The 281,032-nt window shown below is 52.3% G+C and overlaps 6 protein-coding genes, 3 long non-coding RNA genes and 1 pseudogene across 12 annotated transcripts in view; 6 read left to right on the top strand and 4 right to left on the bottom strand.

The window, feature by feature from the left end:
• The window catches only part of CCDC127 (coiled-coil domain containing 127), an 11,724-nt gene extending 101 nt beyond the window's left edge, over positions 1-11,623 (bottom strand). Inside the window, exons 1-3 of the mRNA XM_010371456.2 lie at positions 11,503-11,623; positions 8,941-9,071; positions 1-1,092 (exon numbers count right to left, since the gene is read on the bottom strand). The exon at positions 1-1,092 is cut by the window's left edge and continues 101 nt beyond it. Of these exons, the coding sequence (XP_010369758.1) occupies positions 431-1,092; positions 8,941-9,061 (783 nt within the window). The 5' untranslated portion in view covers positions 9,062-9,071; positions 11,503-11,623 and the 3' untranslated portion in view covers positions 1-430. The remainder of the gene's footprint in view (positions 1,093-8,940; positions 9,072-11,502) is intronic.
• Positions 11,624-11,631: 8 nt separating this feature from the next.
• Positions 11,632-43,050, top strand: SDHA (succinate dehydrogenase complex flavoprotein subunit A). Of its 2 annotated transcripts, none has more exons than XM_030927080.1 (15): positions 11,632-11,839; positions 16,897-16,983; positions 17,700-17,861; positions 18,762-18,905; positions 19,223-19,387; positions 21,511-21,659; positions 24,027-24,151; positions 26,630-26,798; positions 28,606-28,801; positions 30,091-30,262; positions 34,950-35,068; positions 38,432-38,543; positions 38,778-38,908; positions 40,735-40,848; positions 42,698-43,050. In XM_030927080.1, the coding sequence occupies exons 1-15, from the start codon at positions 11,777-11,779 to the stop codon at positions 42,782-42,784; spliced, it is 1,995 nt and encodes a 664-aa protein (XP_030782940.1). In that variant the 5' UTR covers positions 11,632-11,776; the 3' UTR covers positions 42,785-43,050. The 2 variants fall into 2 exon arrangements, with proteins under 2 accessions (XP_030782940.1, XP_030782941.1); XM_030927081.1 differs by having other exon boundaries at positions 11,740-11,836.
• Positions 43,051-53,968: 10,918 nt separating this feature from the next.
• PDCD6 (programmed cell death 6) lies at positions 53,969-94,322 on the top strand. Of its 2 annotated transcripts, none has more exons than XM_030927079.1 (6): positions 53,969-54,172; positions 55,142-55,203; positions 84,189-84,233; positions 86,427-86,579; positions 90,631-90,740; positions 93,763-94,322. In XM_030927079.1, the coding sequence occupies exons 1-6, from the start codon at positions 54,072-54,074 to the stop codon at positions 93,859-93,861; spliced, it is 570 nt and encodes a 189-aa protein (XP_030782939.1). In that variant the 5' UTR covers positions 53,969-54,071; the 3' UTR covers positions 93,862-94,322. The 2 variants fall into 2 exon arrangements, with proteins under 2 accessions (XP_030782939.1, XP_030782938.1); XM_030927078.1 differs by having other exon boundaries at positions 86,427-86,585.
• On the top strand, positions 55,232-58,380 carry LOC115896441. Its single transcript, XR_004056319.1, has 2 exons — positions 55,232-55,533; positions 57,625-58,380. It is a non-coding gene; the product is annotated as an uncharacterized LOC115896441 (long non-coding RNA).
• Positions 94,323-101,520: 7,198 nt separating the features above from the next.
• On the top strand, positions 101,521-203,055 carry AHRR (aryl-hydrocarbon receptor repressor). Its single transcript, XM_030927076.1, has 11 exons — positions 101,521-101,644; positions 123,390-123,461; positions 132,295-132,476; positions 152,657-152,763; positions 179,428-179,517; positions 188,073-188,202; positions 189,220-189,356; positions 193,042-193,241; positions 197,510-197,571; positions 197,834-197,975; positions 198,864-203,055. The coding sequence occupies exons 2-11, from the start codon at positions 123,400-123,402 to the stop codon at positions 199,843-199,845; spliced, it is 2,094 nt and encodes a 697-aa protein (XP_030782936.1). The 5' UTR covers positions 101,521-101,644; positions 123,390-123,399; the 3' UTR covers positions 199,846-203,055.
• Positions 169,345-170,230, bottom strand: LOC104654223 (annotated as a pseudogene).
• A 3,501-nt stretch (positions 203,056-206,556) lies between the features above and the next one.
• Positions 206,557-208,180, bottom strand: LOC104654229. The gene has a single exon (XR_004056357.1). It is a non-coding gene; the product is annotated as an uncharacterized LOC104654229 (long non-coding RNA).
• Positions 207,839-232,005, top strand: EXOC3 (exocyst complex component 3). Its single transcript, XM_010353314.2, has 13 exons — positions 207,839-207,924; positions 210,618-210,808; positions 212,013-212,232; positions 218,185-218,866; positions 221,786-221,903; positions 222,817-222,942; positions 224,290-224,390; positions 226,840-226,950; positions 227,036-227,186; positions 229,064-229,186; positions 229,861-230,022; positions 230,438-230,565; positions 231,435-232,005. Exons 2-13 carry the CDS (start codon positions 210,665-210,667, stop codon positions 231,604-231,606), a joined length of 2,238 nt encoding a protein of 745 aa, XP_010351616.1. The 5' UTR covers positions 207,839-207,924; positions 210,618-210,664; the 3' UTR covers positions 231,607-232,005.
• A 6,672-nt stretch (positions 232,006-238,677) lies between these two features.
• Positions 238,678-280,442, bottom strand: SLC9A3 (solute carrier family 9 member A3). Its single transcript, XM_030927016.1, has 16 exons — positions 280,232-280,442; positions 253,002-253,304; positions 250,980-251,140; positions 248,482-248,560; positions 247,853-248,030; positions 246,933-247,153; positions 246,129-246,331; positions 245,656-245,745; positions 245,382-245,452; positions 243,645-243,774; positions 241,099-241,211; positions 240,378-240,507; positions 240,037-240,213; positions 239,861-239,933; positions 239,437-239,547; positions 238,678-239,008 (listed from the first exon to the last, which is right to left on the bottom strand). Exons 1-16 carry the CDS (start codon positions 280,440-280,442, stop codon positions 238,755-238,757), a joined length of 2,505 nt encoding a protein of 834 aa, XP_030782876.1. The 3' UTR covers positions 238,678-238,754.
• Positions 240,873-244,704, top strand: LOC115896432. Of its 2 annotated transcripts, XR_004056307.1 has the most exons (3): positions 240,873-241,476; positions 241,629-241,790; positions 243,366-244,704. It is a non-coding gene; the product is annotated as an uncharacterized LOC115896432 (long non-coding RNA). The 2 variants fall into 2 exon arrangements; XR_004056306.1 differs by having other exon boundaries at positions 240,873-241,790.
• Positions 280,443-281,032: the final 590 nt, after the last annotated feature.

The raw sequence follows: 281,032 nt of genomic DNA, 5'->3' as shown, positions 1-281,032 counted from the left end.
ATTATCTGACAAATTCTTAATGTAATCTGGTGAGAGAGAAAAATAATTTGAGGAGAAAGTATTTAGGGAGTGATGAAACACAGAAAAGTACTTGTGGTAAGGACCAGAATTGTATTTGACTTTTTAAAAAAACATTTTTACCCTGGAGCTAAAATACAAGGTTACACTGTTCTGCTTGATACAATACTGGCAGCTTACAAATGCTTCAGAGAAACCATATCCCCAACAGCTGCAGAGCGTCAGGAGGAAACCCTCTGTCTCCGAGGCTTCGGGCACTTCTGCTCCGAGGGTGGTGGGAGTGGAGGTCGCTGCTGAAGGGTGGCGGTGTGGCCATGACACAGGCAGCAGAGGACAGACGACGCCAGAGACCCAGAAGGCCCATGACTGCCTGGCCTTGCGTCACTAAAAGCAGTTTTATTTTATCCTTGCCTTACTTTTCTAGTATGGCTTCCTCTACTCTCTTAAACTTCTTCAGTTCGACAACTAGTTCCCAGTATTTGAGATAGAGCCACATGAGTCTGCCATTCTGGCGTTTGTTGGTGTTCCAGACATCACCACAGTATGTATCATGCTGAAATATGTCGGTGAGACCGGCTGCCATCTCTAGGTCAGCGGCAACGGGGTCGACGGACGCTCGCACCAGTAAGCTCTTCTCTAGCTCCAGCCGCTTGCTGCGAGGAAGAAACAGACTGCAGTAGATATTCTGTCTTTCTGTGAGAACAGCTTCAAACTCTTTCAGCAAAAGCCTAGCTCTCCTTTGCCAGTTTTCTTCCTTTTGCAAGCAACTCAAATATGCATTTCTCAAAGGCTGCACCTGCCTTTTTTCTTGCATCACCTGGGCCCGTTCCTGTTCCAGAAGCTTCTTCTCTTCTACCAGCTTGCGCCCCTGAGAGATAAGGGCTTCTCGATAACTAGCTGTTCTGTTCTGTTCCTTTTCGAGTTCCAAGGACAACTGAGCAACAGCACGCCGATTTTCTGAGATCATGGCATGGTACTTGGCTTCCAGATCCCGTTGAAAAGCAGTAGTTCTCTGACGGCAGGCTTCTCTCTCTTTTTCTATTTCTTTCTGGGATTCCCTAGACCAAATCCAACCTGACATGAATGGAGAAAAATACACAAAGTGAAAAAGTTAGGGCTGAAGTTCTATAATTTTCACTTAAATCATAAGGCAGCTAAGGATGGCATTTCAATAAAAGCTTAAGACCTCAGCCGTACCAAGATCACTTCTGTACAAAAACGTGTAACGGGCCAAGTTCTCCTCTTAAAATCAGGTAAGGCTGGGCGACCAAAAGACCCTAACCCTTTCCGTCTTCTGTTTGTTGCTAAGAAGATCTACCGCTGCTTTTTTCTCCTCTCAAACCCGCCACCATTTGCCTGCTCTGGCTCTAGTACAATTGGCAAAGTTTAAAATATTTGGGTCGGCTTCAACTACTATTGGCCGGGTTCTTATAAAAGTTGTATTTAGCTTTGCCTGGTGGCAACGAGTAAACAGCCTGAGTTTGAGACACTGCTTACGTTCTGATAAGGACACATAAAAATAAAGTGGGTTAAAAAGTTTAGCCTCAAGGCACAGTGGGCCTCTTTCCTCAAACTGGAGACTGCTGGAATCTCACGAAAATGGGACGGGGATTGCTGGGAGGCTGGAGTGGGCATTGCCCGGCTCTGCCCCTCACACCAAGGAGCAGCAGAGCTGGCCTGCACTGCAGAGAAATCCAGTGCCTCTAAGACCTGATGACCCACAGAGCCTGCTGGCCAGCGGGCACCTGGCTCCAGATGGAGTCATCAACTCTTTGCCCATCCCACAAGTAAGAGTTGGGTGTGTTTCAACAATAAAAAAATGACTGTGCGATAATAGTTCCATCCACGTTCCAAACTGATGCTATTGCTCAATAGTTTCATACATGTTAGAGCAACTACATGCTAAGTCTCAGTTTTTCCAAATAGCGATGCATTCTGCTTGGACAGTCTAAAAGCAGCACGGAATTGAGTCCTCTGGAAAACAGGATTGTATGGCAAATTTTCAAAGCCCAAGGGCCCAAGAGCCACTGAAAGTAGCAGTGTGGGTTCCCTCGTGCGCTTCTATCCTGCAACCCATCCCCCACTAACCACTCTGTGGAACTCCCTGGTCCGTAGCCCCTTCTAGAACCACTGGAGTTTCCATCCACTTTCATGGTTCTCTTCCTCCTTTTGCTGCTTCCCCCAACCCAGGTGGTGTCCTTGACATTCAATTCTTTTCTCCCAGGTCATTAATGGTCACCTTTGTTTTTCTCCCAGGTCATTAATGACCTTTGTGGGAGCAATTCCATGACAGCAAGATTTCCATTAGCCTGAAAGCCAGTCTCCCTTGGATATGCTGTTGACACCTCACTGCGTAAGCACAAAACCAAACTCATCTTTCCTCAACCAAAAACAGCTGCTAGTCCTACTTCAGATGACAGCTCACACTCATGTCATCTTTATCTCCTCCCTTTGACAAGAGCTCACAGGCAGAGGCCTGACCAGGAAAGAAGCTGTTATAATGTCACTTGATAAGCACTGAGGGGTTTGCAAAGGTATGTGAGGAGAGAGAAGGGAAAGCTCGTCTGGTTTTGGTGAAGTCAAGGAAGTCTTCATAAAAAGGTGAACAAACAAAGTCTGGAAGGCTGAGCAGGAGCTGCAAGGAAAAGTTACCTGAAGTCAAATGAGCAGGGCAGGCGAGAGCCTTGGAGAGCGAGAGGTTCCAGGAGCCAGATGTGCCTGGGGATGGGGCTTATGTCAAGGAGAAGCTGGCGCTGCCTTTGGAAAGTCACAGGTGCCAAATGAGAGGGGCCCCCAGGAGACCCGGACAAGGAGCACAGGATGTGCTCTGCAGCCATGAGGAGTCAAAGGAATTAACGTGACTTAAGAGCATCCAGGAGGTGTGGAGGGCTGGAGGTGGGGCTGGGAGGGGTGGGGCCGAATCAAGAGGCGACAGGCAGCTGCTCCCTGATACAATCTGGGGGCGATCTTAGTCAAGTCACATCACTGACACATAAAACCACTGGAAAACTAACACAGACAACGATGCATACAGTTAATCATCAGACCCCACCACACAGGCTGTGGTTATTGGGAAGTTTGGGGCTGGATGGGGAGCCGGGCAGGGGAGGCTACAGGCAGCTTTGCAGAGGAAAATGTGGCACGACAGGCTGGGTGTCAGGAAAACCTGAATTCCGAGTCTGACCTGACAGACGCCTCATGACTCTGGGCACATGCGACTTTTCAAAGCCTCAGTTTCAGGTGGGACTCCTGCTTCTGGGAAGACGGAGTAGACGTCCTCCCTATTCTTCTAAGTAAACTAAGAAGACACAGTAGATGTCCTCCCTATTCTTCTTCTAATTAAACTAAAAATCCTGGACTTCACCTATAAAACAAGATGACTCTGAAAGGTAGAGAGAAGGTAGACTGGCTTGGGTCCTTGGGACCCCAGGAACAACATGGGGGCAAGTCCTCTAGATTTTCATTTTGCCTCATAGATCCCAGACTTGGAGCTGAAGACACAGGCAATTGGTAATCTCAACGGGTGCAGACAAAAAAAGAAACTCCAACAAAGCCTGCTGTCTCTGCCCAAAGGACCACGATAGGGGCCTGGCAAGAGAGAAAACATTCTGACAGTAATCACTCTACATCAGCCAAGTAATACAGAAGACACTGCGGCCCCACCTCCACCCACACAGGCAAAGGTAGGATGGGAGCTGGGGCTCCCGCTCCCACCCAGTGGCAAACACAGGGTGGGGTCGGGAGGAGCCATGTGGGGAGCAGCACTGAGGCCTTCCCAGCCAGGGCACCAGTAGAGGCCAGGGGGCTGGAACTCCCACCCTTTCCTCGGGGGCCCACGGGGGCCAGAGGCTGAGTGGGGAGCCTGGACTTCTATCCCAACCTGGTGGTAAGGAGGCTGCATGGCCCTTCCCCTACCAGGGTGCTGTTCAAGAAAGCCAGCTAAAACCGAAGGTTTAAATAAAAACCAGTGTTTCGGCCACTGCACTCCAGCCTGGGCGACAGAGCGAGACTCTGTCTCAAAAAAAAAAAAAAAAAAAAAAACCAGTGTTTCATCACGTAATACCCAAAATGCCCAGGTTCCAGCAGAAAATCACTCATAGTACCAAGGGTTAGGACGGGTCATGCTCACTGAACAAAGATGACCAACAGATGCTAATAGCCGGATGAGAGATGGCAGTATTATCTGACGAGGACTTTAGAGCAGCCGCCATGACAGAGAGTCTACGAAAATAAACAGAAGACATAAAGAAGAACCAAATGAAAATTCTAGAACTGAAAAGCAGAACAACTGGGAGAAAAACTGGAATGACGGACTAGACATGGAGAAGCAAGAGCAGCGCGCCCCGGGCGGAGGCTCAGGACTCCCCCATGAACACAGGAGCAATCCTTTGCAGCCTAGCCACAAACATAATTCCACAATATGTAAAAGGAATTCTACAGCATGGCCACGTGGGGATTGCTCCAGAGACAAAAGGCTGGTTCAATATTCAAAAATCAATGTAATCTAACACATTACTGGCCGGGCGCTGTGCACTTTGGGAGGCCAAGGCAGGCGGATCACGAGGTCAGGAGATCGAGACCATCCTGGTTAACATGGTGAAACCCCATCTCTATTAAAAATACAAAAAAATGGGAGGCCGAGACGGGCGGATCACGAGGTCAGGAGATCGAGACCATCCTGGCTAACACGGTGAAACCCCGTCTCTACTAAAAATACAAAAAAACTAGCCGGGCGAAGTGGCGGGCGCCTGTAGTCCCAGCTACTCGGGAGGCTGAGGCAGGAGAATGGCGTAAACCCGGGAGGCGGAGCTTGCAGTGAGCTGAGATCCGGCCACTGCACTCCAGCCCTGGCGACAGAGTGAGACTCTGCCTCAAAAAAAAAAAAAAAAAAAAAAATTACAAAAAAATTAGCTAGGCGAGGTGGCGGCGCCGGTAGTCCCAGCTACTCAGGAGGCCAAGGCAGGAGAATGGCGTGAACCCGGGAGGTGGAGCTTGCAGTGAGCCGAGATTGCGCCACTGCACTCCAGCCTGGGGACAGAGCGAGCCTCTGTCTCAAAACAAAACAAAAAAAACAACTAACACGTTACTAAGCTGATGAAGAAAAATCACATGATCACATCAATTTAAACCAAAAAAATGGACCAAATTCAACACCTATTCATGAAAAACAGGAATACGGGGAGTTTCCTTGACTCAATAAACAGCATCCACAGAAAACCTGCGGCTGACACTGTACTGAGCTGGGAGAGGCTGAGTGTGTTCTCTCAGGTCAGGGACCGTCCAACAGAGTCCCAGAAGTTCCAGCTACCGCCAGAAGGCAAGACAAGAAATCAAAGGCAAACAGGCTGGAAAGAAGAAATACAACTAAAGTCTTATCCCTTATAACAAAATTAACTCAAACGGGTAAGTGCTTAAATGTAAAATGTAAAACTAAAACTTTAGGGAGAAAAAACCTTCAGGATCTAGGGCTAAGCAGAATTCTTAGACTTTCCACAAAGAGTAGAGTTCATAAAAGGAAACGATGAGAAGCTGCCCTTCATCAAAAGTACAACTTTTACACTGCAAACGCCCCTATGAAGAGAATGAACAGACAGGCTACAGACTGGGAAAGGATACCTGCAAGCCACATATGCAACTAAGGACTAGAATCTAAGACATATTAACAACTCTCAAAACTCAATGTTAAAAAACAAACAGTCTATGAGAAAATGGCTGAAAAGACAAGAATACTCATTCCATCAGGATACGCTGATGGCAATGAGCACGTGAGGAGGTGCTCGACGGTGCACACTTGAGCCACGAAGAGAAAAGATGCTCAACACTGCACACTGGAGCCACGATGAGACAGCACCACACACCCATCAGGATGGGCAGACAGGACAGCAGTGTGAGCACCGAATGCCAACCAGGAGGTGGAGAAACCCATCAGCTCTGCATTGCTGGTGAGAACCTAAAACGGTGCAGCCACTTGGGAAACATTTCAGCCCTTTCTTAGAAAACTAAACGTGCAACTTCCATAACACCCAGTAATTTCACTTCTGGCCCTTTATCCCAGAGAAATGAAAACTTATGTCGACACAAAAACCTACACAAGAATGTTTATGAGAGCTTTATTCATAACAGCTGAAAACCGGAAAGGACCAGATGTCTTTCAGTGGTTAAACACACTGTGGTGTGCCCATGTCATCAAACACCACTCAGCAATGAAAATACCTATGAACTACTGATACAGCAACAATCCGCACGGGCCTCAGGCGGTTATGCTGAATGAAAAAAGTCAACCCAAAAGGTTATATACTGTTTGATTCCATTTATATAACATTCTTGAAATAACAAAGTTCTGGAGATGAAGAACAGATCAGCGGTTGCTGGGGGCTGTGGAGGGAGGGCGGAACACAGGGCAGCACGAGAGGCCCGGGATTGGGGGATCTTGACGGCATCCTGGCATATGTCTTGGCTGTGACACTGCACTGTCATGTTGCAGATGCTTCCATTGGGGAAAGCTGGGTAGAGGGTACATGGGCTCTCTATATTACTGATGACAACTGCATGTGACTTACATGACCCCAAAATAAAATATTTAATTAAAAGAAACTGAGTTGGGCCCATGAACTCAACCAGTCCCTTTCAGCTCTAAGACCATGTGTTTTCTAGGTCAGGAGAGGAAACGGGAGGTACAGGAACGCTAGAGGGGAGAAAGCATGGAGAGATGGGAAAAGTACGGAGAGAGAGATGGGGAAAGGGGAATCAGGAAGACCGAGAGAAAAGGGGGGAAAGCAGAATGACAGAGGAGGTGTGAAGAGAGAGAAGCCCACTGGAGCACTGAAATACTGAATAGTCTCCCAGGGGAGTTACTCAGGGTAAGAATTTCTCCAGGGACCGCTCTTTCAGGCAAGCACAGTTACACACATTTCTATGTTATGTTAAGTAAAAATCTAGTAAATGGCAGGGCGCAGTGGCTCACACCTGTAATCCCAGCACTTTGGGATGCCGAGGCAGGCAGATCACGAGGTCAGGAGATGGAGACTACCCTGGCCAACATGGTGAAACTCCATCTCTACTAAAAATACAAAAATTAGGCGGGCATGGTGGTGGATGCCTGTAATCCCAGCTACTCAGGAGGCTGAGGCAGGAGAACCACTTGAACCAGGGAGTTGGAGGTTGCAGTGAGCTGAGATTGCGCCACTGCACTCCAACCTGGCGACAGAGCAAGCCTCCGTCTCAAAAAAAAAAAACTAATAAATGTAGTAAGTGATCAGGACAAAACTGGCTTCTCATCAGTAAATCAATCAATAGTGCTTATGAAGTATTCATACGTCTGCCTCTTCTTCTAGACTACACTAGGGGCTGGTTAACGCTCCTGTGTGCAACAGAACCTCAAACACACCATAACACACCTTTGGAGAATCCTTACAAGAATGCCAAGTTAACAATTATCTCTGACCACACTACCTCAGCAAAAAACCAAGAAGAAAAAATAAAGTATTCTTCAACCCTTTTCAGGGACAGAAAGCATCATTTCAAAAGTCCAAGAAGGGGAGGTAAGAATTTCAAAAGTGAAAGTTATCATGAAAGGCTATAAAAGCTGGAGATGAGTCTGAAAAACAAATGGAAAATGAGTCACTTCAGGGCCTCTCCCAGTCTCAAAGCCAATTAATTATTATATTAGTAAGAGTAATTTTAAGCCTTCCAATCCACTCACCCTAGCCACAGGCAACAGTAGCCTCTCCAAGTGTTAAGTGTTTTTTTTTTTCCAAGCCTGCAGGCGGGTGAGCTTTTCACATGGCAGCCCCTTAGCACTGGATGTGGACCTGCCCTGTCTTTCACCAAGAAGCAAGCACTGTGCAGATCGCTGAGTCATAAAAACCACCTGCTCTTACCAGCCTCCTCTTCCTCTACAGCAAAACTTCTGACCTGAGACATGGAAGCAGATAAAAGCCTCTACATAAAATGTATCACTACAGCTAGAGGGCAGTTTTGCCTTTCTTCCATTCAATTATTCAGTCTCTCATGTTCCTAAGTGCCAGCCCAGAACCACGGAATGTGAAGAAACACAAAACTCACTCCTCTGCATCAGTGAATTGATTGTGTGTTGGGGATGTAAGTCTGCATGTGACTGACAGGTCCCCAACGTGGTGCCAAGTCAATCTAAACCAGAGAGAATTTCTGGCCAGGCCAAGCAGAGATTTCCTGGATGAAGTCTCCAAAGATTGATTTCCTAAACATTAAACATCACTGGTTTTCCAAAACTGGTTTTCTTTTTTTGTTTTTTTTAAACCCTGTTGCCCAGGCTGGAGGGCAAGTGGTGCCATCTCCATTCACTGCAGCCTCGACCTCCCAGCTCCACTGATCTCCCCACCTCAGCCTTCTGAGGAGCTGGGACTACAGGTGTGCATGGCCACAACTGGCTAATTTTTGTATTTTTGTAGAGACGGGGTTTTGCCGTGTGGCTCATACTGGTCATGTGATCTGCCCACCTGGGCCTCGCAGAGTGCTGGGATTACAGGTGTGAGCCACCACACCCAGCCCACTGGTTTCCTTTACACCCGTTCTTTTCCCCCATCAGTCCTTATGAAGGCACCTGAAACAAGGAACTGCCCCCCCTGACTTGAGAGCAGCAAAGCCTTGAGAGGGAACTTAGTTATTAAAACCCACCCCACACAAAATGCTTCTGAACGCCTTGGCTGACTTATCCTCACAATGTGCTGAGGTTAAGTATGATTCTCCATCTCCTGTGAACAGGAAAACGGAGGTTCAGAGGTTAAGTGATTTGCCCACGGTTCACTGCATGGGATAAAACTCGGCTGTCCCTGGCAGGTCCCAAAGTCACAGCCTTCAGGCTCCCACATCATGCTGCCTCCCTCACCGGGGCTCCACACTCTCAGCCCGGAAAACATGAATTTTAAGAAAACCATGACTTACGAAAAGCAGCCAATCCCAGCATTGGAACCAACAGGGCATAATTCCATCTGCTTCCATCACCACCATCCGCCCTGGAATTAGGCCGGATATTCCAATTTGGGGGATCATTGAGGTTATTCATGGAGATATACCTTGAAGTAAAGAATAAAAACATTAATTACTTTTATTCAATAATTTTTTTTCAGTTTTAACTATGTGCTGCACAGCGCTGAGGCCCTACGGGATTCAAAGAAGGAAAAAACAAGCCCAGGGTCAGGCGTGGTGGCGCGCACCTGTAGTCCCAGCTACTCGGGAGGCTGAGGCAGGAGAATCGCTTGAACCCGGGAGGTGGAGGTTGCAGTGAGCCAAGATCACACCACTGCACTCCAGCCTGGCGACAGAATGAGACTCCGTCTCAAAAACAAACAAACAAACAAACAAAAAAAAACCAAGAACTTAGATGAAAGTGACTCACAGTCTGGTTGGTGAAAGTGGAGAAAACAGACATGTCTTAAGCATCTGAAGTGCAGGTAGAATCAGGTAAGTTCTCTGGTACAAATACGTTTAAGTGTATGGCTGCTGTGATGGTTAATTTTGTATGTCAACTTGACTGTACCATGAGGTGCTCAGATACATGGTTAAGCATTATTTCTGGGTGTGTCTCTAAGGGAGTTTTTGGATGAGATTAGCATTTGAACCTTTAAACCAGTTCCTTACATCTCTCCCCTCTATTGGTTGTTCCTCTGGAGAACCCTCATACAGCTGTATCAAAGATACAGAATCAATTCGAAAAAACTGGGCTCACACCAGACTTTCATATGAGCTAGGGTTTGAAGAGTGAGCAGCATCCTGACAGGCAGAGAAAGAAGGAAAGGCTCTTCTGATCAGAAGGAAGACTGTGAGGAAGGCAGGGAGGGGTGATGTGGTGGCGAAGGTGCAAACAGTGCTAGAAGCTTCTCAGGTCTCCTGGTGTGGTGGTGATGAATGCAGAGATGACAGAGCTCTCTGCTTCGGGCTCAGCATGCACCCTCTATAGCAAGGCTGGGGGGCTAACGTTAATAAGAATTTACTAATTTACTGAGTACCTACACGAGGTTGCACGTTTTCACAAAATTTGTTTCACTTTAAATTTGTTTACATGTGACCTCCACAAATACACACGATTACAAAATAGTCAAGGGATGTATAATAAACAAGAAATCCAATCCAATTTCTGAAAACTTTTCATGGGATTTTCAACAAATACTTAACATGACAAAAATATGTCTCGGAGCTTAATACGAAGGAGTTTGTGGTAATTATGGAATTAAAAAATTAAGGCCAGGTGAGGTGGCTCACGCCTGTAATCACAGCACTTCGGGAGGCTGAGGCAGGTGGATCACCTGAGGTCGGGAGTTTGAAACCAGCCTGGCCAATATGGTGAAACCCCGTCTCTACTAAAAATACAAAAATTAGCTGGGCTTGGTGGCGGTGGCCTGTAGTCCCAGCTACTTGGGAGGCTGAGGCGGGAGAATCTCTTTTTTTTTTAGACGGAGTCTTGCTCTGTTGCCCAGGCTGGAGGGCAGCCGCGTGATCCCCGCTGTCCGCGGGAGAATCTCTTGAACCCTGGAGGAGGAGGTTGCAGTGAGCTGAGATCGCACCATTGCACTCCAGCCTGGGCAACAAGAGCGAAACTCCATTTCAGACAAAACAAAACAAAATTAGATAACTAACCCAGCACCAAAACTGCATAACTAAAAAAAAAGTCTAGGAGGTACTATGTCCATTCCCTGCAAGCCAATAAAGGCCACGTCTGGGGCATATATCCCAGAAAATAATCCTAAAGATGAAGTTATGGTCACAAATATGTTCTGTACGGTGTTATTTATTAAGAGCAAAAATGGAAAACAACCCAAATATCAATCAAATGGGACTGAACCATTGCAAATGTACTAAAATAACACTGTTAAACATTTTCGTACAAGAGAAAGATTTTAATAATTTAAAGTGAAAAGACAGGAAACAAAATTACTAAGGATTATTGGTTTATTTTTCATGCCACTTTATTCCACAAAAAGATTTCAGATATCTTACAAAAAGACACCCTAGAAATATTAAAATACTCTCTGAACCTGAAGCAAAATCAGGGTAAGCTAGCAGAAAGGCGTATAAGCCAAAGGCATCTACGCATCTTTAACAGCTGACCACGGCCCTGCGCGGTGGCTCCGCCCCAATCCCCGCACTTGGGGAGGCCGAGGAGGGAGGATCGCTTGAGACCAAGAGTTCGAGACCAGCCCGGCCAACACAGCAAGCCCCCGCCACTAGAAAAAATTTAAAAATCAGCCGGAAGCCAGAAGCCAGGGACAGGGCTGAGGATCGCTCCCGCCCCTCGGAGGCCGGTGACCGAGGGTCACTCCCGCTCAGTAGAGGCCGGAGGCCCCGGGTCGCTCCCGCCCACCTCCGCGGACCAGCGCAGCCCCTCCCACCCCATTCCCTGTGGTCTGGACGTTCAGGCCCCCTCGGTCTAGGCAATCCCGCAGAGCCACCCACGGCGCTTTAAAAATGTTGGTGCCCAACACCTCCCCGAAATAGAGCCCGCTCTACCTCGGTCGGAGGGCCCAGGACCTTCGCGTCCCCCCAACGCCTCCGTCCGCGGGTCCGCTTTGCGCAGGCGCGGCGCCCCCACTCAGCCCCCACCCGGGCGTGACGTGGTGCGCAGGCGCGATGTCCCCCACTACCGCACCGCTCGACCCCGGCGTGGTGCGCAGGCGCGATATCCGCCTAGCGCGACCCCCCCCCCCCCCCCCCCGCCTCCGGCGTGGTGCGCAGGCGCGGTCTGCGCAGGGACTGGCTGGACTGCGTGGCGGCGTCAACAGTCATGTCGGGGGTCCGGAGGCTGTCGCGGCTGCTGAGCACTCGGCGCCTGGCGCTGGCCAAGGCGGTCAGTCCGTACCGTGGACCGGGGCGGGACAGGCGGGGTCCGAGGCGGCGGTAGGAGCGGGACGGTCCCCAGCGGATGCGAGTGGAGCGGGCGCCGGGTCCCCGCGCCCCCGCGCCTCCTGTCCCGGGATCGGGAAGGGGCTGGGAGAGCCCTAGGTCGGTGCCGGGGGGAGCCGCGGGGCGGACTCGGGGGACCGGGGAGCTCGGTCCTTAGCAGGTAGTCCGCGTCCCGGTGAAGGTCACGACCCCGGGCTTGCTGGTCGTCATCTCTGCCCCTTTAGTCCGGGCCTGGGGTCTGGGGACCCCGCGGGCTGAGGTAGCCCCTCGCCTCAGTGCCTGGCGGGTGGACTCGGGGAGGAGTCGTCTCTGCCCAAGGTCACCCGAGCGGATAGCGGCCCGTGGCCGCCCTGGCTGGGCTGGGCTGGGCCGGGCCTCTGCCGCCCTCTGTGCGGGTTGTCCCTAGGGGCCGCCCGCAGCCCGTGGGTGGGGCGTGCGGGGCGGGTGAAACCGCCCGGGTGGGTGCGAGGAGTGGCCGGGCTCGGCCGGTGGGCGTCCGGTTGGTAGCGCTGCGCGCCCGAGCTTGGGCTTGCAGTTCTGCTTTCCAGAAAGGGCAAATCTGTGCATGTCCACTTCGGGACCTTGTAAGTTAAGGGCCTCTACTTTCGGTCGCGTTTGGTGGCCCTTGTGCCACCAAAACTGTGCCAGTGTTTAAAAGCAGCTGTGCCAGTTTTTAAAAATCAGATGGAGAGCTCAGCGCACTGACCGGGTGAGGACGCCGGGACCTGTGCTTGCCTGTGAGCTGAGTGCCTCGAGGGCCGGGCTCGGCTTAGTCCAGGATGATGGTCAGGGTTATACTTCCCTGAGCCCTTGCTCTCTGAGTTTGTCTGAATGTGCCCTCTACGATTGCACCTTCAGAATCGGCCTTCTAGGGTTTTAGTTAATCAAGCTGAATTGGATAGGTTTCGTTGCTTGGTTCTTTTGAATGAACTTACCCACCCACCTCCTTAATTACGAAGTAATTTTAAATTGCAGAGTAAAAATGTCAGTAGGAACCAAGACATTCAGCAATATTGATTTGAATTATGCCCATAAATGTGCAGTTTTCTCCTTTTTGAAATAGTTATTTAAAACCTCGTTGAATTAAATGTGAAGATTAGTCATACTGCCGTCCTGTCAACATCAGAAAGCATGTAAACGTTCTAGTGTGTTGCTGTGGTTGGTGCTGACTGAGCAGAGATCCCTGCCGCATCTTGGGCTTTTAAGAGCTGCTTGGAGGGCGTCCACACGCAGGAAGTAAAGCCCATGGTCAGTGGGGCTTTTTAGGGGAAACGTTAGCTTGTGATTGGAGAAAAGCAAGGGCTGGTGCCTTTGTCCTCAACCCAGATGGTGCCCAGTGTTCCTTCTGCAGCCTAAGACCCCGCCAGCGGCGGAGGCACCTCAAACAAGATGGCAAGATAGCAAAATTGAACCAAAATTTAGTCTTGGGTTTTGTAAAAGTCTTTTTATCTTGAAGTTAGCGTTTCCTACAGAAATTCTGCCTGCAAGCAGTATGTTTATCGGCATTTCAGATAGGTTTTTTTTCCTGAAGAATTGGAGTTTACAAAGTAACAACATAATCAAATTAGCAGAAAAAAAGAAATTCATGATAGCCAACTGAGAAATGTGTTTGGAAAATAGATGCTGAGGATAATTTCAGTAAAGTCCAGAGAGAATTTTTTAATCTCATTTTGGCCAGTTCTGTGGTGTTTTGATCATTCTATATTTACAGCTGCTTTCAAGTGACAAGCTTATCAGACTTCGTTTTTGGTTTCTTTTTATGTCCTGATGCACTGACACAGCTTGCAAACTGTTCGAAAACAGTTTAATCAGAGGAAAAGTAAAACCAAGAAACTTAGTTACTGGGTTAACTGCTTACTTCAGGTGAAGTTTTTCAAATCCCTCAATATGAATATCCAGTATATGGGTTCTAGGACAAATTGATTTCTTTGAATGGTTTGTTCTGCATGTGTTTAATGATGTTCTAGAAATACATTATTTAGGCCATTACAGTAGTAAGCGTTTGTTTTGCTTCCTGGGATAATTGTAGCAACAGTGGCATTCCAGTCTGCGTTCTTCATGATGTTTTCGCTGATTTATTTGAAAAATTGTGACTTGGTTTTGATATGAAACCTGGATATTAATATCAGTTGGGAGTCTCAGAGATTTTTCCCAAGGGTCTTTAGATAGGGGCCAAGTCCAGGATCCAGAGCCAGCCGACCTACTTGAATCCTCTGTGAGGTTCCGTCTTTCCGTGGGGTTAGTGGGGTTTCTGTGGGTAATGTTTGAAACCTTTGGTGGTGCTCTTGTGAACCAGGGTTCACAGCCTGTGCACAGTAACCATGTGTGAACTGTATTTGTTTTTGTTTCTTTTTTTTTCCGAGAGGGATTCTCACTCTGTGGCCCAGGCTGGAGTGCAGTGGCGCTATCTTGGCTCACTGCAAGCTCCGCCTCCTGGGTTCACGCCATTCTCCTGCCTCAGCCTCACCGGTAGCTGGAACTACTGCCATCGCGCCCAGCTAATTTTTTTGTATTTTTAGTAATGATGGGATTTCACCGTGTTAGCCAGGATGGTCTCGATCTCCGGACCTCGTGATCTGCCCGCCTCAACCTCCCAAAGGGCTGGGATTACAGGCATGAGCCACTGTACCTGGCTGAACTGTATTTTAAGTATCCGGTTTTAAAATAATAAACACTAAAATTCTAGTGAGAATAATTACACGTAGTTGTAAAAGAATCAGTGAGTATACCACCGCCCCCAGTTCATTTTCCATGAAAGCAATTCCTGTTTCTGATACCAACTCCTGGTATTTGTAAGACCTCTGTTTCTTTAGTGGATGTGCAGGTGCATTTTTATCCGTTTTAGACTTCTTGCCTGGAGAGGGGATTTAGTTCACTACCCTACTTCTGCTTCTTCCTGATACGGTCATGCCTGTTTAGGTTCTTCACTGGCTGCTTCTCTGATTGTATGGGTTGTACATGCAGATTAGTTTCTTGCTCATGATTTATAGTTGCATTTGATTAGATGAGGACCCCTCACTTTGCTAGATTTTGGGATTAATGTCTCTGCACTTCTTACTTTTCCCCCTCCACCTCCTAATTCAGTCGCCTGAAATTACATATTGTTAAGCAAGGTCTAATATTCCTTTCATATGTTCCCCATTTTTTTCTTAGAGGAAATGTTTGATAGTTTCTCCCAAAACAGTTAATAATTGGCACACAAGACTAGTCTTGTGTCAAAACTAGTTTTCAGTTTTATCTAAAGACTGAAATTGGCTTAAAGTTGGGCTTTCAAATTCAAAACTCTGCCCCAGATTAGATTTAGACACAGAGGGTGAGTGTCCTTGTCCCCAGGGGAATGGCGTGATAATTTGTTCACGGTTGTGTTATGGGAGCTGCCCCTTTTAAGCTGGCTCTGTGTGTGTGTGGCGGGGGGCGGGCAGTGAGTATTCCACGTCAGCATCCTGGAAAGAACAAATAAACATTTAGTGATCTCACTGTTTCTACTTACATTTGGTGTAATACACTGTTGTTATTGGTGCTGTTACCTGCTGATAGGGCAGTTCACAAAATTTTCTAGAACATTTGTATTAAAATTATTTCAAAGACTTCTTTCTTAAAATATGATTTTACCTTGTCAAAAATTATACTAAGGTAGAAGAATATTTGTTCTTTCTCATTCATTTTCTGAAAAAAGAAAATGAATTAGCTTATGTCAATAAAAACAGACTAGAAATTGGAGAAATGGAGAATAATTTTTTATCCCACATAATAAGTAATTTCTGAATTGCAAGTATTTCTAAATACTTGAAGACATCCCTCACATCCCCTCTTCTGATTGCTGAGTGTATTATTTCCTAAAGCTTTTTTTTTTTTCCTTTTCTCTCTCTTTTCTTTTTTTGGAGACGTTGTCTCGCTCTGTTGCCCAGGCTGGAGTGCAGTGGCAGAGTCTAGGCTCGCTGCAACCTCTGCCTCCTGGGTTCAAGCGATTCTCCTGCCTCAGCCTCCCAAGTAGCTGGGGTTACAGGTGCCCACCACCATGCCCGGCTAATTTTTAGTAGAGACGGCGTTTCCCCATGTTGGCCAGACTGGTCTTGAACTCCTGACTTCAGATGATCCACCCACCTTGGCCTCCCAAAATGCTGGGATTACAGGCATGAGCCATCACGCCCAGCCCCTAAAACTATTCTTTATGATATTTCTGAGACTATTCAGTGGTCTTCTAAAATGCACCCAGCAGAATGGAAAATGTATCCTCTAAATGGCTGGCCAACCTTAGCATATGGACAGTGTCACCTCTTACACACAGCCGCTAAAAACTAAACACTAAAACCAGTTTTCTTGGGTAAAGATTTCTAAGATGGAAAATCTAAGCAGCAAGATGTGTCAAGTTGTAGACATTGGCCAGGAAAAATTCAGGAGCAGCCAGGCAGGGGAGAGTGTGCATCCAACGTCCTCCTGTGTGATGAAGGGATGACACCTCGTCCCTCTGGGCTGTCAGCTTTTACTGCTCCAGAATACAGATCTCCTGATTCAGTGTCCAGTGCCTTTTGAACTGACCGCAAGCCCTCATGGACGATTGGAACTGTAATGTGGAAAGGGCTATGATGGAGCCAGTTAAAATGCTTCATTATTTGCAAAATACCACATACAGTAATACGATATAGATGTCTTCCCCTTCTCCACTAAGTAGCATAAATTAAGACTTTACAGAGGAAGTGTGCCTTTTTCATGTCGTATCTGAGTCAGTGAGTATCCTGTTTGGAAACAGGCTTCATCCTGGTTTTCTAGAGTGCCGAGTCGGGGGTGGAAAGGACGACCGGGGGCTCAGTCCTTCCTCGCCCCTTCGGCTGCCCTTCAGGGTTAAGTAGAGAGTCTCAGCTGAGCTCCCTGGATGCACAGGAGCACCTGGGTACATAAGAAGGGGAACAGTTTGCAAGGGGAAGTTTAAATTACTGTCCCCCATAGCATCTGTTCCTTCAGGACACTAACCCTCTGCATCTGTGTCTTCTGTGTCACCAGTGGCCAACAGTGTTGCAAACAGGAACCCGAGGTTTTCACTTCACTGTTGATGGGAACAAGAGGGCATCTGCTAAAGTTTCAGATTCCGTAAGTTCATGCTTTTTATTCCATTATAAATGATTTTTTTGGCTTGGGGGTAAGGATCTATACCAGTTTGTTTTCATATGAGTCATAGACATAAGAGAAAAATTTCTCATAGGTGTCCAATGCATGCTGAAATTATTTTCAGTGTAGTAATAATCAATTGCAAGTACAAACACAAACATAGATGTTAGCATTTTTACTTATATCTCTTAACATATCTATAAACTAGATCTAAATTTGGATCAAATAAAGCAATAAATTAAAATAAAATGAACAGTATCTGCTGTGATAGATGATAAAATTCCTACTGAAATTAGGACGGTGGGCCCACTCAGGTGTGGGTTCCTTGGTATTTAGTGAAAAACTGAAACTTGCTGAGAAGTTCTTTTCTCATAAGCTCACAGTAGCGACTGAATACTCCTTGGCATCTTCTCAGCCATAAGCACAGGCATGGCCCTGAAGTAGAGTTGTGGTCCTCAGTCTGATCCCACGGGACAGACCCTCTACCATTCATAGAATCTGATTGTCAGTCCCTTCTCCACATACAAATGTGCCCACCTCTCCCCGCACTGTTCAGGGCTCAGCCCCGGGACAGGATGGAGGCCCTGTGTGCCTAGCAGTTGGTCCTTTTGTCTTTGTCAAGCTCCTTCACTGTAACAAGAGTCTTCGTGTTTGGCGTAGTGGAGCACGTGATTGACAGGTGAATTTTTCTTTTCCAGATTTCTGCTCAGTATCCAGTAGTGGATCATGAATTTGATGCAGTGGTGGTAGGCGCTGGAGGGGCAGGCTTGCGAGCTGCATTTGGCCTTTCTGAGGCAGGGTTTAATACAGCATGTGTTACAAAGCTGTTTCCTACCAGGTCACACACTGTTGCAGCGCAGGTAAGAGAAAGGTGCCCCACCGTGCTCCCACTCTGTGCAGGTCCCGCACAGCCTTGCGCTTTCTACCTGGGCAGCCTCCTGCCTCCTCCCCATGCTCCAGCCACATGGCCTCTTGCTGTGCCTTGCTCACTCAGCTCATCCTCTCAGCGATCTTTCCCTGGAGCCTGTTCCCTGGAGACTTGGAAGGGCTGGAACCTTGTTGTCACTCCTAGTTGGGACTCCAGTCACACTTGGGTTTTCTCTGACCATCTCGCCTACTTTCCTCCCCACCCACCCCCACCGCCCCAACACCTTAAGAAAAGGAGATCATCTAAAGAGGAGGAATCAGAATTTAGGGTGGGGAAGGAAAGGGCAAGGGCTTTATTTGTCCCTGTGCTGCTGTCTTCTGGGACTCTCTGAGGAGTAAGACGGTGGTGGGCACACACAGCCAGAGGAAGTAGGGGTACAAGGGAGTGTGACTCTGAGTGTGGAGCTTGTTACTTGGCAGGAAGCACTTCTGGTCTTTAACACATGCCCTTAAATGCCATTGGGAAGATTTGTTAATACCATTATCCGGAAAGATTTGCTGAGTACCTTTTCTGTGCCAGATATGTTAGGTAATAAGCATATTACAGGTAGCTTTTCCCTCACGGCTCCAGTCCGCCCTTCCTGGAGCTCCCTCTGTCTCCACCACACAGATGAGGAGACGGAGGCTAAGGGATTGAATCACTGGGCGAGCTGGGGAGGGTTGTGACCCGGAATCTGTCGGGCCTCGCTGCTCCTCCGCTGAGGTCAGCCCTCGCCGGGAGTCACCGCATGAGGAGTTGGCTTTCTCTGGATCCCCCAGTGGGTGGATTTGGGCCTGGAAGACAAAGCTGGGGCTCCTGTGTGTGGCTTGTAAGGAGTGGTTGGTGTTTCCAGGGAGGAATCAACGCTGCTCTGGGGAACATGGAGGAGGACAACTGGAGGTGGCATTTCTACGACACCGTGAAGGGCTCCGACTGGCTGGGGGACCAGGATGCCATCCACTACATGACAGAGCAGGCTCCCGCCGCCGTGGTTGAGGTGATGGGCGGGAGGCTCTGGGCTCCCTCGTGGTCTGTTTCTAGTCAAAAAGAGTCCTGGAAAGGATGTAAGCAATTGAGGCAGATGTGGCCGGCCGAAAGAATGGTGATGAGCAAAGCCCACAAGAGGAGTCTTTTTCCGTCACGAACTATGCATTACACGTAACAAGAAGACTTCTCTTTGATGTGTTGACATTTTCATAAAATAGGTTCCTTTGGGTTTGCAGATTTGTGTTAAAGTTGTTCAGTGTAGATGAGCTATGAATATCTTGACTCCTTTAAGGCAATAAGGTTTTTGTTTGTTTTTATCTTTCACAGCTGGAAAATTACGGCATGCCGTTCAGCAGAACTGAAGATGGGAAGATTTATCAGCGTGCATTTGGTGGACAGAGCCTCAAATTTGGAAAGGGCGGGCAGGCCCATCGGTGCTGCTGTGTGGCTGATCGGACCGGCCACTCACTATTGCACACCTTATATGGAAGGGTAGGGCCACCCCCGGTCCACTGAGACAGGACATGTAGTGCTGGGGCTTATGGTGACAGCGGGGAATGGGTTAGCGTGCCCAGTGAGTCCGCCAGAGATTATGTAAAAAGCAGCAGAGAACAGCGGCGTAGGACACATGCAGCGACTGTTGCTGTGAAAGGACCAGGCATGTGCTCTGAGAAGCTGCCCCTAAGGCAATATGTTATTTCTTGTGTCCATTTTGGAAAGGTGAACTGATAATCTTATATACCAGGTTTTTAACTTGGGGTATGTGATACTCAACATGTCAGAACCGAGCAAGCAGGTCAGGCACAGAGGAGGCCAAGGAGGAGGATCACTTGAGACCAGAGGTTTGAGACCAGCCTGGACAACATAGCGAGACCCTGTCTCTACAAAAAGTTTAAAAATTAGGTGGGCATGGTGGTACATGCTTGTAATCCCAGTTAGGAGACTGAGGCAGGAGGATCACTTGAGACTAGGAGGTTGAGGCCACAATGAGCCATGTTCATACCACTGCACTCCAGCCTGGGCAATAGGAGACCCTGTCTCAAAAAAAGAAAAAGAACAGGCTGGGCACGGCGGCTCACACCATAATCCCAGCACTTTGGGAGGCCGAGGCAGGCGGATCACAAGGTCAGGAGTTTGAGACCATCTTGCCTAACACTGTGAAACCCCGTCTGTACTAAAAATACAAAAAAATTAGCCAGGCGTGGTTGTGGGTGCCTGTAGTCCCAGCTACTCGGGAGGCTTAGGCAGGAGAATGGCTGAGGCAGGAGAATGGCATGAACCCGGGAGTCGGAGCTTGCAGTGAGCCGAGATCGCGCCACTGCACTCCAGCCTAGATGACAGAGTGAGACTACATCTCAAAAAAAAAGAAAAAGAAAAAAAGCATTTTAAGGCTCTTTTACTACCTCTGAGTTCCTGAATGGGTTGGTTTTGTTTGTTTTGTTTTGTTTTGCTTTGTTTTTGAGACGGAGTCTCACTCTTGTCACGCAGGCTGGAGTGCAATGGCGCAATCTCTGCTCACTGCAACCTCCACCTCCCGGGTTCAAGTGATTCTCCTGCCTCAACCTCCTGAGTAGCTGGGACTATAGGTGCACACCGCCATGCCTGGCTAATTTTTTGTATTTTAGTAGAGACAGCGTTTCCCATGTTGCCCAGGCTGGTCCCGAACTCCTGGGCTCAGGCAGTCCACCCGCCTCAGCCTCCCAAAGTGCTGGGATTAGAGGCGTGAGCCACCACACCCGGCCATGGATTGTTTTAATATTAACTGTTATCACTGGGCAAAGACTTGAGGTGACAATAGTTACTGAGTAATCAGGGTCAACTTTGGCATGGCCAAATAATATTCTGAACAGTGTCGATTCAGAGTATTCAATATTCTGAACTCTGTTGTTTTCTGATGAATGGGGACAGACCATTAATTTGCAAGTTGTCAGAACACCAGTGCCTTCTCTGTGGCTGAGTACATGGACGAGTGTGTGGTGGGAGGAGAAAGCAGCTCCGTCCAGAGCAGGAGCTGTCATGTGGGGAGCTGGCCCAGGCTTACGAGGGTACCTCGCACCGGCTGAGGGAATAGCAGGTCCAGGCGGGCAGCGCTGTCCAGTGCCTACCTTTCTGCGGTGCTGGAATCTGCTTGTCTGCAACCGTCCGCTTTGGGAGCTGCCAGCCACATGTGGCTGTTGCTAATGTGGCAGGTGTAGCTGAAGAGCTGAACGTTTGATTTATTTTAATTAATTAAGTGGTTATGTGTTGCCAGCAGCTCCCACCTGGGCTGTGACCCCATGGTCTGTGGACCTCACTATGGCACCAAACTCTGAGCGGAGCTGCCTGTGGCCACCAGACAGTGTGGAGTGCCTCTTCGGGTTGTGTAGAAATAGGAAATGTGTCACCAAAATAGGAGCTGTTGCTGCTGCGTTCTCTAGTGCACCTGCCTTGTTTGTGCTGCTCGGTGTGGAATGCCTCTCAGGCTCTGACAGTGTCCTTGACTCTGTTGCTGATCTCCTTGGATTTACCTGGTCCATTTGGATCAGGTTCTTTCACCTATTCACACGAGCAAATACCACCTTAAAACCTTAAAGGTTGGCTTAACACTTCCTGCCCTTTTTTTTCCTTTCTTTTAGTCTCTGCGATATGATACCAGCTATTTTGTGGAGTATTTTGCCTTGGATCTCCTGATGGAGAACGGGGAGTGCCGTGGTGTCATCGCACTGTGCATAGAGGACGGGTCCATCCATCGCATAAGAGCAAAGAACACTGTTGTTGCCACAGGGTAGGACTCTAATTTCTACTTTATTTCATTTATAAAAATGAATAACTTTCATTTAGAGTTTCTTTGTTTTAATGAAAATAAAGGTATTGTAGAATAACGGTTCAGACACAGGCCTTGATATAAACTTGTGAGGGTGATGGCCTCTCCCAGCCGTGGTTCCTCACCTGTAAAGGGTAAGGACGGGAGCACCTGCCTCAGACGGTGAGAAAGCATGGCCCTCAGTAGACCGGAGTGGCTGCCATCAGGTTCACAGCTTACCTGTCCCGATTTTAGATGAGGAAACTGCGGCCCAAAGAGTCCCATGGGGTTTTTTGGCAAAATCCCTCTTGTTTTAGTGGGTACTGTGTTAATACTGATTCCTGGGATGGGTAAGTCCTTCTTCTCCACATAATGAAAATAAGTAACTTTAATGTTATACACTGTCAGTTACTTTAACCATTTTCAAAGTTAGAAAGTGTCAGTATAGCAAAGGAAAAAATCAGCAAAACTACAGGTTGGGAAAAAATATTTTCCAAACCATATATCTAATAATATCTTTGTATCTAAAATAGCAAAAAAAAACCCTACTAAAACCAACCTACTAAACCCTACTAAAAAACAACCCTACTAAAAATGGACAAAGGGCTTGAATAGATATTTTTCCAGAGAAGACAAACAAATGGCCAATTGATGTATGAAAAAATGCTCAGCATTACTGAGCACCAGAGAAATGCAAATTAAAACCCCAATGAGACATCATCTCATCTCACTCCAGTTAGAATGGCTGTTACCAAGAGGACAAAAGAGAGCAAGTGTTGGTGAGGATGTGGAGAAAAGGGAACCCTGTGTGCTGTTGGGGGGAATGTAAATTAGTACAACTATTGTGGAAAACTCTGGAGGTTCCTCAGAATTCACAGGACTACCATGTGCTCCAGCAACCCCATTTCTGGGTGTATATCCAAAGGGCATGAAATCAGAAGCTCAAAGAGACACTTGGACCCCCATGTTCATTGCAGCGTTGTTCACAGTACCCAAGATATGGAAACAACCTAAATATGTGTTGGTGTTTAATGAAAATGTGGTGTGTATACACAACTGAATATTACTCAGCTGTGAAAACGAAGGGAATCCTGCCATTTGTGACAGCATGGATGAACCCAAAGTCATTATGTTAAGTGAAACAAGCCAGGCACAGAATGACAGACACTGCATGTCACTTATACGTGGAATCTAAAAAAGTCAAAACTCATGGAAACAGAGTAGGACAGTGGTTGCCAGGGGCTGGGGGAATGCAGACTGCGGCGATGCTGATGAAAGGTGTGACTTCCCGTTACCAGGTGAGGTTCAGAAGGTCTAATATATAACATGGTGGCTATAGTGAATATTATACAGCACTGTGGCTATAGTGAATATATAGCATGGTGGCTATAGTGACTATTATACAGCACGGTGGCTGTAGTGAATATTATACAGCACAGTGGCTAGAGTTAACATTATACAACATGGTGGCTATAGTGAATATTATACAGCACAGTGGGTATCATTAATATTATAACTTGAAATTTGCAAACAGAATAGACCTTAGGCATCTGTATCTCCAAAAAATGGATAATTATATGAGGTGATAGATGTGTATTAATTTGATTGTGTCATCAGTTCACAAAATATATATAAATCATCACGTTGTACACCTTAAATATATAGTTTTTTTTTTTTTTAATTCATCATACTTTAGTAAATCGGGGAGAAAAAAACAAAATCCGTAAAAATTTTAAAATTTTCATTATAAAAGTAGTATATGCTTGTTGGGGAAACCTTTTGAACAGCACAAAGCTAAAATACAAATAGGGCCAGGCGTGCAGTGGCTCATGCCTATAATCCCAGCACTTTGGGAGGCCGAAGTGCGAGGATCACTTGAGGTCAGGAGTTCGAGACCAGCCTGGCCAACATGGCGAAACCCCATCTCTACTAAAAATACAAAAATTAAATGGACGTGGTGGTGCACACCTGTAATCCCAGCTACTCGGGAGGCTGAGGCGGAAGAGTCACTTGAACCTGGGAGCTGGAAGTTGCCATGAGCTGACATCATGCCACTGTACTCCAGCCTGGGTGACAGAGTTAGACCCTGTCTCAAAATAAATAAATAAACAAAATACAAATGGAAGTCCCTTCTCCGATCCCAGGCTTCTATCCTACCTGCCTAGGGTAGCAGCTCCACTGGCATGGCCCCCAGTGATGTGTGTGGGGTGTGCGTGAGTAGAGGGTTGTGTGCACACAGACAGCACTGAGAAGACGGTGCCCGGGGGCTGCTGTGTCCGTTCTATGATCTCACCAGACAGGAGGTCCGGACGTGGGCCGCTGTCAGTCACTGCTGTCTGTTGTTTCCAGAGGCTACGGGCGCACCTACTTCAGCTGCACGTCTGCCCACACCAGCACCGGCGACGGCACGGCCATGATCACCAGGGCAGGCCTTCCCTGCCAGGACCTAGAGTTTGTTCAGTTCCACCCCACAGGTAGGGCAGGACGCCTTGCCCGGCAGGCGTTCAGCTCATGTGTGTCTTGTAAGCGTGTGGTGCCTACTCATTGCTCCTCCCTGGTTTTATGTAATAACATGGTTTTGAAGATCAGCTTCCTCAGCTCTCAGGTCCTAACTTCAATGTCATTTCCTTAAGGAGACTTTTCCCACACTCTCCTTCCCCTAAGGCAGTTTGGGCCAGCATCTTATGCATTTCTCAAGAGCCCTAAACCCTGCCTTGGTGATGCTTATGCCAGCAGTAAAGCAGGGATTGAGGCCAGGCGCGGTGGCTCACACCTGTAATCCCAGCACTTTGGGAGGCCAAGGCGGCCGGATCACCTGGGGTCAGGAGTTCGAGACCAACCCGACCAACATGGTGAAACTTCATCTCTACTAAAAATACAAAAATCAGCATGGCATGGTGGCATGTACCTGTAATCCCAGCTACTTGGGAGGCTGAGATGGGAGGAATGTTTCAACCTGGGAGGCAGTGGTTGCAGTGAGCCGAGATCGCACCACTGCACTCCAGCCTGGGCAACAGAGTAGACTCTGTCTCAAAAAAAAAAGGTAAAGCAGGGATTGTTCAGTGTCCCTCTTCGCAACGAGGTCGTCAGCTCCTCGGGCAGGCAGGTCTTCTCGTTAGCTGGGTGGCCCAGGCCCAGCACGCGGTAGGGTCTCCATCAGGGTTTACCGAGTGAGCATTCTGAGAGCTGGGACAATGCCGTGGAACCCAGAAGCAGCACAGGCAGATTTCGGCTTTGTAGGAGAACATGGAGCTCCCGCGATGATGGGATGTAAAGTCAGGGCACAGCCGTGACAGAACCGCATGTGACGTTCGGACATTGGGGCTCAGCCCACACGACCACTGAGGGAGCTTGTTGTGGGGAAGATGCGCTCATCTCGGGGACGTCTGACGGTTGAGCTTGTGAATGTGCAATTTGGAGACATTAACACAGAAATGACAGTTGAAGTCTTGAGTTTGGGGGAGGTTCTTCAGAATGAGTCAGAGAGAGACACACACATCTGCCTCTCGTTTGAGGTGACTCGTCCTGGACTTCTCTGAGTTGCTTTTCTGACCTGTGGACGATGGAGACCCCTGAAGTGGTGCTGAAGAACCAGACGTGTGCCTTCTCTTTCTCTGTCAGTGTCAGCTTTCTGATCCCTGGAAGGGATGAAAATAAGGAATGAATTTGTTGTAGGTTTTTGTTTTTAATTTGTTTAGTGACGGGGTCTTGCTCTGTTGCCCAGGCTGGAGTGCAGTGGAGCAGTCTTGGCTCACTGCAGCCTTTGTCTCCCGGGCTCAAAGGATCCTTCCACCTCAGCCTCCCAAACGGCTGGGACTACAGGCATGCGTTACCATGCCAGCTAATGCTTGAGGGTTGTTTTGTTTTTGGTAGAGACAGGGTGTCACTGTTTTGCCCAGGCTGGTCTTAAACTCCAGGGCTTAGGCGATCTTCCTGCCTCGGCCCCTCAGAGTGCTGGGATTATAGCCATGAGCCACTGCACCTGGTCTGTTGTATTTTTTATTACTTTTTTTAATCAATAAAATGTCACTGAGCCCCTGAATTCCCTCTGTAATTTGCTTAGAGCTCTACTTCTCGTGCTTTGTCTTCAGTATGTGAGAAGTAATCCACAGAAAAAAGAGCATTGAAACTTAGAAAATCAAAAGACAGGTGAGATGCAAGAATCACATTCTCGTTTTAAAAGCAAGATTGCCCTTTTTGTATACTAACAAAAATTGTAGCTTTTGAAATACGTTTAGTTTTGGGTTTTTGATCTCCTTTGTTAAAATTCGAGAGCTAGGCATGCCCTGTTTCTCATCGCATTGAGGAGTCACAGAGCCACTGTTTGGAGCACAGACCGCCGGACTGCCCAGGTTTGGGTTTGAGCTGTGTCCTCAACTGCATGACTGGATGTTACAAAGCGTTAATTTGCTGTCCCTGAGAAAGGGGGTAGTACTACCCGGAGTTGTTGTAAGACTTAAATGAGTTAACACGTGGAAAGCAGCTAGAACTGCCCCTAGCAAGTGCAGTGTGAATATTAACTAAAATAATCATTATTACTGTCCTTGCCACTGTTTGAGTAATTTAGATATGAATTCTCCAAGCTGGTATCCTTAACTAGTCACCACAGTATCATAGTACCAAAGAATGTTCAAAAATTAAAACAAAATTTGAGGCATCCAGTGTACACTGGGCTGTATTCAGAGTATCGGCCAGAGGTCTGTGGGCTGGCCTTTCTCCTCGCTGGGGACACTGCTCTGCCCCAACCTCTGCTGCAGCTGTCAGCCTCGTCAGTGCTTTTTGTTATCCAGACTTTCTACTGTATCTTAACTGTTCTTTCTGTTCAGTTTTGCATATAATGCCTTCTGCATATCTTCTTCCTCTCTCCCCCAAAAAATATCTTGAAAAAAATAATGCATTTGAAATAGAGTCCTAGCAATTGTTAGGTTATAAATGTTTGGGTTTTTTTGCAGGCATATATGGTGCTGGTTGTCTCATTACGGAAGGATGTCGTGGAGAGGGAGGCATTCTCATTAACAGTCAAGGCGAAAGGTTTATGGAGCGATACGCCCCCGTGGCGAAGGACCTGGCGTCTAGAGACGTGGTGTCTCGGTCGATGACTCTGGAGATCCGCGAAGGAAGGTCCGTGTGATTTGCCACCAGCATTGTCTGAGCGGGACCGCGGGCCGGGGTTGCTGCTGTTGAGTTCCAGCACCGCTCGCCCTCACCTTCGTGTGCAGGCCCACGTGCACAGCCACCTCTCTCAGCGGCTGACAGGGGTCTGTTAGTCTGTGGTATTTTCTTAAAGAAGACCTACATTTTGAAACCTTTAGCCAGTTTCTTTCTCAGATCTGTGGAACAGAGTTTCTCTCAGTGTAGGTGAGTATGTGACACAGTGCGGGAGAGAGAGAGACGCACACGCAACCTGAAGTCGGCACGTGAGCCTTGGGTGTCGCGTCTGATGCCCACAGGTGTTTTTCGGCAGCTTTTCAAAGGGTGTAGGTTACTTGGCTTTCAGTAAAACAGTTTGCAGCTCTTTCATTCCTGACCCTGTTCTTTAATGTAGTATCTACTGGTATGGCCTTTGGAGGTTTTACATTTTTATATTTAAAAAAACAGAGAAGTCAGGCCGGGCGCGGTGGCTCACACCTGTAATCCCAGCACTTTGGGAGGCCGAGGCGGGCGGATCATGAGGTCAGGAGATCGAGACCATCCTGGCTAACACGGTGAAACCCCGTCTCTACTAAAAATACAAAAAACTAGCTGGGCGAGGTGGCGGCACCTGTAGTCCCAGCTACTCGGGAGGCTGAGGCAGGAGAATGGCGTGAACCCGGGAGGCGGAGCTTGCAGTGAGCCGAGATGGCGCCACTGTACTCCAGCCTGAGCGGCAGGGCGAGACTCTGTCTCAAGGAAAAAAAAACAAACAAAAACAGAGAAGTCAAGTATTTTTCTGGAATATGGTGGCCGTCCGTACCGTTGGTTCCACATGTGTGGTTTCAACCAGCTATGTATTGAAAGTAAAATTGCATCCTTACAAATATGCAGACTTTTTTTCCTTGTCATCGTTCCCTAAAGAACACAGTGTAACAACTATTTACGTAGCATTTACATTGTATTAGGTACTATGAGTAATCCTGGAGTTGTTGTAAAGCTTAAATGTAAAACTTTAAATGAGGATGATTTAAAGTATAGAGGAGGATGTGCATAGGTTATATGCAAATACTCTCCTTTTTTTTTTTTTTTTTTTTTTTGGAGACGGAGTCTCGCTCTGTCGCCCAGGCTGGAGTGCAGTGGCCAGATCTCAGCTCATCGCAAGCTCCGCCTCCCGGGTTTATATGTCATTCTCCTGCCTCAGCCTCCCGAGTAGCTGGGACTACAGGCGCCCGCCACCTCGCCCGGCTAGTTTTTTGTATTTTTTAGTAGAGACAGGGTTTCACCATGTTAGCCAGGATGGTCTCGATCTCCTGACCTCGTGATCCGCCCGTCTCGGCCTCCCAAAGTGCTGGGATTACAGGCTTGAGCCACCGCGCCCGGCCATACTCTCCCATTTTATATTAGGGACTTGAGCATCCACAGATTTTGGTATCCATGGGGGTCCTGGACCCAACCTGCCGTGGATACGCAGGGACGACTGTTTTTGGCATGGAGCCCTTTCTAATGCGCTTACCAAGGAGAGCCACAGCAGGCTGTGATCCCTGAGATGAGTGTGGGTTCAGGGAGGGCAGAGTTTTTGTTCTGGGTCTCAGCTGTGTCCCAGCACCTAGGATTGTCCCTGGCACACAGTAGATGCTTAGAAAAGATTTGACGAGAGGGCAACCATAAATGAGGGGAAATTTTCCTCAGTATCAAAACATGTTGAAACTCACAGGCTTCCAAGATGATGTATTCTGAGGTCTCCTGCCGTTGCCGTTCTCTGCCTTATGTGATGGTGTTCGTTCTGTCTTCCCAGAGGCTGTGGCCCTGAGAAAGATCACGTCTACCTGCAGCTGCACCACCTGCCTCCAGAGCAGCTGGCCACGCGCCTGCCCGGCATTTCAGAGACCGCCATGATCTTCGCTGGTGTGGACGTCACGAAGGAGCCGATCCCTGTCCTCCCCACCGTGCATTATAACATGGGCGGCATTCCCACCAACTACAAGGGGCAGGTGATGATGCTGGCTCCCCTCCCACAGCTGGAAAGAAGGCTGGGACAATGGGGCCCACCTCGCAGTTGTCTCTTTAGATCGTAGAGGAAAAGACAGATGTTTTCTTCAAGAAAGTACTGTCTTGTTTTCTAGATTGCACTTTAAATTTCTATTACTGGAGGATGGAGGGGGCTTAATAATTTATTTCTCCTTAGTAAATTGTCATAGATGCATCATTTGCAGCTTTTTCCATTTTATAATTACTTTCCTATATGATCTCGTGTTATTTCTAATGATATTGTACATCGAGGGATCTTTCTAATTCCTACCTTTGAGTGGTTTGCGGTTCACACAGAGCTTGTCGGTCACTTAGGCTCCTTGTTGGGCAAGGTGGGCGGCAGCTGTTACTTTCCCTGCGTAGATGAAGAGGTGAACAGGGGTAGAAGAGCCTGGAACATCAGTATCGCCTGCTGATGTTCCTCCACCTGCCGTGCTCCCGGGTCTGAGCCGGAGCGCAGGTGGTGAGGGCCTCGGGAACGTGGGACATGGGGACAGTCGCAGATGCTGACATTGGGGGTCCTCTGCAGGTGGTGGGGGTGTCGGGAACGTGGGACATGGGGACAGTCGCAGATGCTGACATTGGGGGTCCTCTGCAGGTGGTAAGGGCCTCGGGAACGTGGGACACGGGGACAGTCGCAGATGCCGACACTGGGGGTCCTCTGCAGGTGGTGAGGGCCTCAGGAACGTGGGACATGGGGACAGTCGCAGATGCCGACATTGGGGGACCTCTGACCTGCTTGTAACAGCAGGTGCTCGGGGCAAGGGAAACAGATACATTCGGAAGCTTCCCTCTGAAGAAGAGGAGCTATGGTCCTTACCTCCTCCTGAGATATGGTCTTTCCTTCCCTCTTTTTTTCTTGGAGATTCAGTCTTGCTCTGTCGCTTAGGCTGGAGCACAATGGCGCGATCTTGGCTCACTGCAACCTCCACCTCCCAGGTTCAAGCGATTCTTCTGCCTCAGCCTCCCGAGTAGCTGGGATTATAGGCTCCCGCCATCATGCCTGGCTAATGTTTGTATTTTTAGTTGAGACGGGGTTTCACCATGTTAGCCAGGCAGGTCTTGAACCCCTGACCTCAGGTGATCCACCCGCCTCAACCTCCCAAAGTGCTGGGATTACAGGCGTAAACCACCGCGCCTGGCCTACTTCCCTCTCTTTCTCTGGTCTGCAGCACAGACACCCTGTTGGGGGAGGTGGCCTGGTGGAGGTACGGGCACCTTGACATTTCACCTGAAATCTTCCTTTCCACAGGTCCTGAGGCACGTGAATGGCCAGGATCAGATTGTGCCCGGGCTGTACGCCTGTGGGGAGGCCGCCTGTGCCTCGGTACATGGTGCCAACCGGCTCGGGGCAAACTCCCTCTTGGACCTGGTTGTCTTTGGTCGGGCATGTGCCCTGAGCATCGAAGAGTCATGCAGGCCTGGTAAGTGTTTTCTTCAGGAGCCAGGCTGTTTGAGAAGGCGCAGGAGGTTACAGTCGTTTTTCTTTTTTTTGAGACAGGTCAGCCCAGGCTGGAGTGCCGTGGCACAGTCGTAGCCGCCTCAACCTCCCGGGCTTGAGCAGTCCTCAACACCTCCACCTACAGAGTCCCAAGTAGCTGGGACTACAGATGTGCACCACCACACCTGGCTAATTTTAAAAATATTTTTTTTTGTAGAGACAGGGTCTCACAATATTGCCCAGGCTGGTCTTGAACTCCTAGACCCAAACAGTCCTTCTGCCTCAGCTTCCCAAAGTATTGGGATTACAGACATGAGCCACTGCACCCAGCCAGGTTACAAAGCCTCAGTTTGTTACTGGAAATTTGCTTAGTGGTCATGTAGAGGTAGTCTGGGTTTTTTCCCCTAGAAGTGATTAAACTGAGAAATCCGGAGGTTATATGGTGGTAATGTTGAGACTAGATAGAGGCTGGTTGGGGATCTTAACAGTTAAGGTGATATTTTTGGGGTTACATTTTTTTTTTAAATTATTTTGTAGTCATTATGTTCTGCTTAGAAAAAGCACTATTAGGGGCCAGGCGTGGTGGCTCAAGCCTGTAATCCCAGCACTTTGGGAGGCCAAGACGGGCGGATCACGAGGTCAAGAGATCGAGCCCATCCTGGCTAACACGGTGAAACCCCGTCTCTACTAAAAAAAAATACAAAAAGCTAGCCGGGCGAGGTGGCGGGTGCCTGTAGTCCCAGCTACTTGGGAGGCTGAGGCAGGAGAATGGCGTAAACCCGGGAGGCGGAGCTTGCAGTGAGCTAAGATCCGGCCACTGCCCTCCAGCCTGGGTGACAGAGCGAGACTCCGTCGTCTCAAAAAAAAAAAAAAAAGAAGAAGAAAAAGCACTATTAGGAAGTTGTTATTTTTAGGGGAAGTTCATTACATATTACTTGCCTGATAAAAATCACTTATTTGCAATGAAATTTTTTAAATAGTTGGCGTGAACGAATATGTAACTTGGTACTTAGGAAAATAATTTAGGCCATTCTGAAAACAAAGTACAGCTGACCTCTATTAGAGGAGAAGGGATGACTTACAGTGAACAGGATTCCCACCCTCTACGGACAGATTGGATTTCACTTGCTGGTTTTCTTTTCATGGTAGCGTCAAATAATGTGTAGGAGAACAAATACCATGTGTGGGAGTGTGAGTCTCATGTGCACTAAGAACAGGACAGTATCGCTCCCACCTCCAGAGATCTTCACGGTGGTTATCCAGCCTCTTGTGCTCAGAACAGTGTGAGGTGGATGAGGCACTGGTGGATGTTTGTGTGGCAAGGATGGTGGGACCCCAGGCCCACATTCTTCCCGTTACCTTTCTCTGGTGTTAACTGTTTGTGGCATCCTTTCTGCTGTTTTAATAGAACAGGTGCTTTTTGTGTGGATTCAAGTGAAATAAAAACTAGGACTGCCATAACTTATAAACATGCCCGCTTTTATATCTGTAGTTAGACAGGTACGGAGAGTATTAAAAAGGTAGCTTACTTCAGACACTCTGTCTCTGGATCTGACCACAGCTCAGGAGGCCAGCACACGCAGAGCTGGCGTCTTACCCCAAGTTGCTGCTGATCATGGGCGAAGGCAGAGTTCAGGTCCATTGTTCCTGATGCCACAGGTTGTGCTTGTCTCACTCCATAGCCCTGCACTTTGTAGCAGTGAGGACTGATACCACTTCTCTCAGAGCAATGTAGAAATTTTGAGCTGCTTTTTCTCTGAAAATGCAAAAAAAGAACATTTTGTAAGAACACCCTATACTTTACATCTGAGAAACCGCTCACGCATGCCGCACCTCACGCAGAATGCTGTGGAGTCAGACTCAAAAGGCTGCACACCTGTGGTTCTCTTGATACGACATTCTGGAAAAGGCACATCTAGGGAAGAAAAGGGATTGGTGGTTGCCAAAGGCTGTTTCCTGATACGGACACAGCTCTCTGTGTACCAAAATTTGAAAAACTACACTAAAAATGGTGAGTTTATTTACTGTATCTTTGTGCTTTAATTTTTAAAAATGAAAAGGAAAGAAAAAATGCTTGTAGCATCACCACTTCTCTCCCACTCCCCCAAAAAAAGCATACATACATATATATATTTTTTAGAGATAGTCTCCCTCTGTCGCCCAGGCTGGAGTGCAGTGGTACGATTAGGTGCACACCACCATACCTGGCTAATTTTTAAAAATATTTTGTGGGGACAGGGTCTCCCTGTGTTGCCCAGGATGGTCTTGAACTCCTGGCCTCAAGTGATCCTCCTGTTTCAGCCTCCCAAAGTGGTTACATGCATTTATACATGTGTTAAAGTTGATAGAACTGAGGCTGGGTGCAGTGGCTCATGCCTATAATCCGACCACTTTGGGAGGCCGAGGAAGGCAGTTTGCTTGAGCTCAGGAGTTCAAGACCAGCTTGGGCAAGGTGATAAAGCCCTGTCTCTACAAAAAATACAAAAATTAGCTGGGCATGGTGGCTCACACCAGTGCAGTCCCAGCTACTTGGGAGGCTGAGGTGGGAGGATTGCTGGAGCCTAGAAGGCGGAGGTTGCAGTGAGCTGAGATCACACCACTGCATCCAGCCTGAGCAACAGAGGAAGGAGACACTGTCTCAAAGAAAAGAAAAAAGAAATTGTAGAACTGTCCACTGAAAGAAAAAAGTCAATTTTACTGAATGATCATTTTTTTTTTTTTTTTTTTTGAGACGGAGTCTGGCTCTGTCGCCCAGGCTGGAGTGCGGTGGCCAGATCTCAGCTCACTGCAAGCTCCGCCTCCCAGGTTTACGCCATTCTCCTGCCTCCACCTCCCAAGTAGCTGGGACTACAGGCGCCCGCCTCGTCGCCCGGCTAGTTTTTTGTATTCTTTAGTAGAGACAGGGTTTCACCATATTAGCCAGGATGGTCTCGTTCTCCTGACCTTGTGATCCGCCCGTCTCGGCCTCCCAAAGTGCTGGGATTACAGGCTTGAGCCACCGCGCCCGGCTGAATGATCAATTTTTAAGCATTATAATCAAAAGGAAAAGAAATAGCAAGCCTAGAAGCATTTGAGCAGGACCTCAAGAGACCCACACCCTGGTCCCCTGGGGAGGCGGTGGGTGGGGCGGGGCCCACTGGGGCCTGTTTGACTCCTGCATTTCATACCTCCTACCTTCTGCATGTATTACCTGTTGAAGAAAATATATATAATGTTATTTAAAAACTGTAAAACTGTTTTGAAGACGTCTTAGAAACACAAGAGTTGCAAATCTTGGCTGTGCACAGTGGCTCACACATGTGATCCCAGCACTTTGGGAGGCCGAGGCAGGTGGCTCAGCTGAGGTCAGGAGTTTGAGACCAGCCTGGCCAACATGGTGAAACCCCATCTCTGCTGAAAATAGAAAAATTAGCCAGGTATGGTGGCATACTCCTGTAGTCCCAGCTACTCCGGAGGCTGAGGCAGGAGGATTGCTTGAACCAGGTGGTGGAGGTTGCAGTGAGCCAAGATGGTGCCAGTACACTCCAGCCTGGGCTACAGAGTAAAATTCCATCTCAAAAAAAAAAAAAAAAAAAAATTGCAAATCTTGAAGTGTAGGTGAGAGCACACAAGAGTCCAAATCAGCAGGTGACTTTCAAGAATACAGTAACTGCCTTCCTCCCCCTTATGCGAAGGACAGTGGTGTGGCCGGTCCCTCAGGACCACCATCTGGAAGGTGTTTTTTTTTCCCTTAGTGGAGTGACGTTTATATACATTTAATGTATATAAATTTGTATACATTTAATTTTTTTTTTTTTTTGAGATGGAGTCTCGCTCTGTGGTCCAGGCTGGAGTGCAGTGGCCGAATCTCAGCTCACTGCAAGCTCCGCCTCCCGGGTTTACGCCATTCTCCTGCCTCAGCCTCCCAAGTAGCTGGGACTACAGGCGCCCGCCATCTCGCCCGGCTAGTTTTTTGTATTTTTTAGTAGAGACGGGGTTTCGCTGTGTTAGCCAGGATGGTCTCTATCTCCTGACCTCATGATCTGCCCGTCTCGGCCTCCCAAAGTGCTGGGATTACAGGCTTGAGCCACCGCACCCGGCTTAATTTTTTTTTTTAAGACAGGGTCTCACTCTGTTGCCCAGACTGGAGTGCAGTGGTGCCATCTCGGCTCACTACAGCCTCTACCTTTCGGGTTCAAGCAGTTCTTATGCCTCAGCCTCCCTAGTAGCTGGGATTATAGGCGCACGCCACCATACCCAGATAATTTTTGTGTTTTTAGTAGAAACGAGGTTTTGCCACGTTGGCCAGGCTGCACTTGAACTCCTGACCTCAAGTGATCCACCTATCTCAGCCTCCTAAAGTGCTGGGATTACAGGCGAGAGCCACCGCACCCAGCCTTCATTTAATTTTTTAATTTTAGAGATGATTTCTAGTTTATTCACTCTAAGATAAGTTAATGGATGTCTACTGTGTGGCAACAATTTTGCCTTTATGTATGTTCTTCAAAATTGGCCCCAACTCAACAGATGGCCTCAGATGTAGGGTGGGCTGGCAGTGTGTTAGCTGAGGAGACTTTCGCAGTTTCCAAGCTCCTTGAGCGCCTGTGCTACATTTTTTTGTGTCATTCTAAATCCATTTGGTTTTTTAAAATGGTTTGAAAAGTTAAAATTCTAACTTTTTTTTGTTTTAGGAGATAAAGTCCCTCCAATTAAACCAAATGCTGGGGAAGAATCTGTCATGAATCTTGACAAATTGAGATTTGCTGACGGAAGCATAAGAACATCAGAACTTCGACTCAGCATGCAGAAGGTAAGAGCCTGGACTCGCTCTGGAGTGAGCAGGCTGGCTGCATACCTGGCCCTGCACTGGTTTTGTTTTTTTAAAAATAGATTTAGGGGGATGCAGGTGCAGTTTGTGTGGATGTACGGTGAGGTGGTAGAGTCTGGGCTTTTCATGTACCCGTCACCCAAGTCGTGTATGTTGTACCCAGCAGGTAATTGCTCATCCCCACCCCTCCCGCTTTTTGGAGCCCCAGTCTCTGTTAGTCCACTCCGTGTGGCCACGTGTACTCACCATTCAGCTCCCACTTCCAAGTGAGAATGTGACACTTGACCTTGAGTCACTTCACTTAGGATAGTGACCTCCTGTTTCATCCACGTGGCTGCAGAAGACATGATTGCATTATTTTTGTATGGCTGAGTATTTCACAGTGTTTATGTACCACATTTTCTTTGTCCGGTCATCATTGATGGGCACTTAGGTTGATTCTAGACTTTGCTATTGTGACTAGTGCTGCGATAAACATGCGAGGCTGCACCAGTGTCGAGGTAAACAGCAGTAGGACCTACTCCTCACCGTATCAAGAACATGAAAGAGACCAGGAGGCCTGAGCTACACAGAAGTGCACTTTTCCACATAGAAGGTCAGCAGGCTAGGGCATAGTTAGTGACTGCTTGGCATCCAGGACGGCCTTCTCTGGTTCGCTCGTGTGTGCTTGGGCGTGACCTCCGTGCCCTGACCGTCGCTGGCTGTCGTGGATGAGTCACAGCGTGGAGGAGAGGGAGCAGCAGGACTGCCAGAGAAGCTCAGTCCCCGGCGAGGCAGCTTTCTCTTCGCAGGTTTCCTGGAGTTCAACACAGTACTGCTGATTACATCTCAGGCCCACATATTGATCATGTCATCATGCCTGGCTTCCAGCAGCTTGGAAATGTCTTTAAGCCAGGCCTGTTGCTGCCCCTGAATATACTCAGAAGCGAGGGAGAGTGGGCAGCGGGTGGAAACCGATCTCTGCGGCCTGTGCTGCTGGGAGTCGGTCCAGTAGGACCGTCTGTGACGATGGAAATGTTCCGAGTGTTTGCCGTCCAGTATGGCAGCCATTAGCCACAGAGGGCTGTGGAGAACTTGATATATAGTCAGTCTGAGAAACTGAATTCCTCTAATAACAAGGATTCTTGTCCATGAATGAGATCTCCTGTCTACTATTTGCAAGAATTTCTGCATATTTTCTAAAAAGAAGTCCATTGCTTTAGTGCTATTCTGAAAGGCATATGGTGTTTAAAGACACAAGAGAACAGGTTCCCTGCTGACATTTTCAGAGGCCTGTGCCCTTCAGTCTTCAAGTGAGTCTGGGCTTGAAGGAGGCTTTGTGGAATGGTGAGAAGAACAGTGTGACTAAGGCACAGAAGGCTGAGTGATGCCTTGCAGTACTTTTGTAGGGTTGGAGGCCAGCTGTGAGAGAAGGAACCATTGGATTAGAGAGTGGGAACATGCCTTAGGATATAGAAATGGCAAATCCGTGAGACAGTTTGAAGTGAGAATAATAGAAGCATTCTCACCAAACAAGGTGTGTCTTGGTGCCTGCTGTGTTGCAGGCTCCGTGAGATGCTGGAGTCAGCACTGAACAAACAGAGCTTCCTGTGCTCGTGGAAATGCGTTTCGTTGGGGGAAGGGATTTTTCTGCTGACTCTGGCTATTAATAGTAAGAGTCAAAAAAAGAAATGAGGTAAATTGTTGGGAACAGGCCCCCAAATCTGGCCATAAACTGGCCCCAAAACTGGCCATAAACAAAATCTCTGCAGCACCATGACATACTGTTGATGGCCATGACGCCCACGCTGGAAGGTTGTGGGTTTACCGGAATGAGGGCAAGGAACACCTGGCCCACCCAGGGTGGAAAACCGCTTAAGTGTTTCTTAAACCACAAACAGTAGCATGAGCGATCTGTGCCTTAAGGACGTGTGCCTGCTGCAGATAACTAGCCAGAGCCCATCCCTTTGTTTCCTGTAAGGAATACTTTTAGTAAATCTTATGACTGGCTTGTTGTCAGTAAATATGTGGGTAAACCTCTGTTCAAGGCTCTCAGCTCTGAAGGCTGTGAGACCCCTGATTTCCCACCCCACATGCTATTTTCTTTGTGTGTGTCTTTAATTCCTCTAGCGCTGCTGGGTTAGGGTCTCCACAACCGGGTTGGTCTCAGCAGTAAATATTGAAAAGGAATAGATAAAATTGCTATTATCTACAGACATAATTTCCAAAAAATTCCCAGAGAATAAACTGAAAAACTAACAGAAACAAAACAAGAATGCAGTAAGGTGTCTGGATAAGAGATTTGTATCTAAAAATCAGTAGCTTTGCAATATGCCAGCAGTAATCTGCTCAGACATCAGTAAATATCTCATTCACATGTCAAACAAAAAATTAAAAATTCCTTGAAATAATGTAACCAGAAATACAAGAAAGGATATGAAAACGTGGCTGCTAAAGGACATGAAAGAATGTAATACTAGATTCTGAGATGCAACTTTTTTCATTTGTTCTTCCTGAAAAACCATTAGGTTGATGAGCATTGCAGTGTCATGATTATGTATGAGTCTAAGGAAAATCAGATGAAATGTCCAAATTAAACCATGAAGCTGCATTGGTAGAGGAAGAGACAATTAGGGTCAGTAGAGCAAAGCAGAGTTAGAGGGAGAAGCAAGGAGGAGGAGGGATCACAGAGGTTTTGCCTCTCTGTCCCACAGGAAGCAAAAGCTGACGCCTGGTTCCCAGCACACCTACAGTAAACTTCAGGTCCACTACATGGCATGTTTCTTGCCACAGTAAAACTATGAAGGAAGTCAGTGTACAAGAAGCTTCTACAAAATAGGCAGAAGGCAGTAGCCAGATGGGCCAAGGGCCCCAGCCACCCACGTCCCTCCCTCTCACTAAAGACCTTCGGCTCCAACCCCACCATCACCAGGACTCTGCTCAGCTCCTCCTAGTGTGTGTCACCACAGGGCTGCTGGCTTGTGTCACGTTCACCACCAGACCCCACGTCAGGAGCTCCTCCAGGGGTGTGGGGAGGCAGCACTGCCTGGTTGACTGTGGAGCCATACGGAACATGGTGCCTCACAGGCAGTCTGCTTGGAGTCCTGGACCCTGGCTGTATCCCACTGGAAAGGATGTGTCTGGGTCTAAGATGTGTATGTAAAAGAAACATTTATTCAGAAGCTTTAGTCAAAACTTCATTTTTAAGTTCAGAGTAATAAACTCGTAGTCTGAATTTCCTAATTTTTCTGTTTAATTTACGTAACTTTTAAATGAAATGCAAAACAACAGGTCTAAAAGTTAAGCAGTTCTTGGTGTGACTACTTGTATGGATTAAAAGTTTACAAATAATATTTTGTGTCACAGTCAATGCAAAATCATGCTGCTGTGTTCCGTGTGGGAAGCGTGTTGCAAGAAGGTTGTGGGAAAATCAGCAAGCTCTATGGAGACCTGAAGCACCTGAAGACGTTTGACCGGGGTGAGCAGACAGCGGGCTCTTTGTACAGTGTTGGGCCCTGCCTTCTGCAGAGTGGGCTGGTGTCTGTCCCGTCAGTGCTGACTTAGTTCCATGCTTGCTGTCCGGATGGGTCCTGGCCCACAGCTATAAAGCCATAACCAGTGGCTCCACGGACTAGCAGGCCCAGGCTGACAGCTCAGAAGGCCCATGTGACTGGGTCCTGCCTGCCCCTGATGGAACTTTTTGTGTCCCCAGGAATGGTCTGGAACACGGACCTGGTGGAGACCCTGGAGCTGCAGAACCTGATGCTGTGTGCGCTGCAGACCATCTACGGAGCAGAGGCGCGGAAGGAGTCACGGGGTGCACACGCCAGGGAAGACTACAAGGTGCACTTTCTCGCCACACCCACCTGCACCTGCCTTTTCCTCCCACCTGGTGGGATTCAGCCCTACCCCTGCATTTTCTCTGCATTTTATTTCATTTTCCCAAAAGTAAATCCAAAAAATGCCTTTTTCCCCCTGGTAACTTTGATCCTTGGGTTCCCACCATCCTCTGGATCACTGTGACCTTTTCCTTGCTTTGGGTCAGCATCCACTGATGCCAGCAGTGGCATCTCCAAGCCAATGTGCTTTGCTGTTAGAAGGCCAAGGTTAGAAGTGCAGGCAGAGGGGCATGACCAGGAAATAAATGCCAGTTTATTAAATAACGAGGAAGCCACCGTTTCAGACCTGCCCTAAGGAGGAAATGCCAGTTTATTAAATAACGAGGAAGCCACCGTTTCAGACCTGCCCTGTGGTTTGGAAAAGGTATTATAGAGCCTGCCCTGTGGTCACTTGTTCTTCAGGTGAACTGATTTTTGTGCAGAGCACACATGTTGGATTCTGCCTGGTAAGAGTTTTTCACATAACAATAGCAAAAAAAAAACACGGAAAGGGAAGCTTGGGGCACAAATGCAAGTTCAGGATAAACCACATCAGCAAAAGGACAAAGGCTCGACAAGGCAGGCACACAGGCTGGTTCAGGACCGTGTGTGGGCGGCTGCTGGCGGCCTTTCCAGTCAGCTGAACACGGTGAGTGGGAAAGCATTTTTATTCACCATGAAATTTTACCGATTTACCCTCCACTGGAATATGCTGATGGCTGTAATCACTGCTCGGAACTTGCTCTTGCCTCCTTGTACATATTAAGAGTCTTTCCTGCAAAGTATATGAATCCGTGTTTGCCAGAATAAATAATAATAATAAATTTGTTATTTTTATTTTTATTTTTTTGAGATGGAGTCTTGCTGTCCCCCAGGCTGGAATGCAATGGTGTGATCTCAGCTCACTGCAAGCTCTGCCTCCCGGGTTTGAGTAATTCCCCTGCCTCAGCCTCCCAAGCAGCTGGGATTACAGACGCATGCCACCATGCCTGCCTAATTTTGTATTTTCAGTAGAGTCGGGGTGTCACCATGTTGGCCGGGCTGGTCTTGAACTCGTGACCTCAAGTGAACCACCTACCTCAACCTCCCAAAGTGCTAGGATTACAGGCATGAGCCACTGGGCCTGGCCAGTAGCATAAATTTAGTTGGTCACAACAAGTTTTAATTAGAATAGAAGCCAGGTGCAGTGGCTCACACCTGTAATCCCAGCATTTGGGAGGCTGAGGCAGGCAGATCACTTGAGCCCGGAGTTCTAGATCAGCCTGGACAACATGGCGAAACCTGTCTCTACACAAAAATAAAAAATTAGCCAGGCGTGGTGGTACGCGCAGGAGACTGAGGCAGGATGATTGATTGAGCCTGGGAAGTCAAGGCTCCAGCAAGCTGTGATCACGCCACTGCACTCCAGCCCAGGTGACATAACGAGAGCCTGTCTCAAAAGAAAAAAAAAATTTTTTTAAATAAAAACAGGCTGAAGAAAAGATTGAGGTAGTAGGTAGTCTCCCAGCGCATGCAGCAAAAAGACAAAGTATTTGGTAAACTCTTAGGTACATAAAGGATGTCTAAGGGAACGTGCGGACACGGGTTACTCTGGACTCACTGCTGGCTGCACACCCTCTGGCCCACCATGTGGCCTCCGTGGGTTCTGAACATGTTGATGGTGCCAGGGCTAAAGTGGAAATGGAATGAGTTCTAGGGCATCTGTCTCTTAGATCATTTTAATGTTTGCTGTGTTTTTTCTGTATTGCTCTGTTAGAGTAATGAGATATGTGATGGTGTTTCTGGCCTCAGGTGCGGATTGATGAGTACGATTACTCCAAGCCCATCCAGGGGCAACAGAAGAAGCCCTTTGAGGAGCACTGGAGGAAGCACACCCTGTCCTATGTGGATGTCAGCACTGGGAAGGTCAGTGTGGAGCTCGTTCTCACGACAGCCCAAAATGCGCACGGCCCCGCCCAGGTTCGCGGGCTGACCTTGCTGATGGTGAACAGGGAGGAGCAGGCTGGATTTAAATCAACTCCTGACAGATTTGAGGCACCACTGAAAAAGGCACTCTGACAGCAGTCAGGCTTCTGGCTGGAAACAGAATCCAGTGTCTGCAAGTGGTTCAGAGGAGCCTTGAGGAAGGGTTGCTCCGTGGTGTGGGCCAGATGGAAGTCACTGGGCAGGAGCAAGTGTCCAAGGCCTGGTGGCGGGGGAGGAGAGGAGAATTGTGGACTTAGGGAGAAAGTCAGCGTCTGTGGGGTGGGGACACAGCCACTGCCAGAAACCAGTCCCAAGCCAAGGGAGCCCAGAAGAGACCCCTCCCCTCTCCCTTGGGCTGGCCCAACCGGAAGCATCTGCCGGGGAGCCGAGGGGATGTGGTGCAGCCCTTAGCATCCCCTGGGCACTGAGCATGCAGAGAAGGGAAGGGCAGAAATTGAGGAGGGGTTGTGGTGAGCAGTGTCCTGGGAACAGCCAGCCAAGGGTGGGGTAGGGGGGTTGCAGCCTTGTTCCACACAAGCACAGTTCACCTGTGTGGCATTTCCGCTGGGCATTAAGATTCAGAAATAATGAAGATAGAAAGCTTTTACCCTTAAGCTTTTCGTAGCTTGTAAGAGATAGTTGTATAATCACTTAGCTGTGTCTGTGGAAGTTACCTTTGGACTCTCACTATCATCTAGTGTGTCTGTAATTCAGGCAGTAGGTCATTTTCAGGATGTATCATGAAGGCCATTTCCTGATCGTATATAGAAATCACACCTCACTCGCTTAGCACAAGTCTATTTTTAATGTTTCTGGGTTCGGGTTTTTTGTTTTTCTGAGACAGTCTCATCTCTGTTGCTCAGGCTGAAATGTGATGGCTTGATCTCGTCTCACTGCAGCCTCAACCTCCCCCTGGCTCAGGTGATCCTCCCACCTCAGCCTCCCAGGCACATGCCACCATGCATGGCTAATTTTTGTATGTTTTGTAGAGACGGGGTTTTGCCATGTTGCCTAGGCTAGTCTTGAACTCAAGTGATCCACCTGTCTTGGCCTCCCCAACAGGCATGAACCAACACGCTCAGCCAGTTTTAGTGATTTCTCAAGAAATACATACTCATTTCAGAAAGTACAAAGAGATTGAAATAAGAGCTCACTAACCAGAGACGACCCATTATGGTTTAAATTTCTTTGTATATGTGCCTACCTTTTCCTGTGTGTGCATTTTTAATACACAGCCTGAGTATTCCTTCTCTGAAATCCTTGGGACCCGAAGTGTTTTGGATTTCAGGCTTGTTCAGACTTTGGAATATCTGCATGATACTTACTGTCTGAGCGTCCCCAATCAGAAGATCTGACTCCATAGTACATTTCTTTTGAATGTCATGTTGGTGCTCAGAAAGCTTCAGATTTTGGAGAATTTCAGATTTTTGGATTAGGGATGTTCAACCTATGTAAATATTTACTTTGAACTGGAAGTAGGTAGTTTAAACATAAAGTGTCTTGGTATAGACAAAGGTTCTCCCACTTTTCATGGGAGCATTTTTGTAAAGCACTTGAGAATCTGGCACAGGGTCATTTCGTCACTCTGTTCCACTCTACGGATCTGCCGCCATTTACAGTCCCCTGTTGCACATGTAGATCATTTTTGAATTTGTTATTGGAAAAGACTGTGGCAAATACCTTTAAGTTCTCATGCCGTAAATCTACTTTTATAGTTAAAATTTTTCAAAAGGAACACGAGATGGCTTTTTGTACATTTTTGTGCTTACCACTGATTCTTCTTTTCAAGGTCACTCTGGAATATAGACCCGTAATCGACAAAACTTTGAACGAGGCTGACTGTGCCACCGTTCCCCCAGCCATTCGCTCCTACTGATGAGACAAGATGCAGTGATAACAGAATCAGCTTTTGTAATTATGTATAATAGCTCATGCATGTGTCCATGTCACAACTGCCTTTATACGCTTCTGCACTCCAGGGAAGAAGGAGTACATTGAAGGGAGATTGGCACCCAGTGGCTGGTAGCTTGCCAGGAACCCAGTGGCCAGGGAACGTGGCACTTACCTTTGTCCCTTGCTTCATTCTTGTGAGATGATAAAACTGGGCACAGCTCTTAAATAAAATACAAATGAACAAACTTTCTTTTATTTCCAAATCCATTTAAAATATTTTACTATTATGACTTTAATCATATTTGTTGACCTAAAAATCAAATGTAATAATCTTTGTATTCTGTTACATCAAAATCCAGATATTTTGTTGTAGTTTCTTTTTTATCTTTTTTCTTTTCATTTTTTGAGACAGGATCGGTGCAGTGGTGCAGTCTCAGCTTACTGCAGCCTCAAACTCCTGGGCAGCTCAAGTGATCTTCCCGACCCAGCCTTCTGAGTAGTTGGGGCTACAGGTGTGCACCACCATGCCCAGCTAATTTATTTTTTAATTGTAAGGACAGGGTCTCACTATGTTGCCTAGGCTGGTCTCAAACTCCTGGGCTCAGGTGATCCTTCCTCCTTGGCCTCCCGAAGTGCTGGAATTACAGGTGTGAACCACCATGCCTGCCTTGTTGTAGTTTATTTCTAAGTTCAAATTAATGTTGGTGCCTGAGAGCAAATGGAGAAAACTAGTATTTCCTCCCTTTTCTTGGCAGATGGTTTACTATTTACTAGGTCAGTGTGTGCTCGATTATTTAAATCAGGGGTCCCCAATCCCCAGGCCACAGATTGGTACCAGTCCATGGCCTGTTAGGAACTGGGCGGCAGAGTAGGGGGTGAGCAGCTGGCCAGTGAGCATTACTGTGTGAGCTCCGCCCCCTGCCAGAGCATTACTGTGTGAGCTCCGCCCCCTGCCAGAGCATTACTGTGTGAGCTCCGCCTCCTGTCAGATCATTACTGTGTGAGCTCCGCCCCCTGCCAGAGCATTACTGTGAGCTCCGCCTCCTGTCAGAGCATTACTGTGTGAGCTCCGCCTCCTGTCAGATCATTACTGTGAGCTCCACCCCCTGTCAGAGCATTCCTGTGTGAGCTCCGCCCCCTGCCAGAGCATTCCTGTGAGCTCCGCCCCCTGTCAGAGCATTACTGTGTGAGCTCCGCCCCCTGGCAGAGCATTACTGTGAGCTCCGCCCCCTGCCAGAGCATTACTGTGTGAGCTCCGCCCCACTGCCAGAGCATTACTGTGAGCGCCGCCCCCTGCCAGAGCATTACTGTGTGAGCTCCGCCCCCTGTCAGAGCATTACTGTGAGCTCCGCCCCCTGTCAGAGCATTACTGTGTGAGCTCCGCCCCCTGCCAGAGCATTACTGTGAGCTCCGCCTCCTGTCGGATCATTACTGTGTGAGCTCCGCCCCCTGCCAGAGCATTACTGTGTGAGCTCCGCCTCCTGTCAGATCATTACTGTGTGAGCTCCGCCCCCTGCCAGAGCATTACTGTGAGCTCCGCCTCCTGTCAGAGCATTACTGTGTGAGCTCCGCCTCCTGTCAGATCATTACTGTGAGCTCCACCCCCTGTCAGAGCATTCCTGTGTGAGCTCCGCCCCCTGCCAGAGCATTACTGTGAGCTCCGCCCCCTGTCAGAGCATTACTGTGTGAGCTCCGCCCCACTGCCAGAGCATTACTGTGAGCGCCGCCCCCTGCCAGAGCATTACTGTGTGAGCTCCGCCCCCTGTCAGAGCATTACTGTGAGCTCCGCCCCCTGTCAGAGCATTACTGTGTGAGCTCCGCCCCCTGCCAGAGCATTACTGTGAGCTCCGCCCCCTGTCGGATCATTACTGTGTGAGCTCCGCCCCCTGCCAGAGCATTACTGTGTGAACTCCGCCCCCTGCCAGAGCATTACTGTGAGCTCCGCCCCCTGTCAGAGCATTACTGTGAGCTCCGCCCCCTGTCAGCATTACTGTGTGAGCTCCGCCCCCTGCCAGAGCATTACTGTGTGAGCTCCGCCTCCTGTCAGAGCATTACTGTGTGAGCTCCGCCTCCTGTCAGATCATTACTGTGAGCTCCACCCCCTGTCAGAGCATTCCTGTGTGAGCTCCGCCCCCTGCCAGAGCATTACTGTGAGCTCCGCCCCCTGTCAGCATTACTGTGTGAGCTCCGCCCCCTGCCAGAGCATTACTGTGAGCTCCGCCCCCTGCCAGAGCATTACTGTGTGAGCTCCGCCCCCTGTCGGATCATTACTGTGAGCTCCGCCCCCTGCCAGAGCATTACTGTGTGAACTCCCTCCCCTGCCAGAGCATTACTGTGTGAGCTCCGCCCCCTGCCAGAGCATTACTGTGAGCTCCGCCCCCTGTCAGAGCATTACTGTGTGAGCTCCGCCCCCTGCCAGAGCATTACTGTGAGCTCCGCCCCCTGTCAGAGCATTACTGTGTGAGCTCCGCCTCCTGCCAGAGCATTCCTGTGTGAGCTCCGCTTCCTCTCAGAGCATTACTGTGTGAGCTCCGCCTCCTCTCAGATCTTTACTGTGTGAGCTCCGCCCTGTCAGATCATTACTGTGAGCTCCGCCTCCTCTCAGATCATTAAGGTGTGAGCTCCGCCTCCTGTCAGATGATTACTGTGTGAACTCCGTCTCCTGTCAGATCAGTGGTGGCATTAGATTCTCATAGGAGGGGAACCCTGTTGTGAACTGCGCATGCGAAGGATCTAGGTTATGCGCCCCTTATGAGAATTTAATGCTCATGATCTGAGGTGGAACCGTTTCATCTCCAGACCATCCCCACCATCCCCACACTTGTCCATGGAAAAAGTGTCTTCCGTGAAACCAGTCCATGGTGCCAAAACGGTTAGGGACTGCCAGTTTAAATAACCAAATACTAAAAGAACTGGCGTAGAAGTAAAAATAAAGCTGGTGCTTTATTTTTAGACTGTTCTTTTTAGAGAACAATGACAATTATTTCCAAGTTTGTCATTAGAAAATAATATTAGGTTGGTGCAAAAGTAATTGCAGTTTTTGCCATTACTTTCAATGGTAAAAGCCACATTACTTTTGCACCAACTTAATATGATAAATTTGTTCCTTAAAGTGTATTTTTGGTAAGAAAAACCTTTTGTTTTTCCTTCTATTCATTTTTTGTTTTTTTTCTTGGTAGAGACAGAGTCTTGCCATGCTGCCCAGGCTGGAGTGCAGTGGTGTGATCTCGGCTCACTACAACCTCCACTTCCCAGGCTCCAGCAATCCTCCCGCCTCAGCCTCCCAAGGAGCTGAGACTACAGGTGTGAGCCACTATGCTTGGCTAATTTTTATATTTTTTACAGAGACAGGGTTTCTCCATCTTGCCTAGGTTGATCTCAAACTCCTGGACTCAAGCCATCCTCCTGCCTCAGCCTCCCAGAGTATTGGGATTATAGGTGTGAGCCACTGCCAGAAAAACTTCCTAAGGCAAGGCAGATTTTACATTATATTTAGTTTTTTTTTTTTTAAATGATGTCTTTTTTGGCAGTTTACAGCCAGAGAACAACACATCACGCAGAGGAAACAGTTGTGCTTGTGTGATGGGGCCTCAGCACTAGGAAGGAGTGGACTGTTGGCACATGCAGCAGCTTGAATAAATCTGAAAGTCACTATGCTGCATAAGAGAAGCCAAATAAAAAAGTGCATGCTGTGTACAGAGGGTGTCGAGAATGCCTCCTACGTGACGGAAAGCAGATCTGTGGTTCCCTGCAGACTGGCAGGAGCAGATTCCAAAGGCACAGGAAGAAGCTTGCAGGTAGAATGTGTTCATTACCTTCTGTGCATTACACCACAAAAAAGCTGGTAATAAAAATGCTAACCAAAAAAAAAAGGTGAAACTAGGATGAAATTTCTTACCTGTGTGATTGGTAAACGTGCAGGTTTGCCATCATGCTTTGTTTATGAAGCTGTGGGGTACAAGGACTCTCATACGTCACTGTGGAATGCAGAATGTTGCAGCCTCGTGGAAGAGGATTTGGCAGCGTCTAACAAAAGTATGTGGTATTTGCCCTTTGACTCAGCAATTCTGGAATCTGCATCAAAAAACTGGCAAAGAAGTGAAAGGACTTTATGCACAGAGTTCTTTTGACAGCCTGAATGTGTTTGCAACCAAGTTCTTCACTGTGGCATTTGTAAAACTGGAAACAATCAAAATGTCCATCAGTAGGGGATTAGGAACATTAATTTGTACAGTGGGGAACTCAGTACCAGAAGGAGGATGAGGAAGGCCTATTGATAAGGGGCAGAGTACATATAATATAATGCAAATATATATTTGCTTTTTCTTAAAACACTACAAAGATGAAAAACTAAAGTGGTTGCTGTGGAGGACAGGGGTCAGTGGTGGAAGTGAGACCGAAATAGACTCTGAAGTAATACCTGGACCTTGAAATTTTAAATGTTTTACATATTACCAAACTAAGTTTTTAAGATAGTCCCTAAAATTGAAAGAATAGTATCTGAAATGAATGAATCTAAATTCCTTGGATTGCATTCTACAGGCACCAACCCTGAGATCAAAATTTGGAAGGTGGCCCTGAGCAGTAGCTGAAGGGAAAGAGGAGGTGGGACAGGAAAGAGGTGGTGTCGTGGGGCATCCGGGAGCCAGGTCCCACAAGGGCAGCTGGGCCCGTGCTCACTGTGGGAGCTGGTGCGTTCCTTCACCAGCCGATGCTCCACAGGTTCAGTACGGTCAATTCCAGGCACCCCCAGCCTACTCCAGGACGTACTCCTGCCACCAGAGAAAGCTCCTAGGCAGCGTCCCGGGTGCTTGTGGTGTCAGAATCCAGTTGGAGTCTGAGGAGTGACCTGGGGCTGGTTGGGCTAGGCAGCATCACGGGTTTCTGCAACCCAAGTGCACATCAGGCTGGTGACAGTCACGCAGCCTGTTCATGTGTCGTCAGAACATCAGTAGAACACAGCACTTCAAGTGTGCAGATTTAGTGAGCCATAGTCTAAAGACAAATAGAGCCACTGAAATCCTAAATTTCAATCATCTCATTGTTACTTGTCTTATTGGTATTAATCCTTTGAAATTATGTGGGGTGGGAGTTAAAGCTAATAACTAATTATGTTAATGCTAAAACTAAGATTTTTCTGGCCAGGTGCAGTGACTCACGCCTGTAATCCCAGCATTTTGGGAGGCCGAGGCGGGCAGATCACCTGAGGCCAGGAGTTTGAGACCAGTGTAGCCAACATGGTGAAACCCCATCTCTACTAAAATTCAAAAATTAGCTGGGCATGGTGGCAGATGCCTGTAGTAATCCCAGCTATTTGGGAGGTTGAGGCAGGAGAATCGCTTGAACCCGGGAGGCGGAGGTTGCAGTGAGCTGAGAGTGAGCCATTGCACTCCAGTCTGGGCAACAAGAGCAAGACTCTGTCTCAAAAAAAAAAAAAAAAAAAAAAAGAATTGTCAAATTACCACCCCTAATGCCCTGGTTCTCTAACCTGTGTAAGAGGACCACCTGGAGGGACCCCACCCCAGGCCTTCCAATTCAGTCCTGGGGGGACCCCACCCCAGACCTTCCGATTCAGTCCTGGTTCAGCCTGAGAATTTGCATTTCTAACATGTCCAGGGACCACAGTTTGAACACCTCCAATGGCAGACATGGTCCAATAAATGAAGGAAAAATAACAGGTGACAACCTCAGACAGCTTCATCCCAAGCAGTAAAAAAGTAAATGCTTTTGTAAACTAAGAAAGAGGAAGTATTAACATGGACGTTTGAGCAGACATTTAAGTGTTAGGACACAGAATTAAAAACTAGCACAGGCACCCCTGAAGCATGATAGGATGGCAACAGAAGGGCTGATTTAGTTTCCAAGAAACAGCTGACAGGCAGTGTTGTGTGTGTGTCTACTGCTTAGGAACACAAAACAAACCTTCAGACCGTTTTCATGAGTACTGAGACCAAGAAAACCACTGAGCAGTGGGTGGTCTGGAAATGTAAATGTTTATGGTTCTCCACTGAGTCATGGAACCATGTTTCATACTGAGAATGTTTTGTAAATGTGGGTTTCAAGGTTTCAAAGCAAACCCATATGTGTTAGGAGAAAGGACATACCAAAGAAGTAAAATAGTTGGGTCAATATAAAATGAAAGTAGAATATTGCCCACAGAGAAGATGTGGATAATTCCTAACATGGATCGAAGGCACCAAAAAGGTGAGCTGTGTGTAAGATACTCAGACCTGCACCGTCCTGTGCAGTAGACACAGTGGTCGCTGTGTGTAAGATACTCAGATCTGCACCATCCTGAGCAGTAGACACAGTGGCAAGTAGCCTCCGCACTGGACAGTGCAGCTCTGGAACGATGCTATCACCGGAAAGTTCCATCAGCCAGCACTGATGCAAACCTTTGCAAATGCCCCCTCACACCAAACAGCACCTATTTGATAGATTGTCCACTACTCAGTGAAAAGCCTGTGTTAAAAGCGGTATTTGGTAGAAGAGCAAAACGGGAAAAAATTAAAAGTGGTAGGTCATTGTCTTCCATACTGAATTCTGGCAGAAGAATGTTGGAAGGAAGACGGGAGCCACGGGAGAAAGTGTCCTTGTCCCAAGACAGAAGGGGGTGCCAGGCACAGTTGGCTCTGTCCCTGGAATTCCATGGCTGGAATCTGGAAAAAGGAAAAGTGACTGGAAAAGGAAAGATTCTGTGTGCAATTGTCATGATGCAGCTGTCAGTGATCCTGAGAAAATAAGTGAACCAAAGTGGCTTTGGAGGGATGCTGCTGGATACATGTACAGAAACAATGTACACTTGAGTATGCTTGTTCACACAAAGGACAGGATGGTCATCCGCTCATTCAACAAGTACTTGTCGAGGGCCTATATGTGCCAAAGACATCAGATGCACAAGAGGGTGCACTGTGGAACACACGTGCCCAGAAACGCTTAGAAAAATTCTAAGGAAAACAGAAAAGGCATTTTCAAATTAGAGAAATGAGACCACAGTAAAGACTGACCCAGTATTTGGATACATTCTGTGATTAACCTTAACACAGGAAGGAAAGTGTTATCTTTCAGTTAATTTCTCAACTTCTGGAAAGCTTAGAACAGACCTGGCTGGGAGGAAACTGAATCCAAGGCAGGTGAGATAGTGGTGCCTGGATGCTTCCAGTGATTGGGTCAGCAGAACCAGGGGTGGGAGATGATCTCTCTTTTTGTTGGCAGCTGGTGGTCTCCGCTGTAGCTTTGTCCCTGGTGACGGGACTCAGGCAGCATCCCCCATCAATGGCAAAACCCCCACCTCTGAGAATGTGGAGAGGACTTGTGAAGACAACGTTGTCCCACGCAGCACAGCCCAGGTGCTGACAGGATTCAGAGCTAGAGGTTTCTTAGAGGTCAGGGTTGCGGAAGAGGCGGGGACTGCAGCTGCATAGTTTGTGTATATATCAGGCCAGTATCGCTTGTTCTGATCCATTTGTGCATTCGTATGAGTATGCACACAGGGTGTTTTTTCTTTTTTCCTTTTTTTTTTTTTTTGGCGATGGAGTCTCGCTCTGTCACCCATGCTGGAGTGCGGTGGCGCCATCTTGGCTCACTGCAAGCTCCGCCTCCCAGGTTCATGCCATTCTCCTGCCTCAGTCTCCCGAGTAGCTAGGATTATAGGTGCCCACCACCTCGCCTGGCTAATTGTTCGTAGTTTTAGTAGAGACGGGGTTTCACCGTGTTAGCCAGGATGGTCTCGATCTCCTGACCTTGTGATCTGCCCGCCTCGGCCTCCCAAAGTGCTGGGATTATAGGTGTGAGCCACTGTGCTCGGCCAGGGTGTTTTTCTTTAAACCTTAATTTCATAGTGATTAACCTCCCTTTCAAGAGTCAACCTTGCTGCCACTGAGATGACATAGAAAAAGCACAAAAGGATCTGGGCTTGAATCTCCTCTTACTGCATGTTTGGCTTTAGGCAAGTTACCTTCTCAGAACTATAGTTTTCTCTTCAGTAAAATGTGGATGTGGTGCCTTGGCATGGTGAGGATTAAACAAAGTCACACATTTAAGTGTTAAGAGTGGATTCTAGCTGGTTGCATTCATTAAGTGTGTCCTCTCTTGAATGAAGGCATTTTCTGCCCCTAGAACTAAAGGGAAGGCATCACGGAGCACTCCTGGGTGCCATGGGTGACGATGGCTGTGGTACTCCAGGTTGGAGACTCGGCCAGCAGTCGGTACAGCCCAGCTAACTGTTGGGAGATGGAGGCTGAGGCCTGCTGCAGTCACTGAGATGCTCCCCCCTTTTTTAAAATTTAAAATAGCCCAAGGTAGTCTTGAAGTTCTGGCCTCAAGCAATCCTCCCACCTAAGCCTCCCAAAGTGCTGGGATTATAGGAGTGAGCCACCGCGTCCAGCGCTGAGCTGTTTCTTGCTGAAGTTTCCCTGTAAGAGGAACTTCCAAATTGGGTCACAAAATCATAGCTGTTAGTATTTTCAGAGTTCTGGAGAACAAAACAGGAGCCAGTGATGGGAAGGAGAATAAAGATAGACTTCAGAAACTACAGCTCAAAGAGCTGTGGAAGATTCTACAAAGGATTCTTCAACAAGTGGTATGAATACTTTGTCAATGAAAAGACTGAAACTCTGTGAATACTTGCAGAGATTTATTCTGAGCCAAATAGAGTGGCCACGCCCATGACACAGCCCTCAGGAGGTAGTTGGGGTGCAACTTGGTTTTACGTATTTTAGAAGGTCATGAGACATCAATCAAATCTATGTAAGATATACATTGGTTCAGCCCAGAAAGGCAGGACGACTCTACGTGGGGGCTTCTGGGTTATAGGTAGATTTAAAAATGTTCTGATTGGCAATTAGTTGAGAGTTATTACCAATAGAAAGGAATGTCTGGGTTATAAGCGGTTGTGGAGACCAAAGTTTTATCAGCAGATGAAGCCTTGGGGTAGCAGGCTTCCCCTGAATTCCAAAAGGGAGGAGGGCATAGTCAGCCATGTCCCACCCCCGCTTCATGGTTTGCAGGTTAATTTGGAGTGCCCTGGCTCAGAGAAGGGGTCCATTCAGATGGGGTGGGGCCTTAGAATTTTATGTTTGGTTTACAACTTTATGAAGAGAACACTAGAAACCACTTGAATTCACTACATCATGAAAAAAAAAATCCACATTGTAGAAGAGGTTTGTAGATTAACACATTAAGTGAATGCCAAAGCCACAAAATATCTAAATTTCTTTGAGGAATTTGAAAACTCTCCGGTATATGCCTTGTGGACAAGAGAGACAGAAAAATGGGACAGAGGATGAGATAGTTTGGAGAAGGGATAGCTGATCAGATCTATAGCTGTGCCTGGAGTGCTGAATAATGGATTTGCGTCCACAGGGAAGTAAGTCTCAGGTGCCACTGATAAAAGACCACGTCGTTGGCTCTGGGTCCATCCAACATCTTGGTAGGCAAATTAGTGAAAATTCAGAGACAACCCTTGGAACTATGAGGATGAAAAGAGCATTCATGGAATGAAGCACTGAAGCACCTGAAAAGCTGGAAAAACCCCACGAAATAATGAGAATAATTGTAGTAGCCTGAACCAGGGCACAGGACACAGGACTGGGGTGGAAGGCGGCACGAGACTACACGCGCGGCAAAGACCCAGGGATCACAGTGGCCCAAAGCTGGGCACTTCCCAATTCCGGGGATTGGTGGTACAGGCACTCCAGGCTACACCGCAGAACTGTGTCCAGCACGGAGGCAGTGCTGTCTCCGGGGAGGCAGGGCTGCACCACCACCAGGGGCGGGAAGGGACCGGGCAGGGAGGCGCCCAGTGTTTCCAGCTGCAGGGCGTCGCGGGCGGCGCTGAGGCAGAGCGCGGGGGCGCAGGTTAAACCTAAAGGAGGGAAGCTTTTACCGGCGGAACAGACAACTGAGAACGCTGCACACTGTCCTTACCACCAGAAATGCGTTTTCCTTTTTTTTTTTCTTTTTTTTTTTGAGACGGAGTTTCGCTCTTGTTGCCCAGCCTGGAGTGCAACTGCCCGATCTCCGCTTACTGCAACCTCCGCCTCCCGGATTCAAGCAGTTCTCCTGCCTCAGCCTCCCGAGTAGCTGGGAATAGGCCTGCGCCACCACCCCGGCTAATTTTGTATTTTTAGTAGATACGGGGGTTTCTCCATATTGGTCAGGCTGGTCTCGAACTCCTGACTTCAGGTGATCCACCGGCCTCGACCTCCCAAAGTCCTGGGATTACAGGCATCAGACACCGCGTCCGGCCTGCTTTTTTTTTTTTTTTTTTTTTTTTTTTTTGGCAGAGTCTCGCTGTCCACCAGACTGGAGTGCAGTGATCTCGGCTCCCTGCGGCCTCGACCTCCCGGGCTCAGGCGATCCTCCCGCCTCTGCCCATAGAGTAGATGCGACCACAGGGGCCCGCCACCACGCCCGACTATGTTCTGTAATTTTTGTAGGGATAGGGTCTGGCCACGCTGCCCAGGCTGGTTCGAACTGCTGGGCTCAAGAGCTCCGCCCGTCTCGCCTCCCACAGCGCAGGGCTCACAGGCGTGAGCTACCGCGCCCCGCCCAGAGTTTCCGACTGTTAGCCTGAATCACATGTCAAAACTTCTTTTTAGGCCGGGCGCGGTGGCTCAAGCCTGTAATCCCAGCACTTTGGGAGGCCGAGACGGGCGGATCACGAGGTCAGGAGATTGAGACCATCCTGGCTAACACGGTGAAACCCCGTCTCTACTAAAAATACAAAAAACTAGCCGGGCGAGGTGGCGGCGCCCGTAGTCCCAGCTACCTGGGAGACTGAGGCAGGAGAATGGCGTGAACCCGGGAGGCGGAGCTTGCAGTGAGCTGAGATCTGGCCACTGCACTCCAGCCTGGGTGACAGAGCGAGACTCCGTGTCAAAAAAAAAAAAAAAAACTTCTTTTTATACAAGAACTGAAAGGCAAACTAACTCCCTGCCCCATGACTTCCCGTCCCGGGTCGCGGAGCCGGACATTTTCTCCAAGCGCCTTCCCAGCACCGGTAGCAGGTTGCCTGCTCCAGAGCTCTGGCTTTCTCCAGGCGCCCCGGACCGCACAGACCCCGCAGGCGCCAGGGCGTTGCTTGGCAACTGAGCTGCGAGGGGATTGGCCGCGCGGGACCCCGTGACCATCCCGGAGAACACGCATTTCCTGCGCCCCCGGAAGTGGAGGTAACGCCAGGCCCTGCCCCCGGCAGAGCCGGAAGCGGAGTCGCCCTGAGAGGTCTCACGTCTCCGTAGGCGCCTCAGCCCAGCCGCGCGCGTTGGCCCATGGCCGCCTACTCCTACCGCCCCGGCCCCGGGGCCGGCCCAGGGCCTGCTGCGGGCGCGGCGCTGCCGGACCAGAGCTTTCTGTGGAACGTCTTCCAGAGGTGCGGCCTGGCACCGCCCCAGCACCTCCCGCCTCCGCTGCGGCCTTCCCCGACCCCTGCCCCCACCGCCGCAGACCCGGTTCACTGCCGGTTCCCCCGCGGCCTCCTCCGTCCCCTGTCGGGTCCCCCGCGGCCTCCCCCGTCTCCTGCCCCGACCGCCGCGGCCTCCCCCGTTCCCTGCCCCGACCCCCGCGGCCTCCCCCATTCCCTGCCCCGACCCCCGCTGCTGCCGCCCCCGACCCCTGCCCCGACCGACGGACGCGGCCGCCCCGCTCCCCTGCCGGGTCCCCTGCGGTCTCCCCCGTCCCCTGTGGGTCTCCTGTGGCCGCCCCCGCCTCCTGCCCGGTCCCTGTGCTGTGCGTTGGGCCCTTCCAGAGGTGCAGAGTGCGCCGCTGCAGACCCCAGGTCGCGGCCGCCGGCTCCTGGGCTAGGCCCTTTTTCTCGCCTCAAGAGCCGCCAGGTGGAGGGTCTCCAGGGGTGCGTGTTCGGGGAAAGCAGAGACAGACTGTCTGGGCGCTGTTGAAGTGTCAGCAGCCAAGGAAGCAGCAGCGACCTGGCGTCTGCTCGGGGCAGGTGACCTTTACGGCGGCGCCTTCTGTCCCGGGTCGCTTTTCCGCTGAATGAATGACCGAAACTGTAGTGACTCGTGGCCAGGGAATGCCTTAGTTATCTGGGGGAATCTTGTTTGTGAAAAAGGGAAACTGGTGCAAATGTGAATTCAGACAGGCCAGGAGAGGAAGGAAGGGAAGGATTGAGAAAGATGATTGGCCTCTTAGGGGAAGACCACGCTTGGACGTGGGCTCGTGGGGCACTTCCTTGATTCACCTGCCCTCCTCCGCGGGATGGGAGAGGCGGAGGTTCCAGGAGGCTCCGATCCTTCCAGAGTCGGTGCAGGGTTGACAGGAGACGTTTGTTTTGCTTTTCCTGAACTTTGGATCGCCAGCTTATTTGGTCTTCTTGATGTTGTAGGGTTGATAAAGACAGGAGTGGAGTGATATCGGACACCGAGCTTCAGCAAGCTCTCTCCAACGGTGAGTGGGCCAGTGGGACCTGGGTCCGGACCGAGAAGCCGCTGAGTGGGCCAGTGGGACCTGGGTCCGGACCGAGAAGCCGCTGAGTGGGCCAGTGGGACCTGGGTCCGGACCGAGAAGCCGCTGAGTGGGCCAGTGGGACCTGGGTCCGGACCCAGAAGCCTGCTCTGCTTGCAGTGGATAACTTTCTTTCTGAAGTTCATTTTCCAAGGACAAAGGGATCATTAGGACAAAGTATTATTACTGCTTCATGGTGGAGATGCTTCTGGTTTATGTTGTGGCTGCCGCTGTTACTGCTTGGAGTGCCTCACCAAGCCGGCTAACAACTGCGTGCATGAGCACAAGGAAAGGCTTCTTGAGAAATGAAAACTAGGTTGTAGGTTTAGGAGGGGAATAAGAAGCTTAGCTCTGTACAGCCGGAAGCCTTTTGGTAAGTTGGAGGTCCTTGAATTTCCTCGGTGACTGCATCTTGATGACTTCTCTGAATAGACCTTCGAGGGCATTGGGGGGGTGATTGTTGGAGGGCTTAGGGAGGTCAGGCAGCACTTGTGTGGGAATGTGGCTGTTACAGGAGCCGCAGAAACGGGGACTACATTCCTGGGGAAAGGATTGGGGGTGTTGGAGGCGCTGGCAGGGGAAGTTCTTACCAGTGTGCGAATACTGGGCGTTCAGGCAGCGGGAAATCCGGGTCTTAGGTGTTGTGAGCTCCCTGGAGTTAGTTCTTGCAGGTTTCAGCTCAGTTGATCCCCCTCCCCTGCGGTATCATTGGACACATTTTACTTAATTGTACACCTGACTGCCGCTTTTTCTGTAATCCCTCGGGGCAGTCATCTTTTCTGAATCTGTGTATAGTTTGCCTTTCCAGGTCCGTGCCATTTAAGCTAGAAAAGGGTTCAGTTTTGAGATATTGTGAAAATGTTGAAAGCCTCCTCGTTATTAGTGGGAAGTACCTGATGTTGCCAGAGACTGGACTGGGACGCGGGGAGCATTACGGCTGCCAGACACTGCCTCACTGCACTGTGCATGGGGGGATGCTGGATTCAGCCTTACTGCCTAATGATTTGTGAGGATTTGTGTTTTCAGAGTAACATGTTTACCTTATATTCTGACATCAGTTCCTGATATGTGACGTGTGGGCCACAGATGCTGGTGTATTATTTCACGTGCATTTATATAGATTGTTTTCAGGGAATTCAGAAATTCTGTTATCTCTGCACTAGTGATTGTGCTTTCTTGATTTTTCTCTTTTCATTATTCTTAAATCCTTTTTTCTATTTGCATCTCAGTTCATTTGTACTTGGGAAGTGCAAGACATGGCTACTAGAAAAAGATGTGAAGAGAACCTGGAATCCAGTAGGCTACAATTTGGCAAATCTTAGCTTAAAACGTCCTAAATGTTGACCACAGTGGATGCAGATGGCTCTGTGCATCATCTGTGAAATGTGGTCCGATGACCACCCAGGTTCAAGTGATTTGTCACCAGGGTGGTACGATTCACACAGAGTGCCCTCCCCAGAGGCCATGTCGCAGAGACATTTATTTTGAGTGGTTTTCCAGTGAGTGATGCAAGGTTTATGGTCCGTTTTAACAGCCTGCTTTTTATGCATTTGCTCAAGTTTTTAGATTTTAGGTTTAGTTTTAGGTTTTCTGTTAAACTTGCTCACCTAGGAATGGTGGTCAAACACTGGACCTCATTAGCATGAAAGTCTGCCCACCTTGGCAGGCTTCCCTGGAGTGTTTTGGGGCCTGCCTGGATTCCAGTCCTGGCTCTACCAGTTTTGTGTCCTCACCGTTACTGGGAGGGAATATTGAGGAAATGCATGCGAGCTGCTTCCCGTGATCCTGGCACGGAGCAAGTGCTCAGCGACTGTCAGCTGCGATTATTAGCAGTGGCTAATACAGGACCAGTGTTCTTGGCCAACAAGCCCGCTCAAAGCTTTGATGGTTTTCCGTTACCTAATGATAGTGATGATGGTTTCCACTTACTGAACACTCACATGCTGGGCTAGGCACTTAACCCAAATCCAGGGTCAGTATTATTGTTTGGGGGTGGGGGCAGACACCTCCTGCTCTGACTTGTGTGTTTAGGTTCCCGTATTTTCACCAGAGGGTGTTAGTCCTGCCCCACTTCAGCTGGTCCTCAAAGCATATATAGCTCTTTAACCATCAACAAGTATCTGTCAGAACATAATGTTGATTTTAGCTGCTACCAAATATCTACTAGGAGCCTGCTTGAGAGAGAGAATTGCCTGAGGGGTGCTGAGTCCACCATTCCTGAGATACTTTGAAATCAGTGTCTGGCTTAACCCAAGCTGTGTGTCGGGATTTCTCACTGTGTTCCCAATGGAGTCACTTTGCTTAGGCACCCCCCTTTACCTTGGGCTCTGAGCTTCCTCTGCCTTTCATCTCTGTAGGATGAAGCCCACGTGCCCTTCAGGATGCAAAGTCCTCTTCTCTAAAGTGCCTGCCGGGCCAGGTGCAGTGGCTCACGCCTGACCTCCCAACACTTTGGGAGGCCGAGGCGGGGGAATCACTTGAGCACAGGAGTTTGAGACCAGCCTGGGCAACATTGTGAGCCCCTGTTCCTTGAATTGCCCTGGGAGATTTCCTCAGCTTGTGCTGGCGGCATGTGGCCCCATGAAGCCCGTAGTCACTGTCCACCCTGAGGGACGCTGGCTTTGGGGCTCACACGCCTGCTGCGGGGCAGCCGCAGGAGATGGCCGCCCTGTTCCTCCCTGGAGCTGGAGCTGCAGTGTGTTCTCAGCAGCTGTGGTGGCTGTTCTGTTTTGTTTGCATCTTATAAACCGTTTACCTGATTACAGCTTCCTCTTCAATTTAGCTGCTAGAAAATTTAAAGTCCGGTTGGCGGCTCGCCAGTAATGAGAGTTTAGAGTGGAGGTAAACTTTATGACAGAGTCTTAGACCTCTTCACTTTCTCCTCAGCCAACATGGTTAACATTTACTGTATTTTGCTGTACTGTGTCTTTGTGTTTCCTGAGTTCCTTCTGGAATAAGGCAGGTCATTAGTAAGCGCAGGTTTCTGGTCGTCTCACAGCCTCAGGCAGTGGGCGGTGCTGTTCGTGCTCCCTTTCCGGTTGCCTGTGGTAGCTCTCAAGTTGCAGGGCTGCGATTTGAAGACTGATTTAGTGCACCGTGTTTCTGTCGTGTTCTGTGGTGGTTTGTCTTCACATGTGAGCATTCACCCTGTGGCCCTGTGTTTTCCACCACACCTCTGCCTGCTGGCATCCTACTGGATGTCTCAGCCGAGCCACTGTTCTGGATGCCTTGTCCCCAACCCCTTTGCTTTGGGCTCTGAGCTTCTTCTGCCTTTCATCTCTGTAGGATGAAGCCCCACCCACCCTTCAGGATGCCAGCCTTGGCAACATTGTGAGACCCTGTTTCTCCAAAAAGTCAACAAAATGAACCAAGTGTGGTGGTGCAGGCCTGTAGTCCCAGCTACTTGGGAGGCTGAGATGGGAAGATCACTTGAGCCTGGGAGGTTGAGGCTGCATTGAGCTGAGATCAAGCCACTGCACTCCAGCCTGGGAGACAGAGCGAAACCCTATCTCAAAAAAACACAGGAAGTGGATGCTGTTCCTGCCATTGGGTCATTGCAGCATTTTTCTTTTCTTTGATGCGCACCTTTTTCCTCATCGTGGGGTCTCGTGTTTTCGTAGTTCCCTCTCGCTACTGGATTGTGAGCTGCGTGAAGGAAGGTTCATAGTTGGGTTGTATGTACAGGCACACAAAATTTGTCTTTGGACAGGCACATATCAATCCGCTTCCTTCTCCTCTCTGAATTTCTTTATATAAAAAAAAATTAGAGATGGAGTCTCACTGTCTTTCCCAGGCTGGTCTCAAACTCCTAGGCTCAAGCGATCCTCCCGCCTCAGCCTCAGTCTATACTAATATGAATTCGTCTACTAATGTGATTGAAATTAGTGTGACTTCTATAATAATTGTTCTCCCAGATTGGACTTCTGTTTTGATAGTAGAACTAAATTATTAGGCTATTTCAAGAAATTAATATATTACTGGTAGAAAAACTGAAGCTACAAAATGGCCTGGTTTCTCACTTCAGTTAAATTTGTGCTTCTGAGTGTTTGTATTGTAGGTGAAACTGCACTGAGAAGGTATTTGTGGCCCATACACTGATTCCTTGATGAGACTTGTTTGCACAGGAGAGCTGCTAAAAATTACTGCTCTCAGGGAGGTCTGTGGTAAACAGGTATGAAGAAGAAGACTGTTCTCTGCCTTTCTTTTTGCAATAAAATGTTACAAACTATCTTGAGTTCGATCCCTTTCGGGTGTTTGGGTATTTTTTTTTTAAACATTCACGTATTTCTTGGAATTGTAAGAAACTAACTTTGTGCTTCTGAGGTAGGTTTGCCTTAATATAACACTGATGTATTTGTAAGGGACTGTATTTTTAAAGCTGTACTTTAAAAAATAATAATTCTTACATTCTTTTGAAGGTTTTTTTTGTTTGTTTTTGAGACGGAGGCTCGCTTTGTCACCCAGGCTGGAGTGCAGTGGCACGATCTTGGCTCACTGCAACCTCCACGTCCGGGGTTCAAGCGATTCTCCTGCCTCAACCTCCTGAGTACCTGGGACTACAGGCGCCTGCCACCACGCCCAGCTAAATTTTTGTATTTTTAGTAGAGACGGGGTTTCACTGTGTTAGCTAGGATGGTCTCGATCTCCTGACCTCATTATCTGCCTGCCTCAGCCTCCCACAGTGCTGGGATTATAGGCATGAGCCAGGGGGCCAATATGGTGAAACCTCATCTCTACTAAAAATGCAAAATTAGTGGGGAATGGTGGTGTGCGCCTGTAATCCCAGCTACCTGGGAGGCTGAGGCATGAGAATCACTTGAATCAGGGAGGCAGAGGTTGCAGTGAGCTGAGATTGTGCCACTGCACTCCATCCTGGGGGACAGTGAGACTCTATCTCAAAAAAAACAAAAAACCAAAAAAAAATGGAATAACCCTTGTTTAGGTGTTACAAAATCCAGGCCAGACAAATCTAAACTTTAATCTCACACCCAGTTCCTAGATTAGTCTCTTCTCCAGCTCAGGTTTGGCCTAAGCCTCAGGGGTCCTTACTTGGTGGGCGCCACCTGCTCCCTTCCCCACCTTTGTTCCTGTTTTTCCTCTGCTGGCTCCTCCGGGGTTGGGTGTGTTCAGAGGCGGAGACAGGCTAAAGGTCTTTGGCTTTTAGGTTCTGTTGATGGGTGAATTCCAGATACTAGCTCTCTCTTGTAGGATATTTCATTTAGTTATCTATTAAAAATATTTATTTAGAACACCCCATTCATGTGCCAGATACTGTTCCAGGCACTGGGGATAGGGTGATAAATGAGATCAACAGAAACACCTGCCCACGTTAAGCTCCTGTTCTAGGGAAGACGAAAAAGAGAGAAAATACATGTGTCCTTAGTACATTAGAAGGTTCCAAGTACTGTAAAGAAAAATAAAGCAGGCTGGACTCAGTGGCTCATGCCTGTAATCCAAGCATTTTGGGAGGCTGAAGTGGGAGGATTGCTTGAGCTCAGGAATTTGAGACCAGCCTGGGCAACATGGCAAATCCTGTCTCTACCAAAAAAAAAAAAAAATTAGCTGGGTGTGGTGGCAGGCATCTGTAGTCCCAGCTACTGGGGAGGCTGAGGAGAGAGAATTGCTTCAGCCCAGGAGGTGAAGGTTGCAGTAAGCCGAGATCGTGCCATTGCACTCCAGCCTGGGTGACAAAGCCAGACCCTGTCTCAAAAAAAAAGAAAGAAAATGAAAAAAAGAAAGCAGAGATGAGGCAAGCAGGGGAGAGGGCTGGGTACACAGGGGAGGGTGCTGGGGACACAGGGGAGGGATTGGGAACACGGAGAGGCTGGGGACGCAAGCTTTCCTGAGTTCCCACAGTTCTCTGCCCCTCTCCTGTCCCACGGGGCGTGGGCCCCCCGGGGCTTGTGGTGGTTTTGCGCCAAGCTAATATCTTGTTCTTCCCAACAGACAGAGGCCCACTGAGGCTTCTCTCTCCTCCACGGGGAACAGCATTGGGCTAAACCTGCAGACACCATTGCAAAAGGAAGTCAGCTCAGGCGAACCCGCTGGTGAAGAATGATTCCAGTGTGGGGACACAGAGGCCGACATTTCTTGCCGTGGGTGATTTAATGTTGGGCCTCAATTTTTCACTCCCCCAGTAAGAGTGTGACACAGCTCGCAGCTGCAGCCTAGCCAGGGCCCGAGGGAGGGTGGACGGACTTACCCATCCCATGGGTGTTGCTTGTGGCTGGGTGACTTGCTTCTGCCAACGAGATTTGCACAGACACAGCACAAGCAGAAGCCTGGAATGTGCGGGCACTGCCAGGCCTGCCCTCTAAGGCTCTTGATTTTCCCCATGAGATGTGCGTGCCCTGGGGAACAGCGGCTCTGGCTGCAGGATGAGAGGCGTGTGGAGCACACATGGTTCCCATGCTCAGCCTGGAGTCAAGCCCAGACTAGATCAGCCTAAGCCCAGCCACGCCACAGGTGCAGGAGTGAAGAGCAAATGCTAACTGTCCATGACAGTGGCTTTCAAAGGGGCGTGTCGTGTGCCTCATCCCAGCAACAGTGACGGCATTTCTGTCAGTCAGTCGGGAAATGATTATTGACAAACAGTGTGCTGGGAAGCTGGAGTGATTTGAGTAGATTTGGCCTCTATTCTGATAGAGCTTTCTTTCTAGAGGGGAAGGCAGATGATGGATAGATAGATAAATATAAATGATTCTAATAGGTTGAGGCAGCAGTCATTAAAAGTAATGACAAAAAAAGGGGGGGAGGAGCCGGTGCTGCAGTTCGTTAATAGTAATAGCAAAAACCTCGATGACTTCTGCACCAAACTAACACAATAATCACGGGTGTGCAAAATGTGGCAATGGGGGAGTTCCAAGTGGTAGGATGGCATCTGGCTTCCTGGAGTCAGGAGATGGGTTGTCAACCTAACCAAGGTTAAGTCCCAGTGAGGGGTGGGCAGGGAGCGATATTTCAGTGGAGACTCCAAGGATGAATGGTGTTTAGAGAGTAAACCCCGATAGTGAGAGGGGGAGTGTGTCTGGCACAGAGAAGAGCCTGTGCCAAGGCCAGTGGGGCGGGAGGACACCGTGTGTTCATCCACCTGAGGGGCGACCAGCAGGCTGGAGCTGAGTGAGTTAAGAGGAGGATGTGGAGCCCGGGAAAGGCACCCCAGGCAGAGGGCACAGCAGGGGAAAGGTCCGGAGTCAGGCCTGAGCCTCTGTGGTTTGGGGCACTGACAGAGGCCTGTCTGGCAGGAAGGGAATGGCAGAGGGGAGAGACCTTAGGCCAGAGCAGAGGGCAGGGCCGTCCTGGGCACTGTGGGCTGTGGATGGGAGCTGGCATTTAAGAGGGGAGATCATAAGCCAGGACAGTGGGGTGGAGGGCCGGGCTGGGCACCAGAGTGAAGACCATAGGCCAGGGTAGAGGGCAGGGCCGTGCTGGGCACTGTAGGATATAGATGGGTGCTGGCATGTAAGAGGGGAGTCCACAGACCAGGGCAGAGGGCAGCAGGGCCATGCTGGACACCTTGGGCTGTGAATGGGAGCCGGCATTCATGCTCGGGTGATGGGAACGTGTTAAAAGATTTTAAGAAGGGGAGTAACATTTGGGATTAATGTGTATTCTGGGAATCTCAACAAAGTAAATTCATAGTTTGAATTTTCACAAGACTTCTGCACAGGCAGAGAGAAATAAGATCACGTCTACGGCTGTGTGTTGATTATATTAAAAATATTTCTAAGTCTTCAAATGTCATTTCAACTGATGTGTTTCTGTCTTACATTGGACTTAAGTAGATTGCAAGGTTAATGGAAAGTAGAAAAGTTAACTCATGAACATAAAAGATACATCGATTTGAAAACAAAACATTTATTCATTTACTTCGCCTGCCGTTTTCTTGACTGCTGAATTTCGTGAGAAGGGATTGTTCAGGGAGGGTTGTGGGGCTGAAGACCCGGACAGGAGCTGGTGCTACCGCTGTTCAAATCTGAGGGTGGTGGAGCTGGAGCCTTGGGGAGGAGCCGACGCTGCCTTTTAAGTCTGAGAGTCGTTGAGTTGGAGGTCCACGGAGGAGCTGGTGCTGCCACTGATGTCTTAGGTTGTGGAGCGGAAGACAGTGAAGGAGCCGGTGTGGCTGTTCCTCTGTGAGGGTCGTGGAGCTGGAGATCCAGGGGGATAGGTGATCTAGTTTGAGGTTCATGCAGCTGCAGACCCAGAGAGGAGCTGGTGTTTCTTTAGTTGGAGGGTCGCGCAGCTGTAGAACCCAGGAGGAGCTGGCATTTTTCTAGTATTAGTGTTCTGCAACTGGAGAGGAGCTCATGTTCCAGTTTGAGGGCCGTGCAGCTGGAGCCAGGGCTGAACTGATGTTCCAGTTTGAGGGCTGTGCCGCTGTAGATCCGGGGGGAGCCGATGTTCCAGTTTGAGGACTGTGCATCTGGAGACCCGCGGGGGAGCCGATGTTCCAGTTTTAAGGGCGGTGCAGCTGGAGACCCTACAGGGAGCTAAAGTTCCATTTTTAGGGCCATGAAGCAGGATACCTGGCAGGGAGCTGATGTTCCAGTTTGAGGGCCGTGCAGCTGGAGACCCAGCGGGGAGCTGATGTTCCAGTTTGAGGCTGTGCTGCTGTAGATCCGCGGGGAGCCGATGTTCCAGTTTGAGGGCCGTGCAGCTGGAGCCAGGGCTGAGCTGATGTTCCAATTTGAGGGCCGTGCAGCTGGAGACCCGGCGGGGAGCTGATATTCCAGTTGGAGGGCTGTGCACCTGGAGACCCGGGAGGGGGACATCAAACTGGAACGTCAGCTCCCCTCCTGGTCTCCAGTTGCACAGCCTTCAAACTGGAACATCAGCTCCCCTCCCGGTCTCCAGTTGCACGGCCCTCAAACTGGAACATCAGCTCCCCACCGGGTCTCCAGCTGCACGGCTCTCAAACTGGAACATTGGCTCCCCACCTGGTCTGCAGCTGCACGGTTCTCAAACTAGAACATCAGCTTTCTTGCCATGTATCTAGCTGCACGGCCCTCAAACTGCAACATCAGCTACCCCTGAGTCTCCAGCTGCATGGCGCTCAAACTGGAACAGCAGATGCCTGCCAGGTCTCCAGCTGCACGGACCTCAAACTGGAACAGTTTGAACTCGGTGGGGCAGCTCCTGTTCCAGTTTGAGGGCCGTGCAACTGGAGCCCAGGGCTGAGCCGATGTTCCAGTTTGAGGGCCGTGCAGCTGGAGACCCAGCGGGGAGCTGATGTTCCAGTTTGAGGGCCGTGCAGCTGTAGATCTGGGGGGAGCTGATGTTCCAGTTTGAGAGCCGTGCAGTTGGAGACTCGGGGGGTAGCTGGTGTTTCAGTTTGAGGGCCGTGCAGGTGGACACAAGGCAGAGAGCTGATGTTCCAGTTTGTGGGCCGTGCAGCTGGACACATGGCAAGAGAGATGATGTTCTAGTTTGAGAACTGTGCAGCTGGAGACCAGGAGGGGAGCTGATGTTCCAGTTTAAGGGCCGTGCAGCTGGAGACCAGGCGGGGAGCCAATGTTCCAGTTTGAGGGCCGTGCAGCTGGAGACCCTACAGGGAGCTGATGTTCCAGTTTGAGGGCCGTGCAGCTGGAGACCCGGTGGGGAGCTGATGTTCCAGTTTGAGGGCCGTGCAGCTGGAGACCCTACAGGGAGCTTATGTTCCAGTTTGAGGGCTGTGCAACTGGAGATTCAGGGTGGCGCCGATGTTCCAGTTTGAGGGCGATGCAGCTGGAGACCCGGTGGGAGCTGATGTTCCAGTTTGAGGGCCTGGAAGCTGATGTTCCCGTTTAAGGGCCATGCAGCTGGAGACACGGCAGGGAGCTCATGTTCCAATTTGAGGGTCGTGCAGCTGGAGAACTAGGGAGGAGCTGATGTTGTTTTCATTTGAGAGCCGTGGAGCTGGAGACCTGGAGAGGAACTGGTGTTCTAGTTTGACGATTGTAGAGCTGGGGATGCAGGGAGGAGCTGTTGTCTTTATAGTTTGAGGGCCGTGGAGCTGAAGACCCTGGGAGGAGCTGTTCTAGTTTGAGGGTCGTGCAGCTGGACACCCTAGGAGGAGCTGATGTTGTTGCAGTTTGAGTATTGTGCAGCTGGAGATCTAGGGGGGAAGTGGTCCCGCGGTTCAAATCTGAGGGTCTCGGAGCTGGAATCTACGGGAGGAGCCAGTGCTGCCTCTCATGTCTTAGGCTGTGGAGCTGGAGACCCGCGGAGGAGCCAGTGTTGGTGTTTCTAGTTGAGGGTCGTGGAGCTGGAGACCCGTGGAGGAGCCGGTGTTGGTGTTTCTAGTTGAGGGTTGTGGAGCTGGAGATACAGGGTGGAGCGTTGTTTTCTAGTTTGTGGGTCGTGGAGCTGGAGACTCGCGGAGGAGCCGGTGTTGGTGTTTCTAGTTGAGGGTCATGGAGCTGGAGACTTGTGGAGGAGGCAGAGTTGGTGTTTCTAGTTGAGGGTCGTGGAGCTGGGGACCCGTGGAGGAGCCCTGTTGGTGTTTCTAGTTGAAGGTCGTGGAGCTCAAGACTCGCAGGGTAGGCGCTCTTGGTGTTTCTAGTTGAGGGTCATGGAGCTGGAGATATAGGGTGGAGCGTTGTTTTCTAGTTTGTGGGTCGTGGAGCTGGAGAGCCATGCAGGAGCCAGTGTTGGTGTTTCTCGTTAAGGGTTGTGGAACTGGAGACACAGGGTGGAGCACTGTTTTCTAGTTTGTGGGTCGTGGAGCTGGAGAGCCGTGCAGGAGCCGGTGTTGGTGTTTCTCGTTAAGGGTTGTGGAGCTGGAGATACAGGGTGGAGCATTGTTTTCTAGTTTGTGGGTCTTGGAGCTAGAGACCCGTGGAGGAGCCGTTGTTGCTGTTTCTGGTTCAGGGTCTTGGAGCTGGAGACCCGTGGAGGAGATGGTGTTAGTGTTTCTTGTTGAGGGTCATGGAGCTGGAGACCCGCGGAGGAGCTACTGTTGGTGTTTCTAGTTGAGGGTCTTGGAGCTGGAGACCCGCGGAGGAGCCAGTGTTGGTGTTTCTAGTTGAGGGTCGTGGAGCTGGAGACCCGCGGAGGAGCCGGAGTTGGTGTTTCTAGTTGAGGGTTGTGGAGCTGGAGACCTGCGGAGGAGCCGGAGTTGGTGTTTCTAGTTGAGGGTCATGGAGCTGGAGACCCGCGGAGGAGCCGAAGTTGGTGTTTCTTGTTTAGGGTCGTCGAGCTGGAGACCCGCAGAGGAGCCGGTGTTGGTCTCTCTAGTAGAGCGTCATGGAGCTGGAGACCCGCGGAGGAGCCGGTGTTGGTGTTTCTAGTTTAGGGTCGTGGAGGTGGAGATACAATGGGGAGCGCTATTTTTGTGGTTTGTGGGTCGTGAAGCTGGAGACCCATGGAGCAGCTGTTGTTGGTGTTTCCTGCTGAGGGTCGTGGAGCTGGCAACCCATGGAGGAGCCGTTGTTGGTGTTTCTCATTGAAAGTTGTGGAGCTGGAGATACAGGGTGGAACGTTGTTTTCTAGTTTGTGGGTCGTGGAGCTGGAGACCCGTGGAGGAGCTGTTGCCTGTGTTTCTGGTTGAGTGTCTTGGAGCTTGAGACCCACGGAGGAGCCGGTGTTGGTCTTCCTTGTTGAGGGTCGTGGAGCTGGAGACCCGCGGAGGAGCCGGAGTTGGTGTTTCTAGTTGAGGGTCGTGGAGCTGGAGACCTGCGGAGGAGCCGGAGTTGGTGTTTCTAGTTGAGGGTCATGGAGCTGGAGACCCGCGGGGGAGCCGAAGTTGGTGTTTCTTGTTTAGGGTCGTCGAGCTGGAGACCCGCAGAGGAGCCGGTGTTGGTCTCTCTAGTAGAGCGTCATGGAGCTGGAGACCCGCGGAGGAGCCGGTGTTGGTGTTTCTAGTTTAGGGTCGTGGAGGTGGAGATACAATGGGGAGCGCTATTTTTGTGGTTTGTGGGTCGTGAAGCTGGAGACCCATGGAGCAGCTGTTGTTGGTGTTTCCTGCTGAGGGTCGTGGAGCTGGCAACCCATGGAGGAGCCGTTGTTGGTGTTTCTCATTGAAAGTTGTGGAGCTGGAGATACAGGGTGGAACGTTGTTTTCTAGTTTGTGGGTCGTGGAGCTGGAGACCCGTGGAGGAGCTGTTGCCTGTGTTTCTGGTTGAGTGTCTTGGAGCTTGAGACCCACGGAGGAGCCGGTGTTGGTCTTCCTTGTTGAGGGTCGTGGAGCTGGAGACCCGCGGAGGAGCCGGTGTTGGTGTTTCTAGTTGAGGGTCGTGGAGCAGGAGACCCACAGAGGAGCCAGTGTTGGTGTTTCTTGTTGGGGGTCATGCAGCTGGAGACCTGCGGTGGAGCAAGTGTTGGTGTTTCTAGTTGGAGGAGGAGTCCCGCAGAAGATCCGGTGTTGGTGTTTCTTGTTGTGGGTCGTGGTGCTGGAGACCTGCGGAGGAGCTGCTGTTGGTGTTTCTAGTTGAGGGTCGTGGAGCTGGAGACCTGCCAGGAGCCGGTGTTTGTGTTTCTAGTTCAGGGTTGTGTAGCTGGAGACCCGTGGAGGAGCCATTGTTGGTGTTTCTCATTGAGTGTTGTGGAGCTGAAGATACAGGGTGAGGCGTTGTTTTCTAGTTTGTGGTTTGTGGAGCTGGAGACCCATGGAGGAGCCAGAGTTTGTGTTTCTAGTTGAGGGTCGTGGAGCTGGAGACCCGCAGAGGAGCCAGTGTTGGTGTTGCTAGTTGAGGGTCGTGGAGCTGGAGTCGTGCGGAGGATCCGGTGTTGGTGTTTCTTGCTGAGGGTCATGGTGCTAGAGACTTGCAGAGGAGACACTGTTGGTGTTTCTAGTTGAAGGTCGTGGCCTGGAGACCCGCCAGGAGCCAGAGTTGGTGTTTGTAGTTGAGGGTCGTGTAGCTGGAGACCCGCGGAGGAGCAGGTGTTGGTGTTCCTAGTTGAGGGTTGTGGAGCTGGAGACCCACGGAGGAGCCATTGTTGGTGTTTCTCGTTGAGTGTTGTGGAGCTGGAGATATAGGGTGATGTGTTGTTTTTTAGTTTATGGTTTGTGTAGCTGGAGACCCGCGGAGCAGCCGGTGTTGGTGTTTCTAGTTGAGGGTTGTGGAGCTGGAGACCTGCGGAGGAGCCCATGTTGGTGTTTGTAGTTGAGGGTTTTGGAGCTGGAGACTTGTGGAGGAACTGCAGTTGGTGTTTCTAGTTGATGTTTGTGGAGCTGGAGATACAGGGTGGAGCGTTGTTTTCTAGTTTGTGGGTCATGGAACTGGAGACCCGTGGAGGAGCTAGAGTTGGTGTTTCTAGTTGAGGGTCATGGAGCTGGAGACCAATGGAGGAGCCGGTGTTGGTGTTTCTAATTTAGGGCTGTGGAGGTGGAGAGACAATGGGGAGCCCTGTTTGTAGTTTGTGGATCGTGGAGCTGGAGAACAATGGAGGAGCTCTTGTTGGTGTTTCCTGTTGAGGGTTGTGGAGCTGGCGACCCTCATTGAAAGTTGTGGAGCTGGAGATACAGGGTGAAGCATTGTTTTCTAGTTTGTGGGTTGTGAAGCTGGAGACCCGTGGAGGAGCTGTTGTCCGTGTTTCTGGTTGAGGGTTGTGGAGCTGGAGACCTGCGGAGGAGCCGGAGTGGGTCTTTCTTGTTGAGGGTCGTGGAGCTGGAGACCCTCGGAGGAGCTGGTGTTGCTGTTTCTAGTTGAGGGTCGTGGAGCAGGAGACCCGCAGGGGAGTCGATGTTGGTGTTTCTTGTTGGTGGTCATGCAGCTGGAGACCCGCGGTGTAGCAAGTGTTGGTGTTTCTAGTTGAGGGTCGTGGAGCTGGAGACCTGCGGAGCAGCTGGTGTTGGTGTTTCAAGTTGAGGGTTGTGGAGCTGGAGACCCACAGAGGAGCCATTGTTGGTGTAGAATTCTCGTTGAGTTTTGTGGAGCTGGAGATACAGGGTGGAGCATTGTTTTCTATTTTGTGGTTTGTGGAGGTGGAGATCTATGGAGGAGCCAGTGTTGGTGTTTCTCGTTGTGGGTTGTGGAGCTGGAGATACAGGGTGGCGTGCTGTTTTTTAGTTTGTGGGTCGTGGAGCTGGAGACCCGCGGAGGAGCCGGTGTTGGTGTTTCTAGTTGAGGGTCATGGAGGAGGAGTCCCGCAGAAGATCTGGTGTTGGTGTTTCTTGTTGTGGGTCGTGGTGCTAGAGACCTGCGGAGGAGCCACTGTTGGTGTTTCTAGTTAAGGGTCATTGAGGTGGAGACGGTGGAGTAGCCGCTGTTGGTGTTTTTGTTTGAGGGTCGTGGAGCTGGAGATACAGGGTGGAGCGTTGTTTTCTAGTTTGTGGGTCGTGGACCTGGAGACCCGTGGAAGAGCTGGTGTTGGTGTTTCTCGTTGAGGGTTGTGGAGCTAGAGATACAGGGTGGAGCATTGTTTTCTAGTTTGTGGGTCTTGGAGCTGGAGACCCGTGGAGGAGCTGGTGGTGGTGTTTCTCGTTGAGGGTTGTGGAGCTAGAGATACAGGGTGGAGCGTTGTTTTCTAGTTTGTGGGTCGTGGAGCTGGAGATCCATGGAAGAGCTGGAGTTGGTGTTTCTAGTTGAGGGTCGTGGAGCTGGAGACCCATGGCGGAGCTGGAGTTGGTGTTTCTAGTTGAGGGTCATCGAGGTGGAGACAGCGGAGTAGCCGCTGTTGGTGTTTTTGTTTGAGGGTTGTGGAGCTGGAGATACAGGGTGGAGCATTGTTTTCTAGTTTGTGGGTCGTGGAGCTGGAGACCCGTGGAGGAGCTGTTGGTGTTTCTGGTTGAGGGTCATGGAGTTGGAGACACACGGAGGAGCCATTGTTAGTGTTTCTAGTTGAGGATTGTGGAGCTGGAGACCCGCGGAGGAGCCATTGTTGGTGTTTCTCATTGATGGTTGTGGAGCTGGAGATATAGGGTGGAGCGTTGTTTTCTAGTTTGTAGGTCATGGAGCTGGAGACCCACAGAGGAGCCGGTGTTGGTGTTTCTTGTTGAGGGTCGTGGAGGAGGAGACTTGCAGAGGAGCCGGTGTTGGTGTTTCTTGTTGAGGGTCGTGGAGCTGGAGACCCGCGGAGGAGTCTGTGTTGGTGTTTCTCGTGAGGGTTATGGAGCTGGAGATACATGGTGGAGCATTGTTTTCTAGTTTGTGGGTCGTGGAGCTGGAGTCCTGTGGAGGAGCTGTTGTTGGTGTTTCTAGTTGAGGGTTGTGGAGCTGGAGACCCGTGTAGGAGCTGGTGTTGGTGTTTCTCGTTGAGGGTTGTGGAGCTAGAGATACAGGGTGGAGCATTGTTTTCTAGTTTGTGCATTGTGGAGCTGGAGTCCTGTGGAGGAGCTGTTGTTGGTGTTTCTAGTTGAGGGTTGTGGAGCTGGAGACCCGCAGAGGGGTCAATGTTGGTGTTTCTAGTTGAAGGTCGTGGGGCAGGAGACCCACGGAGGAGCCGGTGTTGGTGTTTCTCGTTGAGGGTCATGCAGCTGGAGACCCACGGAGGAGCCGGAGTTGGTGTTTCTAGTTGAGGGTCATGGAGCTGGAGACCCACGGAGGAGCCGGAGTTCGTGTTTCTAGTTGAGGGTTGTGGAGCTAGACATACGGGGGGAGCATTGTTCTAGTTTGTGGGTCGTGGAGTTGGAGACCCGCGGAGGAGCTTGTGTTGGTGTTTCTAGTTGAGGGTTGTGGAGCTGGAGATCCACGGAGGAGCCTGTGTTTGTGTTTCTAGTTGAGGGTTGTGGAACTAGATACCCACGGAGGAGCGGTGTTGGCGTTCCTAGTTGAGGTTTGTTGATCTGGAGATATGGGGGGAATGTTGTTGTTCTAGTTTGTGGGCCCTAGAGCTGGAGACCTGGGGAGGAACTGATGTTCTAGTTGAGCGTCGTGTAGCTGGAGACCCAGGGAAGAGCTGGTTCTTCTGTTGTGTAAATCTGAAGGTTGTCGAGCTGGAGATCCAGGGAAGAGCTAGTGCTGAGGTTCAAGTCTGAGAGGCTCGGAGCTTGAGCCCCTGGGAGGAGCTGGAGCTGCCACTGTATTAGGCTGTAAAGCTGGAGACCCGAGGAAGAGCTGATGTTGCTTTTGTAATGTGAGGTTTGTGGAGCTGGAGACCCAGGGAGGAGCTGGTGTGTTTCTAGTTGGATTGTCGTGCAGTTGGCGTCCCAGGGATGAGCTGATGTTGTCCTAGTTTGAGTGTCATGGAGCTAGAGACCCACGGATGAGCTGATGCTGCTGCTGTTTAAATCTGAGGGTGGTGGAGCTGGAGATCCGGGGAAGAGCTGGTGCTGCGGTTCAAGTCTGAGGCTGTCAGAGCTGGAGCCTCCGGGAGGAGTAGATACTGCCACTGATGTCTTAGGTTTTGGAGCTGGAGACCTAAGGAGAAGGAAGGCTAGTGGTGTAGTTTGAGGTTCGTGGAGCTGGAATCCTGGTCAGGAGCCAGTGATGCTGTTTAAGTCTGAAGTTCATGGAGCTAAACATGCAGCTGATGTTGGGGAAGTAGAGAGAGAGAGAGAGAGAGAGAGAGGAGAGAGAGAGAGAGAGAGAGAGAGAGAGAGTTACAGGACCCCACTTGAAACTGTACATGTAGGTGAATCTCAAGCAAGTTAAGCCTGGGAGCTTCTCAGTCCTCGTGATCATTACATTCCTTTTTCTTTTACACAGTTCGGATTTGTTTTCTGTCTCATGAGACACGAAGACTCTGATTAATACCCTCAGGAATTGAGAAGCTTTAAAAAAAACTAAATATTGGTGTAGTAATAATAATAGAAATTAAACTATGAGTATCCTGACTGACAGACAAAATCAGACACCACACACAATATATATCTTTTCAATCAATTAGTAAAATAAAATATAAATTGAAAAATAGACCCATGCAAAGCTATAAAAAGTTATTTCTTGGAGAAGCAATGGATGACAGAGATTAATCTGGGAGTTACTATTAATGGAGAAACTTAGAACTTACCATTTTTCCTGTGAGGTTTCGGTGCTGATACTGATACTCTGTGAGTTCTGGCAGCTGAGTCCGTTTGCACAGCCTGGCGATGCAGCAGGTTCACAGTAGGGCCCTGTCCCAGCTGGTCCTGCTCCACTATGACGGTGTGGCCTCTGCTCTCTGTGTCGTGAGGGGAGACCAGGCCCTTGATCACAAGCGTATCCATGGTGAGGTTCTGTGGATGGAACCTCATGGATGTTCCTTCCTGATGTTCATCGGCCATCTTGCTATTTAATGCAATGTTTAATGTTTAATGTTTATAACTGTCTTCTAAATATTGAATACAAATAAAGCATTTGTACAATATGGGTAAAATATAAAGAATATCGACACATGGGACACAGAGGACCTCCACCAAGTTTAGGGAATAGAATCTGAAGAGACATGACTTCAGATGTTCCCTGGAGGCCCTGCCTGAGTCCCAGTCCCTTCCCTTCTCCTACCGAGGGAATCACTTCTTGCTTTAGTCTTTATTGTTCCCATACTTTTCTTCACAGTACGTTTCTTTCACCGCGTATGTCTACAACCTAAAAAATATGACATTTAGTTTTTGAACTTTCTGTTTTCTTTTTGAGGCAGGGTCTTGCTCTGTTGCCTCGGCTGTAGTTTTGAACTTTGATGTGAGGAAATTCTCCTGTGTGGCGGCTCCTACGCTGCATGGCTCTGAGCATCTGCTCAATGTCTGTTTTTGTCTTCCATTCTCCCCGAGACCCACCCACGCTGACGTGGTTCATTTTCATTGTGTGATCTCCCATCTCCATTCTCCCCCTGAGACCCACCCACGCTGACGTGGTTCATTTTCATTGCTGCGTGATCTCCCGTCGTCTGAGGGGAGCACGGGAAATGTCTTCATTTCCCTGTGGGTGAGTGTTTGACCAGGTTGGGGCCCTTAGGACTGTGTTTTGCTAGGAACGTTCTTGGGCATTTCTTTTTACACAAGTGCAAGTTTCTTTTATTTTATTTTATTTTTTTTGAGACGGAGTCTCGCTCTGTCGCCCAGGCTGGAGTGCAGTGGCCGGATCTCAGCTCACTGCAAGCTCCGCCTCCCAGGTTTACGCCATTCTGCCTCAGCCTCCCGAGTAGCTGGGACTACAGGCACCCGCCACCTCGCCCGGCTAGCTTTTTGTATTTTTTAGTAGAGACGGGGTTTCACCATGTTAGCCAGGATGGTCTCGATCTCCTGACCTCGTGATCTGCCCATCTCGGCCTCCCAAAGTGCTGGGATTACAGGCTTGAGGCACCGCGCCCGGCCGTGCAAGTTTCTTTGGGTCAGTAGCTTTCAAGTTTTAAAATTTCATCCCAAGTAAGAAATGTAATTTTCATCATAACCGACAACACACACCCTTTCATATACAAGCATAACAAAAATACATTTCATAAACATTCTTAGCAGTGCTTGGTGTTCCTGCTACTCTCCATTCTCCCCAACACTGGCCGTGATTGGGTTGTGGGATTTCTGCCAGTCTGGCGGGTGTCACGTGATATCTCCCCGTTAGGCTGAGCTGCTCTTTGTGTTTTCATTAGCCGCTCCTCCACATCTCCTCTTCTGTGGAGGGCCGGTTCAGCTCTTTTGCACAGTTTCTTTTAAGTTGTTTGAAATTTTGCACTTTTATTATTCCTATTATTATTTTTTTGAGACAGAGTCTCACTCTGTCGCCCAAGCTGGAGTGCGCCATGATCTCAGCTCACTGCAACCTCCACCTTCTGGGTTCAAGTGATTCTCCTGCCTCAGCCTCCCAAGTAGCTGGGATTACAGGCGCCCACCACCATGCCCAGCTAATTTTTGTATTTTTTTATTAGAGGTGGGGTTTCACCATGTTGTCCAGGCTGGTCTCAAACTCCTGACATCAGGTGATTCTCCCAAAGTGCTGGGATTGCAGGCGTGAGCCACCATGCCTGGCCTGCCTTTTTCAAGAAGACTATAGATTTATTTATTCTGCTGACTATCTGTGTGGCAAAGATGGGTTTGAATCTACCAGGATGAACGTGCAGGATCTCCTCTCTGGTGGGAGATGTGTCCAGAATTGGTGGGTTCTTGGTCTCGCTGACTTCAAGAATGAAGCCATGGAGCCTTGTGGTGAGTGTTACAGTTCTTAAAGATGGTGTGTCCGGAGTTTGTTCCTTCAGATGTTCAGATGTGTCTGCAGTTTCTTCCTTCTGGTGGGTTCGTGGTCTTGCTGGCTTCAGGAGTGAAGCTACAGACGTTCGTGGTGAGGTCTGCAGTGTTACTGCTCTTAAAGGTGGCATGTCTGGAGTTGTTCGTCCCTCCCAGCGGGTTCATGGTCTCACTGGCTTCAGGAGTGAAGCTGCAGACCTTTGCAGTGAGTGTTAAGTTCATAAATGCGGTGTGGCCCCAAAAAGTGAGCAGCAGCAAGATTTATTGGGAAGAGTGAAAAAACAAAGCTTCCACAGTGTGGAAGGGGACCTGAGTGGGCTGCCACTGCTGGCTCAGGCAGCCTGCTTTTTTCTCTTGTCTGACGCCACCCACATCCTGCTGATTGGTCCATTTTACAGAGAGCTGATTGATCCGTTTTGACAGGTACTGACTGGTGTGTTTACAAACCGTGAGCTAGACACAAGAGTGCTGATCGGTGCATTTACAATCCTCCAGCTAGACATAAAAGTTCTCCGAATTGCCACCCAACTCAGGAGTCCAGCTGGCTTCGCCTAGTGGATCCCACGCCAGGGCCACAGGTGGCGCTGCCCACCAGTCCTGCTCCAGGCACCTACACTCCTCAGCCCTTGGGCGGTCGATGGGACCAGGCGCCACGGAGCGGGGGCAGCGCCCATGGGGGAGGCTGGGGCATGGCGGGCAGCAGGTCCCGAACCCGGCCCTGCAGGGTGGCAGCTGCGGTCTGGCGAGAATTCGAGCACAGCACGGACGGGCTGGCACTGCTGGGGGACCCAGTGTACCCTTCACAGCTGCTGGCCTGAGTGCTAATCCCCTCACTGCCCAGGGCTGGCAGCGCTGGTCGGCTGCTGCGAGTGCAGGGCCAGCTGAGGCCCCGCCCACTGGGAACTTGCGCTGACTGGTGAGCACCGCAGCCCTGGTTCCCGCCCACGCCTCTCCCTCCATACCTCCCTGCAGGCAGAGGGAGCCTGCTTCCGCGTCGGCCAGCTCAGAGAGGTGCTCCCACAGTGCAGCGGCGGGCTGGAGGGCTCCTCAAGCGCCGCCAGAGCAGATGCCCAGGCCGAGGAGGTGCCCAGAGCGAGCGAGGGCTGCTAGCACGTTGTCCTCTGTCAAAGAGACAGAGAGGGATAGAAGGGGAGGGAGAATCAGAGCTGAGAGGAGGCCGAGGCAGGCGGGGATTGCAGGCTGCTGTGAGGTCTTGGCTTCTTCTCTGAGTCGGGTGGGATTAGCAGGGGATTTAAACAGAGGAACCATGGGATTTCCCGTGTGCATTTCTGCCATGGTTGGCTCAGCTGAACGCACCTCTTGAACAAGACTTGGCCTTGGACACCCAGAGGCCCTTGGGTGAGGGTTTACCTCCTGGCCTGGCCACTGACACATCCACGTTTGGCGCCCACACGACTGGGTGGCCCCGAGACCTGCTCTGCCTGGGCTTCCCCTTGGTGGCATTTCTCAAGTTTGTCCCCTCTCAAGTCTACCCCATCCGGAAAACCAAACACCTCTCTCTCCTACATAGAAACCCCCATCAGCACCTCCCCGACTCACGGCATCCCGTCAACATCACAGTCCCGACTTTCCCACACGGACAAGCCCATGGGACCCCCTGATGGACCAGGACAGCGTCAGCACTAACACATGCCCTGAAACTCACAGAAAGAGCGGACCAAGAAGACAGGAACTGCCCGAGGCACGGGGAGCTGCAAACACCCAAGATACTGTCAGAGACGGAAAAAGGTATGGCCATGGCTGACACAAAATGTCACTCAACATTTATCACAGGCCTAAATGGAGAACAGAACGCTATAAAACCATTAGATAAAAACACGGGAAAATTTGTATGGCCTGGGGTTAGGTGAAAAGTTCTTAGACACGACACCAAAGGCATGATTCATAGAAGATTCACAAATTAAATTTAGTCATAAATTTAAAATTATAATTCTATAAAGCAATATAAAAATCTAAAGAGAAAGAAACACAAACTATGGTCTAGAAAAAATATTGGTGAATCAGACATCTCACAACGTACTGGCACGTAGAATATACGAAGAACTGTCAAAACTTAACAGAAAGTAAAAACCCCAGTATTAAAGAGAAGGCAAATATTTGAATGGAGCCCTCATCAAGGAAGGTATAAGGAGGGCATATTGCCCGAGAAAGAGGCTCAACATCATAGAGACGCTGGAGAAATGCCAGTCAACAGTACCTCTGCAAATCTATTAAAATGGCTAAAAACAGACAAAAACCACGGGCCCACCCAGCTTCTAGTGACGATGCAGAGGAACTGGGACCCTCATAAGCGGGAGTGGGAATGGGAGGGATCCCGCCATGCTGGAACGTGGTCCGGGAGTTTCTTATTGAGTTAAGCACGTCCTTACCATGTCGATCCAGCAACCCCACTCCTGAAATTTCCCCCAAGAGAAAATCTAAACGTGCACACACAAACCTGCACTCAAGTGTTTAGGCCTCATGGCTTATTGCCAATAACTGGAAGAAAACAAAATGTCCATCAGCAGGAGAAGGTGTGAACCAATACGGATGCTTCTGCATAGGGGCACCAACCAGCAGTGGAAACATGCACCCCAAATGCCCCAGGTCTCCCAGGCCACATGCCCGGGGAAGGAAGCTAGTTTCGGTGGGCACAGGCTGAAGGATGCCGCCACATGGCACCTTGGAGAAGACAGTGCTACCGTGTCTGGGAGCAGGGCAGTGGTTTCAAGGGGCTATGGATGGAGGGGCGAATGGAGGCGCTCTCTGCGGCAAAGGCTGAGCACCTGCACCTCACTGTGGGCTGCGGCTGAGAGGCTGTGCAGCAAACACTGGCTTCAGTACATGCAGACTGAAGGAGGAAGGTGCCCACAAGTTAAAGACAGAGGGCGTCACCTCCATGAAACAAAAACATTAAAAAAAAAAACCTGCTAAAATTAAGAAAAAAACACAAAAAGTATTTCATAAGCGCGTTGGACTTTGAGTTGACACAATCTGCCTGGAAGCATGGAACAAACCACTGGCTTGGCGACCCCGGAGGGAGAGGGCAGAGGGTTTAGACCTCAACTGAAGGGCTCAGTACCTGGCTGTAGGAAATAACAGATTTCAAAAGCGACAGGGAGGAAATAATTTCTGCTGATGAGGTTGCATTTCCCCAGATAGCTGGCAGAGTAAATTAAAGCAATATAGTAAAAAAATGCACATCTTGATGGAATCTCAGGATCACGAGGTTGTGTTGAAGGAGATTTGAACATGTCCAGGAAAGAAGACAAATGAGCTGAATCTTGCAGCTGCCCTGCAATGGGGGGAAGGGCTGTGTGGCAGTGATTCTCCATGACGTTGCAGGAATTCTGGCTGGGTCCTCAGGAGCCTTTTCTTCTTGTCCACATTCACCTCCATGGGCTAGTGTGGGTACTTGGTGGTCATGACTGGACTCGGGGCCAGAGGCCTGCTGAGGCTGCTCTCCCTGTTCCCAAAATGCAGGGGTTTGTTCCAGATCCTACTGCTCAGCACACAGAAAGCCAGTCACTGAGACAATGGTTACTGCCAGTGAAGAAGGTGTGCATCAGGAGCTGCAGGCCAGGAGATGGGAGGTCAGCCTCAAATGCATTTTCCTGACTGACTATATAGCAGGGAAGAAATGTGACTATGTGTAAGGAAAACAGGAATTGGGGGGAGAGAGGAAGAGGAGTCGGTCAGGAGGAGGCAGGTGGCTGATCAGGCACTCATGATGGGTGAAGGGTTTGGTGTCTCACTGACCAGATGCCGTGATCTGGTGAGTCTCTGTTCCTTCACACTACCCGGGAGGCCTGATGGTCAGTTTCCTGAGAAAGGAACTCAGATAAGACACATGTCACATTCTCAAGTTTCAAGACCACAAGGATCCATTTCTATGTTATTCAGAGAAACCATGAACATCAGTTCTCTGGGACATTCAGGTCAGTTCAACACCAGACCCGATCTGCCATGACGCCTGCTGCTCGGCCCTCAGATAAAGTCCAGAATCCAGTGTCCTCTCTCCAACCCCAGCCTGGTCCCACACCCAAACCTCCCCGCTACGCCCTGGGCCTCATTGCTCTCCCGCCGCAGAGGGGTCAGGGAGCTGCACATGCCCCGCATGCACCTGGGCATGTGGCATATTTCAGATGCACCTGGTGTCACTGTTCGCACAAACTCGAGTGAGAAGAGATCCAAATGCTCGTTCACGGCAGATGGATGAGGATGTCTCAGCAAGTTCTTCGGGGGAGTCAGCCAGCGCAAGGTGAATGAGGGACCTCCGGAGACATGAATGGGTCTCAGACAGTGTGTGAGTGGACGAAGCGGCAAAAACACACACTGCTAGTTAATTCAGTTCTGTTGAGCTCAAAGTAGTCCACATCAAAAAGACTGTTTGGGGCTGCAGGAATTGAGTGTACAATCGCAAACCAGGCAAAGAAAGGAGGACCAGAGAGGTGAGGAGGATGCTTCCTTCAGGGGTGGAGAGACTATGACCTGGCATTGCACATGGGTCGGGGGGTGGGGGGGGCCGTTGAGGCCCCTCTTTGCTTCTGAGAGTCTGTTTTCATGGACAGTCTTCTACTAAATGTACATGGCAGCTTTTCGGGACCAGGGTCACCAGGATTCTTCTTTACACTTCCCCAGCCCAGGAGCCACCACCTCCACCAGCCCGTCCACATGGTTGAATCTCATCTCAGGCTCTCTGGAGCCCGATCCCCCCCACACACACCCTCCTGGTCTGAGCGTCTCACCTGCATCTGCACAAGTGCGTCGGAGAGGTGGAGTGTGTGGTGCTGGAGGCTCAGCCTGCACTGTGTGGGGCAGTCGCAGACCTCCGGGATGAATGAAGCATGAACGAATCCTGATCCTGTCAGCCCCAGCAGAACGTTATGTTAAAAACCACACCAGGATTCGTATATGCCAGAGGGCTGAACTTTTGTGTGTTGAAGATAATTCATCTTCCTGAATCACTGCAGATCTACCACGGAATAAACATGGGGGAGAGTAAGCGCTGACCTAACAGAACCTCATGCTTCATGCGTTACCCTTTAAAATTAAAGGACACTGACTTCATAATTGTGTTTCTCTTGTAAATGAGACTCTCATGGAAAAATCAGCTATGTAGGCAATAGTTTTGTATACCTTTAGATGAAATATCAATCCGATTATTTCAAGTGTAAAAGTGTTTCAGCTTTTTTGAGGTATAATTGCTATACAAAGAGCCGCACACATTTAATATGTGCACTTTGTTGAGGCTTGACCTGAGCAAACACCCGTCACCAAATTAAGCAATCGAGGAATTCCGCACCTCCTGGAGGCTTTCTTGCACCTGTGCCTGTGGTGAGAACACAGCACGAGATCTTCCCTCTCAGCCAATCGCAAACCGCCAGCAAGAAAAGAACACCAGGCCTCCTGGTGGACGCACAGCCTGAGATTTAATTGTTGATCTTTCTAACCTGGGGCTCACATTCTTCATTCAGAATATGGCAAGGACTGTAGAAGTCATCTAGAGTATCAATAGTTTGAAGTCGTTTAATACAAAAAGTATAGAATATACCTTTTGTCACATAGCAATAGGAAAATGAAAAAAGAAAATCGGCTTATGTTCTTTAATGGCTAGGAAAATATTCTTAAAAAGATATCTCATGCTTAGGTGACTCTAACAAATGACAAATTTATTTCTTTGCATAGAAATAAACAGAAGGTTAGACCCATGTAAATAAATGAAGCCTTTAAGGGTAGAGTCCCACAGATCACAGAACTGACCCAGCATCCAGCTCTGCTCACGATTTCAGGGAGTAATTTCCAGGGACAGGTCGAGCTGGAGAAGCTGGGGACCCTTGTAGCCCCCCTGTCTTTCCTGCCTCTAGGGTCTCTGAGGGGTGCCTGGAACGTTTCCTCTTGGGCTTTGAAGATCATTTCACTTAAACGCGACATTTTCCAGGTGCCATGGACCTGAGCCCAGAAACTTCACCCGTGACAGTGGCTCCCCAGGAGTGAGCACCAGGCACTGTCAGGGGTTCTCTCCCAGCACATTTACAAGGACTTGATGGGTTCTTCTTCCTTCAGGAGCAATCCCAGTGTGCAGAAGGAGGGGACGGGAGGCCTGGCAAATGCTCCTCCCCAGCTCCGTTCCAAGGTCCATGGGGCTCCGGCAGGCCCCACGTCTCGTGCAGATGAGGGATTAGGGTTCCTCCCTGGCCTCGCTGCTCTCAGGCCCTCATGGCACCCTCCCCACCCCAGTGCAGCCGGCGGACCCTGCTCCCACCCAGCTGTTCTCAGGACTCATCCTTCCAGGACGACGCCCTACCTGGAGCACCTGTTCCTGTGGCACCCCCAGTCCTGCACTGCAGCATTCACCCTGTCACCTCCATGGCGAGACCATCCTGGAACCGTGATCAGCCCATCGGTTTCATCCACTGTCCTCCTAGCCCATGTTCTGTGCTTGTTTCTTGTTCCCAAAACATCTTGGAATTACAATAAATTAACTTTTTTCAAGTCTCTTGCTTCTGAAGTGGGTTTGGCTTAATATAACATTGATGTATTTTTAAGGGGCATTTTTAAAGCTGTACTTTGAGAAATAATTCTTACATTCTTTTGAAGGTTTTTCTTTCTTTAAGATGGAGTCTTACTCTGTTACCCAGGCTGGAGTGCAATGGCGCGATCTTGGCTCACTGCAACCTCCACCTCCCAGGTTCAGGCGATTCTCCTGCCTCAGCCTCCTGAGTAGCTGAGAATTACAGGTGCGCGCCACCATGCCCAGCTAATTTTTGTATTTTTGGTAGAGATGGGGTTTCACCATGTTGGTCAAGCTAGTCTCGAACTCCTGACCTCATGATCTGCCCGCCTTAGCCTCCCAAAGTGCTGCGATTACAGGCGTGCGCCACCGTGTCCAGCCGGTATTTTTTTTTTTTAATCAAATACAGTTGAGGCTCTCTTGGAGATCCCATATTAAAAAGAACTGAGACAAATCAGACCTCAGAAGCAGGACAGTGCCCTGTGAAGCACATGTCTAGTCCCATCACTGTCCTTCCCTCACATGGGCCCAGGGATGTGGGTGATGGTATTTGTTGCCCTTGGTGATGGAGCAGATTTGATCTGCTTATGTGGGAAGGGGTTAACTCAACAGGCCTGGATTGCTCAGACCCTGCACGTTCCCAGGAAGGGCCCTTGGCTGGCTCCTGGGAACTGAGCTCTTGCAGTGTTCTGGCTGATGAGAGACACTTGAGCCATGTTGCACTTCTTTGCCTGGGTAGTTGACCAACAAGGTGATGGATGGCAAACACCTGCTTTCCCTGTGGTTGGCTGGAACTTCCCTGACTGACCCCCAGGTTCAGGAGAGCCTCCCTGGTCCGCACACGGCACTAGCCGTCCCAGCTCCTTGCTGGAGGAATCCAGTGCACCCTGTGTGACTCCGCTGGGAGGGGCTCTGGAAGCACCTGGCTTCCCCAGCAGCCCTTTCCCCTGGCTGGTTTCGTCTGTACCCTTTCAAGTTGGAGGGTGGTCTCAGGGACCCCCATGCAGTCTTTCATGCTTGCTTTCACCAGAAACTCACCTTGGCAGGGCTTCAGGGGAAGGGTTGGGATTTGGTGACAGATGACTCCATCGCCTTGGGCCAAGCACAGCATCTACTTAGGTTTTCAGGCAGATGCCCAGGTATGTCTAGCACCTAATGTAACTGAGGCATGAAATGTCTGTGCGCCACGATGCTTCAGCTTGTTACGGGCAGTTAGGCCTTGTGGTGGTTCTCTCTTGGTTTCTATGGAGAAGCCAGACCCTGCTGTGGTTGGCAAGGAAGGCGAGTGGAGACAGCAGGAGTGTCCATCCCTCAGCAGCCCTTTCTAGTGGAGCGGCTGCCTCTCTCTGATCCTTGATTCATCCCAGGGCAACCTCTGCTCCCCTGGGCAGTCCTTAGAATACTCCAGAAGACCCCAGTACAGCTGTCTGGTTCCTCCTGGACCCCAGCTCTCAGGAATGCACCATCTCTGCACTCTCCATGTGCCCATCCAGACGGCACCTGAGCTTCCCCATGCCTGCGCTGCAGGGTTAACATCTTGCTTGTTTTAATCTGTGTTGCTTTGATTGAAAACTTGTTTGGCCGTGTTATTTGCTGAGATGGCCCAGAGAAGCTTCTACTTATGATCAGGACACCTCACAGTGCAGCCTTCACTTGAGGACTTAGGTCTCATCCAGGTCCACACAGTCCAGGGCCCTGGACTCAGAAGACAGAGGAGAAGAAGCTTATGGCACGAAGACAGAGGATTGATTGCCCAGGAGGCTTCCAGGGGCTTTGGCTCCTGGGGCTTCTTGTCAGCGCTGGGTCAGAGCAGGTCCCCTTGTGTGCAGACACTAGGTTCCTGTACACAGCGGTGAAGAATGGGGGAAGACCAGATGGATTTGGGTGAGGCAGGGATGCTCCTTGGTGTTTAGAGTTTTCCTCTTTCTTTGCCTTGTGGATTCTCTGTAGTTTATCTTTGTTTTTTGTAATACTAGTTTCCAGTAATTCTGACCTTTCCGAATACCTCTCTATATATATACCTGCCTGCTCTCCCTCCAGCTACCTGTAAAGCCTACAGAAACGTATTCCTGCAGATTATCACTCTATTCAGCTTAACAGACGCTCGTGGAGTGTTGCTGTGTGTGTGCCACGGGTTCAGGGTTCAGGTGCACCTGCCTTTGCGGGAAGAGCACAGCTTCCCTGCATAACTGCTGGAGGGTGGGATCTTCCAAGGGGAAGTTGGGAGGTGCTCAGGCAGAGTAAATGGATTTAACTTCTGGGCTGGGAGAACATGGTACCCCCATGGAAGGCTCCCTGAGGAAGGAAAGGAAGGAGCTGGAGGGAGGGTATGTGTGTCTTAGGAGGGGACGCACTTCAGGTGAGAGCGGGCATGGCACTAGGAGGAGCCCCATGAGCCCAGAGTGATGACTCGTAAAGGCCTAAGGGACCGTGCCAGCAGGCCCCACCGCCTGTGCTCCACCAGGAGCCTGACACTGTTCTCTGAGATCGGGGGCTGTCTCTGTGTGCTGCCCAGGACTGTGGCAATTTTGTGTATAGAAAAAAAAAATGTGTGTCTAATACAGATGGGGTATGAGGAGAGCCACTGGTCTTTCCTGACATTAACAATATGTTTTTAGTTCATTTTTAGTGAGTATGGAAGTTATTGAAAGTACAGATCACTCTGAAAATAGGCTCTTGTGTGTGAAGGTCATCAGTGAATCTTCACCCTCATAGTTGGCAAATGGTTGTGAGTGCTCAAGAGTATCAGATTCTACAATGAATCCAAGGATAGCACAGCCTTCCTGTTGAGTTTCAAGGAAAATCGTATAAAGCCCAGACCGTAATTTGTCAGGAATGTTTGCAGTGTGGTGATGGATGTCTTCACCGTGCTTTGGGGTGATTGCTGAGGGAGAATGGAAGGAGGGGTCTGGTACTTGCACCTTTCGGTAGAATTAGTGTGAATGCCACAGCGACTGAGCTGTGCTCAGGTGTCTGCCGGCAGTGGTGGCCTTGACGATGGATTTTCTGAAATGGGAATTTGTGAAGTTCTCTAACAAAAGTGCGAACTTCTTAACTTGGCTGGTGGCTGCATCCTTGAAAAATTCCGTGTGTAAAATGATACAGAACCATTTCTCGGTTATCTGTTAAATAAGAGTGCGCGTCCAGCCATGATGACTGTGGACGGCCATGGAGGTCTGGCAGGCCACGGAGGACTCCCACACTCAGCAGGGTGTGACCCCACCAGGCAGTGCTTTGGCTCCTCCCAGGAGTCATGGCAGCTGACACATCACCTGGAGTGTCTAGAAAACCACTACCCTAGAGCCCCTACTGCCTTTCCCGGGCCTCCAGCTGTAGATCAGGAACTCAGTGTCCCAGAAAGATCTTCCTTTTACTTTAACTCTTGTTGTTTGTTTTCAGGCACATGGACTCCCTTTAATCCAGTGACTGTCAGGTCGATCATATGTAAGTATCGGCAGACGGACCTGCTTGGGTACCCGCTTGTGTTTCCTTTGTCTGTGGGTCCGTATCACTTTCCTCCTTTCTGGAATTCCACTTAGATGATCGTGGGCCCTTTCATCCCTCTCCCCCCGTCTCTACCTTTTCATGTCTCTCCGTGTATGTTTGCTTTTTTCTCTATTCTGATTATTGTTAATGTACTGTTTAACCTGTCCTTTCAGTTTCTAATTCTAAAGATGACATATATTTAAAATTTCTAAATTATTAGTTACTTTGACATTTGGGTGTTTTTGATAGACATTGCTTATTTATTTTTGTGATTCCATCCTTTATTCAAATATTTCATATGATAGTCTTCAGTTTTAAGAACATGTTTTTATTGAAAAGTGCTAGATATTTGTGACGTGGAGTTACTTGACAGTGTGTTTGAAGTCCTTGGGAGGGTGGTCTACAGCCGATTGTTTTTCCTGCTCAAGCCCGCACAGACTAACCAACTTCCTTGATGTTTCTGTAATTTTTGTTTGTTTTGTGGGTTCATGTGTAGCCTTAATGTGAGGGTCTGCATCATTTCTTTGGGTCCAGGGTCTCCCCAGCTGTACAGGTAGCCGGGTTTTTGCTTGTTTCTTTTAAGAGACAGGGTCTCCCTGTGTTGCCCAGGCCTAGTCTGGAATTCCTGGGCTCAAGCAATCGTCCTGCCTCAGCCTCCCAAAGAGTGGGGATTACAGGTGTGCACCCCCGTGCCCAGACGGTAGCTGGGGTGGGAGCTGCAGCTCCAGGGGCAGGCAGGTGTTCAGGAGAGTCATGTTTCCATCCCTGCCCCACTTGATTTCTGGAAGGTTCCTTTGCTGGGAGGTGCGGCCCCCTTCACGCCTCTTTAATATGGAATCCCAGGTTCAGTTCTGCCTCACAGGGACCACGCCAATGTGTCTCAAGGTTTCCCAGAGCAGCCTGGGGCTCGTTCCTTCATCTCCCATCCATGCATGCGGTTTAGTCTTGTGAGGATTCCCTGAATTCCTTGCGAAGCCCATGTGTGGTAAGGTGTCTGAGTCCTAGTGCTGGTGTAGCTGGGGGGCTTTTCCAGATGGTTGTGCCCTGCTGGTCATGCAAATGTCGCCACGTCAAACTGATGGAAGGAGAGAAAACTTGGAAGCATAGTAGTGGCAGCCTTTAGTGCTAGAAAAGGTGTTGATAGGTGGGGAGCTACCTCCCCCTCAGAGAGGAAGGGCCTGGGAGCCACTCCTCTGCGGAACCCTCACCCTGGTGTGCAGCTCACCCAGTACCCTTCCCTGCTGGTGTCTGGTGCACAGTGGGTCCTGCACGCACCAGCATCGTCCACACACACCTTGCACGTCGTGGAGCGGTCTTGTGAAAAACAGCCCCTGGTTGCACACGGGGTTGTGGACTGTCGGGAGGAGGCATTGATGCTGTTTCTCACAGGATTTTTTATCCTGTGGATTTTCATTCAGTTGTGACATATTTCCAATCAAACCAGGAGTAGTCGTATTGCAGTCCTATATTAACCTCTGTTCTTGAAAAGAGACCACGTGATTTATCGTTTTCTCTGCAGCAGTAATTCAGATTGAATTTTTCTATGGTTTTTAACCATATTGCGACTACATGTAAAGGTAGTTGTAGATTCTTTTGTATTTGGACCTGGAGTTAGACTGAAAGCAAATAGGACGTAGGCGAGGGTCTGTTTCTAATTAAAGCAGATTTTCCTGACAGGGCTGTTCCGAGCCTCCACCAGTGCCGTGGGTCCTGGAGGGTTGGAGGGTCAGCTCTGGGAATTAGATTCGTGTTCTAGGCCGAGACCCAGGAGCCAGAGGAGCTGGGGCCACTCACCCTCCGTGCACCTCGAAAGCTGAGTGTGAAGCTCAGCTCTTCTTTCCGTCCTGGCTGCGGCCGGATTTCCTCGCATATCCCATTGCACGGCCTGCCTCACAGCTGCAAGCACACCTTCTCATGGGACTTAGGGGGCCAGGGCTGGGGGACAGTCCCTCACACTCCCACCCAGGGCGAACGTGACAAGACTTTTAGGGATTTCGCCCCTATTCACAGACAGACATGCATTGCCCAGCCCCTGGTTCGTGATCAGCAGTGGGGCCCCGCCAGGCTCTGAGGGCTGAGGTCTGGTGGGAAGCCTCGAGTGAGTTTGCTGCGACTGATCTTCTGTTGCTTGACTGTTCCTCTCTGTCTCAGCCATGTTTGACCGTGAGAACAAGGCCGGCGTGAACTTCAGCGAGTTCACGGGTGTGTGGAAGTACATCACGGACTGGCAGAACGTCTTCCGCACATACGACCGGGACAACTCCGGGATGATCGACAAGAATGAGCTGAAGCAGGCCCTTTCAGGTTTCGGTAACTCACTCATATCCTGGCTTGTGTAGCGCGTTTCATTTTGGAACCTAGCAGCCGTTGAAGTTTTTTAAATCCTGTTGAACTTCACTGATTGTCTAACCAGGCTGTGTAAAGTTTTTGTTGACATCATGCAGGTTCATATTTGATATTGCTCATGTCGGAAGGCGATCCTTGGCACGGATACGTTTATGCAGTTTTATATCCAAAATGAGATAAGGGCTATGCAAGCCGTTCATCTTTTGTGAAGTGGAATGATGTTACGAGCAAAACTGAGAATGTGGCTTTTGAAATCATTTAAAAGTGATCCGTGAAAATACTGTGGGGCAGGGCAGCTTATATTTCATGATAGATCAAAACGTGTTGAAAAGGTGACAGTCAACCTAAGAAACAGCTGTCAGTCACCAGGTCCAAACCGTGCGCCTCAGAAGGGGCGTTAGGCAGAATGCGTGCCCATTCTCAAGTGTGCTCGGCGTCGCGGCGTGTATGCGCACACGTGTGCCGTGCACCTCAGAACAGCATCAGAGAGGCGGAGCACGTGATCATTCTCAAGTGTGTTCCGCAGGTGCGTACTGTGTGCATGTGTGCTCAACGCGTGTGCACGCACATGTGACAGTGTGCCGTGCGTCTAGGAGTGTTGACAGAGCCCGTCCAGAGTGCATCCATAGGGCCTGTCCACGGGGCTTCCTGTGTTAGTCTCAGGTCTGAGAGGAAGCAGGGGTTTTATTTACAGAGGAACAACGGACATGTTTGGGGCCAGCCTGAGGCTCTTGGTGGCTGCACCGAGATTCTAATCCAGGCAGATTTCATCTGGCCCCTGGTATGAAGCCGCTTCCGTGATTTACTTAAAAGGCTCCTTAGAAACAGTGAGGAAAATTCGACTCTACTTGAGTGCCTCTGAGATAGCTGGAGTCTCACTCACCTAAGCAGGCCGCCTCGCCTCGTGTTTCCTCCCAGCATGCACTTCATGGCTGCCTTTCTTTCTCTTTTCTTTCTCACCTTACAAGCTTGTCCACAGAGCTGGCTATGGACACTGGGTCTCAAGAAGCAGTTCTGAGCTGACCAGCTGCGAGCCAGGTTGGGCTGGATGGCTCTGAATCGGCACTTGGAATGCAGCTGACCTTGCTATGTCCTTGGGTGGGGGAAGTGGAGGGAACCCTGGCCGGCTCCTCTTCCCTGGGGCAGGTACAGAAGGGCTGGGAGGGAAGAATGCCACCCTCCACAGAGCGCAGTCCTGGGGCCAGGGAAGCCAGTGCTGCCAAGTGCGGCCAGGGCCCCATGGACTTCAGGACCAGCCTGGAGTTATTTTCAGACAAGCAACCTCTGGTGCCACAGACATCTTTTCCTAACCTTGTCAGGCCCCGGAGCTCCCTTTGCCTCGTGCCAGTGAGCACCGGTCCTCAGAATGCGCAGTGGAAGTTGCTACGGACGGTGCTCCCTGCTCTCTGAGGCCCTCTTCGTCCTGGTCTGGCTAAGGACTTCCCAGAAAACTGTGCTTAGCTGTGGTGGGAGGCACGGCTGGTCACACAACCTTCCTCGTGCCCCGGAGCGGGCAGGCCTCCTTGTGTTGCGCAGTGGCAGAACCCTTCCTGACCTCCAGGCTTTTCCTGGGGTGCAGTATCCCATCGCAGCGTTTTCTCTGCTTACCCTAGCAAGTTTCCTTCTGCGTTTGGTTCTTGATGTCCGGGGCCATCTCCCACATCTTCCGTGGAAAGGGACATTGTCATCCTTTTTGTATTTTGATTATTTCAAAAGATTTCCTATAATAATTGTTAGGAAGCTGGCCCCAGAAGCAAAAATTCTTCTTTTGTCTTGGCCCTTACGAACAAGTGTTCTGCTCTCAGATGAAGCAGGGAGGCTGCACTTGAGCTCAGTGGCCGGCACGAGGGAATCACCAGGGTGGTGGAGCCTGCAAGATTTCTCCCCAGGTGTCTCTGATGGGGCCATGTGGTGGATTTTATAATCCACCCATTCGTTTTTTTAAGCCTTTGTTGTTAACATCAACTGTGTGCCACGCTCAGAGACCAGAAGTGAGAAGGTGAGGAAGGCGTCCTCACATTCGGGCACCCATCACCCGGCACCGGGCCGGCTGACTCAGCACGTGCCGTTCGGTTGCCGTAAACAGCCAGTGAGATTCTCCCCTCTGGTGGGCAGTGGGTGTCTGAGAAAGGCAGTTGGGCGGAGAACAGTTCCTCCGCCATGGCCCTTTGCCACTGTACCAGGCCCCCCCGAGCTGGGGAGAGCCCCAGGGAGCCTCATCCTGTTGAGTGGGGGCAGCTTGTTTTTCCTTGGAGGTGGAATGGATGAGATTTCCAAGGAGGTCACGGCTCTGCTTGGCTCATTCACAACATTTCAGAGAGTCCGAAAGAGGAGAACGACCTTGGAAACGGGTGTGTCAGGGGCGGGCCCAAGAGTGCTGGTCGTCTCACATGGGCCGACTTTCATTAACAGAAACTCAGAAGCAGTTGCGGTTGGGTTTTGGCTTCTCAAATAAACATTCTTCTTGTAGTTCGTTTGTTCCTTTCTCATTTTACTAGTCTGACTTTGCCTTAGTTTTCCCTTCACTGTTACTGATGACCAAGGACGCTGGAAGTTAATTCCAGAGGCAGCAGGGTTGCTCCTGATGTCTGTGCAGACTGGAATTCCTTTTCCCTTTGTCAGCATCTCTGCTGTCCTTCCCCAGCCTTGGCAGGAGACCAGTAATGACCTCTGTCCCCTGTGCACCCCAGTGATGGCCTCTGTCCCCCTTGAACCCCAGTGATGGCCTCTGTCACCCATGTACACCAGTGATGGCCTCTGTCCCCTGTGCATTCCCAGACAGGAGTGTCCCTGTGGCCGTGTCCCAGGCTCTGTTCTCAGCAGGCCGGGCTCAGCCCCGGTACAGGGGCAGGGAGTGAGGAGGTGGGAATAGTAGGGACCAGAAGAAGTGGCAGCTGTTCACAACTCTGCCATCTCTTTCTGAATGTAACGGGAGGTCCTGTCTTCTCAGCTTGCAGGGAAAGAGGGTCCAAAGCAACTCCGCTGTTGCACGTTTAGGGACCCCTGAACTTAAATGGCAGAATGCCCTGATCACTCTGGAAGGCACTGTGTTCATGTGTGTGTGCTTGACTCTTTATCTGTGAAGTGGCTGTTTGTGCAGGTGATTAACTGTGAGATTCAGACAGTAGGTGCACACATCCCTGCAGAGATTCCAGCAGGACTGAAAACCAGTAAAAACAGATCGGCACCTGGATCTTGCCTCCTGAGTCAGTAAGGGTGCCGCAGTCACGAAGGCAGTGGGATTTCGAGGGAGGGAAGGGAAGGAGGCAGGCGGGGCATGCTCTCCAAAGTGCCCGAACACCCCTGCTGCCTCCACACATCTTCAGAGCCCTCTCCCTGTGGGAGGCCTTTTTCAGGACAGGCTCGGTGAACTGGAAACGAAATCCTAGCCCTTGGTGGCCCTGCAGTGACTTGGACCTTTCCGAGGTCACCCTGCCACTGTGCCCATCAGTCCCTCATGGCAGGTGGGGCACATCCCCCAGACACTCCCATTTCTTGACATTGACACTTTGTATAACTGGAAACCTTCTGTGAAATTTTAGTTTTCAAAGCATTGTCTGGTGACAAGCAACCCAGGGCAGCGAATCATTCAGAATTTTCTTATCTAGGTTAATAAACATAATAAAATCAATAAGGACTTTGAAAGTAACTCCACTGGGTTCACGAAACTGAGTGTGGCCGCTCTATGGGGTGGTGGTTGGTGAGTGCTTCCCTGGGGTGAGTAGTTAATTCACGAGAGTGACTAATGGCAACGTCCCACCCACTCCTCCTTCCAGGGTCATGGTCTCCAGGGGTCGCTCCATGCACTGCAGATGTGAGCTCATTACAGAACGACATATTCGGGAAGCGTCTCAGTTCTGAGTGCCTTTGAGTGAATTTGCACTTCCGTTCGCACCCAGCCTTGCATTGTGTGTGTTAGAGGCTGTGGGCCTTGGGAGGGAGGGGTGGGCGTTGGCACATACCTCCTGTCTCTCCCAGCCCTCTCTGACTCCGACTTTCACTCTTCAAGGCTACCGGCTCTCTGACCAGTTCCACGACATCCTCATTCGAAAGTTCGACAGGCAGGGACGGGGGCAGATCGCCTTCGACGACTTCATCCAGGGCTGCATCGTCCTGCAGGTGACGGAGTGGCTTCGCCTGGGCTTGTTGTGGTGGTGGGAGGGGTTTGCATGCCAGCATGATGCACCTGACCTTCAATCCAAGGAGTCAGACGTCTGTAGAATTAGTTTTTGGAGCTCATAAGAGTGAGTCTCATCTTTGGAGAAGTAGCTGGTTAGTGGAAGTGTAGACAAACATGTTTTCCTCCCCTTGGAAATGGCATAGAGCAGCCCATCTGGAAGACGCTATTTTTGCAGTATCCGGTGGGTTAGTTACACGTATGTTCTGGTGTTTTGATTTTTTTTTTTTTTTTTTTTTTTTTGAGACCGAGTCTCGCTCTGTCACCCAGGCTAGAGTGCAGTGGCACGATCCCAGCTCACTCTCACCTCTGCCTCCCGGGTTCAAGCGATTCTCCTGCCTCAGCCTCCCCTGTAGCTGGGATTACAGGTGACACCCAGCTAATTTTTGTATTTTTAGTAGAGATGGGGTTTCGCCATGTTGGCCAGGCTGATCTCAAACTCCTGACCTCAAGTAATCCGCCTGCCTTAGCCTCCCAAAGTGCTAGGATTACAGGCATGAGCCCCTGTGCCTGGCCAACGATGGTGTATTTTTTGCAAAAACTTTTATTTTGAGAAAATGGGCACGTTTTCTGTTGTGGTCATCACTGTGTCCTGCCGTCTTTGTGTGTGAGGTCAGCTGTGGAGCCTGTGGGCAGTCGGGCTGCCCTCGGTGGGGTCTCCGAGCTCTTCCTGTGCACATTAGTATCTGCAGGAGCTTGTAATGCAGCCTGACCTGCAAGGCAAGCTCTTTGGTGATGTCTCTCCTGCTGGGCTGTCTTTGAGAGCCACGGAGATGGAGAGCAGGGCTCAGGGGACCCACCTGGGAGCTCCACACAGACCCCTGCTGCTGTGTGCAGGTGGAGATCCCGGTCTCTACCCAGATTCCTCAAGGTCCTGCCTTGGTGGCCTCGCAATTCCGTGAGAGATAGGAACAGCATGGGGTTTTTAGAAATAATGGGGAAATTTGGAAAACGTTCCCAAATTGTTTATTCTATGTAACAATTAAAATGCTAGATCTGTAAAAGTGAGTTTCCTCTGATTTATGGATCCATCAGTCCCTGCTCTTTAGGGATTTGTTGGAGAACAAGGTCTGTGAACATGGAAGCCTCAAAACTCTATAGTGGGGGAGCCTTTCCTGCCCTTGCCTCTTGGGGTTCCTGCCAGGTTGGATGACATTTTCACAATGTTCTCTGAACACTTTCAGAAAAGTGTAGGCCGGGCCTGGTGTCACATGCCTATAGTCCCAGCTACTCAGGAGGCTGAGGCAGGAGAATCACTTGACCCTAAGAGGTGAAGGTTGCAGTGAGCCAAGATCACACCACTGCACACCAGCCTGGGTGACAGAGCCAGACACTGTCTCAAAAAAAAAAAAAAAAGGAAAAGATGCAGTGTAAAATCTCATTATGTACCGTGACTGAATTGCTGTAGGATTCAGATCTTCATTTGAGACTATGTTCTATAAGTTAACGTTGATCTTGTCTGAGCTTTCGGTAGCTGGAGTAACACTGGCGGCCTCACAGTGACCTCTCCAGCGCCTTCCAAGGCACATCCGCAGCAAGCGTAGCTCCTCCTGGGGGGTGCTGCCTCCCCAAGGCCTGGCTCCAGACTGCGTGGGGAGGACCTGACAGCCAGTTCCCATGCTGTCCCCACCCTTGGAGAGTGACCCTAAACACCAGACAGATGGGGAATGGGAAAGAAAAGAAAGCTGCAGACCACAAGTTAAAATTCCCTCAAAAACGTTTTGATTCGTCTGCTTTTTCCAAAAGGATAAAGGCTTTTCGAAAATTATTTTTTAACAAATAATATGAACACTTTTAGAAACCCTAGAAAAACACAATGTATTCAAAATAGAAAGAAAGAAAAATTACCCATTATTCTTTAAGCCAGCATTATCCATTGCAGGTGTTTGTGGAGTTTGGTGAGGCCGTAGCTGCTGCCAAGTCCAGGAGCCTGTGGCGTTCCTGCAGGGTTGTTTTTTTTTTTTTCCTTTGAGATGGAGTCTCGCTCTGTCACTCCAGCTGGAATGTGGTGGTGTAAACACAGCCCACTGCAGCCTCGACCCCAAGTCTCAAGCGATCCTTCCGCCTTGGCCTCCTGAGTAGCTGGGATCATAGGCGAGAGTCACCACACCCTGTCCACGTTCTGATATGCGAGTTTCTTCTTCCCTTGTCACATTTTCTTCTTCTTCTTCTTTCTTCTTCTTCTTCTTTCTTCTTCTTCTTCTTCATTCTTCTTTCTTCTTTTTCTTTCTTCTTCTTTCTTCTTCTTTTTTTTTTTTTTTTTTTTTTTTTGAGAGACCCTTGCTGTCTATCACCCAGGCCTGAGTGTGGTGATGTGAACACGGCTCACTGCAGCCTCAACCCCCAGGCTCAAGCGATCCTCACGCCTTGGCCTCCCAGAGTGCTGGGAGTTACCATGCTGGCCTGAATCTTCATGATATTTTACGGCTGCCCCAAGTCCATCATCTAGAAGTGGCACTTACTTAACCATCCCTGTTAGGAGGGTGTAGGCGGTCACCCTGTCTCTGCCGCTGACCTGGCCTGGACCCTCGGCTGTGAGGGAGGGGTGGGTGGGGCTGAAGGAGCCTGAAGCCCTCGTGATGTCACAAGATCCCCCGCTGTGTCCTGAGCTCCACATGGCCCAGGTGGCCCCACAGCAGGCGAGCCACTGGGTGGAGGGCCTCCACGGGAGGCGAAGGAAGGGCCCAGGCCCCCAGGAGACTCAGGAGACCAGGGCCTGGGATCAGGGGCTCGGTCAGGGGCTCAGCCAGGGCTGGACGTAGTGGAGCCAGCCCTGCAGCCCTGTGTTCTTCCCACTCCCACTGTCCGTGTGAACAGCTCCAGCCCCACCTGTGCCTCCCTGTGCTGGGCTCCATCAGGAGATGACGTGTGCCTTTCTGAAATTGGGTTCCTAAATGCCTTTGTCCCAGTGCACCTTGCTCCTTCTGTTTACTATCGAGATTTAAATGCCTGTTTTCTCCCCAGAGGTTGACGGATATATTCAGACGTTATGACACGGATCAGGATGGCTGGATTCAGGTGTCGTACGAACAGTACCTGTCCATGGTCTTCAGTATCGTATGACCCTGGCCTCTCGTGAAGAGCAGCACGACATGGCAAGAGCCGAAACGCCAAAGTTCCTGCCTGTGAGGGAATGGAACCCAGATGCAGTTAGATGCTGTTCTTCCTTTAGATTTTACCATGTGGGGACCCAGCTGTACATATGTGGATAAGGTGATTAATGTTTTCCAACTGTAACAGTAGTTGCATCATTATGATGCAGACATTGGATTTGCTGACTGTCTCATTGTGCCATGAGATAAATGTAATGATGTTTGAGGCATTCTGCTTGCAAAAAAATCTATCATGTGCTTTTCTAGATGTCTCTGGTTCAATAGTGGAAATGCTTTTATTAGCCAGTAGGAATTTTAAAATAATACGGAACTTGCACAAAAGGCTTTTCATGTGCCTTACTTTTTTAAAAAGGAGTTTATTGTATTCATTGGTATATGTGACGTAAGCAATAAAGGGAATGTTAGATCTGTGGTCTGCCTTCAGCTTTTCAAATCAAACAGGTCCGAGAACCAGGCCCCATGCCCTGGTCCTACAGACAGTCACTGCGTCAGATGTGCTGGCTCGTCTGGGACCTCCCAGGGTCCTGGACACCTTCTGGGACATTGTCCAGCCCAGCGTGCACAGCTCTGCCTGTGAAAAGCCAGAGGGACTCTCACCCTCTCTTCAAGAGGCTAAATTTCATAAAACTGCTCTGTTTGGGTAAAGAAATCCAATTTGGTGTAGCAGGTTGCGCATTTCCATCATTAATGATTTAGCCATGCTGTCTCCGCACGTGGCCTGCAGCACGTGGCCACCCAGTGCATCCCCCTGCTCACCTCGGTCCACTGCCAGTGCTGCCCGGCCCCCTCCCTGCCTCGCTGTGCAGCGCCGGGCCCCCTGGGTTGACACTCCTGAGCCCCAGCCTCATTCTCTGGACGCTTCCCTTCCACAGTGATGCGTCTGGTTTCGGGGCTGCAGCCTCTGCTCTCAGAACGCTGGCCTCGACGCTGCTGATTCCACACAGTTCTGCACCTCTTTTCTCTGTTTTGGTCTCTTGGGATCTGCTACCTGCTCAAATCCCTGCTTGGTGTGTTGAGGGGTGAGGGGCAGGGGGCGTGGATTCCTGGAAAAAGCCCCCAGTCTCTTAACGCTGGGCAGGTGTGTGCTGTGTGTGTGGAGGGGTTGGGGGGGGTGCTGGCCTGCATCTGTGCTCCAGATGAGATCTCCCCAACTGCCCACCTGCACTTGGCCTGGGGCCTCTGGATACGGATCCCTCTGGAGCAGGCGCTTCCAGCTCCCTGGGGATGGGAGGAGGAGGGATGTGGGCTTGGGGGTCTGGCTGCTCCCTCTGGCTACACCGCCAATCTGTGCTGGCCCCTTCTTAGGTGCCCAGGCCCCATGTGACCCCCGGGTTGGTGTGGGGCCTGCACTGCGCTGTCCTCATCTGCTCCTAGTTGGCTACTCTGCCGGTCGCACCATGGGCCAGGCTGCGGGGGGGTCCTTGCCCACAGCCGTCTGTGCTGCCTGTGGCCCTGTGGTCTGTCCTGCGGTCCTGGCTGGTGTGTGTGTCCCCCGGCAGCACCTGCAGCCTCGCTCCCTGCATCCCCTTGCAACCCCCACCCCTCGTGCTGGCACGTGGCCTCCCCTAGAACCTGAAGCCAGAGCTTGTGTGGAAGAAGTGGGTGGGGTATTCAGATTTCAGATTTGGGTTCTGGTGGGTGTCACTGATAAGAAACTGGGGATCTGTTGGCCTGTGCTGGCCATGGGTGGGGCCTGGCACCATGGGTTTCCCATCTGTGGTGCCCGTGGTTAGTGGATTAGAACATAACTGGACAGGAGGCCAGGGTGTGGCAGGGTCAGGCCCAAGGTATGTGGGGCTGGGACTGACCTTGTGACCTCAGTCATGGGGATCCCAGGGCAGTCTCTGAGGATCCCCAGCCATCCACGCTGGGTGCCTCGCTAGACCTTGACACCCCCATGACTCTGCAGTAGATGACCCCAAGCTCTACTCCATGAGGTCAGCTGCCTTGTCCAGGCCCCAGGCTCCCAATTTCATGAGGTCTTCCTCACCCAGGCCCCCACGGCCAGGCGCCCAGCAGCTTCTCCCTCGCCTCACGGGCACCTGGACTCAGTGTCCAGTAGCTGCACCCACCCCACCCTGGAGCTGCCCTCACTCCTTCTTCAGCCTCAGGCCTGTGAGGTCTCTGTGCTTGGGGTGAGGGCAGCTGCTGCGGCCACCTTGCGGCCCTCCCAGCCACATCTCCAGGCCCTTGCCCGTGCTGTCTCCCTTTGCAGTGAACAACCCCCACTCCACACCTGCAGCTTCTCTGGCCTCTGGATTCCTACCTGGGTCAGGGAAGCCTCTGCTACTCCGATGTGCTGCCAGCCCTGGTGAGACACCTGCCTCCAGGCACACGACCAGCGTCTGTCCTCCATGGACGACGCGGGCCAACGGCTGATGTGAGACACCTGCCTCCAGGCACACGACCAGCGTCTGTCCTCCATGGACGACGCGGGCCAACGGCTGATGTGAGACACCTGCCTCCAGGCACACGACCAGCGTCTGTCCTCCATGGACGACGCGGGCCAACGGCTGATGTGAGACACCTGCCTCCAGGCACACGACCAGCGTCTGTCCTCCATGGACGACGCGGGCCAACGGCTGATGTGAGACACCTGCCTCCAGGCACACGACCAGCGTCTGTCCTCCATGGATGACGCGGGCCAATGGCTGATGCTGAGGCCGATGTGCTCATCCTGTGTATCAGCTGCCAGGGAAGGAATGGTGTGTGTGTGCGGTTAGCTCCATATTCCTAGAAAGCAGGCAAAGGCAGGTGAGACGGAGACTTTTACAGAGAAAAGGTCAGACTGTGGATGAAGTTTCCTTCCTTCCTTTTCGCAGCAATGAGATGTTCCTCTGATGGAGATAAAGTGTGTGTTTCTCAGCACGTCACGTGTGTGGGACAGACGCACAGGTTTGTGGTATGCTCAGGTGTGTGGCAGATTCACAGGTGTGAGGTACACTCAGGTGTGTGGTGCAGGGACCCTCAGCTACTCTGCACATGGCTGCCATGGGGGCTCCTGATCTGCAGGCAGACTCTGGGACGCTGCCTTGGAGAGGGGCCTCCATGAAGACTCAGGAGAAAAGCTGCTGAGAATTCGGGAGCACAAGTTCTTCAGCAGAAGGTGAGGAGGGCGGTGGGGCCGCTGCACCGCACACTGGGAGGACCAGCAGGGGTAGCATGCTGGACAAATGCATGTCAGGGTGGCCTGCTGGCAGAGAAACCCCTGGATGCAGAGCCTGTGTCGGGCTGGTGGGCTGTGGCTGTTGGGAGGGACATTTCCCCGGGAGCTCCCAGCCACCAGGAGTCAAGGGGAGGCGGTGAGGAGCATCTTGGAGTGGAATTGTGGAGGGGGCACTCCCCTGCTGCCCTGGTAGGAGTCACTGATACAAAACTGGGGGTCCCTGGAGGGCAGTGAACTCATGAGTTGTGGAGGGTTCTCTGTGGAGGGGGTGCCGTGCCCCCCGCCAGCCACACTGCCAGCACAGACCCCATCCTCAGGCGCCTGCAGGGAGGGCCAGTCAGCTGCACACAGCCTGGGCCACGTGGGGGCAGTGCGGCTGCACCATAGAGCTCCTGGGAGCTGCTGACTGGGTGGACCTGCCGGACACAGCCATGGCATTTATAGCTACAGAGAGATCACAGAGAGAAGGGCCTTCACCCTTTCAGCTCTCCCTTGTCAGGCAGGCTGTGCCCTGTGACCCTTCAGAGCCTGGGTTTGGGGGTGGAGGAGGTGGACAGCTGACCAGGTGCCCGGCACAGGCCCAGCATGGTGAGGCTGGGTCGGGGAGGCCAGGCCAGTGTCGCTTGACCCCTGGTCCCAAGACCCAAGACAGCAGGACATGGGGGCACAGCCATCTCTGGGGGCCGCTACCTCCCTCTACTCTGGGTCCTCACACTCATCAGTGCAGACGTGGAGGTGCAGGTGCACGCCGTCCACCCTCACCTGGGGCCCCTGGCCTGTGCCTCCCCACGCTCCCTACCCTGCACCCCCCACAATCCTGTACTTCCCCCCATCCTGTACCTCCCCACTTCACCCTCCACCTCCCCCCCACCCTGCACCTCCCCACATCCTTTACCTCCCTCCCTCATCCTGCACCTCCCTCCATCCTTCACCTTCCTCCTCACCTGGCACCTACCCCCCTCACCTCCACTTCCCCCTCTCATCCTGCACCTCCCTCTCACCCTGCACCTCCCCCCTACACCTCCCCCCATCACCCTACACCTCCCCCCATCCTTCACCTTCCCCCCTCACCCTCCACCCACCCCACCCTGCGGCAGGCAGAGAGCTGACTCCAGCGCAGTGAACTTGGAATGATGGAATGCACCCTGGAAGCAGGAGCTCTGACGGGTGCCACCGTGGCCGTGCCCAGCAGGGAGCTACCTGGTGGTTTTTAACAAAAGACAAAATTTCCCAGGTCCTTCTCTGTCCTCCAGGAGAAAGTGGCGTGGGAGAGGGAACCCAAGCATGACCAGGGCTGCCCACGGGGCTCCCTGTGAGGCATCAACGCTGGGAGCCACAGCTGTCGTGGGGAACCCGGGAAACCTAGCCGCCGTCAGCCAGAGAGCCACAGGCGCCTGCCCCGGGTCCTGGCCCGGCCTGAGGGGTCCACATACCCCTGTCTGCCTCTGAGGTCAGGGCCCTGGGGTCCTGGCCTAGTCTGCCTGTGGGAGACAAAGGTGTGGCCAGGAGAGGACAGGAGGGGGCAGTCGTGGTCACCACTCCTGGAGGCCCATGAAGAGCAGCTTTGCCCTCACACTTCTGGGAAGCCAACTTGCGCGTGTTTGGGAGGGGCCTGGTGCTGCAGCCAGCCATGGGCACCTGCCTTGTGGCCGTCCACTGGAGGCCGAGTCCAGCTCAGATGGCTCTGGGGACCCGGTGCACCCATGACTCCTTTGTGGGTGTACCCAGAGCTGGGGGTGGCTCCTTGGAGGCTTCCAGTCCTGCTCCAGCTGCCATCCCTGCCAGGTGTTAGTCCCTCTGGTTCAGAGTCCCAGGAGGACCAGTGGCCCAGGAGAAAGGGGTGTGGCTCCAGCTGCTGGGAGTGTGGGTGGGAGCCAGAGGGCTCAATGACAGTGGGGATGGCAAGTCCTGACTGGAGGGAGGAGACCTCCTGAACAGGGTCCCCAGCACAGAGGCAGAAAGGAGACTCTGTGAGTGGGGGTGTCAGCTGCATCTGGACCTTCGTAGTGGGGAGGCAGGCACACCTGACAGCCCATCTGACCGGGAAGCTGCTCAGGGATCCCCCATTGTGCGGGTGGGGTGCCCAGAGACTCCAGGACTCCACGTGGGGCTCTGCCTGCTGGACCCTGAGACTTTAGGGGCAGTGCCTCCCACAGCAGGGTCATCCTCTTTCTGCACAGTCCCACTGGCTACCCCAGGTCCTGCAGTGACCTGAGACTCTGGGGACAAGCACAGGGGACAGGAGGGCGTGGACAGCCTGTGCCGGTCGAGGGCAGTGGGAGGGAAGGAGGAGCCGTTTCCTTCTGTACTCAGGAAATAGAGTAACAAAGTGTCTCATTCCAGTTGGTTCTGGTGGGACAGGGTAGGTGGAAGGGAACCCGTGCTTGCCCTGAGACATGTGGGCGCTGTCTTCCCACGCGGGGGGAGTGTGGCTCACCACCATCACATTCTACCCACAGGTTCTTATTTTAACAGATCACAAAGGTACAATGTGCTGCTTGCAAAAATTTACAGAAATTGTAGGCTTTTTAAAAAGTAAAAAGAAATTAAAGTTCACCTGTAACCTCACAGTTATCCAACTACACATTTCCTGTGCATAATTCACTTTACAAAAATTGGATCAAGATACAACTAATGATTTTTTAAAATACAGCAATATAGTTGCACATTGTTCCATATCAAAAAATAAATGTGTGCACCCAGGGCTCCTGGCTGTCCCAGTGGCACAGTGGCTCATGTCTGTAATCCCAACACTTTGGCAAGCCAAGGCGGGTGGATCACCTGAGGTCAGGAGTTCGAGACCAGCCTGGCCGAGATGGCAAAACCACATCTCTACTTAAAAAAAAAAAAAAATTAGCCGAAAAAACAATTAGCAGAGTATGGTGGCGTGTACCTGTAATCCCAGCGACTTGGGAGGCTGAGGCACGAGAATCGCTTGAGCCCTGGAGGCAGAGGTTGCAGTAAGCTGCGATGGTACCACTGCTCTCAGGCCTGGGTGATAGAGCAAGACTCTGTCTCAAAAAAAGCCCATTTACTCAGCCCACATTTTTGAGCCCCCGCTATTAGACAGGAACCAGAGGTGAGCAGAGCCGACCTGGTGACCCCTGGGGACAGAGCGGGAGAACGCAACAGTTCCGGGCCGCCCTGCAGTAGCTACAGCCTGGGAGGGGCGGGCGGTGGCCACCTGAGGGCAGGGTGGGCTTCTCAGCTGCGGCCGCCCAACCTTGGGAGCTGTGTCTGGGAAAGAGACTTCTCCTGAGCCGACAGCAGACAGAGAGTGCAAAGTCCCCAAGGCCCGCACGCCTTACTCGGAGAACAGCAGGAGGCGCGGGGAGGGTTGGGGGCGTCAGGGAGACGGGGTTTCACTGAGAGCCTGGGGCGCGCCAGTGGCAGCCTCGGCCGCGCTGCTGAAAACCGACTGTGCGGGATGGGGCGGGCGCGGTTGGCCGGGCTGGGATGAGGAGCGCGGATGCTGAGGAGCGGACTCCAGGCACCACCGAGCGAGCGGCCGGGAAGGAAGGAGGGGCGGACGGCCCCATGGCCGGCCCCAGCGAGAGCGCGAAGCCGGCCAGAGTCTGTGGAGACGTCAGGGTGCGAGGCCAGGCTGAGGGTGTCCCCAGGGATCCCCTGAGGGTACAGGGAATTCAGCCAGGGCCTGCGCGCCGGGACGGAGGACTAGAGGGGGCCAAGGACCACCGGGAAGGGGAAGGAGAAGGCGCAGCCCGAGGTAGGAGGGACCGGCGGGCGCTCAGAGGGCGCGGGGTGAGCCCTGGGCACCTGCAGGGAGGACCCGGCTCTCGGCCGCGTGGTCCCAGGTGCCGACCCGCGGGGTGGGCGGGGCAGGGGCGCCCAGGGCCGCGCACCTGCCGCGTGGGACCCTGAAAAGTCCAGGACGAGGAACTTCGCACGGGCGACCCTGCGGTGCCTGGCGCGCGTCCGCTTCCTGGGAAGCTCAGGATCCAAAAGTATCTTAATATTCTCTATGATTCGCAAAAACCGTGACTCCTTTTACATTCTCGAAACGACCTCATGGGGCAGGCGAGGGGGGACTCGCTCTCCTCACTTTACCTGTTCGGGTCTGCACCACCCGGCTCTAGGGCCAGCGGCTCAGCAGAGCCCGCGGCGAGCGCTGGGGAGGGGACCGGGGCGCGGGGAGAACCGGGGGGGGCCCTGGTCGCACCTAGACCCCAGGGGGAACGCAGGGCCTAGAGGGGCCCAGGGCGTGACCCCCACCTCGGGGCACGCAGACTCCGGGGGATCACTGGGACGCCAAGGGCGCAGGGCGGACCCCAGGGGAACCGGATGGCGTCTTGGGTTCGCTAGGGCAGCCGGGGCAGCCGGGGCAGCCGGACCCCAGACAGCCGGACCCGCGGGCGCCCTCTGCCGCCTCCCGGCCCTGGGTGCTGCGGGGCGGGGCGGGGCGGGCAGCTCGCGTGCCGGGGTGGGGCAGTCCCTGGAGCCGCCGCGGGTCCCCGGGATGCGAGCGCCGGCACCCGCCGCCACAGCTCCTGGCCAGAGCGCGCTGCCCCGCGGGTGCGCCTGAGCCTCCGCGCCCCGCCGGCCCCGGGTAAGTGTCCTGGGCGCCCCCGCCGACCCCCGCCGCGTGCCGGCCGCAGTGGAGACGGGATGCGCTCCCGGGTGTGGGGCTGAGGGGCGGGCGCCGGCGTCGGGACCCTCCTCACGCCGCATCCTGGCGTCGTCAGGCCCGGCTGCCCCGGGACGGGGCGGACACTCTGGGGTGCGGCTGGCGGGTCTCACTTAAAACTCGGACCTTGGAGGGAGCCGCGGCGCGTCCTCGGTTCGTGGTCCTCAGCGTCCCCTCGGGAGGGTTCTGAGCCCGGGCGTTCCGTGCGGGCCGCGCTCCCTGGGGCTGGGTGGGTGCGGGCGGCGGAGCCGGGCCCCGCTGTGGGGCCGAGGGCGCCAGGCCCTGAGGTCTCACCCCTGGGAAGGGCCCATGTTCAGGCTTGGTTTCAGTAGCACCTAGACATTTGTTCACTGAAGTCTCATTTTGAGCGGCCAGAATTCCCAACCGGATGCCCTGAGAGCGCGATGTGGAGCCTGAGTCGATGCTGGGACCCCTATTGGGAGGGGTCGCCACGGGCGCGTGACTGGCAGGGGCCACCCTCTGACCTCTTCTGGGAGGCCAGAGGCCTTGTGCAGACGCGTCCACGGGCCTGTCCCACGGCCTGTCCCGCTGTGGTCTCCGGGATGTCAAGGGCAGGCAGGGAGGGGCTTCCTCCCTGGACCTCGGTGCGGTCGCACAGCCTCTGTCTGCGGGGTTCTTGCAGAAGGGTGTGTGTGTGCCCGCATCCTCCAAACGCCACCCCCACGGGGCCTCACAGCCGCCCTGGCCTGGCAACTGTCACCCATTTTACGAATGAGGACATCAAGGCAGGTCACTCATCCAGCCTCTCAGAGCAAGTGACCGGTGGCGTTTGGACTCGGGCCGACTGTGTCATATCCATCCCGCACAAAGCCGGGGCTCGACGTGGCCCCAGAGTCGCTAAAAAGCCATGAGTAACAAGAGCTGGAGAACAACATAGGATGCTGACCGGGCGGACACCGCCGCCTGGGGAGGGGCTTCGACGGGGTGGACACCGCCGCCTGGGGAGCTGCTTTTATTTTTGTTTTCTTACTTATCTGTATTTTCTAAAATGAACAGATATGAGTTTTACCACAGGAGAAAGATTCTTATAAAAATTCAGATTTCTCAGAGAAATGCTGTCAGCTCACAGCCTGGTGGGGTTGGGAGGCCCACAGATGGCCCTAGCCGACCCCTCTGTCCCGTGTGGGACCTGCCTGTGAGCAGCACCCAGGAGTCTGTCGAGGCTCCACCCGTGGTCCCCAGCTAAGCCCCTGACTGCGGTGGTAGGGTCCTCCCGTCCCCCAATTGCCTATAAGGCGTCTTTGACCCGTGTCCCTGGTGGAGAAGAACACTGCCATCAGGAGGCCGGGGACACCTGAGTCTTGCCTCACAGGGCCATTTCTGTGGGGGATTTGGTCCAGTCCGAAGGAGGCTCCATCTGGTGAGGTGAGTTCATGAGTATTTTGTAAAATGGGACAACTTATTGCGATAGCATCCATCCTCCTGAATTTAGGCTACATAGGGCAAGAACTGAGACATACGTCCCTGCCACCCCCTCGCATCTCCACCAGGAGGGCCAGGAAGTTCAGATATGCTCAGGTGACCACCTGAACACCATGAGGCTTTTCCCTGAAGTATTATCAGCAACTATTTCTCAAACTACTTTATCTTGATCCTTGTGCCAAATTATTTCCTGCAACTGTGAGGCCTCCTCCTTCATGTGGCCTGGTGTTCCTGGGAGCAGGCCTTGTGATCGGAGGGAGACGGCTTGTTGCTCAACAGGGTCTTCTCAGCTCGTTCACCCGTGCTGGGTGCTGAGACGCCGGGGGAGGGCAGGCAGCTGTGGTTCTAGCCATCGTCATTTGCAATGCAGTTGAAGAGATGCGACTGGGTGGCCCTGACCAGTGTTAAGTGGTTAATAGACACAGAAGTGGGAAAGCACCATGTGGTCTGGGGTGATCAGGCATTGAACGAGACTCAACGGAGCTCCTTGAGGAGGAGAGTCGCCTCACAGACAGGCAGGAATGAATAGGCTGATCTGGCAGGGGCTGATGACTTGGGTAGGAAAGACTTGGAAGCCCTGAAACATCTTGCCTAACTCGTTCTTTCTCTCTCTTTCTTTCTCTCTCTCCCTCTCTCTCTCTTTTCTTTTCTTTTTCTTTCTTTTTCTTTCTCTTTCTTTCTTTCTTTTTCTTTCTTTTCTTCCTTCTTTCTCTCTCTCTTTCTTTCCCTCTTTCTTCCTTTCTTTCTTTTTTTTTTGAGACAGAGTCTTGTTCTGTCACCCAGGCTGGAGTGCAATGGCACCTTCTTGGCTCACTGCAACCTCTGCCTCCCGGGTTCAAGCAATTCTCCTGCCTCAGTCTCCCAAGTAGCTGGGACTACAGGTGTGTGCCACCACATCCGGCTAATTTTTGTATTTTTAGTAGAGATAGGTTTCACTATTTTGGCCAGGCTGGTCTCGAACTCCTGACGTCGTGATCTCCCCACTGTGGCCTCCCAAAGTGCTGGGATTACAGGCGTGAGTCAGCGTGCTCAGCCGCCTAGCTGTTTCAATGCGATGAATTATAGCCAAAGGTGCTTTTGCTTGGAAATTTTTTTTTAATAAAAATATATTCATTTATATATATAAAAAAACTGAGGCACAAACAAAAACCTGAAACTGGGCCGGGTGTGGTGGCTCACACCTGTAATCCCAGCACCTTGGGAGGCTGAGGTGGGCGGGTCACCTGAGGTCGGGAGTTCAAGACCAGCCTAACCAACATGGAGAAACCCTGTCTCTACTAAAAAAAATACAAAAATTAGCCGGGTGTGGTGGTGCATGCCTGTAATCCCAGCTACTTGGGAGGCTGAGGCAGGAGAATTGCGTGAACCTGGGAGGTGGAGGTTGAGGTGAGCCAAAGTTGCACCATTGCACTCCAGCCTGGCCAACAAAAGTGAAACTGTCTCACAAAAAACAAAAACGAAATTGGTTATTCGGGGGTCACTGACTGTGGGGAGGAGGCAGGCAGGCCGCTCCTTGGATTTCCTCTGGGCCCCTCCCCTACACCACCCACAGGGAATATTTATCAGCTCCTGGTGATTTTTACCAGAACTCTTGATTTCAGGGCCTTTCCAGCACTGAGCTGGAGACACCCAGGAGAACGTGGCTTTGCCCGGGCATTGCAGAGCGAGTAGTCACTGGTGTGTGAGGCTAAGGAGGGCAACGAGGCTTCCGTCTCAGTTCTGGCTACTCGGAAGGGAGTTTGGGATGTTGGAGACAAGAAGGATCTGTACTAGCCCCACCTCCGACAACATCCCCTGCCCCCCTTCATCTTCCCAGCTGTCCTGCCACCCCCCGACCCGCTCCTGCCCTGTGGCTCTGCACTCATTTGGGGACGAGGGTTAGTTAGGCTGGTGGTACCAGGGCTCAGGGTCTTCTGGGGCTGGTGTAGGTCACCCTATCCCCTTCACCTTCCTTGATCTCAAGGGTTGGTCGAGTGGGTTTGCTCTATGCCCGGCCCGCCTTGGGGTGCTGGGAACCGTCCCTGGTCTATTCTCCCCACCAGGCTGGGGCCAGGCTTGGGTGCGGCTTGGGAGTTTCCTGTTTGAGTTGAAAGGCCTTGCAGTTCTGATGGGATGGCCTTGCACGCTGGCCTCCAGCCACCAAGTGCCCAACCTGGTTTCTCGGAGAAGTGCACTGGGCCAGACACGTGACCATGACGGAGAGGAGGCTGGGCATCCCACACCACCTCGAGGGGAGGGTCGGACCCTTCTGAAGCATCCATCCCACCCGCCCACACTGCCTCCACCCACCCACAGGCATCTGTCCCTGCTCCAATCTGCCATTTGCTTGCTTTCTTAACATTCCAGAGATTTTGCTTATATTTATTTGTAAATTTGTGTTCTATGTGTTACGTGGTGTTTGTTTTTTGTTTCTTTTTTTTTTCCTTGAGATGGAGTCTAGCTCTTGTTGCCCAGCCTGGAGCGCAGTGGCGTGATCTTGGCTTACTGCTACCTCCGCTTCCTGGGTTCAAGCGATTCTCCTGCCTCAGCCTCCTGAGTAGCTGGGATTACAGGCACCCGCCACCACGCCTGGCTAATTTTTGTATTTTTAGTAGAGATGGGGTTTCACTGTGTTGGCCAGGCTGGTCTGGAATTCCCGACTTCAGGTGATTCCCCGCCTCAGCCTCCCTAAGTGCTGGGATTACAGACATGAGCCACCGCGGCCAGCCTCTATGTGTTTTCTTGTTGAGGCAAAATGCGTATAACATCAAATTAACCGTTTAAAAGTGAAGAGTTCAGGGGCATTTAGTACATTGACAAAGTTGTGTAGCCACCACCTCTCTCTAGCTCCAAAACATCTTCATCGCCTCTGGCAGTGCCCACCCACTGACCAGTCACTCCCCAGTCTCCGCTCCCAGGTCCTGGCTGCCATGAACCTTTTTATCTGAGTTTGCCTACTCTGGGTATATCATGCAATGGGGTCAGCGTGTGGCCTTCTGTGTCCGGCTTCTTTCACGCAGTGCAACGTTTTCAGGGTCCCTCCACGTGGCAGCATGTGCCAAGGCTTCCTTCCTTTTCACAGCTGAATAATATTTCATCATATGAAGATGCCATGTTCTGTTTACTGGTCCCTCAGTTGATGGACATTTAGGTTGTTTACATTTTTTGGCTACTGTGAATTATGATGGGCATTTGTGTGCAGGTTTCTGTTAGAACAAATGCTTTCACTTCTGTTAGGTATGTACCTAGGAGTGGAGTACTGGATCATATAGTGATTCTGTGTTTAACTTTTTGAGGAAACGCCACACTTTTCCACAGCAGTGCACCATTTTACATTTTCACCAGCAATGCACCAGAAGCAGTTCCAATTTCTCCATAGTCCCACTGACACTTATGTTCCATTTTAAAAAAATGATAGCTGGCCCAGCGCGGTGGTTCATGCCTGTAATTCCAGCACTTTGGGAGGCTGAGGCAAGCGGATCACCTAGGTCAGGAGTTCGAGACCTGCCTGACCAGTATGGTGAAACCTCATCTCTACCAAAAATACAAAAATTAGCAGGGCGTGGTGGCACGTGCCTATAGTCCCAGCTACTCGGGAGGCCGAGGCAGGAGAATCTCTTGAACCCAGGAGGTGGAGGTTGCACTAAGCTGAGATTGAGCCATTGCACTCCAGCCTTGGCAACAGAGCGAGACTATCTAAAAAAAAAAAAGACATAGCCATCCTAGTGGTATGAAATGGTATTGAATTTTGGATTTTTTGTTTGCTTGCATTTCCCTAATGATTTACAGTGCTGAGAATTTTTTCATGTGTTGACCATTGTGTATATCCTTTGGAGAAATGTCTCCTCAAGTCCTTTGAACATTTTTAAAATTGTACACATTTATGGGGTACATGTGTAATTTTGTTTCATGCATAGATTGCATAGTGATCAAGTCAAAGTTTTTAGGGTAGCCATTACCCAAATAATGTACACTGTACCCCTTAACTAAAATCTCATCAGCCAGGCCCCTGTCACCCCCTCATCCTTCCAGGTCTCTGTCATCCATCATTCCACTCACTACATCCATGTGTATACAATTTCAGCACCTACGTGTGAGTGAGAACATGTGATATTTGACTTTCTGTGCCTGGCTTGTTTCACTTAAGATAATGACCTCCAGTTCCATCCATGTTGCTGCAAAAGGCATGATTTCATTCTTTGTTAATGGCTGAGTAATATTCAATTGTGTATATATACCACATTTTCTTTTTATTGATCCACTGATGGACACCTAGGTTTATTCCATCTCTTTACTATTGTGAATAGTGTTGCAATAAACATATGAGTGTAGGCGTCTTTTTGATATATTGATTTCTTTTCCATTGGGTATAGACCTAGTAGTGGGATTGCTGGACTAAATGACAGTTCTATTTTTAGTTCTTTGAGAGATCTCCATTCTGTTTTCCATAGAGACTGTACTAGTACATTCCCGCCAACAGTGTATGAGTTCCCTTTTCTCTGCATCCTCACCAACATCTGATTTTTTTGTTTGTTTTTTGTTTTTTTGACATGGAGTCTCCCTCTATCGCCTAGGCTGGAGTGCAGTGGTGCAATCTCAGCTCACTGCAACCTCTGCCTCCCGGGTTCAAGTGATTCACCTGCCTCAGCCTCAGAGGTGCCCACCACCATGCCAGCTAATTTTTGTGTTTTTAGTAGAGAGGCAGTTTCACCATGTTGGTCAGGCTGGTCTCGAACTCCTGACCTCAAGTGATCCACTCACCTTGGCCTCCCAAAGTGCTGGGATTACAGGCATGAGCTACTACACCTGGCCGTCTTTTTAATAAGAGCCATTCTGACTGGGGTAAGATGATATCTCATTGTGGTTTTAATTTGCATTTCTCTGATGATTAGTGATGTGGGGCATTTTTTTCATATACCTGTTGGCCATTTGTATCTCTTCTTTTAAAGTGTCTATTCATGTCCTTTGCTTACTTTTTAATGGGATCACTTGGGTTTTTTGTTGTTGTTACTGTTGTTCAATTGTTTGAGTTCCTTGTATATTCTGGTTACTACTCCCCTGTTGGATGAATAGTTTGCAAATATTTTCTCCCATTTAACAGGTTGCCTTGTCACTCTGTTTATTATTTCTTTTGCTGTGCAGAAGGTTTTTAGTTTAAATCCCATACTATAGTCTGTGGTGTAATTTGAAGTCATGTAGTGATATGGTTAGGTTTTGTGTCCCCACCCAAATCTCATCTTGAATTATAATCCTCAGGTGTTTAGGGAGAGACCTGGTGGGAAGTGATTGGATTATGGGGGCAGTTTCTTCCTTGCTGTTCTCATGACAGTGAGTGAATTCTCATAATATCTGATGGTTTGATAAATGGTAGTTTTTCCTGCACTGACACACACCTCTCTCTCTTTTTTGGTCCTTATGAATTTTAGGATTATTTTTCTTTTTCTCTTTTCTTCTCCTCCTCCTTCTTTTTTTCTTCGAGATGGGATCTTGCTTTGTCACCCAGGCTAGAGTGCGTTGCCACAATCATAGCTCACTGCAACCTCGAATTCCTGGGCTCAAGAGATTCTCTCGCCTCTGCCTTCTGAGTAACTGGACTATGGGTGTGTGCCACCATGCCTGACTAATTTCAAATTAAAATATGTTTTTGTAGAGATGGGGTCTCACTCTGTTGCTCGGGCTGGTCTCAAACTCCTGGCCTCAAACAATCTTCTGGCTTCGGCCTCCCAAAGTGCTAGGATTACAAGTGTGAGCCACCATGCCCAGCCTGAGATTGTTTTTTCAAATTCTGTGAAAAATTACTTTGGTATTTTGATAGGGATTACACTGAATCTGCAGGTTGGTTTAGGCAGTGTGGTCATTTTAACGATGTGAATTCTTCTGATCTATGAACATGGATATTTTCCTGTTTGTTTGTGTCATCTACAATTTTCTTTCATCAGTGTTTTGTAATTTTCCTTGTAGAGATTTATTCCCATGTATTTTTTAGTGGTTATTGTAAATGAGATTGCCTTCTTGATTTCTTTCTCAGCTAGATCATTATTGGTGTATAGAAATGCTACTGATTTTTGTATGTTGATTTTGTATTCCACAACTTTACTGCATTCACTTATCAAATCTAAGAGTTTTTTTGGTGGAATCTTTAGGTTTTTCTAGATATAAAATCATATTGGCAGATAGGAATAATCTGACTTCCTCTTTTCCAGTCTGAATGCCTTTTATGTACTTTCTCCTACCTGATCGCTCTGGATAGGACTTTCAGTATTATATTGAATAGGAGTGGTGAAAGAGGGCATTCTTATCATGTTCCAGTTCTTAGGGGAAATGCTTTCAACTTTTCCTCATTCAGTATGATGTTAGCTATGGGTCTGTAATAAATAGCCTTTATTATTTTGTGATTTGTTCCTTCCGTGCCAATTTTTTTGAGGATTTTTATCATTAAGGGATGCTGAAATTTATTAAATGCATTTTCTGCATCTATTGAGTTGATTGTATGGTTTTTGTCCTTGATTCTGTTCATGTGATGTATTATGTTTATTAATTTGCATACGTTGAACCATCCTTGCATCCCTGATACAAAGCCTACTTGACTGTGGTATATTATCTTTCTGATGGGCTGTTGGATTCAGTTAGTTAATATTTTGTCGAAGATATTTTTTGAGACAGGGTCTCACTCTGTCACCCAGGCTGGAGTGCAGTGGCACCATCTCTGCTCACTGCAACCTCTGCCTCCTAAGTTCAAGCAATTCTCATGCCTCAGCCTCCTGAGTAGCTGGGATTACAGGTGCACACCACCACGCCCTGATAATTTTTGCATTTTTAGTAGAGACAGTATTTTGCCATGTTGGGCAGGTGGCTGGCCTGGAATTCCTGGCCTCAAGTGATCCACCTGCCCTGGCTCCCAAAGTGGGATTACAGTGTGAGCCACCGTGCACCGCGGAGGATTTTTGAGTCTATGTTCATCAGGGATATTGGTCTGTAGTTTTCTTTTTCTGTTGTGTCCTTGTCTGATTTTGGTATCTGGGTTATATTGGCCTTCTAGAATGAGTTAGGGACCATTCTCTTCTACTCAATTTTTTTGAACAGTTTCAGGAAGATTGGTCTTAGTTCTTTTTTTGTATGTTTGGTATAATTCAGCTTCTTTTTTTTCTTTTTTTTTTTTGAGACAGGAGTCTTGCTCTGTCACCCAGGCTGGAGTGCAATGGCGTGATCTTGACTCACTGCAAGCTCCGCCTCCTCCCAGGTTCATGCCATTCTCCTGCCTCAGCCTCCCGAGTAGCTGGGACTACAGGCATGCACCACCACGCCCAGCTAATTTTTGTATTTTTAGTAGAGATGGGGTTTCACCATGTTGGCCAGGATGGTCTTGATCTCTTGACCTCATGATGCGCCCTCCTCAGCCTCCCAAAGTGCTGGGATTACAGGCGTGAGCCACTGCGCCCAGCTTGTTGTGGGCTTTTCTTTTGGGGGAGGTTTTTAAATTACTGATTAAATCTGCTTTTCATTACTTATCTGTTCAGGTTTTCTATTTATTCCTGGTTCAGTCTTGGGAGATTGTATGTTTCCAGGAATTTATGCATTTCCTCTAGGTTTTCTAATCTGTGAGCATATAGTTGTTCATAATAGTCTCTGACGATCTTTTGTATTTCTGTGGTGTTAGTTGTAACATCTCCTCTTCCATTTCTGATTTTGTTTATTTGGTCTTTGTTATTTCCTTTCTTTTGCTAATTTTGGTTTGGTTTGTTCTCGCTTTTCTAGTTCCTTGAGGCACATAATCTTTCTACTTTTTTGATACAGACATTTAATGCTATAAACCAGGGGTCCTCAACCCCCAGACCTTGCACTGGTACCCATCCATGGCTTGCTAGGAACCAGGCCAAACAGCAGGAGTGAGTGGTGGACAAGTGAGCATTACCACCTGAGCTCTTCCTCCTGTCAGAGCAGCAGCATTAGATTCTCATAGGAGCACAAACCCTATTGTGAACTGTGCTTGTGAGGGATCTAAGTTGCACGCTCCTTGTGAGAATCTAATGCCTAATAATCTGAGGTGGAACAGTTTCATCCCAAAACCATCCCTACCAACATGTGCAGTTGGTGGAAAAATTGTCTTCCACAAAACCAGTACATGATGCCAGAAAGGTTGGGGGCCACTGCTATAAACTTCCCTCTTAGCACTGCTTTTGCTGTATCCTATAGGTTTTTAAAGTATATTGTGTTTAATTTTCATTCGTTTCAGCAATTTTTAAATTTCCATCTTAATTTCTTTGTTGACCCAGAAGCATATTGTTTGATTTCTATTTATGTATAGTTTCCAGAGTTACTCTTGGTATTTATTTATGATTTTATTCCACTGTTATAATTATATTATACTTAATATAATTTTAATTTTTAAACATTTGTTAAGAGGAGGAGAAGGAGGAGGAATAAGAGGAAAAAAAGAAGAAAGAAAATCTGTTAAGACTTTCTTTTTTTTTTTTTTTTAAGATGGAGTCTCACTCTGTTTCCCAGGCTGGAGTGCAGTGGCACGATCTTGGCTCACCACAACCTCCACCTCCTGGGTTCAAACGATTCTCCTGCCTCAGCCTCCCGAGTCGATAGGACTACAGGTGTGCACCACCATGCCTGGCTAATTTTTGTATTTTTAGTAGAGATGGGATTTCACCATGTTGGCCAGGCTGGTCTCAAACTCCTGACCTCATGATCCAAAGTGCTGGGATTACAGGTGTGAGCCACTGCGCCTGGCCAAGACTTGTTTTGTGGCATAACATAGTCTATCTTGGAGAACGTCCCATGTGCTGATGAAAAGAATGTATCTTCTGCAGTTGTTGGGTAGAATATTCTATAATGTAAATGTCTGTGAAGGCCTAAAGTCCAGTCGAAATCCCATGTTTCTTTGCTGATTTTCCATCTAGCTGATCTGTCTAATGCTATGAGTAGTGTGTTGAAGTCCCCACTATTACTGTATTGCTCTCTCTCTCTCTCTCTTTAGTTCTAGTAATATTTGTGTTATAAATCTAGATGCACCAATGTTGGATGCATATGTATGTAGAATTGTTATATCCTCTTGCTTAATTGATCCCTTTATCATTATATAATCACCTTTGTCTTTTTTTTTTTTTACTGTTTTTGACATAAAGTCTGTTTTATCTGATATGAGTATAGCTACTCCTGTTTGCTTTTGGTTTGCATTTGTGTGGAATGTATTTCCTCCCCCTCCCCCCGCCACTTTACTTTCAATCTATATGTGTCTTTTTAAAAAAAATAGAGACAGAGTCTTGCTATGTTACCTAGGCTGGTCTCAAACTCCTGGCCTCAAGCAATCCTCCTATCTTGACTTCCCAAAGTGCTGAGATTACAGGCTTGAGGAACCATGCCCAGCCTATGTATGTCTTTAGCAGTAAAGTGAGTTTCTTGTATGCAGCATATAGTTGAATCATGCTTTTAAAAATCCATTCTGCTAATCAGTGTCTTTAAAGTGGAACATTTGTCTGGGCATGGTAGCTCACACCTGTAATCCCAGCACTTTGGGAGGCAGAGGTAGGTGGATCACTTGAGGTCAGGAGTTCAAGATCAGCCTGGCCAACATGGTGAAACCCCATCTCTACTAAAAATACAAAAATTAGCCAGGAGTGGTGGTGCAGGCCTATAGTTCTAGCTACTCAGGAGGCTGGGGCAGGAGAGTCACTTGAACCTTGGAGTTGGGAGGTTGCAGTGAACCAAGATTGCACCACTGCACTCCAGCCTGGGTGACAGAGTGAGACTCCATCTCAAAAAACAAAACAAAAAACTGGAGTGTTTAACCTGTTTACATTCAAGGTTAATATTGGTATGTAAGGTTTGGTTCCTGTTGTATTGTTAATTGCTTCCTAGTTGTTTTATAAGTTCTTTGCTTCTTTCTTTTCCTCTGGCTGTTTGTCATTGTGGTTTGGCTGAATTCTGTAGCAGTGCCATTTGATTCCTTTCTCTTCGTCTGTGATTGCTTTATGAGTGAGTTTTATACTTTTGTATGTTTCCATAATGGTGAACGTCCTCTTTTCACTTCCAAGTTAGGGCTTCCTTGAGCAGTTCTTGTAGGACTAGCGGTGATGAATTCCCTCAGCATCAGCTTTTCTGGGAAAGACTTTATTTCTCCTTCATTTATGAAGGTTCATCATGCTGGATATCAAATTGTTGGCTGAAAGTTTTTTTCTTGCAGCAGTTTGAATATGTCACCTTATTCTCTTCTGGCCTGCCAGGTTTTTGCTGAGAACTCCACTGTTAGTCTGATGAGGTTTCCTTTATAGGTAACTAGACGCTTTTCTCTTGCTGTTTTTAGAATTTGCTCTTTCACTTTGACTTTGGACTGATTCATGGTGCACTGTGGTAGTGTCTTTTTTGCACGATGTTTTCCTGGGGATTGCTGAGCCTCCTGTGTCTGAATACTTAGATCTCTTGCTAGACTTGGCAGGTTTTCATATATTACTTTTTTAAATAGGTTTTCTAAGCCTCTCAATATCTCTTCACCCTCAGGAAGACCAATAACTTGTAAATTCAATCACTGTATGTAGTCCCAGGTGTCTCACAGGCTTTGCTTATTCTTTCTCATTCTTTTTGCTTTGTTTTTGTTTGATTGGATGATTTCAAAAAGCCTGTCTTTTAAGTTCTGAAATTACTCTGCTTGCTCTAGTCTATTGCTGGAGCTTTCAGATGTATGTTGTATTTCTGTGTTTTTTTTTTTTTTTATATACATCTATCTCCTTGGTAAACATCTCATTCATATTCTGAATTAATCTTCTGAGTTATTTGTATTGATTTTCAGACTTCTCACACATCTCATTGAACTTCTTTAAAATCAAGATTTTGAATTCTTTATCTGGGATTTTGAGGATTTCTTTTGGTTGAGATTTATCTACTGCTGGAGAATTGTGTTTCTCTGGGACCGTCATATTACCCTGCTTTTTCATGTTTCTTGTGTCTTTATGTCGCTTTCTGCACATCTGGTATAATAGTTGCTTTTTCTTCTTTTGGGGTTTACTTTTGTTGTTGGAGGGCACCTTTTACTGGAGATGTGACTGGGATGTGGGTTGGGTAGGGCCTTTGGATTTACTTCTGAGGCATGCAGCAGTGAAGCCTCTGTACGATTTATCTGGCTATTAGCAGTGTTAGTGGTATCTGTGGCTTCCTTGGTTAGGGTGTAGTTATTGGTGGCGGCTGTGGTGAAGTTGTGCTGGGGACTGGGATGCTGGGTGGGCCCATCTTCAGGCTTCAGTGGTAGCAGTTGTGGGCTAACCATGTGTATCCTTGTGCCCCAGGGTGGCACACACTGGCACCTGTGTTGGCAGTACCAGGCAGGCTGATTCTTGGGCCTCTGAGTGGCTTTCTCAGAAGCTGGTTGTAGTAGCAGTGTACCGTGCAAGTGAGCAGACTTCCTAGATTTTGGGCATACAGAGTGGTGTGGGCAATGGTGGTGGCAGTGGTGGTGAGATGCACTTTTGGGTCCCAAGCTGTGTGCATGTGTTGGCAGTGGTTGCAATGGGCTGTGCTCGCCAGCCTCCAGGCCAGCAGCTGGCACTTGCAGGTAGATGCCAGCTAAGGTGGTAGTGACAGGGTGTCCCCTGGGAGAAGGGCTCAGTGTCCCAGGTGGTGGACTGGGTTGTGGATCCTCCTGGTCCCTGGATCCCACACTCTGTCTTGTGGGCGGGCTGGGGAAGGGGGATGCCGGGCAGAGCTGGACCAGGCAAGCTTGCTCTAGCCCCCTGAGTGCATGTACCAACTGTGACAGGTGCCACTGGGTGATTTTCAGGGCCCATGGCAGAATGCCTGGATGAGGGGCAGCTGCCACAGGGAGGGTGGGACCAGTCCCAGCAGCCAGAGCCTTGGCCATGGATGGAAGACCTGCATACCTTTCATGCCCCAATCCCCATGTGGCTTGCTCCCCCATCCTGGCTGTTGGAGACAAAAGCTGTTCCATCAGCCTTGGCAGTTTGTGCCTGGCCCACAACTCAGCTCCAGGCTGTAGGCCCTGCACAGCTCAAGACCAAGCCCCCATGGCAACTCTCATCTTGCTCAAGTCCTGGGGGTGGTGCCTGCTTCCAGTGCTGGGAGCCGTAGCCCACGCCACATTTGCCTCTTAGTCCTGGGCCACTCTCACACCTCAGTTCCACAAGCAGCAGTCCAAGTCCAAGTTTCCCTAATGTCTCGGATTGGCACTGCTTGTACCAGGAACATGCACCATCTGCTGAGAACTAGGATGGAGAACGGTGTCTTGCTCTAGCTGCTTAAATTTCAGAAAGGGTATGAGACCCAGGGCATGTTCCCTCCCGGAGCACTTCCTTCTTGGTCTCCCTTAATCCGATGCAGAGATTGGGAGGGTGGAGTTGCTCTCCTGTGTCAGGGACTGCATGAATCTCCAGTGGGAAAGTGGACTGCGGGAAGACCCACCCTCACCCTCTCATACTGGGGAGTCACTCCCAGTTCCCAGCCGCTCTTGGCCACATAGGCTGCCTGCTTTCCTTCTTCCTAAGTTTTGCTTTTTCCTGTCACTTTCCTGCTGAACTCCCATGTTGTCTCTTGGAAAATAGATTCAAAGTGTGATCATCTACACATTATTTTGGTTCTTCTAAGTGGATGAGATGTGGTTGAAATGCTTCTAGTCAACCATCTTTTAAAAAAAGCCTTTGCCCATTTTAAAATTAGGTTGTCTTTTTGTTGTTGAATTGTAAGAGTTATTTGTCTATGCTGGATACTAGACGCTTATCAGATACATGATTTGTAAATGTTTTCTGCCATTCTGTGGGTTGCCTCTTCACTTTCTTGGTAATGTCTTGTGACACAAAAATTTTTAGTTTTGATGAAGTCCAATTTATCCATTTTTTTTCTCTTATTACCCGTGCTTTTTGTGATAAATCTAAGAATTCACTGCCACATTTAAGGTCATTATCCAATCAAGGCCATTAAAGATGAATCTTATGTTTTCTTCGAGTGTTATATTTTTAGCTCTTACATTTAAGTCTTTAGTCAATTTTAGGTTAATTTTTTCATATTGTGTGAGGTAGGGATCCAACTTCACTATTTGGCGTGTGGCTTTTCCCACCCCCACCCCCCCACCCTTAGAGACAAGGCCTTGCTTGCTATGTTGCTCAGGCTGGCCAGTTATCTCAGCACCATTTGTTGAAGAGATTGTTCTTTCCCTGTTGAACAGCCCTGGTGCCCTTGTGGAAAATCAACTGGTCATTGGTCATAATCAGTTAGTATCTCTATTCTTATGCCACAGTTTCTTTCTTTTTAATGTTTTTTTTAAAGCCAAACATTTTATTATGGCACTTTTCAAATATTTTACAAAAGTGGAGAGAGAATTATATAAAGAGCTTAATTTTTTCATCAGCTGGCATAGGTAATCAACTATCAATATTGGCTTATCCAGTTTCATTTAAAGTCCAGTCTGCCAGCCCCAGACCATTCAGACTCCACTGTCCTCCCCACTTTATAGAGAAGCAAATCCCTAACATGCCATTTATTTCATATGTGTTTTAATGTGTAGCTCTAAAATGTGGATTTTAAAAAATCAGCGCGCTCTCTCTCTCTTTATGTGTATATATATATACACACACATACATGCAGGGTCTTGTTCTGTCACCCAGGCTGGAGTGCAATGGTGTGATCTTGGCTCACTGCAGCCTCGACCTCCCAGGCTGAAGCAATCCTCCTGCCTCAGTCTCCTAAGTAACTGACACTACATACATGTGCCATCATGCTTGGCTAATTTTTAAAAATTGTTTTTTGTAGAGATGAGGTCTCACCGTGTTGGTGTTTTATATTTTTAATTTAATTTTTTATTTGAATTGAGAAACTTTAATATTAAGAAGTATTGATAGCAACAGTGGCACAGCTATGGAGGGGAGAGGAGAACTCTGCATGGTGCTCTGGGGCCCCGGAGGCCCCTAAGGAGTGCGCTTGGAAGGGAGCTCCCTTCCCAAGGGTGGGGCTCGAGCCTCATTGGAGGAGGTGTAGCTCCGTCCCCTGGAGGGCAGGGAAGTTTGCTGAGTTGCCCTGTCTATGGCAGTGGTGAGCAGGAACACAAAAAAGCGGGAAGCGCTGGAACCAGGAGAGTCTCCTTCTTCCTGCAGGGCTCCTCCAGGGCCGTATTCAGGCCAGTGCAACATCATGCTCTCTATAGGAAAAAGTGCTGAAAGACTGAGGCTTATTAATGCAGAGCAGGCAGGACGGGGGGGTCTGGAGCCTAGAGGCAACAAACGGGCAGCTGGCACAGCTTCTGAGTACTGTCACCCCACTTTGTGAATGCATGTCTCCCCTCCTGGGTCTGTGTAGCTGCCATATACTTTATGTCCACGTTTGTTGTGAACCCCACAACACGCTGTTATTATTGCTGAAATAGTCACTTATCTTTTAAAGATATCTAAGCAATAAGAACAAATTATGCATATTTAACCCTCTAGTAGTCAGTTCCTGCGCTTTTTGTGCCATGTTGTAGACACATTTTACAATCTGGTATCATTTTCCTTTGGCCTGTAATATTTCTTATAGTGTGGGTCAGCTAGTGATGATTTCTTTCAGCTTTTGTGCATCTGAAAGCTCTTTATTTCACCTTCACTTATGAATGATGTTTTCATAAGATGTAGAATTCTAGGTTTCAGGGTTTTTTCTTTCAGCTTTAAAGATGTTGCTCCACTACCTTCTTGTTTCTGATGAGGAATCTTCTGCCATCTTATTTTTTGTCCTTTATACCCAATGCCTGTTTTCTCTGGCTTTTAATATTATTCTAGGCCAGGTGCATGGCTCATGCCTGTAATCCCAGCACTCTGGGAGGCCAAGGTGGCGGATTGCTTGAACCCAGAAGTTTAAGGCCAGATTGGGTAACATGATGAAAACCCATGTCTACAAAAAATACAAAAATAAATATTATTCTACTTGTTACTGGTAATAAGCAATTTGATTATGATATACGTTGGTGTAATTTTCCTGTTTCTTGTGCTTGGAGTTCACTAAGCTTCTTGGGTCTGTAGGTTTACAATTCTCATTACATTTGGAAAAAATTTCTGCTGTTTCTTACATTTTTCTTTTACCTCCTTTCCCCTCCTATTCATTAGGGGTCCAGTTACACATATATTAGGTCTCTTGAAATACCTATTTTATTTTTATTGGGGTACTATTTTAAATGATACTAGTTTTTAAATATCTGAATTCTAGTTGTTCATTGCTAGTATCTAGAAATACAATTGATTTCTGCGTTATTATCCTTTTACTGTGTGACCTTGCTGGTCTCAGTAAATAGTTATAGGTGATTGGTTTTAGTAAAATTTTTGGAATTCCCTCTCTCTCTTTTTAAGAGACAGGGTCTTGTTCTGTCACTCAGGCTGGAGTGCAGTGGTACAATCACAGCTCACTGTCACCGCAGCCTTGATGTCCTGGGCTCAAGTGATCCTCCTGCTTCAGACTCCTGAGTAGCTGGGACTACAGGTGTGTGCCACCACACCTGGCTAATTTTTTTGAAAAGTGTTTTTTGTAGAGATAGGGTCTTCCTACATTGCCCAGGCTGGTCTCAAACTCCTGGGCTCAAGTGATTCTCCCACCTTGGCCTCCCAAAGTGCTGGGATTATAGGTGTGAGCCACTTCACTCAGCCTTTTTGGAATTTTCTACATGTAAAATCATGTCTGCGAACAGATAGTTTTATTTTATTTTTATTTCCCAGTTTTATGACTTTTATTTATTTCCCAGTTTTGAGACTTTTACTTATTTTCCTGACTTATTGCCCTGGCTAGTACACAAATAATTTTAGTGGGAATGGGGATATAGCACAGCTTTGCCTTGTTCACGGTCTTGGGGAGAAGCATTTAGTCTTTCACCATTAGCTGTGATGTTAGCTATAAGCTTTTGTAGATGTTCTTTATCACGTTAATTAAGTTTCCTTCTGTTCCTAGTTTGATGAGAGGTTTTTTGGAAAAATTATTATGAATGGATTTGGATTTCGTCAGATGTTTTTCTGAAAGATTGAGATGATCATGTGCGTTTTCTTTTTAGTTTATTATTATAGTGGATTACAGTGATTGGTGTTTGGATGTTGAAGCTGCCCTGAATTCCTTGCATAAATCCCACTTAGTTGTGATGTATCATCCTTTTTATATATTGATGGATTCTATTTGCCAATACCTATATTTAATTGAGGATTTTTGTGTCTATGTTCATGTGGGATGCTGGTCTTTAGTTTTCTTTTCATGCAATGCCTTTAGTTTGGCATCAGAGTAATGCTGAATTCATAAACAAGTTGACAATTAAAACATTTTTTTGATATTTTTTGCCAAGGATTGCAGATAATTGGTATTATTTCTTTACATTGGTAGATATACCAGGGAAACCATTTAAGCCTGGGTTTTTTGATGTTGTTGGAATAGATATAGAGCTATCCAGATCATCTGTTTTTTCTTGAGTTTTGATAGATTGCACCTTTCTAGGAATTCCTCTATTTCATCTAAATCATTTAATATTTCGGATAGTATTTGTCTTATTCTGCTTGGGCTGCCATAACAAAGTACATAGACTGGATAGCTTAAACAACAGAAATTTATTTCACACCATTCTGGAGACTGGGAAGTCCAAGATCAAGGTGCTGGCTGATTTGGTTTCTGGTGAGGTCTCTCTTCCTGCCTTACAGATGGCTGCCTTCTTGCTGCATCCTCACATGGTGGAGAGAGAGAGCTCTGATGCTTCTTCTCTTTTTATAGGGCACCAGTTCTATAAGATTAGGGCTCCAACCTTATTGTCTTAATCACCTATGAGGGTAGGGGCTCTATCTCCAATACAGTCACATGGAGAGTTAGGGCTTAACATAGGAATTGTGGGTGGACACATTCAGTTCACAGCGGTATTCTCTCTCTCTCTCTCTATATATATATATGTTTGTGTGTGTGTGTGTGTGTGTGTATATATATATATTGTTTTGTTTTGTTTTTGTTTTCGAAATGGAGTTTTGCTCTTGTTACCCAGGTTGGAGTGCAATGGTGTGATCTTGGCTCAGTGCAACCTCTGCCTCCCAGGTTCAAGCAATCCTACCTCAGCCTCCCAAGTAGCTGAGATTACAGGCATGCGCCACCATGCCCGGCTAATTTTTTGTATTTTTAGTAGAGATGGGGTTTCACCATGTTGGCCAGGCTGGTCTCTAACTCCTGACCTCAGGTGATACTCCTGCCTCAGCCTTCCAAAGTGCTGAGATTACAGGCTTGAGTCACTGCACCCAGCTCTATAATTTTTATTTTTATTTTCTTTTTTTTTTTTTTTTTTTTTGGCCAAGTCTCACTATGTTGCCCAGGCTGGAGTGCAGTGGTGCGATCTCGGCTCACTGCAACCTCCACCTCCCAAGTTCAAGCGATTCTCCTGCCTCAGCCTCCCAAGTAGCTGGGACAACAGGTGCACACCACCATGCCCAGCTAATTCTTGTAATTTTAGTAGAGACGGGGTTTCACCATATTGGTCAGGATGGTCTCGAACTCCTGACCTCAGGTGAGCCACCTGCCTCAGCCTCCCAAAGTGCTGAGATTACAGGCGTAAGCCACTGCGCCTGGCCTCAGCTCTGTAATTTTTCTTTTAATGTCTGTGGGATCTGTAGTGATGTCCTCTCTTTCATTCCTGATATTGGCAATTTGTCTTCTCTGTTTCTTGATCAGTATGGCTAGAAGTTTATCAATTTTGTTGATTTTTTCAAATAACCAACGTTTGGTTTAATTTCTTTTTCTTTTTCTTTCTTTCTGTTTCTTTTTTCTTTTTTTTTTTTTTTTTTTTTGACAGTCTCACTCTGTCTCCCAGGCTGGAGTGCAGTGGTGTGATCTTGGCTCGCCACAACCTCCATCTCCCAGGCTCAAGCAATTCTCCTGCTTCAGCCTCCAGAGTAGCTGGGATTATAGGCATGAGCCACCAAGCCCTACCAATTCTTCTTTTTTTGTGTGTTTTATGTCTTATAGACTTATTTTTATTATTTCCCTCCTTCTGCTCAATTTGGGTTTATCTTCTCTTCTAGTTACTTGTTAGAAGCTTAGATTACTTATTTTAGACCTTTTATTTTCTCAAATATAAGGACTTAATGCTATCAGTTTTCATCAAAGTACTGGTTAGCTGCATCCCACAAAGTCTGATATGTTTGTATTTTCATTTTTGTTTAGTTCAAAATATTTTTAAACTTCTTTGGGACTGCCTCTTTGATCCATGCTTATTTAAAAGTGGGTTGCTTTCCAAATATTTGGAAAATTTCTGGATATCTTTATAGTTTAATTCCATTATGTCAAATAACATACTTCGTACGATTTCTGTTTTTTTTTTTTTTTTAAAAAGTTAAGGATAGCTTTAAGTCCCAGAAATATGGTCTACCTTGGTGAATGTTACATGTGCAAAAACCAGATACTCTTCTGTTGTTGAATGGAGTGTTTTATAAATTTCCATTAATTCAAGTCTGTTGTTGTTGGATATCCTTACTGATTTTATTTACTTGTTCTATTGATTACTGAGATAGAAATGTTAATGTCTGCCACGAATTGTCCTTTTTGGTTTTATTAGTTTTTGCTTCACGTGTTTTGAAGCTCTGTTGCTAGGTACATTTACCTTTAGGATTGTCAGATCTCCTTGGAAAATTGATGCCTTCACTATTATAGAACATACCTTTTTGTTTCTGGTGATATTCCTTGTTCTGAAGTCTCCTTTGTCTGGGACTCATGCAGCTGCTTCATTTGATTAATGTTTGCATGGTGTATCTTTTTCTATCCATTTACTTTATCTACCTAAGTCTTTATAGTCAAAGTGGATCCATGACACATTTTTGACATTTTTATGGCACTTTCCCACCAGGTGGATATTGTGTGAGTCTGCCTCCTCTTCCAGGCTGCACTCACTTCAGGTCAGGTGAGGGCTCCTTAACTTCCTCCCCAAGGCTTTTGGCCCAGAGCCTGGCATGGGATGGTTACTGCACACAGGTCTGCAGGACATTTGTGAGGGCTCAGCTGCACCCATTGCAAGGAAAATCAAGATTCTGTGAAAAGAAGGGTGATGCCCTCTCTAAGATGGGTGACAGGCGAGCTGACCAGCCTGGGCACAGATACTGGACTGCTCCTCAGGGGCCCCGCTGGGAGGCACATGCCTGTGTCCAGCATGGTTGGTGGCAGCTGGTGGGTGTAGTCAACTGGACTCAGGGCGCTGTGAGCTAGTGACCTAAGTGGAATTCCAGGACTATAGAGTGGAGTAGAATTTTACATAGAAAAGAGGACGCCTGTTGGCCTAAAGCACAAGGCTATCAAGGGCAGAGATGAGAAGAGCAAGACCTGCTACAAACACCACAGGGAGATCACACCACAGAGAGGAGATTATGCTGCTGCCCTGCATATGCTCTCGGGGATGATGGGATCATGTGGCCCCGTGTGTCCTCTCCGGGTGACAGGAACATGGGACCTGAGTACCCTCTTGGGGGTGACAGAAACACGGGACCCCACATACCTTCTCAAGGTGACAGGAACATGGGACCCCACATACCTTCTCGGGATGACGTGAACATAGAACCCCACATACCCTCTCAGGGGTGACAGGAATGTGGGACCCGACGTACCTTCTCGGGGTGATGAGAACACGGGACCCGTGTACCCTCTTGGGGGTGACAGGAATGCGGGACCCCACATACCTTCTCGGGGTGATGGGAACACAGGACCCATGTACCTTCTTGGGGTGACGTGAACATAGAACCCCACATACCCTCTTTGGGGTGACAGGAATGCAGGACCCCACATACCTTCTTGCGGTGACGGGAACACAGGACCCACGTACCTTCTTAGGGGTGATGGGAACACGGGACCCCAAATATCTTCTCGGGGGTAACGGGAACATGGGACCTGCGTGATGAGTGGAGGCTGCAGGCTGCCCAGGCCTTGGCCGCGCCCCGCCCGTGCGTGGCTTCCTCGATGGCTTCCTCCTCAGGACGTCTCCCGCCATGGCGCCCTGAGCCAGGCTCCGGAGCAGGCCGCTTCTCTCGGGGGAGGCTGGGACCCGCCTGCCACTGAAGGGAGGCCCAGGCGTGACCCAGCCCCGGTGCGTTCTCAGTGCGGGGTGCTGGAGAGCAGAAGTCCCGGGCCAGGGGGTCCCCCGAGGAGGAGGGGGTGGGGGCCTCGCGGGGTCGCGGGTGTGGGGGCTCCTGGACCGCGCTGAGGGGCCCGGGGCGTCGCGGCGGGACCAGGGCGCATGTGGCGCTTTCCGGTGACCGGGTGCCCCCGTGTCTTCCAGGCCGAGGACGATGATCCCGCCCGGGGAGTGCACGTACGCGGGCCGGAAGCGGAGGAGGCCCCTGCAGAAACAGTAAGTATCCCGCCGTCTGCTTCTGTGGGTTATTTTACCCATGGAAGGGGAGGATTGGGGTTTGCATTGAAAACGGAGTTTTAGGAACAGGGCGAACCAGGAAGGCTTCGGGAGCCTGGCGGGCCGGGGCTGCGCTCTGGCGCGGGGGAGGAAGGCGCGGGCGGCGCCGGAGTCCTCACCCCGCAGCCTCCCGGTGCCCCCAGCGAGGCTCGTCCCTGCGCCCTCGGGGCCCTGAGCGGTGGAGCGAGGCGGCGGGTACCGTGAGGGGGCTGAGGCCAAGGACGCGGGCGGAGCTCCGGGCCGCAGAGGCGGAGGCGGAGGCGGCGGGGGCCCATGGCAGCTTCCCAGGCTCCGCAGGCGAGACCGCCACCCGCTGGGACGGAGGGTGTGGCACAGCTGGGTGTGTGCGTGTGTTACGAGGCTATGTGAGGCTGTGTGTGTGCGGGGTGTGTGTGGGGGCAGTGGGGGGGGGGTGTGTGAGCCTGTGGGGGGCTATGTGGGGGGGCTGTGTGTGTGGGGGGGTGTGTGACTGTGTGCGGGTGTGCAAGGCTGTGTGAGACTGTGCGCGAGTGTATGGGGGGCTATAGGGAGCTGTGTGGGGGGGATGTGTGGAGTATGTGTGAGACTGTGTGCGGGTGTGCAGGTGTGCAAGGCTGTGTGAGACTGTGTGTGCAGGTGTGTGTGGAGGGCTGTGGGAAGCTGTGTGTGTGGGGTGTGTGTGTGAGGCTATGGGGGGGCTGTGTGTGGGGTGTATGTGTCTGAGTCTGTGTGTGAGGCTGTGTGTGGGGTGTGCAGGTGTGCAAGACTGTGAGACTGTGTGTGCAGGTGTGTGTGGAGAGCTGTGGGAAGCTGTGTGTGTGGGGTGTGTGTGTGAGCCTGTGGGGGGTTGTGTGTGGGGTGTATGTGTGTGAGGCTGTGTGTAGGGGGGCTGTGTGTGTGTGGGAGGTGCGAGGCTGTGTGTGTGCGGGGGAGAGGGGGTGCTGTGTGTGTGCCGGATGATGTCCCTGGCTGTGTGTGGGGATGTGTGTGGGTGTGTGTGTGTGGGGTGTGTGTGTCGGATGATATCCCTGGCTGCAGGAGCGGTAGGATTCTGTGCAGATTCACAGCAACACCGCCCTCCCCACCCTGATACCTGCTGTGATGCTGAGGTTAGGCCCCTGGGTGCCTGGATGTGTCAAACGCTGGGCCTTAGTGTGTGGCCATGGTGCCTCCAAGCACTGCAGGGCCCAAGGAGGAGCTGGGGCTGGGAAACCGGAAGGTAAGGCCTCCCTTGGGAAGGAAGGATCTTATTTACTGTTTACATCTTGTTTAGGTGTCTTGTTACGGTAAACAATAAAGAGAGCCCTTGTCCCACAGGGAGACCTTACCTTGTCCCTTAAGGCTGCAGTTTGCGGCCAAGGCCTAGCACTCTGTGCATCGAACACCAGCATGCAGTAGGCTCAGTGCCCAGGCTAACGCTGGCCCAGCAGTGAGCACATGCGCAAAACCACGCATGGGGCCAGGCACTCAGCTGAGGCGGGGACCAAGGGCTGCAGAAAAAACACAGCACAGCCCTGCACTGATTGCAAACAAGCTGTAGGGTGGGCGGCAGTAGATACGGATGCTGCAATTCATATATAAAGGGAGGAAACATAAATACTATGCATGCACATTTGCTAGTTTATTCATAAAATGTCTCCCGATGGAGTCACAGAAAACTTAAAATCAGCTGCCTCCAGGCAGGGAGCCAGCCTGAAGACACTTTCCTCTGAGTTTTGAAATAGGTGAGCACACTAGCCATTCAAAACACCAATACATAAAATGCAAAGGCCTAAAAACTCCTTTCTCAGGCCTTTGCAGTGCAATAAAAACACAATCAAAGCAGGAAATTTAGTTCTGATTCTTCCCTAGACTGCCCTACCATGGGGACTGCATTTGTAGCTGTGTGGCAAAGCTATTTCCTCTCCTTATTTAATGTGACAGATACATCTGCTACCCAAATCTCTCAAGTGCACAGGCTCAGGAGCACATCCCATCGCCCACCCCTGAGGGACACAGCTGTGGAAGCATCTCACCCCTTCCTGGCTCCCTATGTGCACCCCACTTCATCCTCCTTGGCCCCCAGGGATGGCCGCCCTTCACCTGCAGACCTGAGCCTCACCCTGTAAAAAGTTCAGTCTTCGTTGGTTGCTACAAGAACCCACTGCACATGCAGCATCAGCCAGGATGCTTCCACATCCCCCCGCGGGACTCGGGGACCTGGGTGAATGATGAACACACGGAACTCACGTGGCCTGCTGTGCCGTGAGTTGTAAGCCCTTTGTCTCCGCCTCAGGGGTCTCATGTCTTCTTCCAGGGTCCACGAAACAGAAACAAGCTGTTAGCTTGCAAGAGGTAAAATCAAATCCCCCACACTCACATATTGGGAGGATGAAAACCTAGATGTGGAATTGCTCAGCTACAACACAGGCATTTGTAATTTCAATAGTTGTTCCCAAACCTCCCAGCATAAGAGGTTAGGGTTAGAGTTCCTCATCAGTGCCTCCTCCCCATGCCCCAGCACTTAGTGTATTTCAGATACTGGTGATTTTAATTTGCATTCTTGTATCATAAGTGAGGTTTAAGAGTGACTTGCATCTCCTTTTCTGTGAACCGTATTTACATCTTTTGCTCATTTTTCTAGTGTATTGTTTATGTTTTGTGCCTCTTGATTTGTAAGAGCTTGCAAACTAAGGAAATTAATTTTTGAATGGGTTTCAAATACTTTACCCCGGTTTTGATTTTACATATAGTGTTCTTTGCCATGCAGAAAAAAAAATGGATTTGTATGAAGTTGAATTTGTCAATCTTAACTTTTTTTTTTTTTTTTTTTGAGACGGAGTCTTGCTCTGTCGCCCAGGCTGGAGTGCAGTGGTGCCATCTCGGCTTACTGCGAGCTCCGCCTCCCGGATTCACGCCATTCTCCTGCCTCAGCCTCCCAAGTAGCTGTGACTATAGGCGCCAGCCACCACGCCTGTCTAATTTTTTTTATTTTTAGTAGAGATGGGGTTTCACCGTTAGCCAGGATGGGCTCCATCTCCTGACCTCGTGATCCGCCTGCCTCGGCCTCCCAAAGTGCTGGGATTACAGGTGTGAGCCACTGCGCCTGGCCTCAATCTTTACTTTTGTGGCTAATTTTACATCACGATTAGGAAGATCTCCTCTACTTCAAGTTTATAGGAGAATATTCCCATTAGTTCTTCAAATATATTCCTTAAAATGTATGTATTTATGTTTAAAACTTTTCAACACTTGGGGAAGAAAGAGGAAAAAAGAGGGAAAAAAGAAAACCAGTTGTAATTTGAGGGGCAATGAAAGACAATGAATGACTTGAACAGTCATGAAATGTTTTCCAGCTCACACACACACACCCACTGCATGCACACACTAGGTAAGGTGATGGAGGCTGGCATGTCCAAGCATGGGCATCTCTGAAGGCTGCCGTGTCTTTCTCCATGGAGGGGCTACTGGGCATGTGCAAGGGTCCTGGGAACCCCTCTAGGGTCCTGCTCTGGGAAACTGGAGGCCAAAACACTGTTTTGATGTTGAGTCTGGGCGCCCATCCTGCACCCCCTGCTGGGGTGGGGGCCCCCTCCGCTCTGGCCGTCCCAGCTGTGGCCCCGATGCATCTGAGGGCCGTGTCCAGTGCTCTGGTCTGACTGGCTCCTCTGCGGTGGTGGGGGATAGGTCTGTGTGTGCCCCAAATTTTGTTTGGAAGGGGTGGCTGGTAAAGGCCGTGGAGCATGCCATCGGAGGTGGAGTTGGTCTAGAACCTGCCCCTGAGAGGCCCCCCCAGGCACTGAGTGCAGGGGGCAGCTGATGTGGGGAAGCTGGGCAGCCAGCTGAGACGGCCCTCCCCTTGGCGTTGCCCTTGACTCCACCCTAGCCTCGGTATCCTTTGGGTGACGTGGGTGATCCTGAATTCACAGCGCTCTCCCAGGAGTGAATGCCCTGTGCCACCAGAAGCCTGTTTGATGCTCCTTGTCTTTTGGGATTCCCCGGAGTCCTCAGCAGGGACAGTGCCTTCAGCTCACCACACTGTGGAAGCCACAGGGATTCCTTTTATTTTTTTCTGCATTTTGATGTTTATTGGGTATAGTTGAAGTACATGTATTTCAGCTGACCTGCACGTTTAAGGTGTGCAGTTGGGTCCGTTTTGACATCTGTGTACATCCGTGAAGTCATCACCAAAATCAAGAGGAAGCGTTTCCATCACTCTAGGAGCTTCTTTGTGGCCCCTCGTAATTCCTCCCTATAGCTCTGCCCCAGGCAACCTCTGATCTGTTTCTGGTCGCTGTAGATGGTTTGCTTGTCCTGGCCTTTTGTGCAAATGGAATCACACAGCTTTTTGTCTGTCTGCGTGCACTTGGCATAAAGGTTCTGAGATTCATCCACATTTCTAGCACCAGCCATTTGTTCTTTTTTATTGCTGCGAAGTGTTCTGTTGTATGGATAGACCAAATCTGTTTATTTACCTGCAGATGGAAGTTCAGGTTGTTCTCCGTTTTGGACTATTACAAATAAAGCTACCATGAATATTTTTTGTATAAGTCTGTATGTTTTTATTTCTCTTGGATAAGTACCTAGGAGTGCAGTTGCTGCGTGACACAGCAGGTGCATGTTTAACTGTTTCCATTTATTTATTTATTTATTTATTTATTTATTTATTTATTTATTTATTTTTGAGACGGAGTCTCGCTCTGTCTCCCAGGCTGGAGTGCAGTGGCCGGATCTCAGCTCACTGCAAGCTCCGCCTCTCGGGTTTACGCCATTCTCCCGCCTCAGCCTCCGGAGTAGCTGGGACTACAGGCGCCCGCCACCTCGCCCGGCTAGTTTTTTGTATTTTTTAGTAGAGACGGGGTTTCACCGTGTTAGCCAGGATGGTCTCGATCTCCTGACCTCGTGATCTGCCTGTCTCGGCCTCCCAAAGTGCTGGGATTACAGGCTTGAGCCACCGCGCCCGGCGTTTAACTGTTTCCAAAGCAATGGTGTCACTTCCCATTCCCAGAAACTGTATGTGGGAATGCCAGTTTCTCTGCACCCCCACCAGTGCGTGGTGTGCTCAGCCGTCTTGGTTTTGACCGTCCTCCTGGGTTGGTGGTATCTCATCAGGGTTTTAATGTGCACTTCCCTAGTGACTAATGGTGTTGAGGGCATCTTTATGTGCTTCTTCACCATCCATGTATCTTGTCTGGTGGTGTCTGCTTAAATAATTGCCCGTGTTCTTTTTGGCTTCTTTGTTTTCTTATTATTGAGTTGTAAGAGTTCTTCACATGTTCTGGATATAAACCCTTGTTGTGAATATTCCAATCTAAGGCTTATCTTTTCAGTTTTCTTAATATTGACTTTCAAAAGACATTTGAAAACCTTTGGAGGAAGACCAACTTGTGAGCTTTTTGTCATTTTGTGTTCTAAGAGTCCTGTGACTACCCCCAAGGTCTGAAGGATTTTTTCACATTTTCTTGTAAAATTTTACAGTAGTTTAAACCACTGTGAAGTCTAGACTCCTTTTTTGAGTTAACTTTTGGGTATTACATGAGGGTAGAGCTGGTGTCCATTTGTTTTCTTGGATATACAGTTGATCCAGCACCATTTATTGAAAAGATTTTCCTTTCCCTATTGAATTGCCTTAGTATCTTTGTGAAGTAAATTGTCCAGCGAAGACCCAAAGAAGACCCAAAGACGTCTATTTCTAGACTCACACCATTCTTTTCTATTCATTTATATTTCTATGTTTTCTCTAATACCCAAATCATCTTTAATATTGTAGCTTTAGAGAGGGCTTAAACTCAGTAGGGTAGGTACCCAGCTGTGCCCTTCTCTTTAATTGGCTATTGTAAGTCCTTTGCATTTCCATGTAAATTTTAGGATCAGCTTGTCAATTTCTGTAGAAACTCCTGTTGGGATTTTAATATGATTACATTGAATGTATAGATCAGTTTGGGAAGAACTGCCATCTTAACAATATTGAATCATCCAATCAAAGAACATGTTATATCTTTGCGCATTTAGATCTTTACATTTTTCTCAGCTGTGGTTTGAGTGTCTTTTGTTAGGTTTGTTCACAGGCATTGCATATTTTGGGGCCTCTCTTTCCGCCTGAGGTGGCTTGGGGCTCCTCCGACACCTGTTTCTGTGCCGGCGGGCATTGGTGAATCCTCCTGCAAGTCTCCTCTGCTCTGGAGTGAACTGGAGCTTCTCCTGCATGCCCTCAGGGCTTCTAGACTTCTCATATCCTGTCGTGCTCTGCATCCTCCTGGCTGTCCTCTCCCCACTGCCACTGGCCATCTCTCCCATCTCTCTGGCGCCCCCATTCTCTGGCCTCTCCCAGCCTCTGTCTGCCTACTAGGGGCTCCCCTTGTTTTCTGGGGAGGCCTTGGGTGTCCCTCACTGACAGGTGGGCCCCTCCAGCCAGGGGATGCCACTGCACACGATTGCAGGTCCAGGTCATCCCCAATTCTTCTGCCTATTTACATCTTGACTGGCAGCTTGAGTAATTTTTGATGGGTGTGACATTAAAAAAAAAAAAAAAAAAAAAAAAAAAAAAAAAGCAAACCAGAAAGAGGAAAGGTAAGACCCAGAATGGGAGAAAATAAATACAAATCATATACTCAGTAAGGTCCTGGTATCCAGAGTATTTAAAGAATCCTTACAACTCAAAAACAAAAAGATAAACAACCCAATTTAAAATTGGGCAAAAGACTTGAATAACCGTTTCTCCAAAGAAGATATAAAAATGGACAACAGGCATTTGAAAAGATGCTCAACATCATAAGTCATTAGAGACATGCAAATCCACACCCACCAGAATGGCTGTAATCAAAAAAACAGAATATAATAAGTGTAGGTGAGGATGTGGAGAAACTGGAGGCCCGCTGCATTGCTGGTGGAAAGTAAAATAGTGCAACCACCATGGAAAGCAGTTTGGTGGTTCCCCAGAAAATGAAACAGAATTAACTTATGACCCAGCACCTCTACTCAGTATATGCTCAAGAGAATTGAAAGTATATATTCAAACAGAATCTTCTAGATGAGCGTTCACCGCACTGATATTCACAGCAGCCACACAGAGGAGACAACACAAACTGTCCATCAGTGGGCAGACGGATAAAGCAGCGGGGCCTATCCATACACGGGAATATTACTCAGCCCTGAAAAGGAAGGAAGCACAGACAGCTGCAGCAATGTGGATGAACCTTGAAAACATTAGGCTGTGAGAAAGAAGCGGGCCACCGAAGACCATGTCTTGATTCCATTTCTACCACGTGCCTTTAGTAGGAAGGTCCATGCTGAGAGCTAACTGGGGGCTGCCAGGGCTAATAGAAGGGGAATTAGAGAGACTGCTGATGGGTAAAGGGTTCTTTCACGGCTGGAACTAAATAGAGGTGAGGTTTGCACAGCTTAGTGGCTGCCCTAAGTGACATTGAACTGTTCACTTTTAAACAGTTAGTTTCATGTTATGTGGATTATATCTCAACTGAAAACAATAGCACTGGGTTTGGCGCTGTCAGGCTGCTCTGTGACTGGTTTTCAGCCTAGGTCGTTAGACAATGAGAAATGGAGTTTGTGCCGCGGAGTTCCTGACAGACCAGATTGTTTCAGACTTACAAGTTGCATGTGTCAGCTCACTCATAAGTGCAAACACTTTGGAAAAATAAGGAACTCCTTGACAAAAGAGACCCAAACCCCTGGAAACAGCAGGCTCACTCCTGTATATGCCAAGGTCCCAGGAAAGGTTAGTGTGGAAAGTCAGGTGGCCTCGTTCCTGTGGTCCTGCTGGTAACTGGCCCCTGCTCAGTCTCCCCACGCATTCCCAGTGGACTCCACACTGGCTGCCATGCTTTCTTTTGGATGATTGCATGTGGAAATGATATCTAGAACAAGATGTCAGTTGAAGTGGCTTCTGTGCAGTGATGGTTAAATGGGTCAGCCGTAGGGGACGGTCACACTGAGGTTAAATGGGTCAGCCGTAGGGGACGGTCACACTGAGGTTAAATGGATCAGCCGTAGGGGACGGTCACTGTGAGGTTAAATGGGTCAGCTGTAGGGGACGGTCCCTCTGAGATGAGAGGGGTCACATCAAGCTCCTGTCATTTTAAGGTAGGTTAGGTGAGTGGGGTCAGCTCCCTCCCTCTCTGGGCTCCGTGGTGTGGACGTCCCACAGGGTGGTCCCTTTTTGTGGGTAGAGCAGGCTGCCATGGCTTATTAGGAGAACTGGGTAATGGCCCTCACTGCCCCTTTGTGGGGCCCCGGAGGGGCAGGCACCCGGTCTCATTTGCCCTGGGGGGTCCCTGAATATTCTCCCCTCAGCCCCAACACATACAGGAGAAACCGAAGCTTGGAGTGGCCTTGGGCGCCTCGCAGTGCAGGCCTGGCAGCTGCACGCCCCGGCTGATGCCAGGAGGACCTTTTCATGTTTCCTGGAATGTGTTAGGTTTTGTTTAGACACCGAGCCAGCCTGGGGCCAGGCGTCCTCCTCCCTCCCTAGGGAGCCGTAGTGGAGAGGTGGAGAAACGTGCCCGTCCCACAGCCAGGGGTCGTGCCCTGTCTCTGTGCTCTGAGCTGCAGTTCTCGGGCTGGTTTGCTCCTCCTCTCTGCGTCCCCTCCAGATACCGAGCTGTACTTAGCTGCTGTGCGCTGTGGTTTTTAGTGTCTACGTCTTGAGGCATGGGTGAGCTTTAGTCTTCTTCCCACCTTTTGTCCTGGCAGCAGCTTAGATGCTCCTAGTGAGGTCACTGCAGGGGATGGTTTCCGCCCCAAGGGGCCTGTGACTTCTGGTGGAGAAGCCCACCTGACCCAGACAATCTCCCCACAGGAGGCCCGCCATGGGGGCAGAGAAGTCCAACCCCTCCAAGCGGCACCGGGACCGCCTCAACGCCGAGTTGGACCACCTGGCCAGCCTGCTGCCGTTCCCACCTGACATCATCTCCAAGCTGGACAAGCTTTCTGTCCTGCGTCTCAGTGTCAGTTACCTCCGGGTGAAGAGCTTCTTCCAAGGTAGGACTCTCACCTGCGCCCACCCGTTCACTTGAGGCGGGTTGTGTCTCCCCTGAGTCCACCTGGGGCCCGTGTGGCCAGGTGAAGTGTGTCTGCTGGGCTGCACCATGTGCACGCCCTTCTTCCCCCACGCTACCCCTGGACTTACCTGGAGACTTGGTCCCTGGCTGTGCTGCGGATTGTCCCTGGTGCCAGGTCTGGCCCTAGCTGTCCTCGACACTCTCAGAGTGCCCCAGTTTGCTGGGATGGGCCAGTTTGCTCCTCGGGGCCTCGGGTCACTGAAGCTGCACAGCTCCTGTGGGAGGGGCTGGGGCTGTTCCTCCCCATGCTGGGCTTCACTGGGGCTTCCCCACAGACCCCGGCTCCAGGGAATGGGGGGTCGGCTTCGTGGATGAGCAGGACTGGGCATGGTCAGGAGGCTGAGGCAGCTGACTAGGTGGGACCTGGAGGCTGCCCTGGGGTGCCGGGCACCTCTCCCTGCCCATGCCAGACGCTGCCCAGACACAGCTGCTGGGGCTGCCCTCTCGTGGGGAGGGGCTTCCAGGGCTCCTGCATCTCGGGTGGGGCCTCCCCAGGCCTGTGCCCCATCTGTCCTTGGAAGCATGGCATTCCCTTAGATTTCCAGTTATTGCTGCCCTGGGAGCTGGGATCTCTCCAGAGAACTCGCAGGTGTAGACCGTGGGGCCTTTGGCGTTGCGGGAGGGTGGGAGAGAAGCTGCTTCCATCTTCTGTGTTGGGTGACGTGCCTGCACGTGGTTTGATTGCAGCACTTTTAGAATTAAAAACCCTGTGACCAGCACCGTGTGGCAGTTGTGCCCAGCGCCTGCACTCCTGAGTTTGAGTCAGGGTGGGGGCCTCCTCTAGGTGTGGGCATCTGTCTCGGCGTGCGAGAGGCTCTCAGTGCCCGGGCCCCTGCAGGCCTCTGCACACCCTCAGACACCCCCAGGGAAGGATGCAGCCCATGGGACGCAGAAAGGAAAGCCACGGTGACACTCAGCATCACCCCGCATCCTGCTGGTGCCGGCCCCACACTGAGGGTCTTCCTGGGTTCTGGCTGGCCGCAGCCCCCATGGAAATCAACTCCCACAAAATGTTAACAGAGCTTATCTGAGTGGTGAGGTCACAGCAAGTTTGTTTTACATTCCAGGTTTTCTAATTTTATGTTGAAAACTATTAATTTTATATTTATCTCCATTCCCAGCCTGGGCCTCCCGGTGCTCAGGGCTGCTGGGTGGTGTTGGACTCAGTTTACCTGAGAGACCCGGGTTTGCCGTACGTGCAGGATGGCAGCTTTTCCAGGAAGGTTAAGATGTGGTGCAGTTGGTGTGTTCCGGTGTGGTGGAGCGGGCACCACCCTGCGTGCACCCGGGCATGGGCGCCAGTGTGGAATCGAGGGCAGGCTCCCAGGTTTGCCTTGTGGGGCGCACCTTTCATGGATGGGGCAGTGTGGCTCAGCGGCGCCAATGGCAGGGGGCAGTCCCCATGTCTGGACAGCGCAGGAAGGGCTGGGGCAGCCGGTGGGGAGGCTGTGCCCCAAGCTGAAGACGTGGTGCATCGCCTTCCCCTCACCAACACCGCACAGCCTCACCCTTTCGCTGGGAGGTTGGAGGAGAGGCCAGGTCACTTCCTCTCCGCACAGGTCCCACTGTGCCCAGCCAGGCCAGGGCTTGATGGCCTCAGAAAGTCTTCGATTCTGATGTTTCCAGCAAGTTTGGACGCCTGGTTCTTCTTAACCTGCCAGTGAGTGAGCTTCCCATCCTGCCGCCCCGAGCTGGGGTGGTGGCACTGGATGGCCATCCTGTGCAGGGGCACCCTGCATGCTTCCTGTTGCCCTGCCGGGAGAGGCCCACCTCTGCCACAGCTGCAGTGACTCTCAGGGAGCCACCGGCTTAACAAGAGTGCTGCAGCTTTCACAGGGAAATAAACTTCCTGATTTTTCTACCAAGGATTGTGATGTTTGTGATCCCCTTCAGGCTGTACATTTTAGAGGAAATTCTAAAAACTTTTCTGAAGTCATTTCCACTGTATAATTAGAAACAAGTCAAGCTATAAAAGTTGGATCTTAAACTATGCCTCTTGACTTAGAGATTACGGCTGCCATAAAAAGTTGCCTTTGGGAAGGACATGAACCAGGAGCTTTCACCTCAAAGGGTGATGATGGCCTGAGCATTTGCTTGTGATATTTAATGTTGACCTTCATGGATTTTTAGAATGCAGTGGGTTTATTTTTGTTTGGAGATTGGCACTTTAAGTTATAAAACTCTTAGCTTCTGCCCTCCTCCTGGGTGGCTGTTAAGGTCGGGATTTTCCACTCTTGGTGATTTTACTATTCACACCAGGGGAAGTCAGGCACAAAATAAGAGGGAAGGAGGTAGTGCGGAGGAGACAGTTTGCTGCCGCCTTGGGAGAGCTCTCTGCCCTCCTGTTGTGGGGCAGGGAGGGGAGTTGGGCCCCTTCTAGGCTGAGCCCTGGTCACAGCCTGGGACGTGGGACCCTAACACTGACCAGGAAGGGTACAGAAGCCCCGGCTCAGTTGCTGAAGCCCAGCTGTGGGTCAGGCCACCCTCCCAGAGCTCCCTGGGGGTGCCTGCCTTTCCCAGGACCCCTGCAGTCAGCGACTGAGGAAGAGTGCCTGGGAGTGGAGGCCCTCAGGCACAGAGTCCATCCAGGCCTGGCATGGGGCTGTGTCCACCTCCATGCGTGGGGGCCAGAGCGCTGACAGGGCACAGACATGTGTATTCTTGTTGCTGTGTAGAGAAGTGTGGAGTAGAACAGTCCCAAAAACAAAGCAGGGAGGAGAGAAAGTGGCACAGCCTCACTCTGAAAGCCTGTGGATTTTCCTTTCAGGATGACACTGCTCCCTGCTCCCTCCACTCATCACCCGCAGCAGCATCAGAGTCCTCTTGTTCCTTTGCATCTGCCGTGCTCCACTGTGGGGCCTGAACGCACACCTGTGTCCATCCTGGAGCCCCTCCTGGGGTCAGTCCTGGCTCTGAAGCCCCCCTGCACTGAACGGGCACATCCGCTTCACCCCACCCTGGGTGGGCAAGAACAGAGGCCCCACGGCGCCATGAGGTGTCCTGGGATCCTGAACTCTGGAATCCTACGCTTGCTAGTAGGTCAAAAGTTCTATGATCCTTGAGATTATGAGTGTGTAAACCTAGGCCTGAAGTTACACGTTATTCAGCCAAATCGTGCGATTTTCAGCTTTCGCTGACGATTGCCTTTTCCTTGATTATCGTTTTATGGACTGGATGTTTGTCTCATCCCTTCACCTATTCATATAGTGAAACCCTAATGCCAGTGTGGCTGTATTTGTAGGTGGGGCCTCTTAGGAAGAAATTAAGGTTAAACAACTACGTAAGTGGGGGCGGCCCTGAACTGATAGGACCAGTGTCCTTAAAAAGGAGACACAAAAGAACCCTCTGTCCGCCTCCATGCTGAACACCCCCCAAAGAAGGGCTGTGAGAGAACACAGGGGGAAGGCAGCTGTCTGCAGGCCGGAAAGAGCCCTCACCAGAGCCAAATTAGCTGCACCCTGATGACAGGCTTTTAGCTCCAGAACTGTGGAAAACCAATTCCTCTTGTTTAAGTCCCCAGGCGGGTGGCATTTTATTATAAGCAGCCCAAGCAGAGAAGTGGGGTGCCCTGCGTTACATACCACATACCTAAGAATGTGGAAGTGACTTGCAGCTGGCTGATGGGTGGAGGCTGGAGGAGTTTTGAGGTGTGTGCTAGAAAGAGCCCTGATGGCCGTGAAGCAGTTGTTGGTAGAACTATGGGTGTTAAAGGCGTTGTTGGTGAGGGCTCAGAGAGAAGAGCATTGTAGGGAGAGCTGTGGTCGTAGAGAACACACGTACCCCACGAACAGAACACTGATAGAAAGGTGAGCATTAAAGCCGATTCTGGTGAGGAACGTGCCTGTGGAATTCGAGGAAAGTGATTCTTGTTATAAAGTGGCAAGTACTTGGCTGGACTGAGTTCTAGCATTTCGTGGAAAGTGGAACTTGCAAGTGATGAAATAGGATGTTTTGCTGGTGAGATTTCTAAGCAAAGTGTTGAAATCCTTGCTTCTCCTTACTGCTTATAGTGAAACGTCAGAGGAGAGAGATACATTGAAGGAATTGCCAAAAGAAAAGGAACCAGAGCTTGAAGATTTGGAAAATTATCAGCCTATTCACATTGCAAAAAATGAGAAAGTGGGCCGGGCACAGTGGCTCACACCTGTAATACCAGCACTTTGGGAGGCCGAGGCGGGTGGATCACAAGGTCAGGAGTTCAAGACCAGTCTGGCCAAGATGGTGAAACCCCGTCTGTACTAAAAATATAAAAATTAGCCGGGCATGGTGGCGGGCACCTGTAATCACAGCTACTTGGAAGGCTGAGGCAGAGAATTGCTTGAACCCGGCGGGCAGAGGTTGCAGTGAGCCGAGATCTTGCCACTGCACTCCAGCCTGGGTGACAGAGCAAGACTCTGTCTCAAAAAAAAAAAGAGAAAGTGTCTGGACAGACTTGCATGCAGTGGAACAACCATTTGATGGGGAGACTGGGTGTGAGCCAGGAGCCCAACCAGGAAGCCTCCTCAGCAGAGGCCAGGAGTGGGGATGGGACCAGGCCCACAGAGACACTGTCTGTCAGCTTGGCCTAAGGAGAACAGGAGGTAGTGCTCTCCAGCGGCTGGCATGCTTCATCCTTCCAGAAAGGGGAGAGTGTGCCTGGGGGTGATTCAGAGGTAATTGGGTACCTCTTCCACCACAGGCACAGGGCAGGGCTGTCTCCTCCTGGGTTTCGGAGGGTGGGGCCGCTGAGAGCTGGGAAAGAGGCTGGGCCTCTGGGCAGAGCATGGAGCCGAAGAGGATTGTCCCCAGGCTTCCAGGTCTCAGGGGCTTTGTCTTGCTAGATGTGTGACTTGCTTGGGACCCGTCTCCCCTCTCTTCCTTCTGTGACCTGCCTTTTGCAATGGGGAGTTCCATCCCATGCCTGTTCACCGTTGTATTTTAGAAGATCATGGCTTGCCTGGCTTCGCAGCTTCTTAGCTGGAGAGCAGGTCTGCTTTAGGAGAAATTGTACCTTAAGTCTTACCCATTTCTGATTTAGACGGTAGTTAAATGAAACTTTGGCTTAGACTTTAGAGTTGATGCTGGAATGGGTTAAGACTTTTGGGGCTGTTGGGATGGAATTAATGTATTTTGCATGTGAGGACATAAATTTTGGAGGCTAGGATTGAATGTTATAAACTGAATGTTTGTGTCCCCTAAAACTCATATGTTGAAGCCTTAGCCTCTGGTTTAGTTGTATTTGGAGAAGGGGTCTCTAAGGAAGTTAAGTTTAAGATTAAATGTAGTCATAAGGGCAGAGCTCTGATCTGATGGGATTAGCACACATATAAGGAGAGACATCGGAGGGCTCACGCTGTCCACAAGCACAGCAGGAAGTTCATGTGAAGATGCAGCAAGAAGGTGGCTGTCTACAAGCCCAGAAGAGAGCCCTCACCAGAAACTGAATGTGGTGGCACCTTGATCATGGGCTTCTAGCTTCCAGAACTGCAAAAAAACAACTTTCTGATGTTTAAATCATTTTGTCACGGCAGCCCTAGAGGCTAAGGCAAGCCCCCATGGCAGAGCCACAGGTCTGAGACTCGATTTTTCTCATCCTGCGGCAGGCATGAGCACATGTGGGTCATGTGCCTTCCAGCTCTCCAGGCTGTGCTCCAACCCTTTCTCTCGCCCCCTTCCTCTCTGTCACTGGTGCCTTCTGGAAGATGGCTTCCCCTTGGGGAGCATTTCCTGCAAAGACTCACAAGTTTAAAATAACTTAGGGTATTTCTCTGTACTTGAGAGCCAGGAGAGGATGAGAGCTGGTCCTGCCCTGATGTTATGAGGCCACTCCTGCCTCAGACCCTGAGGCCCTCAGGAATGGTTTCCCCAGCACTGTTGTAGTTGTATGGCAAGATCACTCTGATGATTTTAGGAGCTGATTTTACTTTTCCTACCTCTTTTAACTGCTTCCAAAAGATGAATCTGGCCAAGAAGAGCAGGGGCTCATTCACTCATTTACTCACTCATTCCTGGTGCTTGAGTTTATTCCTGAAGGAAGCTGGCCAAGGGTTGAGAGAAAACAACTTTGATTTTTCTCATGTCTGCCCAGCAAACCTCCTTTGTGGACTGATTCTCCTTCTGTGCCTGGAAGAAACCCGGGATAATCCCAGGACTTTTCTGGTCCCTTCTAGGTAATTCAGTGTCTTCCACTAATGTGGCCCCAAGCAGGCTGGGCTTGTTGATTAGTATAGGTCCAGCAAAACAGTTAAAACTCTACTTGTCTTCCGCATGTGAACCTCTTCCCAACCTCATCTGGTGCTGTGGCAGGTGGGAGGCTGGGTGTCAGGCTGGCTGCCGCCCCCTGGGTCCTCCCCCACTGGTAACTATGGCTTCCAAACCTCGGTGAGAGGAGCAAGAGGGATAAAAGGTAAGGACAGGAGAGGTTCTGTATGGCTGGCATGGCAGAGAGCTGGCACATGAGGCTGGCAGGGAATCAGGGAATCCAGGGGGCTCTGGGGGCATTCTCATGGTCTCCTGAGTGACCACCATACCCTGGGGTGTCTCTGCCACAATTGGCCAACTCAGGCGGTGCATCCTCTCCAGCTGGTCCCTTACAGTCACTTCCTTAGCCCCAGGTGGCCGTGGTATCTCTAGCCTCTTACCAAGGTCTGCCCTCACATCTCCAGGAACCCTTCTGGGCAGGATTTAAGGCATCCCAGGCCAGTGTTCAGGCAGTACGACCCCATCTGGTCCACAGGAAATGTGCACCTTTGATCCACTGGGTTAGCGTTAATTTCTACATGCAGCCCAGTTGCCTACTGGGAGCTCCAGGACTCTCCTTTTGCCCTTTGCATTTCTTGAGTGTAAGAGGGACACTGGGTCTCAGTGCCCCCCACCAGCCTCAGGAGGCTCACAGTAGGCGCTTGCAGGCCTCGTGAAACCCCTCTTGGAATGAAGTGAGGAGGAAGTTGCCCATCCCTCTCGTGGTGCAGGTGGGGTGGGGACAGACTGAGAGTGCAACCCCCCTCTCCCAAGGAAGCCCTCCTGTCAAACTTGAACTTCTCTCATCTTCAACATCTCCTCTACCTAGGTCACCCAGAATTTTACTTGGGAACAACTGGCACTTCTTGTCCTGGGGCCTCAGCTAAAATTCAGACTGGAAAAGTTCCATATTAACATCCTGTTCCAATGCAAGTAAAAAAAGAGCTGCTATGGTCTTTGCTTCCTGGTATTTAGAGTCTAGTGGGAGCATATTGACTACTTAACACAGTCTCTTCCATTTTCAATATGTAACTGAGGCATCCTTCTACTGATAACAGCCAAAACTTCAAGATAAAATATTTTAAGCCTTTAAAAATACATTTATGGGCTGGTAGTAAATTAAGGAATACTCAGAGACAAAAACTAAGTGAAGCTGAGAACCCAGAGATAACTTTATTAAAGGACATTATTAAAGATATACTTCACGCAGCAGGAAGAGAATTCCAGGTGGAAGATTTGAGACGCAAGGGGGAATGAAGAACAAGATGACTATATGGGTAAATCAAATCAAATCAAACACATTGTGTAAAATAATAATGGTGATATAAGAATTTTAAAAAGATAAGTATATAGTCATAATATCATACAAATTTGAAGAGGATGATGAGTTAAAAAGTTCTAAGATTCTTTTTTTCCTTTGAGACGGAGTCTTGCTCTGTCGCCCAGGCTGGAGCGCAGGGGCCGGATCTCAGCTCACTGCAAGCTCCGCCTCCCGGGTTCACGCCATTCTCCTGCCTCAGCCTCCTGAGTAGCTGGGACTACAGGCGCCGCCACCTCGCCCGGCTAGTTTTTTGTATTTTTAGTAGAGACGGGGTTTCACCGTGTTCGCCAGGATGGTCTCGATCTCCTGACCTCGTGATCCGCCCGTCTCGGCCTCCCAAAGTGCTGGGATTACAGGCTTGAGCCACCACGCCCGGCCGAGATTCTTGTATTAACTTTGGAGGATGGTTATCTAATTTATAATAAAATTTTCAGGATAATCAACTGTAGAAATGGGGTTGAAATTTCAAACTAATGGAAAGAAAAAAGAGTGAGAAAATGTAATCAGTCAAAAGGAAAAGACTAGGAAGGGAAGGGAGAAAAGAAACACAAAAGAGGTGGAACAAAAGTCCAAATATATCAGTAACTACAATAAATGTAAATAGAATAAACAAACATAACAATTAAGAGATAAAGATTATTAAAGTGGATTTACTATATGCTGTTTACAGAAAACACATCTACACTCTCAGGCACAGAAAGGATGAAAGTAAAAGGATGGGAAAGGGTATACTGGGGAAATATAAACTGAAGAAAATACGATGAATCTATATTAATGTAAAAAAATTGATTTTGGGGTAAAAAGCACCACTGGAGATGGAGAAAATCAATACATAATGATTAATCAATTCATTTCATCAAGCAGATAATATAATTTTGCATTTTTATGCTTTCCATAACATAATTTCAAAATCTATAAAGTAAATATTGACAGAACTATAAGGAAGAATATATAAATTCATCATCAGAGAAAAATATTTTAAATACTGTAACTCAGGATTTTATAGAAGAAGTAAATAAAAGCCAGTAAAGGTTATAGAACATTTGAACAACGCAAAGGAAAAAAAAAGGTTAATTTAGTGGACATACATAAATCAGTATACCCCCAGACTACAGAACTCATGTATTTTCAAAGCCCACATGGAACTGGTAAATACATGGAAACCTTATTGGCCAATAAAGCAAGTCTCAGTAAATTTCAAAAGATAAAATATTGAAGAATAATGAGGTGGGAACTCAATGCAAATAAATTAGAAATCTTTAATAACAAGATAACTTGAAAACCCTTACATTTGGAAATAAATAAACACACTTGTAAATAACACATAGGTCAAAGAAGAAAACATGATGCAATTTAGAAATATTTAAAATGTGTGGGATGTAGCCAAAGCAACACTTAGGAATAAATAATCTTAAGTGTTTATGTATAAAAGAAGAAAGGCTAAATATTAATGAGCTAAGCATCCAATTAAGTAGTTCTGATAAATAACAGTAAAATAAAAAGAGAGTCAAATAAGGAAAATAATAGAAGATATTGATGAAATAGAAAAGAAACATACAATAGAGTTCTTTTAAAATGATAAACTTTACAAAGATCTGGGAAACTGATCAAGGAAAAAATAATAAGCAATATTAGGAATATAAAGAGAAGCTCTTATGAACAAATTAATGCCAATAAATTTGAAGTTTGAAAACATAAATGAAAATATTCCTAGAAAATATAACTTATTAAAACTGACTCAAGAAGAAATAGAAAACCTGAATGTCAGAGGACCATTAAAGAAATTGATTTAGTTGTTTAAAGTCTTTGCACAGAGAAAGTCTAGGCTCAGATAGCTTTAAAGCAATTTCTACCAAATAGTAAAGAAAATATAGTTCCATTCTATCGAATCCTGTGATGTTGAATTGGAATTGGAGGTATTGGTGTGAACTCATGGCTTTCAATATATAAAGAGAGACATGAATATGTATGTAAAATGTGTGTACACTCACCCCCCCATCTCCCCCCACCACTGTCACCTGAGAGGGCCTCGGAACAGTGACATCCCAGCAGCAGCAATCACGCTTAACATTCAGATGTTGGTTTCTAAATGCTTCTTGCCATTAAAAGGAACTAGGGCTTTTGGGGGCTCTTTCAAGAGCTGGAGCAGACAAAGTACAAGGTACTTTATACTTATCTCAGGCCAGAAAGCAAGGCAGTGGTCACCAGCGATGAAGACATGTCACGGGACGCAGAAGCCATCTTGAAGGGGCTCCCACTGGCCATGTCTGGGACAATTTAAGCATTAAAATGAATAATGATAGTAATGGGCTATAACCCAGTGAATAAAATACGATTTTATAGGGTCACACTTACATAAATGAATGAATAAATAAGTAAATGAGTTTTTCCTCACAACAGGCTCATTAATTACTATAAGAAGAGAGATGACTATAGAAAGAAGAGGTGAATTGCAAATCAAATTTGGTAACCACTACAGTCATAATTCAGGCAAGAAATAGCAATTACTGCTAAAATTGGTGGTGAAAATGGGGTGAGACAGAATTTTTGTAGTCTTGAACAAAATATTTATTAATTATGAAGCAGAAAAGGCCAGGATTCACTGTCCTAAGTGATTGATCTGACCCTGCCAATAGTGGAATGAGCTGACATTGTGCACCACGCAACAGGATGCATGAGTGGAGCACGGCATTAATGGAGTAAGCCGGCATTGTGCACCATGCAACAGGATGAGTGAGTGGAGCATGGCATTGCTTTGCTGATACTCCGGCTGGAGGTGCATAACTTCAGTCAAATCACGAGGAAACACCAGACAGACCCAAACTGAAGGGCAGTCTGCAAAATAACTCACCTGTAATCTCCAAAAAACCCGGCACGCCATGAAAGCCAAGGACATACTGGAAGGGATGGAGAGGTGGCAGGGACTAAGGCAGCATGGCGATGGCTGCTGCCGTGGTCCAGCACCACCTTGGCTAAAAGGATGTTATTGGGACACTAGTGAAGCTCATCGGTAGACAAGGGGTATCTGGGTGCTTTATATTATTCTTACAGCTTTTCTGTAAGTTCGATACTGTCTGAAAGCATAAACAGGAGGAACACGGAAAACTAAAATGGAGAAGTTCCAGGGTGTTTACATGAGCTCTGAAGTGAGTCCTTGGGGGGGCGCAGCAGAGCCCCGGCCACTCCCACCCGGGAGTCGCTGGGGGGAAGAGCAAGTGCCCAGGGAGGCGGGGGAGAACGGGAGGTCGTGGGCATGCGGTGGGCCCTCAGCATAGCCGGATGTGGGACAGCATCGTATGCATTTGAGGTCACAGGCACGCGATGGGCCCTTAGCATAGCCAGATGTGGGACTGCATGGTGTGTGTTTGTATGTTTGTGAGGCAAGTCACGTCTTTTAGGAGCACTTGTCATGTTGGGCAGCTGGGCCTTTTGCAAAGAGAAATGTAAGAATAACCAACACCTTCCTCAGCACCCATCACGACCACCCTGCCCCATAGACACGGGTCTGAGCCGCAGTGCATGGTCAAGGGCACAGAGGAGTGGGCAGCACTGGCCGTGGGGACTGGAGAAGCCAGCCTGGTGGGGCTTGAATATGGCACGGCCAGGCAGCGATGCTATGTGGGCCTTGCTGGGGGCAGCATCCGAGGCTCGGCGCACCTGTAGCTTTTGAAGGCCATGCCCTCCTTCTGGGTCTCTTGTCTTCACCCCTCAGGAGGTCTTCCCCGGCCTCATTTTTAACATCACAGCCTCTGCCCCTCTGACCTGACACTGCTCCCTCTGCTGCTTGTTCTCTCTTAGTGCTTAACTCGTGTGTTGCTGGGCTCTGTTCCCCTCCTTCTCTGTTGTATGCCCAGGACAGGGGTTGGCAGTGGCAGATCCCGAAGACGTGGATGACCACACGGGTGAACGAAGGCCCATGTCCTTCAGAAGGCCCCAGGCATTGGACACCAAAGGCCCTGAGACGTACTCAGTTCGGTCTGCATCTGTTGATGGTAAATATTGCAGGACTGATGGCCACTGACTGCCTGTAGTGATGTGTGAGGACCGTGAAGGCAATGGTGATTCACAGGCAGGTCAGTCCCATGTAGGTGTTAGTTGTAAATTCATAGTTACATAACTTAATAAATTTACTTACAAATTCATTATTTATAAACAAATCAGAGACTCTGACAGCTGAGCTGGCACTCCTCGTTGATGTGAAAGTTGACAAGCGAGGCAGCATCCATACTTGTGGGTAGACGGCAGAGGACTCAGTGAGGGTTCGTCGCCCTCTTCCGCGGTAGGAGAGGCCGGCGGGGCTCCTCATGAAGGCTCCCTGGGCGTGCACCACGGCACTGTATTCTGCCTGAGGGCGTGGGCCAGGCACTCTCCGGCTGCGGCCGCATGGGGTTAGTGGCCTGCAGTGTTGCCTGCTCACTCATCTGTACACCTGTGCACTGCACACTGATTGACTGAATATTTGATTGTTAAACAGCACCAGCAGTTTTTTGGGTTTTGTTTTACAAAATGTTTCTTGAACCCTTGGCTTGTCCCTGCTGTGCTTTTCTTTGATATGTTGAAATGCAACAAGAATGCCCAAATAGTTTGCTTATGCCAGATGTTTCGCATCATGAAGAGAATATGGATTTGCAATGTGTGCAAGTATTCTTTTTTCCCCAAAAAGCTATTTTTGGTTGCATCTTCCACGATAACATGGGGTTCCAAGGCCAGGGTGTGTTTCCTCTGCAGGACGAGCGTGTGACTCTGGTGACCGCAGAGCCCCCCCGAGGCCCACGGGTTCTGTGATCTCAGAAAGTGGTTAGAGGCGCATTCTCTTGACCAGAGAAACGCGTGGGCACTGCCAGCTGCAGCCTCCCCAGTCTCCGCTGGCTCAGAGGAAATGCATTTTTTTGTGGTTCATTTTGCGCTGTAAGAAGTGTGAAATCTCTAAAGCTCTCTGGTGCTTTCTGAAAAATCTGGAAATTCTTGCTATAGGAAATTCAACAACTTGATGCAGTATATGTCTTAGGGGTGCCCCCAGTTTTATAAATATCGTGTCTGTGTGAAATGAGTGTGTTTATTTATACTCCTGATGCTTTTTCTTGCTGAGGGGAATTTGGGCCTTTGAAGGGCATTTTTAACCCCCTCTGCCCCACAAGTTGTCACTAAGGATTTTGGAAGGACACTCGCCCACCCAGCACTCACTTGCTGGAACCCCTTCTCACGTGCTGCTTCTCTCTGCCCTCAGTGAGCACCTCGAATGCATTCCCTCACACTCCGTTAAATATACACCCACCCATGTGTCAAAAGCAGCAAGGCACAATCATCCGCTTCTCACACTCTTCCTCACACCCTCTCTCTTCCTGGGCATTCTGTCTTAACCCCCCAGCCTGGTGCATGCTGTTTTCTGGGATGCCTGAGGGCTCTCCGGGACCCTCACAGTCCTGGTTCCCTCCCGCCCACAGCCTGACGGGGCAGCTTTGTCCCACAGGGTGGACTTGCCTGCTTTGCAAGACTGGGGCGCATGCTCCTTGCAGGTGAATAGACCCACATCTAGGCAAGCATACAGCACAGCCCGACTCAGGAGCTGAGGCCTCCCACTGCACGAGCCTGGGCCCCCTGGCTCCCTGGGCTCCCTCTGTGGGCACTTGCTTTGCTCTGAGTGTTTGTCACCTGCCTGAGTGCTCCTGATGCCTCCTGGGCCACTGGGGAGAGCTGTGCTTGTCCCAGGCTCTGGCACAGAGTGTCCGTCCCAAGTGTTTCCTCTAAACCTTTCTTGTACAGAAGCTGGGACAGAATTTTGTGCATCCCAGTGCAGAACACACCTGTTCAGAAAGTAACTGGGTGGTACAAATACAATTTGTAGCCATCAAGAATCGCTAAATGACATTTTCTTCCAGAATGTACATATTACATTTCATCTTCAAAAGGCCAAACGGTTTTGTCATCCAGTTCTTGAGAAGTGAAGGAAGGGAGAGTTTGAATATTTGAAAGCCTTGAGGCTGTGGTCCCCTCATTTGACGTAAAACTTGCAAAGGCATTTGTAGAAACGGTTGGGGTGTGGGAGCAGGGGTCAGAGGTGCCCTCCTGGGAATGTCTTGGCTCTGAGAGCACTGCCCTGTCCTCCCGGGGCCTCGCTGGTGCCCCGTCCTCCTGGGTCCTCACTGGTGCCCCGTCCTCCTGGGCCCTCGCTGGAAGCCCTGCTCATTTACTTCCCTTGTTACGGTTGTGCTGCATTTCCTGGATCCACAGTCAGGTCAGGCAATTCTGGCGAAAGCAGGCGTCGGGGAAGCGTTGGGTGGACGTCCCAGGCTTCTCAGAGCATCCCATCCAACTCCTCCATCCAACTTCTGGATGGGAGAGTGTCTTAAGGGTCTTCAGGAGGGAGCCTGAGCTGGGAGCAGGGGCAAGTGAAATCAGGTTCAAGGGAAATTTTCATCAAGGTCATCCGCCACCCCCAGGACCCTCAGAGTCTCACAGTGGGTGTAGCCCCAGGCAGGTGAGTGTAGCCCCAGGCAGGTGGTGGTGCCCAGGGGACAGCCCCCAGGAAGGTGCAGGTGATGGGGGTGGGGTGGACAGCCCATGGGAAGGTGGGGGTGATGGGGGGACAGGCCATGGGAGGGTGGGGGTGATGGAGGGACAGGCCATGGGAAGGTGGGGGTGATGGGGGGACAGTCCATGGGAGGGTGGGGGTGATGGGGGGACAGTCCATGGGAAGGCACGGGTGATGGGGTTGGGGACAGGTCTTGGGAAGGCACGGGTGACAGTGTGGGGTGGAGGGGCAGCCCATGGGAAAGTGCAGGTGTCCGTGGGGGGAGGGGGACACGGAAAAGTACGGGTACATTCCCATCATGCTTGTCCGACCTCCCTGGGTGGCTGGAGGAGGAAGTGATCCAGAGGAGGCCTGCCTTGGAAGCACCAGAGCACAGAGGCTGGGCCTGGTGCGGAGCTCTCGGCTGACCTCAGGCCCGGCTTTGCGGGGCATGTCAGTTAGGGCTCTGCAGTAAAACACAACCGACCGGAGACAGATATGGGGAGGCTTATTATGAGCAGGTGGCTCAGACAACTACAAGCTGCAGACCCAGGAGAGCTGAGGTGTAGTTCAGTCCAAGCCCAGAGGCCTGAGGGCCACGGGTGCTGGTGTAAATTCCCGCCCGTGGCCGGAGAGGGGGAGATGGGCTAATCCAGCTCAAGCTGTGAGTCAGGAAAAAGGGGTGACTCCTCCTGTCTAGTTTCTCCAGCCCCCCCACGGACTGCCCAGCCACACTGGGGAGGACTGCTGGCTTCATCTAGCCCATGGATTCAAATAGGACCCCCATCTGGAAACACCTCCCAACACTGCAGGCAGGATTATTTAATCAGAGCACCTGGTGCTGCAGGTGGTTGACGTGTGACATCGGTCAGCACACTGGGCCTGTGTCCTCATTAGCTCGAGGGCCGGCTGTGACTGCCAACAGCAGCTGCCTGTCTGAGTCGGGGTTTCAGCCCAGCCCTGCTCTAGGCTTTCTGAGGGAGTCTCTGGGGCTCTGAAGTAATGGGCTAGCAGGTGGTGGGAATCCTGCGTCCCATTCCCTAGGCAGTTGCAGCAGGGGCTGGCAGGCTGCCTCATGCATGAGTAAGCCCTTGTGTGTCCCACAGTAGGACGGAGCATCTGGGCCCACCTGTCCTGGGCTGACCTGTCCTGGACTCACAGTCCAGAACTGTGGAACCGACTCCCGTGGTCACTGTTGAAGCCCTCTGTGGTGAAATGCTCCCAGGAGCTGCAGATTGCCAGGTAGCTTTACTTAGGACGATTCCCTAGAGGGAGTCCTAAACCGAGTCAGCCTGGGGGCCGCCTGCTCCTCTCTCCCTTACGCCCCTGTCTGTGGAGTTCTGTCCCTTCAAATGAGGATGCTTAGGGTCGATGTGCCTGTTAAGGACTGGGTGAAAACGATGGAGAAGAAAGGGATCCCGGGCCTTCCTCTCATTTGGCCGCTTTCACCACTCAGGCCCTGCTGAGGGCTCTGCGGAGAGGCAGGGCAGTCCTGCCACTAGGGACCTTCATGAAGCAGCCAGGTTCCTTACCACCTTCTCCAGCCCTCACAGGAAGGAAGCGGCAGGGTTTCTGCTGGTTGAGCTCCTCCTCCAGCCTTCCTGGATAGGAAGCAGTGGTGCTGCTCAGCACACAGCCCCTCAGGGCCTTCCCTCCTCCCCCAGGGCTGGGGTGGGCTGGAGGGGGGGCCACCCCTGCTGATCCGTCCTTTGGCTTCTGGGCCCAGCTCCTCTGACTGCACAGAGGGGATTGTGGAGCTGTGGGCTGGGGCCTCACGGAGGCGTGTCCTTCTTCCCAGTCAAGGTGCTGGGATCCTGACTGTCACCTGCCCCAAATCCAGCCTGGGCCCTGTCCACCCTGGGATCGGTCACAGGAAGCCTGAGAACCAGGTCCAGGCTGCGGTTTGGGTGAAGGACAAAGGGACGTCTCTGCCCGCTTTGCCTTTTCTGCTTCTTCTGTTTCTTCATCTCTCCTTCTTTTCAGCTCCCCTTGGGCCCAGCTCCCTATCCAGCACTGAAGACCTGAAATGGACCTTACTCAGCCCTGCACACAGCAGGAAAGTTCAGCCTCAGTCGCTGCACAGGGCTGGGGTGCGTGATCTCCAACAGCAGGGCTGACCTCCCGCCCTCCATCTGCACCGCCTCCCCCGCCCCTACCGGGGAATTGGCTTCAGGGGACTGGGAGCAATGTGGCTTCGTTTCTGGGCATGACAGCATCACCCAGACGCAGAGCTGGACCCGCCTTCTGGCTCCTTCTTCATCAGGGACAGTGGGTCAGACTGAGTCACAGGTCCAAGTGCCTGTGGTGGGGACCAGATGGGGTGGCCTTGGGTTCCCGGTGACACCTTGCTCTGAGTCTCCTCTGCATGATGAAACAGAGGGCCCTGAGCAGGACCCCATGGGAAGCCTGAGCCTAAGGGAGCCACTCTGCTCTAGCCCTTGCTGTGGGCACAGGGTCACCTGAGGCCTCAGTGCTGACTTCACATTCTCCTTATTCCAGATGAGCCTCTTCTTGGTTGCAGTGAACTCTGCAACCGTGGGCGGAGGGCTGGCAATGGCCCTGAGAATCTCTAACTTGGCTGAGGTTCTGCACGGTAGGCAGAGTGCTGGCAGGACAGAGGGTGCCCAGGCTACAGATCCGGGTTCAGGCCCAGCCGTGTGGCCTGTTCACCTCTGAGAAGGCGGCCCTGCCCAGCGGCCCTGGCCCTGCCCGCGCCGGCTCAGTCTCATCTGACACGCGGCCCTCCAGCTTCTCACTGCCCGCAGGGCGGGCCCTGGGAGTGGTCCTGGCAGGGCCCCTCTCTGCAGACCCTGCAGGACCAGCAGGCCGGGCGGTGGCTGGGAGGCAGAGGACAGGTTGGCCTTTGCGGTCTTGGGTGCACAGAGCTCCTCCCGCCCTGGCCCTGTGGCCCCCTCCTGCTGGCCCAGCTGTGCCTTGTGAGGGCCACGGTGATGGCCCATCCTTCTCACCAGCCCCCAGGAACGACACCGCTCTCCCAGCTCCCTTCCTCCCCAAGCCGTCACCACGGGCATCTGCGGTGGCGTGGGCTGGGGGGAGTCTCTCCCTACATCACAGAGAAGGAGACTGGGGCTGGAGAGGTGGGGGATGGGGGTTTCCTCCCTGGGCGGACCCTCAGGTGGGACCCCCAGGTGCAGGGAGGGCGGGGTGACCTGCGGAGGCCGCGGCCGGGTCCGCCCGCCTCGTGTGCACCTGGAGCGCCCGCGCGGACCCGGAGCCCCCTTCCCCGCCACGCGCCTGCCTCTCCCGGCGCTCCTGGGGCTCCTGGCGCCCTGCCCGGGCGGGCGGGGGCGGGAGCGCTGCTCGCACGCGAGGCCTGGCGGGGCCCCATCGCGTGACGGCGCCGGCGGCTGCGGGGGAAGTGGGGGGAAGTGGGGGGAAGTGGGCGGGCGCCCGCGGGGGGCACGCGATGCTGGGAGGGGCGCGCCCCCGCCCCCGCACCTAGGAGTTTCTCGGGGAAAAGGCTGGGGCTGCCGGTTTGCATTGCTGGTGGGGCGGGGTCGGCTCTGCTGCGGGAGCGACCCCTGCAATGGGGTTTGGCTGCACAGGCCGCCTGGGTGGTCGGAGTCTGTGCGCGGGTGACAGAGGCCTGCGCCCCCAGCCGCGCCGCCCCAGCCCCTGGACCTCGGGGGGAGCGCCCAGGGCCAGCACGGGGGTCTCGCGGGGCGACCCCAGCAGCGCCTGTGTGGGGCCGCTTCTGCCCGGGTCTCTCCCCGGGCTCGGGGTCATCAGCTGGGACATCCGGGGTGCCTCTTGCACTGGCGTCTCCTGGGTCTGCACTTGGGAGAAAGATCTTGATTTTCATTGTTAAACGCCTTCAGCTTTCTGAACATGCATGTTGTATGAACTGTGGAGTCTCTGGCTGAACCTGGAGGGCAGGAGGCTAAGATGCTGGGGTTTCCAGGTGGGAAGAGGCCGCCCCTACCCCAGGGATGCCCCCACCTCGGCGGACTGTTCATGCTTCCCCGGAATAGTCCTGCTTTGTGGCAGAAGAAAAGGGGCTTTTCTTGTTACATTTAGTGCAGTGAACAAAAACCCAGTTTTTACCAGCTATGGGAGTTCAGGGAGAAGTGAGGGCTCAGAGACCAGGGAAGGAGGGGGACAGAGAGACCAAGTCCCAAGGCCGCCCCATGCCACTGTCTCCTGGCTCCTGGCTGCCTCACCACCTCACTCAGGCCCTTGCCCCCGAAGGACACCTTAGCTTGTCAGCATCCTGCAGCTGGCACCTCAGATTCTGAATTAGTGGCTCCCAGCATGGTCTTTCTGGTGGAGGGTGGGGTGGTAGCCCAACGCAGCAGCCGGTTCCGGGGTCCTGGCCTGATGGGGAGCAGGTTAACCCAGCGTCTGAACTCCACCTGTGCTCACCACGGCCTGGGGACACCACAGACACTGGTCCTGGAGGCCCAGGGACTGCAGGGTGAGGAGGGCTCAGAGGAAAGTGTGAACCACTTTGACTAGCGGGTGGATGCCTTCATGGAAGTCCAGGAGGATTACCAGGAGCAGGAGACAGTGGCCCAGGATGAAGTTCAGGGCACAACATTTCAGAGCACTCTCAGGTGACACAATGCCACTGGGACTGGAGAGTGGAAGTCCAACCCACCCTGAGTGAGACATTAAGCTTTTATTCAAGTAGTTATTCTATTTCTTAAAATATCCACCAGCCATACGTCGTTTTGGGACTGTGATGGGCTACAAATAGACACACATACACTTTTCGATGAGGCTGTGCCCCTCAAACTTGATTTTCTGTCTGGTTCGGGCTCTTCCTGAGCAGTGGGGTGGAGGCAGCCAGGAGTCTAAGCCTGGCCCAGTGGGGAGTCAGGGTGGTGGAGGGGCTGCTTTGGAAGCGGCTGTGTCTCCCTAAGCCATGGAAGTGGGCGGATCTGGTGAAGAATGGCTGCCTGGGCTGTGCCACGCCGGGGACCAGCCTGCCCTTGAACAGGAGCCCTGGCACAGCATGCCCACCACGAAGGATGGCGTGCTGGCCTTTAGGTGCCATCTCAAGGTCAGAACCCGTGGCAAGGTCGCATCTTCCTGAGCAGATACCACCTGGGGCTTCAGCTGAGGATCCGGGAGACATGGGAGCGGCAGGTGCCCCCTGGTCTCGCTGGGGTGTGCTTTGGTCCACGCACTGGGGCCAGCTGCTTGCCGGGACACCCTTGCCCCTCAGTCCTCTCAGAAGCTGGGGAAGGGCATCCCTCCTGTGTCTCCAGAGGACACTGAGTGGGCAGTGGGCACCTGCACTGGGTTCAGAACTCAGCCCTCAGCCAGCTGGGAGGTGAACATGTCATCTGTCCCCTTCTGCACCCGAAAATGGAGAATGCACCATCCTCAAGAGTGGGGGTGTCCTTGGGGGCTGTATGCAGTCACCAGGAAGGGGGTGGGACTGGTGGCTGTCCTGGACCTGCCTTTTCCTGCCCTACAGTGCTCTGCAGCCCCTGGGGGCGTGGGGCCTGGTCTGCTCCTCAGGGAGGGGGCTGTGGGGTTCCAGGAGGGAGAGGTGATGCGGGTGTGCAGGGCACAGAAGAACCGCGTGGATGCAGGGGGCCTCGGCCCAGCCCTTAAAGGGGTGCAGCCCAACAGTGCCGTGGGTCTCATGGGGCTGCAGGGACCCCCTGGGTGGCTTCAGGGGGATCTAGCAGGAAGCTGGACTTTGTCCCAAGACTGGGTGTGGAGTCTGGGGGGTTAGGCAGGAGGGGACAGAGAGCAGTTTCTGCGGAACAGAGTGGGGATGGGGGCGTCCTCAGGTCATTCTCTGCCTCCATGTCCTGGTGTCCCCTGCCCCTCCTGGCTGACCTGGGACCTGTGTATTGGCTCCTCCTGGTCCACCTTGGACCCTCAGGACTGTGCTGTGGAATGCTGCGTGGCCTGCTGAATGCTGCGTGGCCTGCAGAGGGGTCAGTGCAGCCCAGGTCAGCTGTCAGGCAAGAACTGTGGGGTGAACGTGGGGAAACACAAGAAAGACGTAAATGAAGAAGAGTGGCCAGGCCGGGGGTTGGGGGTGCCTAACGTGTCTGTTCTTCTCTGACAGTCGTGCAGGAGCAGAGCTCACGGCAGCCGGCGGCCGGTGCCCCCTCGCCCAGAGACAGTCGTCCTCTTGCAGGGTCTGCCGTGCTGGAGGGAAGGCTGCTGCTGGAGGTGAGTGCCACCCTTGGTACCTCAAACGCTTGACACTTGGTACTCTGTGTCACGCATGTTCAGACCCTCAGCCAGGAGGCCCTTACGTTGTGATCTTTATAACTATCAGGACAAGTAGGCTCCAAAATGGGTTGAAGGGTGTCCCTGGGTTGGAGTCAGCCTCGGGTGTGAGCCTCGTGGGCTGGGACAGGGAAGGCAGCCGGAGAGCTCTCGGCCCTGTGTGCTGCGTCAGAAAATCATCCTCATTCTGCACCGTCTGCTTTTGCTTGTCAATGAGATAACCTTGTACAAAATTAAGCCTTTTTTCCCCCTAAAATGAAGGATATGGTAAAGTCTGCATTAGGCTTCCCTGGTGCGGTTTCAATCTCGGGGTGGCCTGTGTGACACCCTGGAAGCTCTGGGCCTGGGCAGGAAGCTCCGTGATGAGGGGCTTTTCACCCCATCTCCCCCATCCCCCCGACTCTGAAGTGCTGGGTTTTCCTTTGCTGTGACGCGGGGACTGTTACTCCTCTGGGAGGGGAGACTGTGGACCATTTTCCTAAACAACATAAGATGGTGGCGTGGAGCCTTCAGGGTGAATCCATTCGCCGTTTTGAAGATAAAGGGGGTTGCTGCCTCCACCAGTGGCTGGAGAGACATAGGCCCTGGGTGGTCCCAGGATGGGGCTGGGTGGGCTTGCAGGGAGGAGGTGGGGACAACATGGCACTTCCTGGGTAACAGGGTGGGCTCCAGCCAGAACTCGGGACCCCTGGGTGGGCAGGAGGGCACCAGCCAACCCGCTCCAGATGAGGGTACTGGGTCCGGGATGGCAGGCTGCCCCACAGCCAGCAGCCTCTGGTCTCCCGCGGAGCTCTGCACCCCGGTGCGTGGGAGAGGCTGCTCGACCCCCGCCACAGATCCTCCTGTGTGTCTCCAGGTGAGTTCACAACCCCCAGCTCGCTCTGCCCCACCCTGCTAGTGAATGGGTCCTAGCTCCTGGGGCCTGGGAAGCCTGGAGCCTAGGGGAGGGAGACCTGGGCCTGGTTCCCTGCTGCTGGACTTCCCGTCCTGCTCCCAGCAGCGTGGGATATTTTGGAGCTATCCTCAGGGCGGCCTCTCCAAGAAGGCTTTGGAAGAGGCACGGAGGGTCGGGGTCAGGGTCTGCTCCTGGGTCTCCGCCCGTCTGCTCCTGGCACTGTGGCCCTCCTGCTGCCCGGCCTGACTCCCCTGCCTGGCCAGAGCGCTGGTCACACTCACTCTGTTTCGGGGGAGGTTGAGTAGTTCCTGAAGTCTCAGTCCACCGCATCTGGTTCATGTCCTCTGGCCCACAGAAGTTTCTGGAAGTTTTCTTAGATTGCATCTGGCAGGTTATACGGCGAGGGTTCCTCACTGCATTGCTAGGGCAGTGAAAGGGATTATATGCTCTTTTTGAAGCTTAAAAGCATTCAAACAGGGCAAAATAAGCAAAGCAAGCAACAACAACAGCAAATCCCAGCTTTTAATTCTAATCTTCAATCTCTTCACAATAAACTGAAAAAAGGGGACGTTTATGGCAGGGCACCCTAAATCCATAAACAACCTTGAGCCGGCACAGGCTTCAGAGTGCCTGTGGCCATGATCTGTTGATTTAAGATGAGGAAGTTAAGGATTGGAGCCGCCAGGTGCCCTTTGGGGCTGAGCTGGACCCAGCATTTCTATTTATTTATTTATTTATTTGAGATGCTCCACACGTTCAGAGAAACTTTAGTAATGATTTAGAAATGACTCCTGAGAGTGTAGTCTGGACCCGGCATTTCTTTGTCCTGAGTTCACTGGCTTGTCCTCCAAGCCCCCGCCTTCTCCAGGGAAGCCAAGACAGATGGGCCGCAGCCTGTGGCTTCCCCTGGTGCACATCTTGGTGCAGGTGCTAACAGTGGGAGGATGGAGGAATGGGGAGAGGTGGGAGACTGGCGAGGGAAACAAGGGGGAGGGATCCAAAGAGACGTGAGCACCCAGAACAGGCCCCGAAATCCCTGTACGATACGAGTCAGAGATTTTCATTCTATTTTTTAGGTGGGCTACAGGGCTATTGGGTTTAGCAGGACTCACTAGTGCCACGGATGTGGTCTGTCTCAGGCTAGGATGCTGTCACTGACAGCTTAACTTCAGCTAGAATTCAAGTGTATGGTTACTGCAGGGGACATTTTGTAACACTTATTTAAAAATTTACGTACACTAAAGTTCATTCTTTTCAGCATTCAGTGGGATGTGACTGCCACTGTCATGAAGATTCGGAGCCATCCCATCCCTAAACATTTCTCCTCTGCTGCTGTTTTCAGTCACAGCCCCTTGCCCCTGGCCACGGCTGATGTGTGCTCTGTCCCTGCAGCTCTCCCATGCCTTTCTGTGGATGTCCTGCACACGGAGTCACACGCATGGCCTTTGGAGGTCAGCTTCACTCAGCACAGTGCTGTTGAGATTTGCCCACGGTGCTGCGGGTCACCAGCTGGTTTCTTGTTATTGCTGCAGGTTAGGACTCGGGCTCATCCACGGTGCTGTGGGCCGCTGGTTTGCTTCTCGTTATTGATGAGGTATGGATCGACTCCATGTGTCATTCAACTTTTGAGGGATATTTGGGTTGTTTTTAGGTTTTGGTGTTTATGAATAGAGCTGCAGTAGACGTTCACATACAGGTGTTTCTGTGAGCGCAGGTCTCCGTTTCATGAATAGTAAGCATGTTTTTAACTCGTATCCCCCAGCAGTGAATGAGTGTTTCAGTTGCTCAGCATCTTTGGTTTTGCACTTGGTGTTACTTTTTTCAAAGCCATTTTAATACTGGAATCTTGTTAGGGCTTTAGTTTGGATTTCCCTGTGACTAACAATGCTGTGTATCTTTTCATGTGCTTATTTGCATCCATGTGTCCTCTTTGGTAAATGGTCTTTCAGATCTTTTGCACATTAAGAAAACCAGGTTATTTGCTTGTTTTCTATACAGTTTAGAGAGCTCTTTATATATTCTGGAAAAATGTCCTTTCTCGTATGTATGATTTATAAATATTTTCTCCTAGTCTGTGACTTGTCTTTTTATTCTCTTGACAGGATATTACAGCTAGTGAAAGTATTCCATTTTGATTAAGTTTAATTTATCAATTTCTCTTTTTGTAGATTGATTTTGTTGCCACATCTCATTACCTAACCTAAGGTTACAAAGATTTTTATGCTTTATTCTAAAGTTGTATAGTTTCATGTGTTACATTATGGTCTATGATCCACTTTTTGTAACTTTGGTATAAGATGTGTGAAGTAGGGGTCGAGATTTATTGTTTTTGCATGTGACTGTCCAGATGTCTCAGCACTATGTATTAGAAAGACTATCCTTTCCATACTGAACAGCCTTTATACCTTTGTGAAAAATCAATTGGCTGTATTTTTGTGGATCTGTTTCTGGACTCTGTATTCTGTTCTATGTATCTGTATTTTAAATCTTTCAGTAATGCCACATTATCTTACCTACTGTAGCTTTAAAATAAGTCTTGATATCAAATAGTGTGAATCTTTCAATTTTGTTCTTGCTCAGAATTGTTCTGGCTATTCTAGTTCCTTTGTTTTTCCATACAAATTTTAGAATTAGCTTATTGACTGATATTTACAAAAAATCCCTGCTGGGATTTTGAGATTGTGATAAATCAGTAAATCAATTTGGGGAGCATTGGCATTTGAACAATACTGACTCTCCCAATCCATGAACATGGTATGTGTCTCTATTTAGGTTTTCTTTAATTAAGTTCATCAGTGTTTTGTAGTTTTCAGCATACATATCCTGCATATTTATGTTAGAGTCATGTTTAAGTTTTATATTTTTGTTCTTATTGTAAATAAGACTTTTTAATTTCAATTTTTAGTTCATTCCTAGTGTATAGAAGTACAATTTATTTTTCTAGGTTGACTTTGTATCCTATGACCTTGCTAAACTCATTAGTAGTCCTTGGAACTTTTTAAAATAGATTCCATGGGATTTTTTAAAACATAGATTTTATTAGGAGTCTCCAGAAAGACAAAACCAATAGGTTATATGTGAGGGGCCTTATTAAAGGAATTGGCTTACAAGATCACAGAGACAGACAAGTTTCACAATAGGCTGTCTGCAAGCTGGAGAACCAGAGAAGCTGGTAGTGTGGCTCAGTCCAAGTCTGGAAGCCCCAGAACTAGAGAAGCTGATGATGCAGCCCTTAGTTCAAGGTCAAAGGCCTGAGAACCCCCAGGAGGCCAGTGGTGCAAGTCCTGGAGTCTAAGAGCTGAAGAGCCTGGATTCTGATGCCCAAGGGCAAGAGGAGAAAAAGGCATCATTCCCTGGAAGGGAGAGAAAGAGAGAACAGAAGGCAAATTCTCCTCTCCTTGTGCCTGTTTTTCCCAACTGGGCCTCCCTGGAGGGGAGCCCAGAGGTCCAGTGGGGTTGTGGGGTTGTCGAAGGCAAGGATGAGGGAGGGGGGCTAGCTGGGGCTGGACAGTGAGCCGAGGCTCCAGCAGACGCAGCTGAAGGAACAAACTTTAAGGGAAGAGGCTCTGAACCAGCAGCATCCACAGTGCATGAGTCCACATAAAGCCCTGAAAACCAGAGAGATCGCTGGGAAGTGGCACAGTGGCCACCGGTGCCTGAGTGACTTGGATCACGTTCTCAAAGTGAATCAACGACACCAGCATCAAGCCACATTCAACGTGAGGGAGCCACGTGTTGCGTAGCGGGAGTCCCCGCGTGTGCATGCAGGTGGACGTGCTTCAGAAGCTGCTGAACAGGCGAGGAGTCCTTAGCCACCCAGGCCCCCCATTCTGTGGAAGAGCTCGAGGGACTCTTCCTCAGCCCTGCAGAGGTGGCAGATGGGCAACCTGGACACCGAGCCTGGGCTCTTCCCCCAGACCAGCGTCAGAGCACTGGGCGGCTCCACCACAAGGCTTCTGGGGGGTCTGGCAGCCCAAAGAAAGGACCGGGGCACAGATATGGAGGCCCCCAGGACACACAGCACAGGCTAACTCTGGCACCCGCGCCAGCATTGCTGGGTTCTTAAGGAAGGAGGCCACCATGAAAGACAGGAGTGAGCCAACCTGAGAAGGTGAGCTGGAGGGAGCAGAGATGCACGGAGTGAAGAAAAGACAGAGGCCGGAAAGGAAAGGAAAAGAAAAGAAAAGAAAGAACAGAGACACATGGAATGAAGATAGGACAGAGGCCGGAAAGGACAGAGATGCGTGGAACGCAGACAGAACAGAGACAGGACAGGACAGGACAGGAAAGACAGAGGCCAGAAAGGACAGAGACAGGCGGAATGAAGAAAAGACAGAGGCCGGAAGGGACAGAGACGTGCAGAATGAAGAAAAAACAGGGAAAGGAAAGGAGAGGAGAGGGGAGGGGAGGCAGAGGCTGGAAAGGAAAGGAAAGGAAAGGGCGGAATGAAGAAAAGACAGAGGCTGGAAAGGATGGAGACGTGCGGAATGAAGAAAAGACAGAGGCCCGGCATCTGTGGCACAACGCGGGGACTGCAGTCAAGAGTAACTTAATCGTACGTTTAAAAATAAGGAAGAATGTAATTGGATTGCTTGTAACACAAAGAGTAAGTGCTGCGGGATGGACACCCCATTCTCCATGATGTGACTGTCATGCGTCACATGCCTGTATCAAAATGTCTCAGGCATGCCATAAATATATACACCTACTATGTACACACAAGCATTAAAATAAAAAAATTTTCTTAAAAAGAGAGACAAAGACAGCTGACATCAGGATCTTCGGAGACCAGTGAAAGCACAGCACTGGCCACATGCAAATCAGTCACTGCAGAAAGAAAATTCAGACATGAGAATGGCTCAACAGTTAAAAGCGTGAGAGCAAAAGCCATAACAACCCCAGAGACGGGTTTGACATTAAAGCTGAAGAGGTCTTTCCATGAGTAAAGGAAAAAGAGGAGGAAATAATAAAGTCAGGAAAATGAGCAGAGCCCGAGAGACGCCGGGGGTCAGAGCTCCAGGAAGATCGGAGGCGAGGGAGTCATCGAGGGGGAGGCTGAGCTGGCTTCCCAGAGCCGAGGGCATGAGTTTCCGGGTTGGAAGTTCCTGCTGGGACCTCTGTGAGATTCCACCCTCGGGGACAAGGAGAAGATCCTAAATGCTCCCAGAGAGGAGGGGCGGGTTTCATGGAAAGGATCCAGAGACCTGGACGCAGGAGGCCGGGAGGAAACACACACGCGCCTTCCAACCTGGAGTTCACGCACACCCAGGGGCGGCGTCTGAGGTTTTGTTCTTTCAGGTTGTTTCTTGGGAAGCCCCTGGAGGCTTCTCCACCAGAACCGGCCACAGAAGGGGTTGGGGTGGGGATGGGAGCCCCTCCAGGAGGCGGTGGGAGAGATGGGACCCACCACCCCACGCAGAACATCCTCAGACAGAGAGGGGAGAGGCCCCAGAGAGGCTGAGATGGACAGGAACCAGGGCAGAGAAGGTGCGTTCAGCTGAGAGGCTTGTGAGCTACGTCAGTGGTGTGAGTGAGTGAGCACCTGGGAAAACGAAGTCAGCAAAGATGCAGCAACTCCAGGCCCACAGAGCTGCTCAGGCAGAGTGGGGGATTCACAGGCCATGCACACCCGGGTGACAGGAGCTCTGCAGGGGGAGCTGAGGCGGTCACGACACAGCCAGATTAGGAAGGTGGGGCCAGAGCGTGCACGGGCGCAGGGCAAGGCGGGCGCAGGGCAAGGTGGGTGCAGGGCGAGGCTGGCCCAGAGTGTGCATGGGCACAGGGTGAGGCAGGGCCAGAGGGTGCACGGCTGCAGGGTGAGGCAGGGCCAGAGCGTTCATGGGCGCAGGGAGAGGTGGGCGCAGGGCGAGGCGGGTGCAGGGCAAGGCGGGTGCAGGGCAAGGCGGGCGCAGGGCGAGGTGGGCGCAGGGCGAGGTGGGCACAGGGCGAGGCGGGTGCAGGGCAAGGCGGGTGCAGGGCGAGGCCAGCCCAGAGCCTGCATGAGTGCAGGGTGAGGCAGGGCCAGAGGGTGCACAGGTGCAGGGCAAGGCAGCGCCATAGGGTTCACGGGTATGGGGCGAGGCAGGTGCAGGGCAAGTGGGCGCAGGGTGAGGCAGGGCCAGAGCATGCATGGACACAGGGTGAGGCAGGGCCAGAGTGTGCACGGGCGCAGGGCGAGGCGGGCTCAGGGCAAGGTGGGAACAGGGCGAGGTGGGAGCAGGGTGAAGTGGGCGCAGGGCGAGGCGGGTGCAGGGCGAGGTGGGTGCAGATGCAGCAGGTGCAGACACGGCGTCCACAGCCAGGCCTAAAGACGGTGTCTGAAGCTGGGAAAACCCAGCAATGACTCGTTACATAAGCATGTGACTTAGCAAGACAGAGGAAAATGCCCAAACCGCCAGTGAGAAGGACTCAAAGCAGCCGCTCAAAGCAGCAGGAAGTTATGTGGTAGGGAGGCTGGTTTTAGGGACAACGGCTGGGTTTCGGTGGAGGTTTGCATGCTGTGTGACTCTTCAGACCTGGCACAGTTCACGTCGACTCTCCTTGCCCATTGCGTTCGTTTCGTCAGACCTTACAATGGTTACCCCAGGCTTACTTTGGTTCCTGGCTGCTTGGACTGTCTCCCCCATCCCTTCATTTTCAGCGTTTCCTTCTTGGTGTAGGTGTCTCTTGCAGGCGGCGGGTCAAGGGATCTCCCCCAACACCAAGCACCTTCTTTCACTGCGTCCACCTACTTCTTGTGATTCTTTAGGAGCTGATTTCTGTCATCCTGTTTTGTATTTTCCATTTACTGCATGTCCTTTGGTTTCTTTTTTTCTCCCCCTAACCCTCTGTTAGACAAATTGAGCTTTCTTGAACTAAAGGTACACATTCTGCTTTTGTTCTCATGGGGATGCCTTTGAAATGAGAGCTCTGAAATGAGAATCAGGTTGATTTGCTACTTCTCAGGCTCTTCTGTTGTGATGTTCCTGCAGCAGGGCCTGTGCTGGCACAGACACATCCTCTGGCCCTCCCCGCGTTGGCAGCGTGTTAACTGTGTCTGAAGCTTAATCCCAATGTCACAGATTCTTGTCTTTGCACCTAATGTTAGGTGTCGTCTGCAGCCTGGGGCACCCAATCACGTCACTCACTAACCGATCGTTCCTCCTCCTGAGTGTTCCTCCAGTGGTCCGCTGTAGGCCTCACTGTGAAACCTTCTGGACGCCCTCGCAAGTGGGAGAATGCTGCTGTGTCTTCGTGTGTGGACGGTAGCGGGCTGCATGTGGAGCTCCAGGCTGAAGCCTGTCCTGGTGTCTACAGGGCCACGTGGCCTTGCTGCTGAGCCTGGTGGGTCTGGATCTGCTCTTTTCTTGCTCTCCTGGGAGCTGTTGCAATGGTTTGTTTATTTATTTATTTATTTTTATTTTTTATTTTTTGAGATGGAGTCTCACTCTGTTGCCCAGGCTGGAGTGCAGTGGCGCGATCTTGGCTCACTGCAAGGTCTGCCTCCCAAGTTCAAGTGATTCTCCTGCCTCAGCCTCCCAAGTAGCTGGGATTATAGGTGCGTGCACAACCACGCCCGGCTAATTTTTGTGTTTTTAGTAGAAATGGAGTTTCGCCATGTTGGCCAGGCTGGTCTCCAACTCCTGACCTTAAGTGATCCACCTCCCAAAGTGCTGGGATGACAGGCGTGAGCCGCTGTGCCCGGCCTGTTTTCTTTCTGGTGGTCGACAGTTTCGCGGCGACGTGTCCTCTGGTTTTCCTGCTGGGGGCTCTGTGAGCTCTTCGCAGCCGAGGTCTCTCATGTTCGGTTCTGGACGTTCTGTGTCTGTCGCCACACTGGTGGTGTCCCTCTCCATTCTTGGTTTTATCTTCTGGACCTGCTGTTACCGAGGCAGGGTCCTTCTGCAGCCACCCTCCCGGCTCTGGGTTTCTTGCTGGCTCCATCTGGGTGGCAGGAGGGAGGCCCTGCAAGGAGCCTCCAGGCTGCAGCTTTGTGCTCAGCCTCATTCCTGCTTTTCTCTGCCCCAGGGTATCTCCTTTCCTGCCTGTGTGCTGGAACCCTCTTGTCTTTGCCTGTTGCTTGGCTCCATTTTCCTGGCTGTGGCTCCTGCGCTCCGGTCCCTGTGGGCGCAGGCTCCGATTGGGCCTGTGTGGGGTTGGGCAGGGCTGGCCCTGGTTGCATGGAGGGCAGAGGGGAGGGCAGGCGGGCAGGGCTGGTTCCTGGGTGGGGAGTTTACCTCTGAAGGGAGCACCGTGGGAGGGAGCACTTTTGCCCCGAGTCCTCCCCAGCCTGGAGGTTTGCACAAGAGGAGGAGGGTGGGTGCTGGAGCGGGTGGTGTGACTGTGTCAACCTCTCGTGTCTCCAGATCTTGCCCCTCAGGGCCCTGCTGCAGCCTCCTGCTGTCACCCCCTCAGGCAGGGCTGTCCCAAGGCATCTTGGGAGGGCAGAGGCAGAACAGGAAAGTGATTTCTCCCACCTGTGTTTTGACTGCGACGCCCAAGCCCCTGCCCTGGGCTATGGCTCCCAATCTCCTCCACACCCTAACCCCAGATAGCCCAAGACCTGGGGTTCCCTCGGCTTTTCTGTCCTCAAGTCCCCCTCCTGCCAGGTGGCTGACACTGGCTGCCCTGCATCCCCATTCCCTGAATGACACTGGTGTGGAATGCAGGCAGAAGCGGTCTGGGAGACACGAGCTCTGGTGGTGGGATGCAGTTGGCCGAACACCAGGCTGAGCAGGGTCCGAAAATTAGGGGAATAAAAGTCCCAGGAGAGGACGAGGTGGCAAACAGGAAGGGCAGCTGACTCACCAGCCCAGAGCAGGGGAATCTCACCAGTTCCCTGAAACGGAGCTTCTCAGCTTCGGGGCTGGACGAGCGGCTTCCCAGAGGCCACTGCAGGCCAGGTCATCAGAGGCGCCTGCTCCAGCTTCCACCCTGCCCTGTGCCCAATGGCAGCCGAGCAGGGCTTCACAAAAACAGCTGTGAGAACAGCCTTGCGTGTCTGGAAGTCCCAAGCCGCTCGGCAGACGGTCACTGGGCCGCGCTGCTGCTCTGGTGTGGTTTCTGGAAAAGCATCCGCAAATTCCTGAGAAGTCCCCAGGAACCAAAGTGTCCAGCATTTGAAATTTAACAAGTGGGGAGATGCACCTCCGCTGCAGGCTGCTGTCCTAAAGAAAGGCCTAGAAGCCCTTCTGGCTAGGGCTGCGCACATGTTCCTGTGAGGGACACTTTGGGAGAGGATTGAGTGAGGGGGACAGGAAGTGAAGCAAAAGGGACGAGGGTCCCCTTCCTCCAGCTTCCTCCACGCAGTGATGCAGCCTGGCTCTAAGGGGCCCCTGGTATGAGGATTAGGAGGCCATGGGTCGTCCAGAAACTCAGGCCAGAAGCGAAGGTATAAAACACCAGATGATAACACAGGACCACAACTCAGAGGGCTCTGGGAGCACAAAGCCGGGGTACAGGGGAAACCAGCCCAGGAGGGTAAGAGAGGGATGGGGCAGCGGGGCCCTGCAGCTCAGGAGCTGGGGAGTCCCAGCCCCCATGACAAGGCGGCAACCCAGACAGAGGGGCCCGGGCCTCTGGGCCTGGCACCCCGTCCTCAGGGGAGGCATGGGGGCTGAAGGGGATGGCCGTGCGGGGACAGCAGGCTGGGAGGGGGCATCCCACACCCACCTCTGTCCCTGACTTTAGAAGTGATGGGGGTGGAGAACTGAGCCCCGCATGCCATGGCTGGGGTCTGCGTGTCTGGAGGTACTGAGGCGGGTGGTCCCAGCCTCACCCTGGCACCCGCCGGCGACTGTGGAGAGAGCTCCCTGACGCCGGAGCCTGCTCCTGGCTCTGTTCTGGGCACTGTCCCACAAGCCCCACAGAACACACTTGGCCTCATCTCCTGGCCTGGCATTTTCTGCTGCTTCCTCGGCCTTTCTGCTGAGAGAAATCCACGTTTTACCGTCTGTTGTCGCTGCTGGGCCTGATGTTCCAAAACTCCTTGGCTTTCATTTCAGGAGTTCATGAGATGTATTTGATAAACAAAGGTATAGCCAGAGGTTTCACCAGGGAGGAAGTGTGCCGGCCCTGCCACTGGCCTGAGAGTGGGCACAGTGGGAGGGTAGCCCAGCTCCTCTTGCACCCACCTGCCCACCCTCTCCCCGACCCCCACCCGCCTCTCCCACCCATCCACAGCCCAGGCCAGTTCTGGGAGGCTGGGGACCCCTGCCCAGCTGGGTCAGAGTGCCCGGCTCCTTGCCCCCCTCGGAGGCTGCTGCAGGTGTCCGGGGCGCACATCGGCCTCTCTGTGACTTTCACATCCCCAGGACTCTCCACCGTTTACCCCCGACTGTCCGCGTTAGCCCCTGACTGTCCACGTTAGCCCCCGACCGTCCACGTTAGCCCCTGACCGTCCGTGTTAGCCCCTGACCATCTGTGTTAGCCCCTGACAGTCCGCGTTAGCCCCTGACTGTCTGCGTTAGCCCCTGACTGTCCATGTTAGCCCCGACTGTCCACGTTAGCCCCTGACCGTCCATGTTAGCCCCTGACCGTCCATGTTAGCCCCGACTGTCTGCGTTAGCCCCTGACTGTCCACGTTAGCCCCTGACTGTCCAGTTAGCCCCTGACCATCTATGGTCACTGAGCCAGGTACACAGAGTTCTAGTCAGTGGTGTTCACTTGGCCCCTGCTCTGCCCTCGGCTCAGCTGGGCTTGGACCTTTGCATCCCGGGCTCTGCCCAGCAGGCGACTTCAGCACAGGTGAGGGTCCTGGGCGTCCCTGGTGGAGGGAGTATGTTTGTGCCAGCCTGGGTTTCAGGTGCCATGCGCTGTGAGCGGGGGTCGCACCCGCTTGGCTGTTACTCCGTTTTAAGCTGCCGACACTAGGAGGAGGCAGTGCCGTCATCACCGATGGGCTCATGTGAGAAGGGCTGGGGCTTGCAGGGCCTTCTGCGCCCAGGCCTGGGTCCTGCAGGCTCCAGAGGCTGTGAGTGGCCCTCAGTGAACTGTGGGTCTGTGTGTGGCCCTGGCTTCAGCAGCCGCCCCAGTCTGTTCTGGGTGGATTTTCCCCACCCAAGGTCACTGGTGCACTCAGAACCCCCCCTGCCAACCTGCTCAGCACCACCGTGGCGTACCTTGTTCCTCCCGAGGACCAAGCAGCCGCAGCTCCCACTCAATGCCCACCTCTCGGCCTCACGGCAGCTGTCTTGCCATTGGTTTCCTACCAGGTGGTTCTTATCCCCATGCCACCTTCCTTGTCTGCTCTGAGGCAGCCAGGTCAGCACGGAGCCCCCTCGGGCTCTCCTGGGTGTGGAGCCGCGGTTGCAGGGGGATGGCCCAGGCCAACTCTGGCCCCAAGGTCTCCGAGGCTGGGGCTGGCGGCGCAGGACACACCCAGGGCGTAGGGTCCCAGGCTTAGGGAGCAGCAGGGACGGCTCCCGACCACCAGGACCCCGGCAGGATGGGCCTGGAGCTTCCGCAGGGAGATTCACTGTGGGAACGTCAGCTGCGTTTGTTTATGGGTTGTGACTCTGCTTCTGGTGAAGTAAGTTTCACACTCGGTCAGGTGTTTGCATTCAGAAAGCGGATCCCAGTTTTAAAAACCTAAGTTTTGTTCTCTAGAAAATGACATCAGCTTTGGACATCAGATTGCCTGTCCAGCACAGCCGTTTGCCCTCCAGTCACAGTGACAGCAGGTGCTGCCCTGATCACTGGAGGGTGCCTGGTGCTGCTGCTCACCGCGCCCTCACAGACGCTCACTGCTGCCGTTCCGTCTTCCACAGGAGGAAACCAAGGCCCAGAGAGGTGAATTAACTGGCTAAGGGCCCACAGCAAAGGCGAGGTCAGAGGCACCGTCGGCACAGGCTGGTCTCCCTCAGGCAGAAGGGGGCCCAGGACACTGGGTTAATCGAGCGGGGCTGCGGTGGGCGTCAGGAGGGACTGCCCGGGGGCCGGGGTCTGCCTGCTCTCCCAGGGCCCCGGGGCTTCAGTCGGCCTCCCGCTCTGTGGCCGTCCGGCCATCCACCAGCTGCATTCTCAAGAACTGTCTTCAAACGCTGGAGCTGCTCAGTGAAAGAGTCAAGGCTGCGCTTGCTGTTTGTGGGATCTATAAACAGCCAGTTATTCAGCTCCCCAGGCCAGAGCGCTGCCTCGCACGCACGCAAGCCCCATGGAGCGGCCCCTGCGAGTGATCTGGCTCCAGGAGGCCGGGCCAGCTGCCCTGACGCCCGCCCGGTGCCCGCTCGCGTGACTAGCGGTGGTGTTGTGGCTCCGTAACTGTGGCAACGGCTCTCAGGGGAGCACAGCGCTCCCAACTTCCCTTTACTCCAAGGAGGGGCAGCCGGGGGGCTGTGGAGGGTTGTTCCTTTTTCCCTCATTTTCCCTCTGCCATGACCTTGACAAAAATAATCTTTGAAGTACTTGCCGGCTATTTTTTTCTGCCCTGGAACTGGAAGAGATCAGGATATTTAAAGGGTTTGACAGAGGAAGTCCCGGCTTTCTCAGAACATTTGCCCCGTTCCCTGTGGTGCCTGGGGAAGATCGCGGCTCCGGCCCTCACCTGCCCTGGCCTCACCTGCCCCGTTGTTCTTGCGAAGTGGCAGGTGTGCCGTTCGCTGATGTTCAGTAACAGCACATAGATGTGATCTTTTTCCCCTTAAAAAAAGTGCAGCCTTAACCTTAGAGCCAAATCCTTTTTTCCATTTGGAAAAGTGATCTCATTTTCCATGGACCATGTTAAAAAAAAAAAAAAAAAAAAAAAAACTTTTGTAGGATTAGAAAGGCAGAAAGAGAGAAAACAAACAGACTCTCGAGATGCATATTTGAAAGATGGGCCCACATGTGTAAAAGTATTTGGCGTGACAGTGCTGGACCAGAAGTCAGTCTGATATTGAATCCATATGACACAGCAAACAGCATTTTATGGTCTTTCAAAAAAATTCTGCCTTGTGAGTTAAAATTAAGGTTGCTTTTGGTTGTGACTAATCTCATAAAATCTTTTTTAAGAAGACATTTTATATACTCAAGCCTTGAAAATGTCTTTGGTCTTTGAACTATTATTAGTAGGACATCATCAGTATGTGGCAACCGCTGAACTGGGAAAGCTGTGGCAGGAGCTGGCGGGCACAGACCCTTTGCGGCAGTGCCAGGAGGGCTGGGGGCTGAGGACCCGAGGCCCTGTGCACCCCCTCCAGCTTGTGCAGGCCGAGAGCGAGGCCCCTCAGTGTCACCACTGCCCGGCTCAGAGCAGGCGGTTGACGGGAACTTCGTTCCCTTTCAGCAGACACCCCCCAGGCCACACGACCCCGGCTGCTTCACGTTCTCACCTGTTTTCTAATGACCCCTTGGTACACCCCATGTCATCTCACCCTGTCTCTGCCTAAATCCCAGGGGAGGGAGGGGCTGCAGGGGTCTGAGGGGCGGGTGCCAGCCTTAGGGGCCAGCCTGAGGCACAGTGGTGGTGTGGGTCCCCCAGTTCCGGACACAGCTGCTGACCCCCAAGATGGGAGCCACCATAGAGAAAGGGTGTCGACGCCATGGGTGCCAGCTCTGGGCCACGCTTTCTGGGTTGCCCAGTGTCTATCACCACATGGGAAGGGTGTGGGATTGGCCCATGGTCCCTCCATGGCCACAAAGTCCCTGAGCTCCATTGGCACCAGCCCAGGGCCTGTATCTTGCTGAGCACAGGCAGGGACGATCCTGGGCCCTCGTGGATACTGCCCACGGTCATCTCCAGGCAGGACAAGAACTCTAGGAGTTCCAAGGTGAAGCTGTGAAGCCAGCACAGGCAGGTGCAGTGGCAAAACGCAGGTCAAGTGTGCCTGGCACCATCGTTCCACAGGATGCCAGCTCTGTGGGACACAGAGTGTGATTTAACCCTCACCACAGCCTCTGAGTCACCTTTTATCCCAGGTGGGGATTGCAAGGAAGAGCGAAGTGTCGTGAAGTGATTTCAACCTTAGGTACCTTCCTTCTGGAAATGCAGCCACAGCAGCAGTGTTCCCAGCCAAAGCAAGGTGGCAACCAAGCCTCCGCTGACAGGTGGGCGGGTTGGCAAGATATGGTGTCTACCTACAGAGGGTAGTATTCAGCCTTAAAAACGGTGGGGCAGTGAAAGAGAAATACACAGACAGGACTACACCAAACTGAAAACTTCTGCCCAGCAAAGGAAACCATCAACAGAATGAAGAGGCAGCCTACGGAATGGGAGGGCGCATTTGCCAACCATACATCTGACAGGCGGGAAAGACCCCAAATACATAAGGAACCCAGCCAACTCAAGAGCAAGAAAACAACCCGATTAAAACCAGGCAAAGGACCTGATAGATTCTTCTCCAAAGGAGACACAAAATGGCTGGCTTGTACGTGGAAAGGTGCTCGGCATCACCAGGCATGGGGAAGTGCAAATGGAAACCGTCAGCAAGCTCATCTCGCACCATCAGGATGGCTGTTTCAAAGACATGAAGGCAGTCGTTGGTGAGGGTGTGGAGAGAAGGGGACTCTCGTGCACTGTTGGCAGGAATGTAAATTAGTGTAGAGTGATGGAAGGTTGCATGGAGCTTCCTTGAAAAATTAAAAATGGAACTTCCAGGTGACCCAGCAGTGCCTCTGCTGAGCATTTACCCAAAGGAGCTGAAATCAGAATCAGAGACACCCGTGCCCCCGTGCTTGTCGAAGCAGTGGCCACAGTAGCCAGGACGTGGAGACAGCGTGCACGTCCACCAGTGAATGCACAGGTAAAGAAAATGTTCTGTATCTACACTGTGGAATACTATTTAACCAGAAAAAGAAGGGAATCCTGGTATTTGCAAACCATGGATGAACCTGGAGGACATGGTGCTGAGTGAAGTAAGTCATGAACAGACAGTTCTGCGTGATCTCACTTGTATGTGGAATCTAAAAAAGTGGAACTCATAGAAACAGAGAGTTGATAGTTACCAGGGGCAGGGGTTGGGGTCAGGAGGGGGCTAAAAAAGGAAGGAAGGAAATGGACAGGCGCTGTGGCTCGGATCCACCTAGAGGACCCTGCGGAGTGAAACAAAGTCAAAGCCTGCTGGATTCGGCTCAGATGAGGTCCGCAGCGGAGGCAAATTCACAGCGGCAGAAAGCGGGTGGGATGCACGGGGCTGGGGAGGGGAGAGGGGGCACGTGTTTAATGTGGACAGTTTGGGTTTGGGAGGGTGGGAGCGTTCTGAAGGTGGATGGTCATGATGGTTGCACAACGATGTGAATATGCTTAAGGCCACTGAGCTCAAAAGGATTGAAATTTAACCACTTAGGTCAGGCACGGGGGCTGATGCCTGGAATCCCAGCACTGTGGGAGGCCAAGGCGGGTGGATCACCTGAGGTCAGGAGTTTGAGACCAGCCTGGCCAACGTGGCGAAACCCTGTCACTACAAAAAATGCAAAAATTAGCTGGGTGTGGTGGCGCAGTGCAAACCTGTAATTCCAGCTACTCGGGAAGCTGAGGCAGGAGAATTGCTTGAACCCGGGAGGGGGAGGTTGCAGTGAGCCAAGATCGCACCACTGCACTCCAGCCTGGGTGACAGAATGAGACTCTGCCTCAAAAAAAAAAAAGAGAAAAGTACCACTTAACCACTTAAAAATGGTTAAAATAGTATTTTTTTTTTTAACTTTCAGACGCATATTTGTCTTTATTAACATTACTGATGCAGAACATTCGATTACTTATCGTTTCCATGGTCTTTGTTCAAAGTGTCTCTTTCCTGGGTCTCTTGAGTTTCTTGATACGCTTTCTCTTCCTTTTTGCTCAAAGGACGAAGAACGCACATTAAAACTTTTCCTCCTTGAACAGCTCATGGTCTAGATGAGAATGGAGCTATTCCAGGCACGGTCTGGAGTATTTGATGACATATCCCCCAGGCGCGGTCTGGGGTACTGGATGAAGTCTCCCCCAGGCGCGGTCTGGAGTACTGGATGAAATATCTCCACTTTATTTTCTGACTCATCTACTTTTTCACCTTTATAGTCATTCGAACTTGGTGTTTTTCCTTAATCCACGGCTGAATCTGTTTAGTCTTTGTGTCCAAATCATGTTGTCCAGCATTTGAAGAAACAGTCAGTTCCTTTGTCAGGGCTGGTCCAGTTTTGGGGTTACCCTTCTCCATCTCACTCAGCCTCTGCCATTCCTGGTGAGTCTGCATTCCTGTCATGAGCTGGTCTTCTGCAGGCTGCTTTGAACCCGTCGCAGCTCTCGCTCATCCATGAGTCTAATCACATCTGCTCCGTGCGTGTTCCCAAATCATTGCCCTTCTCATCAAATACTTGAATAATTTGCTGACTAATTTTTCTTCCAGTGTTACTAAAAGCTGTTTCACTCTTTTTTTTTCTTTTTTCCTTCACTCTGGGTGTCTTCAGCAGTACCAAAGGCTTTTGCATGATTTAGGAAGGAGAGTCTTGGGGCAGAAGCAATAGGGGGCCACTATGGGGTGCTGTCTTTTGCACGTTGTGTTTACCAAAACATCTAATACAATTATTTTCAGACTTTACGGTTTGTAGTGTTAACCTCTTTAGAAAAAGAGTAGCCATCCTGTGCGGGGCAGGTGATTGGTACTAAAATGGTAATTTTTATGTTATGTATATTTTATTATAATTTTAAAAACTTTTTTACGGTTTGGAAAAAACTGTCATAAAAATTCACTCTCTTGGTTGGGTCGGTAATACGAGGGACATGGACGTCTGGCCTTGGGGGGGTCCCAGCCTGGTCACGTAAGCTAAAACTAAAGTCCACAAAAATCCTCTAAGAAAGATTTCTTCCAGCTGGTGGGAGGCTGGATGAGAAGGTGTTATGTTTTTAGGTGAAAATCCAAGGCAGCACAGGACATGGTGAGATGATTATCCAGCTTGCTAATCTGCCGGCAGGCACCACCTGCCATTCCTCCTCCATGCCTTCGAGTAGCAGGCTCAGTCCGTTTCGGGGAGGCTGGCATGAGGCTGTCTTCACACCCCCTGCAGGGTCCATTTCATGTCCTGCTGATTAATCCAGTTACTGGGAGGAAAACAGTGATTTCCTTTCTGTGGATCATCCCATGGACGCATTGCATCCTTTATTCAGTGACGTAAACAACTAAGTCTCAAGTGTTCCATAGCCACCTCCCCCAAAGAAATGCAGCAGGTCTGAGAAGAGAGCCCCTTGGGGAAATCTGGGCAAACCGAGAGCTTGTGAATAGCCCCGGACGGGTCCAGGCAGATTCACCAGACTTTCTGCTCATGACCCAAAGACGTTAGTATGGAACCAATCCTCTTCCTCGGAGCTGCACGGGAATGAAAATGTACAAATACCACAGTTTGTCGTAGCTCCTTAGATGCTCCCGTGGATGCAGATGTCCTGCGGGGTCAATTTCCCTCTCTAGAAACGTGGTGGAGTTCAGGGTGACTGGTAACGATGGGCTTCTTGTCTGATGCTAAACCATATAAAGCGTTGGCCTATTTTGTCATGGTGGAGCAGCCTACAGTGTTGCCCGCTGTTTTGTTGTGACAGCTGGGCAGGGGCTCCTGACGTCTCCCTCCAAGTGGGAGGTGCTTTGTGAGACTTGGGTTTCTTGTTCAGACGCTCAACACAGAGTTCAAATCCCATTGTGAAGTCATCACCTGGCACCTGCACCTCTGTATCCAGAGCCAAGCAGGCGGCACACCTTCAGGTCGGTGGGAGAGAGGGCCTTCGGGTCGCCAGCACCTGACCCGGCAGCCTTGTCCCGCCGCCTGCTCCTCCGCTCTCTCCGTCTCCAGCTCCTCCGCTCTCTCCGTCGGTCGTAACATCTTACTGCTCCCCTCACCCACTGTTGAGTTGATCTTTGACAAGTGTTTATTTTATATTTTCACGGCACCTGTGACTTTTCTTTTTGGAGACTTTACTGATTGAAAAACGTGGCTTTGCAGCCCAGCAAGCCTCTAGGTCTGAGGCTGCATCCTTCTGGTGTGGCTTTCCTCCTGAATCAGGCGTGGTGTGATGGCATCTGGGGAAGAACACGCAGCCTCTGGTTCGAACTGGACCCTGGGCAGTGGTTCAACCTTCCCCACACCTGTGACACCCAACAAGACAGACACAGACGTGTGAAACGCTCTACAGCCACCCGAAGAAGGTAGAAATTCTACAACAAAATTAATTGGGGAAAAAAACTAAGGAGAAAACAGGAAAGGAAAGGTGTTGCCCAGAAGAAGCCTCTTGCAGTGTGAATGGGAACCTGCCACAGCTGGGCTTGGGCCAGGCGCCCACGGTGTTGCTGGGCACTCGGGCCCCTTCTGCTGCCCCCAGCCCTGCTTCCTTCCAGCCAGTGGCTCTGTGAGCTGCCTTTTGTCTGCATGTCTTGCAGGAATATGGAGGGACCAGACCAGGATGGCCCCATGTCAGGAGAAAGAGCATCCCCAATCCGCAGCCCCTACCTCATGGGCCAAATCACCCCACGTGGGAGGCTGGGAGGCACATTTTTCTGTGAGTGAACTACTCTGAACAGAATCATAATTGCACTGGTAAGGAAGAACAGAAAGTTGTCTCAAAATAAAGGGGGATCAGGTGTCTGGTCCACTTGTTTTTGGAAGCATATTTCAGGAAAACATTAAGAAACAGAAAATACTCAAGCTGGGTAAGCCATTCAAGAGCCTAGAAAGGGATGGAAAGCTGTTCAGTTAATTCTGAGAGGTTAGGAAAACGCTGGTGCGAAAATACGATGCAGGCAGCTCAAAGGAGAAACGCAGCCTCTTCTCCGCTGTGAAACTGCACAAAACAATTCCAGATAAAATAATAGCAACTGACTCCCATCTGTGTTATAAAAGCACGGGCCGCTGCAGTTACAGTGGTCGAGGAGTAAGGTGAGACTCTGATGTTGGGAAATACCCATAAAATTAACTTAGCAAATTAATATACTAAAGGAGGAGAGTGGCAGCTTGTAGATGATCCTGATTAAACAGGCAATAATAATGTTTCTTAATATAGCACCAGTTATTGAAAAGCCTATCTCTGTCCCAGTGATTTGAGGTGACACTTTTTGTTTTTTTTTGAGACGGAGTCTCGCTCTGCCCCCAGGCTGGAGTGCAGTGGCTTGGTCTCGGCTCACTGCAAGCTCCGCCTCCCGGGTTCACGACATTCTCCTGCCTCAGCCTCCCGAGTAGCTGGGACTACAGGCGCCGCCACCTCGCCCGGCTAATTTTTTTGTATTTTTAGTAGAGATGGGGTTTCACTGTGTTAGCCAGGATGGTCTCGATCTCCTGACCTCGTGATCCGCCCACCTCAGCCTCCCAAAGTGCTGGGATTACAGGCATGAGGCACCGCGCCCAGCCTGTGACACCTTTTTCATGCATCAAATTTCCATTTGTGCTTGGACCCATTTCTGGACGTCCCATTCTAGTCCATTCATTGATGTGTCTGTTCATGCTCCATGATTTAATTATAGAGGCCTGACAGTATTTCTTAGATGTTGAATAAGATGATCCTGTCTCTTGGCTTTTTTTTCTTCCTGTGCTTTTGTAGCTATGATAATTGCATATTTATTTTCATATTTAGTATAAACCTACCAGCTGCATAATCAGTTTGATGCTATGTTTATTAATTAGTATTACAGCATATTGATAGATTCACTCAGGAGGAACAGACATCTGTAGGATGTTGACTCATCTTGTGCATTGAGGTGTGTCTTCCCATTTGTTCAAATATAATTATGCAAGATTGAGGTGTGTCTTCCCATTTGTTCAAATATAATTTTTTGTGCCTCTGGAGATGTTCTGAAACTTTCTTCATATAGGTTTTGCACACGTCTCAAGTTTATTTATAAGTACTTTAGCTTCTTTGATGTTTTTGTAAATGGGGCTTTATCTACAATTATGTATCCTAATCTGGCCGTAGTTTGTAAAGGTTATGGATATCTGTATGTTAATTTTGTACTGAATTATTTTATTGGGGTTATTTCATTTTATTTTATTTTTTTGAGACAGAGTTTTGCTCCTGTTGCCCAGGCTGGAGCGCAGTGTCACGATCTCGGCTCACTGCAACCTCCACCTCCCAGGCTCAAGCCATTCTCCCTCCTCAGCCTCCCTAGTAGCTGGGACCACAGGCATGCGCCACCACACCCAGCTAATTTTGTATTTTTAGTAGAGACAGGGTTTCTCCACGTTGGCCAGGCTGGTCTCGAACTCCCGACCTCAGGTGATCTGCCTGCCTCAGCCTCCCAAAGTGCTGGGATTACAGGCATGGGCCACCATGCCCGGCCTTATCTGGGTTATTTTATCATGGCTTCTCCTGGGTTTTCCAGATGTACTATGATGTTGTCTGCAAAGAGAGACAGTTTCACTTCTCCCCAATCGTTGTACGTCCTGTTGACTTTTCATATCGAATTGCATCAATCCATACCTGCAATACAATGTCCGATGCCGTGGGAGGGAATTGGCAGGCTGCTTCTTTAAAGGCCCACGTGGTGAATATTTTAGGCGTTTTGGGCTGGGCTGTCTCCACCCTTGACACCCCACTTTGCGGTTGTAGTACAAAAGTATCCATAGACAATGAATAAACGCATGGGTATGGCTGTGTTCCAGTGAGGCTCTGTTTACAAAAGCACGTGGCAGGCCATAGTGGGTGCCATACTGGGGGCCATAGTTGCACCCCTTGTGTGGGTGGTGGTGGGCCTCCCTACCCTGTTCCTTGATCTTACTGGAAACACCTTGAGTGTTTCCCTATGAAGTCACTGCCTTAGGAATGAGGTGCACACACATACATGTTACCTGTGAAGAAGGTATTCAGTAATTCCTATTTTCTTGAGCCCTTTTTTTTTTTTCCAGCAATAATTGTGAATTTCATTGAGGGCTTTTTCACCATATATGGAGATAATCATTTTTCCCCTCAGATCTGTAAATATGGTCTATTACATTAATGGACTTCCTAATATTGAACCAACCTTTCGTCCTTGGATTATATCTGCTTGGTTATTGGTGCATTATTTTCCTAATGTGAAACTGGAGTCTATTTCTTAATATTTCATTTAGCTCATTTGCATCAATATTCAAAGGTGATATTGGTGTGTCATTTTCTTTTTTACTTTACTCTCCATATCAGAGTTAAGTGTCAATGTTATACTTCTTGAAAAGGACTAGAAATTTTCCTTCACTTTCTGTGCTCTGGAACAATTTACGGGGCATTGAAATTATCTGATCTTTGAAGATTTGGTGGAATTCCATGTTACAACCATCTGGGCCAGGTGCATTTTTGTGGGGTAATCCCTTGATAACTTTCTCTATTCCTTCTACAGGAGTTGATCTTTTAAGCTTGCTATCTCTAATGGAGTCAATTTTTATAAATTATGCTTTCCTAGGGAAATATATACTTTAGGTTTTCAAATGTATTTGTATATAGGTCTTTCTCCCACTTTTATTCAGTCACTTGCCCTCTGCCACACCCAGGGAACCACTTTCTGATTATTTATTACTGTAGATTAGTTTGGCCTGTTCTTCGGTGTCATATAAATAGACTCTTAAGTTAATGAACTTTTGCATCTGATTTTTATTTAACGTAGTGTTTTTGCAATTCATCAATGTTTTTGCATAATAAGTAGGTTTAAACATTTTTTAATTGTGTAACAGTATTCCATTTTGTAATTATTCTGCAATTCATTTTTCCATTATCCATTATCCATTTGATAGTTGCTAGAAATAAACTAGCTTTATTTCTAGCTTTTGATTATTGCGATCAAGGCCACTGTGAACATCCTTGTTCCACCCTTTTTGTGAACATGCCCATTTCCCTTGACGGAATACTAAGGCTGGAACTTCTGGGTTGTAGGGCAGATGTACACTTGCCTTTATGAGAAACAGCAGGACAGTTTTCCCAAGTGACTATAGCATTTTACATTCCCACCAGTCACACTCTCACCCTTACCAGTATTCCGTGCTGTCGGTCTTTCTGACAGTGGCCACCCTGGAGTGTGGAGCAGCATCTCGATGAGGTTTTAACTTGCACGTCCCTGGTGGCTAAGGATGCTGAGTGTATTTTCATGTGTATGATGGGTGTTACTCTATCTCTTTGGTAAAGTATCTGTGCAAACATTTGTCCCATTGTTTAAAATTGTTTTTTTTTTTTTTTTAATTGTTGATTTGTAGTAGTTCTTATAGATTCTGGATAAAGTCGTTTATCAATGTGCTGTGCGTATTTTTTCTCTGTGGCTTCTCTCTTCATTTTTTACAGGAATTTTAAAATAAAGCCCAATTTGTCAAGTTTTTTCTTTACGGATTAGTGTTTTTGTATCCTACCCAAATCCACTGACCTCAAACTCATGAGGGCATTTCCTGGGTTTCTTCTGGAAGCTTTGTGGTTCTGGGCTTTGTGTTTGTGTCTGTCATAGGTCTTGAGTTGATTTTTGTGTGTGTGGCATGAGATAGGAGTCGGGGTTCATTTTTCCATACGAATCTCCAGCCGTCCCAGCCACGCTGTTTCAGACTTTCCTTCCCCACTGACTGACCTAGTGCCTTGGCTGAGGGTCAGCTTGTCTAGCCTGACCTTGTCCTGCTGACCAGAGCTTTATAGGAAGCCACGAAGTCAAAATAATTTCCACAATTTTGTTCTTTTTTTTTAACAAGTTTTCTTTAGCAAGGCTAGGTCTTTTGCAATTCCATAACTATTTTATTATTTTATTATTGTAGAGACAGAGTCTCACTCTGTCACCCAGGCTGGAGTGCAGTGGTATGATCTCAACTCACTGCAACCTCGATTTCCCAGGCTCCCACCTCAGCCTCCCAAGCAGCTGGGACTACAGGTGTGCACCACCATGCCCAGCTAGTTTTTAAAGTTTTTGTTGTTTGCTTTTTGTAGAGATGGGGTCTCACTATGCTGCCCAGGCTGGTCTTGAACTGCTGGGCTCAAGCAATTCTCTCACCTTGGCCGCCCAAGGTGCTGGGATTACAAGCATGAGCCACCACGCCCAGCCATAAGAATTTGAGAATCAGCTTGTCACTTTCTATAAAAAGAAAAAAAAAAAAACCTTTAAAATTCTGATTGGGATTGCATTATATCTACAGATCAATGTAGGGAGACAGGACAATCCTAACTACATTGAGCCTCAATCCAGGAACACTGTATATCTCTTAGTTTATTCAGGTATTTTCTCAGTGATGTTGCATTGTTTTCAGATACCAGCCTTGCACATCTTTTATTGGATTTATTCCTAGGTATTTTATGTTTTTTGATTGGGGCCTGGAGTTTTCTTTGTGGGAAAGTTTTGATTAGAAATTCAATTTATTTAATAGATACTAGGTTATTTAGATTTTCTAGTTCTTATATCACTTTTGTTAATTTGCATATTTCAAGGAATGTTTCCTGTTTCGCTTAAATTGTTTAATGTATTAACTATCATTTTTAGTATTTTCCAACTGTCCTTTTAATATTTCTAGGACCTGTAGTGATGTACTTTTAAACTCCTGGTGTCAGTGATTTTTTTTTTCTTGATGAGTCTTGCTAGCAGATTATCCGTTTTATTAATCTTTTCAACATTTTCAAAAATCTGAATTTTGGCTCCGTTAATGGTCTCTATTATTTGACTGTTCTAAGCCATTTTCATGGATTTTTGACTCTTACCTTTATTTTTTCTTACCTTTTCCTTACCTTAGATTTAACTGACTCTTCTCTCTCTGGTTTCTTGAGGAGGGACTCCATACTTTTGAAACAGTCATTTTAAGCTCACTGGGATCTGATGCTGACTCTTCTGCTTGTGTGCAATTGGAAGTTTGTTACACTTCCTGTGTCCTCATTATGATGCAATTTTGGGTCTGTGTAGCCGCACTTGTTCTTACCATTCTCCATCATTTTGTGGAACGTAGGGGGGGATTTGGATTTAGGTAACTGCCATTATCCTTGGCTGCCTGGGAGTCTTCAATACCGGTATTTCAAAAGCTCTTAGAAATTGATATTTATAAACCCTAATAGAAAAATTAGCACATGACATACATAGGGCAGTTTACCAAAGAAGAAATACAAGTTACCAGTGAATGTAGGAAATGTATTTCAATCTCATTAGTAATCAAAGAAATGAAAACTATAATGGTAAAATAATTTATCTCTTTTCAAAAATAATATATCTGTTTTCAAATTGGCAAAGATTTTAGAAAAATAAAGGAAAATAAAAGTACCCAGCATGGCCCAGATTTAAGGAAATTAGTGTATAATATACGGCTGATAGCCGCAAACATCATGGGAGTTGCAATCTTCGAATGTCTGTGTTTTAAAGACACAAATGGAAACATTTATGAAAGCCGTGTCCAGGTGACTCTGCCCCCTCACCCCTGCCTCGTGCAGGATGTGAGACTGGGCGAGACATTCTACCTGGTAGCCTGTGCTTGCTCAGTGCCAGCGGCCATTGCTGCCATGGACAGATCCTGTGGCTCAGAGGCCACCATCTTTCCCGCATCCTCACCAGTGACGGCCCCGGGAAGCTGCTGCAGGGTGGGGCTGCGGGGCTCGCTTCTCAAATAAAGGAAAACGTCACGTCAAACACAGCACAGCCACATCCTTGCCTTCTCCATCTTCTCCCTCCAAAATCCCACAATAATTACGGCTGTAACTAAGATGCAATAATCATACAAATATTGTGAATAACATACACGACTGAATTTAACATCAAAATGAAATGAGTTTCTAGAAAGTATTTTAAGATGCCATAGTTAATGTAAGAAAAAATAAAGAACTTGCATACACTAACAATAAATAAATCAACGTGGTGTTAAAATCTGCCCCGTTTCATCTACCATCTCCGCAAAATGTGCCCACACTAGAGGGTCTTCAGAGTGAGGTGGACCAGACCTTCCAGAAGCACATCACCCTCATCTTAAGTGGGTCCAGAGAAGGGAAGGAAAGGGGCAGGAGCGACTCATGTCTTGATGGTTGTGTGTACCGTGTGCAAAATATGCAGAGAAACTACAGGCCAAGTGTAAACATAGATGGATAACCCCTAAGTGAGGTCAATCAATTCCAAGAGCATATTAAAAAGTCATGATCAAAGAAGCTTACCTCATAAAGTACAGGAATGATGCACCATCAGAAAATCTATCAATCACACACAAACTAAAAATTGTGATTGTTTTAGTAGATGCAGAAAAACACTTGATGGAGTTCAATATTTTTCTCTCTTTTTTTTTTTTGAGACAGAGTCTCACTCCATTGCTCAGGCCGTAGGGCAGCGGCGTGACCTTGGCTCACTGCAACCTTCAGCTCCTGGGTTCAAGCAATTTCTCTTGCCTCAGCCTTCCAAGTAGCTGGGATTACAGGTGTGCACCACCACACCCGGCTAATTTTTGTACTTTTAGTAGAGATGGGGTTTCACCGTGTTAGCCAGGCTGGTCGATGGAGTTCAACATTTTTCATAATAAAAATCCTTAGAAAAACCAAAGGGTATTCCAGACAGTGTGTAGAAGGAGTTACATGGGCGGAAACATCTGCAGAGGAAAACAGAGAGCTCCTGCCTCGTCTTAGGTACCAAGTCTCACTGTCGCACCAAGACAAGGTGCATATTTTATAACACATAATTTTATATGTATTAGAAAAGGGACCGTGTAAACCATGGCTACCTTCTCATGTTACCTGTTAACTTGGAGCCTATGACAAAATGGTAATAAATAAATAAAAAGTGGGCATTTCTAGAGGTTATGAATACGGACTACAAAACAGAAGAATATTGTTGAAAATTTAAGCAAATGATGCTTGCACTTTTTCATTTTGGGTGAGCCAACCTGATTTTTTTTGTTTTTTCTTCTAGTCTCTTAATGGCTTTGCTCTGGTCGTGAGTGCAGAAGGGACAGTATTTTATGCGTCAGCAACGATCGTGGACTATCTGGGCTTCCATCAGGTAAATGAAACCAGAATAGCCCTCCAGTCTGTTAAGTGCTAGGTTCTCTTCCCTTTGTAAATGCTTGTTGTCTTCAAGGTTTGACAAATGTCTAAAATTGGGTTTTTCCTATCACTGAACTCTTATCAGATAAAGATCTCCACACTCCAGCTGTGTCTAGGGCAGTGTTTCTTCCAGCCTGGGTTCGGGGTCTCGGTGTGAGGCCGCTCAGTGTCGGGGATGTTCTGGTCTAAGGGAGCCGCGGCACTTGGACAGCGGCATGGTCTCCCCTGGCTCGGGCACCCCGCTAGGTCCCCTGCCCCACCAGCACCATCCCATTCATCCACTCCCAGTCAACGTCTTAACCCTCAGCTTCTCGGTGCACTCAGGACACAGCTTGTTCTGGAAATGCCCTTCCTGACGTGCGAGTGGTTCGTTTGGAATGCTGTCCGGTCAGCCCCAGGGGGATGACTCCAGACTTCCAGGCCGAGAATGGGGTTGAGGCCTTGTCAGATACCAAGCCCTGGAAGGGCAACTCACCCAGGAAAAGGTGCGATAAAAAATCCCACCCGGTCGGGCACAGGGACTCACGCCTATAATCCCAGCACTTTGGGAGGCCGAGGCGGGTGGATCACCAGGTCAGCAGATCGAAACCAGCCTGGCCAACATGGTGAAACTCTGTCTCTGCTAAAAATACAAAAATTAGCTAGGTGTGGTGGCATGCACCTGTAGTCCCAACTACTAGGGAGGCTGAGGCAGGAGGATAGCATGAACCCGGGAAGCGGAGGTTTGCAGTGAGGTGAGATCGAGCCACTGCACTCCAGCCTGGGTGACAGAGTGAGACTCCATCTCAAACAAACAAACAAACAAACAAACAAATCCCACTCAAGGCCAGGAGGGGAGCAAGGGAGCTGTTTTTCTGTCTGGAAAGGAGCTGGGGTCTCTCACGGAAAATCAGATGCTGGTTGTAGAATTAAGATTTCTCCCACTGCACGGCAAGGACTCCCAGGATCTGGATATCAGGCATACTGCAGACTGATGAGATGACTGGAGAACCCAAAGCAGCAAAAATGGGGCCCTTTATCTGCACTTTCACAAGGCACTCCCACAAAAATACCCACCCTGCAGATGAGCTTACGGTGCAAGTAATAAACCCAAGGAAGCCATAGACGGTGAGCAGGAGCCAGCAGACAGGTAAACAAACCCTGCTTCCTGGAAGAACTTAAGGAACAAAGCCGTCCAAAGGAAACTGGCAAACAAACAAGATTTAAAACAATAAAAGATAAAAGCAGCAGTATAAAGAAAGCACAGCATATGATGAAAAAAAGAACAGATATGTTTGAGAAAGATCAAAACAAAACTTTGAAAAATAGAGAGTAGTGTATTAGGGTTCAGTCTGGAGACAGAAACTGTGCAGAAATTTGAACAGTTTTATAGAAAGACTTACGATGGGTTTAGTGTAAGGAAGTGTTAACCAGTAGCACCAGCTCAGCAACAAAGGACTAAAAGGACTCTGAGGACACAGATACAGCAACAGAAAGGCAGCAGTGCCCACAGGGCCCAGGCAGGGGCCGTCTTGGAAACCCCAGCCCCACTGAGGCTGAGCCAGACCCTCGGTGGCACAGGGTGGGGCCATGACCTGGGCAGTGGAAAAGTTCCCAAGATGTTCAGACCAGGGCTGGCTGGTAGGAAGCTTCCCTTTGGGACCCAGGTGAGATGTGCACCTGGAGGCCGCTGGGCGCTGGGGGAAGCTGTGACACTGGGGGGTGCACACTGGTGGAGCGGGAGGCCCCAGGGGAAGCCCTGCCCCCTGCAGTGCCCAGCACCTCTGCCTATGAGGAAATGGTCCCAGAGCCAGCATTCATGCCTAGCGAGAGGCAGCACATGGGGTGATTAAAGTGAAGATCTCCCTGGTCAGGCGGGAAGTCTAGGGCTGAATCCGCCCGGTCAGGTGGGAAGCCTAGGGCTGAATCCCCATCCTCCCCCCACCCCCCCCACCCCCCCCGCCCCCGGTCAGGTGGGAAGCCTCTAGGGGCTGTGCAGGGCAGCAGTCAGTGGAAGCCAGGAACCACCACACTCACCGACACTAGTCCCTGACGAGTCATTAGAATTCATGTCTGCCCAGGCCCTAAGACTGCACAGAGTTCTATCCAGTTTCCATGAGAGCCAGGACTTTGAATTTCCCCACAGCTGAAGTCGCTGCTGCCTGCTGGTGACTCTGCAAAGCAGCTCCTCTAGTCCGCCCCTAAGTGCAACCTCCTGCCCCTGAGCCCAGGCCGGTCTCCCTGTGAACTGCAGGGACCGTGTGACCACCGGGCTCATTGCAGTGAGCTTGTTTTCTGCACCGCGGCTCTCTGCACACTGGATGCCTCCTCCGGATGGCCTCTCCCCCAGCATCCACGTGAAGGTGCAGCTCGTCAGCACACCTGGGCCGGCCCTGGTGGAGGACGCAAGGGGACATGGCTGTGTGCAGGGAGAGGAAGCACTGTGCAGTGGGCATGGCTGCCAAGGGGTGTCCAGGCCACTGTCCTGTTGGGAACGCAGTGCAGGGTGGAGACACAGCTCTGCTGTCCCAGCAGCGACCTTGATGGCTCTGAGCCTCATTTCCTGTGCCCACACCATGGCCAGCAGCGGTATCTGCCTGCCAGGCTGTGGCCAGACCACAGGGCCACTGAACAGAGGAGTGCTGGACAAAGCCCTGGTGCCTGGCGCTGCGTCTCCCACCACAGAGCGACATCACTCTAGGCGGCTGCTGTTGACACCGCGTGACCACAGGCTTTGCTGAGTGTGCCCTGGCATCTGTGACTGGGGCACTTTCATCTCCTGACGTGCCCTGTGAGAGGGGACCTGGAGTGACGGCTGGTGGGTCCCTCATTCCCACAGATGGCATGAGTGGCATGAGCTTCTGGGTGGCCACCCAGCATCCTCTTCATCTCCATCTTCTGTGCTCCAGTCCCACAGAGCTGCCCGTGGGATGCTTCCTTTACACGTAGAGAGCTGTGGAGTGGGTCCGTATGTGTTTGCTGGGCTTTGGTGCATCCTTCACTGAACAGGGGAGCGCTCGAAGGACAGGACGTGGGCAGACATGAGGGTGTGGCTCGGTGACTCTGTCAACCTAAGCAGAGCAGCTTCAGCGTGGTCTGTATGTGCAGGGCCTGAGTCTAGAGATGACCGCTTGCTCTGCCTTTTGCATGCTCAGAATCACCGTCAACTCTAGTCACTGCGTCCTGAGCTGCCCTGAGTTCTCCAGTCGCACCCAGAGCCGCTGCCTTTAGCCATGGCTCGATGGTCTCACTCGGGGTTTGGCTCTGGGGACAGGGGCAGGTGCTGTACAGAGCAGCTCTGATTCCAGGTCAGAAATTTTGCTAATTGGGCTTTCTGTTTTCTTGGCGCTTGGTCATTTTCCCCCAAGCATGAGAAGTTAAAAAAAAAAAAAAGTTTCGCCTTGATTATGAGGAAATTGGTTCCAAATGCCATTAAATCAGGCATTGCCTCTAGTTTATGCAAAATATCTCATGAAAATATTAGAACAGCTTTGTGCTTGTGTGAGTTTATTGTGCAAAATGCTTTACAAAAAGTCAGGAACCAATTATTCCTGGTCACAGCGTGAGTGCATGATTTCAGTGTCTTCAAGCTCAGCAAGCTTAGTGAGGAATAAACGGCTTTAGGTGTATATTTTAGTTGCCATTTGTTGATTCAAGAAGTTGTTCGTACTCTCAAGCATTAGAGCTTGTCGATCAGAGCAGTTAGAATCCCACAGGCATGGTTAGCTGATATGTGCAAGCTTTTGCACAAAAAGGTAAAAATGTTAGCTGCTAGAGTGTGCAGCATATTAAAATTGGAAATGATTTTATTCTAAACTCCCTAAGTGGTGGTGTAAAGCTAAAATAAAGACTGTCTTTACTTGATGAAAGGAGGGTTTGTTTTTGTACGATTTGGATAATTTTAATGTCGTGCTCTCCCCCTCCCACTTCTCCCACCGTGTATCTTGATGTCACTTTGTAGGAATCAGACTTTAAAAGATTAAGACAGACTTAGGACAGACATGCCACACTGATGATGAAAACACAGAACTTTGTTTCCTCAACCTAAATAGGATTTACGTTTCACCCTGTCTTCGGATTCGCCTCAGTTGGAGAACTCTTTCCCGCTCTGCTACCCGCTCCTGTCTTGAGCAGCAGGCCCTTTCTCACTTGTTGAATTCCCTTTCGTCCCCTGACTGCGGGGTTGGAGATGATGGATGAGGTGCTCGGGCAGGCCTGGGGCTGCTCAGGGAGGGTGCTGGGGGTTCACCTTCCGGGGGCCTGCAAAGCTCAGGGTTGCCTGTGGAAACTCATGCGAGGACCATTTCGGTGTGGGGCAGCGTGGGGTTGCCAGGGCGGGGCTGCGGCTGCTCTGGTGCAGGAGGAGGTGCACTCCATGGTGAAGAACTGGAGAGAGAGCGAGCTCCAGGAGATGCAGGGCCTCATGATCTGGTGCAGCACCGGCTACTGTGAGGACAGCCGGGTGCCCATGCAGCAGGTGCACCCAGGCCCCCAGCACTGCCATGTGCCTCTGGTGTAAGCCCAGGCCTTGGTGACTGGTGAGTTGGAGAAGTCCCAGGACTGCCGGGCTTGGGGCACCAGGCTTTGCAATGACAAAGCCAGATTCCCAGCATGCAGGGAGTGAGGGCTCCAGGTGAAGCAGCAGCTGCCGGCCACGTGACCATGGTTGCGGATGACCTCGTGTGCCTCACCCTGACCGTGACCACAAAGATGAAGGAGTCTCTCCTACTGGGAAATAAGTCTTTGCCTGTGGTCGTTGGGGCTGAGGGCAAGAATCTTTTTTTTTTTTTTTTTTTTTTTTTTTGTTGAGACGGAGTCTCGCTCTGTCGCCCAGGCTGGAGTGCAGTGGCCAGATCTCAGCTCACTGCAAACTCCGCCTCCCGGGTTTATGCCATTCTCCTGCCTCAGCCTCCCGAGTAGCTGGGACTACAGGCGCCCGCCACCTCGCCCGGCTAGTTTTTTTTTTTTTTTTTTTTTTTTGTATTTTTAGTAGAGACGGGGTTTCACCGTGTTAGCCAGGATGGTCTCGATCTCCTGACCTTGTGATCCTCCCGTCTTGGCCTCCCAAAGTGCTGGGATTACAGGCTTGAGCCACCGCGCCCAGCCAAGAATCTATTTTTTAAAAGGAATGGGAATTTTTTTTCTTTTTTGTTTTTTTGAGACAGAGTCTTGCTCTGTCGTCCAGGCTTGAGGACAGCGGCACAATCTTGACTCACTGCAACCTCTGTCTCCTTGGTTCAAGCAAGTCTCCTGCTTCAGCCTCCTGAGTAGCTGAGATTACAGGTGTGCGCCACCAGGCCTGGCTAATTTTTGTATTTTTAGTAGAGACAGGGCTTCTACTAAAGCCCATGTTGGCCAGGCTGGTCTTGAACTCCCAACCTCAAGTGATCCGCCCACCTTGGCCTCCCAAAGTGCTAGGATTACAGGCATGAACCACTGTGCCTGGCTGAGAGTTTTAGTCTTTTAAGCAACATTTATAAATGAAGAAATTAGGGATGGCAGCAAGTGTAAGGGGAATGTCGCTTGCCTCTGGACACAGGTTCCTCTGCATTTCAGTTTTAAAAAGCTGGCACTAAAACGTGTCAGAGCTCACATAGGAGAGTGTTTGGAGCCATGTTTCTCATTGTCCTGGCAGAGCCGGGGCCCTCCAAGGTGCCCGGCTCTTACTGCACAGGGACCAACAGGCTGGCCGGTAACAGCTGATGGGGTTGGTGTTTCTGTTTGTTGCCAACCCCGTTTACTGGAAGTGTCCCCACACCATTTTCCATAAGCTGTGAAACAAATGTCGCAAGATCTCTAATTCAGAAGGGGAAAGACGCAGGTTTCTGGGTCTTTGTTTCCTTGGTTTTGTGTTACCTATGCCCGGTTGTAACGTGGATTTGAAGATGTGGAACTGGGAGGTACAGTGGTTTGGATCAGAACTCTGAAACGTTCCTTGTGGATCCCCTTTTCTGGCCATCGGGATGTGGATGTGTATTTGTTAAACTTCTCACACGCTGCGTCCTTCAGCCTGGAGACCCTGCGGAAACACGAGAGGCGACGCCGCGGTAGGGGACGCCAGGGTGGTTATGTAGCTAAGCTCCCTCTGACGGGCCCTGAGGCTGCCGCTGTAGAGCGGCAGAACTGTGCAGTTCCTGGAGGAGAAGCGGGTTTTGATTGCAAAATATTCCAGTATCCGGAGTGAACACTAGATAGAGGAGGAGCTATGGCTACTTGATGAAAAGAGAGCTGTGAAGTCCTGGATTTGGGAAATCCTGTTTTCGTAGAACAGGATGGGATGGAAGCCTAAACCCAGCATTGCTTCCCAGCCCCTGAATTAACAGAGCCCTACAAAGACAATCCCCTGGTAACAAGAAGTCAAGGAGAAAGAGGGAGCCCTGAGGCTGGGAGGAGCGCAGACTCCCGCCCTCACCAAACACTGGCTGCCCGGGCATTCGCAGCGGAACGGAGGCAGCGCTGCAGGCGCTGGGCGAGCTGCATCCCTGCAGGAGGAAGCTGGTCTTGAGTCCTGGCTCACACCACAGACAGCTTCCGGGCATGATGGAAGTTTCCAGAAGATAACAGAGCAGAGCTAGATCTATGAGGAAAGATTTCTCAGGAAAAAAGCCCTCCCTACACAGAGAGGAGGGATGGGTTGGGCCTCGTGGTCCATCTGGGCAGGATGGCAGCGGGACACCTTGCATGAAAGGCGGCCCAGAAAGGACTGGGCAAGGCAGCTGGACAGCTCAGTGGGGATTCCAGAAAGAGACAGACATGTCGGGGCCGCACGCATGCACCCACGCACGCAGCCAGGCACGCAGCCACCCACGCAGCCACCCACCCACACAGGCCACACAGGCGGGCACCGCTGAACACCTGAAATATGCAAGATGCTCCTTCTTATGGTTCAGGAGGTGGAAAGTTGAAACCATAGCAAGAAATATGGCCTATCCGCCGCAGTGACTAAAAGATAAAGAGGGAAAAGGACAAACATTGGCCTGAAGGTGCAGCCGCTGGAGTGTTCGAGCCTTAACTGGAAGAGGAGCTTCCCCGCCTGGGAGGCTGCGGCTGGCTCACGGCTGTGCCAGTCAGGAGGCCCTTGCAGACCCAGGGCCTCCTTGTCCACAGCGCCCATCCCGCGGTTCAGCAGCTGCCCTCACGGTCGCGATGCCGGGCAGGGGGATGCTGGCGGGTACCCTCCCTCCACGTGGAGTCCGCCGCGCAGAACCAGCCCCCACACGGAGGGCGCCCGACTCAGAGGCAGAAACGGCCTTGCGGGTGCCGGCGACGCCCTGTGGCCTCATCTGGGTGGGGTCCCGCGGGGTGTTTTCTTGATGGTGACTCACCCAACTGTGTGTTCGTGATTGGGCGCTTTTTGGCCTAGGTTACCCTCCAGTTACGAGTCCTTAGGAAGGCACCGAAGGCAGAGCCCCGAGGAGTACACGGGGGAGGCTGGCGCGGCGCCTTTCACCTCGAGGGGTCTCTGTTCCTCTCACCGCTCTTGACAGCGCTTTCTCAGAAGGGAACTGCGGAGGCGCAGGCGGTTGGAGTCCAGGCCCTTGAGTGAGGCCCCCCCTGCCCTCCTGAGGCTGTGTCTCGTCTTGTTCCGGGAGCCCCGCGGGTCCTTCCCACTGGGTTGCCTGAAGATGCTCGTCCCTTTAGGGTGAGTTTATTACGTTTCTCTGAAGTCTTGATTCTTAAGGAGCTTCCCCTCCAGTTAGGAAGAACCACTTGGTTATTGTCATGGTAACAAATGCCACTTAGAATTAGATCACCCTGAAAGAGTCCTGAGGTTCTAGCAGTCCCTGGCAGGGTTAATTATTCGGGGGCGGGGCAGGGGTGTGTGGGCCAGGCTGCAGGTGCAGGTGCCTGACTTTCTTCAGTTAGGAGAAGGGAGAGGGCGGTGGGATGGCCGGCCTTCCTCAGGCACAGACATGCTCACGGGCAGTGGTGACAGTTGGGTCCCCTTGAAGTCAGTCTTCGTGGCGCACAGTGTCAGCCTCTATCGCCGGACATGGACCCTGGGTGGCTGTGAGGGTCAGCCTCTGTGTCAGGGCCCAGATTTGCTTCTGAGCAGGTGGAAGGAGAGGACTAGAGAGAGGCCTATGAACTGGTCCTTGAGACCTCATGAAAGTGGGTGAAGGTTGAGGCCTGGGTGTCAGGAAGGAGGAAATCACCTGCCATAAGATGTGAAATGATGGGAAACAGTCACAAAGAGTCTAAGTCGACAGGAAAGTGGATGTCTTGGCCCTACAGTGTCTGTGGCCCAGAAGATGCCCATCTTTTAGCCTCCCGCTTGCCCTCAAAGGCTGGATGTCAGCACCACTTGGTGGGCAGACGGATGGGCAGGTGCTCCAGGCAACTGAGACAGGTGTCTTCCCAGGAGGGAGCGGGGGCCCCGGGTCAAGCACCGTCTTTTCAGTGGTATTCTTTCCCTGTGGCTGTGACTTGCTTTGACAAGTGGAGTGGAAATTTTTCGGTTACTCGTCAGTGGAATAAAGTGTGTAAAGCCACTTGGGGTAAGGCTGAAATAACCTTGCTGCGCGATTTCAGACAGACGTGATGCACCAGAACATTTACGACTACATCCACGTGGACGACCGCCAGGACTTCTGCCGGCAGCTCCACTGGGCCATGGACCCTCCCCAGGTGGTGTTTGGGCAGCCCCCGCCCTTGGAGACAGGTGGGTGTCTGGGGTCCAAGTGAGTCACCAAAACCTAGAGCAGGTCACAGAACACGTCACTGCCTCTGGAAATGACCCTGTCGTGCCTTCTTGGTGTGCTTTGCCTTCCACATTGACCTTAGCGCCAAATCTCACCTTTCTTCAGAGGCCTCCTCCCGTGTCCCTCCCTGTCCTCTGGTTGGGCTGCACCAGCTCCGTGTGGCTCGAGTGTGCTTCACACCTGGTTGCTTGCCTGGGCTCTGCCAGGCTTGAGGTCACCGCCATTCTTGTCACCCCACCACAAGCTGCAGTCCTGGCCTCTTGTTTTGCAGACTCCCCTCAAGTCTCATGTCTGCCAGGAAGTTTCTTTGCTTCATATTAGAGTTATCCGATAAAAGTCCCTGAAAGATGATTGCTACTCAGAGTTGGTTGCCCCTTTTCACAGAAGACCCCTGCACAGGGCTTGCCCCCAACCTCCCTGTGGCTCTGACTGGTAAGATGAGCCTGGCAGTTGTGGAGCTCCTTGACAGGCAATGACAGGCAGGGGCTCTGCTGGGACAGTTGCATCTGGGCTCTGAGGAGAGGCGACACCTGCCTGGGGTCCTTTGCAGAGGGTGACTCCTGGGTTCTCTTGCACATATCCACGGAAGCCTAAAATAATTCATGAAAAGTTTCCACCACCACTTCATGTGACAGTATGATTGACCTTAAATCAAACAGCAAAGCCCAGGCACCTACATGGAAGACCCTTTTATAAAGCTAAAAACAAGCAAGATGAAACCATCGGGCCATTGTCGTGCCTGCGCATGTACTAAAAACGATGTTTTTAAAGGCAAGGGATGAGAAGGCAAAATTTGTCCGAGTGACGTCTAGAAGGATGCTGGGCGCAGGAGGAGCGTGCGGTGATAGGGTTTACATGACCTTGCACGTGCGAGCCATGGGTGTGTTTGTTGCGTGCTCTGTGCATGCAGTTGTGCGTGTGACCTGTGTGTTTTGGCTTCTCCCACCGCCACGCCCCTTGGCCACTATGGTCTGCAGGAGATGACGCCATCCTGGGGAGGCTGCTCAGGGCCCAGGAGTGGGGCGCAGGCGCGCCCACCGAGTACTCAGCCTTCCTGACCCGCTGCTTCATCTGCCGTGTGCGCTGCCTGCTGGACAGCACCTCGGGCTTCCTGGTGAGTGTGTGGGCCCCTGGCAGGGGGCTCCCTACATCTGGGGTGCATTCTGCCCTGGGGCGGAAGGAAACAGAGGGCAAGAGGAGGTGGGGGCGTTAACCCACGTGTCCCTGGTAGAGGGGCGAGGGCTGGCGCTGAGCTCTGTGCACGCTGGGATGGCATGGGGCCTTGATGCCTCTGAGCATGCGAGGGTGATGAGTCAACTGTGAGGCCTGCTGTGGTGGACAAGCCAGGTCAATGAAAATGTAAAACTCTGCAGTAGGTTTATACTCTAGTTGTATCTTTATTTATAACTTATTAAAATATTTTTTAAAATGTGCCTCACCTCTGCCAAGGGCTGGCAAGCTGGGAGAGCCTCCGGCTGTGGCTGGCGTGAGTGGCTGAGCCCACGGCTTCTGCCGAGCTTTTTGGGTTCACCCTCTTCTCTTGCAAACAGATACTTGGGATTTTCACTTGTGCTATTTGACTATTTCTTCTTCCAGCTCCTCATTGAATCAGAGAAGTCCTCCCCATTGGACATGTCAGGGCAAAGGCCTCCCACCCTGTCCCAGACCCCTGCCCACCTTTCAGACCCCTGAGGCACTGTACTTCCCCTGGGTCACAGCATAGTCAACCCTGGGTGACAGCCCCTGAGGGGCCCAGTGGTGGCCCCTGCTGTCTCCTGGCTGCAATTCAATGCCACAAGGCCCTCTCACCCCAGCACGCTAGCTGGGCAGACCCCTTGGGCTCAGCTTTCCACCCATGTGTGGACCCATGACCTCCTGGGGACCTCGGGTACAGACCATCCCCATGGCAGAGGCACCTGTGGGTCTGCCTGTTTCTGTCTCTTTCCCACCCACTGGGTGCCTGGTGGAAGGACCAGCTCTCCATAGGCCCCAGATCTGCTGCCACGAACATGCCCCAGGGCACAACTTTCATTTAGGTAACTAGTGACAATAAAGTTTTTTTTTTTTTTTTTTTTTTTTTTTTGAGACAAGAGTCTCGCTCTGTCGCCCAGGCTGGAGTGCAGTGGCGCGATCTCAGCTCACTGCAAGCTCCGCCTCCCATGTTCCTGCCATCCTCCTGCCTCAGCCCAGCCTCCCGAGTAGCTGGGAGTATAGGCACCTGCCACCACGTCTGGCTAATTTTTTTGTATTTTTAGTAGAGACAGGGTTTCACCATTGGTATTTTGTTTTATATTTTGTGGAAATTAAGATACTTACTTTTATTGGCTAAGGAATGTTGTTCATTTTTAAAAATTATATAACCAATTCCTGGTTAATTAAAAACTCTTATTTCTAGATGACACAAAATTGGAAGGATTTTACTGTGCAGCCAGTGGAATATAGTTTAAAATGAAATTGTCAAACAAATAACTGAATGGAGGAAATAAGCCAGAGAAATTAGATTGACGCTAAAATGTTGCAATGAGGTTTACACAAATAAGTGTCTGATTCTGTTTTCCCATTAAAATCCATTCATCCACAGCACCAAAAAGGGCTCCTGTATTGACAGAGAATACACCAAGACCCTGCAGGACCTCACAGCTCTTCCCAGCTTCCACCCTAAGTGGTGCAGTCTAGGCAATGCGGGTGTCATGGAAGCTCCCTCATGCCACAGGGCCAGCTGAAAATGGTAGTCTTTGAGATTCGGCTGAAATTAACTTGGGAGCTTGAAGTCAGCCGTGCTGGGAATATTTATACTAAAGAAATCGGCAAACACTGCATATCTGGGAAGTTTTCCCCCTGGAGAGCTAGATGTTAAACATTTCCCAGCACACCACTGCCTTGAATCCCCCACACCAATTGTGTGAGTGCTACACAGCAGGTGTTTATTATTTGTTTAATATATCCATGGACAGATGGAAAGATGGATGAATGGATGGGTGAATGGTTGGATAGATGGGAAGATGGATGGATGGATGGATGGATGGATGGATGGATGGATGGATGAGTGAATGGATGAATGGGAAGATGACGGATGGATGGATGGGAAGATGATGGATGGATAGATGGATGGATGGATGGATGGATGGATGGATGGATGAGTGGATGAGTGGATGGATGGATGAGAAGATGGAGGGATGGATGGATGGGAAGATGAGGGATGGATGGATGGATGGTAAGACGGATGGGTGGATGGACACATGGAAAGATAGATGAATGGATGGATGGTTGGATAGATGGGAAGATGGATGGATGGATGGACAGATGGAAAGATGAATGGATGGATGGATGGTTGGATAGAGAAGATGGATGGATGGATGGATGGATGAGTGAATGGATGAATGGGAAGATGACGGATGGATGAATGGATGGGAAGATGATGGATGGATAGATGGACGGATGGATGGATGAATGGGAAGATGGATGGGTGGGTGGATAGATGGACAAATGGAAAGGTGAATGGATGGACAGATGGATGGATGGACGGATGGGTGGGTGGGTGGATGGATGGATGGATGGATAAATAGACAGATGGGTGGATGGATGGCTAGATGGACAGATTGATAGGTGCATGGATGGATGGGAAGGGGATGGATGGATGGATGGATAAATAGACAGATGGGTGGATGGATGGCTAGATGGGAATATGATGGATGGGTGGAAACATGGATAGATGAATAGATGGGTGGATGGATGAATGGATGGGAAGATGAACAGATGGATGGGAAGATGGATGGATGGAAAGATAGATGGATGAAATAAGGATAGAGAGAGGGTGGAGTCACATTGTGGGGTCATTCTGCCATAGAAGGCAGTACCCCTGAAGGCCTTTGGTAAACAAGTAAATTATACATCAGCCTTCTGTTTGTAGAGAGATATTTTCTTTTCTTTTTTTTTTTTTTTTTTTTTTTTGAGACGGAGTCTCGCTCTTTCGCCCAGACTGGAGTGCAGTGGCACGATCTCGGCTCACTGCAAGCTCCACTTCCCGGGTTCCCGCCATTCTCCTGCCTCAGCCTCCCGAGTAGCTGGGACTACAGGCGCCCGCCACCTCACCCGGCTAATTTTTTTGTATTTTTTTAGTAGAGACGGGGTTTCACCGTGTTCACCAGGATGGTCTCGATCTCCTGACCTCGTGATCCGCCCGTCTCGGCCTCCCAAAGTGCTGGGATTACAGGCTTGAGCCACCGCGCCCGGCCTATTTTCTTTTATAACAAACTCCTAGGTTACTTGCTGGCTTTTAAAATCACACTGTACACCCTAGATAAATAAAACCAAGTTGTGCCTAAGTTTTATCATTACAAATGAAGAATTCATAATTTGTAAATGGCGTGTTAAAGCTGAAACAATCTTTGGAGATAATCCACTCCTGCAAATTCCTGCCAGAGGGTTGGCTGCTGGCTCGGCTGTGGGTGGGTGGCAGGTCCCGCAGGCGCAATTCATGCCCACCTGTGCATGGCGTGGCGCACATGAACGTGCACAAGCACACACGCAGGAATGAACCGGTCAATCAAAGGCAGTCGCCACGACTCCAGAGAAACTGGGAGTGGGGGATGGTTTCAGGATGACTCAAGCACATCGAATCACTGCGCAGGCCCCGGGGTCGCCGGCTTGGCAGCTGCTGCTCTGCTGTCTCTAGCCGCTCATGGTGAGCTGCCTCCCTGCGAATTCCAGCCACTGTCACGTCCTGAGTTCTGTGTCCTGTGACCACCTTGCCAGGGCACTTTGTGAACACGCCTTCCTCTCTATCTTTAAAACACCAGACGATGCAGTTTCAAGGAAAACTGAAATTCCTGTTTGGACAGAAGAAGAAGGCGCCGTCCGGAGCCGTGCTCCCGCCGCGACTGTCGCTGTTCTGCATTGTGGCACCCGTTCTCCTCCCCTCCACAGCGGAGATGAAAATGAGGAGTGCGCTTCTGAGGGCAAAGCCCAGGGCAGACACCACGGCCACCACAGATGCAAAGTGAGTAAGACTCGCCCTTCACAGCCGCATGGTGCCTGCTGGCAGCCACCACAAAATGTCTCCATGCTCAGTACTTTCTGTATTTTCTTTCTTCATTTCCAGCCAGTAATAAAGTAAGTTTCGTGTTTTAAAAGTCATTACACAACATAGGCAGCAACGATTAGGTGAAACAATGTTTTTCAAACTCATTTGCAAACTAGCACCAAACGTTGCCTGTATCAATTCATTCCTAAATCGTCCTGTTACAGAACTAGTTTCAGAATAAGTGGCCTGACCCTGTGTCCTCAAGGGAATGGGGGGTTTGCTGTGGCCCCTGCCTTTCTCCACCTCTCGGCTGCCCGCTCTTTGCACTGTCTGTCCGTGGACAAGCGGAGGTGGTTCCTGGCTGCAAGAGATGTGGGAGAAATGTGTCCCTGGTGGGCAGATGGAGGGTCAATGGCACAGCTGCCCCTCCAGCTGGTCCTCGTCCCTGGCCGAGCCAGTCCTATCCCACAGCTTTCTCAGCCTTTCAGAAGTAGAAAACACCCTATGGGTCCCCTAGCTTGTTGGTACTAGGACTAGGGACCAGTTTGGTGGAAGACAATTTTCCCACGGACTGGGAGTGGGGGATGGTTTCAGGATGATTCAAGCACATTGCCCTTACTTACTGTGCATTTCATTGCTATTTTATTACGTTGTAATATATAATGAAATAATTATACAACTTGGCATAATGTAGAATCAGTGCTAGCTCTGAGCTTGTTTTCCTGTAACTAGGCGGCCCCATGGCAGGGGGTGATGGAAGACAGTGACAGATCATCAGGATTAGATTCTCCTAAGGAGCTCGGACCTAGGGCCCTCCCTCACATGCACAGTTCACAACAGGGTTCACGCTCCTGTGAGAATCATGGCCCAGCTGAGCTGACAGGCGGCGGAGTGCCAGCGGTCATGCGAGCAATGGGTAGTGGCTGGAAATACAGAGGAAGCTTCGCTCGCTTGCCTATGGCTCATCTCCCGCTGTGCAGCTTGGCTCCTAGAGGCTATGGACGGGTACCCATCTGTGGCTGGGGGCTGGGGACCCCTGCCCTCGGGGATTCATGTCTGCAGTTTCCTAGAATGCGTTAAGTCTGTCTCGCGTGCTGGGAGAGATGTAAATGCTGTGTGTATAGAAACTGTGTTCCGCCTGCTGGGAAGACACCAGTGAGGTAGGGCTGGGGCTGCCGGGATGCCAGAGATCCAACTTCCTCTCAGAGAATTGTGCAGGACACCTTCCCCGGCCACCTGGGCGAGTTGCTGCTCTTGCCACTTCCTCCTGGGACAGCCTGGTGGGGCGGGGGCTGAATGCAGGGCGGAGGGGTGGTCTGGGCTGGCCTTGCCCCCTGGCCCCTGGCCCTCAGCCCCCAGGTCCTTGGCTGTTGGTGAGGTGCTCCTGCTCTGTGACTCCGAGACCCCCCGACTTGTCCTGCTCGGCGCTGCAGGCCCAGGCCCTGGTAACCAAGTGCAGTTCAGCCCTGCCCTGCGATCCTGTAGCCACTATTGGGCAGCCACTTTGTTCATGGCCTCCCCACTCTGTGGGTAGCAAATACTGAGTGGGAAAGAAATCTTAGCAGGCATCGAATTCAGCTCCCCAACGCAGTGGGAATCTCTGCCATAGCCCCCAGGAGTGATTGGCTGAGGCTGCACAAACTCCACACAGAAAACATTGCTGGGTCCAGACAGAACCTTGAGAACAGATTCTTCCTGGTGTGACTTGAATCTCACCGCCTGGGGTTCCACGGCCCTGTCTTGGCTGAGCGCTCTCTGCTCTATTTGCCTTGCCCCTGGGTTATGGTTTCCAGATATGTCCTGATTCCGACGCTTCTCCTCTGCGCGTGGACAGCACCCGGGACGTTCACAGCAGGTGGAGCCGTGCGGACTGGAGACGTCCCCACCCTGTTCTGGGCACTGGCTTCACTGATGTATCTGCTGTGGCAGGTGCGTTAGGGCAATCCTAAGTTGCAGTCACGTGCGTGGCCTTGTAGTCTGACTTAGGATTCTACCTGCATTCCTTAACTTCCGTTAGTATTAAATTTCATTCTTTCAGATGCAGTCTTGATTGACCTTGTCAGAGTCCAGGCTCCCGAACTAGTTTGAGATCTGGGACTCAGCAGCACCCAGCACGCTGCCATCCCTCCCGTTCTTTGGCGCCTTTGATGGGCCAGTGCGTCCTCTGTATTCACACCCGTGCCCTCCGTGGGAGCCCCAGGACCCACCAGTGAGACCCCTCTGGGAGGACCCGTCACACACCTGCTGGCTTCCTGATGCAGAGGATACGGCCGAGGGCCCTTTCTCCCCTGGGTGCCTGCAAAGGAGGACCTTGGAGGCTCTGGGACCCCCGGCTCAGTGTCCAGGGTTGACCGTGAAGGGCTTCCATCTGCAGGCCCTGAGGCTGCCTTCCCGGCACTCACAGAGCTCTCTGCTGTGGGCGTGAGTTCCATCCTCACCTCTGACCTCTCTAAGATAACCATTTAGACAGCTCTGCAGTATGACAGCACCAGCCGTTATTTGAAGGTTTTCACGCTGCGTTGGTTTCCACGTTGGTTACTCATTTCTGCTCATGAGCAGCTTCTGCCTGGGCCCTGCCAGCCCCACCTCACTGCTGCTGTCTGAGGGCGGACAGAGGGCAGCTCCAGGGACGGCCAGGACATGGGCCAGCCTGCTGAGGCCCACACATCTCTGCAAGGTTTTAAATTAAATGCATGTACCTTATTTTAAAGGATGGAAATGTAAAGTACAAGGGATAAAGGGAGAAGTAAATGCTACACAGGCACACAGAAAGCCCTGGGGTCCCTGCAGGGCTCGGGTCCAGGTCCTCCAGCACCTACAGGGACCACGCAAACCCTGGAACACTGTCCTCCGCTTACAGTCACCATGGAGTTTCCGCTGCACACGGCGAGCCTGGTCTTCCCTGGGAGTTCCCAGCCATAGAAGCAGAGGGGACGCAGCCCCCTGGTGTCAGAGCCAGGCAGGGCGGGCCTGGCCCCACTGCACTGTGTGTGCGCACAGCCCTGTCGTCCTAGCCCTGGGGTGGAGCGTAGGTGTGGGATTACAGGCACAGGTATTGGGCCGAAGGTCACAGCACTCCTCCAGCGGCCTGGACGACGAGACCCCCATGGGGCTGTGAGGATGGGGTGGAGCCCAAGGCACATAAAGCTGACACACAACTTCAGCTCAACAAACATGTTATTCCAACTCAGAAGGGGGAAGAAAACCAAGAATACTGACTCCCACGCGCTGAAGGCTTTTGGAATTCTCCCCACCCTGCTCTGAGCTGGATTCAGAAGCCAGCTTTCGTGATACACCTTGTGGTCCACCAGTCCTGAGCGCCACAGTGGTGCAAGATGCAAGGTGCATTCTGCAGAATCAGAGCCCTGAGGCAGCGGCAGCAGCCTCCAGCGGCCCCCAGCAGTGGCCCCCAGCAGCGGCCCCCAGCAGCCACCCAGTCTTCCACAGCTTTTCCCACAGGGGTTTTGTGACATGATCTTGATCTCCCTGTTCCTGAAGCCCATTCTGTGAAGTCCTCTGCTCACCGTAATTCACTGGGAACCCCCACGTCAGCACACCCTCTGCTTTGCAGCCATTCATGGCCATACGTGGGGCATTGTGAGTCTCGTGTTAGACATGGGCCCCCACTCAGCCTCTGGTCCTGGCCCTCCTGGAGGTGCCCAGAGGACAGAGAGGAGGGCAGCGCAGGGGCTGTGGCTGTGGGGTCAGTCAGATGGGTTTGAACTCAACTCTGGGACCTGCTGGTGGGGCAGTGCCACTTACTGTTTCTCTTTTGAAAAGCAAAAGCAAATAGAATCTACCAGGGTGAGTTGTTGGGACTTAAGATCCGGATCAGTGTGACGCATATGTGGGTACACATGTCCCGTGTGAGTTGGTCTCCAACGCACCTCAGTGTTCACTTTCTGGAACGTTACTACCTGGAGTCATGAGAATGGACTGTGTTTTCTTTCTGGCTGTCCAGGAAAAAAATATAACCTCTAAAAATCATCCTATGATTTATCCTTCCACTTTCTGAAGCAAATCCACTGGCCCTTCATTGACCTGAAAAGTGATATGACTTAGCATTTTCAGTAACTCTATAGCTGAGAAAATAGCTTTCTGTGCTGTAAAGAATTAAACAAGAGCCAATTATTGTGTCTGTCTTCACTGCTCAGGGGCGACAGCAATACCTGTCCTTATTCATTTCTACCACCGTCGCGTGTTTAATCCATACGTCATCTTGCTGTTATCTGTGCTCTTCACAGAGTAAAAGCCAACAGCAGCCTGTGTGAATCGGAACTGCATGGAAAACCCAATTACTCAGCAGGTACGTAGAACATTTCTTATCTGATCTTTTCCACATGGGTAAAATGTGTGTCTGCCCCTTGGAGATGTCGGCGTATTCCATGGAAAAGCCATTTTGCAGAGACTTGGAGTCTGTCCCACTGTGGACAAGTGCTGTTCTTGGGCTCTGGTCTGTGCGTTTCTGAGGAGCCGATGGGTCTTGCCTCGCTGAGAACAAGCAGCCGTCTTCCAGGCGCTCCTCAGCACGCCCCGTGACGGCTTCCTCCCCCTCTAAACCCCAACAGGAAGGAGCGGCAGAGAAAGCGGCGTTTTGGTGCTCAGGGAACACACTGACGCTGGCCGATGGGCACAGGTTCCCACCAGGGCCCCGTGCCTGTGCCTCCGGGGCGGCCCCGACCTTGTCCTCGACCCCAAGGGGTGCTCAGGGTAAGTGGTGCCAGGCAGCCTCCCCAGCCCTGGCAGCTCCCTAAGTCACCGTGGAGGCCAAAGAGCAGGTGGGGGAGTGATTAAGAAGGAAAAAAAAAGACGGCGGCAGCCTTGACCACCACACGAGCCACAGCTAACCTTGCTCTCTGTGGAGCTGCCCAGGAAGCTTCCTGGGCTGGAAGTCACGTCTATCGCTGGGGACTGACCCTGGGGAGCAGTGGCCCAGGGATGATGGGACTGAGGATGCCCCGTGGGCTCTGGGACCCGCCCTCACCTGTCGCCTGGACCGCGGGCATCTGACTCCTGAGCTTGCCTTTGCTCAGAGCCCTCTCTCCTCCCTCTCCCTCCCCAGGGCCTGCCTACTGCCCAGGTGGGCCTCCTCCCCTTTCCTGACCAGCCCAGCTGTGCACCACGGGTCTCTCCCCACCCTCCAGGTCACCATCTCACAGTCACGCAGTGCCAGTCCCAAGTCCCGTTGGTCAGCAACAGAGCCTGGCCACAGAAACTGCTGGACACGGTGTTTCCTGCTTTGCAGTTCCATGGGACCATTTGCACTGCCCCTCCCCACCCCTAGTGCTAGTGACTGGTGTGGCTGACACTGGACAGCTGGCATAGGCCTCACAGAGACACCTCCCTGAAACCTGCACCCTCACCCCACCCTGGGCCCTCCTCACTCACCCCAGGCACACAGTGTGGGTGGGGGTACTGGCACGGCCTCCTGGGCTGCTTGGGTGGGTTAGAAGGGACAGTGCAGTGTGGGGTCGGTGTAGCAGCCCCAGCAGATTCCACATCATCCTAATTTAGTAGCCTCCCTTAGAGACCACCACCCAAGGCAACCAGACCTGGTGTCTTCAGCTCTGTCAAATAGGCCCCGTCTTTTCTCTGCAGGGACAGGGAGGAGGAGCAGCACAGGATGCTGAGCAGGGCCTCCGGAGTGACAGGGCACAGGGAGACTCCAGGACCCACGAAGCCCCTGCCCTGGACAGCGGGAAGGCACAGTGAGGATGGCGCCAGGCTGAGGCTGCAGCCCAGCAAGAGTGACCCACCCGGCCTGCGCCCCACGCCCCGCGGCTCCTGCCTGCCCTATTCGTGTGTCCAGGGCACTTTGAGGAACTCGCCCATCTCTCACCCGCCGAGCCCATCCCCCAGTGCCTACTCCAGCCGGACCAGCAGACCTGTGCGGGATGTCGGTGAGGACCAGGTGCACCCTCCCCTCTGCCACTTTCCCCAGGGGAGCCTGCAGCACCGGCTCCCTCAGCCTGGAGCTCAGCGTTGTGCCACGAGGGGCTATCCCATGGAGGACGTGAAGCTGCAGGGTGTGCCGATGCCTCCAGGGGACCTGTGCGGTCCGACGCTGCTGCTAGATGTGCCCATCAAGATGGAGAAGGACTCTGGGTCTGAGGATGCTGCAGACGGCTGTGTGCCCAGCCAGGTGTGGCTGGGGGCCAGTGACAGGAGCCATCCAGCCACCTTCCCTACCAGGATGCACCTGAAAACAGAGCCTGACTCTCGGCAACAGGTGTACCTCTCGCACCTGGGGCATGGCATGCGGGGGACTCAGCCTCATGGCAGGGCCACTGTTGGACGCAGCAGGGAGCTGACCTCTTTCCACCCCGCACACTGTGCCTCCCTGGAGCCCGTGCATGGCCTTTCCCAGCCAGAGCCTTCCCACCAGCTCTGTGCACGGGGCCGAGGTGAACAGTCCTGCGCCTGCAGAGCTGCTGAGGCCGCCCCTGTGGTCAAGCGGGAGCCCCTGGATTCGCCCCAGTGGGCGACTCACAGCCAGGGAGTGGTGCCTGGGATGTTTCCCAAAAGTGCCTTGGCGACGCTGGTCCCACCCCAAGCTTCAGAGTGCACATTCCTGCCGTAGCACAGTGACCACCGTCCAGGCTCAGATCCGTCCATCTAGGCTCAGATGCGTCAGCGGCTGGGCTGCCCTGCGCCTGGTCAGGCCGGAGCCCATCCTAAGACACGCGCTCTGCAGAGCTGTGCATGCGCACTCTGCTCGTCTGTGTGTGCAGCATATGCAGTAGCGTATCCTGAATTTTGTAAAATGTCCCAATAGTTCTTAAATGCAAACTGGCCGTATAAATCTATTCAAGCATGACAGTATTTCTCTTTGACGAATTAAAATCTTTAGGAAAGTGATCACGGCTGGACAGCATCATCCCATCCCACGGCCGCCAAGTCCACAGTCGGGATGAAGTGGTTGGGTGACCTACCTAGCTCAGCCCTCCCAGGCCACCTGCAGCTCCCGGCCTGTGCTGTGCAGGCAGAGTCAGCCCATCGCCTCAGTGCACTGCAGAGGCCAGCACACTGCAAATTAGAAATACAACTCGCGGAGAAAAGATCTGTGAGCCCACTCATGGAGGAATCTAGAAAGTTCCAGGCAGCAGAGGCTGGCAGCGTGGGTCCCACACTGCCCCACACTGTGTGGCACCATGACAGAGTGTGAGGCCAACCTGGACTGGAAATTGACAGGATAGCCCCTGTTCCTTCTGGAATCTCCCGAGTTCTCAGTGGGTCTCTGCAGACGGTTCTTACTAATCCGCCTCTTGGTGCATCACGTAATACAGAGTTCACAGACTCCAGGTTTGGAAGTACAGAGAAACACACAACGTAGAGAGAAGATACAGGAAACTGTGCTGTTTATGGGGGTTTCTCTCTGTCTGGCTGTCTCTACGGTTCACTCAAATGAGAGTTCCCATTGCCATCCTAGGAGAATAATTAGGGACAAGACGGACAAGTATTAACAGCATTAAAACAGTGGTAAAGGTGATATATTCTGAGAGTAGGAAATTTGGATACAAAAGCATAAGTCAGAAAGTGAAAGTCACCAACCCCACCAACCCGAGATAACTTACAGCTGCTGGTGCAGTTCAGGCTTCTTCCATGGTGTGGCCTGGAACCCCACCCGGCTGATGCAGGCATCAGATCAGGGTGTAGAAGTCACCGCCAGGCAGTGAGGCCCACCTGCGTGGGGGCGGGAAGGCCCCTCTCCTCAGGGACAGGGCATCAGCGCCCTGATGGCAGCTCCACTGGGAGTGGCAGGAGCCACGGGAGCCGGCGGATGAGGGACCCACTACCCTGTCGCACTGTGCATTCTGCCTCCCGTGTGGACTCCTGCTATGTTGTTGGCGGCTTTGGGAGATCAGTGCTTACTTAGACCCTGGTTTAATGCTGAAGCCATTTGATACATGCACCTTCAGTTTGTCAAAACCCAGGTTTGGTTGGCAGGACTGGGTCTTCTGCCCAAAGCCAGGTGCCTGCAGCTCTCAGTGGCCTGGTTCTTGGACAGTTTGCCCCCATGTGGCAGGGATAGGGATAAGGATCTCCTCTCAGAACTGAAAGAGAACAGCCAACCACCAGAGCCCAGAGTCCCGGATCCATGGTGGCAGATTATGACCCCCAGGCCCTGCTGAGGGGACACTCACTGACTGTGTAGCCAGGGGGCGCCTTTCAAAGCTGCCCTCCGTGCCGTGCTGTCGTGGGTGTGAGACGTGCTCGTGGCTTTCCACCACTGTCTCTCCCTTATCTGATGCCCAACTCATGATGGGACAGAGCTACCCAGGGGCCAGCCATGGGTGACCAGCCGCTTAAGGGTCAGTCACCTGTGGAGAGCAGGCACCTGTGAGGACCAGGCACCTGAGGACTGGCCCCTACTTCCCACTTGGGCCCTACGCTACCACAGAGCCCCTCTTTATTCATTTCTCATGCTGAGCATGGCACACCTCTGGCCTCGGGCCACTTATGGATTTAAGACCAGGATGGTATTTCAGAAGTTTCCCACGTCCTTCCTATTCTAACCAAGTGCTCAGCTCCTTTGCTGATCATGGAAACACCCTTAATAATGAGACCTGCAGGCCAGGCGCAGTGGCTCATGCCTGTAATCCCAGCGCTTTGGGAGGTCAAGGTGGGAGGATTGCTTAAGCCCAGGAGTTCAAGACCAGCCCGGGCAACATAGCAAGAACATGTCTCTACAAAAAAGAATTAAAAATCAGATCTGCTGTATCCCTGAAAAAGTCTCAAATCAACATGCATGTTCCACTCTTGGAGTTCCCCGTCCTGAGGGCCAGCCACGTCCTGTGTCCTGGAGCTCAGCCGTCAGCAGCTCCCTTCAGCCTGGGGGCTGCCTGGGTCCCAAATGTGGCAGCTGCTCTTCCAGTCTCAGGGCTGAGGAGGACAGGGAGCTCAGTGACTGAGAGTCTTGTATATCACAGGTCTTGAGTGTCCTGGAGCCAACGGCTGTCACTGGGAAGAACACCAGGCCCCAAGATCGAATCAGAGACATGGCTGTGTGTTTGCCGATAATAGCCAGTTCCTTCAGTGCCATCAAAGGAGCACCGGGGCCTCCTTAAGCACAGACAGCAGCCCCTGCCCAGGAGGTTCCTTCACCACGTCCTGCCCTGCAGCCTCCCAGACCTTTAGATGCGCCCCCACCCAAGGCCCTCCTGGTGACAGGTGCCAGATTGAATGGTGGGTTGCTGCCAGGCAGGCCATGCTGTGCTGATGCTGCACTCAGCACATGGGTGTCTGCTCGGCCGGTTTTGTGGTGTGGGGACCCCACATGAGGCTGCGGCCCTGAGAGCCTGGGGTCAGCAAGGTGTCCAGCGTCCCTTCCCTGGTGGCAAGAAAAACTCCCCAAGGCAGCACTTTTCGTTATTTGATAGCCACAACCCTCTTGGAAAACAGTGGGGAAGACGATGGAACATAGAAGGTGTGGACGCGTCACTTCTCTCTAAAATGTCGTTGTTGGCACCAATTACAGGTTCATGTTTTTCTGTTTATGTAGCTTTTCCCTGTATAGCTGAAAAAGTATTAAAGTCAAATATGAGGTGGTAATGGGATGGAAGGAAGATCAATACAACTTATATTTTTGCAGTTTCTACTGGAAGAAAAAATTTTCAATACCTAGACCAACTTGTTGAATTTTTAAAACCTATGCACTATAAATGCAACTCCCTACTGCTTTCTCAGTGCCTTTAGGAAGCTTTCAAATATTTTTTATACCGTGGTTTGTATTAAATTTGCAATATTGATGTAAAGTACATGACATGCTAGTACATGTTTAGCAAAAATTGAAATGTCTGTGAATGTCTGTGTGATTTTCCAAATGAAGTCACTTTATTTCCTTTAAAGAGTGTGCTGGTTAATCTGCATTCTAAGACAGCCTTTCATCACTAAATATAAAGCAGCAATAAAAATAAAACTCTAGAGCTGCAAGCCTCATGAAGGAGGAGAAAATGCCTGCCATTTCCCTGCTCCTGCCCAGCGGCACTGCATCTAGAGAGGGTCTAGGCCCCCCTCCCATGTCACTGAGGGTCAGGGCCCCTCCTGGGTGCTCTCAGGACGCCCCAGACCTGACCCATCCTGTAAGAAGCGAGGAGGGTAGAGCTGAGAGCACTGTGGGTCCGGGGTCATGCAGGGTCCGCCCTGCCTCCCACAGGGCCTGCATGACAAGCCCATGGGAAGGGGGAAGGGGGTCACAGGCCCAGGCAGATTGTGGCCAGATCCCCCAATGCCATAAAAAAAATGCTGGGGTCTAATTAAGCACAAATGGCCGTCCAAGGCCCTGGGAGCTTGCTTGTGTTTCCTTTCAGGCAACTTTAGAGTCTGTGCAGCCCCTGCCAGACCTCCTTCACACCCTGCAGCTCATTAGCAAACCCGTCCTGGTCACTGGTGTAAGACTCCCATGTCCTCCCCAGGGACCAGGCCAGCCCTCCCATCTGTGGCCCCACACCTTGCCCCACCCCGCCCCCCATGCCCTCTCCTCTGTGGCCTCAGGCAGACGGAGTTCCTGCATTTTCACTCCTCACCCCCAGTATGGCTTCTGCTGAGTGCGCCTGTGTGGAGTTAGGACGCATACAATTCCTTTTTTTTTTGAGATGGAGTCTCACTCTGTTGCCCGGGCTGGAGTGTGGTGCAATCTTGGCTCACTGCAGCCTCCACTTCTCAGGTTTAAGTGATTCTCCCACCTCAGCCTCCAGAGTACCTGGAACTACAGGCATCCCCCACCACGCCCAGCTAATTTTTGTATTTTTAGTAGAGACTGGGTTTCACCACGTTGGCCAGGCTGGTCTAAAACTCCTGGTCTCACGTGATCAGCCTACCTCGGCCTCGCAAAGTGCTGGAATTACAGATATGAGCTGCCACGCCTGGCTGGACGCACACAATTTCATCTCACTAGGCGCTGCCTAGCGTCCTCCAGAGGGCTGCACCCACTTGGCCTCCCTTCTACCAGCCACACCTCCTGGGCTCCTATCCTCCCCCGACGCTGGCACCTGTATGGAAAGACTTTTTCAGTCTTGGGCTTCTGAAGGGATGAAACCGCAGCTGTTTTATGTACATTTTGTTGATTCATTCATTCAGCATTATTTTTTTAGTCCCCGTGGAATATCAGGCCCTGGGCCAGTGCTGGGGACGCATTCAGGAGAAAACAATGCAGACATCAGCGCTGTCCCAGAGCTGGCGTCTGCACTTCTGTGGTGTGTACCCATGTGCAGGGGGAAGGGGTGCAGGCAGCTGAATGTGACCATGAGAACTCTGCGAGGCATGGAGAGGACCAGTGCTTTGCAGGTGCACAGAGCTGAGGTTAGGGGTGGCCCAGGTCTTTGGGGCAGTTTTATGTGGGACATATGGACAGCTGGAGCTGAACGGCGCATGGGGGAGGCCGCACGGCCACAGTGAGGTCCAAGTGACAACAGAGCAGGGCCTGGGGGGAGATGCCCTGGTCACGGCTCAGAGGCTTGCGCAGGGCCCCATGAGGAGGGTGTGGGGACAAGGTCTCCCTGATGAAGGCCAAGGGAGGCAGCTTATTCCCTGGAGCCAATGGCTCTTGTCCTTTACCTGTTTCTTGTTGCACTCGTTTGCCCTTTTAGATTAATTTGCAGGAGTTCTGTTTTTATTCTGGATAGCAATCTTTTTGTCAGTTACAGATGTTGACCATGTTTTCCCTCATTCTGTGGCTTGGCTTTTCACTTAAGGATTTAAAAAATATATCCCACAAGAGTATAAAACTTTAGTATAGCAACTTTTCTATTTTGTTCTTTATGGCTTATGCATTTTGCATCTTAGGAAAATAACTCTTTGACAGTGGCTTTTGACCAAAAACCCAGGTTGTTTGATATTCGTATCACCACACCAGCTTCTCAGGCCTTGCTGACCCACGTGTGAAAAGCCTCCAGTTCTAATCGTTGTTTCTTGATGCTTTAGATGTTCTCCTATGAATGTTTCAGTTTTTAATCCACTTACTTGTGTTCTCATTACTGATACATTTGAACACAGGGTCCTCCTCATCTTCTTCCTACAGTCTGTGGTGTTGCCTGCATTTTCTCTTCCTGTTTCTATTCCTGTAGTGGCTAACCTTAATGTGGGCATTTAACAAGGTCTAAGCAGGAGTTAAGCACGGTCTCTCTTTTCCCACAGCAGGGCCAGGACTGTGGACGCTTCGGTGCCCGCCCACCCCCCCCCCCCCAGCCCCTCGAGCTTGCTCGTCAAGGTGGAGGATCCCTCTAGCAATGACCCTGGGTTGGCTTCCGCTGAGGGCTGAGTTTAGGAACAGTCTCCAGGCTGTTGTTGTTTTCCTAGTCCACCCTTTCACTGAGGATGCACCCCCTTGCGTATCTGTGCTTCACACAGAGGAGTCTCCGTCCACCTCCCGCCTGCTGGGAGCCTTAGCTTCATCAACTGTCCTGCTTCAGTGTAAAATCCAACCCCTGGGCCGCAGGACTCACACCCTACCCACCCACCGGCCTGCTCTAGGATGGCAAGTATCTCTGCTTCTGACATCCTCTCCCCTTTCCACGTTTGTCCCTGGTCGTGTCCTTGCCTGTTCGTGAATCCACTTGTGCAATCAACATGATGCTTGTACTCGGCAGTGATCCTGGGTGTTTGCACAATGTGGTTTGCCAAAAACAAAAGTCAAGAAACTTTTTTTTTTTTTTTTTTTTTTTTTTTTTTTTGAGACAGAATCTCCCTCTGTCGCCCAGGCTGGAGTACAGTGGTGCCATCTCAGCTTACTGCAACCTCTGCCTCCCAGGTTCAAGCCATTCTCCTGCCTCGGCCTCCCAGGAAGCTGGGACTACAGGCATGCACTACCATGCCTGGCTATTTCTGTGTTTTATTGATAGAGATGGGGTTTCTACCAAAAAGACCACGTTGTCTAGGCTGGACTCAAACCCCTGGGCTCACGGGATCTGCCCTTCTCAGCCTCCCAAAGTGCTGGGATTACAAGTGGGAGCCACTGCACCCAGCAAAGAAAGACCTTTTTTTTTTGAGATGGAGTATCGCTCTGTTACCCAGGCTGGAGTGCAGTGGCAGTCTCGGCTCACTGCAAGCTCTGCCTCCCAGGTTCAAGCCATTCTCCTTCCTCAGCCTCCCGAGTATCTGGGACTATACGCACCCACCACCACGCCCGGGTAAATTTTTTTGTGTCTGTGTATTTTTGGTAGAGACGGGGTTTCACCATGTTAGCCAGGATGGTCTCGATCTCCTGACCTCATGATCCGCCCGCCTCGGTCTCCCAAAGTGCTGGGATTACAGGCGTGAGCCACCGTGCCCCGCCAAGAAAAGACTTTTAATGTTTTGTTAAGAAGTTACTAGACAGTCCTTCATCCAAATTCACTACCAGACATTGATATAATAGTATGAGTCTTTAGTTCATAATACTCAATGATACTATATTTTGAAGAGTCCTAAAAGCTTTGGTAATTTTGGTCATTTTTTTTTCCTTCATTAGTTTCAAAATTACAGTCATAATTTCTAACGTAATTTTAACTTTTTAAAAAAATTTTTTTCACTGCTCAACTTGTTGCTAGATTTTCAGAAATTACAAGGAAAAACTGAAATAACAGAGCCGGGGTGTTAGCATCAGCAGGGCACGGGGCAGGGCTCCTTGTCGGAGTGGCAGCGGGAGCTCCCACAGCTCCATCTCCTTTCTGTGTGACCCCGCCCCATGCTGCTGCCACTTTCCTTGTCTCTGCTGGCTTCTCTGCCACCTTCCAGACCCTTCCTTTTGTGTGGCCGATTTTCAGGAGGGGCCAGGGGCAAAACCTAGTAGCTGCAACCTAGGAAAGACTTTCTTGTTAGTTGGTGCATCCTTTATCAAACAGACAAACCCCGAATGCTGGTGGTTTAGCACGTGCTTTTTCCTCCTGGAGAAGACAAGTGCTGGCCATGGGCCTCTCTTCCAAGCAGCGACTCAGGACCGGCCCTCTGCAGCAGCGGCCCAGTGACATACATTCATTCTCCAAGACCCGCGCCGCTGGGCCTCTGAGGGGCCCCAGAAACATCCCGTGGCCACCCATCCCAGGGCATTGCTCCCACGTGGGTGCGGATGACTGCGCTCCTGGAGGGGCTGAGTTCGTGTTTGGGTCCAGGGAGTACCCAAAGCCGCTTGTCTGCTGGTGGCAGGCATGACAGACGCTTGATTCCCAACCTTCCCCGCTTTCGTTTCCGCGTTTACTGAATGCTCGGCGCCCACCTCAGTCCGCGGCAAAGGAGGGAGCCCCTGCCACACTGCAGTGCGGACGGCAAGGCCAACATAAAGACATGAGGCGTCAGCAGAGGACGGAGCCACAGCGGCTCTGGGGCTGTCTTCTCTCCGGAGATCGGGAACGGAGCAGAGAGAAAACGCAGGCAGCCACGCTGGGCGGAGGCTTCCAAGACTGCGCCGGCCCTGGGGAAGGGCGCACGCGGGGGTCGCCAGAGGCAGCGAGAGGGCCTGAGTTGGGGGGCCTGGCACAGGCAAGGAGACCCCCACCCCGGCAGTTACCATGTTCTGCTGGGGAGCGGCCACGGGGCAGGTCGCCGAGCTGAAGTCGGTCGGCCAAGAGACTTGTACCCCCGCCGCCCGGAGGGCCGGACCCATGGTTCCGGCGCCGTTGCCGGAAGCGGAAGTACCCGTTCGCTGTCCACTTCCGGGACGACGACGGCGGCGGCGGCTTAGAGGGTGAGTCGGCGGCAGGTCCTGACGGCCCGCGGGTCCATGGGCGGTGGTCGCCGTGTTTCATCCTTGCTCTCCCTGTCTCTGGCTTCCGCGGGGGCGCGTACGGGAGGCCAGACCGGGACCTGGAGGGCAGGGAGGCCGTTCTGGATACCGTGGAGTATCCCGCTCGTGCGAGTGTCCTCGGCGCAGGTGTTCCCTCGGCGCAGGTGTCCTCCCCGGCACATGTGTCCCCCCAGGCGCAGGTGTCCCCTAGGCACATGTGTCCCCCCAGGCACAAGTGTCCTTACTGGTGCAGGTTTCTCCTTGACGGTGTCTCCCCCGCACCAGGCGCAGGTGTCCTTCCTGGCACAGGTGCCCCACCTTCGGAGCAGGTGTCCCTCCTTGGGGCAGGTGTCCCTCCAGGCACAAGTGTCCTCCCTGGCGCAGGTGTCCCCTCGGCGCAGGTGTCCTCCAAGGTGCAGGTGTCCCCTCAGGCACAGGTGTCCCCCCAGGCACAAGTATCCGTTCTCGTACAGGTGTCCCCTTGACGGTGTCCGACCCCCCAGGCGCAGTTGTCCTTCCTGGCGCAGGTGTCCCCCCTCGGACTAGGTGTTCCTCCTCGGAGCAGTGTCCCTCCGGACACAAATGTCCTTCCTGGTGCAGGTGTCCCTCCAGCGGAGGTGTCCCCTCCATGAGGTGCCCCCCAGCACACCCCCTTGACGCAGGCATCCCCCCGGTGACGTGTCCCTCCCGGCGGAGGTGTCTGCCCGGCAGAGGTGTCTCCCTGGTGCAGGTGTCCCCCTGGGTGCTGATGTTCCCCTCGGTAGGGTGTCGTCCCCCACCCCCCCTTGGTGGAGGTACTCACAGCAGAGCCAGTGCCAGGGAAAGGCAGTCAGAAAGGCCCTGGTAGGGGTTGAACCTGGGTCTCTGTTTATGGCTTCTGAGTTCCTCTTTGGCTTCTTGACCCAAAATCTTTAGTCTTCAGCCTGGGATGAAAACCTCTGCGTTGTGTTTTTTAACTTAAGGTTTTCCCTTTTCCCACATTAGTAGCTTTGTTCTGACTCCAAGGTGAGCCTGCTTCTGCTTCCCAGCTCTCCACTCATGTCGCCTTGGCTTCCACCCACAGCATGACAGACTTCACTCCAGCCTGGAGATGGGCCCAGTCACCTCACTGTGTGCACCAGCAGAGTGGCTGGGTGTCCACTTCTTGGGTTACTATCCAGCCCTATAATCAAAACCATACATACTTTAATGTCAATGGAAATGCTGATGATAATATCCAAACAAAATAAGAAAATAAAAGTGTGCACCTACAAAGTCGTAGAAACAGTAGAATCTTAGCTTTAAAAGAAACTCAAAGGGAAAAAACTGGAAGGAAACAAGCCCTGTTGGAGGGAGTTGCCCCTGAGTGTCAGGATTTAAGGGGAGTTGCCCCTGGGTGTTGGGATTTAAGGGGAGTTGCCTTGGCATCTTTGTATTTTTGTCCTGTCCAGATTTTGTACATTGTATGCCTAATTTCGTAATCAGAAAATAAAGAGAAAGGAAAGGTTGCAATGTAGGTCCAGATGAAAAAGGAGTGAGAAGAGAGGTGTCTGAAAGCATGTGGGCATGGAGAATGAAAAATTCCAGGAGAAGGCGAATCTTGTTAATATTCATGAAGATGAAAATCGAACAGCTGAAATCAAGGGGAACAGGTGTATCAGATTCCCGCATTGACCAGCTGCTCACCAAGCAGCTCTCTTAGCTCCCCAAGGAGGACGATGGTGGAGCATGGAAGGCAGGCTTGCCTGCCATCTGAGCACCTGTGGTCTGCACTGGACCTGCATAAAGGAGGGAAGCGCGATGTTTTCTATGGCAGTTAAAAAAGGGAGAATGGGGTTTTGGATACCCAAGGCAGTAATGAGTTTTTTTTTTTTTTGTTTTTTGCTTTTTTTTTGAGACAGAGTCTTGCTCTGTTGCCCAGGCTGGAGTGCAGTGACGTGATCTTGGCTCACTGCAAGCTCTGCCTCCTGGGTTCATGCCATTCTCCTGCCTCAGCCTCTCAAGGAGCTGGGACTACAGGTGTGTGCCACCGTGCCCGGCTAATTTTTTTGTTTTTAGTAGATACAGGGTTTCACCGTGTTAGCCAGGATGGTCTCAATGTCCTGACCTGGTGATCCACCTGCGTCGGCCTCCCAAAATGCTGGGATTATAGGCATGAGCCACCAGGCCCAGCTGACAATGGTGACTTTTATAGGGAATCGTGGGGCTTGTGCTGGGCCTCCAGCTGTGGTACCTGTTTGGGGGAGATGTCTGTGCTGCATTTGTCTTCACTGAGGGTCCTGGTACAGCTGCCCACAGGCCTGGCCAAGGTGCTGGGGGAAGGCTCCCGAAATGAGAAACCAGCCCTGTCTTGGGGAGAGACGTGCCTTGGAGACTGACATCTACATGGTGGGTGGTTTGGGACCCAGATCTAGAATCTTCCAAATGTCCATGTCTCTCATGCCTATGAAACGCACCTGCTCTCCCCTTAAAGGTTTAACTTCCCCAGGTTTGTGTTACGAAGGTTTGTTTATCTTATCAAGGAGTTCCTCATCCTAGTTCAGCTTTCTTTGAGGTTTCCTGGATTGATGATCTCAGATGCTCTCCTTGTAGCTCCATTGTGATCATCTGATTGTTCGAGGGGAGGTTTTGTACCTGGCATTTCTAACAACCTAACAACCCTGCAATGCACACAGAATACCTCTAGCATGAACACTGTGAGGATTCCACCTGCTTTTTGACCATGAAGGAGACAGACCGGGAGGCCGTTGCGACAGCAGTGCAAAGGGTTGCTGGGATGCTCCAGCGTCCGGACCAGCTGGACAAGGTGGAGCAGTATCGCAGGAGAGAAGCGCGGAAGAAGGCCTCCGTGGAGGCCAGATTGAAGGTGAGGCCACCTGCTCCACTCCCAGGCAGCACAGAGCCATCTGTCTTGGGCTTCAGGTTCCTGCTTGACATCACCATGATGATTTTGCTAAACTAGCCTTTGTGGTGATGTGCAAGGAGGCAGAGCTGGACTTTCTTGAGCAGTTAGTGACTTTCAGCAGTGCATTACCAATCAGTAGCTTTGCTTAGAAGACAGTGGGAATGGTGAAAACAGCAAAGGAACAACCTTTTAAGCACCCTGAGGCCGGGCATGGTGGCTCACACCTGTAATCTCAGCACTTTGGGAGGCCGAGGCGGGCAGACCACCTGAGGTCAGGAGTTCAAGACCAGCCTGGTCAACATGGTGAAACCCTGTCTCTACAAAAATACAAAAATTAGCCAGGCATGATGGCCGGTGCCTGTAATCCCAGCTACTTGGGAGGCTGAGGCAGGAGAATCGCTTGAACCCAGGAGGCAGAGGTTGTGGTGAGCCGAGATTGTGCCACTGCACTCCAGCCTGGGCAACAGAGTGAGACTCCGTCTCAAAAAACAAAAAACAAAAAACCCAGAAACAACAACAGTAACAACACCGTGAAAGTGACTATTAAGTTTTTAAACAATACCAGAGGAATGAGAAGTAGTCTTATTTAAAGCTCTTCTACAGAGCACCACTGGAGGGCATTTTGTTCAGATTGTTTTAACTCACATTTAACACAGTGGGTCTGAAGCTCGGGTGCCGATTCTGTCCTGTGGGTCAGCTGTCCTGAGGCCAAGTATGGTCCTGGCTGAACAGCAGGAACTCACCACCCCAAGCCAGTGAAGTCCTGACCATTCTCTCTGCCTAGATAAGACCTCTTAGGAAACTAGGGTGCCTGGGGAGAACATGGGTGACATCCTTCTGAAGGTACCATAGCAGGCCACGGCCCAGGGCAGACCCGTGGTGGTGTCTGGTGTCACCAGGTGTGAGGCTAGATGAGGAGTGTCCTGACGTTTTCTCATCAAAGCTTTAAAATGCATCATTGTTCTGTTCCCAGGCAGCAATGAAAAAAAAAGTTACATTGTGAATCAATTAAATCCTTGTTAATTGTATTCTCTTTTCTGGGTATTGACTATTTCCTGCTACTCAGTGGCTTCCTGAACTTGACCCTCCCGGGAAAGATTTGTTCTTCAGGAAGCAGCACATGGCTGTCACTGGCTCTTCTCACCCGTGTGGCGTCTCTCCTCAGGCCGCCATCCAGTCACAGCTGGACGGGGTGCGCACAGGTCTCAGCCAGCTCCACAACGCCCTGAATGATGTCAAAGACATCCAGCAGTCGCTGGCGGACGTCAGCAAGGACTGGAGGCAGAGCATCAACACCATCGAGAGCCTCAAGGATGTCAAAGATGCCGTGGTGCAGCACAGCCAGCTCGCCGCAGCCGTGGAGAACCTCAAGAACATCTTCTCAGGTACCAGGCAGACACTCGAGGCACTTGCCATGCTCACACCTGTCTCTGCATGACTCACTGAGTGCTCTGTGTGCAGTGTGCTTTGCAGCCCGCACTGTAGACCTGTTGATGGTTAAGTGGTTAATTCTTGTCTGCTCAGCGTCTTTTTTTGAACGTGGATGAAGTGATGAGCTAAGCACGTAAAGGCTAGAAGAAGGCTTGTAGTTCAGTGTCAGGACAGAGGCCCAGCAAACGCAGTGTAGAGGGAGTCCCTGGCTGAGTGTCGTTGCCTTGCCTGCGATGTGGCTGTTAGACTCTGTGAGTGCAGAAGAGTGAAGATGCCGCGGCCCATGCTTAAAAGGAGCTGTGGGAGAAGCCGCCCTGCGCATGGGACAGAGCAAGTAGATCCCAGAGCAGAAGGGATGAGGTGAGCAGCAGCTCCCAGGCAGGAGGAGAAGCATGTGTGCCCAGGCCAGGGCAGAGCTGGGGCTGAGTGCCATGGGGGAGTGACCCTTTCAGTCTTCTCCCTGAACGCCTCAGTTAGAAGGATGCCAAGGGCCCAGTAACCTGTCCCTGAAAAGTGCCAGCTGGCCCTGGGTGGCGGCTCCCGGCGTTTGTGTTCACAGTCTCTTCCTGCTTGCTGTGACAGGAGCTGCTTCCACAGCCTCGTCCCTCCCCTTGGTCCCCACTCTGTGTCAAGGTCAGCAGCATCCTTCAAGTCCCCAACCTCAGAAGCCTTGGCAGGGTCCGATTCCTTCCCTTTCTTTGTTCCTGTCTCTGGCCTCTTGGCAAGTTCTTCCTGTTCCTCTACCCAACGTCTCTGCCCTGATGTCTGCATGACACTTCCCCGTCCGCAGCTGTCACGGGCCCCGGCTGGCCCTCCACACTGTCTGTGCTGCATCATCTGATGCTCCTCGGCTCCCAAGGCCACGTGTGAATTGGTGCGGTTCTCCCTGGCTGCCCACAGCACACTTGGTAACCTGTGTCCTGTCCACCCCGTCCTCTCTGCCCTCCTCTTATGCTTGTGGCTGCAGCATTGCTGAGCACCTTGTCCCGTTGCTTTGTGTGTTCCCTTCTTCCAGGGTGTGATCTGCAGGGTGACATGTTTGGCTGTGGTCTGCATCTCTTTGTGCATGCCCAACACAAATGCCACAGTGCTGCCAACTCAGAAAGCAGCTCTTCTTGGTGACTGTGGACTGCCTGGAACTGGAACAGAGTCCCTCGACAGAGTCTCCTTGGTGATGCTCAGCTGGCACCTTTCTAGTTCATTTCCTCTTATTTCGTATTGGCTGGCTACAGTTCCTTCTGGTCTTTTTTTTTTTTTTTTTTTTTTGAGACGGAGTCTCGCTCTGTCGCCCAGGCTGGAGTGCAGTGGCCGGATCTCAGCTCACTGCAAGCTCCGCCTCCTGGGTTTGCCCATTCTCCTGCCTCAGCCTCCCCAGTAGCTGGGACTACAGGCGCCCGCCACCTCGTGCGGCTAGGTTTTTTTTGTATTTTTTAGTAGAGACGGGGTTTCACCTGATTAGCCAGGATGGTCTGGATCTCCTGACCTTGTGATCTGCCCATCTTGGCCTCCCAAAGTGCTGGGATTACAGGCTTGAGCCACCGCGCCCGGCCTCCTTCTGGTCTTTTAAACTAATGCCTAATGACCAAAAGGTGCTTTACTGGAATTAGTTTATCTACAGTTGGAAATAATTTCCTTTCCTTGGTGAACAAATAAGCCTATGTGGTATGCATGTTTTTTGTTACGGATACATTTTCATTGAGAAGATGTGGTTTGGTTCCCTTCAGACTTGTCTCATTGCCTATAATTCAGTAATGCTGTGTACACAGCTCCCCTCCTGCATTCTTTCTTGTGCTAAAATGCACATACACAATTTGCCATCTTCACCATTTTTAAGTGTACAGTTGGGGACTATTAAGAACGTTCACATTGTTGTGCGACCATTGCCACCTCCATCTTCAGAACTCTTCATCTTGTAGACGTGAACATCTGTACCCATTAAACACTGACTTGGCACCCTCTGCCCAGCTCCTTTTCCCCAATGTTCTGCCTTCTGTCTACCTCATAGAAGTGGCATCACATATTATCTGTCTTTCTGTGACATGGCTTATTTCACTCGGCATGATGTCCTCTGGGTTCTTCCATGCTGTAGTATTGTAGAATTTCCTTCACTTTTAAGGCTGGATAATATTCCATTGTATGTATGGACCGCATTTTGCTTCTCCATTTGACTGTTGGTGGATACTCAGATTGCTTCCACATTTTAGCCATTGTGAGTAATGCTGTAGTGAACATGGGTGTACAGATATTTTACTTTTATTTCGTTCTGGTATGTACACACAAGTGTAACTGCTGGACCGTGTGGTCCTTTATGTTTAAATCTTTGAGCAGCTGCTAGACTGTTTCCTCCAGTGGCTGCAGCATTTCACAGTTTTCCACCAGGAGTGTGCGAGGTTTCTGATTCGTCTGCATTTTCATTCTTCTCTTAAGTTTTTAAAAATGTCCCTTACGGTTGGGCGCAGTGGCTCATGCCTGTAATCCCAGCACTTTGGAAGGCTGAGGCGGGCAGATCACCTGAGGTTAGGAGTTTGAGACCAGCCTGGCCAACATGGTGAAACCCCATCTCTACTAAAAATATAAAAATTAGCTGGGCGTGGTGGCGACAGGTGCCTGTAGTCCCAGCTACTCGGGAGGCTGAGGCAGGAGAATCGCCTGAACCCGGGAGGCAGAGGACACAGTGAGCCGAGGTCACACCATTGCACTCCAGCTTGGGGGATAAGAGCAAGACTTCGTCTCAAAAAAAAAAAAAAAAAGTCTCTTATGTTTCCTTTTTTGCCTCATTAATTGTTTAAGAGTATGTTGTTTAATTTCCACAAATTCGTGAATTTTACAGTTTTCCTTCTGATACTGATTTCTAACGTCATCTGCTGAGTTTAGAGAAGGTACTTTGTGTGATACTTATCTTTTAAAAACCTGAGTCTTAATTTGAGGCCTAATCCATGGTCTGTCCTGAAGACCGTCGCATGTGCATGTGAGAATAGTGTGTATTCTGTTGTTGGGTGTTCTTTCTGTGTTTGTTCAATCTGGTTGGCTTGTTGCATTGTTCAAGTCCTCTCTTTCCTTGTTTAACTTCTGTCTACTTGTTCTGTCCATTATTGAGAGGGAGATATTGAAGCCTCGTTTAGCTTCTGTCTGCTTGTTCTGTCCGTTATTGAGAGTTATTGAAGCCTCCAACTGTTACAGAAGTGAATGTGTCTCCCTTAAGTTGTATCCATTTTTGCTTCATGTATTTTGACGGTCCGTTAGTAAATGCAGAAATATTTGTAATTGTTACATCTTCTTGCTGAATCTTCATACATTATGGCCTTCTTTGTGATTAGTTTTTTTTTAAAGTCTATTTCATATTTATTAGTATAACCACTCCTTTTCTCTTTTGGTTATTATTTATGTGGAATATCCTTTTCCATGCTTTTACTGTCAACCTATTTGTGTCTTGGGCTTTAAGATCAGTCTCTGGTGAACACGTAGAGTTGAATCATGTTTTATTTTTTAAATCTATTTTGTCCACCTCTTCAGATTGAAGAGTTTAATTAATTTTGCCTACCTCTTTTGATCAAAGAGCTTACATTTAAGTGATTACTGATAAGAAGGGACTTCTGTCATTTTGTTGTTTGTTTTTTATATGCCATATAACATTTTTGTCTCTTATTTCTGCATTTCTTTTTTTTTTGTGTGTGTGTGCTTTTGATTATTTTGGTAGTAAACACTTTAATTCCCTTCTTGTTTCTTTTGTGTATATTCTATAGCTATTTTCTTTGTGCCTACCATAAAGATTACACTTAACATCTAACATTATCTCACTTGAGTTTGAATTTATATCAACATAACTTCAGTAATACACAAAAACTGTCCCTATGTGGCTTCGTCTCCACTAGCTTTGGGTTGTTCATTTCACAGAATTACATCTTTATACATTGTGTGTCCAAAAACATAGACTAATAATTGTTTTTTAATGCATTCATTTTAAAAAATTAGGTAGAAAACAATGTGGAGTTAGAATCCAAAGTTACAGTATTACTAGCTTTTAGACTAGTTTTTAATGTATTAGTTTCTTTTTTATTTGCCCCTTTTAACCAGAAAAATATTAGTCTCTTAAGTCATGTAGAAAACAGAGTGATGAGATAAAAACTGAAGTGTTAATAATACTAGATTTTATGATTGTCCATGAATTTACCTTTTTTGAGACCTTTACTTCTTCACATGGCTTCCAGTTTCTCCCTAGCATTCTTTCTTTTCAACCAGTGGGACTCCATTTAAGCATTTCTTACAGGGCAGATCTCGTGGTAACAAGCTTTTCAACTTTTGTTTATCTGGGGATGTCTTAATATCGCTGTCACTTTTGAATGACAGTTTTGCTAGATTTAAGGTGCTTGGTTGACAGTATTTTTCTTTTAGCACTTTGAATATGTCATCCCACTGCCTCTGGCCTCCAAAGTTTCTGGTGAGAAATCTGATCTGCTCATAATCTTATTTAGGAACCCTTGTTTCTGACAAGTTGCTGCTTTCAAAATTCTTTCAAAAGTTTGATTAAGTTGTATCTTAGTGTGGACCTCTGAGTTCCTCTTGCTTGGAGGTCGTTGAGCTTCTTGGATCTTCATATTCATGTCTTTCATCAAATGTGGGGAGTTTTCAGCTATTATTTCTTCAAATAATGTCTTGCCCATTTCTCTCTTCTCCTTCTAAAAGTCCCACTAAGCATATGTTGGCCTGCTTGATGGTGTCCACAAGGTCGCTGAGGCTCTGTTCACTTTTCTTCAATCTTTTTTCTTTCTGTCCCTGATACTTGATATTTCCCGTTGTCCTGTCTTCACTTTCACTGATTCGTGCTTGCACCTGCACAGATCTGCCTTTGAATCCCTTCAGTGAATTTTTCATTTATTGTACTTTTCAGCTTCATATTTTCTTTTTGGTTTCCTTTTGGATTTTGTCTCATTATCGGTATTTACATTTTGCTCATACGTGTTTGTTTCTTCACATCTTTTAGTTCCGTACACATCTTTAAATAGTTGTTTCAGAGTCTTTGCCTAGTAGATCTGCCATCCAATCTTTTACAGGGACAGTTTCTTATGTTTTCCTTTGAATGGGCCATACTTTCTTCTTTTCTTTGTGTGCCTTGTGATGTTTTTGTTGTTGAAAAATGGACACTTGAATCAAATAATGTGATAAGTCTGGAAATCAGATTCTTTGCCCTTCCCAGGTTGATGATTCTTGTCTTTGGTTTTTGTAGGCTCTCTGTGCCAAGGCGCAGCCTGAAGTGTGCACTTCAAGGTCGTCTCAAGTCTTTTCTGAGCCTGTGCCTTTGCCTGGGCATGCATTGGCCACTTCTGAATTTTTCCTGTAAATGCAGTTACTTTTGAATGTCTTTATTTATATACAAATATCTGGCTTTCAAAAAGGGAACAGATGAAGGAGGTGGTGAAGACATTGGCCCTTTAAATTCCCTGGAGGTGTGCGGGGGCAAGGAGGGGCCTGTGAACAGGGGAAGATGCAATAGTGGCTGCTCACCTCTTCGCACCTCTGTGGTCAGAAGCAGCAGTCAGTGATCAGAGTACAGATCTCTGGTGTGGAGGACAGGGTTCTTTTTGCCCAGCTAGGCTGCAGACTGTGTTCAGGCAGCTCCAGGAACACATCAGCACATGCACAGCTGCCAGCGGGGCAGGACGTGGGGCCTGGGTAGCCACTGCCCAGCTGAGAGCTGCAAATGCCCAGAGTTAACCACAGTTTACAATTTATGCCTTCAGTAGACTCCAGAGTTCCAAAGATAGTTACCTCAGACACATCCTGCCATTGCAGTTGTTGTTAGCTAGGGAGACGGCTTCCTGCTCTGCCGTGTTCCCAGAACGCTGCATGCAGGCAGCCTTTTATGTGGTGGTGGTGGTTTATGTTGCTGTCTTGTGCCTTCTCCCTAGTGCCTGAGATTGTGAGGGAGACCCAGGACCTAATTGAACAAGGGGCGCTCCTGCAAGCCCACCGGAAGCTGATGGACCTGGAGTGCTCCCGGGATGGGCTGATGTACGAGCAGTACCGCATGGACAGTGGGAACACACGTGACATGACCCTCATCCATGGCTACTTTGGCAGCACGCAGGGGCTCTCTGATGAGCTGGCTAAGCAGCTGTGGATGGTGCTGCAGAGGTCACTGGTCACTGTCCGCCGTGACCCCACCTTGCTGGTCTCAGTTGTCAGGATCATTGAAAGGGAAGAGAAAATCGACAGGCGTATACTTGACCGGAAAAAGCAAACTGGCTTTGTTCCTCCTGGGAGGCCCAAGAATTGGAAAGAGAAAATGTTCACCATCTTGGAGAGGACTGTGACCACCAGAATTGAGGGCACACAGGCAGACACCAGGGAGTCTGACAAGATGTGGCTTGTCCGCCACCTGGAAATTATAAGGAAGTACGTCCTGGATGACCTAATTGTCGCCAAAAACCTGATGGTTCAGTGCTTTCCTCCCCACTATGAGATCTTTAAGAACCTCCTGAATATGTACCACCAAGCCCTGAGCACGCGGATGCAAGAGCTCGCGTCGGAAGACTTGGAAGCCAATGAGATCGTGAGCCTCTTGACGTGGGTCTTAAACACATACACAAGGTAAAGCTAACCTGGTGCCTGTGTTGTCTCTTAGGTAGAAGCCATGTGTGAGAGGGGCCAGCAGCCACTTGCCGGAGAGCTGACCTCAGGGCGTCACTCTGGGCAGGTGCTCTGGCCCACGGCCTTGGTTTCTGGCCAAGGGGCATCTTCTTTCTGGTCCACCTGCTGGTGCCCAGCCTCTAGTGTTTGAACACTGTTGTGCTTGGGAGGGATCTCTGCTCTTGGCCTCCAGCCCCGTTGAGCTTGACAGGGTGCAGCTCCAGGCTGGGCCACTATCCTGTCTCACCGTGTGCTGACTTGCTTCCTTGCGGTGACACCCCGAGGCAGGCGTGTTTTTGCCCATGTTACAGGTGAGGACACGTGGTGCCAGGTGGGGCTGGGACTAGCACATGGCCACCCAGTTGGGGAGGAGACCACCACATCACCTCCCTGCCTTCCAGCAATCCTAGGTTTGGTTTCTCTTCACCAATATCCTATAGCAGTGAGTCTTTCAAAACTAAACAAACAATTACAAGTCTAGATAGTTCGAGAAAACTCTGTCATCCTTTTTGTATCCTAGCACGAGGTTTTGTCACTTCACGTAAGGGAACATGAACCGCTCTGTGCATGGATTAACTGGAAGTAGTATTGAAAAACAGTGCAGTGGTGGGGGTGTTCTGAAATTCTTTAAGATTAGGTAGCTGAAATGAAAATTTATTTCAATTTTCCATGGTTTCATGGATACAAAATAATATTAAATCATGTATTGGAATTTTTCTTTTTTCTTTTGGCCTGTCTTATCACTGCAGTGGAGAAATTGAATAAACCCCCCCTTTTTTTTTTTTTTAGCAGGCATTTTTTGGGGGGGCTTTGTTTGTTTACTGGTATCTGCTTATAGAGAATTTGCATTGCAATACAGAAGGACAGAAGAGAAAGGAAGCACCCCCTGCAGAGAATGGTCAGCGTGGCTCTCTGCGCAACCGTGGCTCTCTGTGCAACCATGGCTCTCTGCAACTGTGGCTGTCTGTGCACAACTGCGGACTCACCTCCCCTGGCTGCCGCTCATCCTCATGGCCGCCCATTCTGTAGCCTTGACTGTGCAGGCCTCCCCCTTCGTGCCTGGTGTGTCAGCAGCCCCATGAGGCAGGAGGCAGGGGATAATGTGCCCAGGTCACACAGCCAGTGAGTGGGAAGCTGAATTCCAATCCTGTCCCTGGGCCCTCCCCAGCTGTGGCCACTAGACTGGGCTGTGCATGTGTGCACCTTGCACAGTTTGCGTCTTGATTCTGTCTTTCCACGTTGTGAGTGTTTTTCTGTCCTTGGGGAGTCTTGTGAGTTCCATCACCCTGGCCTTTCTCAGGGGAGGTTGAAGTGCTCCTGCTGGAAACATTCACACACGGAATTGAGGTTCTTGGGCAAAAAAATCCAGATTAAATAAAAGTCTTTTAAAATGTGCAGAATTTTAGGAAGCACTTTTTTACTCAGGAAGCTCTTGGATTTCTTATAGTGGACTGGCCCTTAATCATTTTATTCAGTGTTACTCTGAGAAAGTATTTAGGGTACATAGCATGAGGCATGTTAGTTGAATTTTCTGAGTGGTCAAACCTTAGAACTTAAAAAAAGTTTTAATTTTAATTTTTGTGGGTACATAGTAAGTATATCAAACCTTAGCCTTTAAAGAGCCCAATCTCATACACAGATAATAACTTTTTATTTATTTATTTATTTATTTATTTATTTATTTATTTATTTATTTTGAGATGGATTCTCACTCTGTCGCCCAGGTTGGAGTGCCATGGTGTGATCTCGACTGACAGCAAGCTCTGCCTCCTGGGTTCATGCCATTCTCCTGCCTCAGCCTCCCGAGTAGCTGGGACTACAGGCGCGTGCCAACATGCCCAGCTAATTTTTTTGTATTTTTAGTAGAGATGGGGTTTCACCGTGTTGGCCAGGATGGTCTTCATCTCCTGACCTCGTGATCTGCCCACCTCGGCCTCCCAAAGCGCTGGGATTACAGGCATGAGCCACCATGCCCAGCTGATAATAACTTTTTAATGAAAACTTTTCCTGAAGTGTAGCATGTATTTCCTGTCTTCTGGACAGTAGACTGGATGTTTAGGCTGTTCTTGCAGATGCGTTTTTATCAGTAATGTCCTGTATTCTGCGTTCCAGTCATCACCCTCTGCAGAGCATAGTGATGTTGACTGCAGTGGCTTGTTTCCAAAATACAGCACAGCTGCCCTTCCATACCCAACGGGGAGGGATTCCAGGAACCCACTTAGCTATCAAAATCCTCTGGAGCCCAAGTCCCCTTTATAAAAGGGTATAGTGTTTGCATGTAACTTGTGTACATTCTCCTTCCTGCTCTAAATCATCTCTAGATTACTTATAAAATTAAATATAGTGCAAATGCTATGAAAATAGTTTTTGGACTATATTTTTTGAAATTTTTATTATTTTTTATTGTTGTTTTTCCCAAATATTTTCAGTCTGTGGTTGGTTGAGTCAGTGGACATGGCGCCTGTGGCTGTGGGGGCCGGCTGGGCTTGTTGTCATTTTGACTGAGTGCGTTTGTTTATTCAGCGCCTCCTGTTTGCCAGGCCCTGCCTTGGCTCTGGAGGTGCAGTGAATAGAACACACGTCTTCCCCTCAGGGAAGTCTCTTCTGCATTTGAGCCCCAGCACCTTATGAAGCTGGCGCAGCAGGGTGAGGCTGGGTTTGGAGGGACTCACGTGGTCTCGCAGCCAGTGGGTGACGCCACAGAGACCCCAAAGCCCTCGGCCCCTGCCCTGCGCTTTCCCGAGCCGTGGGCCGGCTGTGACCAGGAAGTCTCCAGGGTGGGTGGACGTTCGTGTGGCAAGTGAAACAGCCTCGGCACACTTGGACATGCTCTTCTATGTCTGTCGTGGTTTGTCACTCACATTCCTGGTTCCCCCATAGTACAGAGATGATGAGGAACATGGAGCTGGCCCCGGAAGTGGATGTCGGCACCCTGGAGCCATTGCTTTCTCCACACGTGGTTTCTGAGCTGCTTGACACGTACATGTCCACGCTCACTGTGAGTAGGGCCAGCCTGCGTGCCACAGACCACCGTGCTGCTGGTTGTACAAGTATTGGGCTTGGCAGCAGGCGGCAGGGTGGGAAATGCCTTCGCGTTGACTTCCTAGGGTACGTTGCTCAGTTGCCCAGGCTCTGCTTCCAGGCCCTGACAGGTCCATTTGCTAAAAGAGGAGAATGGCCCCTTCTCTGGGCCTGGATCCGAAGCTTGTACTCTGCTGGAGGCATGAGCCTGTGCCATCCTCGGCAGGCTGGCCAGGGCCTGGGATGTCTGAACCGTGTGTGGCGGCACCTGCCGGCTCTCGGCTCTGAGTCCCAGGGTTGGGGGCGTCAGTCAAGGACCAAAGGGCGAGTCCATTTGCAGCCTGGTGACCACCAGGTGGTCTCAGAGTGAGAGGAGGGGGTCAGCAGGGTCTGCTTCTTAGACAAGGGTGTGTCCACCTTTGTGGACAGCATTGTGCAAGGCAGCATTGTGACCAGAAGCCGAGGTGTCCTCAGGAGCTGGGGAAGGAGTGCTGTCTTCTCTTGGGACATGAGCTACTGTGGTTGCTGAGTCTGGGCACAGGAACGGACCTGACCAGACCTGACTGGACCTGGTTGGCCTCGTTCTCTGTACACCTGGGACTCAGCGGCCTTGTCCTCCAGCATGAGGTGCAGCCAAAAGGGCATCTAGTTTCTTCTCCCTCTTTATCTGTACAAAGGTTCCAGTTAAATCCCTGCAGGCTGCCGTGGGCCCTGTCTCCCATGGGGGTGGCTCCTGGGTCCCTGCTCTGGAGTCCTCATTTGGGAACGAGGACTCTGGTGCCCTGTGTCTGGTTTCTGGAGCTGTGCATGCAACCGACCAGGTGATTGGCGTGACCCTTAGGCACCTGCTCTTCTCTCTTCTCTTCTTCATCATGCTGAACTTCCTTTAGTCAAACATCATCGCCTGGCTGCGGAAAGCACTGGAGACAGACAAGAAAGACTGGGTCAAAGAGACAGAACCGGAAGCTGACCAGGATGGGTACTACCAGACCACACTCCCTGCCATCGTCTTCCAGGTACCAAATGCAGGGGATTGGCACAGTTCCGTTTCCTAGGTGGATAGTAGGACCTATAGGTTTTACAGAGTGACACAGATAGCCAGGATTTTCATCCGCAGAGGGTGGTGAAAATATTGAGAGCCCTGCCTGGTGCATCTAAGTCCTCTCCTGTCTCTGTCTCTTTCTCTCTGAAGCTGCAGAAACCTGGGACGATACTTACCAAATAGTTTTGCCCAAGGTCACTTTACTTTTCTGACCAGGTCTTTATGGGTTTGGACTAGAGCCTAATTATATGTTATTTATGTGCGACTTTCAAATGTGAGTTTGTTTGGTTGATATCCAGGATTTGTCCTAAAAAATGGCACGATTGAGTCTAAACAGGTGGATTTTGGGAGCGTCCATTATTTGTTTTGAGACGGAGTCTCACTCTGTCACCCAGGCTGAAGTGCAGTAGCATAGTCTTGGCTTACTGCAACCTCCACCTGGTGGGTCACGGCGCATTGGCTTTTAAAGTTGCTTTCCTGTTCGTTGGTTAAAGTTCTAAGTATTAGACCCACCTGCATTTTTACCACGGATTCACTTCCCAAACACCCGCGCCTCACTAGGTGTTAGATCCAGTGTGTTCTTACCACGGATTCACTTTCCAGTGTTCGACCACCCTGTGTCCTGTTTTTCCTGCTTTTTTTTTCTTTTGGCTCATCATGTGTTTTAATTTGAGTGGTACTGCTGAGGGACGGAGCCCAGCTGTGTTAGAATCCTCACTCAGGACTCTGGTCAGGCAGGAGCGAGGGCTGGTGGGTGACATTTCTCTCTGAATGATACCGTTAGTTATTAACAGGCTAGTCCAAACCCTTTCCTTTGTTTGGAAACGGATGCTGTGAGAAACTCTTGTGAGGAGAGTCCAGTGAGCTCTGTCCCCTTGTCCTTCCTCTGCCTGTGTCAGCTGCTGGCAGGGCCTGGCACACCCGAGGTCCAGGTTCTTAGGAACTCTGCATCATGACGGTCATAGGGCCAGGGAAGGTGAGTCAGGCGCCTGAGGGGCCCCATCCCTGGTGAGGCTTCACTCCACATATTAGAACTCCAGTCACGTAGTGTGAGGACAGACGTGGCCCCCATGGGAGAAACCAGTTTGCCAGGAATTAAGAAATGAGTCACTTGGTACTTTCCCAGGTGAGAAAGTTGTTTTTGTTTTTTTGTTTTTAAAACTAACTTCATTATTTTTCAGGTGGTTTCATTTTTTTTTCTCTGAATTTGGACTATCCTAAATACCAGTTAGCAAACGGGGGTTTTATATAATAGCAAACCTGCACTCTTAGTACACTCCTGTAAGATTATACCAGAATTAATAAGTTCTCCGATTTTTAGATGTTTGAACAGAATCTTCAAGTTGCTGCTCAGATAAGTGAAGATTTGAAAACAAAGGTACTAGTTTTGTGTCTTCAGCAGATGAATTCTTTCCTAAGCAGGTATGTCTTTTTGCCAGTGTGCTAATGTACAAATTGAATGTTTTTAAAAATTAGAAGCAAAAATTTTTTGATCCTACTATGCCTGTTATTAAAAAAAAATTAAGCCTGTAGATTCCCCACGTGTCACTCCTGTGTTCTTCAAAAGCAAAGGGAGGGAGCGGAGCTTCTGGATCATCTTCCCCTTGAGTGGACCACATGCCTCCGTGGGCTCCCAGAGCCTATGGGTTGTGACGTCCTTAGCGATGCACCGGATGACACCAACTCTGTTGGAGTCAGGTTCCTCCCGTCGCCTGTTCTGAACTTCCTCGGGGTAGGGGTGGCAACTTCTGCCGCAGTGCCCCCTTCGCAGTGGGGAGGGCGTCCTCGGCCGAGCTGGCCTTCCTCAGAAGGGTTCCAGGCAGCCATGACCTGGCACGCCACCCTCCCCATGAGTTGTTGATGAAAATTTTCAAACCTATACAGATGTGGAAAGAATGGTGTAAAAAACTGTGCTGTGTTCACCATCGTGCAGTCCAGAAGCCATCCCCTCCAAAGCCCCCTTGCCTAATCTGTTCTCCCCTGCCCATTCCTCTCTCTCTGCTGAAATACCTTGAGGCAAACCCCAGGCACTGTGACATGGTATTTGCGACCCTCTCTCAAGCCACTGCAGTGCCATCAAGTCAGAGACACATGCACAGTGACTCCATGGGGTCATCCAATGCCAAGTCTGCGTTTGGGTTTTATCTCAAATGTGTCTTTCGATAGTTGTGAATCAGATCGGACTGCATCGCATGAGGGCTTAGGGTTCCTAGGCCTCTGGTAAGCAGAACAGCCCCTTCCCTCCTTAAGCCGCTGCTTGTAGAGCTCTGTAGAGAGATGTCCCTCAGCCTTGTCCTCAGTCTGCCATCAGCTCCCGAGCCAGATACTGGCTCCGCAGGCTTGGATCCCACTTATTGGCAAGTGTGTCTTCCACAATGTGGCACATCAGGAGACGTGGCATCTGTAGGTCCTGTCCTGGTGGCTTAGGTACTGCAGCCACACTGCCCACTCAGAGTTCCCATCTGCCATCCATCAATCGGGGTCATGCCCACGTCCCCACTGGCAACCCGTCAACGGGTCACAGCTGAGTCCCCACTGGCCCTCCATCCATAGAGGTCTTAGCCAAGTCCCCACTGGCCAAGTCTTAGCCAAGTTCCCATTGGCCGTCTATCCACAGAGGTCATGGCCAAGTCCCTATTGGCCATCTGTCCATGGGGATCTTGGCCTGAGTTTGTTTCTTTGGAGGTCATTGTCATTTATGAGGTTAGATTCTTCTATAAAGAGACCGTCCCTGATCACCCTCAGCTTTTTCATCACCTGAACCACACTTTGGACAGAAATGCTAACTTCTTTCCCTTTAATTGCCAGCTTTCAGTTTGCTCCTTTCTTAACATCTCTTAAAAATAGAAACGGTATTTGTTGTACGATTCTTCCACTCCCATATGTGCTTGAGAATGCCCACAATAAGTTTAAAAATAGAGCGGGTCACTATCTCTGTGTGTTTTCTTGATGTTTCAAGTGTCTGTTTTTAATTGGATGACTTCAGGGACAGTTTCTGAAAGGGAAATTTTACCTGACATTTGATGATGTTCCTAACACTATGAGTTTCTAGGTGAAGTGTACAGTAAATAAGATAAAGCTTTCCCAGTTCCTCACAATCAAATATGTAGTATATTTTTACAATCAGAATGCCGAACTATATTTTTTCTTTCTCCTTTTTTCAGTTATTTTTTACCAACTCCTCAAAATTTTTATATTTTTAAATTGTTTTTTAAGAGACAAGGTTGGCCGGGCGCGGCGGCTCATGCCTGTAATCCCAGCACTTTGGGAGGCCGAGGCGGGTGGATCACGAGGTCAGGAGTTCAAGACCAGCCTGGCCAATATGGTAAAACCCTGTCTCTACTAAAAATACAAAAATTAGGTGAGCGTGGTGGTGTACACCTGTAGTCCCACCTGCCTGGGCGGCTGAGGCAGGAGAATCATTTGAACCTGGGAGGTGGAGGTTGCAGTGAGCCAAGGTCGCACCACTGCACTCCAGCCTGGGTTACGGAACAAGACTCCATCTCAAAAAAAAAAAAAAAAGAGAGAGAGAGAAGGTCTCATTAGGTTGCCCATGCTGGAGTGAAGTGGTAGCTCACTGCAGCGCAGCCGGCAGCCTTTGACTCCTGGACTCAAGTGGTCTTCCTGCCTCAGCCTCCTAATGAGCTATATTTTAAAGCCTGAGGTGAAGTTATTTTTTGATCCATTTAAGTGATCAGCCTCTCTGTCCTTCCATTAGTCTGGATCGTTTAAAGATTGTTTTATTTTTAGAGGCTCATCCGGTCAGATGTTAGTGATGTGAAATATCAGGCCAGGCATGACGTCAGCATGGCGTTTGAAACAGCTCCATGTTGCCCTTAGTGCTGTTTGACTGAAGCCTGTCTGTCCTCAGATATAAGGATGAAGCGCAGCTGTATAAAGAAGAGCACCTGAGGAATCGGCAGCACCCACACTGCTACGTTCAGTACATGATAGCCATCATCAACAACTGTCAGACCTTCAAGTGAGTGCGGCTGGTGCTGTGGTGGGGAACCAGTGGAAGCTGGCCTGCCCAGCCGCTGTGTTGAACCTGAACCATTTCCTTGCAGAGAATCCATAGTCAGTTTAAAAAGAAAGTATTTAAAGAATGAAGTGGAAGAGGGTGTGTCTCTGAGCCAGCCCAGCATGGACGGGATTTTAGACGCCATCGCGAAGGAGGGCTGCAGCGGTTTGCTGGAGGAGGTCTTCCTGGACCTGGAGGTGGGCCTGGCTCTTTCCTCCTACCGTTTTCGGGGCCAAAGCATGGTGCTTCTTGACTGCCCTCTGGGACACAGGCTGTGAACTGTACCGTGCAGACGCCATCTGGGGAGTCGGGCTGTGCACTTGCATTCAGGTCAAATCGCTCAGTGCGCCTCTATTTTCTGTGATGCTGCATGCTTCATATGATGCAGGGTCCTTATGCACAATTCAGTAGGTTCACCCAGTAAGTATGAAAGACATCAGACGATTTAGTGGATTACAAAATAGAAACAGATATGTAGGGACCTGTCAAAAAGTCAAATTGAGAGTGCATACACACACACATCATCTCCTATAGATCAGTTTCGCTTTTGAATATAGATACACAAAAATCATTAATAAAATGAATTTAATATTGTATCAAAGGCATAACCTACCATGAAATGTGGGGGTTATTTCAGAAACATAAAGATGGTTTAACATTATTTAGATGTATTGGCAGAAGTCAGAATATATTTTAAAAATAAGACCATGTAGGCCAGGTGTGGTGGCTCACGCCTGTAATCTCAGCACTTTGGGAGGCCGACGTGGGTGGATCACCTGAGATTGGGAGTTTGAGACCAGCCTGACCACCATGGAGAAACCCCGTCTCTACTAAAAATACAAAATTAGCTGGGTGTGGTGGCGCATGCCTGTAATCCCAGCTACTTGGGAGGCTGAGGCAGGAGAATTACTTGAACCCAGGAGGCGGAGGTTGTAGTGAGCCGAGATCACGCCATTGCACTCCAGCCTGGGCAACGAGTGAAACTCCATCTCAAAACAAAACAAAACAAAAATAAGACCATGGCATCTGGTGGTCCTGCTGGAAAGGGGTTCCTGGGATGAGGGGTGGGATTGGTTGCTGATTTCATCAGTGTCTGGTTGTGCAAGGGAACGGAAATGTGTGTGGAAGTGTCCCCAAAGAGGCAGACACTTACAACTTTCGCAAAAATGACTTAGCAAGAAGGAAATATTTACATTTAAAATTATTTCAAAATTTAAAAAGAATATATAGAAAAATGGACGAAGGACATGAACAGCCACCTCACATTAAAAGCAACACCAGTGTCCTCACCATGAAAGTAGACGCCCAGTCTTATCCTCGAAGCAATGAATGCTCAACAGGACCTGCCGCTCAGTAGGACGGCAGGAGCCGGAGATGCGGATGCCTCTCAGGCTTGTTGAGGGCGTGGGAGAAAGGGGCTGTTTGGATTCTGTGTGGGCCTGAACTGGGTTGGGTTTTGGAGGGCAGCTTGGAAATACAGCCATTGTAGTTTTAATTTGTAACTTTTACTGGAGTTTTAATTTGTATACTTCTATTGGAGTTTTAATTTGTATACTTTTATTGGAGTTTTAATTTGTATACTTTTATTGGAGTTTTAATTTGTATACTTTTATTGGAGTTTTAATTTGTGTACTTTTATTGGAGTTTTAATGTATATACTTTTTGACTGAAAAATTCAACTTTAAGGAATTTCATCAGTAGAATTATACAGATTCACTGTTGCATTATTGCAAAATGTGAAAAAAAATTTAAATGTCCATCAATAGAGAATTGGGCAAATAAATACAATAAATATATGTAGCCATTAAAGGTAAAATGTATACATGCACAGATATTTCCATCTTTAACATGTCATTTTGTGAAGCTCATCACAGAAATTGTAGTATAAATCTCCTATACTTAAAGTACACATTTGCAGATTATATAATCGAATTTTTACCTGAGTGCGCATTGCTGTTGTAATTAGAAAAGCAGTGCCACGTAGCAAAGGCACTGAAGTGCTTCCCTCCCACACGCACTCAGCCCTTGTGGGACGTTGAGGTGATGATTTCTATGATCTGTTTCTGCTTTTCAGCAACATCTGAATGAATTGATGACGAAGAAGTGGCTATTAGGATCAAACGCTGTAGACATTATCTGTGTCACTGTGGAAGACTATTTCAACGATTTTGCCAAAATTAAAAAGCCATATAAGAAGGTAAGAAGGTGGGACCTAGTCCCCTAGTCACCTTCACGGAGGGCTCACCTGTCACCCTGCTCAGAATTCAGCATCCAGTGAGCCCCTCCGTGAGTGAACGTGCACTCGTTGTCCTGTCAGCTCAAGGAAGGCAAGAGGCTCTGCGGACCCCGCCTCCCTGGGACGCGGCTCTGGTAGAAGTGGCGGGAGCCCTGTGCCCACTCGAGGTGGAGGGAGCTGTGGTTCCCGGACAGGCCCGTGTGCCCCATTTTCTTGCCTTTCCACGCACCCCGGGGGGTTCTTTCCACTTCAGACCCTCCATCCTGCAGGACCTAGGTTCCTCTTTCCTCCAAAATGTCTGCCACGTTTTCCAGATGCTGCCGTCGTTATCAAAGGCGGCAGCGGCCACTGACACCGGCCCGTCTGTGGACCGAGTGCTGATGCGCAGCACGTGCCTCACCCATGTCTGTCCTGCTGGGGGCTGGAGCTGGCCTGGTGCAGGGCTCCAGGTCACGGTCACTGTTCCCCCACTGAGCCCCCGTTCCTCCTCTGTGGTGAGATTCCCAGAGCCGTGGCGAGCGAGGAGTGGGCTCAGCCTCCGGGGAGCCTCTGGGAGCCCCGACCTGGGTTTAAATGAAAGTGCCCGTGGCCGCCAGAGCCGTGGAGCCCGCCGCCGACTGCGTGTCTCTCCCCAGAGGATGACGGCCGAGGCGCACCGGCGCGTGGTGGTGGAGTACCTGCGGGCCGTCATGCAGAAGCGCATTTCCTTCCGCAGCCCGGAGGAGCGCAAGGAGGGCGCTGAGAAGATGGTGAGGGAGGCGGAGCAGCTGCGCTTCCTGTTCCGGAAGCTGGCGTCCGTGAGTGTCGCGCCGTGCCGGGGTGGGGAAAGCCTGCCGCCCGCAGCCCTGTTCAGCCTCCACCGCGGGACTTTGAGCCAGCGGATGAGAGTGCGTGTGTGTTTGTCAGGCGGGGGGCCTGGGTCCAGGTCCTGCCTGAGCTTGTGGTTGGACACGAATGACCACGGAGGCAGGCGCGGCGCCGCCGGCTCCCTGAGGGACGCTTCCGTCTGTCCTGTGCTGCGAGGCGCTGGCTGCCTCCCACTGACTCGCCCTCACCCCAGACCCCGGCCCCGTTCCTGAGCTTTCAGAGTAGATCCTGAGGAGTCAGGTGAAGAGGGAGGTTCCCAGTCAGGAAGGGGCTCAGCCAGAATCCCGCCGCTCCCGGGGCGGGGGACAGCCCAGGGCGGCTCCTCACATTCCTGCTGCCTTCCAGGGTTTCGGGGAAGACGTGGACGGATACTGCGACACCATCGTGGCTGTGGCCGAAGTGATCAAGCTGACAGACCCTTCTCTGCTCTACCTGGAAGTCTCCACTCTGGTCAGCAAGTATCCAGACATCAGGTAAGGGATGCACATCTGCCTTAGAATCCTGGAGTGGAGCGGCAGGTCCTTCCTCCCGTCACAGGGCGGGTGAGGCTCCCGGTGGGCGAGGTCAGCCCTGCAGCACGGCAGGGGTTCAGGTGCGGGGAGCAGAGCGGCTCCTGTGCTGCCTTCCACCCGGCCTGGGCTACGGTGTGGGTGGGTGGAGCTCGCGGGGCACACCCCGGGTGGGGACAGTGGGGGCAGGGGTAGGGTGGGGGCAGGGCTCTGACAGCTCTGCTGTGTCTGGTGGGGAAGATTTGGGCTGTGGAGTGGCCTGAGCGGGGCGAGTTTAAGAAGTTTCCTCTGTGCTCATGGTGGACTCAGTAGGGCCCAAGTGCCGCTCAGACCGGATACCCTCCGAGGACGTGACTACAGGGAGTCCCCAGTGCCAGGCCCAGGGAAGGGGACCCACGCACGTCCCCCCTCTGCCATGCTGGCTCCAGGCCCCAGGCCAGCCTTCGCAGCCCCCGTCTCAGGGCACCTGCCACTTCCCCAAGGGGCCACCTCCATGGCTGCAGCTGTGCCACCTCTGTCCCATCATCTTGCTGTTTGTGGTTAAACGTGGAAAACGGGGTCTTGAGCTCTCCACGGTCTCTGCTCTGGTTGGGTGGGAACAAAGATTTATAAAAGCAGTGTTGAAAATCTTTTTGCAATTGGATTGAGAAAAGGCAAAGTAAGATGAAAACGCAGGCTTGTCTCCCTGCTGAAAAGGGAAAGGCGCCGTTTGTCTGCAACTGTCCTCACCCCCTGCGTTCTGTGGGCTGGGGTGGTGAGGCCGTGAGCCCCTGGCAGTGTGGAGCATCATGGGGGTGCTAAGCGGGCGTGGGCTGACGTCTCCCCATCCCCAGGGATGACCACATCGGTGCGCTGCTGGCTGTGCGTGGGGATGCCAGCCGTGATATGAAGCAGACCATCATGGAGACCCTGGAGCAGGGCCCGGCGCAAGCCAGCCCCAGCTACGTGCCCCTCTTCAAGGACATTGTGGTGCCCAGCCTGAACGTGGCCAAGCTGCTCAAGTAGCCTCCGCCGACCTGCCCTGCACGCCTGTGCACAGCCCCAGTCCCTGCCCTCAGAAGCACAGGAAAGCCGATTGCTCTCCTTGGCAACATGTGCTGCTTTCAGCTGCACGGCCTGTCCTTAGGTGCCAGCTTGATACACCGGGTGTGCGTGGAGTGAGCATCCCTAGGCCACGTGCAGAGGCCCCTCGTTGTGCTCTCAAAGCCCTGTGTGCGCAGGGTTCTGCCACATAGCCTCTCTGGGGTGCTTGTTTGTTGCGGTGGTTGAAGGCGTGTGGGGCGCAGGGGACGTGCACCTCTGTGCCCCTCTCCTCCCTGGGCCTTCACCGCACCCCATCTGCTGTAAGTGCTTGGAACCCTGTCACCTAATTAAAGTTTCTTGGCTTCCTCAGAGAAATGAAAAGGCCACGCATTCTCTTTTCTGGTGAAGGTTTTCTGACTAGTGATCTAGCAGTGCCCAGGAACTGTGTTCAATCAGAGTAAAAGTCTTCCCTCAGCCTGGAGGGCACCCTCCTGGTCTCCTCCTGTCTGACATCCCCAGACTTACTCCTTGGGTCCTTTGAGAGATGAGACACTCACCAGCTGCACCCAGGAAGCCCTGTCCCCACCCTTAGGTGAGCAGACCTCTGGCACCGGGTGGTGCCAGCCAAGTCAGCTGTACCTGGTAGACGAGCAATGGCAGGAGTGTAAATTTTAGTAAAAGTAAATATGAAAGTGAATATTTACTTTAAGTATATTTCAAGACCTGTGAATCATGCTTTTCCTGATACAGAATCCTTTAAATTCTCTTTTCCAAAATGTACCCATCTCTCTACAGCATCTGCCTTCAATGGTAGCATCATTTTGCACATTAATCTTGAATTTTTTTCCAAAGCTAATCAAGGCACTACCCCAGAGGTCAGGCGCAGTGGCTCACGCCTGTAATCCCAGCACTTTGGGAGGCCGAAGTGGGTGGATCATTTGAGATCAGGAGTTTGAGACCAGCCTGGCCAACATGGTGAAACCCCATCTCTACTAAAAATACCAAAATTGGCCAGGTGTGTGGTGCATGCCTGTAATTCCAGCTGCTTGGGAGGCTGAGGCAGGAGAATTGCTTGAACCCTGGAGGTGGAGGTTGCAGTGAGCCAAGATTGCACTAATGCACTCCAGCCTGGGCGACGGAACGAGACTTCGTCTCAAAGGAGCGGGGATATTACCCAGGATGAGCAGGGAGCCCTGGGTCCTGGTGTTCGGAGGGGCAGACCCCTGTGCTTTCTTAGTTTACAGAAAAGTATTGATTCGGTTGAGTGAGTGAAAGGCATTGACCTTCATTCCTCCTCTCGCCTGTGTATACAGCACCTTGTTCCCTCCATCCCTGTCTCAGAGCCTCAGGGACTCGCAGATGGGAGAGACGGGGGTGTCAGCGGGCCCATCTGTTCCTGTGAGGACCCCGCAAGTCTGGCCCATGGGCCCCGAGCAGTGCAGGTGGGTGTGAGGACCTCCCGTGGCTGCCCATGGGCCGCAGGTACTCCAGCCTGAGGACACGCTTTGTTAGTTCTCAAGACGTTTTTGAGATGGCAGAGTTGACATTCTACTTTTATTTCATCCTCACAAGATGTGAAAAATTCACAATGAGACTTTTTCTTGAAATAATTGAAACTTAAGTGAAGCTAAGTAACCGAGGAGCAACAGGGACTCAGAAGGGGGTGCTCCTCCCAGAGCATCCAGCGGGCGTGCTGTTCCATGTGCCTCGTAACCCAGCTTCCCGCTCAGCAGCAGGCCTTGAGTGCACCTGGCTTACAGTAAGTGCTCAATAAATGCATATGAATGAATAAAATTCATAGTGTTCACAGTCATCAGAGTGCCCCTTATGAGAATGAAAAATGTTTATTTTCCCCCTGAGAGGGAATGCTTGTTACTTCTGGAATGAGTGCCCAGGGCGAATGGTGGTGAGTGTGCAGCCCTCACTGGTGTTTTGCTCTAATTCTGTGTGAGGGTCACCACTGGGCCCCACGGTCACTAGTCACCGGTCACATCCACTTCAGGGGTGCCTGCCATAACAGTGGACCAAGCATTTGGCTACTCGGCCTTGGAGGCCAAGCTGAAACCAGACAGCAAGTTCTGGGACCACTGATGTGCATGATTTGGGGGACAGGACGCCAGCCAGAATGTACGGGAAGGTGTGGGGATGGCTCTGGCAGAGGCAGTGTTTGGTGCCTGGGCAGTGGGTGTCCACCCTGATACCAGGGGAAGGTTATCTCCACCCCACGCACTACAGGATGCCGGGGTGAGGCCTGTGGCCACCCAAACGGAAGACCGGTGCCTGCGGCCTGCACGGGAGCATCTGGTTGCAAAGTGGCCATCAGGGAAGTGGATGCACAGGTAGGGCTGGTGTGGCTGCAGCTCATCCCCGGGACCCTGGACTCGCGCCCCTTCCACCGGGTGTGGCCTCCAGGCCACTCGGCCCTTGGTCGAAAGGGTGTCTTTCAAGTTAGGGCAGCTCCTTGATCTCCTCTTACTGGGGGGCAGGCGGGAGGTTTCAGACAGGGATTCCCATGTCTCTTCAGCGATGAGGCTCTGCTGCTGTTCACGGACTCAGGCACCACGTCTGTTGACTCCAGTCTCAGCTGCTGTAAGGGCACCCCCAAAACGCAGGGCCCAGGTACATGGGGCTCCTTTTTGTCCAGAGGAAGCTGGCAGGCATCGCCTTCCCACCTGGGGAATCCTGGTTGCCCCCAGCCCCCAGAAGGGTCAAGCCATCCAGGCTCTAGACTCTCAGCCCACCTCTCTCCAGCCCAGGCCCACCTGCTCTAGGCCACTTGAGTGTCTCAGGCACCTCATCCTCCTGCTCAGGCCTGGGTGAGCATTGTTCCCACTACCCGAATCCCACCCTATGCCTTAGCTACTCCCTCCCACCCTCCCCAGGGGGCTCTGACATCTGTCTGCACCAGAGGGGCTATGCTCAGATCCAGGGGTCGCTCCACAGCCATGTCCAGCAGCTTCCTCACACCAGCTAGGAAGGGCAGCAACAGCACACGCACAAGCACACACACACATGCACATGTGCACACACACGGCACACACGCATGCACACGTCTGTGTCCGTGCTAATTTTTGGGCAAAGTGATGTCTGCCTACAGGAGACTGCTCCTTAAATTCTCGTAGGTAAATGATTTCTCATTTATAAACAAAGTTTGCACCCAAAATGCCTTGAAATGTTTTTAATAGAATTGGTCTAGCGATCGTTCAGGATTTCGGTGATGGGCCCTCCCTGTCTGGACACTGCCAACCCACAGCTGAGGAGCATTTAAGGCACGTCATTTTGTGATTAGAATTACACAAAGTTTGATTAATATTACAGCTGCAAAATTAACATACACAATTTTCACTCATTTAAAATAGTTTGTTTTGATGAAATTCTTTGCTTTCACAATAGATCAATAGTACACAGTATATTGACTCTGTAACAAAATTATTTTTGAGAAAATACAGAAGTGAGAAATAGTGATTTCCTCAATTTGTTTATAGTCTATTACAAAGTAGGCCAAAGTTCAGTATTAAATAAATAGATATCCTAATAAAAGTTTTTACAAGTTTTCCTAAGGAAATACATTCATAAGACTGTTTACCTTCTGTTTGACAGCAGTGACAGGAATGTGGGGATTCCCACTCATGATGAGTCCCTAGCACTTGGCTTCTGGCACCCACAGCCCAGGCGCGCTGCATCACCTGGTGGGGTGCAGCCTGGGCTTCTGCAAGTGAGGTTTTCTCATTGGAACTCTGGTTGCATGTTTGTGCTTAGCCTGTGTGCGGTTCTCGTAAACACAGAATGCCTACCTGCCTACCCCGGATGCTGAAGACTGACTGGTCAAGGAGGTGTTGGTGAGAGTGTTGTGTTCACCATGTGGAGATCAGGTGGTGATTACCGCATCTTCTTTGCTGACTTTGGTAACTGGGTGTCCAGGGAGGAGCGACCGGGAGTGGCCAAGCTGTTGCCTGGACTCAGCTTCTGACCCTGCAGCCAGGAGTCAGATGCAGGCCCAAGGATCCAGGGGAGTTGTTCAGCACCTGGAATCATGCGCACTGCGCCGTGGGCCGCGCGACGCTTCTGGCTTGTTCTCCCAGGCACAGACAGGCACTTGGAAGGCAGCTTTACTCCTCTGGTCAGCTGGAGACCTCCCAGCAGTGCAGATGGGACAAACTGGGGGCCTGTGGGAACACCCACTCATGCCTGGAAGGCCAGGCCCCGGCCTGCTCCAATGAACATCAGGATGGTGGCTGCAGCAGGGAACCAGGGCTGGCCTTGGGTCTGTCCAGCAAGGTCACTGACCGGGCAGGCTTTGCTGCATCGAGGATGGCTGCATTTTGTGCTCAGAGTTGGTTGAAATGGCTGCCAAGTGTGGACAGTGACCACTGAATCCCAAAAGTCACTGCACTTGATCTGATACAAATACCAGTGACTGCAGTTAGGGTCGAGAGCTTCTCCGAAGCAGGGGTCATGGAGGCTTTTGTGTGGCTGAGGCTTCCCTTTTTCACAACAGTAAGAAGCTATCAATGGGAAATTGTGGACTTTTCCCACCAGGGACTCAATGTGCAATATTCAGTCAACATAGAACTCTTAAGAACTCCTCCTTACTGGTGACTGTCAACACTGGATCTAAGACGTGAATAGTCTAATTTTCCTGAGCAAGGAGCTGCGAGTCTGGCTTTAGAAAAGCCCCTAGGAGGCCGGGCGCGGTGGCTCAAGCCTGTAATCCCAGCACTTTGGGAGGCCGAGACGGGCGGATCACGAGGTCAGGAGATCGAGACCATCCTGGCTAACACGGTGAAACCCCGTCTCTACTAAAAAACACAAAAAACTAAATGGGCGAGGTGGCGGGCGCCTGTAGTCCCAGCTACGCGGGAGGCTGAGGCAGGAGAATGGCGTAAACCCGGGAGGCGGAGCTTGCAGTGAGCTGAGATCCGGCCACTGCACTCCAGCCTGGGTGACAGAGCGAGACTCCGTCTCAAAAAAAAAAAAAAAAAAAAGCCCCTAGGAGTGTCCCACCTCCACCGTGCAGGCAGGTTTCAGGTGGGTTGGACCCTGTGAGACTTGCCCTCTGAGGGATGGATGGACTCAGAGCCCCTCCCAGGCTCGGCACCCGCGGCCTCCGCCCACTCAATGGACTGTGCCTCCCAGAACTCAGGCTGGATGATCTTCCTGCAGAGGACCAGAAGCTCTGTCCAAGGCCTCGCCCTGGGATGCTGGAAGGGGTGGGAAGGGTCCGGGTTCAAGAACAGGCCCAGGGGTCTCAGCAGGTCCTCCTTGGAGGGCCTGAGCCTGGTGAGGGGGACGGTGCCCTGGGTCCCTCCATGCCCCCTTGGTTCGCCCTGCTTTGTTAAGGGTGCCAGAGCAGCTGCTGGGCCCCAGTCCACTTAAGGAACGGCTGTGATTCTTGGAAAGCGCCGCCCGCCAGGCCACCTCTCACCCAGCCAGAGCCCCCGGGGCGACCTCCGGGCCAGGTGCGACAGCTCAGGCCGGAGACCTCATCTGTGGGGGACGGGCAGTGCCCGGGGCCGCCACCCTGAGACCGGGCGCGGGCAGGACTGAACCTGGGGGGGGGGGAACGAGGCAGGTGCTGGCTCTAGGAGTCTAAATCCCCAAGCGCTGAGTAGACGGAAGACGTTCCTGCCACTTTACCTGCAGCTCAAAGACCTGGCGAGGACCTGGAAACGGCGCTCGGCCAGGGTCGCTTGCGGGGCCGGGCCTGCAGCCGCTGCAGGTCTGGCCCTGAGTCCTGGCGCTCGGGAGGTCCCTGAGTCGGTCCCCGGGGAGAGGTGCGGGGCTCGGGGGTGGGGGCCCGGAGCCTTGGGCTGGTTTCACGCAAATCTGTTTTGGGCGAGCCTCGGTTTCCCGGCAGCGGTGGGAAAGGGCGCGAGCCGCCAGCCGTGGCGCGTGGGCCCTTCCCGCCGGCGGCTTTACAGCGGCGTCTCCTCCTGCTCCAGCGCGTGCGGAGGTGCGTGGCACGAGGGCGGCAGCGACGCCAGCTTCAGCAGGGCGGGGCGGCGGCGCGCACGGGGCCGCTGGAACGAGCGCCGGCTGTGCACGCGGCGCGCCGCCGCCGAACGCGCGTGCGCACTCGGCAGTCCCCGGCGCTCCGGCCCCGCCCCCGCCCCCGGTGCAGGCCCCGCCCCCGGCTCGCGCTCGGGCGGCTCTGCGGGCGCGGCCGCGGCGCTCTCGGGGTTCTGCGCAGGCGCGGGGGGGACGGGGCTCGGGGCGCGCGGCCGCTGTAACCGCGCGGGGATTAGGGGCGTCTCCGGGGCGGCGGCGGCCGCGGCTGGCGGCCCATGGCGCGGGGACGAGCGTCTAGTCAGCGGCGTGTCGGAGCCGGTGTCACCTGCGGGAGAGCAGGGCGTGAGCGACGCGCGGAGCCCGGGCGCTGGGGCGGGAGGGGCGTCTCCGGGCGGTTTAGCTCTCCCCGAGCCCGGCGGCTCTCGCCTCCCCTCCCGCCGCGCACCCCGGGCTCGGCGTCCGCCGGGGCCTCCTCCCAGGACCCGGTTCGCAGGGCAGAGGCGGAAGCAGCAACAGCGAAGCCCCACCCTGGCCCGGCCACGTCCCACCGCCGGGGGTCCCGGGACAGCGGCCTTCTCTGTGCAGGAAGGTCCCGCCCCAGTCCCTGCAGCGCGGGAGGTCAAGGTCCCCAAGGGGGAAACCTGCTTCCTCCATCTCAAACCGCCCTGGCGTTCCCCGGGTGCCTCCCAGGCCCCCAGAGGGAGCTCACAAAGCCCAGACCCTGTGGCGCGCCCTGAGCTGGAGGCAGAGCCCAGGTCTGCGGGGCCGGCCCTCCCTGTATCCCTGTGGAAGGATAGGGGACCCAGGGCGTCTGGCTCCCACTAGCCCTGCTCTCAGCTCCCTGGGAGTGCAGGACTTGGACTCGCGGACTAGCCACCTAAAGGAAATCACAGGCGGCCCTGGGGCCCTCAGCTCCGTGGGAGCAGCAGAGACGCCAGAGTCTGTCCGGGCTCCTGAGGGAGGTGCGGCCAGCAGGGCGCTAGAGGAGGAAAAGGGGCTGCTGGAGAGAGAGAGCGAGCCAGGTTCAGGTCCAGGGAGGAGGAGAGAGAGAGCGCGAGGCGGAGACCTGGAGGGAGAGGAGCTGCGGAGAGAGGGGTTAGGTGGCGGGAGGCCCGGGAGCATTACATGTGTGTGGACTCGGGGAGGGCGGCGGGGGGCCGCTCCTCGGGGCCGTCTGCCTGTAGGAAGGAGTCCACCGACTTGCTGCTGAGGCGGAAGGGCGTCAGGCGGCGGAAGGTGCTGGGAGAGTGGGGAATCTGTGTGCGGGCCCTCTGCGAGGGGACCACCGTCTCCCCGGGAGATAGCCAGGGCGGCAGCCTGGCCAGGAGGCCGCGGTCCAGGGCCTCATCCGGAGAAAACACAGGGTTGTCAATTCCTAGGAGAGAGGGCAGCGGCCGCTCAGCCTCCTGGGAGCCCTGCGGCGGCAGGGGAGGCCTCGCGGGGGCCGTCACCTGCTGGGTGCCCTGGAAGGTTAGGGTCACCTGGAATAGGATCACCGGGAAGGTTAGGGTCACGTGCCTTTCAGGTTGCAGGCCCTTGCCCCACATCCATGACCCCACACACCACAGGCAGCACAGGTGAGGTCTCCCTTCTCTCAAGACACACCCCGCCTGCTCCCTGCCCGGCCCACGTCTCCTGGGACAGCAGCCTCCGAGTTGGTTGAGGAGGCACTCGAGGTGCCAGGCAGGGCCCTTGAGAACCCACAGGAGACCCCCCCCCCCAGGTCCCAGTGCCCCTGGTCCAATGACTGAGCTCCCTCGAGCTGCCCCTCCCTGGTCCATGACGCCTGTGCCCTGTCCCCACCTGCAGGGGAGTCGGATGCTGTGTCCTTGGTGACACTGGCCAGGAACTCGATTCCCCCGCTCATCTCCTCATCATAGTTGGGGTGTTCCTCGGTGTCTGAAAGTTCCAAGTCTGGAGGAGACAGGCTAGGATGAGGACTGGGGTCACTAGGGGGCTGTCCTCACAGCCGGTCAGCCGTGTCCATCAGCTCTGTGCCCAGAGGTGCAAGGGGTCGGGACCCACAGAGAGAAGGGCTAAACCGCAGGGCTGGGGGAGGGCGAGGAGGGACCCCACTTGGAGGGCAGCACCCCTGGAATCCCATCCTGGATGGGTCTGCAGCTGGGGCCCATTCTCCCCTGCCTGGGTGGCGGGAGGGCCCCGAGACGGGAGGGCTGGGGCTGGGAGGTGGTGGCTCCCAGCATTTCCCGCAGGGCCCCCAGCGCACCTTTCTCTTTGATGGTGAAATTCTGCACAGGGTTCTCCGTGGGCAGCTTCCCATTGGGGATGCTGCTATTTCTCTGTGGGGCAAACGAAGCTGCTCACAGACCCCGACACAGCCACACCGGCCCGGACTGCCCCTGCTCCAGGCCCCAGCCCCGCCTCCTGGTGACCCAGCCTCACCCGCTTCTGGGCACGCTCCCGCTTGTACATCTTGGCCGCCTTCTTGTTCTGGTTGAGCCCCAGCTTGGTCGTCTTGAAGGACTCCAGGCGCTTCCGCATGGTCCTGTGAAAGATTTCCCGGTCCTGCTTCTCGTCCTCTGTGGGCGTGAGCTCGTGCCGGCTGTACAGATGCTTGTACTGCAGGGTTGGGCACGGAGGTCACAGCTGTGCCTAGCACTGGACACTCCCGCCCTCCTGCCACAGGGGCTGAGCATGGATCCCCGTGGTCCTGGGGGGAGATGAGGAGGCCACCCTACAGGGGTCCCTGCAGGCGCGTCCGGCCCCCAGCCCACGGGGCCCACCTCCTGCCGCGGCTTGTACAGGTACTGCTGCAGCGTGTGGTGCGTGACCATGTCCTCCGCGTCCCGGATGCTCCGCCGCCGCTGCTCCAGAGACTGCATGTCCAGGCAGACGGCGCTGACATTCTCTCTCCTGCACAGGGACCAGCGCTGAGCCACACAGGCTCTCTCAGGGTGGGGTCTCCTGCGCACCCCTCGCCTTCCCAAGGCGGGTATCCGGCTGGGGCACGGGGCCACCTGGTCAGCCCCTTCTCCCCTCGGGGCCTAGGCTGACTCCCCACGAGGCCTTCCCGGCTTCCTTTCTGAGGTGGATCCCCCTCCTCACTGGTCCCCCTCCAGAGCCCTGGCTGTCAGACTTGGGGACCCTGGCATCTGCACAGCTGGCAGAGCCGACCTCCCATGAGAACTGGCCGTGAGCTGTGGAGCCCATGGCTGAAGGGGCAGTAGGGGTGGCATGGGGACCAGGACAGGCTGCTCCTGGCCGGGGGCAGACAGGCCCAGCCCCCAATCTGCTGCTGCCCCTCCCTTTCACCTTGCATCCAGCACTAAGGGAGTCTGGCCACCACATAACATAGGGGAGCTCTTGCTGGAGGGGACACCCAGCCCCCCTTTCTGCACCCCTCCACTCCCCCATGCCACCCCCAAGCCAGGAGCCACCCCAGCCCCGTCTGTGACTCTCAGCTGGGTTCTTCCCCAGGGAAGCTGCATGACCATGGCCACATACAGGAGGTACGAGACAGAGGCCTCCACAGTAGATGATCGTGGTGTGAAGTCCACGTTGACCATGTTGTCGGTGCTGGGGGAGCGGATGAAGGCCAGGGACCCGCGGCGCTCTCCCTATGGTCAGGAAGCAGCCCGGTCACTGGCCTGAGCAGCCAAGCCCTAGGTCCCGGACCTGTGGCATCTGTTGTCGTTGTATGCCCTGGGGGGAAGCGGGTAAGTGCCCAGAGCTCGGGGCCCAGGGAAGGCCTTGAGACCTGAGCCCCAGGTTCTCCCCTCACAGCTGCAGAGGGGAGGAGATGCCAAAACCAGGAGATCAGATTTTGAGCCTCTGTCCATCTGTCTGAGACCACAGCCAGACTGCTGCCTGAACTGGGCAGAGGTAATGCTTGTGGGAGGACACAGTGGTCTGAGTGTGAAGGGGTAAAGCTGCCTGGGACTTGGGGGGTGTCTAGGGAAACTGTCGATATGCAGAATCAGAAGTGGCCTCTGTCCCTGCCAGAGGCCCTAAAACCCCATTGGCCTCATGTCCAGAAATGAATCAGGTCAAGGGAACGGAGCAGAGCCCGATGGGGCACAGAAGCCGCACAGCTGAGTGCCAGACGACGGCAGTGGGGCCGCCTGTGTGTCCTCAGACCCCACCCGCCTGATGGCAGAGCCTGGAGAGCGTGAGGCTGTGGAGGAGTGCAGGGCAAGGTGGGCTTGTGGCTGCAGTCAGGGTCCCCAGGGCCAGCGGGGGCACAGGTGTGGAGGGAATGTCAGCTCACTGCGCTCAGACCTCGCCAGGTGGGCACCCGCGCCGCCTTGCAGCATGCAGGACGCTCCCAGGAGAGCCCCCGGGGTCGGGCGGGGACCGCTGCTCCCACTGAACATGTGGTCCCCACTTCACTGCCCACTCTGGGGGGCTTTGAGGGTCATTGTTCTAAGGGCCCTCTGCCTGCTCTTTTGCTTCTAAATCCAGCGTCTTCTGTATGACCTTTGTCCCTCTGTCCCTCTCCTGCCACCCCGTGAAGACAGACGTGAGGGTCAGGGGAGCCACAGTGCCAGCCGCCACTCTGGGCAGGCACAGGCGAGGGCTGGAGCACCCGGGCACATGGGGTCTTTGGAGGGGCTGTTCCCCACACCACTTCCCCTGCCCCTGCCGAGCCCCACACTATGGAGTGGGGGGCGCAGGGAGAGAGAGCAGCTGCCCTGTGTGAGAGCCAGGAGGAACATCGGGCAGGCGGACGCCATCCCAGGTGTGGAGACCCTGGCTACTGAGTGACCAGGAGGCACCCACAGGCTCCCCACATGCAGCTGAGCCCAGGGTCGTGGTCATGGGTCATGGGTCAAGGATGGTGGCTGGTGGGGTTGGGGGAGAGGTTCAAGGCCCGCCTACTGACCTTGTCACCCATGTGGGGGCGACAGAAGCCCGCCAGAAGCTAGAGCCCCCACTGCCCCTTCCCACTCTCCAGCCAGGCTCCAGGCCTCCTGGGCCAGGGTATCTGAACTTTGTCTCACTTGCCGGGCCTGTGGTTTGGGGGTTTGTGTGGAGCCTGGTCCAGGGGCCCTCCTTCCTGATCTGCACTGGCTACCCCTCCTGACAGCCCCAGGCCCCCATGCCCTCTGCCAGGAGGCGCCTTGCCACTCGGCGTGGCCCCAGTCATGGGTGGCACATCTGGGGTGAATGCACGTCAGTAGAGGCAGAATCATTCTATCTGAATGAATGGAGTTTCCCGGCCCCCGCTGGCCCTCTGTGTGAGGGTCTGCAGGGTTTGGCAGGACAGACCTTTCCCTCTCGCACCCACCCTGACCGGCTGCTGGACAAGGGGCACCAAAGCTCACTAGGGAGGACTCTGTCCTTAGGGAGGAGCTGCAGGGCCCAGAGGGAGCAGAATCCCTGCAGCTGTGCCCCAGGCCCTGTGTTGTGCAATTCCTGCAGCCAGAGTGCCCCTGGGGAGGTCAGGGCAGGCTGGGGAGGCTGAGGCCCACCTGTCATAGTAGGCAGGTGCGGAAGCCAGGGGCGGCAGCGGCCCCAAGTCTGGGTGGGGCGCCTGGCCTCTGGTCTCTGAAGCAGATGGCTCTGCGGATGCTGAGGCTTGTTCACAGTGGACTGGGAGATGCTGGGGCAGCCTCAGAGCCACGGCCGGCCCACGGTGGGAGACAGCCCTGCTGCTGCCCCTCCGCCTGTGCATGTGGGTCTGTGGGCACCTGTGTGTGCTGGGCCAGGCCCAACTGTTAGGACCAGGTCCCATAACAGCCTGCCTGCTTACTGTCCACTCCCATCTCCAGGGAAAGCAAGGGAGCTCAGGGTCCTAGGACCTAACCTCAGCGCTCACCCCCACCAGCACCGCAGTCACCAGGACTCCATGACTCAGTTTACCCCATGTGACAGCCAGCTGGGATTCCCAGGGCATCAAAGGCCCATCAGCCTCCTGTGAACTTCTGGGGTGGGCCTGGCCTTGGGACGCGGGTGCAGGGGCCTCTCCTCACTGCCCCCATGGCGCCCACAGCCAGTGCCCAAGCCTGTTGCACCCCTGACCCAACAGAGGGAGCAAGCGGCTCGGCTACCTCAGCCACATAGCTGATGGCGTCCTTCAGGTTCAGCTCGTGGAAGACATTCAGGATCCGGTCTCGAGACTTCTGGGCTGACCGTCTCATGAGGACCCTGCTGAGGAACTTTCTGTCGAAGTGGGACCACCTGTAGGGACAAACCTCAGGTGTGAGCCTCAGGCGACAGGCGCCCTGGAGCCCAGACTGTAGCCAGCCACTTCTCTCCTGAATTTTATTTGCTGTAACCACCCTGCAGGCGCATTTAAAATGAGGGAAGCAGCCCCTGGCACGCGCCCAGGCCATCCGCCGTTCTCCCGCCTGTCCTGTTGGATGGAGGCCGTTAGAGGCACGTGAAATTGCATTCCGCTTTCCGGCAGCCGCCTCCTCCAGAGGGTGGCTCAGGAGAGGGTGGGCATCAGGCCTGGTCGGGCAAGGGGGCTCCAGCCACGTGGGGGGTACTTTTCAGCTGCACAGGAGGAAAGACAGGGGTGGACAGACGCCCTGAGCCCTTAGACTTGCGAGAGCCAAGCTGACCAGAGTGAAGTTTTTTAGCCTAACAGAATTAGAGTATTTGCTGTTTATCCGGATCAGAAGGGATGGTGGCCTGACTGGACTTAGAGGAAACTTTGGGGCACAAGGAGGTGATGCCTGTCACTCTTGAACATGGGCGTGGCCGCCAGAGCTGCCCCCCGGGGCAGAGGGTGGGCCCCGGTGAGCTTGTGTACTCACACCTGGGCAGGCCCCGCGGCAGCAATAGCAGCTTTTCTGTGCAGGTTGAGTTTTAGCCATACCAAGAAGTCAAAGCTAACTGAGGCCTGCCTTCTGAGACCCCTGGGATGGCCCCTGGGAGGCCAAGGAGTCGGGTACTGGGTACCTGGAGCAGAGTCACTGTGGCCACGGAGAACCGCAGCTGAGCTTTGTGAAGCCACGTGGCCACACCTCCCAGTGCCTCCACCCCCACCAAACAGACCGCCCAGAAAATAGGAACCCAGTGCAAATTGTATGTGCTACTTACTGGGTTTATTGTAAGTGTCAAATGTATTTTATAATAAAACATAGGCGATTTCAGCTTAATGGACAAAATCTTTTTTTATTTTGAGACGAAGTCTCGCTCTGTTGCCAGGCATGAGTGCAATGGCGCAATCTCAGCTCACCGCAGCCTCCACTTCCCGGGTTCAAGTGATTCTTGTGCCTCAGCCTCCTGAGTAGCTGGGACTACAGGCGCCCGCCACCACCCATGACTCATGTTTGTAGTTTTAGTAGAGACGGGGTTTCACCATGTTGGCCAAGCTTTTCTCTAACTCCTGACCTCAAGTGATCCGCCTGCCCCAGTCTCCCAAAGTGCTGGGATTACAGGCTTGAGCCCTGCCAGACAAAATCATTTTAAATGTTGACTGATACTAACCCAATTTATGACATGGGGGAAATAATCTATTTTCCTGACTTTCAATTCCTACGTAACTTAACTATTTGGAATTAATTGGGCCACATGAGAGGGCGTCTCTATTCCCTGGAAGGAGCACAGGGAATTCAGTTTCCATCCCCTCACTCGGTGGCCCCAACTGCTTCCACCAACTCCTTTCGGCAGCACCTGTGTGTCTGGGGGCACACCTGGCACCTGGCCTCATGGGGCACCAGAGCCCTGACCAACCCTGGACTCAGACAATTACGCATGTGGCTTCCACCTCTTCCAAGTGGAGGATGTTTCCAGAAGCCGGTCTGTGTGGCACAGCCAGGGCAGTCCCAGTCACTTACTTGTCTCTGAGATAATTATGCCCGATCTGTCCAGATATGTCCTCGATGGCCGAGAGGATGTGGTCGAAAGCCTTTCAAGAGAAGAAAGATGTGAGCATCTCGGGGCGGCCAACCGGGGAACATGATGTGCCCCCCTCCCTTCCCGGCCCAGCCCCGAGGAACCCACCAGCCCCCCTCACGAGCCCCCCAGCCCCAGGTGCAGCCTCCCCTCCCCTCTAGGCCCAGCCCTGAGGAACATGCGGTGCCCCTCGCCATCCCCCAGCCCCGGACGTACGCGGCCGTGCAGCTTCTCGTTGAGCCGGGGTTCCCGGTGCTCACTCCTCTTCACCTTCAGCCACTGCACCAGTGGCTTGATGGTCAGGCCCTGGAGGAGGGGGTCTCGTGACCCTGGTGCCAGGCAGCCCCCCACATCCTGCTGGCCCCACACAGAGCTGCCTGCCCCGGGGCTCGCAGATGCCCTCCCTGCTCTCCGGATGCCCAGCAACCTGCACCCCTGCTTTGCAGAGGAGGAAGCAGCACCTGGGGCCTCATCCACCAGCAAAGGCTCTGGAAGAACGTTTTTAGGACAATGATGCTTCCTCCCCAGTGGGGCCATGTGAAAACCTACAAAACGGCTCCCAGTTACTAAAATTATAAAACCCAATTCGGGTCTGGAGACTGGAAATGCTTGTCATGAAGTACAGGATGGGCCCAGGCACCCCTTGCGGGCGGGGCCGAGACCCCAGGGCTGGCTGGGCCGGGCAGCACCTGGAAGATGACGGTGAAGAATACTACGATGATGGTAGTGCTGACAAACAGGTTCTTCTCCTTGACCTTCTCTCCGTCCAGAAGGACCACCAGGGCAAAGGCCACGGCCCCGCGCAGACCCCCATAGGACAGGACCACCTGGTCAATGGGCTCCAGCTGCACCATGCGGTAGCGGTTGAGGAGCCAGGTCTGCAGGACCACACCTGTGGGGGGATCACACCTGTGGATGGGACCACGCTTGTGGATGGGGACCACACCTGTGGGCAGGACCACGCCTGTGGACGGGACCACGCCTATGGGTGGGGATCACACCTGTGGATGGGGTGGCACTCAGCTCCCTGGCCGCCCTCCCAGCTGCGGGACCCCAGCCCGTCTGGGACAGCGTCTTGGTGGCCAAGCGTGTGCTGACGAAGAACAGCGGCAATCCTAGATACAGCGTCCCCATGCCACGTCCCTCGTCACCATCCACCCGGAGCCACACGCTGCCTGGCGTCTCCCCCACACGCTCCGTGCATCACACACACGGGTGCTGGGGGATGGGGCTGGGCAGGGGCAGGGCCATCTCCCAAGCCACTGACCTGGTCTTGAGGCACATCCAGGGTGAGTCAGTGGGAAACCAAGTGGTTTCCCTTGGGGTTCCAGAGCCTTCCACCCCAGCCCCGAGAACACCACCACTGGGTCCCCTCCTCTGCCTCGCGTGGGGCTGCGCCTCCATCTCGCTGGGCCCAGTGGAAAGCCCGCACCTTCCCGGAGATGGTGCCCGCCGATCGGTGGTCCCACGGCCGCAACCCAGCCCCGCCTCACCGATGGCCCGGTACACGGAGATGAAGACCAGCGTCAGGAGCACGAAAGCCGTGTTCCAGGTCCAGATGAACGGGTTCACGGCTGAGATACCCAGGAACATGAAGATGATGGTCTCGGCGCCGCTGGCCAGCATCTTCATGGTGTAGCGCACAGTGGTGGCCGACTGCTCCGAGATGTTGGCCTTCACGTACTTCTGACAGCAGATGCCACAGAAGGTGATGCTGCAGGGACAGACTGCGCTTCAGGACATGGCCACCTGGCCCGGCGCCCGAGGGCCCTGCATCCGCTAAGCCCCCCACGGCCTGGCGCCTGCAGGCACAGAGTCACAGTCGTCTGGTTACGGGGGAGGGGCCTCTCCCTCCCGAGCCAGGCTGGGCCGCCAGGGTTCCTGCCCACGGCTCTGCGGGGCCACAGGCAGCTGTCACCATCATGCGGATATGGGCACCAGGGCTGCCTGCCAGCAGGGATGGCAACAAAGGGTTCCAAAGTCCCTCACCGCCTGACCTGTCTCAGGGTGGGTACTGCTGTCAGCCCACGGACAATTCAGTGGAAACGCCAGCTCCTTATTTTAAAATTTAAATAAACCAAATTCTTCGCCCCACACTGAACTCCCAGCCAGCTTGGGAGCACCCACAGAGCGGGCGAGACGACAGACGGAGGGCAGGGCAGGCCTTCCACTTCCCCTTGCTGAGGCTCATGGGGAACTTGGTGATGCAGAGCCTGGGGCTCCTGCCATGCACACCCCCCGTGTCCACGCAGCTGGCACCGCCCTCCGCGCCTGGGTCCCCGTGGCTGGCACCACCCTCCGCGCCTGGCTCCCCATGGCTGGCACCACCCTCCGCGCCTGGGTCCCCGTGGCTGGCTCACCCCACCAGGCCCAGGAGGGCGTGGAGAAGCTCGCGTGTGGGGGAGGGACTCACGCGAGGATGGCCGACAGCGACAGCATCTCAGACGTCAGGTAGGACAGGTAGGAGATGATGAACACGAAGCCGGGCTCGATGATGCGCACGTGCTTGGTGAAGCGCGTCACCAGCGACAGTAGGAAGGCGAAGATCACCCCCACCAGCGTGCCCCCCAGGCTCACCACGAAGAAGGACACTGGGGAGAAGATGCCCTTTGTGGCCGTGTTGGCCTTCTGGGCCCTTCCTTGCCAGGGGCCGCCTGGTGATCCCGCGGAAGTGCCGGGAGCCCGGGAAAGGGGGTGGATTCCTCACTCTCCTGGAGACTGGGCCTGGTCTCAGCACCTCTCAGGAGAGAGGACCTTCCTGTGCCCCCGGGAGCCTGGCCCCAGGCCCCATCCGGCCGTCTCTCCCAGGAAGACCTGGCTGCCCTCATCCCTGTTCCGGGAAACACCCAGGAATCCCCAGGACCGTTTCAAATCGTGTGTGAATCACTCTGGAAGGGGACATGACATGGACAGAGGGCCCAGTGCAGCAGCTTTGAGTGCAAAGCTTTTTCCTGCATGGGCTGCGGGCCAGGCGTGGAGAGAAGACAGTTGGCCCCAGAGGAGACACAGCCGCCCACTCCCCAGTGACCCACGGCTACACACCTATGCCTTTCACGCAGTCCAGGCCAGTCACATTGTCACCTCCCAGCGCCACGAAAGATTCAAACACATTGTACAGGACCTGCAGGGACAGAGACGGGCAGGGCGTTGGGTGGTCCTTGGTCAGCGCCACCCCCTCTCCAGGGCCTGGGCCTCCCCGGACATGGTCTGAGTGTGGAGCCCACGGCACCCGAGGCCGTTGGAAGGAAAATCATCACGGGGCAATGGCCCCCAAAGGGGAGAAGGCCAGAGCCCAGAGGCCAGCAGGACACAGGGGGCAAAAGAATGTTCTGGAGGGAACCGGAAGCTTTGGGAGCAAAGCTGGCCTCTTCCTATCCTCTGCAAAACAGGGGCAGCCGCAAAGCTCACCTGCCATTCGAATTCTGAGTCTCATTTACGGAGACAAACCCAGGGTTTCAGTTTGAGTGACTTCACTGCTGTGCTGGTTCTAGCCCCTGCTGTCTTTGCGTGTTTTTAAACCTTAGTCCAGCAAGACCCCGAGATAAAATGCGGGGAAACCTTATCCACACCCTGGGCTCCACGCCGAGCAAAGCAATGATGCAGGTGGGACCTGCCGGGGCCGTCCAGGGTGGGCCGAGGCCCCTGGGGAGAACCTGGCTCTGCGCCCAGCTCTATGTCTCTGGCTCTGGTCAAGGTGGAAGAGGACCCTGGGGCAGGTGTGTAAGTTGTGTTTGCAAATGCAGGCTGGGGTTGGGGGGTGCCCATGAGGGTCCCAGGGTCTCTTGGGGTCTTCTCGGAGCTGGGCTTTTTAATGAAAATCCAGCTGGGAGGGAAGACAACGTCTTGGCAGACTCTTACTTCTACAGAGACGGGAGCTGCAGGGCTGCGGGGCACACAGGGCTTTCACTGTATTCCTGATTAAGTCTCACTTCCCAGATTCCCCTGAGGATATCTTTGCAATCTGGTGTGTGACACCCACAGGACTTTCCTCTTTCCAGAACCCTAAGGGAACATGAGAAGCTGACGGGTTTCTTAGAGAAGCCGCAGGCACTTTTAGAGGGGAGAGGAAACTGACCCCACCCTTCCTTCCGGCTGTGCCTGCAGGGTCCTCAGGGCTGGGGGAGGATGGGCAGGGGCGGCGCGGGGCTGGGGCAGTGTGGGGGCTGGGGTGGCGCCAGGGTCGGGCCCAGGGCTGGCCTCACTGATGGTTCCTAAGAGGGCCGCTCTGCACGTGCCCTCTGGTCGCCCCATGACTCACTTCCGGGAGGCAGTGGCCCCATTTGATGGGATTGGCTTTGAAACGTCACAATTGCCACTGTGAAGTGGCAACCATGTTCCTCAGGGTTCCTGAATCTTCTCCTGGCCTTGCTGAGCGCTGATGTGGCCTTTGGGCCTCTGTGAAGGCACCATCCATCCCCCCACCCACCCACAGAGCCTGGCAAGCTCCTGGAACACCATCTCCTCGAGGGACCACACACCTCTGTGCTCTGCCATCAGCACCAGCTGTTTCCTCCCTTCACCTCTGTCGTGGGCCAAATTGTGGCCCTGCAATTCCCACGTTAAACTCCCCAGGACCTGGGCATGTGAGTGTTACAGAGGGGAGTACAGCACAGTGAGGTCACCGGGGTGGACCCTGATCCAATCAGACCCATGTCCCTGTAAGAGGAGGAGATTAGGGCACATTCGCGCAGGGACGGCCACGTGAGGACACAGGAAGGCACCGTCTTCAAGCCCAGGACCAGGGTCCCGCAGGAGCCCACCGCACTGACACCATGATCCGGAATAGTGCAAGAATAAATGTCGTCCAACGCACCAGACCTGTGGTACTTTGTTACGGCAGCCCTGGCAGATTACACGGTTCCTATGGCATTTTGTTGTTTGCTTATTCATGTATTTATTTTATTGGAGATGGGAGTCTCACTGTGTCGCCAGGCTGGAGTGCAGTGGCGTGATCTCCACACACTGCAACCTCCGCCTCCTGGTTTCAGGCGATTCTCCTGTCTCAGCCTCCTGAGTAGCTGGGATTATAGGCGCCTGCCACCACCCCCGGCTAAGTTCTGTATTTTTAGCAGAGATGGGGTTTCACCATGTTGGCCAGGCTGGTCTCGAACTGCTGAACTGACCTCAGGTGATCCACCTGCCTCGGTCTCCCACAGTGCTGCGATTACAGGCGTGAACCACTGTGCCCAGCCATTCATGTATTTTTTAGGAACTCAGGAATGGGTGGCAGTAACTATGGGTCCAAAGTCACAGTCGCTCTGGGGACCAGGAGGGTGGGATTTCAACAGCGGCATCATTAACGCTGAAGCTATGGAGTGGGCAGGCCCAGCCACGCCTAGGAACTCAAAGATCCAAAGAAGCCTGGCGAAAGCCGCCAGTGGTTCTGAGCTGGGAGGAGGGAGGTGGAGGGACGGGACGCCCCCGGGAGGGCAGTTTGGCGACAGAGTTCCACGCCCTTTACTGACTGACTGATGAGGGGTGAGACGGGGCCCAGGCCTCCCACGGCTCGGCTGCTCTGGAGCAGTGGTTCTGTCACTTACCACGGTGACTGCGTCATTCAGCAGCGACTCCCCGAAGACGATGATGAACAGGACCTCGTTGACGTGGACCTCCTCAAACACAGCCAGGACGGCCACCGGGTCCACAGCAGCAATGAGGCTGCCAAAGAGGAGGAAGTCCAGCAGCCCGATCTTCAGGTCGCCTGGAAGACAAGCCGGGCCATGGGGCAGCTGCAGGACCCGCCACCAGAGAAGGAGGGCCCAGGGGAGAGGCTCGGCTACGGGTCGGGGGTCTGAGCCTGTCTGGCTGGCTCTGGTGGCATGGGGAGCTGGGTCAGCCTCCTGCATCCCTCCCACAGGCCCCCAGCGCCCTCCAGTGAAGGCTGGTGTCTTCCTAGGGGGCCCATCCCATCCGAGCAAGACAGACAGACAGACAGACCCTGGCCCTCTCCTTCATATTTGGGTGGATGGGGGCCCCAGCTGGCACAGCGCAGCCTAGAGAGAATCAAGCCCCTCCCGCCACACCACCAGGGTTCCCAGCCCAGCAGTGAAGGTGTCTGAGGCAGGTGAGTGCAGGGGGACTGCATGCCGGGGAAGGATGGGGGCCCATCGCCTGGAGTGACATCCCAGGAGGAGCAAGTGGGGCCGACCTAGGACAGGCCTGGAGCCGGGACACACAGCACCATGGGGCACAGCCAGGGAGGGACAGGTGGGAGGGCTGTTGGGGGTGTGGGGGCAGACTGTGGGGATGAGCAGGGCTGCGGTGGGAGCAAGGGACCTGGAAGACGTGGGTCCACGTGGTCCCCAGCTCCCGGCCGGCTTCCCTCCCTGCATCTGCCTGTGGGCTCTGGTGCATCTGCCTGTGGGCTCTGGTGCATCTGCCTGTGGGCTCTGGTGCATCTGCCTGTGGGCTCTGGTGCATCTGCCTGTGGGCTCTGGTGCATCTGCCTGTGGGCTCTGGTGCCCCTCGCTGGGGAGGTTTTACTGAAATGCAGCCTCATCCTTCACAAGTCTTTGCCATTCAACCCAGGGTTCAGGCCTCATGGAGGCCATGTGGGGGTGCCAGGCTCCAGGGGACCCTCAGGGAACTGAGTGTGGCCACATGGCCCCGAGAGCCTGCCCTCGTTCACGGCCACAGGGCTCAGAGGACACTGGCCTCTCTGCTGCCTTCCCGGCCGTGAGGGTCCAGGGACCAGGAGACGTGAGGGTGTGAGAGAGGCCACCCAGGGAGGGGATGCCCCCAACGAGCCCCCCACACTCACACAGCTTCTGCCTCTCTGCTGGGCTGGAGTGGAGCCACCACCCCTCTGGCCTGAGGCTCGGGCTTGTGGGGGGTTTGTCCCTGGAGCCAGACGGGCCCCAGGAGATATCAGAGAGCGGCCTGACCAGGGGTTCCTTTGCTAGCGCCTGGGCGGGGACGGATTGGGGTCGTCTCTGCGGTGACTAAACCCCGAGTTTGCTGTGAGCTCCTAAGCCCCGGCAGCCTCTGGCCAGCGTCACCAAGACCAAAACCACACAGGCCGCTGTGGCTCCAGATATGGCTGCAGCCACATGGGTGCGGTGGTGGCCGAGCGGCTCCGGCACACAGGCTAGGAGGAACAGTGCCCGATACACCAGGCTCTGCAGTCCTCCTCATCTCTCTGGGACCTGGAAGCCAGCAAGTGTGGACGGACCGTGGTCCTCCTCGTCTCCCTGGGACCTGGAGACCAGCGAGTGTGGACCGACCATGGTCTTCCTCGCCGCCCTGGGACCTGGTGGCCGGCGAGTGTGGACGGACCCCGACCTCTGGCCAGTTGAGAGGCAGCCCCCAGCCACCTACAGCCCCCCAGCCGAGCTGCTGAGATGGGAACACCTCCCCAAGCAGAAGGTGTGCTGGGGCCTGGGGACCCACAGGGGACTGGCCTTGGCCACGAGGGCCTATGGGGCTGCCAGTCACATTTCTCACCCGACACTTACCGCCTGGAGGCCTGGGTGCGGCACCCCAACCTTTCTGAGCTGAGTCAGCCCGGCCCCTCCCAGGCCCCACCCTGAGCCCTGGCCGGGGCAGCTGCGGTGCAGACTCACCCATGAGCCCGCTGAGGAAGACACCATAGAGGGACAGGCCGGTGGTGGCCGCGTTCCACACGGTGCCCACGACGGCATACAGCAGGATGGTGCCCAGGTTGCCAAAGAAGAGTCGGTTGGGCATGAAGTAGCCGGCGTCCAGCACAATGGGGGGCAGCAGGTAGAAGAAGAAGACGGTGGGCGTCAGTGTGAAGGACGCGATGTGGTCGGCCGCCCAGACGATGCCGCCCAGCACCAGGCCCAGCACGATGAGCAGGGCACTCTCGGGAACCACGCTGGTGACCTTGTGGGACAGGTGGAACCCTGCCGGGGAGGGGAGGCAGGTCAGGGCTGGGCTGCAGGGGAGGGGAGGGAGGTGTGGGGACCCGTGGGGGAGGGGAGGAATGTTGGGGCAGGGCCTGTTGGGGAGGGGAGGGGAGGGAGGTCTGGGGGACTTGTGGGGGAAGGGACGAAGCTGGGGGACCCACAGGGGAGGGGAGGGAAGTCGGGGTGGGACCCACGGGGGAGGGGAGGGAGGTCAGGGTGGGGCCTCAGGAGAGGGCAGGGAGGTGGTGGGAACCCATGGGGGAGGGGAGGGAGGTCAGGGGGGACCTGTGGGGGAAGGCAGGGAGGTGGGGGAAGCCCACAGGGGAGGGGAGGGAGGTCAGGGCAGGGCCCTCGGGGGAGAGGAGGGAGGTCCAGGTGACCAGGTCCCACGGGGCTCAAAGCTGCAGGCCCCCCCACTTTTCAGGGAGCCCGAGGGCTGGGAAGGAGGAAGCTACAGGGGCAGTTGCTGGAGCCCCCAGAAGGGAGTCAGTTGGAGGAGGGTGCGGGTGCTATGGGGTGAAGGCCTGTGCTGGGTGGACGGTGGGGAGCCTCTGAACTACCGTCCCCCCACCCGGCTGGTTCTGGTCTCCCTGGGTCCCTGATTCGCTCTGTGCCTTGTGCCTCGGTGACCAAGGTCTGAGCTCACGCTGACTGTCCCTGACGTGGCCAGAGCCTGCTCCCACTTGAGGCTGGCTCTGTTTCAGACTCCTCCGGAGGTTGTCACCTGTCACCCCTCTCCTCGTGCCCCCTCTCCTGGGACCACAGCCCCTGGGTGGGACCTTCTAGGAAGGATCTCTGGGTCCCGCCAGTGACCCATTCCACTCTCCACAGGTGAGCTTGAGGGTGGACAGCAAGCCCTGGGGACCCCCCATGGAGCCGACGTGCTTCACCCCATTCCCCAGCACCATCGCCCCTGCCAGGACCTCGGAGTTAGAGGCTCTGCCCTGCCCTGTGGGTGGGGGTGCAGGCACCTATCTGGGCCACGTCTCCTGTGTTTTAATTGGACTCAGAAAAAAAAAGGTGATGAGAATTCCTGCGCTCGGCCTGATTTCAAAATAGTGGGAAGGCTGACAAATGAGGTGCGTCCTCTGGCTTAGGTGATGTAAGGGATAATGAGCTTCTTCATTCCCTCAGCTGCTGGTTATTAAGTCTTCCTTGAAATTTAAAGGAAAGTTGTCTCCTGAGATGGCCGAGACCCCATTTAAGCACAGAGCAGCCGGAGCAGGGAGGCTCCCTCGCAGACCATCCACCTCTGAAAAACGTGTCAGCACAGCTGGAGGCAGCGGCCATGTCCCACCCTTCCTGACTGCGTGGCCCTGATGAGCTCGGCCCTCCCTGCCTGTTTTTCCCCTTGTAATTATGGAGCTCTGGCAGGGCCAGGTGCTGGCCCAGAGGAGGAAGGTGCTGTTTTGGATTTGCCGTCCCTTCCCTGCAGATGGTCTTACACCAAATACCACGGGCGGCATGGGCCCCTCTGGGGAGGGTGGCAGGCACAAGCCCCACACCTGTCCGGTCACCAGCACTGCACTGCAGTCTCCCGACCCCGTCCCCAGGACAGCAACTCTGCCTGCTGCTCCAGATTGCAGAACACCAGCTCTGCGAGGGATCAGGGTTCAGAGGTTCCTGCTTTCAGGATCAGAGGTCCTGCTGTGGACCCCTGTCCCCACCATGTGCCCCACAGGCTCTCTGAGGCCCCCGATGGCCCTAACGCTTGCCCCGACAGCCCCCTCCTCAGCAGTGCCCTCCCCAGGCCCCGACAGCCTCCTCCTCAGCAGTGCCCTCCCCAGGCCCCGACAGCCCCGCCTCAGCAGTGCCCTCCCCAGGCCCCGACAGCCCCCGCCTCAGCAGTGCCCTCCCCAGATCTGGGCTCATGGGGCTGGCAGCCCAGCAGGAAAACAGGGGCCCCTCTCCTCTGGACTCCACGGCCTGGTCCCTGTGGTGGCCGAGGACAGACCTGACCTCACAGAGCTTTGGGAAGAGACATGGGTGGCACCTTCCAGGCCTGCGAGAGGAAGGCTGTGGCCTCTGCTCAGGGCAGCCTGGGGCCCTCTCCACACCCAGGACTCAGCAGGTCCTAGGCTGGCCTGGGAATCTGCACACTAAGGGCTCCGAGGCCTCTGGGAGTCCCTCTGGGGGGTCCCTGTGGTGCAGGAAGGCCTGGGACAGGTGTTCCCACATCTGCAGTCTCCTGATTTCTTTATTAATGTCCAGAGAGAAGTGGAGTTTACCACCTTCTGTTCCTTCCTGAGGGCTGTAAATCCTGGCCTTGGTATCCCGAGCTGTGTTAGGAAAACCAGGGTGGTCTGTGCCCGGTGCCAGCGCCTGCCCACCCACAGGCCAACCTGTGCCTCTCACATCTGTCTTTGGTGACGTCGTCACCTCCGCTGCTGCCCCACGAGTGCCTAGCAAAGCCCGGCACAGCCGTGGTGATGGTGACCCCTGGAGGTTGCCCAGCCCCTGGCGAGACCCACCCAGGCCGCTATTTTCTACACGAAGCACATTTTTTGCCTCTGCCCACGTCCCAGGCTAGCTCCTGTAGGGGTAACCGGCTCACCTGTCCTCCCCTTTCCAGGGTCACAAGACCCAGGAGACAGTGTTTGTTCAATAGGGCTTGTGGAGCAGCCAGTGGGGCACTTGTGGCCCCTCAGTGCCCGCCGGCATGTGGGCTGCTTTGAGGATGAAATCCAGTGACCACAGAGACCGTGCGCCCCCAGGTGGGGGCACCGTGGCCAAAGGTCAGACCTGGGAAGCAGCGGGAGCCTCGGAGCTCCAGGACGCACTCGCCCTTGGTGGCTGCAAACACTTGGCCCAGGGTCTTTTTGTTCAGGGCTTGGGTCTTTTAGCCACAGTCTTCCCAAATCAGATTCACAGCAATCACCACCATTGTGAAGCCGCCCGAGACAACCGCGGGGCCAGCAGGGCAGGGATGCAGGGACCAGCTTTGTCTTCGAAAACAACAACGCAACTCTGTGCCGTGGGGACTCACACCTGGGTGCTCCCCGCACCATTGCGGACCCTCCGCCACACTCCAATGCGCCCGCTGGTTACTGTAAAAGCCTGTTAACCAGGACACGGGTGGGTGAGGGACAGGCTGGCTTCAGACCAAACACTCCTGCTCAGAAGTAAGCCCTGAAAATCCACAGAAAACATCCTCTGACCTTGGTAGTCACTGAGAAAATATACATACACACGCACAAACGCCGCGTAGGCGAGAGGGCGGCGGTTTCCAACATTCTGCCAGCCGGGGTTGGAAAGAGTGTTGGACACGCCTTTTCCCATGTGCTGCGGCATCGGAGGGCAGCTCCTGTAGTCTTCAGGGTGTGTGCGTGTTGAGTTGGGAGCTCACCTGTGTCTGTCTGCATGGGACGTGCCGGTCCCACCTGCCCACCGGGGAGGAGCCGCACCCATCCCCACCGTCCGGGCAGGCGTGAGCCTGAGCCGCGTCTCCTGAGAGGCCCAGCCTAACAGCCTCTGACAACCTGTGGGTGACGCGTGAGCGACCGCCTGTTCTGTGGATGAGTCCAGTTGACTTGCTCCCCTGCCGAGCACTGATCCTTCCTGTTGCCACGAGGTTCTTCGTCAGCTGGAAAATCCAGCCTTTGCTTATGGGGCCAGTGTGGATGGGGCTGGTATGGATGCGGCTGGTGTAGACAGGGCTGGTGCGGACTGGGGTGGTGTGGAAGGGGCTGGTATACACAGGGCCTGTGTGGACAGGGCTGGTGTGTACACGGGGCCAGTGTGGACAGGGCTGGGGGCCAGTGTGGACAAGGGGTTGGTGTGGACACGGGGCCAGTGTGGACGGGGCTGATGTGGACAGGGCCAGTGTGGACAGGGCTGGTGTGTACACAGGTCCGATGTGGACAGGGCCGGGCCCTGAGTCCGTCTGCCACAGCCTGTGTGGCTTCCAAACAAGGGGACAAACCTGGGGACATGCAGGCCTTTAGGTAACTGATTGCCGAGGCTGGAGAGTCACAGCTAATTAAGCACACAATGGCTCGGCGGCCTGATGGTTACGACAGGGGACAGACGCTTTTAGTTCTAATTACAAACCCTGTGCCTGGAGGAGGAAGGGCCGGCGCTGGCAAATCGGACATTTCTGGAGTGGGCGCCGGAAAGGGCTTCTCTCTGGGCCCCGGGGGCCTCAGGAAGGCCACGGCCGATGCATGTCACACCCCTCAGAGCACAGAAGGACGGGGCTTGGTCAGGCCTGGGGCCTCCGCTGCCTCCAAGGACCCTTCAAGGTGACAGAGATTCAGCCGAGTCCACAAAAATGCAACAGCGCAGTCAATCCTGTGGTTTGGTTTTACTTTAACAGGAGCATGTCCCGGAGGATTAAACTCTGCCTCCCAGAAACAGCCCGGCCGGGCGGGGCGGGGGGGGGCGGGGGAGGCAGCGAGGCCAGGAAGGCGGGCGGAAGCACAGGTACCCACGCTCAGGGGCACAAGGGGCCGGGGCGTTCCACAGGCAGGCGCAGACACATGCAGGAACACGTGCACACACAGAGACTCGTAGAGACACAGAGACGTGCAGGACGCGCAGAGACACAGAGATGCACAGAGACCCACGCAGGGTCCAGCCCATTCTCCTAGCAGGGCCGTGGGTCTGAGTTCTCCGCCACCCACCCCTGCAGGTCCAGCGGAGCTCACCAGTGCACTCTGACCTCAGTTGACCTCAGTATCACTTTGCCCGCCTGCGGGGCACTGGTGAGGAATCCCGGTAAATGTGTCGGCTGTCAAGCCCAGGGCAGAGGTAAAGGTGCTCACGGCGTCCACCGTGCAGCCTGGCAGATGTGCCTGCGTGACCCTACGCGTCCCTGCCTGTGGGTGCAGTTCCCAGTGAGTGCTCAGGTTGGTGTGGGACAGGGGAGCCGGCTCCCGGGGGCTGGGTGGGGAGCCCCTCTCCAAGTGAGGCCGGGCCTCTGGGCCGTGAAGCTGCTCCCTGCCAGATGAAGTTCACACAGCACCGAGAACAGCCCGTTCAGGATTGGGCTCTGCGCTCAAGTCACAAGGTGTTTTTAGACATTGTACATTTACAACACTCAAGCAGACCTAGTCGGTTTTTAAATGGAAACATGAACGTTGCCAGCGGTTCCCTAGAGAATCAGGAGATCCTTCCATTCCAAACCACCCTGAGCAACAGCGCTGGGGCAGAATGAAGGCAGCCTCAGAGCCAGCCACGGCCTCTGTCCAGGACGCCGGGATGACCCCACACCCCTTCCTCTCTGGGACCCAGCCACTCCGCCCCCTCCGAGACGGCCCCGCCCCGTTATTAGCAGCCTGAGAACAGATGAATACAGGCAGGTCTCAAGCTGCCCACAGCAGTGAAAAGACCTGGATGCAGATCCCAGCTGCCACCATCTCAGGGCTTTGCTCAAAGAAGCAACAAGCCTCAGCCACCGGAGACCCAGCGGCGCCTTCCAGGGACCACATCGGAACACAGGCCCCAGCAAGACACCGGTCCCAACGTCCTGGGGCAACCTTGTGGCCCAGCTCAAATCAGAGCAGAACTCAAGATGGTCAGACCCTGGAATCAGCAGACAAGGGCCTAAAACAGCTGCTCAAGGATAGAAAAGAAACGTCCTCATAATCACTTAGAGAGGACAAACCGCAGTGGTGCGGTGGAACAGGGCTTGGCACGTTTTTTCTTAAAGGCAGATTGTCAGTCAGTATTTCAGTTTCTTCGAGCTGCCAACAGGAGGATCGCTTCACAACCACTCGCTACCACTGTGGCCGAAAGCCACTGTAATGACACACACGGGTGTTCCAATTAAACTTTACAAAAACCAGTGGCCAGCCCACGGGCTGTAGTTTGCTGACACCTAAAATGGAACTTATCAAAGAGAACCAAGTGGAAACCCTAGAATCTCTGACATAAAAACTCAACGGATAGACTTACGAGCAGACAGAAATGACAGCAAAGAGAGTGAACTGGAAGACAGATCAATAGAAATCATCCCATCGGAAAAACAAGGAGAAAAAATACTTTTTAAAGTGACCGGAGCCTCAGTGGTCTGTGGGGCAAAATCAACAGCCTGTAGCCGCAGCACTTTGGGAGGCCAAGGCAGGAGGATCGCTTGAACCTAGGAGTTCAAGACCAGCCTGGGCAACATAGCAAAACCCCGTCTCAACAAAAAAATTTAAAAATTAGCTAAGCCTGGTGGTTTGTGCCCATAGTCCCAGCTACTCAGGGGGCTGAGGCCAGAGGATCCATTGAGCCTGGGGGGTTGAGGCCACACTCCAGTCTGGGTGACAGACAGAGCGAGGTCCCATCCCCGCCCAGAAAAAGGCCTAATGTATGAGTAGCTAGAGCTCTGGAAAGAAGGGAGAATGGGGCAGGGGAACCTTGAAGAACGAATGGTAGAAATGTCCCCAGTTTGTTGAAAGACACACATTTATAGGTTTGAGGAATTTTGCAAACCCCAAGCAATGCAAATACGGGGAAAATCATACCTATGGGCACGTCGTAGTCAAACTGCTGAAAATCAAAAGCAAGCAGAGAATCTTGCAATGTGTATAATGTGTGTGTGAGTTACTAACAAAGAACTTTCTTCTTGTTCCATGAAATGGGCAAGAAAGGAAGATGTGTCCACTGGAAATCTCATCCACGGCAGTGGTTTCTCCTGAATCGGCGAATCGTCTGCGCGAGGCTGGGGTCTCTGGACAGACACCTGGGCCCCCAGAGCTCTTGGGGGGCTCCCATCTTCACCCGGTGCCTGGATTCTCAGGGTCCCACCCACCCCCACCTTCCTCACACTTCACCCTCTCTTCTCTCTTGCCCTGTAAAATCATTCATTTCAAAGTAGAAATTATGAAAAACCCTCTTGATCAATCACGGAAGTTTAGCACTCCCTGTGTTTTTGCCTTTGGTTTATCAACAACTAAACAAGGGAAGGGAACAAGCTTCTGCGGAAGCTTCCAGCAAGCGACAGTGTCCCATGTGAGGTGCCTGGGGAGGGAAGGTGCCAGAAGCCATCGCTGTGGGGCTTCCTCCAGCTCTGAACCCCGGGAACCCAAGGGGCATGCGTCTCCCCATGTTCTTGCAGCCCCCGCATCCTGTGACCCACTCAGGAGGTGTGACCTGCCCTCCTTGCTTCAGGCTCCCCTCTGTAAAGTGAGGAAATAGCCCCCCGGGGCTGCAGCGAGGGCCCAGGGCGGTAGACATGCAGGGTCCAGGACTGGCTGAACCTTGAGCCGCTGCAGGGGCCATGGGATTTGGCCCTCAGGAGAGAACGTTGTGGGCCTCCTCTGGTGTGTCCAGTGGCAGAGGACAGATCTCAGGCTCCCTAGGCTCATGGCCCCACTGGCTCCTCCTATCACCCCTGAGTGAGCGCAGGGGCTCGGGGTGGGGACAGCAGACAAACCCTCAGCTGCTGGGCTGTGTCTCCCTCGGGGGCTGTGGGCACCGGGACCTGCACCCCTCAGAGCTGTGAGGCTACTGTCTCTAAATGCGGGGGCTGAAGGAGAAGGGGTGTTCGTGCCCAGCTCCTGGACGGCCACTGACGTGGCCCCTGCATGGGGGCCAGGCCAGAGTCTCAGAGGGGGAGGGGAGGGGTGCGGATGGTTGGGTGGCACACAGCGGGGGCTCACACCTCAGCTAGCAAAGTGGCTCCCAGACCCGATGCCTGTGCCTGGCAGAGCAGCAGATGCCTGCAGGGCACAGTGGCCATGTGGGTGCCACACGGAGTGCAGGGCTGAGAAGCAGGGGCCAGCAGCAGCCACCCGTCCCCTGCTTTCACTGCACAAATGGGAAAAGGCCTCAGCATGGCATGGATGCAGTGACCCCTTTAATAGAATGAGGGGACGGCAGCCCCAGTGGCTGGAGACCTGGACAAATGAGAAACAGCAGCCTCCTCAGTTTGCAGCTTCAGAGGCTCTTAAGGGAGGGAGGCCGCTGTGGGAGGAGCATCTGGACATGTGCTGGGGGGTGACCGTTGGAAGCGGTGGGGAGTGACCATGGTGGGGAGAGTGACTGTGGGGGGGGAGAGTGACTGGGGGGAATAGTGACTGTGGGGGGAGAGTGACTGGGGGGGGAGAGTGACTGTGGGGGGTGTGGGAAGTAACCATGAGGGGGAGAGTGACTGGGGGGGTGAGTGACTGGGGGGAATAGTGACTGTGGGGGGTGTGGGGAGTGACCATGGTGGGGAGAGTGACTGGGGGGGCTAGTGACTGGGGGGGGTGTGGGGAGTGACCATGGGGGGGAGAGTGACTGTGGGGGGTGTGGGGAGTGACCATGGGGGGGAGAGTGACGGGGGGGGTGGGGAGTGACCATGGTGGGGGGAAGAGAGTGACCATTATGGGGGGTGGAGTGACTACCATGGAGATGAAATGAATGTGAACCACTGAGGCAAAGGCATGAGGCCTCCTCACTTTGGGGCGGGGTTGGAGTGCAGGTGGAGCCTCTGAAAGGTTGCAAGGAGTTTGCAAATGCCCTGCAGGGGAGCAAGTTCGGGTCTTGCTGACCTTTATCCCTCGGGAGAGGAACTCCAGCGAGGCTGTGCTCTCTGGGGAATTCTTTTGTGCAGGTCGACTGTGTGGGCAGGTTCCAAGCCTGCTCACTGCTCACGTGGCCACAGACGCCACCACTATCAGGGAGCCATCCTCCTCTATCCACCACTATCCTGCTGGCGAAGCCAGGACTTTGTCACGAGCGTCGCGTGGACGCAGGAGCAGGGGGCGGTTGGGAGGACTGATTCTTGACACTGATGCCGCCTGCAGAGGACAAAGGTGGAAAGACGCGCGAAAGGCACGCAGAGCCCAGGGGCCCGGGATGGGGGCTGGAGACGTGCGGGACTGAGCTGCAGAAAGGTGCTGGGGCATGCAGCATGGCCAGGGCAGCCCGCACGGGGCACATGCTTACGTGAGGTGTGCCCTGTGTCTCCATCATCCTCCCGAGGGCCCCCACAATGCTCCCTGTCCTGTGGGGCTGCCCCACCAAGTGAGGCACCACTCCAGAGCCGGGATGGCCACAAACCAGAGCCAGACCCTGGGGGTTCCCCACCCTCCGGGCGCTGCTACCAGGGACCTGTCTGGCCACTTCCCAACAGGCTGTTTTAACCCGTGCAGATCTGGTTTCCTTGTGGAAGGTGATAATCTTGACTTTTCTGGGCAGTCATAAAGATTGAAAATCAGACTCCTTCACAGACAGAGTGGGTTGACTTTGTTCTCAAACCCGAGGAAAACGAAAGATAAGACGTGTTACTTATTATCCTGTTTTTAAGTTTTCGGGTCAGGTCAGAAGGAGGGATCCAGCTGCTTCTCTTTTTTTTTTTTTTTTTTTTTTTTTAAATAATGTCTGGCTCTATTGCCCAGGCTGGAGTGCAGGTATGCAGCCTCCACGTCCCAAGTTCAAGTGATCCTCCTACCTCAGCCTCCCTAGTGGCTGGAACCACAGGCAAGTACCACCAGGCCTGGCTAATTTTTGTATTTTTCGTAGAGATGGGGTTTCACCATGTTGCCCAGGCTGGTCTCAAACTCCTGGGCTCGTGTGATCCTCCAGCCTTGGCTTCCCAAAGTGCTGGGATGACAGGTTGAGCCACTGCACTCATCCCAGGGGGATCCAAAGACACTGGCATCCCATCCCCAACCCCAACACCCGAGTCCCCGCCCCACAGACACCCGAGTCCACGCCCCGCAGACACCCGAGTCCACGCCCCGCAGACACCCGAGTCCACGCCCCGCAGACACCCGAGTCCCCACCCCACATACACCCGAGTCCACGCCCCACAGACACCCGAGTCCACGCCCCACAGACACCCGAATCCCTGCCCCACAGACACCTGAATCCCCACCCACACCCGTGTGGCTGCAGTTCCCGTTCAGCTTCTTGGCACCCGCCCCTCACACCGATGGAGCCAGGGGAAGGGGTGAGGGGTGCTCAGCCTCGGAGCCCAGCTATGGAATCACAAGCAGCCGAGAGCGCGCCCGGGGATGGAGACGCTGCAGGGAGACACAGGCTTCAGCATCACCGTCGCCCTGACGCCGTAACGGGCAAGGCCATTAGAGAGGAAGACCTCCCGGGAGTTAAACGTGACAGCTAAAGTTTAAAACTCAACAGAGGAGTTGAAAGAGGAGGTTAAGAATTTCTCTCAGGCCGGATGTGGTGGCTCACACCTGTGATCCCAGCACTTTGAGAGGCAGAGGCGGGAGAATCATTTGACCCCAGTAGTTCGAGACCAACCTAGGCAACGTCATGAGACCCCATCTCTACAAAATACAAAAACTAGCCAGGCATGGTGGTGCTTGCCTGTGGTCCCAGCTACTTGGGAGGCTGAGGCAGGAGGATCACTTGAGCCTGGGACGTGGAGGCTGCTATGAGCTGAGATCACACCACTGCATTCCAACCTGGGTGACAGAGCCAGATCCTGTCTCAAAAAAAAATAAAAAAAATTATCTCCAAAGATAGAGAAAAAAGACACATAAAGAAAATGTAGGTCCAGGCATGGTGGCTCACGCCTGTAATCCCAGAACTTTGGGGGGCTAATGGTGGGGTGGATCACTTGAGGCCAGGAGTTAAAGACCAGCCTGGGCAGCATGGTGAAACTCTGTCTCTACTAAAGTAAATTACAAAAATTAGCTGGGTACGGTGGTGCATGCCTGTAATCCCAGCTACTCAGGAGGCTGAGGCATAAGAATTGCTTGAAGCCAAGAGGTGGAGGTTGCAGTGAGCCGAGTGCATGCTACCGCACTGCAGCCTGGGCAACAGAGCTAGATGGAAGGAAGGAAAGAGGGAAGGAGGGAAAGAAGGAAGGAAGGGAGGAAGGGAGGGAGAGAGGAAGGAAGGGCTTGAGGGCAGAGTAGGCTGGACACATGTGGGCTGAATGTGGAACCCTGGAACTCAGGCATGGGCAGAAGATGGAGAACCATGGACAGGCACCGCCACAGCCATTCCCAGAACCAAGCTTGAGTTTCCAGACCCAGTGGCCCGCCAGGGACCTGGCACAGCAGGTGAAGTTACCTGTACCCCAAAGCACGTCAGGGAGTGAGAGGAGAATGGGGTGCGGGGAGCGGGAGGAGGCCCCCTGCAAAGCAGCAGGAACGAGGAAGGCCTCCGAGTCTCCCACGGACGCCAGAAGAAGCTGGCGCAGGGCCTGATGATTTGGAAGGGAAACCAGTTCCCGCAGCGTGAATCAAGCAAGGCAAAGGCATCTCAGAGGGGCCGTGGGGGCAGCCGGCGTTGCCCCTCCTGCAGTCAGCGCTCAGCCACACAGCACTCAGCTGGCTTCCCAGGGCCTGAGCAGGGATGTGGGAGGCTTCAGGAGAAGAGGGACTCCGGCGATGTGGAAGAGAGTGTGTCGGGGAGACAGGTGCTGGGCTGGACAGGGGGAGCTGCTGGAGGCCTGGGGGCATTAGAAGCAGGCGGGTCCCCAGGTGCTTGGGCCCCTCGCAGAGCAGCTTGCTGGGAGCAGAGCCACTTGCCGGAAGCTCAGAGAAGGCTGCCAAGAGCAGCGACAGAGACCACTGTTCCCTCCAGGCACAGCCAGATGCTGTGTGGGAAAGCAAACGTGGCCGTACACTGCCACCGAGCTCTAAGGTGTTTGTGTGGGACGGAAGCGCTGGTGGAAAGGCCGGCACCCACGGGACACACCCCGAGAGCCGGCACCACGCTCGGTCCGGCCTGGAGACAGGGGCCGGTGCAGTCAGGCTGTCTCTAAGCCCGGGGTGGAGACCTCATTGGGCTTTACTGTGGTGACCGCGGGGGAGGAGGGCCCAGGGGACAAGGTGGGCATAGACTGCTGTTTTCTCGAGTGAACCCTAGAACCACTTGATTTTTCATCTGACAAAGCTAACCGAGGAAAAGATGAGGCCCATGGATGCATGAGCTCTCTGCCTGGCAGGAGAACATGCCCAGTGCATTTTCAGGTATTTGCTGAGGGCCCGCTACCCACGGGCTGAACAGACTCAGCCTGAAAGGCCCAGGCAGGCTTCCGTGGGTACCATCTTCTGTGAGTCAATGGGTTCAGCTGCCTGGGGAATCCTACGGGGGAAAGGCAAGGGAAATGGAGGTGAAGGAGCCGTGGGAAAGGCGAGGGCTGCTGGGTGCAGGGGTGGGTGGGAAGACGCGCCAGCAGCACACGCAGCTTTCTCTGGGCACTGCTGTGCTCCGAGACCTCCCATGGCTCACACTGTCTCAAAGCTGTGCCTGGACACCTGCTGTCCCACCAGGTCTTCCCGTGTCTCCCCTGGCCTCAGCCCTTCTTCCTGTCTCTGCAGGTTCCACCCTGCATTCTTGTAACCTCCCATCACGATTCCCTCCAGCCTCATAATAAGGGGTCAGTTACCTGCCCATCCACATGTGAGATCCTAAAATATCCAACACGCACCAGCAAAACTGTGAGCCACAAGGAGAGCACTGTGGTCCCATTGGCCTTGCTGGGCAGGGGCGAGAGTGTCTGACTCTTCTCGGATGGCAAGGCTGGCATTTAAGTGGACAAAAGACCTAAATGTAAAACACAGAACTATAAAGTTTTCTAGAAGAGAGCATGGAAGAAAAGCTTCATAACCTTGGGTTTGGTGATGAATTTTTCAATCAACACCAAAAGCATGAGCGATAAAAGAAAAAATGGATAAGTTGGACTTTATTAAAATTAAAAACTTTTTCTCTGCAAAAGAAGACATCTGCAAACCACATATCTCCTGAAGAGTTCATAATTCAAAACACACAGAGGACTCTAGAAACTCAACAGGACAAATAAACAACCTACTGAAGAATGAGCCAAACATCCGGGCCAACCCTCACCAAAGACAGGCAGATGGCAGATAAGCCCCTGAAATACGCACGGCAGCCCGCCCATGTCATGGTGGAGCTGCAAATTAAAACACACAGAGACACCATCATGCTCCGGTAGCGTGGCTGGGACCCAGGACACGGATAGCACCGAAGGCCGGCGAGGATGTGGGGTCACAGGAGTGCGCCCTCAGAACTGCCGGGGGCACAGGGTGGTCCAGCCACTTGGAAGACAGCATGGCAGTTTCCTACAAACCTAAGCAGGCCACGACCACACAACCCAACGGTCAGGCCCACAGGATTGAAATCCTCCATCCACACAAGAGCCTGCACATGGTTTATAGCAGCTTTATTCATAATCACCAAAAAACCCTGGAAGCAACTGAGATGTCCTTCAGTAGATGGATGGATCCAGACAGTGGAATCTCATTCAGTGCTAAGAAGAAATGAGCTGTCAAGCCATGAACAGATACGGAGGAAACACAGATGCAATGAATAAGTAAAAGAAGCCGCTTTGAGAAGGCTGCACGAGGATGTGGGGTCACAGGAGTGCGCCCTCAGAACTGCCGGGGGCACAGGGTGGTCCAGCCACTTGGAAGACAGCATGGCAGTTTCCTACAAACCTAAGCAGGCCACGACCACACAACCCAACGGTCAGGCCCACAGGATTGAAATCCTCCATCCACACAAGAGCCTGCACATGGTTTATAGCAGCTTTATTCATAATCACCAAAAAACCCTGGAAGCAACTGAGATGTCCTTCAGTAGATGGATGGATCCAGACAGTGGAATCTCATTCAGTGCTAAGAAGAAATGAGCTGTCAAGCCATGAACAGATACGGAGGAAACACAGATGCAATGAATAAGTAAAAGAAGCCGCTTTGAGAAGGCTGCACGCTATAGATTTCCAACTACATGACATTCTGGAAAAGGCACAACTATGGAGACAGTGGTTGCCACGGGTTAGGGGGAGAGAGGGATGAACAGGCAGGGCACAGAGGATTTTTAGGGCCGTGAAGTTCTCTAGATGAGACTGTAATGCTGGATCCATGTCATTGTACCCGTGTCCAAACCCACAGAAGTGCAACACCCAGAATGAGCCCTAATGTAAACTGTGGACCTCAATTAATAATAATGATCAAGAGTGGCTGCATCATGACAAAGGTATCCCACCAATGCCGCCTGTTAACAGCACGGGGGACTGGGGGAGGGAAGGGCTGGGGTGTGGCTAGAGGGAACGTTATACTATCAGCTCAATATTCTGTAAATCCACAACTTTACTAAGAAATTTAAGTCCATTTATTTTCTAAGAAAGGGCATCCCCGAAGCTGTGGGGGGCACTCCTTTTGGGGTGGGCTAGAGAAGGCCAGGCTGAGGGGATGAGGACAGCATTCCAGGCAGAAAGTGTGTGCGGTGAGCAGGCGGAGCCCAGGCCAAGGTGCCCCTGGGGGAAGGGCCAGGCGTGCAGAGGCCCGGTGACCAGTCTCCTCCCGACCCACCTATCAATTCTGACTCCACGGTGCCGACACTACTGTCCGACGTCACCAAGATCAGAGCAAATACCCGTCCCACTTTTCACTGGAAGATAAAAGGGGGAAAGGCGGTCACAGAGGTTCCCACTGCAGCAAAACCCAAGATAGCAGAAACTGAGGCTGGAGAATTGCCTCCTGCAGCGACACTGAGACTTGGGAACCTGGACACCAGGAGGGTGAGGGAGGGGGGCGTGCACCTACTGTGGGCTGCGTGGTGTGGGCTGGGACCACTGAGACCCAGCTGCTGAGACTCCAGCAAACCACAAAACCAGAGATGCTGCTGGAACATGACAGTGGCGCTGGTTACAGCCAGGACGCGGCAGCCCCTTTGGGGTTTTGATTGGCAACATTTACCTCAGGCAGTATCTGGGAGCTCCATTTTGTTGATGCTTTTTGAGGAGGAGAAAGGCTGGGAGGAAGGCTGGTGCATGGCACAGCTGCTGTGCCGGGATGCAGGGGCTAGATGGGCCGTCACACACGGGAGCCCCCACCCCCTGCTCTAACAGAGCCCAAGTGCCCCCTAAAAGCATGTGGCCCCTCTGAGAATGCGGAGTTGGATGGGAGGAGAGCGCCAGACGCACGAGTGATGCCCAGGGTCTATGCCACCAGGGTGTGTGGGGCAGAGAATGCGTCAGCCCCATGGGCAGTTGGGTGGGTCCTGACCACGGGGTTCCTGAGACGCAGTGGATGCCAAGACGGCCACGTCTGACTTCCCAGCACACACATGCCGCCTCCATGCAACAGACGTGCTCCTCAGGGGCCCAGGGACAGCTCTGGTGGGCAGACAGCAGCCCTGGGCCCCCCTCGCCTTCTCCCCCTGTGATGTTGGTACACAGTAAGGAGGAACTAGTTCCTAGTTCCTGGCAGCTCCTTCTCAGAAAGCTTTAACTTCCCACAGCCAGCCCTTGTGTTGCGGATTTAGGCTGAACGCAGCTCTCCCATTTGTCGGCACCTCTGGCAACAGGGCTGCGCCCGAGGGCTCCTCTCCCTCCAAAGGCAGGCGGGCCACACACAGCCACTGGAGCTTCTCCTGGGAGCAGCGCTCAACCAACCCAAGCCAGTTCCGCCTGAAGAGACTCCCCCGCTGTGTGCTGGGTGTGGGCGGTGGGCAAAATCCAGAGAAGCAGAGACAATGGCGCCTGGCAAGGCCCCAGCCCAGGCTCAGGAGGGCACCCTGCTTTCTGGGAAGAAGTTACTTCCCTAATCACAGTTGGCTCTAACTAATCCTAAAATTAACCTTCAGATCTTGAGAAAACCAGGATTAAGACAGAATCCTGGAAGTGGCGCTCACATGGGCAAACCCTCCGGGAGGCGTGCTCAGGCAGTCCCGGTTCCGGTTCCCAGACGCTTTACACACACTCCCTCTTCCTCCCTGACCTGCGGTCTCCCAGGCTCTGTGCTGCCAGGGCTGTCAGTCTAGGGGCTCTGTCCCTCGGGGGTTTCTGAGGCCCAGCCTCCGGCCTGCGCCCTCCCTCCCCAGCTCCGCAGAGTCACCCAAGACCAGCGGCCACTGGCTCCACCATTCCTGGGGCCCACCCTGCCCCCCTGAGGCCCATCGGGTCTTGCCTGTCGGGGGCTTTGCTCACTGTGGTCCCTCGGGCAGCCCTGCCCAGTGGGTCCCACAGCCAGTAGGTAGGTGGGGAAGGAGTGCTACAGCCCACTGAGGGCCTGCTGAGGACCGGGTTCTAAGGGGAATCTGTTTTCACTGTCCGGTCAGCCCTGTGTCCTCTGCACCAAACATCTGGGGCTGAATCTGAGGACAGAGCCCCCCGGAGCTGCTGTTCTTCCGCACTTTGTATCACCCCCAAGCTCTTAGAAACAGGTGTTTTCAACTTTCCCATTCAGACTTACAAGAAATCCTTTCCCAACAGAGAGCTCAAACCCTTGGACTTTGGCATGGCAACTCAGCAGGCGGTGAACTTGGAAGTTCCCTGATCCAAGGAGGAAGGAGAAAGGAGGAAGCTGCCGGCGCCCCCGGGCCCAGCTCCTTCCCTCTGCCCTAGCCCTGCACAGTCCAGAAGGGGACCCTGGCTTTGTCCCTGCCCAGGGCTGGCTCCCAGAACCAGATAGGGGGGCCCAGCTGGGATGGCCCAGCACAAAGCCCTCAGGGACGCACTCAAAGGCCGCCCTCCAGGGACCAGGATCTTGGCACGGGTCACCTGGTCTTTCCCTAAGGCAGAGCCTTCCATGAGGAGACATAGGGAGATTTCTCGGCCCCCCACCCCCCACCCCAGAGTCCATGCCATCAAACCTGGAGTCTCGGTCACAGCCCTAACCATCGTCCCCAGCACAGCAGCACCAACGGCCAGGCCCACTCCCAGGATGTGCCCCTCCCGTTTCTGGAATTCCCGCTGCCCAGGGCAGCTACTACAGCCCCTCCTGCTCTGCCCACCCCTCCCTCCTTCCTTCCTTTCAGGCCCCTGTGGACGGTGCACACACATGGGAACCCCTTGGGCACTCCGGCTGCTCTCCTGACTCCGCCTAGGCACGGCCCCAGGCTCCATCTCAATTCTTCCTAGACTGACAAGAAGAGGCTTTGGAAATGGACTTGACACACAGCTAGCCCCGAGGAAAGGCCGGCAATCGGACAGAGCAGGGAGCCCAGAGCTCAGGCTGGTAAAGGCACTCGCCAACGTGAGGGAACCACCCACAGCTCACCCCAGCTCTGAACATGGGCATCACATGGCCAGAGTGCAAGGACCACCTTCCACGCCTCCTCCACGGGGTCCCCTGCTCCCTAGACACACACACCCCCTGCTGCTCCTCACACACCCACACATTACTGCCTGCCCCTCACACACCCGCACACACTCCCCCTGCCACTCACACACCCACACACTCCCCCTGCCACTCACTCACCCATGCACAACCCCTGCCACTCACACACCCATGCACACTCTCCCTGCCTCTCACACACCCGCACACACTCCCCCTGCCACTCACACACCCACACTCCCCCTGCCACTCACACACCCACGCACAACCCCTGCCACTCACACACCCATGCACACTCTCCCTGCCCCTCACACACCCACACACACTCCCCCTGCCACACACACCCACGCACTCCCCCTGCCCCCACACACCCACTCCCCCTGCCACTCACACACCCACACACACTCCCCCTGCCACTCACACACACACACACTCCCCCTGCCACTCACACACCCATGCACAACCCCTGCCACTCACACACCCACACACACTCCCCCGCCCCTCACACACCCGCACACACTCCCCCTGCCACTCACACACCCACACACTCCCCCTGCCACTCACACACCCATGCACACTCTCCCTGCCCCTCACACACCCACGCACACTCCCCCTGCCACTCACACACCCATGCACACTCCCCCTGCCCCTCACACACCCACACACTCCCCCTGCCACTCACACCCACACACTCCCCCTGCCACACACCCACACACACTCCCCCTGCCCCTCACACCCACAAACACTCCCCCTGCCACTCACACACCCATGCACACTCCCCCGCCACTCACACACCCATGCACAACCCCTGCCCCTCACACCCATACACAACCCCTGCCCCTCACACCCACACACTCCCCCTGCCACTCACACACCCATGCACACTCCCCCTGCCACTCACACCCATGCACAACCCCTGCCCCCACACCCATGCACAACCCCTGCCCCTCACACCCACACACACTCCCTGCCACTCACACACCCATGCACACTCCCCCTGCCCCTCACACACCCATGCACAACCCCTGCCCCTCACACCCACACACTCCCCCTGCCACACACCCACACACACTCCCCCTGCCCCTCACACCCACAAACACTCCCCCTGCCACTCACACACCCATGCACACTCCCCCTGCCACTCACACATACACACTTCTCCTGCCCCTCACACACTCACACACTCCCCCTGCCACTCACACACCCATGCACAATCCCTGCCACTCACATACCCACACACTCCCCCTGCCACTCACACACCCATGCACAACCCCTGCCACTCACACACCCATGCACACTCCCCCTGCCACTCACACACCTATGCACAACCCCTGCCCCTCACACCCACACTCCTCCTGCCACTCACACACCCACGCACAACCCCCGCCACTCACACACCCACACACACTCCCCCTGCCACTCACACCCACGCACAACCCCTGCCACTCACGCACACACACTCCCCCTGCCTCACACACACTCACACACCTCCTGCCCCTCACACACATACACTTCCCCCTGCCCCTCACACACACACTTCCCCTGCCCCTCACACACTCACACACTTCCCCTGCCCCTCACACACACACACTTCCTCTGCCACTCACACACACACACACTCCCCCCTGCCCCTCACACACACACACACTCCCCCCTGCCCCTCACACACACTCACTCCCCCTGCCCCTCACACACACACACTCCCCCTGCCCCTCACACACACACACTCCCCCTGCCCCTCACACACACACACACTCCCCCCTGCCCCTCACACACACACACACACTCCCCCCCCCCCCCCACACACACACTCCCCCTGACCCTCATCCACACTTTTTGCCTCAGGCACTTGACTCTGGCTATTCCTTCCCTGAACATGCTTCCCCCAACCCACAGGGCTGGCTGCCACGCTGCTCCTGGGATGGCTTCCTGGCTGTCTTTGGTCCTTGGTGTCCTCCCAGGAGTGCTGCCCCCTGGGATATTTGGGTCTCATTTGAAGTGGGATCCCCACTGCCTACAGGGCGTGGTGGGCACTGAATGTTTATTGAATGACTATTAAACTGGAGAGCGCTCCTCTATTGCCCAGAGCTCTGGCTGCTGCAAAGTCCTGCTTGACTCTGCATACCTAAAAGTTGTTGGTATGCTAAGGGTATTGGCTGCCTGTGACCCAGGTTCCATTCTTTGTCCCAGGAGGGTGCCAGGTTGGGCAGTCCCAGCACCAAGTCAGGGCCTGCCCAGGGTGTGTCTGCATCTTCCCAGGCCTGGCAACATCAGGATGGGGCTGGGTTTGTCTGTCTGATTCCAGAAGGCATAGCTAAGGCATGGCTAAGATTTCAGCTGACAGTAGAGCATGTTTTAGGCCAGGTGAGTGTGGTTTCTCTCCGGGCACATGACCCACTCCTGGGAAAGCTCTGTGTGGGGCACATGGTGCTCACCACGCTGAGCCCAGATCTGGCAGAGCGCTCTGAGCCAGTGCCGCAATTGCTTGTCAATGATCCCACTTTGCAGGTTAAGTCTGCCACTCCTTGGCAGGCGGCGCCTCTAAAGCCATTGTCATCCGGAAGTAGGTGTGCTGCTCACTGGAGGCGCTATGGTAATGTAAGGAAATAGTTTAGCCAAGGAGCTGAGACAGCCTCTTCCTGGGCCCAGTGTCAGATGGTTTTGGATGAAGCATACACATGGTAAGCCAATGTTTATCCCTCCACTCCTTTACTCTCTCATGCGTGCATTCATCCATCCATTTGTCCATCTACTCATTCGTTCATTCCTCCTTCACCCACCTGTGGGTGCATCCATCCATCCACTCACCCATCCATCCATCCATCCATCCATCTATCCTGCCACACATCTACCCATCCATCTGCCCATCCATCCATTTACTCATCTATTCACCCATCCACTCACTCATCCAACCATCAATCCACTCATCCATCCACCATCCATTCACTCATCAGCCATCCACCCATCTGTCCATTCACTCACTCACTCATCCATCCATCCATTCACTCATCCACCCATCCATCCATCAATCCACTCATCCATATATCCATTCATTCACTCATCCATCCATCAGTTCACTCACCCATCCATCCTTCAGTCCACTCATCCATCCATCCATTCACTCATCCATATATCCATTCATTCATCTGTCTATCCATCCATCCATCAATCCACCCATCCACCCATCCATCCATTCACTCATCCATTCATCCAAGCCATCCATCCATTCATCCATCCACCTATCCATCTATTCACTCATCCATCCATCAATCCACTTATCCATCCAGCTATCCATTCTCTCATCCTTCCATCAATCCACTCATCCATCCATTCACCCATCCATCTCTCCATCCATCCACTCACTCATCCATCCATCAATCCACCCATTCACTCATTCAGATAGCCATTTATCCATCCATCCATCCATCCATCCATCCATCCATCCATTCACTTATCCATTCACCCAAACCATCCATCCATCCATCCGTCCACTCATCCACCCATCCATCCATTCACTCATTCACCCAAGCCATCCATCCATCCACCCATCCATCCATCCATTCACTCATCCATTCACCCAAGCCATCCATACATCCACCCATCCATCCATCCATTCACCCATCCACCCATCATCCACCCATCCATCCATCCATTCACTCATCCTTTCACCCAAACCATCCATCCATCCATCCATCCATCCATCCATCCATCCATCCATCCGTCCATCCATCCATCCACTCATCCACCCATCCACCCTTGCATCCATTTACTCATCCATTCATCCATCCATCAATCCACACATTCATCTATCTATCTATTCAGTCATCCATCCACCCAGGTGTCCATTCACGTGCTCAGATCTGCAGGGCCCTGCTGGGGACAGGCACTGGCGACACAGGAGGAATAAGACAGACAATCCCTGTCCTTGTGGCACCAACTTGGTTGAGCCAAAAACCTTGGAGGAGGAGGTGCCCTCAGGAACTGGGAGGAGGAAGGCTCTGAGCTCAGGAAAGGAGGGGCAGGAGAGATGCTGAGTATGAAGGGATGAAGCTGGGGTGAGAGCATGACTTGGGGGAGGGTGGAGTCTGGCACCCCAGGACCTGGTACCCTGAGACCTGGCACCCTGAGACCTGATACCCCGAGATCTAGCACCCTGAGATATGGCACTTCATGACCTGGCACCCTGAGACCTGACACCAAGACCTGGCACCCTGAGACCTGGTACCCAGAAACCTGGCACCCCAACACCTGGCACCCTGACACCTGGTATCCCGAGACTCTTGTCTCAAGGGTGGATGGGGAGAGCCTTGGCAGCTTCATCGTGCACTGAGACTCCTGGGTGTGGGACTCGGCCCAGACGCTGGGCAGATGATGTGCAGGATGGGAACCCCAACTCTAAGCATGCTCCAGTGCAGCCCCTGGCTCCTGGAGAAGCCGGCAGTAGGGGTGGCCACGCTGGGAGAGTTCAGCCATTTCTGCAGTAGACATGAGACTGGTTAGGTGCTGGAGCTTGGGCTCAGACAGGCATCTTAACAAGCCTATGTGGTCACAGGGAGCGCCACACACGCCCAGAGGCGGGGAGCTCCTGGGGTGGCAGGGAGGGGGTTGGGGGGGCTGGCGGCCAAGAGTGACTCACCATCCCTCTCTCTCTCTGGGCCTCTGGCAGAGCTGCCAGGTACCCACAGGGAGCCCTGGTGGTTCCTTCCCTGCCCCAGATGCTATCAGCACTTCCCAACCTTTGCCCCTTTCCTCAGGATTCTCCTGGGTGACACCTTAGCTCCAAATGCCATGGATTGTTTTACAGCCTACAGCTGATTCTCCTGTGGGCAGCTCCTGGAAAATGAGACTTCACCCCTTCAGGGCCAGACCCTCCCCTGTGGAGACTCCTGGGAGAGTCCTTGCTTCCAGGCCTCCTGTGAGGGCTCCTGACTCCAAACCCACTGAGTGCACATCTCCTGCCAGGACTGGGATCCACGGGGCCCTCTCACTGGTCCTCTCCTGGGAGGGCTGGGTCCCCTGGGGACTCTGCTGTCCACCCTGGCCTTCTAGGCTGTCCTTGTCCCCAGACCCTCCTTTCCTATGCTTCTTCAAGGAGAATCTAAGGGCAGTTCAGCTGGAGTGGGTAGCAGATATGGTGGGGGGTAGGCGCTGTGCGCATTGAGGGATTCCTGCCTCCAGGACCAGAGCACATGCAATAAAACCATCCACCCCAGGAGGTGAAGATGACCCCATAGCTGCCCTCACAGCCTGGGCACCGAGTGCCTGGTGGAGGGCTGCACCTTGGAGAAATCCACAGCTTAGGCAGGTGGTCTAGGCAGTATCACACCCCCAGTAGCAGAGGCTCCCTGGGACACCCTGGGTTAGACAGCGGGGGTCCGGGATCGAGTGCCGGGTTAGGGCGACCTCCTGCGCCCCACTCAGACAGCAAGGAGGCACCTGGTGCCTCAGATTTGGGACCCAGAGCAGGGAATCTGGCGCTCAGGGATCTGGGTCTTGAGCCCTGTCCAGTTAAGGAGGAGCTGCTGCAACCCCAAGGCTGAAGCTCCTGCGGAAAAGTATTCCCACACTCCCACAGGGGGGCTGCACCGCTCAGAGATGGGGAGGCTGCTCTTCCGACCCTGCGCCCCAGTGTCCTTCCGACCCTCCTATGGCTGTGCGAGGCACTGCAGACTCCAGATACCCGTCTCGCTCCCACCTGCCCTTCTAGCCAGGGCTCATCAAGACGTAGGGCAGCCTGGGCCTCCCCGCTCAAACCCCCTCAGCAACACGAGCTCCTCTTCCAGAGCCTGTCCCACCTGCCCGCCCCCACCCAGCCCCACTGTCCTGGTTTCCCCGTGGGCCATCACTGCCGCTGCTCAGGTCCTACCCCCTCGAGGCGCCACCTCCCTGAGCCAGCGCTGCCCAGCTCTGGAGTTTGGGTCCCATGAGATGTCGGCTCCCACACCTCCTGTGCGTCCACAACCCAAGGGGTCCCCACGGCCAAACACTTGGGGACAAATAGACGCAGCTGGGCCTAGAATCCACTCCCGGCCCCAGCCCCTCCCCAGTCTCCAACATCTCAAAATTTAACTCCCCCAATTCCCTTTTCGTCGGGTCCTGTTGCTCGTGTGTGGCTCAGAGCTGCAAGGCGAGGTCAGTGCAGGAGAGTCCCCCCAAGGGTTGAGAACAGGATGGAACCAGGAGATCTGGCCCCTGCTGTGTCACTGATGACCCTGTGACATCCCCACCCCTGCCCCAAAGAGGCCCTGCTGTCCACCGCCCTGATGTCCAAGGGAAGCTCCCCACTGTCTTCCCAGAATCTCCCCAGTGCCATTCTCTGCCCCATGGCCAGTCATCTGAGAACCCAGATCTGACCACATCCACTCCTCACCACGACACTAGGCGGGGACCAAAGTCCTCCAAGGCCTGTATCTGAGTTGCTCGGGCCTCCCCCTGCCTCCCTTTGCTTCCCCAGGGACCCTCCTTGGGCCTCCCCTCTGGCTTCTGACACCCCCATCTCCCTCTCCTTCCAGGGGCCCATTCCTGGCAGTCCTGACACCTGCTGCTGCCTGAATCCCACCCCAGGGCCCCCACCCAGTGCTGCCAGGTCTGGCGGTCTCTGCAAGGTGCAGCCTCAGCCCCCAGAGGAAGCCCAGGAAGGAAGGAAAGCCTGGCCCAGGGTCCCCAACGCGGATGGTGCAGGGTGAGGCGGGGATTCTGGTGGGCACCTCAGGCCTAGGGTGACCCTGGTGTGGGGGGCTACAGGCTGGGGGCCCCCAAGGGGCATAGGAGGAAGCCCTCTCACCCTGCCTGAGGCAGACACTAGTCCCTGCCACCTCCACTGCTAAAGACTTCCTCATCCTCAGTCCAGGAGGTCTGTGCTGTGGACTGGCTCCCTGGCCTCGGCCCCTGCCTCCCCGTCTGCATTTTAAAAAGATGCTGTAACAGGCAGGGGAACCCCCAGTGCACACAAATAGGGGACTTGCAGGGAGCCCCTGCCGGAGCCCAGATGCACAGCCTGAGGCTGGTGGGCCAACAGCAGCACCGGTTCCTTGCCCAGGCACCTGGGCCACCTGCTGAGGCCCCAGCCCCAGCGTTCGCTTGGGGCAGCTCTGGCCCGCTAGCCATCCTCTGTCCCAAGCTGCCTGGAGTAGGAGCCTCCTGGGATCAACATTGCTGTGGGTTTCAGGATCCCGGGACTCTTATTTCCCCAACCAGGTTACAAATGGCTTGAAGAAGCCTGGGGCTGTGAGTTAGAAACACTCAGGACGCGTGAGAAATTCAGCAAATGTCTGGAAAAGCAACAGGAATGCAGCTCTTTACGGTTGGAAGAGACATTTCTGTTTGTGTAACTTGAGACTGAAAGAGTCTGGCCAACTCCTGACCATTTCAAACAGCAAAATGTGCCAAATGTGCCAAGCAGTGTAGTAGGTTCCGACCCTGGTCTGGGGGCTGTGGGCATGTGAAGGAGGCTGGGGCAAGTGGGAGAAGTCCCGCTGTGGTGCAGGCTCAGGCCCCAGCGTCTGTGAAGGCCTGGATGTGAGGGTCCTCTGGGAACACAGGCCGTGCCCCTGAGGCTGGCTGCACAAGGAGGACGGTCTGGGCCAGCGGAATCTGAGAAGTCCAGAGTTCACAGGGGAGGGGGTGGGGGAGGAAGCACATGGGGAGGGCTGGGGGCTGCGTTCAAGAGGTGTGGCTGGCAGAGAGGGGATGGAGGGTGGGACAGCCTGGGGGCCAATCAGGGCAGACCCAGGGCAGACCTCAGCTGTCACTGCCGGGGCTGCAGAGTGGACAGTGGGTTGAGGGGATGACAGCGAGTGTAGAGGGCAGGTCTGGAGAGGTCTGCGCCAGTGGGATGCTTCGATGAGCTCTCACAGCTGCGCAGGGCGAGGCTCTTGCCTTCCCAGGTGGGGCCAACAATCCCGGGACAAAGACAGCTGCTCGGTGCTATCAGGGTGGGCCTTTGTAAAGGGCCAGCTCCCCAGGAGATGCATTCTGGGACCGCCCTGCCCCAGGGACTTGCTGCTGGAGCCAGCAGCCTCCTCGCCCTCGAGGACGTCTTTCCAGAACCAGTCCAAGTGTCTGGGAGACCTGAAGGCTTTTCCTGGTGAATAACAAACTCTGAGGCCAGGCAAAGCCTGTCAGTGTGCCCTCCCTACGGGCTCCCAGGCGGGGCTGGCTGGTGCCTGGTGGCTGTCTTTGGACCTTCAGATGCCAGATTCTGACTCTGTACACGGGGCTGAACTGGGAGAGGCCCCAGCTTGTACAGAAATTACATATTCAGGACCGGGCGCGGTGGCTCACGCCTGTCATCCCAGCACTTTGGGAGGCCGAGGCGGGTGGGTCACCTGAGGTCTGGAGTTCAAGATCAGCCTGACCAACATGGAGAAACCCTGTCTCTACTAAAAATACAAATTAGCCGGGCATGGTGGCAGGCGCCTGTAATCCCAGAGAGGCTGAGGCAGGAGGTGGAGGCTGCAGTGAGCCGAGATCGCGTCATTGCACTCCAGCCTGGGCAACAAGAACGAAATCCATCTCAAAAAAAAAAAAAAAGAAAAAGAAAAGAAAGAAAAGAAAAGAAAAGAAATTACCTATTCAGTTTACACCAGCGGGACACGCCCGTCAGAGGAAAGCAGGGTGAGCTTTAGGACTGGGCGTCCGCAGAGCCCAGGTTGAGGCTGGACCTCCCTGATGCCCCAGGGGACCTTCTCAAGGAAATCACCTGTAGGAGGCAGCCAGCCTCAGAGACTCCCCCATGGCCAGCATCGCAAGCCCCCAGTGGAAAGCACAGCAAGGCCAGCGTGAGCCGGGAGAGCAGGCAGCCCAGGCCGGGAGCTGAAAGACACCTGGGTGAGGAGGAGGCTGCAGAGAAGGGAGGAGGCTGCAAAGAAGGGAGGGGGCGGGAGGGCTCAGAAGAGCACTTAGGAGACAGAAAGCAAACACTCAAGGGGCCTGAAGGGGAGGGGAGACCCTGGCATAAATAGGGCAGGCGGCAGGCGTCACTGAAGGAAAAGGCACCTTCTCCAATCAAGCCTGCTGGGCGTACCAGGTTCCACCAAGGCCAAGGTTCTCTCAACTGTTCTCCCTCAAGCCTGTCCCTCCCCTGTCCTGCGTGGGCGCCCCTCCTCGGCCCCAGCATCCAAACCGCGGCCCCCTCCCCACCCCGCCCCAGTCCAAAGCAGCTCTGGAAACCTGCGGCGGCGCCTGCTGCTCTGATCTTGCTTCTCCTGGCCCCACTCGCGTCCCCTAATCCCCTCTCTACACAAGTGACCACCTCTCTGCCACCCCTGGAGAGACCCTCCCCTGTGGGCCAACACATGAAACTCTGATCCCCACGAGCTCCTCAGGAGGCTGACCTTCCTGTCACCTTGCCAGGAGCTACCTGCCGTGGCCACGTTACTGGTTCATTGGCGCAAGTTAAGGAGAAGAGAAATCTGACCGACCGGGATTTTCCAAAAAAAAAAAAAAAAAAAAAAAAAAAGGAGGCCCGCCAATGGGAACGCTGCGCCGGTAGGGAGGATTCTGCTGGCTTTCATGCGGGTAGCACCGCTTTTCCTTTCTGCCCTTGTAACGCACGAAAAAGCGCCATCACTCCAAGGACGTTTCTCTAAAAAGACTGAGTACCCCGAAGGAAACCCGGCCCCAGGGACTCCCTGGGCGCGAGCAGCCTACAGTCTGCGGGGCTCGGAGCGGAGGCCGGACGGAGACCCCACAGGGACCCGGGAGCCGGGAGCCAGGGGCTCCGAGGCTGTGCCCCCACCGGGTAGGGGAGACCCTCAGGACCCGCAGGGGCGGCTTAGCGCGGCCAGAGTCGCTCCCGAGTCTCGCTCTGCTGGACCCGAGAGCCGGACTCTCCCGAGCCAGCGGCCGCCCGGCTCCGACCTGATGATGGGCGCGGCCACAACGAAGCCCCCAGACCCGGCAGAGGCGGCCGCAGACCCCGTGGGCAGATCCGGAGACCCCGGGGCCACTTACCGATCTTGGCCACGCTGGCCACGAGGATCCAGAGCGCGATGACGTAGGGATCCTGCACGTGGGCCCACTCGAAGGTGACCACCTGGAAGCCCCCGCTCTCGCCGTGCGCGTCGCCGGGCTCCACCTCCACGCCCCCGGCCCGCGCCAGCCCGCCCAGCGCCAGCGCCAGCAGCAGCCCCCGGCCGGGAGCCCTGGACCCGAGTCCCCACATCGCCGCCTGCTTAGCGCGGGGCTGGGACCCGGCGAGGACCCGGCGCGCTCCGGTGCCGGTGCCTGTGACAGTCCGATCCCCGTCCGCCGGGGTGGCCTTTAATCCCGCGGCCCCCTCCCGCCCCGGGGCGGAGCCTGCCCGCCCCCGCCGCGCACTCGCGAGCTCAGACACCGCCGCAGCTCCCGGCACGCCCGCCCCGCCCGCGCACGCCCACCCGGCGCTCCCCAGTCCCCACCCTTCCCCGGAGCCCGCGGCCTGGAGGTCCGGGAGGTCGCGGCAAGAGCGAGCCCAGGACTGCGCGACCGCCTCCCTGGGGCTGGGGGCGAGGGGAGCACAGCGCGGGGCGGCGGGACAAGCGGTTCCCCGCGCCTCTCGGCGTCCGCGCAGCTCCTGGGGTGCCCGGGCAGCTGCGGGTGCGCTCGCCCCAATCCGTCAAAAACGCAGGGCCTGGGGCTGCGCAGACCTCACAGGGCGGCCCATGGGTGCACAGGGGACCCTGGGCCGCACGTCTCGCTGTGTCTTCAGCAGGAACCTGCATTCCGCAGCCAGACCGGCCACTTACCAGAAACCGGGGACGCCCAGACCTGGCG

This window comes from Rhinopithecus roxellana, chromosome 3, assembly GCF_007565055.1.
Source record: "Rhinopithecus roxellana isolate Shanxi Qingling chromosome 3, ASM756505v1, whole genome shotgun sequence".
Lineage (NCBI taxonomy): Eukaryota > Metazoa > Chordata > Mammalia > Primates > Cercopithecidae > Rhinopithecus > Rhinopithecus roxellana.
This window is presented reverse-complemented; position numbering and strand designations above follow the sequence as displayed.

Bases quoted from the DNA above. Each gene is read 5' to 3' on its own strand.
- SDHA (XM_030927080.1), top strand. From the start codon at position 11,777: ATGTCGGGGGTCCGGAGGCTGTCGCGGCTGCTGAGCACTCGGCGCCTG. The intron at 17,862-18,761 runs GTAAGAGAAAGG...TGGTGTTTCCAG, and splicing joins CACACACTGTTGCAGCGCAG to GGAGGAATCAACGCTGCTCT. The intron at 38,544-38,777 runs GTGAGCAGACAG...TTGTGTCCCCAG, and splicing joins CCTGAAGACGTTTGACCGGG to GAATGGTCTGGAACACGGAC.
- PDCD6 (XM_030927078.1), top strand. From the start codon at position 54,072: ATGGCCGCCTACTCCTACCGCCCCGGCCCCGGGGCCGGCCCAGGGCCT. The intron at 84,234-86,426 runs GTAAGTATCGGC...TCTCTGTCTCAG, and splicing joins GACTGTCAGGTCGATCATAT to CCATGTTTGACCGTGAGAAC. The intron at 86,586-90,630 runs GTAACTCACTCA...TCACTCTTCAAG, and splicing joins GCAGGCCCTTTCAGGTTTCG to GCTACCGGCTCTCTGACCAG.
- AHRR (XM_030927076.1), top strand. From the start codon at position 123,400: ATGATCCCGCCCGGGGAGTGCACGTACGCGGGCCGGAAGCGGAGGAGG. The intron at 179,518-188,072 runs GTAAATGAAACC...GCGCGATTTCAG, and splicing joins ACTATCTGGGCTTCCATCAG to ACAGACGTGATGCACCAGAA. The intron at 197,976-198,863 runs GTAAGTGGTGCC...TTTTCTCTGCAG, and splicing joins GACCCCAAGGGGTGCTCAGG to GGACAGGGAGGAGGAGCAGC.
- EXOC3 (XM_010353314.2), top strand. From the start codon at position 210,665: ATGAAGGAGACAGACCGGGAGGCCGTTGCGACAGCAGTGCAAAGGGTT. The intron at 221,904-222,816 runs GTGAGTAGGGCC...AACTTCCTTTAG, and splicing joins CGTACATGTCCACGCTCACT to TCAAACATCATCGCCTGGCT. The intron at 230,566-231,434 runs GTAAGGGATGCA...CCCCATCCCCAG, and splicing joins AGCAAGTATCCAGACATCAG to GGATGACCACATCGGTGCGC.
- SLC9A3 (XM_030927016.1), bottom strand. From the start codon at position 280,442: ATGTGGGGACTCGGGTCCAGGGCTCCCGGCCGGGGGCTGCTGCTGGCG. The intron at 251,141-253,001 runs GTGAGTCTGCAC...CTTGTCTTCCAG, and splicing joins CTTCCTCAGCGGGCTCATGG to GCGACCTGAAGATCGGGCTG. The intron at 248,031-248,481 runs GTGTGTAGCCGT...TCTTCTCCCCAG, and splicing joins GGACTGCGTGAAAGGCATAG to TGTCCTTCTTCGTGGTGAGC.